This window comes from Callithrix jacchus, chromosome 8 (assembly GCF_049354715.1).
Source record: "Callithrix jacchus isolate 240 chromosome 8, calJac240_pri, whole genome shotgun sequence".
NCBI lineage: Eukaryota > Metazoa > Chordata > Mammalia > Primates > Cebidae > Callithrix > Callithrix jacchus.
Genome location: NC_133509.1, coordinates 73413223 through 73701580, shown reverse-complemented (window position 1 = coordinate 73701580; position 288358 = coordinate 73413223). Strand labels below are relative to the sequence as shown.

At 38.9% G+C, this 288358-nt stretch overlaps 1 long non-coding RNA gene and 2 pseudogenes across 1 annotated transcript; 2 read left to right on the top strand and 1 right to left on the bottom strand.

Moving 5' to 3' along the window:
- Positions 1 to 759: 759 nt before the first annotated feature.
- Positions 760 to 2432, top strand: LOC128928802 (60 kDa heat shock protein, mitochondrial pseudogene; annotated as a pseudogene).
- Positions 2433 to 9179: 6747 nt separating this feature from the next.
- On the bottom strand, positions 9180 to 9782 carry LOC100412987 (large ribosomal subunit protein uL13 pseudogene; annotated as a pseudogene).
- A 64756-nt stretch (positions 9783 to 74538) lies between these two features.
- On the top strand, positions 74539 to 238510 carry LOC144577393 (uncharacterized). Its single transcript, XR_013521160.1, has 5 exons — positions 74539 to 74722; positions 75233 to 75310; positions 80539 to 80603; positions 108657 to 108743; positions 235604 to 238510. It is a non-coding gene; the product is annotated as an uncharacterized LOC144577393 (long non-coding RNA).
- The last annotated feature ends 49848 nt before the right edge of the window (positions 238511 to 288358 follow it).

Genomic DNA, 288358 nt, shown 5'->3' with positions numbered 1-288358 from the left:
TTCTGTTGGTTGCCAGTTCACTCTAATGATTGTTTCTTTTGCTATACAGCAGCTCTGGAGTCGAATTAGATCCTTTTTATCTATTTTGGCTTTTGTTGCCAGTGCTTTTGGTGTTTTAGTCATGAAGTCCTTGCCTATGCCTATGTCCTGAATAGTTTTGCCTAGGTTTTCTTCTAAGGTTTTTATGATGTTAGGTCTTATGTTTAAGTGTTTAATCAATCGGGAGTTAATTTTAGTGTAAGGTGTCAGGAAGGGGTCCAGTTTCTGTTTTCTGCACATGGCTAGCCAGTTTTCCCAACACCATTTATTAAACAGGGAATCCTTTCCCCATTGCTCATTTTTGTCAGATTTGTCAAGATCAGATGGTTGTAGAGTTGTGGCATTGCCTTCAAGGCCTCTGTTCTGTTCCATTGGTCTATATCTCTGTTTTGGTACCAGTAGCATGCTGTTTTGATTACTGTAGCCTTGTAGTATAGCTTGAAGTCAGGTAGCGTGATGCCTCCAGCTTTGTTCTTTTTTTTTTTTTAGAATTAACTTGGCTATGCGGGCTCTCTTTTGGTTCCATATGAAGTTTAAGGTGGTTTTTCCCAGTTCTGTGAAGAAGGTCATTGGTAGCTTGATGGGGATAGCGTTGAATCTGTAAATGACTTTTGGCAGTATGGCCATTTTCATGATATTGATTCTTCCTAACCATGAGAATGGAATGTTTCTCCATCTGTTTGTGTCCTCTCTTATTTCATTCAGCAGTGGTTTGTAGTTTTCCTTGAAGAGGTCCTTTACATTCTCATCTCACTTAGGCTTATGCCAAAAACGTAAAATTTGGTGCAGATGCCCAAGCCTTAACGCTTCAAAATGTAGACCTTTTAGTCAAACTGCAGCTGTTAAAAAAACAAAAACCAAAAACCAAAATGTAGCTGTTAAAATGGGGCCAAAGGGAAGAACAGTGATTATTGAGCAGGGCCGGGGAAGTCCCAAAGTAACAAAAGATCATGTGACTGTTGCAAAGTCAATTGACTTAAAGGATAAATGAAAAAATATTGTACCTAAACTTGTTCAAAATGTTGCCAATAACACAAATGAAGAGGCTGGGGATGGCACTACCGCTACGGTACTGGCACACTCTATTGCCAAGGAAGGCTTTGAGAAGATTAGCAAAGGTGATAATCCAGTAGAAATCAGGAGAGGTGTGATGTTAGCTGTTGATTCTGTAATTGCTGAACTTAAAAAGTAGTCTAAACCTGTGACTATCCCTGAAGAAATTGTGCAGGTGGCTACAATTTCTGCAAACAGACAAAGTAATTGACTGTATCACCTCTGATGCAATGAAAAGGGTTGGAAGAAAGGTTGTCATCACAGTAAAGGATGGAAAAACGCTGAATGATGAATTATAAATTATTTAAGGCATGAAGTTTGGTTGAGGCTATATTTCTCCATATTTTATTAATACATCAAAAGGTCAGAAATGTGAAATCTAGGATGCCTATGTACTGTTGAGTGAAAAGAGAATTTCTAGTATCATAAGTCATTGGTCATGATTGCTGAAGACGTTGATGGAGAAACTAGTCTTGAATAGGCTAAATGTTGGTCTTCAGGTTGTGGCAATCAAGGCTCCAGGGTTTGGTCATAATAGAACCAGCTTAAAGATAGGGCTATTGCTACCGGTGGTGCAGTGTTTGGAGAAGAGGGGTTGACCCTAAATCTTGAAGACATTCAGCCTCATGACTTAGGAAAAGTTGGAGAGGCCATTGTGACCAAAGATGATGCCATGCTCTTAAAAGCAAAAGGTGGCAAGGCTGAAACTGAAAAACGTATTCAGGAAGTCACTGAGGACTTAGATGCCACAACTAGTGAAAACAAAAGGGAAAAACATAAACGGCTGGCAAAACTTTCAGATGGAGTAGTTGTGCTGAAGGTTCGTGGGACACATGATGTTAAGTGAATGAAAAGAGTTACAGATGCTCTTAATGCTGCAAGAGCTGCTGTTGAAGAAGGCATTGTTTTGGGAGGGCGTTGTGCCCTACTTTGCATTCCAGCCTTGAACTCAGTGACTCCAACTAATGATGATCAAAAATTGGTATAGAAATTATTAAAAGAACACTCAAAATTCCAGCAGTGACCATTGATAAGAATGCAGATGTTGAAGGATCTTTGAAAGTTGAGAAAATCATGCAAAGTTCCTGAGAAGTTGGTTATGGTGCTATGGTTGGAGATTTTGTGAATATGGTGGAAAAAGGAATTATTGACCCAACAAAGTTTGTGAGAACTGCTTTATTGGGTGCTGTTGGTGTGGCCTCTCTGTTAACTACAGAGGAGAAGTGAAACAGCCTTTCTGTGGAGAGTGAGAATAACTGTGTACAAAGTAGAGAAATATCCAATTATGTGACAACCTTTGTGTAATAAAAATTTGTTTAAAGTTCAAAGAAAATTTTAACCAAAATTATGCAATGTTTAGTAATGAACCATGAAAATAGGCCAAAATTTGTATTGAAAAAGAATTATTACACAGAAATATGTTGTCTTAAATGCAACTGGAGAAAGAATTGAAAAGAAATCAATGTTGCATTCAACCCAAGAAAACAGCAAAGGAGAACAAATAAATCTAAAATAACAAAGGGAAAAGAGATAATGATAAAGTCAGAATTTTTCTTTTTCTGTTTATTTTTAGAGACAGGGTCTTGCTATATTGCTCAGGCTGGTCTCAAACTCCTGGCCTCAAGTAATTCTTCCATCTTAGCCTTCTGAATAGCCAAGATTACAGGTGCAAGCCACCGAGCCTGGCTTAAAATCAGAATTTTAATGATATGAACAAAATGAATCAATGGAGATGTTCATAAAAGCAAAAAAGTGATAGTTTGAAAGTATTAATAAACTCATTTCTAAAGCTACGAAGAAAACTGCATATCAATACTTCTGATAAGTATAAGTGTGTTTTTTAAATGAAAGTCTTAAGTGAAAAATTATTCAAAGTTTTTGCTCATGTCAATTAAGAAGCATAATTGTTTAGTTATTTAATGATCAAGCCATCCATCTACTTTTCCTCTAATGAATTTCAGGCGGGACTTGATGTAACAATTATACATTCACCACTCATAAATGTAGGTCGGAAAACTGGACTTTTGGAGTTAAAAGGGTCGATTGAAATCCTTAGGTCCTATCTCTACCCAATTCATTCAAGAATCCCTCTACTGTTGGTCACCTGACCTGTGTAAAATACTTTCAGTGACAAGTCAAACAACACAGCTGTAAGTTACTGAATGCTATGAGTGACTTATACCTTTAGAGAAAAGAATGTTACTGAGTTAGGAAGAATTTGTATATGACATACCAAAGTAAACTTTGACTAGAATTTTATGGGGAAACACTTAACTCCATTTTACACAATAACACAATCTGAATGGCTACTAGCTTTCACCTAAAAGGCCATCTGGTAGTCTCTGATACTGTCATTAAAATAAAGTGGGTAGCCAGTTATGTAGCAGGTGTTTGCCAGTTAGAAGAATGCACCCAAGCAGGACATCGAGGACACATTCTCCAGAGAACTGTGTGTTTTCCGACTGCAATAACCATGTATTTAAGTGGAGAAAATACATTGTAGAGCTTGACGTTCCGAGTCTGTTTCCTACAGAACGTGTGGCTTGCTGTGCTGGGGAAGCTGCTGTTTTCTCTTCTGGTCAAGATCTTGCTCAACTGCCTTAACAAGGTACAAGTTGAAGTATCTATAGAACTATCCTATGTGTACATTTAACGTGTTGTGGGGACTGCATTATTTGTTTTGGAAAAATAGGAAAATCTACAAAATCAACAATTTTTGCAGAGATTAGAATGTTTTCTAAGAATAACAAATCTGGAGATTACTTATGAATAGCAGTAAAGATGTCACTTTAAAGTGGTAAGTATACTGATTAAAGAACCTCCAATGAGGAAGGATCACATTTCACTTTATTTTGTGGCTTAGAGCCTTTTTCTTCAAGGCAATTTAAAAGTAACAATCTGCAGAGGTTTAAAAATTAATCTTCATCAAATCCTTGTGAGATGCTAATAGGTTCAGTATTCTGTATGTTTGAAAACATTTGTAAAGAAGAGATGAAAGAATCATAGAGCAATGCTTCTCAAACTTGAACATGAATCCTCAAGGAATAATGATAAAATGCAGATTTCCATCCAGTAGGTCTGAGGTTTTGCATTCTAACAAGCTCTCAGGTGGTACCAGTGCTGCTGCTGTGGCAGACCACAATTTAAATGGCAATGTTGGCTGGGTTGGGGGCGGGGTGGCTCATGCCTGTAATCCCAGCACTTTGGAAGGCTGAGGTGGGTGGATTATGAGATCAGGAGTTCAAGACCACCCTGGCCAACACGGTGAAACCCCGTCTCTACTAAAAATACAAAAATTAGCTGGGCATGGTAGTGGATGCCTGTAGTCCCAGCTACTCAGGAGGCTGAGGGAAAGGGAGAGAATTCTTGAACCCAGGAGTGGAGGCTGCAGTGAGCTGAGATGGTGCCACTGCACTCCAGCTTGCGTGACAGAGCAAGACTCCATCTCAAAAAAAAAAAAAAAAAGACAATGTCAGCAAAGAGCAGCATTGTCATGTTTTGGGACTCCCATAGGAAGAAGTCCAGTAGTCAGTTGGAAATGTGCATTTTGGACTCAGGAAACTCAGTTTTGGGAACCATAAGCATAGAATGATAGCTGAAGTTATGAGAATAGATGAAATCACTCTTCTTTAATTATTTACTAAATACTAATAAGGTACTTAGGGAGTACAGAGTCAGACACAATCCTCTGTTGAGTACAGATTATGCTATCCTATATGGTCGCGTGCAATGTTTAATTCTAAAATTCTATTTTTAATGAGAACATTAAGCCTACTGATTTATCAAATATATCTTTTTCAGCAAGGAAGTATTTCTATTAAAAAGGCCATCAGGTTGCTGAAATATTAATGATAGTAGAATATCATGTAACTGAAGAGAATGTCATCATTGAATTCAGGATTTTGATGAAAACCCAGAGTTAGGTTCTTTATTTTAAAGGGATGTTGAGAAAATAAGTTTCTGAGTAATAAACTGAAATGGCTTGCTTAATAATTGTCTTTCGGCCAGGTGCTAGTATCACACCTGTAATACTAGCACTTTGGGAGGATGAGGAAGGTGGATCGTTTGTGGTCAGGAGTTCAAGACCAGCCTGGCCAACATGGTGAAACCCCATCTCTTCCAAAAATACAAAAATTAGCTGGGCATGGTGGCGCATGCCTGTAATCCCAGCTACTCAGGAGGCTGAGGCAGGAGAATTGCTTGAACCCTGGAGGCAGAGGTTGCAGTGAGCTGAGATCGCACCACTGCCCTCTAGCCTGGGCGACAGAGTGAGACTCCATCTCAAAAAATAAAAGACTTTAATTATTTTAAGGAAGATGTATGCCACTTTTTAGGACCATAGAATACATTGCCAAGGCATGCTACGCGATGTTCTTAATAAGGTATGTTTGTTAATTGATTAGATAAATATTACAGTGTAGATAGACATCACCCTGCCTGGAGTTAGAAAAGTAAATGTGATAGTCTCTGAGCAGACTTTGGACGAACAGACTTCTGTTTTTCTGTCTGTTGTGTGGTGGGTCTTATCTTCTTGTATGTTTACATTGGGCCTTTTGAATTATATTTCCTTATTGAGTACCATACACACTTCTGACATGGCTTGTTGTAAATGACTCTAATGATTAGTTTCCATTTGGAGTCTAAAGTCCAGCATGATTTCAGGGAGCTAATGTCTTATTATTGCAGGTTCTTTGGCAAGAACATTCAGTGCACCTGCTGTGCATACTCGGCCTATATATATGGTGACAGCTACATCTGCTTTCCCATCTGCACCTTTCAGTTTCAAGTAGATATCATTAGCTGTCTGTAACACTTAAGAATCTGCCTGTATCTGCTGAAGGAAACTAACTGGATTGAAAAATCTTCACCTTTCTGCAAGACCCTCCACAAAATAATAGCTCTGTGGAGTGATTCCGGGATTTCTTATGATTAAATAGATTATTGAAGCTGTGATTGTCAAACAGACACATGTTTAAACATGTCCAGAGCTTACTTTTATCTATTAAGAAGGATGTGATTACAAAATGTGTTTAATAATAATGTAGCTATGCTATATGTTAAATTTGGATCTGTTCCCGTAGCAGATAAGATCTGTTAATTAATAAAGTCTAAAGTTACCTGTACAGAGTAGAAAACCCAAATCCTTAATATCAGTATACTAGTCATGTCAATCAGCATGTCCATGTCCTCCTGCTTGCACCTCTCTGCTGGACTAAGCAGCCAGTCTCAGTCTCTTACTTAAGCAAAGGGGTGGGATCAAGTTTCCTAAGGGCACCTAATCCACAGACCGGTTGCTGAACCTATGAAATGACTTGATATGAAAAAGTTTCCTTAGTAAGGATAATAATAATTAACTAGACTAATTATATTCTCCTCCTTGAAAAGTTGAAAGATTCATATAGCAGCAGCCATTCTGTAATGAGAGAAAAAAAATGATTAAGAACAAACAAGGGGTGGAAGAGGTGTACTGAAGGTGGAACACAAGGATGAAGGTTCATTAACTCTGTTGGGTGAGTTTCTAGATGGCCCTGAATCTTGAAGCATGGCTATTTTTGGAATCCTTTCGCCCTTACTCCCAAAAGTGTTCATTTGGTATAATAAGTTTCCATTATTTGAGATGACTTAAACTTACTGATGAAACAAAGATCACAGCGACCATGAGGATTTACTTTTTGATCTGTGTTGCAAAGAATAGGGATTAAACATTGAGAAAACAAATAATAAGTGAGATGTGTGCCACATCGGGACAGATTCCAGAAGATGCACTATGTTACCTTATCTGTCCACTCAGAATGGAAAAAATTCACCCAATTTAGGTGTCTTTCTAACAATATCCAGCCAGATTACTAATGTATAGATTTCTGAGGCCAGAAAACCTTAATGTCAATAAGTAATGGAGTTACCTGTAACTCACTCCATACTCTTACATAGTGCATTGAAGGAGCAGGGATCATGGGCTATTGTATTTTTGTCTCCAACTGTCCCTTTAAACTTGCTCAATGTGTGTAGTCTCCAGTCTCCCCAACTACTTGGTAAAGAATCTAGCAGACTGATTTTTGACTTCAAGGTCACTGTAAGCCATAGACATAAACCTGTTTAACAATGGCCAGGTCCTGTGCTAGGTGGAAAATATGCAGCATCTCATCTACTTTTTTCTGTGGTCTATCTTATAGTTTACTTGGAATTTGCTATTTGTTATCTTGACATCTTAGTCCAAGCCACTTGTTATATATTTATCCACAAAAAAAGTATAAATGATACACACACGGAAAATTCCATTGTCATTCTCTGGTTCTTCTTTCAGGGATGCTTACTAATTAGTATTTCTTGGGGATGGTTCTGTTCTCTGATGTATTCTTCCCCCCAGGACATGTAGAGTTTCTCCTAGGCCCCACCCACTCAATGCTTAGCCAACAGTGTTGCTCTGGGATATACAGTTCTTACCCAGACCTTTATTCTTACTCACAGGATTTGCTTACAAACTGCCCCCAGATAAACCTTAGGAGCTGAGCCAGGAATGGTGGTGCATGCCTGTTGTCCTGGCTGTTGCGGAGGCTGAGGCAGGAGATCGATTTAGTCCATATGTTTAAAGCTGAAGAGAGCTATGATCACTGCAGCCCGCGTAACAGAGAGGCCATGGAGAGAGAGAGAGAGAGAGGAGAGGAGAGAGAGAGAGAGAGAGAGAGAGAGAGAGAGAGAGAGAGAGAGAGAGAGAGAAACCTTAAGAGCTGAATCCTTATCAATGGATTCTAATGAAAGGCTCTGCATGTCTCCAAAATGCTGGAGGCCATTATCTACTATTTTTGTTGATAAAAATAATGAGATGCTGATGCACCTTTCTGCCATGTTGTGTGTTCATGTTCTTTCTGCCTGCTGGGTCCATTCTACAGTGTGGGGATATTTTTTTGTGGGCTGTATCCATAAGAAGGGTGTTCTAGGAAAGAAAGTGCCTACTTGCCTAGAGTCTGCGTGAAAAATGGACACTCCTTTGCACAACTTTATAATACCTTGTATAACATCAGTAAGTATTTTTTGGCAGTTGTGGCTAAAAAAAATAAATCAGGGATATTATCGTTCAGTAATTTTATATGCAATAGTATATAGGTTACATACTTGCTGATAGACTAAAGATAAGTATGATTTGTGGAGCAGTACCTTATACTAAAAATAGCACTTGCTCATGATTCTAGAAAGTCAGAACTAACCTACCACTCAGATGCCTGCAGGGAGAGAGGCATATGGGATGTAATCAATTATCCTCCAAAAACGCTCCCTGGAAAGAAAATGGTAATTTCATTTCAAATAATCAATTAAAGATTTTTCCATGTGTTAGATGACTTATACATTAGAGTATATTGTCCCTTATTCCTAAATCTTGTGATTTAACAAAATTATTATTACAATTTTATTTGTAGCCAAGTGTTCTTTCCTATTAAATTTTAGAAGGGTTGTGAAAATTTGTGTTGGGAGTCACAAAGTATTCTGTGCTCTTTTGTTCTGTTGGGAAATCTTACATTTCTCTGTATTATTTTCACTTCCTACTTATTTGTAGGATTGCTGAAATAGATTTTGAACTGAATGAACATTTTAATTCACTCTTTTTTAATATTATTAAAGCTCGTTGAACAAACAACAGAATGACTAAAGAAATAAATTCGAGAAGTATAAATTAAAAATAAAGAGGAAAGCTTTTCATGTCAGAAAATGCCAAGGATAAATTAAACTTCAATCAAGAAGCAAATGTAGTTTGAAGGCACTGACACTTCCTCACCGCAGGGAGGCAGTAGTTCCTTCTATAATAGGAAACTCAAGGCTTTTATCTTTCTCCAATTTAAATTCTGAACTTTTCTATTAATAATTCTTTATGCGATTTTTTTTTCTATCAACACCCATGCTTTAGTCCTTGATTTTAAAAGCTAATCCTTAGTCATGTCTGAAATAATTGGACCCCAAAAGTAAAACATAGTTTTCCAGAAGGGTACAAAATTGAAAAATACTTTAGCCGCACATCATGCATGAAAGACTTTCAAAGTCTGAGTTCCCATAAAAAATTATAAATACATGAAATTCTTTTTTTTTTTGAGGAATTAACAGTCTTTATTGGGCTCAGACCAGGAGTCCGTGGGTGCTGAGGACCTCTGTATATTTGTCAAATTTTTTCTCCATGTTCTTCACAGTCTGTTTCCGTAGCCTCACGAGCTGTTTCTTCTTCCGGTAGTGCATCTTGGCTTTCTCCTTCCTCTTCTCCAGGGTGGCTGTCACTGCCTGGTACTTCCAACCAACCTCGTGAGCCAGGTGCCCCAGATAGACAAATTTTCTAAATGTTCAGATGCACCACCTTGAGGGCGGCAGGAACCACCATCTGCTTTTTCTTGTCTTAGGGCGATGGGATGCTGTCAAACACCTTGAGGCGGTCCAGGGCGGCCTGGCCTGGTCTTGGGGGCAGCATGCCGTGCGCAGTCAGCCGGAAAATGCTGCTGGGGGACCGGAAGTGGTAGGGGCCGTGGGAAGTGTTGGTGTTCATCTGCTTGCGGAGGAAAGCCAGGTACTTCAACTTGTTTCTGTAGAAATTGGTGGAAATGTTGATGCCCTCGCAGCCTACGACCACCACTTTCTGGACCAGCAGCACCTGCCAGGCAGCCCAGGAGATGGCCTCGACCATCAAGCACCACGACCCGCACTTCGGCCATCTTCAGCAGCCACCTGGGAAAGTGAAATTCTTTATTTGCTCTGTAAGTCAACTCTTTTAAAAGCAGCAATTATGAATTCTATAGCACAACAAGAAAGGCTGGGTGAGATTTTTGAGGTCACCTTATCCTGGCATCTTCACATGTGACCACATTTTTAACGAATAATTTCTTGTAGAATATTTAATATTTTGGCCACATGTTCATTTTGGTCACAACTAAGTATAGATTTAAAGTATGGTAATACGTTTGATCCAGCAAAAGCACTAGCTCCATACTCAGGGGAATTTATGTCAGAAAGTGATATCTAGTGGAAGATTCTAAAATGTTAAAAATTCTTTCTTACTCAGTTTCCGTGCTTGAGTGAATTACTTATCTGAGTGGGGAGCTTCTTCTGTGGGGATAAACAGCTTGGTAAACGTTAGAAACAGTGGTGTTTCAGCTGTTTCTAAGTATCTACGTCTGAGTATTTGCTATTTCCGGTAGAGGTAATCCAGCAGAGTTTAGATTCAGACATTTTCTTTTTTCAGTATAATCAAATATATTTTCATCTGATGAAGAAGAAGAAACAGATATAGTCCATATATTTTAGGGGAAAAGACTCCACTGATGTTGACTTTAAGTAAAAATGCAAACAGCAGAGGAATGGTTGAGTGAAATGTAGAGGAGCACAGACTCTGGAACACTGTACAGATTCAAAACCCAGATTTGCCATTTCTCAGCTGAGTCACTCTGGGCACATTTCTTAACTTCTCTGGGCCTGCTGCTTCAGCTGCAAGATGGGGAAAATCATAGCACCTACTTCATAGAGTTGTATGAGGATTAAACAATCAAGTACCTATAATATATTTAGAACATTGCTTGGCGCTTAATAAAATGCCCTGTAAGTGCTGGCTGCCTTCATTCCAATGAAAGGCATTATTACTCTCTAATTTTTCATTGTTTATCAGGTACTCCCCCTATTATTATTATTATTTTTTCAGAGGCAGGGTTTCACTTGTTGCCCAGGCTGGTCCTAAACTCCTGGGCTCCAGTGATCCTCCTGCTTTGGCCTCCCAAAGCACTGGGATTACACATGTAAGCCAGCATGCCTTGCACTGATACCCTACATCTACATTATTATCTACATTTTACAGACCAGGAAACTAAGGCTCAAAGACCTTATGACAGGTTGCACAACTGGCAAGTAGCAATACCCACAGATTGCCCTGTACAGATTGTATACAAATACATCACCATGTGCATTAATAATGTCTTTATTACTAATATGTCTTTACTAATAATGTCTAACAATGTCCTTAACTACTAACTGGCAATATGAATTGAATGCTCATCCTGTACCAGGCATAGTTCTATGTGTGAAGCATAACCCATGAGATAGGTGCCATTATTATACCCATTTTGTATGAGGAAACTAAGGCACAGATTCTATAACTTGCTCAAGGTGACATAGCACTTACCGGCAGACTTGAGATGTAAACCCAAGTGGTTTGCTCTAGAATCTGTGCCCCTTTTTTGCCCTTTCCCTGAGAGTGATCACAAGCTTATGGAGCTTTTCATGTGGTCCTAAGATCATCACTGGCTTTTGGCTGGAAGTCTATTCTGTTTGGCTTTTGGCCATCAGCCTTTTCCTTACTGTCTATTACTCCTGTACCTTGTGGGCTATTTCTCCTGGGGATGCTCCAGAATAGGCCAGCCATGGCTATCTGCTGACTAGGTCCCACTATTTCTTTTTTAAATTGACTGTGTACACATAGCCACGGGAGCAAGCCATGGGAATTCAGAGAAGCCTTCACTGGAAAGGTATCATTAAGAATGAGCTCTCTAGCCAAAAAGAGGTGACTCCAAGCAGAACAGACTCCTCTCCAGATCCTATCACTTCCACTGGCCTCCTCTGAATATCAGTGCATATTCACAGTGGCCCTGCTGATCTTCCAAAACTCATCTGGTCTACGCTCTGGCCACTGGCTGTGGTCTGTACACTGCCACTCAGTTGGGTTAAGCTCAATAGTTTGTCTTGTGATTTTCAGACACCTTCTGGGCCCTTCACTAAGGGTTTTGAAACCTCTTGAAGCTCTTCCCAGCTCCCCAGCCATACTCTGGTACATGTGAGTAAGGGTGAGCAGCTGTTCTCTTAGGCTTTCTCCCTAATATTATCTACTTATATAGCCATCTGTTGGTGGAATAGAACTCCAGGCAGGAAGAAAAATACAAGCTCCTTTTGATTGGGGATTTTCACACATACCTGGAATCTCTACTATTTGTCTCCTGTACCAGGCATTTTGATATTGGGTTGAGGCATAAGACCTCAGACATATCCCAGATCTTCTTCTTTTATTATTATCCATCTCCTACTTTCTTCTCTCTCTCTTCCAAAGCTCCTGATTTCTTTCTTTCTTTGTTTTTTCTATTTTCGTTTTTTGAGACAGAGTCTTGCTCTGTCACCTGGGTTGGAGTCCAGTGTTACGATCTTGGCTCACTGCAACCTCTGCCTCCCGGGTTCAAGTGATTCTCATACCTCAGCCTCTCTAGTAGCTGGGATAAAAGGCATGCGCCACCATGCAAGGCTAATATATTTTTGTATTTTTAGTAGAGATGGAGTTTCTTCACGTTGGTCAGGCTGGTCTCAGACTCTTGGCTTCAAGCGATCCACCCACCTTGGCCTCCCAAAGTGCTGGGATTATAGGCGTGCGTCACTGAGCTTGGCCCAGATTTATTTATTTTTAATGGACCTATAGTCTATTTCCAGCACCTCATTCCCAGCTGTATCATCACCATCACTGGAAGTGTATAGGACTTTCCCAGGCTCTATTCCTATATCAGGCATGTGTTGCAAAGAGAATATTGGTACCTGCAAGAAAATCTAGCAAGCAATTCACTTTCAGGAGTCTAGGAAGTCATCTTCGTTGAGTAATTTCTGCCTCTCCCAATTAATACACTGGGAAAATTCAGTAAATGATACTGGTGAAATAAACACAGGTCAGATCTTGAAGATCCATGGAAGTCAGCTGTGTTAGACTGTTCTTGTGTTGTTATAAAGAACAGGGACTGGGCATGGTGGCTCACACCTGTAATCCCAGCACTTTGGGAGGCTGAGGTGGGTGGATCATGAAGTCAAGAGATTGAGATTGTCCTGGCCAACATGGAGACACCCTGTCTCTACTAAAAATACAAAAATTAGCTGGGCAGAGGTTGAAATGAGCTGAGATTGCATCACTGCACTTCAGCCTGGCAAAAGAGTGACACTTCATCTAAAAAAAAAAAAAGAAATACCTGGGGTCTGGGGCTGGGTAATTTATAAAGAAAAAAGGTTTGATTGGCTCACAGTTCTTCAGCCTGTGCAGGAAATAGAACACTGACATCTGCTTGGCTTCTGGTGAGGGCCCCAGAGACCTTGCACTCATGGTGGAAGGCAAAGAGGTTTTCACATGGTGAAAACCAGAGCAAGAGGGGAGGAGGAGGTGCCACACACTTTTAAACAACCAAATGTTGTGATAACTCACTGACTGTCGTGAAGATAGCGCCAAACCATGAGGGATCCACTCTCATGACTGAATCACCTTCCACCAGGCCCCATCTCCAACACTGGGGATTACAATTCAACATGAGATTTAGACAGGACAACATCCAAACCATATCAATAAGGTTAAGAAGTTTAGATTTTCTCTTGAAGGCAGTAAGGATCACATGACAGATTAAAGCAGGGAAATGTGCAGAGTGGTGAAGCCTGAAGAATGTCAGGCTGAATGCAATCAACAAGGAGGTGTCTGGGAAATACCTGTCATTTAGACGAGAGGAATGATATTCAGAGGAGGCTGGTGGAAGTCATAGGATCTGGAGAGAAGTCTGTTCTGCTTGGAGTCACCTCTTTTTGGCTAGAGAGCTCATTCTTAATGATACCTTTCCAGTGAAGCCTTCTCTGAATTCCCATGGCTTGCTCCCGTGGCTATGTGTACACAGTCAATTTAATATTTTTCTTTTATTTTCTTTTTTAACAAATTATTATACTTTAAGTTGTGAGGTACATTTGCAGAATGGGCAGGTTTGTTAATTAGGTATACACGTACCATGGTGGTTTGATGCACCCATCAACCCATCATCTTCATTAGGTATTTCTCCTAGTGTTATCCCTACTCCCGGCCCCCCAGTCCCCAACAGACCTTGGTGTGTGATGTTCCCCTCCCTGTGTCCATGTGCTGTCATTGTTCAACTCCCACTTATGAATGAGAACATGCGGTGTGTGGTTTTCTTTTCTTTTTTTTTAAAATATTTGAAAATGCTCAACTTAACCTTTAATCTTTTGTATATATATATGTATTTTATTGCATTTTAGGTTCTGGGGTACATGTAAAAAACATGCAGGATTGTTGCATAGGTACATACATGACAATGTGGTCTGCTGCCTCTATCCCCACCACCTATATCTGGCATTTCTCCCCATGTCATTCCTCCCCAACTCCCTACCTCCAACTGTCCCTCCCCTAGTCCCCACACATGGATCTCAGTGTGTGATGCTTCCTCATCGTGTCCATGTATTCTCATTATTCAACACCCACATATGAGTGAGAACATGTGGTGCTTGATTCTCTGTTCCTGTGTCAGTTTGCTGAGAATGATGGTTTCCAGGTTCATCCATGTCCCTACAAAGGACATGAACTCATCGTTTTTGATGGCTGCATAATATTCCATGGTGTAGATGTGCCACATTTTCCCTGTCCAGTCTATCATCCATGGGCATTTGGCTTGGTTCCAAGTCTTTGCTATTGTAAACAGTGCTGCAGTGAACATTTGTGTGCATGTGTCCTTATAACAGAATGATTTATAACCCTTTGGATATATACTCAGTAATGGGATTGCTGGGTCAAATGGAATTTCTATTTCTAGGTCCTTGAGGAATCACCACACTATCTTCCACAATGGTTGAACTAATTTACACTACCACCAACATTGTAAAAGTTTTCCTATTTCTCCACATCCTCTCCAGCATCTGTTGTCTCCAGATTTTTTAATGATCGCCATTCTAACTGGCGTGAGATGGTATCTCAATGTGGTTTTGATTTGCATCTCTCTGATGACCAGTGACGATGAGCATTTTTTCATATGATTGTTGGCCTCATATATGTCTTCTTTTTTTTTTTTTTTTTAAGAGTTATGCAAACTTTAATGAATTTTAAATCAACACTTATAATAATTATATCTTTCCATATAAGAACATTAAGAAATTAATTTGCCTAAACCTACACCAGTTGTGAATAATTGTCAGGTTTTTTTGGTGGAAAATAATATCTTATTGTTGTATTTTTTTTTTTTTTAATTTTTTATTGGATTATAGGTTTTGGGGTACATGAGCAGAGCATGCAAGACAGTTGCGTAGGTACACACATGGCAGTGTGCTTTGCTTTTCTTCTCCCCTTCACCCACATTTGGCATTTCTCCCCAGGCTATCCCTCCCCACCTCCCCCTCCCACTAGCCCTCCCCTTTTCCCCCCAATAGACCCCAGTGTTTAGTACTCCCCTTTCTGTGTCCATGTGTTCTCATTTTTCATCACCCACCTATGAGTGAGAATATGCGGTGTTTCATTTTCTGTTCTTGTCAGTTTGCTGAGGATGATGTTCTCCAGATTCATCCATGTCCCTACAAACGACACGAACTCATCATTTCTGATTGCTGCATAATATTCCATGGTGTATATGTGCCACATTTTTCCAATCCAGTCTATTATCAATGGGCATTTGGGTTGATTCCAGGTCTTTGCTATTGTAAACAGTGCTGCAATGAACATTCGTGTACATGTGTCCTTATAGTAGAACGATTTATAGTCTTTTGGATATATACCCAGTAATGGGATTGCTGGGTCAAATGGAATTTCTATTTCTAAGGCCTTGAGGAATCGCCACACTGTCTTCCACAATGGTTGAACTAATTTACACTCCCACCAACAGTGTAAAAGTGTTCCTTTTTCTCCACATCCTCTCCAGCATCTGTTGTCTCCAGATTTTTTAATGATCGCCATTCTAACTGGCGTGAGATGGTATCTCAATGTGGTTTTGATTTGCATCTCTCTGATGACCAGTGACGATGAGCATTTTTTCATATGACTGTTGGCCTCATATATGTCTTCTTTCGTAAAGTATCTGTTCATATCCTTTGCCCACTTTTGAATGGGCTTGTTTGTTTTTTTCCTGTAAATCTGTTTGAGTTCTTTGTAAATTCTGGATATCAGCCCTTTGTCCGATGGGTAGACTGCGAAAATTTTTTCCCATTCTGTTGGTTGCCGATCCACTCTAGTGACTGTTTCTTTTGCCGTGCAGAAGCTGTGGAGTTTCATTAGGTCCCATTTGTCTATTTTGGCTTTTGTTGCCAGTGCTTTTGGTGTTTTGTTCATGAAGTCCTTGCCTACTCCTATGTCCTGGATAGTTTTGCCTAGATTTCCTTCTAGGGTTTTTATGGTGCCAGGTCTTATGTTTAAGTCTTTAATCCATCTGGAGTTAATTTTAGTGTAAGGTGTCAGGAAGGGGTCCAGTTTCTGTTTTCTGCACATGGCTAGCCAGTTTTCCCAACACCATTTGTTAAACATGGAATCCTTGCCCCATTGCTTGTTTTTGTCAGGTTTATCAAAGATTGTATAGTTGTATGTATGTTGTGTTGCCTCCGGTGCCTCTGTTCTGTTCCATTGGTCTATATCTCTGTTTTGGTACCAGTACCATGCTGTTTTGATTACTGTAGCCTTGTAGTATAGTTTGAAATCCGGTAGTGTGATGCCCCCGGCTGTGTTCTTTTTGCTTAGAATTGACTTGGCTATGCGGGCTCTCTTTTGGTTCCATATGAAGTTCATGGTGGTTTTTTCCAGTTCTGTGAAGAAAGTCAATGGTAGCTTGATGGGGATAGCGTTGATTCTGTAAATTACTTTGGGCAGTATAGCCATTTTCACGATATTAATTCTTCCTAACCATGAACATGGAATGTTTCTCCATCTGTTTGTGTCCTCTCTGATTTCGTTGAGCAGTGGTTTGTAGTTCTCCTTGAAGAGGTCTCTTACGTTCCTTGTGAGTTGTATTCCAAGGTATTTTATTCTTTTTGTAGCAATTGCGAATGGCAGTTCGCTCTTGATTTGGCTTTCTTTAAGTCTGTTATTGGTGTAGACGAATGCTTGTGATTTTTGCACATTGATTTTATATCCTGAGACTTTGCTGAAGTTGCTTATCAGTTTCAGGAGTTTTTGGGCTGAAGCAATGGGGTCTTTTAGGTATACTATCATGTCATCTGCAAATAGAGACAATTTGGCTTCCACCTTTCCTATTTGAATACCCTTTATTTCTTTTTCTTGCCTGATTGCTCTGGCTAGAACTTCCAGTACTATATTGAATAGGAGTGGTGAAAGAGGGCATCCTTGTCTAGTGCCAGATTTCAAAGGGAATGCTTCCAGTTTTTGCCCATTCAGTATGATATTGGCTGTTGGTTTGTCATAAATAGCTTTTATTACTTTGAGATACGTTCCATCGATACCGAGTTTATTGAGGGTTTTTAGCATAAAGGGCTGTTGAATTTTGTCAAATGCCTTCTCTGCGTCAATTGATATAATCATGTGGTTTTTGTTTTTGGTTCTGTTTATGTGGTGAATTACGTTGATAGACTTGCGTATGTTGAACCAGCCTTGCATCCCCGGGATGAATCCTACTTGATCATGATGAATAAGTTTTTTGATTTGCTGTTGCAGTCGGCTTGCCAATATTTTATTGAAGATTTTTGCATCTATGTTCATCATGGATATTGGCCTGAAGTTTTCTTTTCTCGTTGGGTCTCTGCCGGGTTTTGGTATGAGAATGATGTTGGTCTCATAAAATGATTTGGGAAGGATTCTCTGTTTTTGGATTGTTTGAAATAGTTTTAGAAGGAATGGTACCAGCTCCTCCTTGTGTGTCTGGTAGAATTCGGCTGTGAACCCGTCTGGACCTGGGCTTCTTTTGTGTGGTAGGCTCTTAATTGCTGCCTCAACTTCAGACCTTGTTATTGGTCTATTCATAGTTTCAGCTTCCTCCTGGTTTAGGCTTGGGAGGACACAGGAGTCCAGGAATTTATCCATTTCTTCCAGGTTTACTAGGTTATGTGCATAGAGTTGTTTGTGATATTCTCTGATGATGGTTTGAATTTCTGTGGAATCTGTGGTGATTTCCCCTTTATCATTTTTTATTGCATCTATTTGGTTGTTCTCTGTTTTATATTTAATCAATCTGGCTAGTGGTCTGTCTATTTTGTTGATCTTTTCAAAAAACCAGCTCTTGGATTTATTGATTTTTTGAAGGGTTTTTTGCGTCTCAATCTCCTTCAGCTCAGCTCTGATCTTAGTTATTTCTTGTCTTCTGCTGGGTTTTGAGTTTTTTTGGTCTTGCTCCTCTAGCTCTTTCAATTTTGACGATAGGGTGTCAATTTTGGATCTCTCCATTCTCCTTATATGGGCACTTATTGCTATATACTTTCCTCTAGAGACTGCTTTAAGTGTGTCCCAGAGATTCTGGCATGTTGTGTCTTCGTTCTCATTGGTTTTGAAGAACTTCTTTATTTCTGCCTTCATTTCATTGTTTACCTAGTCAACATTCAAGAGCCAGTTGTTCAGTTTCCATGAAGCTGTGCGGTTCTGGGTCGGTTTCTGAATTCTGAGTTCTAACTTGATTGCACTATGGTCTGAGAGGCTGTTTGTTATGATTTCAGTTGTTTTGCATTTGTTGAGCAGTGCTTTACTTCCAATTATGTGGTCAATTTTAGAGTAGGTGTGATGTGGTGCTGAGAAGAATGTGTATTCTGTGGATTTGGGGTAGAGAGTTCTGTAAATGTCTATCAGGTTTGCTTGCTCCAGGTCTGAGTTCAAGCCCTGGATATCCTTGTTGATTTTCTGTCTGGTTGATCTGTCTAGTATTGACAGTGGAGTGTTAAAGTCTCCCACTATTATTGTGTGGGAGTCTAAGTCCTTTTGTAAGTCATTAAGAACTTGCCTTATGTATCTGGGTGCTCCTGCATTGGGTCCATATATGTTTAGGATCGTTAGCTCTTCTTGTTGTATTGATCCTTTTACCATTATGTAATGGCCTTCTTTGTCTCTTTTGATCTTTGTTGCTTTAAAGTCTATTTTATCAGAGATGAGAATTTCAACTTCTGGTTTTTTTTGCTTTCCATTAGCTTGGTAAATCTTCCTCCATCCCTTTATTTTGAGCCTTTATGTATCCTTGCATGTGAGATGGGTTTCCTGGATACAGCACACTGATGGGTTTTGGATTTTTATCCAATTTGCCAGTCTGTGTCTTTTGATTGGTGCATTTAGTCCATTTACATTTAGGGTTAATATTGTTATGTGTGAATTTGATACTGCCATTTTGATGCTAAGTGGCTGTTTTGCCTGTTAGTTGTTGTAGATTCTTCATTATGTTGATGCTCTTTAGCATTCAGTGTGATTTTGGAATGGCTGGTACTGGTTGATCCTTTCTATGTGTAGTGCCTCTTTTAGGAGCTCTTGTAAAGCAGGCCTGGTGGTGACAAAATCTCTGAGTACTTGCTTGTTCGCAAAGGATTTTATTTTTCCTTCACTTCTGAAGCTCAGTTTGGCTGGATATGATATTCTGGGTTGAAAGTTCTTTTCTTTAAGAATGTTGAGTATTGGCCTCCACTCTCTTCTGGCTTGTAGTGTTTCTGCCGAGAGATCTGCTGTGAGTCTGATGGGCTTCCCTTTGTGGGTGACCCAACCTTTCTCTCTGGCTGCCCTTAGTATTCTCTCCTTTATTTCAACCCTGTTGAATCTGACGATTATGTGCCTTGGGGTTGCTCTTCTTGCGGAATATCTTTGTGGTGTTCTCTGTATTTCCTGCAATTGAGTGTTGGCCTGTCTTGCTAGGTGGGGGAAATTTTCCTGGATGATGTCCTGAAGAGTATTTTCCAGCTTGAATTCATTCTCTTCGTCCCCTTCTGGTACACCTATCAAACGTAGGTTAGGTCTTTTCACATAGTCCCACATTTCTTGGAGACTTTGTTCATTCCTTTTTGCGCTTTTTTCTCTAATCTTGGTTTCTCGTTTTATTTCATTGAGTTGGTCTTCGACTTCAGATATTCTTTCTTCTGCTTGGTCAATTCGGCTATTGAAACTTGTGCTTGCTTCGCGAAGTTCTTGTATTGTGTTTTTCAGCTCCTTTAATTCATTCATATTCCTCTCTAAGGTATCCATTCTTGTTATCATTTCCTCGAATCTTTTTTCAAGGTTCTTAGTTTCTTTGCATTGATTTAATACATGATCTTTTAGTTCACAAAAGTTTCTCATTATCCATCTTCTGAAGTCTAATTCCGTCATTTCGTCACAGTCATTCGCCGTCCAGCTTTGTTCCCTTGCTGGTGAGGAGTTTTGGTCCTTTCTAGGAGGCGATGTGTTCTGGTTTCGGGTGTTTTCCTCCTTTTTGCGCTGGTTTCTTCCCATCTTTGTGGATTTGTCCGCTGGTTGTCTGCGTAGTTGCTGACTTTTCGATTGGGTCTCTGAGTGGACACCCAGATTGTTGATGATGAAGTATTTCTGTTGCTTAGTTTTCCTTATACCAGTCTGGCCCCTTCGCTGTACGACTGCTGAGGTCCGTACCAGACCCTGCTTGTCTGGGGTGCACCTCTAGCAGCTGTGGCACAGCGAGGGATGCTACCCGTTTTTTTTTCTGCTATCTTTGTCCCAGGATGATGCCTGCCAAATGTCAGTCTTTTGGATATAGAGGGGTCAGGGAGCTGCTTGAGGAGACAGTTTGTACTTTATAGGCGCTCAATTGCTGAGCTGGGAGCTCTGTTGTTCATTCAGGGCTGTTAGGCTGCTATGTTTGATTCCGCTGCAACAGAGCTCATTAAAAAAAACCCTTTTTTTTCTCAAATGCTCTGTGTTGAGGGGTTTGGGCTTTATTTTTGGATGTCCGTTGAGGTCCTGCCCAGCTAGGACGCAGACTAGCCACTGTTTGCCTGCCGAGGCTCTGCCCTGCTGTTGTGAGGCTTGTCCTGGCTCTGCTGTGTTCTCCGCCACACCCTGCAGCAGAGTCTCTCTGTTGTAGCGGGTTGCCTCGGCAACGGCAGGCTGTGTCAGCAGTGGTCGTGTATCTCAGTAGGGACGGGTTGCCTCGGCAACGGCTGGCTGCGTCAGCAATGGGCGTGTATCTCAGTTGGGGCGGGTTGCCTCGGTAATGGTGGACGCCCCTCCCCCTCAGAGCTTCTCGGACGGTCTGCACGGGGCTTGTTTGAAATTGTGGTTTTGTTCGTCCCACTGGGCCACCCCTAACGCTCTGTCCCTGCAGTCCCCTGGGCTGGCCCACTGTCCAAGTCTAGCTCAGTCTCAAGTCCAGCCCTCTCACGTCTCCGGTTGCCGGTTCAACGGGGCACCCAGACAAGCGTGCCCTGTGGGGAGCGCTGGGTAGGGCCGGCCGCCGCCACTCCGGCTGCTGGCTTCGCCCGGCGGAGGTTCTGCCTGGCGTCCCGCGTCTCCTCTTCACTTGGGAATTTCCCCGTTCCGAGGGCAACAAAGATCAGTCTGGAAATGCAGCTCAGACTCACCTCTCCGTGGACACAACGAGAGCTCCAATCCTGGGTTGTTCTCACAGCGCCATCTTGAGTCCGACCTCATTTTTATTAATCTGGGTAGTGGTCTATTTTGTTGATCTTTTCAGAAAATTAGCTCCTGGATTTATTAATTTTTGAAGGGTTTTTTGTGTGTCTATCTCTTTCAGTTTTCTCTGATCTTAGTTATTTCTTGTCTTCTGCTAACTTTTGAGTTTTTTGATCTTGCTCCTCTAGTTCTTTCAATTCTGATCATAGGGTGTCAATTTTGGATCTCTCCTTGTTTCTCATGTGGGCATTTATTGCTATAAAATTTCCTCTAGACACTGCTTTAAATGTGTTCAAGAGATTCTGGTACGTTGTAGCTTCATTCTAGTTGGTTTCAAGAACATCTTTATTTCTCCCTTCATTTCATTGTTGATCCAGCAACATTCAAGAGCCAGTTGTTCAGTTTCCATGAAATTGTGTGGTTCTGAATTAGTTTCTTAATCCTGAGTTGTAATTTGATTACACTATGGTCTGAGAGACTGTTTGTTATGATTTTGATTTTTTTGCATTTGCTGAGGAGTGATTTACCTCCAAATATGTGGTCAATTTTAGAGTAGGTGTGATGTGATGCTGAGAAGAATGTATATGCTGTGGATTTGCGGTGCAGAGTTCTGTAAACGTCTATTAGGTTTGCTTGGTCCAGATCTGAGTTCAAGTCCTGGATATCCTTGTTAATTTTCTGTCTAGTTGATCTGTCTAGTATTGACAGTGGAGTGTTAAAGTCCCCCATTATTATTGTGTGGGAGTCTAAGTCTCTTTATAGGTCACTAAGAACTTGCTTTATATATCTGGGTGCTCCTGTATTGGGTGCATATATATTTAGGATCATTAGCCCTTCTTGTTGCATTGATCCTTTTACCATCCTGTAATGCCCTTCTTTGTCTCTTTTGATCTTTGTTGGTTTAAAATCTATTTTATCAGAGACTAGGATTGCAACTCCTGCTTTTTTTTGCCCTCCATTTGCTTGGTAAATCTTCATCCCTTTATTTTGAGCCTATATGTGTGCTTGCATGTGAGATGGGTTTCCTAGATATAGCACACCAATGGATTTTGACTTTTTATCCAATTTGGCAATCTGTGTCTTTTGATTGGGGCATTTAGCCCATTTACATTTAAGGTTAATATTGTTATGTGTGAATTTGATCCTGCCATTTTGATGCTAGCTGGTTGTTTTGCCCATTAGTTGCTGCAGTTTCTTCATTGTGTCGATGCCCTTTACCATTTGGTACATTTTTCATGTGGCTGGTACTGATTGTTCCTTTCTTTTTTTTTTTTTCTTTTTTTTAATTTAATTTAATTTTTTTTTTTAAATTTTTTATTGGATTATAGGTTTTGGGGTACATGAGCAGAGCATGCAAGACAGTTGCGTAGGTACACACATGGCAGTGTGCTTTGCTTTTCTTCTCCCCTTCACCCACATTTGGCATTTCTCCCCAGGCTATCCCTCCCCACCTCCCCCTCCCACTAGCCCTCCCCTTTTCCCCCCAATAGACCCCAGTGTTTAGTACTCCCCTTTCTGTGTCCATGTGTTCTCATTTTTCATCACCCACCTATGAGTGAGAATATGCGGTGTTTCATTTTCTGTTCTTGTGTCAGTTTGCTGAGGATGATGTTTTCCAGATTCATCCATGTCCCTACAAACGACACGAACTCATCATTTCTGATTGCTGCATAATATTCCATGGTGTATATGTGCCACATTTTTCCAATCCAGTCTATTATCAATGGGCATTTGGGTTGATTCCAGGTCTTTGCTATTGTAAACAGTGCTGCAATGAACATTCGTGTACATGTGTCCTTATAGTAGAACGATTTATAGTCTTTTGGATATATACCCAGTAATGGGATTGCTGGGTCAAATGGAATTTCTATTTCTAAGGCCTTGAGGAATCGCCACACTGTCTTCCACAATGGTTGAACTAATTTACACTCCCACCAACAGTGTAAAAGTGTTCCTTTTTCTCCACATCCTCTCCAGCATCTGTTGTCTCCAGATTTTTTAATGATCGCCATTCTAACTGGCGTGAGATGGTATCTCAATGTGGTTTTGATTTGCATCTCTCTGATGACCAGTGACGATGAGCATTTTTTCATATGATTGTTGGCCTCATATATATCTTCTTTCGTAAAGCATCTGTTCATATCCTTTGCCCGCTTTTGAATGGGCTTGTTTGTTTTTTTCCTGTAAATCTGCTTGAGTTGTTTGTAAATTCTGGATATCAGCCCTTTGTCAGATGGGTAGACTGCGAAAATTTTTTCCCATTCTGTTGGTTGCCGATTCACACTAGAGACTGTTTCTTTTGCTGTGCAGAAGCTGTGGAGCTTCATTAGGTCCCATTTGTCTATTTTGGCTTTTGTTGCCAATGCTTTTGGTGTTTTGTTCATGAAGTCCTTGCCTACTCCTATGTCCTGGATAGTTTTGCCTAGATTTCCTTCTAGGGTTTTTATGGTGCCAGGTCTTATGTTTAAGTCTTTAATCCATCTGGAGTTAATTTTAGTGTAAGGTGTCAGGAAGGGGTCCAGTTTCTGTTTTCTGCACATGGCTAGCCAGTTTTCCCAACACCATTTGTTAAACATGGAATCCTTGCCCCATTGCTTGTTTTTGTCAGGTTTATCAAAGATTGTATAGTTGTATGTATGTTGTGTTGCCTCTGGTACCTCTGTTTTGTTCCATTGGTCTATATCTCTGTTTTGGTACCAGTACCATGCGGTTTTGATTACTGTAGCCTTGTAGTATAGCTTGAAATCCGGTAGTGTGATGCCCCCCGCTGTGTTCTTTTTGCTTAGAATTGACTTGGCTATGCGGGCTCTCTTTTGGTTCCATATGAAGTTCATGGTGGTTTTTTCCAGTTCTGTGAAGAAAGTCAATGGTAGCTTGATGGGGATAGCGTTGATTCTGTAAATTACTTTGGGCAGTATAGCCATTTTCACGATATTAATTCTTCCTAACCATGAACATGGAATGTTTCTCCATCTGTTTGTGTCCTCTCTGATTTCGTTGAGCAGTGGTTTGTAGTTCTCCTTGAAGAGGTCCCTTACGTTCCTTGTGAGTTGTATTCCAAGGTATTTTATTCTTTTTGTAGCAATTGCGAATGGCAGTTCGCTCTTGATTTGGCTTTCTTTAAGTCTGTTATTGGTGTAGACGAATGCTTGTGATTTTTGCACATTGATTTTATATCCTGAGACTTTGCTGAAGTTGTTTATCAGTTTCAGGAGTTTTTGGGCTGAGGCGATGGGGTCTTCTAGGTATACTATCATGTCGTCTGCAAATAGAGACAATTTGGCTTCCACCTTTCCTATTTGAATACCCTTTATTTCTTTTTCTTGCCTGATTGCTCTGGCTAGAACTTCCAGTACTATATTGAATAGGAGTGGTGAGAGAGGGCATCCTTGTCTAGTACCGGATTTCAAAGGGAATGCTTCCAGTTTTTTCCCATTCAGTATGATATTGGCTGTTGGTTTGTCATAAATAGCTTTTATTACTTTGAGATACGTTCCATCGATACCGAGTTTATTGAGGGTTTTTAGCATAAAGGGCTGTTGAATTTTGTCAAATGCCTTCTCTGCGTCAATTGAGATAATCATGTGGTTTTTGTTTTTGGTTCTGTTTATGTGGTGAATTACGTTGATAGACTTGCGTATGTTGAACCAGCCTTGCATCCCCGGGATGAATCCTACTTGATCATGATGAATAAGTTTTTTGATTTGCTGTTGCAATCGGCTAGCCAATATTTTATTGAAGATTTTTGCATCTATGTTCATCATGGATATTGGCCTGAAGTTTTCTTTTCTCGTTGGGTCTCTGCCGGGTTTTGGTATGAGAATGATGTTGGTCTCATAAAATGATTTGGGAAGGATTCCCTCTTTTTGGATTGTTTGAAATAGTTTTAGAAGGAATGGTACCAGCTCCTCCTTGTGTGTCTGGTAGAATTTGGCTGTGAACCCATCTGGACCTGGGCTTTTTTTGTGTGGTAGGCTCTTAATTGCTGCCTCAACTTCAGACCTTGTTATTGGTCTATTCATAGTTTCAGCTTCCTCCTGGTTTAGGCTTGGGAGGACACAGGAGTCCAGGAATTTATCCATTTCTTCCAGGTTTACTAGTTTATGTGCATAGAGTTGTTTGTAATATTCTCTGATGATGGTTTGAATTTCTGTGGAATCTGTGGTGATTTCCCCTTTATCATTTTTTATTGCATCTATTTGGTTGTTCTCTGTTTTATTTTTAATCAATCTGGCTAGTGGTCTGTCTATTTTGTTGATCTTTTCAAAAAACCAGCTCTTGGATTTATTGATTTTTTTGAAGGGTTTTTTGCGTCTCAATCTCCTTCAGCTCAGCTCTGATCTTAGTAATTTCTTGTCTTCTGCTGGGTTTTGAGTTTTTTTGATCTTGCTCCTCTAGCTCTTTCAATTTTGACGATAGGGTGTCAATTTTGGATCTCTCCATTCTCCTCATATGGGCACTTATTGCTATATACTTTCCTCTAGAGACTGCTTTAAATGTGTCCCAGAGGTTCTGGCACGTTGTGTCTTCATTCTCGTTGGTTTCGAAGAACTTCTTTATTTCTGCCTTCATTTCGTTGTTTACCCAGTTAACATTCAAGAGCCAGTTGTTCAGTTTCCATGAAGCTGTGCGGTTCTGGGTCGGTTTCTGAATTCTGAGTTCTAACTTGATTGTACTATGGTCTGAGAGGCTGTTTGTTATGATTTCAGTTGTTTTGCATTTGTTGAGCAGTGCTTTACTTCCAATTATGTGGTCAATTTTAGAGTAGGTGTGATGTGGTGCTGAGAAGAATGTGTATTCTGTGGATTTGGGGTAGAGAGTTCTGTAAATGTCCACCAGGTTTGCTTGCTCCAGGTCTGAGTTCAAGCCCTGGGTATCCTTGTTGATTTTCTGTCTGGTTGATCTGTCTAGTATTGACAGTGGAGTGTTAAAGTCTCCCACTATTATTGTGTGGGAGTCTAAGTCCTTTTGTAAGTCATTAAGAACTTGCCTTATGTATCTGGGTGCTCCTGCATTGGGTCCATATATGTTTAGGATCGTTAGCTCTTCTTGTTGTATCGATCCTTTTACCATTATGTAATGGCCTTCTTTGTCTGTTTTGATCTTTGTTGCTTTAAAGTCTATTTTATCAGATATGAGAATTGCAACTCCTGCTTTTTTTTGCTTTCCATTAGCTTGGTAAATCTTCCTCCATCCCTTTATTTTGAGCCTTTGTGTATCCTTGCATGTGAGATGGGTTTCCTGTATACAGCACACTGATGGGTTTTGGATTTTTATCCAATTTGCCAGTCTGTGTCTTTTGATTGGTGCATTTAGTCCATTTACATTTAGGGTTAATATTGTTATGTGTGAATTTGATACTGCCATTTTGATGCTAAGTGGCTGTTTTGCCTGTTAGTTGTTGTAGATTCTTCATTATGTTGAAGCTCTTTAGCATTCCGTGTGATTTTGGAATGGCTGGTACTGATTGATCCTTTCTATGTGTAGTGCCTCTTTTAGGAGCTCTTGTAAAGCAGGCCTGGTGGTGACAAAATCTCTGAGTACTTGCTTGTTCGCAAAGGATTTTATTCTTCCTTCACTTCTGAAGCTCAGTTTGGCTGGATATGAAATTCTGGGTTGAAAGTTCTTTTCTTTAAGAATGTTGAATATTGGCCCTCACTCTCTTCTGGCTTGTAGTGTTTCTGCCGAGAGATCTGCTGTGAGTCTGATGGGCTTCCCTTTGTGGGTGACCCAACCTTTCTCTCTGGCTGCCCTTAGTATTCTCTCCTTTATTTCAACCCTGTTGAATCTGACGATTATGTGCCTTGGGGTTGCTCTTCTTGCGGAATATCTTTGTGGTGTTCTCTGTATTTCCTGCAATTGAGTGTTGGCTTGTCTTGCTAGGTGGGGGAAATTTTCCTGGATGATGTCCTGAAGAGTATTTTCCAGCTGGGATTCATTCTCTTCGTCCCCTTCTGGTACACCTATCAAACGTAGGTTAGGTCTTTTCACATAGTCCCACATTTCTTGGAGACTTTGTTCATTCCTTTTTGCGCTTTTTTCTCTAATCTTGGTTTCTCGTTTTATTTCATTGAGTTGGTCTTCGACTTCAGATATTCTTTCTTCTGCTTGGTCAATTCGGCTATTGAAACTTGCGATTGCTTCGCGAAGTTCTCGTATTGTGTTTTTCAGCTCCTTTAATTCATTCATATTCCTCTCTAAGGTATCCATTCTTGTTATCATTTCCTCGAATCTTTTTTCAAATCTTTTTTCAAGGTTCTTAGTTTCTTTGCATTGATTTAATACATGATCTTTTAGCTCACAAAAGTTTCTCATTATCCATCTTCTGAAGTCTAATTCCGTCATTTCGTCACAGTCATTCTCCGTCCAGCTTTGTTCCCTTGCTGGTGAGGAGTCTTGGTCCTTTCTAGGAGGCGATGTGTTCTGGTTTCGGGTGTTTTCCTCCTTTTTGCGCTGGTTTCTTCCCATCTTTGTGGATTTGTCTGCTGGTCGTCTGCGTAGTTGCTGACTTTTCGTTTGGGTCTCTGAGTGGACACCCAGAATGTTGATGATGAAGTATTTCTGTTGCTTGGTTTTCCTTCTACCAGTCTAGCCCCTTCGCTGTACGACTGTTGAGGTCCGCTCCAGACCCTGCTTGTCTGGGGTGCACCTCTAGTAGCCGTGGCACAGCGAGGGATGCTACCAGTTTCTTTTTCTGCTCTCTTTGTCCCAGGATGATGCCTGCCTAATGACAGTCTTTTGGATATAGAGGGGTCAGGGAGCTGCTTGAGGAGACAGTTTTTACTTTATAGGGGTTTAATTGCTGAGCTGTGCACTCTGTTGTTCATTCAGGGCTGTTAGGCTGCTATGTTTGATTCTGCTGCAACACAGCTCATTAAACAACCCTTTTTTTTTTCTCAAATGCTCTGCGTTGAGGGGTTTGGGCTTTATTTTTGGATGTCCGATCAGGTGTCCTGCCCAGCTCAAAGGCAGACTAGCCACTGTTTGGCTGCCGAGGCTCCGCCCTGCTGTTGTGTGATTTGCGCTGTTCCTGCCGGCTCTGCTGTGGTCTCCGCCACGCCCTGCGGCGGAGTCTCTTCGTTGTAGCGTGTTGCCTCAGCAACGGCAGGCTGCGTCAGCAGTGGGCGTGTATCTCAGTAGGGACGGGTTGCCTCGGCAACGGCTGGCTGCGTCAGCAGTGGGCGTGTATCTCAGGTGGGGCGGGTTGCCTCGGCAACGGCTGGCTGCCTCAGCAGTGGGCGTGTATATCAGTTGGGGTAGGTTGCCTCCGTAGTGGTGGACGCCCCTCCCCCACAGAGCGTCTTGGACCGTCTGCCCGGGATAGTTTGAAATCGTGGTTTTGTTCGTCCCACTGGGTATCCCAAACGATCTGTCCCTGCAATCCCCTGGGCTGGGCTACTGTGCAAGTCTCGTTCAGTCTCAAGTCCAGCCCTCTCAAGTCTCAGGTTGCCGGTTCAACAAGGCACCCGGACAAGCGCGCACTGTGGGGATTGCTGGGTAGGGCCGGCCGCCGCCGCCCCGGCTGCCGGCTTCGCCAGGCAGACCTACTGCCTGGCGTCCCGTGTCTTTTTATACTTGGGAGTTTCCCCGTTCTGTGGGCAACAAAGATCAGTCTGGAAATGCAGCACTGACTCACCGTTTGCGAATTCAACGCGGGCTCCAATCCTGGGTTGTTCTCACAGCGCCATCTTGAGTCCCCTCCTCTTCTGATTGTTCCTTTCTATGTTTGGTGCTTCTTTCAGGAACTCTTGTAAGGCAGGCCTGCTGGTGATGAAATCTCTGAGCAATTGCTTGCTTGTAAAGGATATTATTTCTCCTTTGCTTATGAAGCTTGTTTGGCTGCATACAAAATTCTAGGTTGAAAGTTCTTTTCTTTAAGGATGTTGAGTATTGGCCCCCACTCTCTTCTGGCTTGTAGGGTTTCTGCTGAGAGATCTGCTCTGAGTCTATTGGGCTTCCCTTTGGGGGTAACCAGACCTTTCTCTTTGGCTGCCCTTAGCATTTTTTTCTTTATTTCAACCCTGGCGAATCTGATGATTATGTGCCTTGGAGTTGCTCTTTTGAGGAATATCTTTGTGGTGTTCTTTGTATTTCCTGGACTTGAATATTGGCCTGCCTAACTAGGTTGGGGAAGTTCTTCTGGATAATATTCTGGATAGTGTTTTCCAGCTTGGATTCATTCTCTCCGTCACATTAAGGTATACCTATCAAATGTAGATTAGATCTTTTCACATAATCCCATATTTCTTGGAGGCTTTGCTCATTTATTTTTTACTCTTTTTTTTTTCTCTAATCTTGCCTTCTTGTTTTATTTCATTGCATTGATCTTCAATCTCTGATACCCTTTCTTCTGCTTGGTCGATTCAGCTATTGAAACTTGTGTATGCTTTGCAAAGTTCTCATGTTTTGTTTTTCAGCTCCATCAATTCATTTATATCCTTTTCTAAGCTGTTTATTCTCATTAGTATTTTGTCCTACTTTTTTCCAAGATTCTTAGTTTCTTTGCATTGGGTTAGAATATGCTCTTTTAGCTCAGAGAAGTTTGTTATTATCCCCTTTCTGAAGCCTGTTTCTGTCAATTCATCAGACTCATTCTCCATCTGGTCTTGTTACGATGGTGAGGAGTTGTGATCCCTTGGAGGAGGAGAGGCATTCTGGTTTTGGGTATTTTCATCCTTTTGCACTGGCTTCTTCCGATCTTTGTGGATTTATCTACCTATGGTCTTTGTAATTGGTGGCTTTCAGATGGGGTCTCTGAGTGGACATCCGTTTTGTTGATGATGAAGTTATTTATTTCTGTTTTTAGTTTTCCTTCTAACTGTCAGGCCCCTCTGCTGTAGGACTGCTGGAGGTCCACTCCCAACCCTGCTTGCTTGGGGATCATGTGGGGTGGCTGCATAACAGTAAGGGTTGCTGCTAATTTTTTCTTCTGTTATTTTAGTCCCAGAGGGATACCCACCAGATGTCAGCCTGAGCTCTCCTTTATGAGGTGTCTCTTTGGATATATAGGGGTCAGGGAGCTGCTTGAGGAGAGTCTGTCCCTTATAGGAGCTCAAGCACTGGCTGCAAGCTCCATTTTCCATTCAGAGCTGCTGGGCAGGTACGTTTAAGGCTGCTGCAGTGGAACTCATAACTGCCTTTTTTGCCAGTTGCTCTGTCCTGGGAAGGTGGAGCTTTATTTATAAGTTCTTGCCATGCTGCTGCCTTTTTTCAGAGATGCCCTGCCCATCGAGGAGGTAGCCTAGTCACAGTCTGCCAGCAGAGCCATTCCTGAGCTGCTGTGGGCTCTGCCCAGCTGCTGTGTGAACTTCCTTGTGGGTTTGTTTATAGAGGTATAGTTAGAACAGCCTTGATAATGGTGGTCTGCCTCAGTAATGGCAGACTGCCTTTGTAATGGTAGATTGCCTCGGTAATGGTAGACTGCCTTGGTAATGTTAGACTGCCTTAGTATGGTGGACTGCCTCAGTAATGGTGGACTGCCTTGGTAATGGCAGATGTCCTTCCTGCCACAGAGTGGGACCATCCTGGGTCCAGCTGTGCTTGCTCTGAAACTCTCAATCCAAAGTGTTTCCGATTGCTGGTCTTTGTGGGGGTGGGACCTGCTGAGCCAGATCACCTGGCTCCCTGTTGCAGCCCCCTTTTTTTCAGTTGAATGGGTGACTCTGTCTCCCAGGCGTTCAAGGCGCAAGTTGAAATGGCTGCCAAGATTTGTGTGAGTTTTTGTGTGGAGACCTGCTGTGCTGGCTGAAACAGCGTGCTGGAGACTCGTGGCATTTTTCTGCCTGGGAATCTCCTGGTCTGTGGGCAGTAAAAACTAGTTTGGAAATGTGGTGATCACTCACCCTCTTCATTTTCGCTGGGAACTGCACTCCAGAGCTGTTCCTATTTGGCCATCCTGGATCGTTTCCTCTTTTTTTCTTTTATTAAACCTGTTTTTTTCCTCAACCTAGATTTAATTTCTGTTAATATGTTTATAAAACTTTAAAAAATAATAAGAATACATGCACAGGAAGAAAAGGATATAAATCCTAAATATACAGCTTGAGAAATCATAAGAATAAACTGTATATCACCTCAGGTGATAAACAGAACACTGCAGGCTGGGAGTGGTGGCTCACACATGTAATCCCAGTGCTTTGGCAAGCTGAGTAAAGAGGATGGTTCAGGACTTCATTTGAGACAGTTTGGGAAATATAGCGAGACCTCCATCTCTACAAAAGATAAAAAGTTAGCCAGGCATGGTAGTATGTGCCTGTAGTTCCAGCTACTTGGGAGGCAGAGGCAGGAGGATTTCTTGAACCCAGGAGTTCAAGGCTGCAGGAGCTATGATTATGTCACTGCAGTACAGCTTGGGTGGCAGGGCAAGACCTCATCTCTAAAAAAAATGAAACCAGAACACTACAGCATCCCATAGACTCATATGCCTCATACCAAGCATGCTCTTCTTCTTCTTTGTTTTTTTGAGATGAAGTTTCACTGTTGTTGCCCAGGCTGGAGTGCAAGGGCACGATCTCGGCTCGCTGCAACCTTGCTCTCCTGGGTTCAAGCAATTTTCCTGCCTCAATCTCCTGAGTAGCTGGGATCACAGGAATGGTGCCACCACTACCAGCTAATTTTGGTAGAGAAAGGGTTTCTCCATGTTGGTTAGGCTGGTCTTGAATTCCTGACCTCAGGCGATCTGCCTGCTTAGGCCTCCCAAAGTGGTAGGATTACAAGCATGAGCCACCGCACCCAGCTGCATGCTCTTCTTAACTGCAATACTTTGCTCTTCTTAACTGCAATACTCTTCTGACTTTGATGGTAATCACTGTGTGACCTTTTCATTTTTATCAGCTTGACACCCAAGTGTGCATCCCTAAATATGGTTGTTTAGTTTTTTAAACTTTAGATACATAAAACCAACCAATCTGAATTTTTTGTCTGGCTTTTTTCACAAGTCATTATATTTGTGACACTTGTCTGTGTTGAAACTAGGTATAGATTGCCCATTTTTTACAGCATGTCATTATTTGTGTATACTACCGTATTACCCTCTCAACAGTTGGGCAATTGGGTTTTCTATGGTTTGTGGCTAGGACAAACAACGCTGGTATAAGCATTGTTGAAATTTGTACCTTGATGCCTCTATAAAGTTTCTTAGGGTAAATATACCTGCTAGAGGGTTTGTTGGATAATAGAGCATACATATAATCAGGTTTAGTAGATATTACCCAACCATTTACCAAAACTGCGCTGTGTGCTATAATTTTTTTTAATTTCCTTAAAATGTTCCATCATTTTAGCATCTCACTTCCTTGTTCTGCTTCTCTTTATTAAAAACTTTGTCTTTTTGTACTATGCTCAAGAAGTTAATCAGAATTTGGAAATTTTCTTCTGGATTATAAAAAGAGTTTATTTTCAGAGGTTAGCTCTTTTTCTCACTCTCTTAAATATTGTTCTTTTTCCTTATCTTGTAATTTTTTCCCATAGACTTGTGTTGATATTTTTTTTCTTGAACAAGGTGAGATGAAGGCAGACTCCATGTTTGTCTTCAGTGTATATAGACATTTTCTTATTCCCTCCTTCCCATGTTTTTCACAAACATATATTGATATGGTATCTTTTTTCAGGAGATGTGAAGGGAGGTCAATGCACTGAGCTTTCAGATTTCCCAGTTCTTAGTGGGCATTTGTTTAATGTGACATCTATCTCAAATGCTTGATTCTATGATATGTGAACCACCATAATGAACAAAAACCCACAATTCCCAGCAATCACTAATCCCAGCTATCACTAGTCCCTCCTATTGCCTCCTGCCTTGGTACACACACTAATCCCTCCACTGTGTTCTCAGATTTGTCTCTGCCTGATGCAGAGATTTGGAGAAGTGGGCTGGGAAGGAGAGTATTGTGTTTGGCACATAGAGAAGGAAAAACTAAGGGAGTACCGAGGGCAGCTGCCTTATTCTCTGGTTGCTGTGTTTTTCTGGACTCAGGGGATTAAAGGTGGGGGAATAGAAATATATGTTTTGTTTGTGCATTTCTTCTCCAAATGGCTCTTTTTTATGAAGCAAACCAGAGTATGTGACCTGCTGAACAATAGGTAATATTTTTCTCAGTGCAATTCCAAATGCACTGGGCTTGGTGTTGATTCTACTAAGATTCTGGCATGGAGATTATTGATAATGTAGCTATATGAGTGGTAGGTTTTTTCCTTATATTTCTCATGGATACTTTTAGTGCAAACATAGGAGCAACTTTATGGGAGGATGTTAGCCAGATTACACTTTGATTTTGAAGTCATAATGTATTTAATTTAATAAGCAAAGTAAAGAAACATGAAAACAGGATATGTATTCTTAAATCTATTGAACTATATTAGCTAGAAATCTTATGTTAAAGGTGCGATAGTATCTGTTCAAAGAACCAAACCTAAATCTACTTTGTCATATATGGGGTAATAGCATCAATGTTAGGGTTACTACTGAGATTTTAAAAACTCATTTTTTTGGTGATATTAAATTGTTTTTATACAAGTTAGCATTAAAGAAGGTGGTTGATGATATCAGGTGAATTGAAAATGTCAAGATAGATGATCCACATATTTAAAAATATATGACCTTTCACATACCATCGGTGTGACATGTACTCTGAGGAGTTAACTCTAATAGTTTTTCTTTAATTAGTTATATTCTTAAATGGACTAGAATAGTGGTTTTCAAACCTGGCTGTGCATCAGAATCCATTGGAGAGATTTTCCAAATGCATACTTATTTGCTGTCACACTCAGACTTACTGAGCTGGCATACTGCGGGTATACCAGAGCATGGGAGTGCATTGGGCTGGGGCACAGCCTTCTTCTCTTGCTTTTCTAAGCTTCTGGGACACTACTGGTACAGGTGCATCTGTTCCAGAGGAATCACTGAGTCTGGTCTCAGGGCTGATCTGGTTCCAAGGGCTTCTTTCACCCAGACTGCTCTGAAGAGATAAGCAACTATCATTCAAGAAACCCTATTGGAATTTTATAATCATCCTGGGAGTTAGGATGGATTTTAGGGAAGAGGCTGCAGGATCAACTTGGTAGTGTCATATATAGGAAGTTAGTAACAGTGTATGGGGTCACAGAAGAAGCTCAAAATCTCATTGAAAAACCAATTGTGAGGCTGGGGGTGGTGGTTCATGCCTGTAATCCTAGCACTTTCAGAGGCTGAGGTGGGCAGATTACCTGAGGTCAGAAGTTTGAGACCAGCCTCTCCAACATGGTGAAACCCATCTCTACTAAAAATGCAGGAATTAGCCAGGCATGCTGGCTCGTGCCTGTAGTCTCAGCCACTTGGGAGGGTGATGCTGGAGAACCACTTAACCACTTGAATCTGGTAGGTAGAGGTTGCAGTAAGCCTAGATAGCACTATTGCACTCCAGTCTGGGCAACAGAGTGAGATTCTGTCTAAAAAAAAAAAAAAAAGAAGAAAAAGGATAAAAGGAAAACCAGAGATGAAGCTAGGGCTATACCCCTAGTAGTTATACCCCAATGGATACAAATGTCTATATGGCAGTACAATAGGGTGGAAAAAATATGGCTATTGTAAACACAAATATGTGTATTTGAATCCAAGTTTTTATACTTTATAGTTGTTTGACCTTGACAAAGTTAATTTGATCAGTACTTCAGTTTTCTCATCAATAAAAAACATAGGAAAATAATATCTATCCCATTGGATTGTTGTTGAGAAAATAAAATGTGAATTTGAAAATGTCTTGGTATAGTGGCTAAGACATAGAAAGTTCTAAATAAATGTTATTTTTTCTTTTTTTCATGCATTCTCCTCTTTTGCTATCACTCTATGAGTTTTTATTTGTTTATTTTTTATTTTTTGAGGTGAAGTTTCACTCTTGTTGCCCAGGCTGGAGTGCAACGGCGTGATCTCAGCTCACTGCAACCTCTGCCTTTTAGGTTCAAGTGATTCTCCTGCTTCAGCCTCCCGAGTAGCTAGGATTACAGGTACCCACCACCATACCAGGGTAATTTTTGTATTTTTAGTAGAAATGGGGTTTCACCATGTTGGCTAGTTGGTCTCGAACTCCTGACCTCAGGTAATCCACCTTCCTTGGCTTCCCAAAGTGCTGGGATTACAGATGTGAGTCACTGTGATGCGGCTCTTTATGAGTTTTTAATGTCACATTTTTTGCTATGGTAGTCTCATAGCAAAAATAATGAATAAATCACGAACTTTATTCATTCATTTACTAAGTCAACAAGTATTTTCCAAGTACCTGTTTCAGTTATTCATTGTTGCAAAACAAACCCAAAATTTAGTGGCTTAAAAATATATAACTTTTTTTTTATGGTTCTGCAATATGGTCTCAACTGAAGAGTTCTACTGATCTTACTGATGGTCACTTCTTGTGGGTCAGTTGGGACTGGACTAAATTGGGACACTGGGAGGGCAGGGCCTCTGTCTCTCTCCAGTAGAGTAGTTCAACTTGCACGTAGCTCAGAATTCCCATGATCTCAAAGCAGAAGTTGTAGGTTATCTCAAGGGTTAGGCTGGGAACTAGCACAGTGTCACTTTCACTGTCATTCTATGATTAAAGCTAGTCACACAGAGAACCCCAACTAAATGGGAGGGAAGCACACAGTGTGTGAATACTTGTGTGAGCTCAGCCACTGATATAATAGACTCTCACAATGCCTTCTACTGTGATAGACACTAATAAAGGGACGGGGATACAAGGAAGTGAAAGTGGTGGTGAAAAGATTACATTCTAGTTGGTGATGTGGTGAATATATAGGTATCGTTAAATAGCACTGAATTAAAGCATCAGGCTTTGTTCAAGTGCCAAATTTGTGCTAAGAGAAGGGTTCTGTGTGGGGCTAGAATGATCAGAGAAGGCCAGGGATGCTTGGTGAATGAGGGTGATTTTTGAGAGACAGTAGGAGTTTCCCTAGGAGGATGGTGGTTAGCTGTGTGCCTTCTGGGTCATTGGGCTCTGTAATAGTTGATGTTTCACACCTGGGATGATTAATGTGCCTTGTGAACAGCTGCTTTGTTTTAGAGTCTTTCTAGGCCACCACCATTGCTCAGTTAGCTTCTCATTTATTGGGCAGACATTAGCTCAGGTGGGAAAAAAATGTGGGTATGCATGTGGCAAGAGCAAAAAGGATAAGGCTTGGCAAAGTGGAAGCAAGAATGAGACTGTCTGTTATTTCTGTTAAATTACATTTGGACTAAAGCTGCCTCCTTACATATTTTAAGTTCAGCCTAAAGGTTTCTTCATATGTAGTAAACTGCAACCTTAACTGGGTGTATAAACAGACTGTTATCTCCTCTTGTGCCAATCACTGTTTCAGCCGATCAAGAGTGATTAACTGTTCAAACATGTTCAAATAATGCAAACGCACAACTGTAACCAATCCAGCTGTTTCTGTATCTCTCTCCCATTTTCTATGTCACTTTGCTTTTCTCGTCAATAAATCATTCACCATATAGCTGCACTGGAGCCCCTCTGAACTTACTCTGGTTTGGGGGCTGCCACATTTTCAAATTGTTCTTTGCTCCATTAAACTCTTTTCAATTCTAAACTTTGTTCAATTGAATTTTTTTTTTTTTGAGACAGAGTCTTGCTCTGTCACACAGGCTGGCATGCAGTGGCAAGATCTAGCCATGCCCAGCTTTTTTTTTTCTTTTGATTAAGTAGGGGCAGGGGCCTTGTTTACCAGGCCAGTCTCAAACCCCTGATTTCCAGTGATCTGCCCGCCTTTGCCTCCCAAAGTGCTGGAATTACAGGTGTGAGCCACCACAACTGGCTTCAATTGAATTTGTCTAAGATTTGTCTTCTAACATTTCCGATCTACCTTTACAGGGAAATGTATTTGTATCTTCTGTAGGAACGCTGCCTGCATTTCCATTGTTGGGGTTTTCCAGAGGCATAGCAATTAGAAGCGTTTTCTGTTCTGGAAATTCTATTTGCCTCATGAGATAGGGTTTTCCATTTAAACTTCTGTTTTTGCAAAGAGACTGAAGATATCCATATCTATCTTCATGTGCAGTTTTAAAAATTTCAGGTATGCTATAGATATTTCATGATCACAAAGGGCCTGAAACAGTTTCTCTCTGTGAGCAGATATCATTGAAAGAAAAAAAGCATTTAGTGCCAAAGAACCTAGGTTCAAGTTCTGATTCTTCAAGTTGCTTAAGTTCTCTGGCTCTCTGTTTCTTTGTAGTAAAGTGGGTTTACATGAAAATATAAATGTTTCCAACTGATTCACCAAGTTAGAAAATGACATAATGACAAGTAAATGACATGATAATTCTCAAAACAATTTGATAATTTTAGAATACTATGTAAATGTTATATAGCTACTTTGATTCCTTTGTGGAATAAAAATATTAATTGCAGCTGCTATCCAATGTCTGGAGCATATTAAGAATTCAATAAATATTGATTGAATTTATACATGAATTTAGAATCCCTCATACCCATGAATTAGGTGTCTTAATCAGTTTGGGGCTGAATAAATGGAAACGTAAATGTTAGCTAAATTATCCATATATTCACTGGTAATCCAATGACCAGTATGTTAGAGACAAGACTTTTAAATCTGCAGAGTTTTTTTTCCTGCTATTAAGCTTTTATGGCTTCAATTCTAGAAAACTCCAGTGAGCATGGTTAAATGTTTGTTTTTTTTGTAGGCACTCAGATTAAGAACTTATTTGGAAGACTTCAGTACACTGAAGTACCATGCATACTGATACTTCAACTGGTCATCAGCTCTCAAAAAAAATTAACCTAAAATGAAAAATGTAAATTTGCCAATTTGGTTTTTGCTTCCATCTTATGCCAGTAAACTCATAAGAAGGTACTTCTAGAAAATAGTGAAATGCTCTAGGCAAACTATGGTCTGTGAATCAATTCTGGATTCTTGTTTATTTTTGCATGGCCTACAAGCTAAGAATGTGTTTCTCAGTTTGAAATGGTTGAAAGAAAAAAGGCAGTATTTTGTGACACATGAAAATGATGTGAAATTCAAATTTCAGTGTCCACAAATAAAATTTTATTGGAACTCACTCAGCCATGCTCATTTATTTATGAATTGTCTATTGCTATTTCTGAACCTCGACAGCAGAGTGAAATAGCTGCAACAGAGACCACATGGCTCACTAAGCCTATAATACATATTATCTGCTCTATGACAGAAAATAGGTCACGGATTCTTGCTTTAGGCTCTTCGAAATGGAAGCAGAACATCTGGAATTTTCCCCACAGCACAAAAAGTGTCCAACCATTTGAGATTTCAGGGAATCAGGAGCAGTTGGGACCTTTCACCTTTGTCACCTTTGAAAACACTGTTTATTTGCCCTAAAGATGGTGATTTCCTCTGCTGTGCTTGTAAAAGTATCCTTAGCCTTACAGAGACTGAGATTTACACTGAGCTTCTCATTTTTTTTCTGGCTGGAGGAATTTTCTTATTCGTTGAAAAAATTATGTGTATATATATGTATACACACACACACCGATTAGTGAATGGTGTGTGTGTGTGTGTGTGTGTGTATATATATATATATATATATATATATATATATAAACAAACACATATATATAGCCCAGTATAAAACACATTATGATGGCTAATATTGTGTGTCAACTTGATTGGACTGAAGGATGTAAAATAGTGTTCCTGGGTGTGTTTGATGGTGTTGGCAAGTGAGATTAACATTTGAGTCAGTGTACTGGCAGAGACAGATCCATCCTCAGTCTGGCTAGGTGCCATCTAATCAGCTGCCAATGTGGCTAGAATAAAGCAGGCAGAAGAAGATGGAAGGACTTGACTTGCTGAGTCTTCTGGCCTTCATCTTTCTCCCGTGCCGGATGCTTCCTGCTCTTGAACATCAGACCCCAGTTCTTCAGCCTTTGGACTCTTGGACTTATACCAGTGGTTTGTCAGGGGCTCTTGGGCCTGACCACAGACTGAAAGCTGTACTACTGTTGGCTTCCCTACTTTTGAGGTTTTGGGACTTGGACTGACCCACCACTGGCTTCCTTGCTCCTGAATTTGCAGATGGCCTATCATGGGACTTTACCATGTGATTGTGTGAGTCAAATCTCCTTAGTAAACTCCCTCTCATATATGCATATATACTATTAGTTCTGTACTTCTAGAGAACCCTGAATAATGCACACATCATTAGTGAATGTTATACATACATAATCATTAGCGAATGATGTTGAAATGTCATTTACTAATGATGTGCTTCATACTGGGCCAGTTGCTGGAGGGCAGTGAAAGTTTGTGATCTTCAGGAACTTACTCTCTAGGCAGGTGAAACAAAATGTACACACATAAATCTGGGGCAGTAATGGTGCTAAATCATGAGGATGACTTTTTTTTTTCCTGGTGTGTGTGTGTGTGTGTCCATCCAGCATTATTCTATTTGGTGTCAGAATCCCTCTGTTCTTTCTGGGATGCACTCCTTTCTTCTTCACAAAATCTGAATTTTGGGTGGAGCTGCTCTCTACCCCTGTTTCAGAGGTGAGCATGTAACTCAGGGCTGGACCTCCATCAGCCCTGGAATCTCTCCTAGAATGTTGGGAAAGAGGATCTTCTTTTTCTGGGGTTTCCAGCTGCTAGGATTGTATAAGTGCCTTGTGGGGAGAGCTTGCCTGAGAAAGGGTCTGCACGGAAGGAAAGCAGATCTAAGAGACAGAGTAGGAGGGAGAGATTTCAATGACACCGATTCAACATCTGGGCACAGTTGTGCCTTAATTCCTTTTTTTTCCCCTGTCATGTGAACTGATGCAGTCCATTTATCAGATTTCTTGCCAATGAAAGATGAGATAATATGGGCTCAAGTGCTAGAGTGAACGACATAAAGAGATATATGCAGGAAATTAGAGAGGAGCAAGCCAGAGGGAACTGATGCAACAGGGGAAGTCGCTTTTCAAGAGGTGGACTTAGCTGGACTCTGAAGGATTCAGGTACAGGCTGGGATGGGGGTGGGGCTTGAGGAACGAAGGGAAGAGGGAAAGTGTGTGAGAAGAAAAATCTCTTCCATTATTTAATGCAAACTTAATAAAATATGAGACAAAGTAGGTTAAAGCAACCTCAAAGCAAAGTGAAGTCTTGCAAAAATAAAAGTTAACTAGACTTCTGTTTATCCCAAATCCATATGCCTTCAAACAGTTCTCCTTCTTAGCAAAGGCAGATTAAATTTCTCTTAGAATAGTGTTTGGAAAGAAAAATGAGCTTAAAAGGGAGAAAGACAGTAGTTATTAACTAATTGCTCCAAACAGGACTTTGGGTCATAACAAAGAAAAAAATGCTTTGCATTCATCTGGTTGAACAGGGTGCCTCTTCTGGTTCCAGTCCAGCCAGTCATCACAGACAAAAAAAATATCAGATCAGACCGTCAGCATTTGCAAGGGGAATTTGACCTTTACATTTTAAAGGAAATGGGGAACAAAGGGATTACATAAATAAAAATCTGTTTCTGTCTCTTAAAAGTAATTCAGTGTAGGTCAGGAGCCAACTGTCTCCCTTCCCTTCTAATTGTTTTACCTTGGCTCTTGGTACCCTGTTCTTGTTTCTCCTGTGAATAGCTCATTAATGTTGGGTAGATGTTCCCATTGGGTGCACCATGTTAATGAAGAGACAAAAGAGGCGGCATTGTGATCCAAGAAAAGGTAATATTGAGTCCAAACTAGAATAATGAATAAAAATATGTGCCTCCTACATGCCTGTTAGCAACAAATTCTCAATTGTGGCTTATTATCTATATGACTTACTTGGTTAACCTCCCGTTAAGAAGAATGGAGTAAAAATGTTCACCAATTTGGCTGTTAGGTGCTGATACTGTTCACTTTTACCCTGGTCATCTTTAATAATTGAAAAGAGGTCAGTAGAAATGTAAAAAAAATTTATGCATGTGGATATTTGAATATAATTAATGTTAAATCAAGACTAAACCACTAAGCCAGTTACAGAGGTACAATCCTGGGGAAACATGACAGGACACATGTTAGTGAGAATACAAAAGATGAACTAAAAATTATGCTGCATTAGAAAGTAAACATTTGTTGTAAAAACTGATTTCATACTCCAAACATTTCCTGCATTTTTATTTTTCTTTTTCAGTTAATAATACTTTTTGGACATGCAAAGTCAGATGATTTTAAGAGTGTTAGATGTGGATTTCAGAGATTTGTGTACAAATCGTATCACTGTATCGATGGCATAATATTACCTGCTTTTAAAAGATGACATAGAACAGTAAATGTTGAATAACGACTTGGATGATAATCTTCAGACACAGCTGCTCAGTCTTCTTTTTGGCAGGCTTTTTTTTACTTTTTATGCAAGTAAGTCATATTCCTTGTTGAACAATTAGAAAATAGAAATAAGCAAAAGGAAAGAAATTATCCATATTTTTTCCTTCTCAAAAATATTCATTTGCATCTTGATGTTTAATGAGAATCTTCCCTTCCCTCTCTCTCCTTTTCTCTGTGTATATATACACACGCACAGTCACACACACACATATATATATATACACATACATCTTTTAAAAATGAGATCACATTATATACATATGTATTTCTGTAACTTGCTTTTATCACTTAATTTTTATACCAATGAAGATAGGTCTATATTATAACTTTGAATCATGACAAACTATTCCGTTGTATGTGTTATCAAACCAAATTGGGGTCCGTTCATCCAGCACAGTGAGGCCAAACATCCACATTGAGATTTGCCGTGGGAGCAAGGAGGGTGATTATTTTCCTTTTTTAGCTTTTATTTTAGATTCAAGGGGTACATGTGCAAGTTTGTTACATGGGTAAACGGTGTGTCGCTGAGACTTGGTGTATGAATGATCCCATCACCCAGGTAGTGAGCATAATATCCAAAAGGTAGTTTTTCAAGTCTTACCGGCTCCCTGCCTCCTCACTCTGGTAGTCTCCAGTGTCTGTTGTTGCCAGCTTTATGTCCATATGTACTCAGTGTCTACCCACTTAAAAGTGAGAACATGTGGTATTTGGTTTTCAGTTCCTGTGTTAATTCACATAGGATAGTGATCTCTAGCTGCATCCCTGTTGCTGCAAAAGACATGCCTGTGTTTCTTTTTATGGCTGTGTAGTAGTCCATGGTGTATATATGCCACATTTTCTTTCTCTGCTCCACTCTTGTTGAGAATTAGGCTGATGTCATATTTTTTTTTACTATTGTGAATAGTGCTGTGATGAACATACAAGTGCATGTGTCTTTTTGGTAGAACAACTTATTTTCCTTTCAGTATATATCCGGTAATGGGATGGCTGGATCAAATGGTAGTTCTGTTTTTTGGTTCTTTGAGAAAGGAGGACATTTTTTTGCAGGACACCAAGGGAAGGGAATCAGGCAGCTCACATTTAAGTCCCAACTTCCCTGATGGCTTGCAAGAAAGAGTTTTAAAGGCAAGGATAAATTTCAAGAAAGCAGAAATTACAGGCAAAATCAGAAATCCATACATAACGATTACACATTGGTTTTGGCCTAAAAGAGCAGGATATCTTGATGTGTGGGCTCATAAGTCATAGGTAGATTCAAAGGTTTTCTGATTTGCAATTGGTAAAGGAAGAGAAACTTTGTTTAGAAACTTGGGGTCAGCAGAAAAGAATAATAGCTTTGGCTTGTGGGTGTGACTTCCTCCAGGCCACTAATGAAGAGATTTAGAGCAGAGAACGATAGTCAGAGTTCAGTCCTCAGTTCTGCTGTCTGAGGTCTGTGTGCCAGTGGATCTGTTTGGTGGTGATCCTGGTTTCTGAAAAACAACTCAGGGACATGTATTATATGTTATCTTTAATTCCTTTAGGGGAACCAAACAATCCATGATTTGAACTTCCCTGCATATTGTTTTAAGCTATTATCTTCTTGCTGGCCAAGTTACTTATTTACTTTTTAGTACTTCCTTGGTGCTTGGAATTTCCTTTGAAGGAGCTCAAGACTTTCCTTTATTTCTATGCTTGGGGGGCCTTCAGACCCCTAAGAGGGGCCCCTGCTGCATCTCATATGGATAGTCCATAATTTATTTAACCCACCCATTGTGGTTGAACACTTCAGCAGCTTCAAGTATTTACAAGTATAAACAACTCACACTCTGCATGCAACATGAGTGCTTAATAATGTCTTATTGACACCAGAATTTAAGGTACTTCTCCAAAAGCATATATTTCCCCTTGATACTGCCTTTCCCTCCTTCCCTGCCTCCCTCCCTCCTTCCTCTCTGGCCAATATTTTTTTGGCAACACTCTTATTGGTAATGTATTTCATTCTGTATTGGTAATGTCCTGGTCAGGTAATGGGACTGAATCAGAGTGGGTAGCTGGCAAGGAGGCTAAGAGGAGGCTTTACCAGCTGGTGGTAAAGAAGAACCAAGGTGGCCGGGTGTGGTGGTCCACACCTGTAATCCCAGCACTTTGGGAGGCCGAGGTGGGCGGCTCACCTTAGGTAGGGAGTTCGAGACCAGCCTGACCAACATGGAGAAACCCCATCTCTACTAAAAATACAAAAAATTAGCCCGGTGTGGTGGCGCATGCCTGTAATCCCAGCTACTCGAGAAGCTGAGGCAGGAGAATCACGTGAATCTGGGAGGTGGAGGTCACGGTGAGCCGAGACTGTGCCGCTACACTCCAGCCTGGGTAACAAGAGCAAAACTTCGTCAAAAAAAAAAAAAAAAAAAAAAAAAAAAAGAACCAAAGTTTCTGCTTGCCAGTAAACTCTCCATGGCCGTTAATGCAGAATGTAGCCCTGCCTTTACAGGTAGCTCCCAAGCTGATATATGTCATTCTCTGATGAGTCTTCTTTTAGTTTTCAGGATTTATCTTAATGTAGTATTTTAATGAGAGTTCACTGATATAAAAATGCAGCCATGTAGATTAAATATTGAGCCTCCCAAGGTGATTATTTAGAAAGATAAGACTTGCATGCAGAAGTCTAATACCTTTGTTTAAAACAAGAAGTTTCACTATTACGTTAATATTAGGGTAGAGCCCATAGGCTGCAAGAGGTGGGAGGTAAAGTAGGATGCTGGAAATTAAAAAAATAAGGGCCACTTACCTGAGCCTGCTGGAGATGAAAAATACATTCGAATAGGGTAAGAGCAGCCACAATTATATTATATCTTAATTTGCATCTCATATTCCAGGCAAGTCTTGCAAGATAGCAAAAACAATTAGCATTTCATAATGTAGTAATCCTGTATTCTAGCAAAACAGCCCCTTATGTGAAAGCCAAATTAATTGACAAACGATGGCACTTAACTCACAGGCATCATCTTTGGTTCAGTGAGTGCATGTTTTGTACGTTCTTACGTGGGGGAAGCAGAAGATTTTGGAGATTGGGCTTCCCTTCTGATAGGGACTAATCCAGGCCCTTTATTAAACTCTTCTCAAATTATCCACTTTGAATGTGCTATCTCTTTGCTGAGGGACTCTACCTGATGCTCCTCTTTATGGAATTTTTATTCTGGAGTTTTAGGTTAGGGCCTGGACTGTATTTTAACAAGTAATTAACAAGCATCTCAAGTAAGTCTTAAAGTCAGGAAGGTTTGGGAAGCTGCTGGAGGGGATAGTACTGTAGACTTTTGACTCAAATGGACCTGGAATCTGGAACTGGCTTTCAATTTCCAGCTGGGTAAGCTCAGTTGTGTTACTTAACTTTCCTGAGGTTAAGAGTCCTCAGAAAGGACTTATCTGTAAAATGTCTACTACCTATTTAACCCAGTATTGTGCCCTGTCCCCTTCGCTTTCTGAACTGGCCCTTTTAGCCCTGTTCCTCAAGAATGGCAAGACCCTTTTTTCCCAGGGCCTTTGCACATGCCATTCTGTCTGCAAATCTCTCTCCTCTGGCTTCCTCCAGCTCATTCTTCAGGCTTTAGCTCAACCATCACTTAGTCAAATCGCCTTTCTTGATTTTTATAATCTGAATTATGTCCCCCATCCCATCTGAAGTATATCTAACATAATTTAGTTTTCTTCATTGCTTTACCTTTTACCTTCTCTTACAAAATGATTTCTTTTCTAGACTAGTCTGTTAGCTCCATGAGGGCAGAGGTCTTCCTTTGTTCAGCACCATTGTTAGAGCCAAGGGATGATTGCAGAGGGAGTTTTAGACTTCCTCTTACCAAAAAACCTTCAGACTTAAAAAAAAAACACAACAAAACAAAAACCAAGTGTTCTTTTTGTGCAAATATGGCTTCAGGAAAAATCCTCTGGGCTCCAGTTATTTCCCTTATTCCTCCTCCTCCTCCTCCTCCTTCTTCTTCTTTTTTTTGTAGAGACAAAGTCTCCTTTTGTTAACCAGGCTTGTCTCAAACTGCTGGCTTCAAGGGACCCTCCCACCTCAGCTTCTCAAGGTTCTGGGATTATGGGCATGAGCCATTGCACCCGACCACCTTACACCTTCTTAATAGCATTCTGGAGCCTCTGTTGTTGCTCCTACACACCCTATCAAGCTTGCCTAACCCACCTTATTAGTTGTTGTTGTTGTTCTGTTTTGCTTTGTTTTAGGCTTTTAGTGTCCTTGAAGCCATGTTTTTTAGTTTCTGTCTCTAGTGATAAACAGAAAAGAGGGATGAGGAAAGGGCTTTATTGGCTCAAATAGAAACAGAAAACTGAAGCTAAAAAATCATGACTGTATTCTCTCCCTTTGACCATCCCTCTGAGAGCACAGGGGCTGACCTAGAACACTTAAAAATATTTGTATGCAGATGACACCTGCATTTATAGTTCTAAACCTACCTGAGCTCTCCTGAGCTCCTGCTCTCAGCTTCCAGTTGTTTCTTAATTAATTCATTGATATCTGGTAATGGCTATTCCTCTAATTATTGCTGTGGGCTTTTGTATTGCTTTCATTAAAAGAAAATTGTACTTTGTGTTGTTTTTGAATTTAATCAAGCTAATTCAATCTTTTTAAAAAGGAGGCAGATTATAATTCCAAATAAATGACAAACTGCCCATGAAATATTTCCATTTAAGATCTTCAGTGTCACCTCAAACTCAACATGGCTAAAACCAAACTTATCACCATCCCTCCAAACTGATTTCCCCTCCTAATTTCTATGAGATCCCATTTGTCAGTGGCTTTACTATTCTTTCAGTCAAGTAACTGGAAGCCTTGGAGTCATCTTTACTTTCCTCTACTCTTCTATATTCCTTCTCATCATTAATTACTATGACTCAATTATCATGGTATCTCCTGCCATCATCCCTTTCCCCTTTCTTTCTCAATCACATCCTGACAGTTTCTGTAGATTCTGTCTCTCTTTGTTTCCAAGCTCCCTGTAGCCTCCTTTCAGCATGAAGTAGTGCATCTGGAATTCCCTTTAATGACATAATGTTCTACAGAGTTTGAGCTCCCTGACCTCGTTGTCCAGGCCTTTCTCAGGGTATCCCCCAACCTACCATCCAATCTTATCTCTACCACTTTCTCACATGCACTCCTCCCACCCCCCTCTCCCCCACCTCCTCCCTTCCTCCCTTTCTTCTTTCCTCCCTTCCTCCCTTCCTTCCTTTTACTTTTTCTTTCTTTTCAGGGTCTTGCTCTATTGTCTAGGCTGGAGTGCAGTGGCATGATCATGACTCTTGCAGCCTCACTCTCCCAGACTCAAGTGATCTTCTCACCTCATTTTCCTGAGTAGCTGGGACTACAGGTGTGTACACCATGCCCAGTTAATTTTTTTTTTGTAGAGACAGGGGTTTCAGTATGTTGCCCAGGCAATCTCAAGCTCCTGGGCTCAAGCTATCTTCCTGCCTGGGCTTCCCAAAGTGCTGGGATTACAGGTGTAAGCCACTGTGCCCAGCCACATGCAACTTTTTCTCAGTCAGATTTATGTATTCACTGTTTCAAGAGGTTGTGTTTACTGTCAGGGAAAATTACTCACTGAATCCTTTAATACCTTATTTTCCCTCAAGGGTACCTGGAGGGGCTCCTTTTGTGAATGGCCCAGTCTTAAGCCTAATGAAGATCTACAGAATGAAGTCAGACATATTCCCTGCCCTTGAGGAACTGCTGGAAAAATGAGAAGAAATGGACAAAGTTGATCTCTTTGCTTTAGCTGTCTTCATGATCAACATCTGTCTCTGCCGAATTGATTTTATGAAGCCTGGAACTAGTGGTTAAGAGATCAGATTGAGTACTGCAACTATGTTAAATATGCCCATTTATGTTTTCCATTCTGGCCAGGCCAAGGACCATAATTCTGTGTGGTACCATCACTGGGGTTAAATATATGCACAAGCCATCCTTGAAATGGGTGCTTATTCCTCATGAATTTTTTTTAATATGAAGTAAACACTAGGGCTTCATTACAATTTGAGAAAAAATGAATTAGGAACTAGTACAACCCAGGGACAATGTTTATAAGCTCTAGGTAAGGTTTCTTAAACTTTCACAATGTCATTTATTTTTGTCATGTTTCATAGTAATCAACAACAGAAACATTAAAACCAGCAACGAAAAAAAGGCTTTGTGTATTTAGCTTTGGGAACGGGGTGAGTAGGTCTTCATCTAAAGCAGAGTTTTTCATTGTTCTGTGTTCTGGCACTTGGTTGCTTCATAACTGTTTGTAAGACTGTATTTCCTCAATTCTTGTCAGTCTCTTGCATGTAAAGTCTATAAGGTCAGGGAACATGTCTGCTTTGTTCCACTAAATCCCTAGAGCCTACCACAGAGCCTGTGTAGGGTGTCAGGAAGTTCCCTTCTTCCCCTGTCTTTTTCACTTGTTTTTAGAACTGTAGTAGGAAGAGCTAAACTCTGGAGATATATTTTTGTTCCTATCTGAAGTGAGGTAGCATTCTTTATTTTTCCAACAGCATACTTGTACTCTTACTTGATATCACCTTCATTTAGGGTTTTTTTTTTTTTTGGTGATGGAGTCTTGCCCTGTTGCCCAGGCTGGAATGTAGTGGCTTGAGCTCGTCTCACTGCAGCCTCTGCCTCCTGGGTTCATCAGCCTCTCGAATAGCTAGGATTACAGCCATGCATCACCACACCTGACTAATTTTTGTCATTTTAGTAGTGACGGGGTTTCGCCATGTTGGCCAGGTTGGTCTTAGTTGTTTTTACATGTACTATATAATTATATTATATATTTTTCTTTTTTATTTCCCCTTAAAGGATTGAGTTTGAGTTAGTTTGCACTTATTTATTTATTTAAAGACTAGTCAAGTGCAGTAGTGAGAAGCGGGGGAAGAATAGAACATGGAGTTCAATCTGTAACTATGTACAATCAGTTGAGATAACACACTATATTCAGACAGCCTGATTTTTATTTTTCAGTTTTAATATTAAATATTGTGCTTCTAATGTCATTTCATAACATAATACAAAAGAAAAAATATTTTTAAAAGAGGGAAAAAATTAACTTGTTTAAAACTTAAGACATTACATTTATGTGTTAATAGTACATTCTGTATAATTGTATGCATTCATGTCTTAAAGTAGATTCCCTGGGGATTATTTCTAATGTAAAACCCTCAGGAACATTTGTTTATTAAAAAATATATAATTTCAGTGCCAAACTACAAGCAAATGTGTTCTTTTCCAATTTAACCAAGTATAGTTCTCATTATGTTTTTCATTTCGCTTTAAGATGAATTAGTTCAATAAAGACTTAAAGGAATTACGATACATGAAAAACTAATTTTTGTTTTGTTACTGAAGCATCAAAAGGCCCCAAATTACATGTATCTTAGTGATGACAATTTATCTATTCAAGCAATTTAGTCAGAGGATATATATAAAGAAATACTTCAAAATGAATAAAAGTAAAATTGATCTTAGAGACCATATTGGTACCACTGTTCTTACCTGTCAGTCATACTAACGCCACTGATGTATGTGCAAAAATGCATTTTTTAACACGTAAAAATCTGATACTATCATCTAAAAATCAGATACTATCTGATCTACACTTAGCTAGTTGCTTTCATAATATGTGGTTGTCACATTGTTTTCTTGAAAATTAGCTTGATGGGTTAATTTTTGAAGATTAACAATAACGGGCTGAATCACAAGCTACCACTGAAATAAGTACTTATACAATGAAATCTTTTTTTTCTTGATATAAAGTGTCTCTTTGATAGATTGAGATTAAGAGAGGTAAGACCCCACCCAAGATCCCAGATGGATTACTGTGCTGAGTGGTGAGAGGCAACTCAGCAGCCAAAGATGCTCTTGGTTGGCACTAGGAAAACTATGCACATGCCTTCCTTTGTCTGGAACACCCATCCCAATCTCTGTCTAGGTCTGTCTTGTTGTGTTGCCTGACATCTAGCAGACACTCAAACATTTATTCATTGTTGGTGTGAGTGTCCAATTAATATTATACACCAACTATATTCAGATAGGATGAAGCTGTCTGGAGGTTGAAGGGAGCCAGTATTGATTATTTACTTTGTTCAGGCTAAGGAGGATAGTGTCCAATAACTGCTAGGGACATGGCAGGGAAAAGAATCTAGCAAAGAGCCAAAGAGATGTGAAAGTGTCAAGAAGATGCTTCTTTTACTTCTTCTCCTGCTCCGGCTCATGGGTGCTGACCATTGGCATTGGTAAGGGTCCTTGAATGGGATTTTGATGGCACTGTCTGGATGTTATCTTAGAGCCTAGGGGGGTTTGTTAGTGATTTTGCAAATTTGCTTGATGCAGATATCATTTATTTTGTAGTATATTTGCATAGGTAGTTTTTTAGAAATAATAAATCATTTTATGTTTTGTTTAAAAATGATTAGAATGCAGCATTTAGAAATATTTAGTAAAAGTACACATGAATTTAGATTATATAGTATAGAAGTCACCAGGCTTGTCACTACAACTAACAGTGGTCTGGGGACTGGAGGAGATATTCTTAGTAAGATTCTAATATTAAACTTGAAAAATGAGAAAAAAAAAGAAAGAAAAAAAGATAAATTATTCTTAAAATATTAAAGAGGCCCTAAATTCCCCAGTGAGTTAGACATAATGTGGTTTCTGCTCTTTGGTTGCACACATAGTCATTGCTCAAAAGATGTCTGCTGTGGGCTGGGCATGGTGGCTCACGCCTGTAATCCCAGCACTTTGGGAGGCTGAGGTGGGTGGATCATGAAGTCAAGAGATGGAGACCATCCTGGCCAACATGGTGAAACCCTGTATTTACTAAAAATACAAAAATTAGCCCAGCATGGTGGCACATACCTGTAGTCCCAGCTACTCGGGAGGCTAAGGCAGGAGAATCGCTTGAACCCAGCATCGCACCACTGCACTCCAACCTGGAGTCTCACAGAGTGAGACTCCATTTCAAAAAAAAAAAAAAGGATGTCTGCTGTGTTAAAAGATGTCTGCTGTTTTTGTTATTTCCAAGTGCTAACTTTTAAATTATCTTTGGGCTATGCAGTCCAAAAATAACATGGTGAATATTTTAGATTTTAAAAGAATATTGACATTTATATTTTTTGTTTAAGGGAAAAAAACAAAAACAAGCCCCAATCCTTGTATTTATTTTCCCTTAGAGGTAGGTTGTAGGTTGCTCTTTGATTACATTGGTCACTTTGGAGCTATTTGTTACCTTACTGTTTGATGAGTGGGCTCTTGTTTTTTGTCAGGATGTAGAAGGATATGTTGCATCATTTCAAAAGAAACTATAGCAACTCTTGACCTTGGGTTGTGAACAATGGTTTACTGTCTTCACTTGGCCACTGCTGTCATTAGAAGCACATTCTTTCTTTTGAGTAAAAAGACAGTTCTATTCATCTTGATGTATATTTATTTGTCCAGAAGATGTTCACTTTTATTATAACACCAAAATTGAGAGGAGAGGATAAACCTGAGGAAATAGAAGCAGAATTTAAAATAAAATTTCTTAAATTCAATGATCTCAGCTTGTCATTCTTATTTTAAGTGATAAAAAGATACCGTAGGAAAGAATGCAGATTCGGACTGATTAAAGCTGAAGGCAGTATGGGACAGGGGAGTTTGAAACTCACATAATTTTATTGTCAATAGCCTCCACACAGACAGACAGGAACACCTAATAGATACCTCCTTCAATAAATCTATAAGCTAATCGGAATTAATCTTTGTAAAATTCTGTGAGCTACTGATACCTGGACACTATGCCAAGCAATCTGAGAGAGGCTACATGGCTTTATCATAATTAGAAAAGAGAGTTGGAGCCTAGGGTATTCTACACAATCATAAAAAGCTTAAATTCACCCTGTTGTGACTTAAACTCTGAGATAAACAAAAAGTTCTATATTAGAATTCTCTATCATGTTTAAGCATCACCTGAATGGCTGAGACGTAGAGCTAGCACACATAACATTGATTAGTCAAAACAGCAGCAACAACAACAGCAACAACAGGTGTGAACAGGCACCAGGCTCACCAACACTGCGCTCAGAGCAGTAGGCATCTTGACTAAATTATGAGTCAGGCAAAGTGTGGGACTCAGCTTCTCGTCTCTAAAATAAAGTTTTCAGATTTAGGTCATTTGTTAAGTATTAGTCTTAAAGTACCATGAAGTAATTATTCTAAAATTTAAGGATTTCACATTTTGATGGGTTCTATCCTGTCTTTGGAGCATCTCCTTCACCTGCCATATGTCTCCCTCTTCTCCCCTGCTCCCACCTTACTAAGTGGTTTCACCTGGATCTGCCTCTTACTCAGCTCTAGGTGTGGGTGTGGTTTTTTGTTTGGAGCATCTCACCTGACACACATCTCCCTCTTCTCCCCTGCTCCCACTTCACTAAGGGGTTTCACCTGGATCTGCTCAGCTCTAGGTGTGGGTGTGGTTTTTTTTTGTTTGTTTTGTTTTGTTTTGTTTTTAGCTATAGGTGTTTTTATTGCCTATGCACTCCCCCTTCTCATGAGCCCTTCTTCAGGGCATCTTTGACTGGCAACCTAATTTATTCAAATTATTGTTTTAATGTTGTACCTCGTCCACAATATACGTACATTTGTAGAAGGCTATTTTGAAATATTTATCTATGCATTTTCTTATTTCCTTTAGCACTTTCAGAATTAACATTAGACAGTGAGGTTGAATCTTATAGCCCCAGGGGAGGAAGGATACAAGGAAGCACAGAGAGAAGAAAAGATTTCATTGAGCTTCTAACTGGATTAAAAATCAAACACTAGAGGCAATAGACAGAAAATTTCTGGATTTTAGTGGCAAGTGTTGTTTTCTGCTTCTGGTAATGGTACAGTAGCTTCTGTCAGAATAACCCTCTCTCAAATAACTACAAACTCTGCATAAAATAAAAACACAACCATCGGAAGGCATTAGAAAGCAAGCCAAAGCAGGCACATGCATATGAGTTATGGATGGACATTTGGAGAAAGGGAGTGGCACTGGATGGGTTTCCAATTTCTCATAGATTTTAGCCTGACGGAAACTAAGAAACCCAAACATGGATAGAAGACTCACATCCTTACTGAGGACAGGTTTGAGGCAGCCAGCTGCTGAAAGTAAGGAAAGAATCCTGGAAAAGGGAGCCACAGAGAGGGAGCTCCAAATCTTGAATATCAGCTGCCCAAATATCTGACTGCCCGTGAACTACACATATCCAGGAAGACTCCAAGCTACTCAGCAAAGCCTCAAAGAACTGAACAGAAATTTCAGAGTTTGGAGTTTGAGTACAGCCTAGTTAACTTTTTGCCAATATAAGCAAACAAAAATAAACCTCTTCGGAGAAACAGAACAGAATCCAGATTTTCCATTCACAGTACTGTGAATGTGTCATTCACAATATCCAGGTAAAATTCAGTATTACTGCACATGAAGATATAAGAAAATGTGACCCATACTGAAAAGACTGACCCAAAGATAACCAGATGTTGGATTTAACAAAAAAGAATTTCAGATTCCTGAGCAAGATGGCCGAATAGGAAGAGCTCCAGTCTGCAGGTCCCAGCGAGATCAATGCAGCAGGCAAGTGATTTCTGTATTTCCAACTGAGGTACCTGGTTCATCTTACTGGAACTGGTTAGACAGTGGGTGCTGCCTACCGAGGGTGAGCAGAAGCAGGGTGGGGCGTCGCCTTATCCCGGAAGTGCAAGGAGTCAGGGGAACTCCCTCCCCTACCCAAGGTAAGACGTGAGGAACCCTGCTGTGAGGGACGGTGCTATGCGGCCCAGATACTATGCTTTTCCAACGGCCTTCACAACCCACGGACCAGGAGATTCCCTCGGGAGCCTACACCGCAAGGGCCCTGGGTTTCAATCACAAAACTGGGCGGCCATTTGGACAGACACTGAGCTAGCTGCAGAATTTTTTTTTTTTTTTTTAAATCATACCCCAGTGGCGCATGGAACACCAGAGAGACGGAACCGTTCACTCCCATAGAAAGGGGACTGAGGGCAGGAAGCCAAGTGGTCTCGCTCAGCAGATCCCACTCCTTGGAGCCCAGCAAGTTGAGATCCACTGGTTGGAAATGTGCTGCCAGCACAGCAGTCTGAAATCGACCTGGGAGGCTGGAGCTTTGTGTAGGGAGGGGTGTCTCCCATGCCGGTTCCACAGGGGCGGTCTCCTCCTGAGCCTTGCTCCAGGTCTTGGGGACAGCCCCAAGGGGATACACCTCTGCTGGGTTTACAGAGGCTGGGGGCTGCTTTACTGCCTCTGGTCAGCACTCAACACATGGCTAGAACTCAGCTCTTATTTTTCTTTTTCATGGTGATTCTTTTTTATTGCACTCATACATACCTTTGAGAAAGGATTTTAGGATAAAGAGAAGGTTTGTGTCAACATGAATTCTTATCAGGCAGAACCATCTTTCAAAGCTCATTCAGCACTGTCACTCTGCTGATCAGATTATAAATTATTCTGTATAGATTAGTAACCCTCCTCCACCTCTCACTTAACCTGAGACTCGATTTTTAGTTATTTCTGCTTTTGTAAAAACAATTTAGATATTAAATTTTAATTCATTGTTCAAGGGTTGACGTGGTTGTTTAGTAGCATTTTGAAAAAAAAATTATATGAAAAAACAAAAAAAAAAAACCCCACAACAATTTTGGTAAGAATAACAGATATAAATAAAATTTAAACAAAATAAAATAACAAAAAATTTTTAGGAGACAGTTCTGGATAAAAATGTGTGTGACAGATTGTATAAAGGCTCCGTGTATGAGTATAGGGATTAGAATTTCAACTCTTCTTAGTTGGTAACTATTTTATTTATTTTCTTATTTTATTTTATTTACTTTATTACATACAAATATATAATTTTTATTTTATTTGTTTTATTATATTTATTATTATTAATATTATTTTTATTATTACCTAATGTAATATTTTTAAAAAATGAAATCACCCAAGCTGAAGGGCAGAGGGAAAAAAGATTGGAAAAAAATGAACAGTGTCTCAGCAACATGTGGGACAATATTAAAATAGATTGAAAGTGGGCCAGGTGAAGTGGCTCACACCTGTAATCCCAGCATTTTGGGAGGCCAAGGTGAGTGTATCCCTTGAGGTCAGGAGTTCGAGACCAGCCTGGCCAACATGGTGAAATCCTGTTCTACTAAAAATACAAAAATTAGCTATGCGTGGTGGCAGGTGCCTGTAATCTCAGTTACTTGGGAGGCTGAGACAGGAGAATAGCTTGAACCTGGGAGGTGGAGGTTGGAGTGAGCTGAGATTGCACTGCATTTCAGCCTGGGTGACAGAGTGAGACTCCATCTCAAAAAAAAAAAAAAGATTGAAAATAAATGGATGGAAAAAGTTATGCCGTGTAAAGCATACATGAGAAGGTTGAATAAACTGTATCAATATCAGATAATTGGTTTTGAGACAAAGAATATTAAAAGAGATAAAGGAAATTTTGTAGTGTTAAAAAGGTCACTCTGTAAGGATGACATGACAATCATAAATAAGCATATGCCTAATCACTGAGCTTCACAGTACATGAAGCAAACTGAACAAAATTGAAGGTAATGGCAAACACCAGGCATGTGAGAATTTTCTAGATCCCCAGAGCTTTTATTGTTAAATATTAAAAGTCAGAGCCTGATGGACTCGAGGACAAAATGTGTTAAATAAACCTGAAAATAGAGGGGGTGCAGCGTGTGGATATTTGTAGGGAATGGGTGTGAAGGGGATGAAGCCAGAGAAACATGGCAGATTTGAGAGAAGCCCAGAGCATGAAGATATTTTCCTTGCTTGCCATGGCATGGGTGCAGTAATACAGAGAGCAAGGGATGAATAAGCCTAGGGCTTCTTCACTAAGGCCTTGTGCTCAACAGGGGGACACAGAGAAAGTGGCTGAAATTCCCTGAGCCTGCAGGGCCATGCAAAAGTGCTGAGAGGGCCGATTGGTTGAAAAAGGGGACAAGTCTCAGTGAGAAGGATTTGGTTTGCACTGACTTTGAGATTGGCATGGAGTTGAGGCAGAAACTGAGCACATATACGTGTATTAGACACCAGTGCATAATGTCCTGTGACTGGTGGGGTAAGCTACACTTTTGTAGATGCTGGTGAGGACAGGTAATTACATGTGGAGCAGATGCCTTTCTCCAGCCATCAGGGTTTCATATAACCCCCTTGGGAAATTTTGTGATCATCACAGGAGAAGCATGGTGTAGGGGAAGAAGAGAAGCTTTAACTGACAGAATATTTATTCAGTGAAACAATGAAATACCTGTAAATCAAAAGTGACTGGATTAACTTTGAGTGGCAAGACTAAGGGATTAAAAATATTTTTTAATGTTGAAATTGAACATTTAAAAATGTTTAAATAAGAATGTTTCAGATGCATGCTAAAGTAAGAGAAAAAACAAAAATAAGGGTAAAAATGCATAAAGCATATATGCAGAGTTTAACAAGTTGTCCAGGTTAAGAAATAGGACATGCTGTTGCTTCAGAATCTTCCAGTATGGTCATTCATAATCACAGCCTCCTCCATCCTCCAAGTGGTAACTACTGCCTTGACGATTGGTTAACATTCTTTGAAAAAAAGTTTTTTTAAACCACCTTTTATAAGAGCAATCATGCCATGATCATTTTTGTACAGGGCAATAATCATGCACACACAATTCTATAAGATAAATACCTAGGAATGGCATTGCTGGGTCATGGTATAAGCACATCTTTGTCTTTAATGAATAATGTTACTGTTGTCCAAGTGGGCTTATCAATTTTCATGCCCACCAGAAGTGAATGAGAGTTTCTTTTGTTTCTCATTCGTTTCTTTTTTTGAGATGGCGTCTCACTCTGTCACAAGGCTGTAGTGCACTGGTGCGATCTCACGACTCACTGCAACCTCTGCCTCCCATGTTCAAACGATTCTCCTGCCTCAGCCTACTGAGCAGATGGGACTACAGGCGCCCACCACCATGCCCAGCTAATTTTTGTATTTTTAGTAGACAGGTAGTTTCACCATATTGGCCAGAATGATCTTGATATCTTGGCCTCGTAATCTGTCCACTTTGGCCTCCAGAAGTGCTGGATTATAGGCGAGAGCCACCGTGCCTGGCCGTGTCCCTAATTCTTGATAACTCCCTTTTATATGTGTGTCAGACTTTAACTTTTTGCCAATGATGCTTACAGTATTTTGCAGTCCTTACTGTCAAGTGCTGACTTACCTTCCCATTTCTCTGACAAAATCGATAAGAATAGACATGCCAGAATTCCCATCACTACTTCTACCCGCCTACCTACGTCAGTGCCCTGTACTCTGCCTTTTCTCCTATCCTTATGAAACAAGTGTCTGTGCTCTTGGCTGAGGCCAATCATCTCACTTGTGCTCCGGATCACATCCTTTATTATCTATGCAAGGATATTACTCCACTAATTCTCTCTTCTTTGTTCTTCATCATAATTTCCCATTTCTCTCCTGGATTATTTCCAGTATGTCCAGGCATGCAGTTATGTCTCTCAACTTAAAATGTAATAAATGGTAGTTAGTACTATTGCCAGCAAGTGCTCCATTTTTCTGCTTTCCTTTACAGCAAAGCTTTTAAAGGGTTGTCTTTTCTTCCTGTTTCCAACTCCTCACCTCCCATTCTTTCTTAAACCCAATCCAATTGAGCTTTCTTTCTTACTCTTCCACCAGAACTGCTCTTAAAGTTGCTAAAAACTGGGCTATTGCTAACTCCAGGGGTCACCTCTCAGTCTGTCACAAGGCTGGAGTAGTATTTGGCTTATTGTATTATAGTAGTATTGCTCTATCAGTAGTATTTGGCATTAGTCCTCTCATTTTTCTGGGTACTTCTTGAGTTTTCTCCTACTTCACCCGTTATTTTTTCTTGGTCTCCTTTGTTGCTTTCTCCTCATCACTCTGGTTTATTAACACTGGATACTCCAGACTTTAGTCCTTGGATCTCTCCTTTATTTGTTCCCACTCCATTAATAACTCATTCACTCTTGTGGATTTAAATAGTATAATTAAGCTGCCAACTCCCAAGTTACATTTTCTCTTCTGGAATTGTTTAGAGATCTTTAAATTTGTTCATTCAACTGTTTACTTGACAAATTACTTGGGTATGTATTAAAAAATCCCTTAACATGTGTGAAACCAAACTTTAATTTTTCTTAAAGTTGCCATATCATTTGCTTTTATGCAAATTAGAAAAGTCTTCTCGTTCTCTTGGCAGATGCTGCCTGTGGAGGGTGCACAGCTTTGGCAAGATGGTTGGAGCTTCCCTCCTCTTCCCCTTCAAATGGCTCCTCCCATTGTCTTCCCTTTCAGTTGATAGCAGTTCCAGCCTCCCTATCATTTAACTCAAATATTTTGGAGTCATCCTTGAGGTCATTCTTCTTTCCAACTATATCCAATTAATCAATAAACCCCGACAGGTAGATGAGGTTGGATAAGAGGGAAGAGAATTCTAGCTAAAGGAGTAGCACAAAGGTAGGGGGGCCAAAAAACACATAAAATGTTTGAAGAGGCAATGAAGCTCTTCAGCTTTGCTACCTTTTTCATGCTGTCTTTTGTCCAGAAGGGTCTCTCTTTCCTCTCTTCACAGTCCAGTGCATCTTTTATAGCCCAGCTCAAATATTACCCACTTTATTGACATTTCTTTAATGCTGTCTTAGCATTGAACTATTATTTATTTACTTATTTTTTGAGATGAAGTCTTACCCTGTCACCCAGGCTGGACCGCAGTGGCGCAATCTTGGCTCATTGCAAACTCTGCCTTCTGGTTCAAGTGATTTTCCTGCTTCAGCCTCCTGAGTAGCTGAGACTACAGGTGTGTGACACCACACCCAGTTAATTTTTGTATTTTTAGTAGATATGGGGTTTCACTATGTTAGCCAGGCTGGTCTTGAACTCCTGACCTCAAGTGATTCACCTGCTTTGGTCTCCCAAAGTGCTGGGATCACAGGAGTGAGCCACCATGCTCGGCCCTAACTATTCTTTTTACTATTTGTCAATATTTGTAATAGTTTACTTTAGCCTTAATTTCCTCATCTGTATGATGGGGATGTTAATACTACCAAACTCATAGAGTTTACATGGGACTAAGTTGAAAGAATGATTATAAAGAACTTAGGACAGTGTGTGGTACATGGTAAATATTTTTAAAAGTTTGTTTTTTTGATGATGTGGATAGTATTACTGTTTTCACAGTAAATTGTGTGCTTTCAGGGGCTGAGTAAGGTTACCTGATTATCTTTGAATATCAAGCATTTTCCATGGTGTTTATTGAAGAAGTGGGTTCATAGGATGTCAATGTAGTTGTAGACATAGATTCATGGAGGTAGCAGTGGTACATTGGAAAAATGCTGAATTTAGAAGACTTAGTGGTGAAGCTGTGGCTCAGACTTTACCAGTTGCATTACTGCTTGGACAAGCCACTTCACCTTTTTGAACTTCAGTTTCTTCTGCTGAAATTAGAGATGATAACTTTGGGTAATGTTATAAACACCATATATGAGATAACATATGAAAGTCCTTGGCAACCTATACCTCATGATGTAAATTAAGGTTATTTGGTATTAAGGTTTGTAATTCAAGGTAATTTTATTAAAATTACAAAGGAATGTGACTTGCTATAAGTTTTATAAGAAAATTAGTCTTGTTGTTTTACACTTGTCTCTGTTATATGTGTGTATGGATCTCTTCACCCTTTGTGTGGGAAGTTGATGTATTGCTTATGGTTACTTTTTGCACATGTAATGGAGGCTGCAGGAACATTTCCACACTCTGCTCTGAGAAGGGTTATTTTATGGCTTGCTCGAGTCATCACAATTGTGGTCTGTTGATCTTTGCAACATGGACTATTAGTCTTCTTCTGCCTTAGAAAATCAGTCTGCAAAAGATAATGTAGGTTAAATGCAATGAAACATTAGTTTGAATGTAATTTGTAGAATTAAATTTAAAAAATCCAGTTATTAGTCAATAGTTGTTTGCACAATAAATTGGGATGGATATAATTTATATCCATACTAAAACCTTGACAATTGCATAGGTTCCTTTCAGAAGCATTTTTATCAAGCAGTTTGTGTATATTGATGAGTAGTCATCTTAAAATCTTAGTCAAATAGAACTCATCTCTCCCACATTCCTCACTACTGTGCACTGGTCTGCCTACACTGACATTTTTTCAGCAAACCTCAGCTCTTAGTTCTACTGCAGTCCTTGAACTGAGAGAAGCTGATCAATCAACATTTTTTCTTGTTTCTGAAGCTGTGTTTTATCCCATTTGTTAAGGGTTTCTTATGTGTTCTCTTGTAAAAGTACATAAAGAACTCTTTTTGTATTCTACTGTTATCCATTTTTAAACCCAGCCACTTTAAAATGCAGTAAACCTGATTTCTATGTTGCAGTATTGAGAAAATTTTAGGCCCTGGATATAGGTGATCTGTCTTGTCACTTAGTGTTTGGAAACATTGATGAAACTGTTCAAGGAACCCTGTGAGTGGCAGTGGCAGTTGCAAATCTCACAATCACACTATTGTTAGTACATAATGGGCTTGGACTAAAGGATGTAATCCAAACCTGACTACTTGCAACTCTATTTGAGATATATATGTGTCTGTGTGTGTGTGTATGTGTGTGTATATATATATACAAGTTTGTTTGGCTGTAAGTTTATTCAATGCAAAATAATCCTCTTCAATTTTACTAAGGTGGCTGACAACTTCCATGACCAAATCTGCCTCTAAACTGAAATTTGGTTGCTGACCCAGCCCCAGCCTTGGCTTTCTTGTCGGCAACAGGGGGCACAGCACTCCATCTGTAGGTATCTCTGTTGGCTTCCCTTCTTGTTTTTTTTTTTTTTAGAGAAGGAAAGAAAGAAAGAAAAAGGAGTGAAGGAGAGGAAGAAAGAGGAAGAAAAAAAGGGAGAGAGAACAGGAATATTGCTTTATTCTAAAAATGGGTATTAATAATGGCTGATCAATATTTTGTGTATTTAAAGTGGAGAGCTCTATAAATATTTATTAAGTTTACTTGTTCTGTATCTGAGTTGAAGTCCTGGATATCCTTATTAATTTTCTGTCTTGTTGAGTCTAAATCTCTTTATGGGTCTTATGTATCTGGGTGTTAGGATCGTTAGCTCTTATTGCTGCATTGATCCTTTTACCACTATATCTTTGTTGCTTTGAAATCTATTTTTTTTTTCTTTTTTTTTGGGAGGAAGGGAGGAAGGCAGGAAGGGAGGGAAGGCGGAAGGGAGGGAGGAAGGAAGGGATGAAGGAAGGAAGGAAGGGAGGAAGTAGGGGGAGGGAGGGAAGGGAAGGAAGGAAATCAAGCAATGAGAGAGACATTGCCAACCGGGATCTAGAGGTTTACAAGTTGATTTCTTTTTTTTTTTTTTCTTTTTTTTGAGAGAAGGAAAGAAGAAAAGAAATGAGTAAAGGAGAGGAAGAAAGAGGAAGAGAAAGAGGGAGGGTGAACGGAAATATTGCTTTATTCTGAAAAAAAAATGGGTATTAATAATGGCAAATCAATGTTTCATTTAAACCTATGAGTAGGTGTGATGTGGTATTGACAAGAATGTATATTTTGTGTATTTGAAGTGGAGAGCTCTATAAACATTTTTTAAGTTTACTTGTTCCGGATCTGAGTTCGCGTCCTTGATATCCTTATTAATTTTCTGCCTCATTGAATCTAAGTCTCTATGTATCTGGGTGTTAGGATCGTTAGCTCTTGTTGTTGTATTGATCCTTTTACCACTATATCTTTGTTGCTTTAAAATCTATTTTATCCAATATGAGAATGGCAACTCCTGCTTTTTATTTATTTATTTATTTTTGCTCTCCATTTGGTTGGTAAATCTTTCTCCATCCCTTTGTTTTGAGTCTTTGTGTATCCTTGCATGTGAAACAGGTCTGGATGTAACATGCCGTTGGGTTTTGGCTGTGTCTTTTGATTGGGGGATTTAGTTGATTTAAATTTAGGTTACTGCCACTTGATGTTAACTGGCTGTTTTATCCATTCATTGATGTAAATTCTTCTTTATGTTGGTGCTCTTTACTTTTTGGTATAGCTTTAGAAAGGCTAATACTGGTTGTTCCTTTCTATGTGTAATGCTTATTTCAGAAGCTCTTGTAAAGCAGGCCTAGTGGTAATAAAATCTCTGAGTACTTGCTTGTTCATAAAAGATTTTATTTTTCCTTCAATTGTGAAGCTTAGTTTGGCAGGATATGAAATTCTGGGCTGAAAGTTCTGTTCTTTAAGGATGTTGAATATTGGCCCCACTCTCTTCTGGCTTGTAGGGTGTCTGCTGAGAGATCTGCTGTGAGTCTGATAGGCTTCCCTTTGTGGGTAACCTGACCGTTCTCTCTGGCTGCTCTTAGTATTTTCTCCTTTGTTTCAACCCTGGTGAATCTAATGATTATGTGCCTTGGGGTTGCTCTTCTTGAGGAATATCTTTGTGATGTTCTCTGTATTACCTGGGGTTGAATATTGTCCTGCTTTGCTAGATTGGGAAAGTTTTCCTGAATAATATCCTGAAGAGTATTTTCCAACTTGGATTCATCCTCTCCGTCACAGTCAGGTACACCTATCAAATGTAAATTAGGTCTTTTCACATAGTCCCATGTTTCTTGGAGATTTTGCTCATTCCTTTTTATCCTTTTTTCTCTATACTTGTCTTCTCATTTTATTTCATTAAGTTGGTCTTTGACCTCTGATATCCTTTCTTCTGCTTGATCAGTTCGGCTATTCAAACTTGTGCATATTTCACTAAGTACTCGTGTTGTTTTTCAACTCTGTTAGTTCAATATTGTCTATTCTTGTTAGCATTTTGTCAACCTTTTTTCAAGTTCTTAGTTTCTTTACTTGGGTTAGAAAAAGTTCTTTTAACTCCCAGAAATTTCTTATCATCCACCTTCTGAAGCCTACTTCTGTTAATGGAACACAGTCCTTTTCCATTAGGGCTTGTTCCGTTACTGATGAGGAACTGTAATCCCCGGTATAGGGAGAGGGGTTCTGATTTTGGGTATTCTCAGCCTTTTTAGGCTGGTTTCTTCCCTTTGTTATAAATTTATCCATCTGTCGTCTTTACAATTACCACCTTTCTAATTAGGTTTCTGAGTGGATGTCCAATTTATTCATTCCCAGTGCTGGAATCCGAGCAACCCACTGCGCCGGCCAAAACAGCGGTGTTAAGACTGATGGTGCTCTTCTGCCCGGGAATCTCTGGTCTGGCTTCCTTCTTGAGTCCATAATAAGTGGCTCTGCCTTCCCGGAGCTCCAAACATCGGTCAGAAGGGGAACCAGTCCCGTTTACTTTGCACCAAGAGCTGCCACACCGAGGCGTCGGCAAAACCGCTGCACTGGCCACAAGAGTCACACTGGCGACCCATGGGGCTCCTCCACTGGGAATCTTCTGGTCTTTGAGCGATGAAAATTCATCTGAAAGTGTGGCGTCCTCTTGTTCTCTGTGCTTTCACTGGGAGCTACAATCCCGAGCTGTTAGCAGTCAGCCATCTTGAATCCTCTGGCTCCAATCTCTGGGGGCAGGTGAAGGTAATCACGGAGTTACTGGACACCCTCATTGGTAAGGTACCAGTAGAACTGTCTCCAGGCAAATTATTCCTTCATGTAGCCCTGGGACTTGAGAGACTGCATGGCTTTCATGACATGAAGGTTGGGCACATTCTTGTCTGCCAGCTCTGGTGCTTAGGCATGTGGACATCCTTTTTCGCCACCATGACTCCCTCATTAAAAAGGAGTTCACAAATGACAATCTGGTTCTTCTTAGGCATCAACATCTCAGTGGCTGTTGAGTCCAGGGCCAGGGCTGGAAAGGAAGGAGCATGTCTCTATTCGATATTTTATTGCTTTTAAACCTACTTTGAGATTGACTGCAGCTATGGCAGTCTCAAGAATATCTCAGTGCTGTAGAATAACTCTTAGTTGAGATTCATTCATTTCTTCATTTACCCAGAAAGATATAGAATGGTCTTTGCTTACTTAATACAGTTAAGAAAATGATACCTATTATGACTGAATGTATAGTTTTATATTTAAAAAATTGAGCCCAAGTTCTCATATAATCTGACTAATTCAAATTAGTAACTGAGGAAAACAATATGATGCTCAATTTCTATTTATAAAGTCATATGGTTTCTTAGTTCATGCTGTGTGTGTGTGTGTGTGTGTGTGTGTGTATGTGTGTGTTTGCGTGTATGATCTTTTTCCTGGGTCATTGGAGACCACCGTCTCAATTGTGGAAGAGAAAAATCAAGATAGTAATGAAAACCCTTAGTTTATCTTTCCAAATTTTATCCCAACACAAGTGTAATGGGAAAGGTATGCTTTCTGTGCCATTGGAGCACAAATGATATCCTGGAAGTATTCTGAAAGTAGGTGGGGGCTGACCCTAATTCTTGAAGAATGAGTGAGAATCAACTGGATGCAGAAGATGAAAGATGATTCTGCTGGCTGAGAGATCAGTGTATAGAAAGAAACATAGCAGGGAATATAACATGTAATTGAGGGAATTGGATTTGGTATGGTGGGATCAAAGAGAGAATGTAGCCTAGGCTTGCAAAAGGGAATGAGCCTAGGCCTGCAATTAGGAAAAATAGTTAAGTTGCTGCTATTATTATTGTCACCACTATCACCAATCACATCATCATCCACCTTCTAGACCCCACTCTCACACCCACCATCATTGTTATCATTGTCCTGGAAAGTAGCATCCTGGCTCAATAAAGGAAGTAGCGGAAAGGGAAATGTTGGGATTGCCTAATCTACAGAACTGTGGAGGCTAATTTGATATGGGATGAATTAAACTTGGTTGGGTTGTTTTGTTTGGGCTGCTTGTGGGACATGCAAGAGATGCCAAGCAAGGCTGTGGGCATATAGGAGTCAAGCTTCACAGGGAGGCTGGGCTGCAGATGCACTTTGGGATAGCTGGAATATAGGTGCAACATCATTGGTGAAACTGTCAGCGTTTGTTTGCAAAGAATACAGGAGATGGAGTCAAGGAAGAGAGCAAAGCCCAATTTAGGGGGCTTGAAAAAAATGTTAATTCATGTTGTCGGAAAGAAAAAAGGGAATGTATATTAGTCCATCCTCACATTGCTATCAAGAAATACCTGAGAATGGCTAATTTATAAGAAAAGAAGTTTAATTGGCTCACAGTTCTGCAGGCTTTACAGGAAGCATGGTACCAATATCTACTTGGCTTCTGGAGAAGCTTCAGGAAACTTACAGTCATGGCAGAAGGTGAAAGGGGAGTAGACACGTCATATGGCAAAAGCAGGAGCAAGACAGTGAGGGAAGAAGCTCTATGTATTTTTAAACGACCAGATCTCATGAGAACTTAGTCACTATCATGACAGTACCAAGCCATGAGGAATCCATTCTTATGACCCAATCACCTCCCACCAGGCCTTGCCTCCAACATTGGGGATTACATGTCAATATGAGCTTTCAGTTGGGACACACATCAAATTGTATCAGAAAGAGATTTTAGGAAAGGGATAAAAGGTATTGAAGGGAAATGAAAAAAAATGTCAGTAGCAGAAAGAGGGAGAGAATTCATTTATTCTTACCTATTGAGTGGCTACTGTTTATAGTCAATGAGCGAGGCACAGCAGATACAGAATGAGTGAGTGACCACAGCACAGAAGACTAAGTGTGATGGGCCATGCAAGATGAGTCTGACAGTTCTTGTTGTTAAGAAACTCATAGTACTTAATGGAGGGAGACACATGAGCAACTAATAAGAAACAACATGGAGGAGGATGCAATAAATGCCACAGTTGGGATAGGTTGTTCCTAACTGGGATTCTTGGACTGGAGAAGGCTTCTTGGAAAAGAAAACATTTGGATGAAATCTGGAAGCTCAGTGGATCAACTCTCAGTGGAGAAGAGAGAAATGCTTTCTGGGCTTGTAGTGCATGAGTGTTATGGACCAAATTGTGTGTCACCTTCCTTAAGTTCCTATGTTGAAGGTCTGACCCTCCCAATGTAACTATTTGGAGATAAGGCCTTTAAAGAGGAAATTAAAGTTAAATGAGGTCATATGAGTTGCCATAATCTGGCAAAATCAATGTCTTTATAAGAAGGAGAGACACTAGAATTCTCTCTCTCCATGCATGCCCAGAGAAAAGGTTATTTGAAGATACAGTGAGAAGGTGGCCATCTGCCAGCCAGGAAGAGAGCCATTACCAGAAACCAAATTTTCTAGCACATTGATCTTGGACTTTTTGCTTCCAGAACTGTTGGAAAATAAACTTTTGTTGTTTAAGCCTCCCAGCCTATGGCATTTTGTTATGACAGTCCCAGCCACTAATATGATGATCAAAGGCACAGAGCTGTGTGGTGCATTTGGAGAGAGATGAGCTTCTCCATGAGGCTGGAGATAAGGCACATGAAGGGATATGGTGGGAGATAAGTGAGAGAGGCACATTTTTTGAGTAGCTGTGAATGACCGTGAAGGAAATGGCCACTTGGTGTAATACCTCTTGGGTTATAAACATTGGCCATAGTGCCCGGTAAGCCGGTAAGCAAAAGGAGCTGAAATGGAAAAATACTTGGGCTCCTTAAGGTTGGTGAAAGCTAATGATTTAAACAGACTTGTGTCACAAAGTCAGTTGGGGTAGTCACCTCCCTTATAATGAAGATGTGAAAAATTAAGATTCAAGTAAAACATGAAGCATTTCCCACATTCACTGATATCTGTTGCCATATAGGCATTACATATGATATGTTTCATTATGTGATTTTTGGCTTCTTTGTTAGAAGTGTTAGAAAATTAGCTTGGGAGTAACAATCAGAGCACCACCTTGGTGGCTATATTCATTATACATATGAGTGCAATGTTCACCCAGACATCTTTGAAGAACTGTTGCAAAAACATTCTTCTTTCATCTTGTTGAAACTGCAGGCTTCATTGTTGATGCACTGGCTGATTAATGGTTGTCTGGGCCAAGCCAAAGTCATGTACAATGCAGCCAGCTCTCCTTTGAATAATCAACTCTCATTTAGAAGGAAATGGAAAGTTGTTTCAAATTAAACACTAAAAAGAAAGTAGTGTCAGATGTTTAATTTGTTGCTTTCTTGTCCCTTAATGTGTGAGATGCCCTCATGAGAAAGGTTAGAGCAGACAGATTAAGTGGAGAAAGCCACTTAACTATCCTCTGCTCTCATGACCAAGAGAATATTCCGTCCTCACTTTCTTTTTGATATATTCCTGCTTGTTACAAGTTTTTGGTATCTGATTATGGACAAGGAGTTACTGCTCCCCATATATTTGTCATTGGTTGGAAAGATAGTGCTGAGTGAGCCTGATATTCACTTATTACACATGAAGCTTGGCTCAGTCTTCAGAATTTTTAAGAACTTGTCTGTTTAAGCCCAGGCCTTCCAGATACCTCAGACCAAGGGCTATCATGAACATGTAAGTATTCAGGCACCCACCAGTGAATTCATCTTCTATAGTGTTCATTGAGACTGTCACAAGTTCCTTTCCTATTTTTACCTTCCATTTCTGACCTACCTCCCACTCTGAAACTCACTTGTCTGGATCTGACCTGTGGACATAATTTGGTGTTTGCCTTCTGACTTTATGCAACAATTGCTACTACCAAAGGGATGCTCTGATCTTCTGCCCTATTTCTGGAGGGACCTGATTGGAAGTTTGAATATTCTAAAGGTGCGCCAAAGGGCTGCTGATGGGATCACATATATAAAGTATTGAGCATAGAATCTGGCACTAAGTAGGTTTTTAGTAAATGTTAGTTCCTTGCTACTTTCCTACCTTTAACATCTTCAGATGTCAGATGAAGGAGATGATGGTTTAGGAAATTTTAGAGTTTTAGGCTGTTTGCTAGATGAAATCAGAATTGAAAACAAGGAACATTTTGGAGTGTGGAGCAACCATTTTCCTTTCTCCTTTGATCCATCATAAGATCTGGTGTCAGGTTAGCCCTTCCTCCTCTGGTGGCTACTGAGGTTGGAAAACGAGCTCAAATTCAGACTCACTAGCTGTGTGATCTTGAGAAAACTATATAATGCCTCTTTGCCTCATTTGTAAAATGGAGATAACAGTAACTCACTGAGAATTATTGGGAGCAATAAAATACATCACATAAAGCACCTCGAAACAGAGCCTGGTGGCTAAGAAGTGCTCAATAAAATTAGCCATTAGTATTCTTACTGTGATTTTCTTGTTGTCCATAAGTGCCTGGCACATAGCAATGTTAGTTCTTACTATTATCACTATCATTATTATTATTTCTCATAGTGGTCATTTTCTGTGTATAGTGAAATAGACTCAGGGGTACAATTTTGTGTATTATTAGCCTGTATTTAAATGGCATATGCATTTATTCATATATACTTACTAGATCAATTAGAAAATGCAAACTTACTCTTTTTTTTAATTATACTTTAAGTTCTAGGGTACATGGGCAGATCGTGCAGGATTGTTACATAGGTATACATGTGCCATGGTGGTTTGCTGCATCCATCCCCCGTCACCTACATTAGGTATTTCTCCTAATGTCTTATTTAAACTTTTATTTTTGGCCTGTTTTTCAGAACCAACAAAAGCTGTCTCTGAGACAGGAGAGCCACTTATCTCTTTGCAGCTGTGCACTAAGATTTGGCAGGCAGTATCTAACAGACCCTTGAATGAAACGAATCTTGTATAACAGTTAGATTTACAACATGGTGCCTTGACTAGTGATGCCTTTGACTGACTCACTTGTCTGCCTAGGCTTTAGGTCTTTTACTTGTCGGGATCTCTGCTACTTGCTTCCTCCTACCTGTGAATTATCTACATGGATTACTGTATTCTTGCCTCTTTCTCATTGTTGTTAATTGATTCCTGGCTCTTGCTTGTTGGTAATCTCATTCTTTTTCCTGTTCCTGGGTTTGAGTAATTACATTCTGTTCAGCTTGCTAACTGGGAGCTGACCTGTCTTTCCTGACTTCTGATTCCTTTCTGGCCTCATATTATTGACAGCCTCCTCCATCTAAACTTTTTTTTTTAATTTTGAGAGAGATGAGGTCTGGCTGGGTTGCCAGGGCAAATCTTGAACTCTTGACCTCAAATAATCCTTCTGCTTCAGCATCCCAAAATGTTGCAATTACTGGCATGAGCCACTGCACCTGGCCAGCCTTCTCAGTCTAAATGTCTTCTTGTTCACACTGACCCATCAAAATGAATCCTGTCCATGTGACCAATGCCTTTCCTGAAAAATTGCTGTGGCTGACATGCACCACATAACAGTAAGTTGCCATTTGGTAGTCTGTTGCAAAAGATTCAGAGAGAGAATTTCATGCCTTGTGTCTTGAGGCTGATTTGAAGTGAATCAGTGGGTATTGTTCAACTATAAGTAAAATTTGACTTTCTGTTTTTGAGTCTGTATCCTTATACTGTGGAAGTGGGACAAAGAACAGTTCTGAAAAATTCATACACGAAATTCATTTCCCCATAAATAGTGGGCATTGCTTATTTTGTTTTCTTCAACCACAAATCTGTGTAGCATCGCCTGATTTTCAGCTTCCTGAGTGAGTAAGTTTTGTTTGTGTCATAAACTCAGAGTCCTTGATGACATGTTGACAGGTATTGGAAATGATAGGATTGGAGAGCTGACAGGTGACTCATGCATATGGATGTCTTCTGTGATTATACATAGCAGTCTATCTGGGGTTATTTATGGTAGCATTGTCATGGTGATCAATGAGCAGTAAACAAAGCTCTCAAAGCCATGGGGAGAGTTTTTATAGCTTCCATGACCAACTGTGGCACTTCCATTTTTAAAAAACAAGTTTCACAATAAGCTTATTGAACGGAGCAGTTTATATGTATAGACTTTAAAATCATGGTGAAGTGCAAAAGTCTGGTGAAATGAAAAAGAACTGGGTTTGTGGTTGAATAGGAGCCAGAGTTCCAGGCCTCACTCACTGGTTATGTGGCCTTGGACTCAGCTATTTTGAGTCTCCGTTTCCTTATTCTTAATGGGGCTTCAAATATCTCTCCCAGGATAATCCATAAGACGATTGTAAGGAACAAATAAAATAATGAATATAAAATAGCACTTGCAGCATGTCAAGGAGAAATAAGCCTTTAAGACAGCATTCTCTAAGACAGTCTGGGGATCTGATTTTGTTCATTTTGGGTGCCAGAATCTTCGTGGATTTCTAGATAGATTTTTAAGATCGCCATACAGAAACATGTATTTTCAGTTGAGGATATACCCATAAAATGCCAAGTGAAGCAGACCACAAACCATTAGAAAGAATATGATATCACTACCAGAAGGACCTAATGGCCCTTGTAAACTGAACATGCCTAAAACCAGACTCTTGGTTACTTCAAATGTTTTCTTTTCCTAGTGTTCCTCATTTCTGTTAATGATACTATTTAGCTGAAATCCTTTGTCTTCAGGGTATTTATACTTCTCTATTATATTTGTTTGTTTATCATCTATCTTCATTACTACTATGTGAGTTCTACTGGGGGAGGCATCTGTGTTCTGTTCATTGTGGCATTGTCAGTACCTAGCATAATGACTAGTACATAGCAGACAATCAAGAAATATTTGTTGATTAATTGCCTTAATGACTGCTTAAAATACATTTAATAGAAAAAGACACATAAGAATGTTACTCATGATTCTTTGGAAGGTAGAATTATGGTGTTATTTTAGAGCTTTTCTACACTTTCTAGTTTTCTCTCTAGTTAGAAGAAAGTTATTAAAATTGGCATAGAAAGCCTGGTTTGTAAACATACAGAATTTAAAAAATCATGTACACTGTGTTATTTTTAATGGTCAGAGAGAAAAGCAAATAATGCTCTACTGACTGAGCTATCCGGGCTTTTTTTTTTTTTTTTAAGTAAAGGGGCTTTTGGTGAATTTTTAAAATAGTTTTCTGGATATCTACTCTGTATCTGATACTGTGCTAGGCATTTACCCATCCTTTCTGAAGTAGGTGGTGGTATCCCCATTTACAGATATGGAGATCTAGGCTCAGAGTTACTGACCAGGCTTGCAACTAAAAGTAGGGAACTGGACTTCAAATCTTAGTTAAATCTGTTGGAATTTCATGTTCTTTACACTGAAGCACACAAGCAGCAGCTTCCAACTCTGGATACAATATTCAGAGATAATCCTGGGGAAACACACGTGTTTTGGTTTGTTTTTCTAGACTTTTGTTCATTTTTTGCTTGTTATTGGAGGAGGGGTACCTATAAACTGGTGAATTATATCACAGGAAAATGTAATTAATGTCTGTTAATAATTTTATCATTTTTATTTATTTATTTATTTATTTTGTTCAGAGGAATGTATTGAGTAGAGGTGAGGAACTAGGATGTTGAAAAGTAAAAAAAGGAGAGAAGGAGAGGAAGAAAGAGGACAAAAAAGAGGGAGAGAGAACAGGAATATTGCTTCATTCTAAAAATGGGTATTAATAATGGCTGATCAATATTTTGTGTATTTAAAATGGAGAACTCTATAAATATTTATTGAGTTTACTTGTTCTGTATCTGAGTTGAAGTCCTGGATATCCTTATTAATTTTCTGTCTTGTTGAGTCTAAATCTCGTTATGGGTCTTATGTATCTGGGTATTAAGATCTCTTATTGTTGCATTGATCCTTTTACCACTGTATCTTTGTTGCTTTGAAATCTATTTTATCAAATGTGAGAATTGCAACTCCTGCTTCTTGTTTATTTATTTATTTTTGCTCTCCATTTGGTTGGTAAATTTTTCTCCAACCCTTTGTTTTGAGTCTTTGTGTATCTTTGGATATACCATTAGGTTTTGGCTGTATCTTTTGATTGGGGGATTTAGTCGATTTAAATTTAGGGTTACTGCCATTTGATGTTAACTGGCTATTTTATCCATTCATTGATGTAAATTCTTCTTTATGTTGATGCTCTTTACTTTTTGGTATATTTTTAGAAAGGCTCATACTGGTTGTTCCTTTCTATGTATAATGCTTCTTTCAGAAGTTCTTGTAAAGCAGGCCTGGTAATAATAAAATCTCTGAGTACTTGCTTGTTCATAAAAGATTTTATTTTTCCTTCAATTGTGAAGCTTAGTTTGGCAGGATATGAGATTCTAGGTTGAAAGTTCTGTTCTTTAAGTATGTTGAATATTGGCCCCCACTCTCTTCTGGCTTGTAGGGTTTCTGCTGAGAGATCTGCTGTAAGTCTAATAGGCTTCCCTTTATGGGTAACCTGGCCTTTCTCTCTGGCTGCCCTTAGTATTTTCTACTTCGTTTCGGTCCTGGTGGCAAATGATGAAACTGGATAGTTCGTTATAATAAAATATCTGTATTATTAACATACCAGCAGAAGATCAATTAAATTAATTATAAAAATTGACAGCAAAGAGAATTATTAAGGTCAGTTATAATTCCAGAGAAATAACTCCTGAAATGTCAGTGTAATGTTCTTTTGAAGAATTTAGGCTTATTAAAAACTGGACCAGTACTCTTGGAACAAAATAACAAATTCAGTTTTAGAAAACTTTACTTCCAATCTCCTTTATTCAACTTGAACTTATTTTTATGTTAAGTTCAATTTTTGTTTTTCTGATTTGGGAAAAATAGTTGATAGAGTTCTTTATAAGATTAAAATTTCTATTGTGGTGAATGAGGTCAAATTTATACTTTGCAAATCCTACACACACCCAACAAGATACATCATATACTTTTAAATTTCTTATCCAAAAGAGGTATTTGCAGCTCTCTTGATATCACAGTGAAAAAAATCCTCTCATCTTGTTTTCTGGGTTTGAACTGTTTTTTATGCTATGTTACTGTTCCTCATGGACTCGCAAAATATGATTTTGTTACTAACTTTGGTCAAGTGCCATGCACATTGCTGTGCTTAAAAACACCACCACCACCACCATGTGGGGAATGAGAAAGAAAGAATAAACTATAAGGAAGAATAAAAAACAATTTTTCTTTTGCAATACATTATTACTACGTGGTATACCCTGGGGTTCTAAATATGAAACAGCCTTGATGTTGTATGTTTGTTAAATCCAGCAGGTAGTGGCATATGTCTTTATGTAATAAAAAAGTATAATTTATTTTGCAAGTGTCACTGAAGTAATATTACCTCCAGTATGAAAACACGATGTTTCTCTGAGCATATGCAATTATTTTATAGGAATCAAACCACCTTACATGGGTATTAATAAGATTGTTTCTGTTGTGTACCTAGCATTTTTAATATCCATGTGAAAAGCTTGTTAAAATGACTGAAAGCATGCATATTTAGTTATTAGTTAGCATTTGGAAATACAGACAGTAGGTATTAGTGATAATGCTTTATGGATAATTTAGGTGCAAGTATGAAATTTTTATGACTATTCATTATTTTTCAAAATAGCACATTTAGTCAAAGAGATTGTTATCAAACATTTCTAACAGGGCAAAGGCTAACATAAACTTTCCTGTCATCTCTATGATGGGTGATGGTGTTAGTATATGCTTTCAAAAGGAACTATGAATTATCATAATAATGACAAGAATAACAACATACCCTTAGAAAATTCGTGTAGCACATTTGGTATTTGTTCATTCAATTCTTCATTCCTTGTTTTCTTTTTTCAGTAACTATTTGTGGCATACCCTCTATGTGTTAGATGCTGTGCTGGCTTCTGGGAATATAGTAGGGAATAAAATAAACATGGGCTTTGTGTTTGTGAAGCTTACAAACTAGAAGAAACAATTATTCATTAATTCAACATGTATTTATTGGGCAGCTACTATGTGCCAGACACTCTACAGCAGTAAAAACAAGAGACAAGGGCAATGAGGTGGAAAGGGCTTGGTATGTTTCAGGAACTGAAAGTAGGCCAACACAATCAATGGATTGGAGGGGACCGAAGTGGAAGCAGAAAAGAGGCTATTGCAGGCATTTAGGTGAGAGTTGATGGTGGCTCGAACTGGGACAGTGGCAGAAGAGATGGATAGAAGGGAACACATGTTCAATCCAGTTAGCTGATAGAACTGACAGGACACTCAGAGAGCACCCTCAGAACATTAAGGTTTTAACTTTGCTGATCTCTTAAAGTCTAGTTCAAATCTGAGTTTTCAAAAAACTATTCCTGATAATTTACAGCTGAGAGAGACTACCGTTTCTTGTATTTATCATATATGTGCCCAGATTTATGGCCATTGTAACAAGTATGTACTGGCTTTTATGTATAGTGACATTTGTCTTGACATTATCCTTTTCTACTAGCTTCTTACCTATTGAAACTCTCTTACATGTTTTTTTTTTTTAATCCTTAACACTAATAAGCAGAGGTCAGAAAACAATGAATGGGTTTGCTACTGGTACTCTTTACTTGGGGATTTTAAAATAGAAAATCAGTTCCATTACATCCTAGGAACACCTTTAAGGAGATAATTTTTCAGGACCCAAATCATATGAGAGAAACAGAACTAGGTCTTCCAGAATAAGTCATTCTATTTTTTCTACAGCTTTTATCCTGCAATTATTTTATTGGGAACTCGGAAAAGCCATCAGATAGCTTTACTCTAGTACAGGGTGATAGCACTAAGCAGCACTAAGCAGACTTAAGAAAAAGAGGCTGTCTTAACTTCAGTTTGCTTTTTGCTTCATTTGCAGACCTTTATCATAATTTCCTTGTCCTTGAAATCTCCTTTGGACATTACTCTTAAGTTCATAGAAAATAACTAAAGAATTGTTCCATAGAATAATCTCATGAGCTTTCTGCAAGATAGTTTTAAAGTAGGTAATACTAAATTTTCTTTCAGCAGCATTTTATCTTCCATTGAATCTTCATCTCTGTGATTTGCAATGGTCGTCTTGAAATAATATGATGGAAAAAGGGACATAGCTGGAGATGAGGCCAAAGAGGGATGGATCTTGACAGATTGGAACTAACTTCAAAAAGAGGAGAAAATTGATTTTGGATTGTGTCAAGTATACTTGGAAATAGAAGGTGCAGTCTTTCTCCCATGAGTTTATTAGTCTTCATATATCATTAAGTCCTTTGGGAAAAGTGACTACTATCACAGAAATGCTTGTCATGTCAGATTTATCTAATATGTTGTTTACCGCAGAGTTTTATTCTTCTAGGTCAGTGTGGCATATGAATCTGTCTTTTGTATGTGTGTGTTTTTAAGGCCTCATCTTTGTCAAAAAATCAGTATTAAGGTCACAAAGTCTCTAGAGCAAACCTTGGGGAAAGGTATGTATTGTTCCAGGTTGGTTGCTACTGGAATGTAGACGCAGGGCTGCCTATTGTGAGATTAATGAAAAACATCACCTACTAATGCCCACATTACTTGGCAGTTTAGTCTCTCCATAATGGAGAGAAATTCAAAGAACAGCAAAGAATACTTAAAGGGACTCATTGGAAATGATAAAATAATAGGACTTAAAAATAGAATGATAAAGGTTAGATCTGCAAAAAGCTTATATGCCATTTAGTACTGTCTTTTTATTTTAGGTCAAGTCACAGATCTGGACAAAATATCGTTTAGCACAGAATCGCTGTGCAGAATCACCTATAGAGGAGCTTTAGCTGGTAAGTTCAGAGCTGGGTTAATACTCAGGTAGAGTCATGACTTCCTTTCTCATGTTCTTTGTGTCACACCTGTCTTTCTTGGAGCTGGAGCTATTACCTATTGGAACTAACTGTAAGGTGCATTCCTTGCTGCATCTCCCCTGCTTTCTGGGAGTCTCACCCTCTCAGAGGATCACAAAAGCACCAGTTCATGTTGCCTCTTACCTTCATCATAGTAATGCTCAGACTTGCAGAACCCATGCCTTTCCTTCATTCATCAGTCCCTAGTCTGCCACAGTTGACAGTTTCCTCTGCTTAGTCAAATCCTGCTTCTGCCACAGAGCTTTCTATGACTGCTCAGCCCTGGCAGATTTTGCTGGTTTCTGAATTTCTGAAAAGCTTATCATTTATAATAGTGGCTCCTAAGCCTTAGCTAATCTTCAAAATCAACTCAAAAATGCAGATTCATGGGCCCTACCTTCAAGATTCTCTTTTGGGCTATGTCTGGAGTAGAGAATTCTATATTAAAACAAAGAAGCAAACAAAACAAAACAAAACAAGCAAACACAAACACACACACACACACACACACACACACACACACACACACACACACACAGACACCCCCAGGTGATGCTGATGAACAAATAGATTTGAGAATCAGTGACCTAAAATACATAAAAATGTAGTTTGTCTTGTATGAACATTTTTTTCATATGTTTGTTTTATATTTCAACCTATAATGTGAACCACAATGTGTTTGAGGATGGTGGGAATTGGGAGAGGGTCTGTTGTCAAAAGAAAGGTTGAGCTGCATGTCCCTTGGAACAATAGTTACCATATGTGGTAAGACAAGTCTCATGAAAACAAAAAGGAAGGGAGACTCCTAGGATATTTGCCCCTTAGGAGTCTATTCTAAACACAGTAGCCAGATTAATTTTTTAATAGTATCAAGTCAAATCATGTCACCCCCTTGCTCAAAGTCTCCAATAGTTCTCATCATACTTGGAGAAAATCCCATGCCCTTACTGTGGTTTCCAGAGCCATGCATGAACTGGCCCCTACTCAGCCCTCTGACCCAGTTCCCCATGTCTCTCCTTCATGTTCTGTGCTCCTTTTTGTTATTCTACAGGTGTATCAAGCAGGCTTCTGCCTTGGCGCCTTTTCACTTGTTCTTTCCCAGGCATTTGTGTGACTCGTATCTTCTCTCTTTATATCTTTGCTCAAAATGGCATCTCCTCAGAGAAACCTTCCTGATATCCTCTTCGAAATAGTTCCTGGCCACTACCATCCACAGCATTAATCTGTATTTATTTATATCTGCGTCTTCTGCTAGAATGTGCACCCCTGGAAGGCAGGATATTTTTCCTTTTTAGGGTGCGTATTCTAGTACAAGAGACAGATTGCCTATTTTGCCTATTTTGTTTGCTCTCAGCTGCCCCTGGACCATACTTATAAGAATAAAATAGTTATTTGCTGAATAAATACGATTGACAGTGTGCATTGATGATAGTAATACTGGGTTGGAAGATTGAAGGATATAAAGAAAACTTTATATCCTAGCACTTTAGGAGGCCAAGTTGGGCAAATCACCTGAGGTCAGGAGTTTGAGACCAGCCTGGCCAACATGGTGAAACCCCGTCTCTACTAACAATACAAAAATTAGCTGGGCATGATGGCACACACCTGTGGTCCCAGTTACTCAGGAGGCTGAGGCAGTAGAATTGCTTGAACCTGGGAGGCGGAGGGTGCAGTGAGTTGAGATTGCACCACTGCTCTCCAGCCTGGACAACAAGAGTGAGAATCTGTCTCAAAAAAAAAAAAATTAAAAAGTAAGAAAGGGCTTTAAAGATGGACAATTAAGTTTTAGGCAGTAGTGAGGATTCTGATGGGCTGGGTAGTATATCCTGGACTAAAAGTATTCAAATCTATTAACAAAAAATCAAAACACTGTGCTAGTCTAAAAGACACTTCTAAATGTAGAGCAGGAATCTGCTCCAGCTGTCAGTTTGTAGCTGCTGATAGCATACAAATTCTATGAAAATGCAATTGTGGTCCTTCTAATTACTTGTTATAAATATAAAAATGCCTGTTGTAAGTCACAGAAAGTGCACTAAGTGAGAAAGTTTGGCCTTTTGGACTCTGGAAGAGTCTCTGTAACTTTAGGCTAATGAGTTAGCTGTTATAGGCTTCGAGTTATTCATTCCTTGGTTGCAGATTAAAAAAAGTCACCCTCTGGGTTACAGACAGAAAAATAAGTTTTTAATTCCCTAAAGATGACTCATAAAGTTAAAATTAATTGATACAATATAAAGCATTTGAACAGCTTAGAAAAAAGTAGCTTTATACATACATTTTATTTCTTCCCCTTTATTCTGCCTGAAGAAAAGCAGACGTACCTTCAGCCAAATCTTTCATTTTAATCCATGTCCTATCCGTAAGTAATGCATAATGAATATATTGATGAATTACTATGCAAGCTGAGATGCTGCATGCTGGCTTGCTTGAGGATTCAATTAAAATGGAGCAACATTATTTGTAATAATCAAATGTTGTTTTGAATAAGTAATTCAAGTAAACAATGCAATTAGTAAAAAGTGATGGTGATGAAGTTGAGTGGGGAAAATTCTTATATATAGCTTAAATACAATTTTGGAATTTGTAAAATAATAATTGTTGGAATGGAAAAGTTTATGCCAAGAATTAATAATAAATATCTGAAGAAATCTTTTTAGTTTGCAATACCTACCTAACCTTCTTTGATGCTTCAGGCTGTTCTTTTAGTTGGCTAAGAAGTTCTTTTAGTTTGCAATACTTATCTGACTTTCTTTGATAATACAGGCTGTTTTTGCACTGCAGTAAAGAAGTCCCTAAGACTGGGAAAAGAGGTTAATTGGCTCACAGTTCTGCAGGCTGTAAAGGAAGTGTGGTGCTGGCGTCTGCTTGGCTCCTGGGGAGGCCTGAGGGAGTTTTACTCATGATGGAAGATGAAGCGGGAGCATATGCTTCACATGGTGAAAAGAGGAGCAAGAGAGAAAGAGAGAGAGCCAGAGAGCGAGAGAGCGAGCGTGCACTAGCATGGGGGAGGGGCCACACATTTAGCAAAAACCCACTTATCATCAAGGAAATGGCCCAAGTCATTCATGAGGGATCCACCTCATGATCCAGACACCTCCCACCAGGCCCTACCTCCAACATTGGGGATTACATTTCTACACGAGATATGGGCAGGGACACATATCCAAACTACACTGAGGTGTAATAAAGTTTTAATGTTTTTATAGTGCTATACTTCTTGTTAGTGTAAAAGACTGTCCCTGTGCAATAGACAGGTCTAGAGCTAATGTAAAAGTTTGGACTATATTGATATCATATTAAATAACTGAATGAAAAACATTCATATGATACAGCTAACAAATCAAACATCCACTTGTTTCAAAGCATCCACCCTGGATGTTTCTAATATCTGAATAACAGTTCCTATTTTGATAATTTGCTATCACGTTATATGCTGCTTCTGGGATCACCTTTAGCTCAACTACAAGGGAAAATGCAATTTTCATTATTATTGTTTGGGTGGGAGAATTATGGGAACCAATGTTTTTATAAGCTAAAAAGAAATTCAAAGAAGAAAACTTAGCTCCCAACTGATAATGGATAAGGGTCTGGAATTTGGGTGGCTTCTAGTCTTCATAACTGCCCCCAACACATTTCTCTCAATATGTAAGCTAAGGTTTTATTGCTCTGGTTTAAATGTTTTTCTGTTTCTCTTCTTAGTGGAGGGAGAAACTTTACAGTAGTTATTATTACTTTTTTCATATTTTAGAAACATTTAAACAATTTTACAAAATGACGTAGAAAGATCTAAATTGCATTGCTTGTTGCTCCTCTTCCTTTTGCTGCATTGAGTGAAAACGTATCTCATATATGAACTTCAATGGAAATCTTGACTTTGTCAATTTTATTAGTGAAGTCTGAAATAAATTTTTTCCTGCAAAAATGTAAATAGCGAATTCAACTGGTTGTTCAAAATTTTTATAACTGGTTGATTATTCTTTCAACCAACATTTACCTGTAACTACTATGTGCTGGGTACCTCCTGTATACTTGTGTTATAAGCACACAAAAGTGTTTCTTGTTTCTGAGGAACTTGTCTGTCTTTATATGATAATCTGATTCACCAGATTTCATAACCCTTCTTTATCAGTCTTATGGGAGAGAATCTCAGTTGTATATGTCTTGAGCAAAAGACAGATATAGTTGACTCTTGAATGGCCTGGATTTAAACTGCCTGGGTCTACTTATACACAAATTTTCTTTTCTTTGGAGGTTTTTTTTTTAAAACTTATTTTAACTTTTATTTTAGAATCAGAGACTACATATGCAGGTTTGTTACATGGGTTCATTGCATGATGCTGAGGTTTGGGGTATGGATGATCCCATCCCCCAGATAGTGAGCATAGTATCCAATAGGTAGTTTTTCAGCTCTTGCTCCACTCCCTCTCTTTCCCCTCTAGTAGTCCCCAGTGTCTATTTTCATTTTTATTATTATTTTTTATTTTTTGAGACAGAGGCTTGCTCTGTCTCCCAGGCTGGAGTGCAGTACTGCGATCTCAGCTCACTGCAACCTCCATCCACCTCCTGGGCCAAGTGATTCTGGTGCCTCAGCCTCCCAAGTAGCTGGGACAACAGGCATGTGCCACCATGCCTGGCTAATGTTTTGTATTTTAGTTGAGCTTGGGTTTTACCATATTGGTCAGGCTGCTCTCTAACTCCTGACCTCAGGTGATCCACCTACCTCGGCCTCCCAAAGTGTTGAGATTAGAGGCCTCCTCGCCCAGCCCCCAGTTCTATTGTTCCTATTTTATGTTCATGTGTTCCCAATGTTTAGTTCCCACTTATAAGTGTGAACATGTGGCATTTATTTTCTTTGGGGTATATAACTGGTAATGGGATTGCTGGGTCAAAGAGTAGTTTTGTTTTAAGTTCTTTGCTAAATCTCCAAACTGCTTTCCACAGTGGCTGAACTAATTTGCATTCCCATCAACAATATGTAATTGTTCTCTTTTCTCTGCAGCCTTGCCAAGATCTGTTATTTTTTGACTTTTTAATAATAGCCATTCTGGCTGGTATGAGATAATATCTCATTGAGGTTTTGATTTGCATTCTCTAGTGATTAGTACACATGAATTTGCTTCTGCCTTTGCCAACCCGAGATAGCAAAACTAACCCCTTCTCTTCCTCTTCAGCCTACTCAGTGTGAAGATGATGAGGCTGAAGACCTTTATGATGATCTACTTCCACTTGATGAATAGTAAGTATATTTTTTCTTATGATTTTCTTAGTAACATTTTCTTTTCTCTAGATCATCTTATTGTAAGAATACAGTATATAAATACATACAACATACAAAATATGTGTTAGTGGACTGTTTATATTATAGGTAAGGCTTCCAGTCAACAGTAGCTATTAGTAGTTAAGTGGACTTTTGACTGCATTCATGGCCGTCACCCCAAACCCCGACATTGTTCAACAGTCAAATGTATTTTTATTTTATGGGTACTCTTAAATTATGTATATAATTAGGTTTACTTCTTCAAGTTGGTTGCTAGGAAGCTCAGAGTCAAAATTGTGACCCATATCTAATAAAGTGTGCAAGATCTATGGCATGCATTTTGGATGACAACTTTATCCCTGCATTATTTTTTCCCCATCCTCATTTTATGATTTTATCATAATTTTTTGATTCTTTTATTAGACTTTTCCAGGGAAATCTAATAGATGTTTGTATCTATCTATCTAGTCTGTTATGTATTCATTTTAAAGAATTGACTCACACAATTGTGGAGGATTACAAGTCCAAAATCTGCAGGGCAGGCCAGCAGGCTGGAGAGCCAGGAAACTGTTGGTGTTTCAGTTTGAGAGTGAAGGCTGCTGTCAGAATTCCCTCTTCTTTGGGGGAAGTCAGTCTTTTCTATTAAAACTTCTAACTGATTGGATGAGGCACAGAGACAACATGGAGAACAATCTGCTTTACTCAAAGTCTACTGATTAAAATATTTATCTCATTTGAAAAACACTTTCACAGAGACATTTTAAATAATGTTTGACCAAATAACTGGCTGCTGTGGTCCAGTCCAGTTGATACATAAAATTAATCATCATAGTATGTTATGTATTTTTTTTGAGACAGGGTCTCACTCTGTTTGTTGGCCAGTGCAGTGGCATGATCTTAGCTCACTGCAACCTCCGCCTCCTGGGGAAGTGATTCTCCTGCTTCAGCCTCCCCAGTAGCTGGGACTACAAGTGTGCACCACCACACCTTCCTAATTTTTGTATTTTTGTAGAGATGGAGTTTCACCATGTTGGCCAGGCTGGTCTCGAACTCCTGACCTCAAGTGATCCACCTGCCTCAGCCTCACAAAGTGCTGGGATTACAGGCGTGAACCACTGCATCTGGCCATTACGCATTTTTATAACCCTCCTTCAAGTCTTTCTTCAAATAAAGCAGGGTATAGAACATATCTAAGGTAATATACGGGTTTCCCTTTTAGTAATTTACAAAATGTGTGATGTTACCTTTAGTTTGTTTTAGCCCCAATATTTTTTTCATTTCTTCATCACTCTGGCATTGAAGAACTATATGTAGCTTAACATCTGCAAGCTAACTGTCTGGGGCATAGTAAACAGATGCTTCTACTTAGGTCTTCCAGTGGATATGCCTCTATCTGGAAGTTTTAAAAAATCTGAATATTGCCTATGTAAATAAGTATATTTAAACAAACTTCAATTTTGTAGTTGTCTTACTTTAAGACTCTTGATTGCAATTATTGGAAGTACATCTCTAGTTCCTTAAGCAAGAAGGGAGTTTATTAGAAGAATTCAAAATTGGTGGCATATGCTTTTAGAAACTAAAGAGGCTGGGGGCTGTGGTTCATACCTGTTATTCCAGCCCTTTGGGAAGCCTAGGAGTTTGAGACCAGCTTAGGTAATGTAGTGAGACCCTGTCTTTACAAAACCAGAAAAATTATCTGGGTGTGGTGGCATGTGGCTGTAGTCCTAGCTACTTGGGAGGCGGGTGTGGGAGGATTGCTTGAGCCCAGGAGATGAACGCTGCAGTGAGCTGTGATCGTGCCACCACACTCCAGCCTGGGTGACAGAGCAAGCCCTGTCTCAAAAAACAAACACCCAACTAAAGAGAAACGCATAATAGACAAAAAGCTTAGAAGTGATTACATACTGTGATTATAAATTTATTATCTCATATAACAGATTATTAAGTCTGTTATGCTATCTCATAGTAATTAGCATATTTTTCTTTATGTCTAACCTAAATCCCTGCTGCTGAGATCCAAACAGTTCTCTTTCTGTCTGATTATTAGGAGAAAGACAAACTTTTCAGTCAAGGGCAAGAAGCATATTTTGGTCAGGTATCTAACACCAGGCTAAGAGGCTGTGGCCAGGACACAGCAGGGTCTACAGCAGAAATGTAGCTTGTGAGGCCTATCTGTGTTTGTGTATGTGTAGTGGGGTGTGGGGAAGAGGAGAGAGAGACAGAGGTGTGGGGAGAATGGCGAGAAAGGTAGTAAAGTAGGATATTTCTCAGTAAACTGAGGCTTGGGCCAGGTAAATCCCATAGACCTTGTCTATTATGGTTTTTCTTATATAATTGGTGGTTTCAAGCCTCTTAGAATAATAATGAAGAAAGTAAGAATATTAGGGTATGGAGATATTCTTGAAAGATCTACTAGTCAATTGCCTCATCCTGTCTTCCTTAAAAACATTATTATTAAAAAGTTGTATACACTTATTGTGAGAATAAAAGAATAGCAACATACAATATGAAACATAAAACTTTCCTTATGTCAATATTGGCCCCCACACCACTGACCTCAGTGCCATTCAGTAGAAGTTAAATGTTCAGTTTGGTAGGTAGCCATCAGATGTTTTCTTTAAATATACAACTTTTTTAAATTGCATTTTAGGTTTTGGGGTACATGAGAAGAATATGCAAGATTGTTGCATAGGTACACACGTGGCAGTGTGATTTGCTGCCTTCCTCCCCTTCACCTATATCTGGCATTTCTCCCCATGCTATCTCTCCCTAACTCTCCCCCACTGTCCCTCCCCTATTTCCGCCAATAGACTCCAGTGTGTAGTGCTCCCCTCCCTGTGTCCATGTGTTCTCATTGTTCATCACCCGCCTATGAGTGAGAACATGTGGTATTTCATTTTCTGTTCTTGTGTCAGTTTGCTGAGAATGTTGTTCTCCAGGTTCATCCATGTCCCTACAAAGGACATGAACTCATCGTTTTTGATGGTTGCATAATATTCCACGGTGTATATGTGCCACAGTTTCCCAGTCCAGTCTATCATCAATGGGCATTTGGGTTGGTTCCAGGTCTTTGCTATTGTAAACAGTGCTGCAATGAACATTCATGTGCATGTGTCCTTATGGTAGAACAATTTATAGTCCTTTGGATATATACCCAGTAATGGGATTGCTGGATCAAATGGAATTTCTATTTCTAGGTCCTTGAGGAATCGCCACACTGTCTTCCACAATGGTTGAACTAATTTACAGTCCCACCAGCAGTGTAAAAGTGTTCCTATTTCTCCACATCCTCTCCAGCATCTGTTGTCTCCAGATTTTTTAATGATCGCCATTCTAACTGGCGTGAGATGGTATCTCAATGTGGTTTTGATTTGCATCTCTCTAATGACCAGTGATGATGAGCATTTTTTCATATGTTTGTTGGCCTCATGTATGTCTTCGTTTGTAAAGTGTCTGTTCATATCCTTTGCCCATTTTTGAATGGGCTTGTTTGTTTTTTTCTTGTAAGTCTGTTTGAGTTCTTTGTAAATTCTGGATATCAGCCCTTTGTCAGATGGGTAAACTGCAAAAATTTTTTCCCATTCTGTTGGTTGCTGCTTCACTCTAATGGCTGTTTCTTTTGCCATGCAGAAGCTGTGGAGTTTGATTAGGTCCCATTTGTCTATTTTGGCTTTTGTTGCCAATGCTTTTGGTGTTTTGGTCATGAAGTCCTTGCCTACTCCTATGTCCTGAATGGTTTTGCCTAGATTTTCCTCTAGGGTTTTTATGGTGCCAGGTCTTATGTTTAAGCCTTTAATCCATCTGGAGTTAATTTTAGTGTAAGGTGTCAGGAAGGGGTCCAGTTTCTGCTTTCTGCACATGGCTAGCCAGTTTTCCCAACACCATTTATTAAACAGGGGATCCTTTCCCCATTGCTTGTTTTATTTTTATTTTTTATTGCATTTTAGGTTTTGGGGTACATGTGCAGAGCATGCAATACAGTTGTATAGGTACACACATGGCAGTGTGTTTTGTTTGCTTTCTCCCCTTCACCCACATTTGGCATTTCTCCCCAGGCTATCCCTCCCCACCTCCCCCTCCCACTGGCCCTCCCCTTTTCCCCCCAATAGACCCCAGTGTTTAGTACTCCCCTCTCTGTGTCCATGTGTTCTCATTTTTCATCACCCGCCAATGAGGGAGAATATGCGGTGTTTCCTTTCCTGTTCTTGTGTCAGTTTGCTGAGAATGATGTTCTCCAGATTCATCCATGTCCCTACAAATGACACAAACTCATCATTTCTGATTGCTGCATAATATTCCATGGTGTATATGTGCCACATTTTCCCAATCCAGTCTATCATCATTGGGCATTTGGGTTGATTCCAGGTCTTTGCTATTGTAAACAGTGCTGCAATGAACATTCGTGTGCACGTGTCCTTATAGTAAAACGATTTATAGTCCTTTGGATATATACCCAGTAATGGGATTGCTGGATCAAATGGAATTTCTATTTCTAAGGCCTTTCCTGTAAATCTGTTTGAGTTCTTTGTAAATTCTGGATATCAGCCCTTTGTCAGATGGGTAAACTGCAAAAATTTTTTCCCATTCTGTTGGTTGCTGATTCACTCTAATGACTGTTTCTTTTGCCATGCAGAAGCTGTGGAGTTTGATTAGGTCCCATTTGTCTATTTTGGCTTTTGTTGCCAATGCTTTTGGTGTTTTGTTCATGAAGTCCTTGCCTACTCCTATGTCCTGGATGGTTTTGCCTAGATTTCCTTTTAGGGTTTTTATGGTGCTACGTCTTATGTTTAAGTCTTTAATCCATCTGGAGTTAATTTTAGTGTAAGGTGTCAGGAAGGGGTCCAGTTTCTGCTTTCTGCAGTCCAGTAGTGTGATGCCTCCTGCTGTGTTCTTTTTACTTAGAATTGACTTGGCTATGCAGGCTCTCTTTTGGTTCCATATGAAGTTTAAGGTGTTTTTTTCCAGTTCTGTGAAGAAAGCCATTGGTAGCTTGATGGGGATAGCATTGAATCTGTAAATGACTTTGGACAGTATGGCCATTTTTACGATATTAATTCTTCCTAACCATGAACATGGAATGTTTCTCCATCTGTTCGTTTCCTCTCTTATTTCGTTGAGCAATGGTTAGTTCTCCTTGAAGAGGTGCTTTACGTTCCTTGTTAGTTGTATTCCTAGGTATTTTATTCTCTTTGTAGCAATTGTGAATGGCAGTTTGTTCTTGATTTGGCTCTGTTTAAGTCTGTTATTGGTGTATAGGAATGCTTGTGATTTTTGCACATTGATTTTGTGTCCTGAGACTTTGCTGAATTTGCTTATCAGTTTCAGGAGTTTTTGGGCTGAGATGATGGGGTCTTCTAGATATACTATCATGTCGTCTGCAGATAGAGACAATTTGGCTTCCTCCATTCCTATTTGAATACCCTTTATTTCTTTTTCTTGCCTGATTGCTCTGGCTAGAACTTCCAGTACTATACTGAATAGTAGTGGTGAGAGAGGGCATCCTTTAGCGCCCGATTTCAAAGGGAATGCTTCCAGTTTTTGCCCATTCAGTATGATATTGGCTGTTGGTTTGTCATAAATAGCTTTTATTATTTTGAGATACGTTCCATCAATACCGAGTTTATTGAGGGTTTTTATCATAAAGGGCTCTTGAATTTTGTCAAATGCCTTCTCTGCATCAATTGAGATAATCATGTGGTTTTTGTTTTTGGTTCTGTTTATGTGGTGAATTATGTTTATAGACTTGTGTATGTTGAACCAGCCTTGCATCCCCAGGATGAATCCTACTTGATAATGGTGGATCAGCTTTTTAATGTGCTGTTGCAATCAGCTTGCCATTATTTTATTGAAGATTTTTACGTCTATTTTCATCATGGATATTGGCCTGAAGTTTTCTTTTCATGTTGAGTCTCTGCCGGGTTTTGGTATCAGGATGATGTTGGTCTCATAAAATGATTTGGGAAGGATTCCCTCTTTTTGGATTATTTCGAATAGTTTCAGAAAGAATGGTAACACTTTCTCTTTGTGTGTCTGGTAGAATTTGGCTGTGAACCCATCTGGACCTGGGCTTTTTTTGTGTGGTAGGCTCTTAATTGCTGCCTAAACTTCAGACCTTGTTATTGGTCTCTTCATATTTTCGGCTTCCTCCTGGTTTAGGCTTGGGAGGACACAAGTGTCCAGGAATTTATCCATTTCTTCCAGGTTTACTAGTTTATGTGCATAGAGTTGTTTGTAATATTCTTTGATGATGGTGTGAATTTCTGTGGAATCTGTGGTGATTTCCCCTTTATTGTTTTTTATTGCATCTATTTGGTTATTCTCTCTTCTTTTTTATTAATCTGGCTAGTGGTCTATTTTGTTGATCTTTTCAAGAAACCAGCTGTTGGATTTATTGATTTTTTGAAGGGTTTTTCGTGTCTCTATCTCCTTCAGTTCTACTCTGATCTTAGTTATTTTTTATCTTCTGCTAGGTTTTGAGTTTTTTGGATCTTGCTCCTCTAGCTCTTTCAATTTTGATGATAGGGTGTCAATTTTGGATCTCTTCACTCTTCTTATGTGGGCACTTACTACTGTATATTTTCCTCTAGAGACTGCTTTAAATGTGTCCCAGAGATTCTGGTATGTTTTGTCTTCATTCTCATTGGTTTTGAAGAACTTCTTTATTTCTGCCTTCATTTCATTGTTTATCCAGTCAACATTCAAGAGCCAGTTGTTCAGTTTCCATGAAGCTGTGCGGTTCTGAGTTAGTTTCTGAATTCTGAGTTCTAACGTGATTGCACTGTGGTCTGAGAGACTGTTTGTTATGATTTCAGTTGTTTTGCATTTGCTGAGGAGTGCTTTACTTCCAATTATGTGGTCAATTTTAGAGTAGGTGTGATGTGGTGGTGAGAAGAATGTATATTCTGTGGATTTGGGGTGGAGAGTTCTGTAAATGTCTATCAGGTTTGCTTGTTCTAGGTCTGAGTTCAAGCCCTGGATATTCTTGTTAATTTTCTGTCTGGTTGATCTGTCTAATATTGACAGTGGAGTGTTAAGGTCTCCCACTATTATTGTGTGGGATTCTAAGTCTCTTTGTAAGTCATTAAGAACTTGCTTTATATATTTGGATGCTCCTGTATTGGGTCCATATATATTTAGGATCTTTAGCTCTTCTTGTATGGATCCTTTTACCATTATGTAATGTCCTTCTTTGTCTCTTTTGATCTTTGTTGCTTTAAAGTCTATTTTATCAGAGATGAGAATTGCAACTCTCCTTTTTTTGCTCTCCATTTGCTTGGCAAATCTTCCTCCATCCCTTTATTTTGTGCCTTTGTGTATCCTTGCATGTGAGATGGATTTCCTGGATACAGCACACTGATGGGTTTTGGTTTTTTATCCAATTTGCCAGTCTATGTCTTTTGATTGGTGCATTTAGCCCATTTACATTTAGGGTTAATATTGTTATGTGTGAATTTGATACTGTCATTTTGATGCTAGCTGGCTGTTTTGTCCATTAGTTGATGCAGATTCTTCATTTTGTTGATGCTCTTTAGCATTTGGTATGTTTTTGGAATGGCTGGTACTGGTTGTTCCTTTCTATGTATAGTGCCTCTTTCAGGAGCTCTTGTAAAGCAGGCCTGGTGGTGACAAAATCTCTGAGTAGTTGCTTGTTCGCAAAGGATTTTATTTTTCCTTCACATATGAAGCTCAGTTTGGCTGGATATGAAATTCTGGGTTGAAAGTTCTTTTCTTTAAGGATGTTGAATATTGGCCCCCACTCTCTTCTGGCTTGTAGGGTTTCTGCCAAGCCATCTGCTGTGAGTCTGATGGGCTTCCCTTTGTGGGTGACCTGACCTTTCTCTCTGGCTGCCCTTAGCATTTTCTCCTTCACTTCAACCTTGGTGAATCTGATGATTATGTGCCTTGGGGTTGCTCTTCTTGAGGAATATCTTTATGGTGTTCTCTGTATTTCCTGGTCTTGAATATTCGCTTGCCTTGCTAGGTTGTGAAAGTTTTCCTGGATGATATCCTGAAGAGTATTTTTCAGCTTGGATTCATTCTTTTCATCACATTCAGGTACACCTATCAAACATAGATTAGGTCTCTTCATATAGTCCCACATTTCTTGGAGACTTTTTCATTTCTTTTTGTGCTTTTTTCTATAATCTTGCCTTCTCATTTTATTTCATTGAGTTGATCTTCGACCTCTGATATCCTTTCTTCTGCTTGGTCACTTTCGCTGAAACTTGTCCATGCTTCGTGAAGTTCTCATGTTGTGTTTTTCAGCTCCATCGATTCACTCATATTCCTCTCTCAGTTGTCCATTCTTGTTATCATTTCCTCAAATCCTTTTTCAAGGTTCTTAGTTTCTTTGCACTGAGTTAGAACATGTTCTTTTAGCTCATGGAAGTTTCTCGTTACCCACCTTCTGAAGTTAATTCTGTCATTTCATCACACTCATTCTCCGTCCAGCTTTGTTCCCTTGCTGGTGAGGAGTTGTGATCCCTTGTAGGAGGCGAGGTGTTCTGGTTTTGGGTGTTTTCCTTCTTTTTGCACAGGTTTCTTCCCATCTTTGTGGATTTATCCACCTGTCATCTGTGTAATTGCTGATTTTCTGATTGGGTCTCTGAGTGGAGATGATGAAATTATTTCTGTTTCTTAGTTTTCCTTCGAACAGTCTGGCCCCTCTGCTGTAGGACTGCTGAGGTCCACTCCAGGCCCTTCTTGCCTGGGGAACACCTGCAGCAGCTGCAGAACAGTAAGGGTTGCTACCAGTTTCTTCTTCTGCTATCTTTGTCCCAGAATGATGCCCGCCAAATGTCAGTCTGATCAGTCCTTTGTGAGGTGACTCTTTGGATATACAGGGGTCAGGGAGCTGCTTGAGGAGACAGTCTATACTTTATAGGAGCTCAAGTGTTGAGCTGTGAGCTCTGTAGTTCATTCAGAGCTGCTAGGCAGGTATGTTTAAGTCTGCTGCAGCAGAACTCATAAAACCCCTTTATTTTCCCTGGGTGTTCTGTCCCGGGGAGTTAGGGCTTTATTTATGAGTATCCATTGCACTGTCCTGCCCAGCAAGGAGGCAGTCTTGTCACTGCCTGCCTGCAGAGGCTTTACTGAGCTGCTCTGGGGTCCGCCCTGCTGCAGTGGGCTCCATCCTACTGCCGTGGGCTCCGCCCTGCTGCCGTGTGTATTTCCCTGCAGTCCTGTTTGTATGAGTGTGGTTAGAACTGCCGTGGCGATGGTGGCCCATCTCTGTAATGGCGGAGTCTCTCTGTTATGGCGGGTTGCCTTGGCAGTGGCAGGCTGCATCAGCAATGGCAGACTACCTCCTTAGGGAGTGCCTCAGTAATGGCAGATGCCCCTCCCCCACCAAGCTGCATTGTCCTGGGTTCAGCTGTGCTTGTCGTGAAATTCTCATCCCGGAGCGTTTCCAATTGCAGTTTTTTGTTTTGTTTTGTTTTTGTGGGGGTGGGACCTGCTAAGCCTGATCACCTGGCTCCCTGCCTCAGAGCCCTTTTTTTTTTAATAAGTTGAACGGTTGACTCTCTCCCAGGGGTTCCAGTCGCCTGCTGAAAGGGCGCCAGGATCTGTGTGATTTCCCGTGTGGCGACCCACTGCACCGGTTGAAACAACATCTTTGCCCAGGGATCTCCTGGCCTGGCTTTATGTTTCAGTCCCACTTAATCAGATGAATGTGCCAATCTGCCTTCCTGGATCTCTAATTGCCAGTTTAACAGGGCAACCAGATGAGTGTATTTTGTACGGAGAGCTGCTGCACTGTGACACCAGTCCAAACAGCCGTGCCGGCTGAAACAGCCGCTCCGGCCAAAACAGCTGCGCTGGCAACCCGTGGGGCTCCTCCACCTGGGAATCTCCTGGTCTGTGGGCAATAAAGATCCATCTGGAAATGCGGTGTCCACTCACCCTCTGCACCTTCACTGGGAGATGCAATCCTGAGCTGGTCCTACAGCACCATCTTCTCTCTCTCTCCAATATGCAACTATTTTTATTCAAAAACATCTGTAACATATATGTAGTGCCAATCAGGAGACTTTTAGCTACCAATGAGAGAAACCTTGGTTCAAACTAGCTTAATTCATGAAGACATTTACTACGCTAGGAGGAGGAAGTCTGAAGGTAGGGTGTCTCCAGCCATAGTAAGATCAAAGCTCTGGCTCAGCTTCTCTGCGATTTTTTTTTCCGGCTCTGCCTTCCTAAATATGTTGGCTGGTCTTCAGCTGGCTTCTTGCATGGTGGCCAGGTGGATCTCAACATCATGTGGGTCACACCCTTCTTTGTTCACATCCAGTTGCAGAGGGAGAAAACTCTCAATCATGGAATAATTTGACTGTACCAACTTAAATCTTGTGTTCACCTCTGGATCAATACCAGCTGTGGAGCATCACCACATGTTGATTTTTTATAGCCTGGATTCCTAAACCAGTCACTGGTAAAAAGGATTGGATTACCATGATCAACTTAGATTAATTAGACTCCATGCCTGGAGGTTGAAGGGAGTCAATTTCCACTGAGTCATATGACCTATGTGGGAGGATGTTAATATATATTGGATTGTGAGGAAAGCGGAAATCTGCATATGAACAGATGACATGAACGTTATTCTCCACCCCTGCTATAAGACCTTAGTATATGTGAGATTTGAATTTTTTTAAGAAGGGAGTTATTTTTAAATTTTTGAGCTAAGAGCTAAAGATTATAATTTGCAGATTTATAAGGAGTGTGGTCACTAGATGTTTATGAAAAGCAGAAATAGACATTTTCATAGAACCTAACTATAAACATTGGCTATGGAAGGATAATATTTTAGGTTATCAGCAGATAGTTATACCAGAGGGGCAGAGAGTCCCAAATAGAGACTATTTGGAGGGATGGGGAGGTGATGCTACCATTGGGAGGCAGCCTTTGAAGTCTCCCCACTCTCTCTTGCTGCTGCCTTGCTACTTTCAGCTGATCATTATTTTCAATCCCTGCTCAATCAAATCCCTGGGTCTTGAAATGGTAAGATTTCAGACAGTGGGTTATAGTCTGAATCTAGTCATGTTTTTATTATGCTAAGGTTACTGATAATGTTGAATAAATACTTCTAGTTCTTCCAAATATTGCTGGATACTAGAAACTTGAATTTCTGTATTTTTTATTAATGATATATAAGTAAATCCACATACTTCAGTATTGTACAGCTCATTCTTTAGCAAATGGATACATGTGTCAAAGCTGGTAGCTCTCCAAGTTGCAGGTGGTTCTCCATGGTATCCAGGATGATACTTGGGCTGTAGCCATAGGCAAAATGGCAAAGTAGAAGCGAACTTTGGTTCACATCCATTTTCTCTTTTGCATCATTCTTCCAGCAGTTGGAATGGAATAATAGAGTGATCTTCATATCAAAGGCTTCTTTGATGGGTCTGACATGGAGGTAGGTAGATGATAGCATTATGGAAATCAAGGGGTGGTGTACAAAGTGACATGTCCCCCAGAGGAGTGACTTTTATGTAAAGGAGAAGAAGCATTATAGAGTAAGGACTCTCCGGCACCATTCTTGACTCAGGGATATGGAGTGATGAGCAGTGTTTACCCAAGGATTGCTGGAGAAGTGAAATTCTTAGTGTAGAGACAGGAGAAGGAGGCAGAGCTCAGAGAAGTTGTTTCTGCTTGACTGCTCAAAGGGAAGGAAGTCTCAATGAGGCCACGGCACACCCACTGCCAGGATGGAGGAAGAAGGTGTTAAGGATGGTCGCTGGTGGTCTGTCCACCACCAAAGACATACTCTTTGGACATTTGTTTTTGTCTTCTCTACAGTGGAGGTGAAAATACCTCCCCTGCAAGGCTGTTGTGAGGATCAACTATAATCATTCTCCTTGAACATAGCCTTTGTTTCAAAATTGTTGTTTTCCAACCTTGCATCATAATGTAAAAGTTTATTCTCTAAGGGAAGCAGATCTCATCTATTAAAAAGAAAAGATTCTTGGCTTCTGCCTTTCCCCCTTATTGCCATTCTCTTTCTTCTGTGCTTCTGTTTGCTTACAGAAAGGTCAGCGACTTGGCCACCCCATTTCTGAACTGTTGCCAACCATTGGTATATGCACAGCATTGCTGAAAACTCCCAAGGCACCAATTGTTTTTTAAAACCTCAAAATCACTTAGTGATGCTTATCAACAGTTAATATTAATGGACAATGATGAAAACCATAGATGTCTTCCCAGAACTGACAGCATAAAATTAGTGTAGCCTGGGCTAGGGAATGTTAAAAAATTATAGAAGTAAAGTAGCATATTTTCCAATTTTTATCTTGTAATAAATCTTTGTATATTTTTAAGTACTTAATTACCATTCCTTCCTCTTTTACAAAAAATAATATCTGGCCAGGCACTGGCTCATGTCTGTAATCCCAGCACTTTGGGAGGCTGAGGTGGGTGGATCACTTGAGGTTAGGAGTTTGAGATCAGTCTGGCCAACATGATGAAACTCCGTCTCTACTAAAAATATAAAAATTAGCTGGGTGTCGTGTTGGGTGCCTGTCATCCCAGCTACTTGGGAGGCTGAGGCAGGAGAATCTCTTGTGCAGAGATCACACCATTGCACTGCAGCCTGGGCAACAGAGCACTGTCTCAAATAAATCAATCAATAAAAATAAATAAATAATATCTAATGCAATGAGTCGTACTCAGAAAAAGAAAACATGCCAGAAAAATCTCAACAACTTTAACAAGTTTTCAAACTTAAAACTTCATTTATAAATGTTCTTATAAGGTGATCATAATGTTACTAAATAGGCCATAGAGAATACAATATATTTATTTAGATTGTGTGGGCACCAACCATCAAACCACCATCTTTGATTAAGAAGATCAACTCTATATCTCATCTAAGTATACAGAGTGGGCTTCTGAACACTACACTGGAGGGAGCTGAGAGAAAAGAGTGTTATATATTCACCCTGAGCACAACAAATACTCTTGGCCACTTTGGTTTTGGTTTTTAGTTGGAGTTAGGAAGTTTTGGTGGAACGGTTTTTGGTTTTTAAGAATTAAACTCTATGTCTGGATGCCTAGCAGTAAATATTGTATTCTTAGAAGTTTTCCAGCTGAAATTTATGTTCAATGAGTATTTACTGAACACTTATTACATGCAAAGCTCTGCCTTATGGGCTGGAAATATGAATAGGATACAAATTTAGTTTTTAAGGAGCGTAGCATTTTGTGGTATGTATTTATGTGTGGGTGTGTAAAAGGGCAAAATCTTTTTAAATACTTAGTTTAAAAAAGTATCACATTATTTCTAAGAGGCTAAGGGGCAGAGGATATCCCTTTCCCACTTCTGCAGTTTGGGCACTCATGTATTTGGGGTGTCTCCTGGGTCCTGCAGGACCAGTCCCTTTCCTTCAGAGGTCTGTGGGTCCTCTCAGGATTTCTGATTTATTCCTGTAGTCATTCTGGAGATAAAATTCACGATGTGGGTCTCCACGCATTGCTCTGTCCATCCGAGTTGGAGTTGCAGTCTGGTCCTGCCTCCCATCGCCATGGTCATTTACCAGGTTTTTAATGGGGTTATTGTAATTTGCTTGTTGATTTGTTTAAGTTCCTTACAGGTTCTGGTATTAGACCTTCTGACAAGTCATTTAACCATACTGTCTCAGTTTTATTCTCTGTAAAGTGGGGATGACAACAATAGAAGCTCTTTTGCATGATTGAAATAAAAATTAAGTGAGCATGTTTAATCTATGGGAAAATAAAATAGTTCATAGGAAAACTTTTAGAACTAACATTTACAAAAATCTTTTAAAGTCCTGTGGCTCCGGATCCCTGGGTGTAGAAAATGGTTTTTGTCACTGGAGAGCCTGTGTTGAATTTGCATTATTTCCCCTTTTTTTCAGTTTAGTTGAAAGTATTCTTAGCTTTTGGGAGAGCAATAGATGTTTTGCTAAAGCTTTGGCCTATTGCCACAGCCCATCTAAGAAAGGGACTATGAACATTTGAGTCTTAATCTCCTTCTTGACTCCAACAATCTGGGTTTAAATACAGCTTTGTTACCTCCTGGATGTGTGACTTTTGGCAAATTGTCATTGCTACCATAGAGGAACAATATATGCTTACACTACAAAAAAATTAATATATGCAGTAATCATATGCATCAGAAGTTAGTCTTATTCTTGCCTGGGAAGAATGGGAGAGGGGAGCTTAAAATTTCGTTTTTAAGTTGAGATGAGGGTCTTACTGTGTTGCCCAGTCTGGTCACAAACTGCTAGCCAAAAGAGATTCTCCCTTTTTGGACTTTCAAAATGTTGAGATTACAGGTGTGAGCCACTGCCTTGGCTTGAGAGGGGGCTTTTAGAAGATCTCAGGTTTCTGGACTTTCCAGGCTACTTTTTGTTGTTGTTATCCAGCTTTGTAATAGCAGATAGAACTTGCAGTGGCTGTTCTGGGGTCTTAAGGGAGAAAGTCAGACATCAAGAAAGGCAGAGCAAAAATATAAAAGAATCTGGGTCTTCAGTGACATACCAGCTCTGTAGATATTCCTGCAAGACTCCTGGCATGAAATAAGTAAATCCCTCTTGGGTGAGTGAGGCATCTGTTTACTTGCAGCTGCGCTGAGTGCAATCTCAACGAAGCAATTGCTCAGATGTCTCCTAATTGCATTTAATAGGGGCCTCTAAGAGGTAGTATAATTTAATTCCATGGATTCTAATGGTGCACATATTACAGAGGGATCTTGGGGTTGACTTCTTGTCCTTCAACTTTCATCCCATGGCCGGCTGTCCAAAGATAGAACCAACCCTGTGTCTGTATCCACCCTGTGATTATCTTTTAATTAATATAGTTGCATTTCTGTGTTGTAGTTAGCTAATGAAACAGGGTGTCAGCTGAAAATTTATATGAAAAAATACAATACACTTTTCACACAAAAAGTGTCCTTCTTGTTTATTTAAACAATGATATTAATTGAGATATTAAGCCTGGTCTGTAGAAAGTTCATTGCTTTGTAGGTAAAGACATTAAAATTGTTACCTTTTACTGCATTTATTTTGTATTAGACCTGTCTTGTCAGCTCTTCCCTTCCATCTCAGGGTATGAAGTCACCATTTTGCTCCAGGCATCACTATGTTCTGTGTGACTTGTGCTTCTGGGTTTGTGCAGTACCATAGCCCTACTTTTCTTGGGTAAAATGGTAGAGTCTGCCTTGAAATCATGTAACACGAAGACTTGTCCTAAAATATTTCTCTTCTTTGCTTATGAGGCAACAAAACTTTGCCCAATCAGCCTCTGTTCGTTCTATTTTCTGGTAAGGGTGCACATTAATCTTAGGCAAGCGATATGGTTAGACTTTATGTCTGCACCCAAATCTCATCTAGAACTGTAATCGCCAGGTATTTAGGGACAGAGTTGGTGGGAAGTGCAGTTTCCCCCATGTTCTTGAGATAGTGAGGGAGTTCTCGTGCGATCTGATGATTTTATAAGGCAGTTTTCCCTGCTCTTGCTAGCTCTTCTCTCTCCTGTCACCATGCAAAGAAGGACCTTGCTTTCCCTTTGCCTTCTGCCATGATTGTAAGTTTCTGGAGGCCTCCCCAGCCATGTGGAACTATGGGTCAATTAAACCTTTTTGCTTTATAAATTACCCAGTCTTGGGCAGTTCTTCATAGCAGTATGAAAGCAAACTAATACAGAAAGTAAAACTTTTAGTATTGGGCATCTTTAGCTCTTTAATCACTTAATCAAATGGTTGGAAAGAGTATTGATCACATCTAGCCTGTATAAAATTGAGTCAACATGGTTTTTGTGGTGATTCAATTTTCTTCTTAGGATTGTCTCTTCTCTCTCCATTTTAAATGCTTTCATTGTTTACCATTCTATTTCTCATTCCAAAGGGTAGAAGATTTGCCATAGATTTTATTAGAATAAAATGAGCCTGAAGTAATTCTACATTTCTAATTATTATTGTTAAATATTTTTTATTACCTCATATGATTATCTTTTTAAAAATAATGTAATTGCCCTAAAATTGTCAAAATGATTATTTATTAGTATCTCCTGAGATGTAACCTTAAATAACACATCCTTTCTTGCTCTTTGACTGCAAATTGTTTCCTTTCATAAGCTTTGTTCAGCATGCATTTAACTCTTCTTTTTCTTCATTTAGCCTTCTATTCATCAATTTAGTGTAGAGCTACTGGAAAGAACATAATGAGCTCTACTGGCATTAAATTAGAATATTTTGACATGTTGTGCCTTCCTATTCTGACTATTTTCCTGCATGTGCAACATGGAATTATTATTACCCAAATGTACAATATGCAATTTTCAAACATTTGATTGAAAAGTTAACTTTCATATTATGGGAGAAATTTCAAGGTATCATTTAATAAGTACTAAGGCTATTATTGAATTAATCTCTTTCACGTGATAAGAAAGCTGCAAGTTAAAATGTTTCTCATTTATCATCAAAAAGAATCTTTCCAAAACAAACACATTGATGGCTTTCCCTGTGTCTGCTATACTAAGGGCATTTCAGGGTTGCTCGCTGGGATCCTCATATTTTCAGGTTAAGTGCTTTAATTTTAACCTTCCCTGGGCACCATGGTGGACAAGCCTCTGAGTGCTAGGTGAGAATTAACAACTTATATTTCTTGAAGCCATTTTGAGTGCTAGTACTTTTTATTTTTGCTGTTGTTATCTAATTTTTGAACTCTCTTTTTTATACAACTCATTAATTTTCTTCACTAATAGTAGATTATTTAAAAAATAATGCATTTTAATTATAAAAGCAGCATATGACAAACAATACAGATAAGTAAAATGAAGTAAAATAAAATCCTTCCTTAACTCTACTATTCAGAGATAATGCTGAACTTACCGGCATTTTTATAATGTAATATTTTAAAATATAAAACGTATACTTTTATAATATAAAATTATAATTTACTATTAATATAAACTGTACAGATTTTTACAAAGTGAGATCACATTATTCTGTTTTGAATTCTTTTCTTATTTAAGAGATACTATGTATCTTGGCTGGGCGCGGTGGCTCACACCTGTAATCCCAGCACTTTGGGAGGCCGAGGCTCCAAGGATGGATGGATCGCCTGAGGTCAGGAGTTCGAGACTAGCCTAACCAACATAGTGAAACCCCGTCTCTACTAAAAATACAAATAATTAGCCAGGCGTGGTGGTGGGTGCCTGTATCCCAGCTACTCAGTAGGCTGGGGCAGGCAGGAGAATCACTTGAACCTGGGAGGTGGAGATTGCGGTGAGCTGAGATTGCGCCATTGCACTCTAGCCTGGGCAACAAGAGTGAGACTCTATCTCAAGAAAAAAAAAAAAGAGATAGTATGTATCTTATTATTCATTATTTATTTTTAACGTATCATTAAAAATAAGAATTGAACTTGTATTTTTCTCTAAAATAATTCATGCTTACTGTAGACAAGTGAAAAAATATAGGCATTACAATGGAAAAACAATTGTTAATATAACCATGCAGAAATATGTTTTTATTTTTTGACAGAGTCTTGCTCTGTCACAGAAATATGTTTTCGATGTCATTTTAGTCTACATACTTCTGAGCTTTTAAAAATGAGCATATATATATAAATGTATGTGTACATTTTTATAAACAATATCATATTTTAGAATCTGTTTTATACATGAATATTCACTGAACTGTGTCTGTACCTTTTTTGTCTTTATACACCTAAATCATAATTTTAATGGCTGTGTAATAACCTCATTGTATGATGTATCACTGTTTATTTACCAAATCACCTGTGTTAAACAGTAGATCATTTTAATTTTTTTCTTATTGTTTACATTGCCTCAATTGACCTTACAGAAGACATGTTTTGACACTTGTTTAAGTTCTGCAGAATAAATGGTAAGGCTTTTGATACAGAATGCCAAATTTCCCCTGGAAAGCTTATACTAGCTGACGGTACTGCCAGTAACACAGGAAGCCAGCTTCCACACACTCCACGTCCTCACTGCCACTGGATTTTCCAGCCAGAGTGCCTTTGACTGGAGTTAATGAGAACAAGGAGGTGGTATGGGTTCAACATTGACAGCTTTGTTTCAAATCTGGATTCTGTTACCCCCTAGCCATGTGACACAGCAAGTTTTTTGGGTTTTCATTTCCTCACCCATAGCAATACCAATTTTATAGGCTTGTTCTGAGGATTAAATGAGATGGTAGACATAATGCATTTAGAATTATCCCTGGCACATAAGAAACAGTAAACAAACAGCTGTTTTATTACTTACACAATTAAAATGATATAGTGATAAATAGATCTAATGTCATATTGCTGGTTTGTATATTGTTGTTTCATTTATATTATATTATATTATATTATATTATATTATATTATATTATATCATATCTTTTTGTTTGAGATGGAGTCTTACACTGTTGCCTGGACTGGAGTGCAATGGCACGGTCTTGGCTCACTGCAACCTCTGCCTCCTGGGTTCACACAATTCTCCTGCCTCAGGTTCCCAAGTAGCTGGGATTATAGGTGTACACCACCACACTTGGCTATTTTTTTGTATTTTTAGTGAAGATGAGTTTCACTGTGTTGGCCAGACTGGTCTCAAACTCCTGGTCTTGTGATCCGCCTGCCTCAGCCTCCCAAACAACTGGAATTATGGGCATGAGCTATCGTGCCCAGCCTATTGTTGTTTCTTAATTCAGTCAGAAGCAAAGATTTGTCTGTTTGAGTCTCATCTTTAAAAAAATCATACTAAATCTAGTTTATTTTCTAAATTTTGCAACAGCTCCAAATGATATAATTCTGACCTCAGGTATGAAATGTAACATTACCTGCGGTGACTAATCTTGCATACCTTGTAGGATGAACTTCTGAGATTAAACATCCTCAGGAAATCTCATTAATTTGGGAAAGGAAGAGCAAGTGAGGAGCATTTGCTTTTTAAAAATTTTAATAGCCACAAGAATAATAACTACAGAGTGAAATACAAACTATAGGACTTCGTCGCTCTAAATACATTGCAGTACATTTTCCAATAACAGGATGTGGCTGAAAATGGCTGAGACATAGCGACTGGCAGACTAATCAAGCACAGAAATTGGTGCAGGTGGGGTGATTGTTTCCATGGCACATGCCAGACTGCATCTCCAGCTGGGAATTCCAAAAAAGAAACAAATAATAGTATCATCCTTGGCTGTGCTACCGAAAATACAATATCTGGTTTTGTGAGTACCAGTCCATTCTGCTCAGACACTCTGGTATCATAGTATTGTCTCAGAGGTATCATATTACTGTCACTGTCTCAGACAAAATGGGATACTTCAGAGAAAAGCAGTCAAGAGAACTAAAGTCCTATCAGTTAAGGAAGAGTAGAAGAAATCTGGAGTGTTCAACCTAGAAAAGATTTAGGGGGTTGTGATGGTAGATTTAGAATAGTTGAGGAAATGAGACTTGCTCTATCTCCTTGGGTGGAAGGTGGATAAATGGACAGAAGTTACAAAGAAGCAGAGTCTGGTTATTAAGGTTTAATGTAAAGAACAACTAAACTAGCATTTTAATGCAAATAGCTTTACATATTCCTTCCACAAGGCCACATCATTTGTATTGCTGTGTGTGTGTGTGTGTGTGTGTGTGTGTGTGTGTGTGTGTTTTTAATACTTATTCTAAAAAGCCAATGTATTTAGGAGTTCTGAGGAATTTATAGATCTAGTAAACTGGGCCTTTTAATGCATACTTTGTGAACTAATCAATTTTCTCATTTTTATACAATTTCTCATTTTCATGGACATAGTTATGTTGACCCTCCCTCCTTCCATTCCCTTCCTCCCTCTCTCCCTCTCTTCCTCCCTTCCTTCCTTCCCCCCTTCCTCCCTTCCTTCCTTCCTTCCCCCCTCCCTCCCTTCCTTTTTTTGACAGTGTCTCACTTTGCCACCCAGGCTGGGCACAAACTCCTGCTTAGCCCCCCAAGTACTTGAGACTATAGATGTACACCACCATGCTCGACTAGTTTTTTTGTATTATTTGTAGAGATGGGATTTTGCCATGTTGCCCAGGCTGGTCAGAAACTCCTGAGCTCAAGTGAATCTGTCCACCTTGGTTTCCCAAAATGCTGGGATTACAGGTGTGGGCCACTGTGTCCAGCTTTTGTATCAGCTCTTCTTTGTACATCTGCTAGAATTCAGCTGTGCATTTGTCTAGACCTGGACTTTTTTTTGGTTGGCAGGCTATTTATTACCACCTCAATTTCAGAACTTGTTATTGGTCTATTCAGGGATTCAATTTCTTCCTGGCTCAGTCTTGGGAGGGTGTGTGTGTCCAGGAATTTATCCATTTCTTCTATATTTTCTAGTTTATGTGCACAGAGGTGTTCATAATCTTCTCTCATGGTGGTTTGTATTTCTGTGAGGTCAGTGGTAATATCCCTTTTGTCATTTCTGATTGTGTTTATTTGAATCTTTTCTCTTTTCTTCTTTATTAGTTTAAATAGTAGTCTATCTATTTTATTAATTTTTTCAAAAAACTAGCTCCTGGATTCACTGATCTTTTCAATGGTTTTTCATGTCTCTGTGTCCTTCAGTTAAGCTCTGATTTTGGTTTTTTCTTTTTTTTTCTGCTAGCTTTGGGACTGCTTGCTCTTGGTTCTCTAGTTATTTTAGAGGTGATGTTAGGTCGTTAACTTGAGATTTTTCTAACATGTGGGCATTTAGTGCTATAAATTTCCCTCTAAACACTGCCTTAGCTGTGTCCCAGAGATTCTGGTACATTGTATCTTTGTTTTCATTAGTTTAAAATAACTTCTTGATTTCTGGTTTAATTTTATTGTTTACTCAAAAGTCATTCAGAAGCAGGTTGTTCAATTTCCATGTGGCTGTGTGGTTTTGAGTGCATTCCTTTCCCTCCCTCCCTCCCTCCCTCCCTCCCTCCCTCCCTTCCTTCCTTCCTTCCTGCCTCCTTCCTTCCTCCCTGCCTCCTTCCTTTCTTTCCTTTCTTTCAGAGTCTTATTCTGTCACCCAGGCTGAAGTACAGTGGCATGATCTTGGCTCACTGCAATATCCTCCTCCTGGGTCTAAGCTATTCTCTCTGCCTCAGCCTCCTAAGTAGCTGGGATTACAGGCACCCACCACCACACCTGGCGAATTTTTGTATTTTTAGTAGAGATTGGGTTTCACCATGTTGTCCTGACCTCAGGTGATCGCCTGCCTCAGCCTCCCAAAGTGCTGGGATTACAGGCATGAGCAACTGTGCCTGGCTGTGAATTTCTTAATCTTGTGTTCTAATTTGATTGTGCTGTGGTCTGAAAGACTTTATTATGGATTTCAGTTCTTTTGCATTTATTCATTGAGGAGTGTTTTATTTCTGATTATATGATCACTTTTAGAGTAAATGCCATATGGCTCCAAGAGGCATGTATATTCTGTTTTTGGTGAGAGTTCTGTATATATCTATCAGGTCCATCTGATCTAGTGTTGAGTTCAGGTCTTGAATATCATTGTTAATTTTATGTCTCGATGATCTGTCTAATATTGTCAGTGGGGTGTTAAAGTCTTCCACTATTATTTTGATGGAGTCTAAGTCTCTTTGAAGGTCTCTAAGAACTTGTTTTATAGATCTGGATGCTCCTGTGTTGATACATATATATTTAGGATAGTTATCTCTTCTCATTGAATGGAACCCTTTACCATTATGTAATGTTCATCCTTGTATTTTATGATCTTTGCTGGTTTAAAGTCTGTTTTGTCAGGATTGCAATCCCTGCTCTTTTTTTCTGTTTTCCATTTAATTGGTAGATTTTTCTCCATCTCTTTATTCTGAGCCTCTGTGTGTCAATGCATGTATGATGGGTCTCTTGAAGACAGCATAGGGACTTAGCTCTTTATCCAGCTTGACATTCTATGTCTTTTAATTGGGGCACTTAGCCTATTTACATTTAAGGTTAGTATTGATATGTGTAGATTTGATCCTGTCATGATGTTAAGTGGTCATTTTGAAGGCTTGTTATGTGGTTGCTTTATAGTGTCCCTGGTCTGTGTATTTCAACATGTTTTTGTACTGACTGGAAGAATCTTTCCTTTCTATATTTAGTGCTTCATTCAGGAGCTCTTGTAAGGCAGGTCTGGTGGTAAAAAAAATTTCATCAGCATTTTCTTGTCTGAAAAGGATCTTATTTCTCCTTTGCTTATGATGCTTAGTTTGGCTTGATATAAAATTCCAGGTTAAAATTTCTTTTTCTTTTAAAATGTTGAAGATTTTAAAATCTCTTCTGTCTCATAGGGTTTCAGTTGAGAGGTCCACTGTAGTCTGATGGGCTTCCCTTTGTAGGTGATCTGACCTTTCTCTTGAGCTGCCTTTAACATATTCTCTTTCATTTTAACCTTGGAGAATCTGATGATTATGTGTCTTAGGGGATGAGCTTCTCATGGAGTATCTTACTGGGGTTCTGTGCATCTTCAGAATTTGAATGTTGGCTTCTCTAGCTAGGTTGGGGAAATTCTCATTGATGATATCCTGAATTGTTTTCCAAATTCGTTCCATTCTTCCCATCTCTTTCAGGTTCACTGATAAGTTGTAGATTTGGTCTCTACAAAATCCCATATTTTTTGGAGGTTTTGTTCATTTGCTTTTATTGTTTCTTCTCTAGTCTTGTCAGCCTGTTGTATTTCAGAAAGGCAGTCTTCAAGCTCTGAAATTCTTTCCTCCACTTGGTCTATTCTGCCATTAATCATTGTGATTGCATTATGAAATTGTTGTATTGTCTTTTTCAGCTCTACCAGGTTGGTTACATTCTTCTCAATACTGGCTATTTTGTCTGTCAGCTCCTATCCTGTTTTATCATGATTTTTGGCTTCCTTGCATTGGGTTACAATATACTCCTTTAGCTTAGTGAACTTCCTTCCTACCCATATTCTGAATTCTACTTGTATTATTTCAGCCATCTCAGCCTCATCCCAGTTCTGAACTCTTGCTGGAGAGGTGATGCGGTCACTTAGAAAATGAGGGCACTCTAGCTTTTTGAGTTTTCAGTGTTCTTGTGCTGATTCTTTCTCATCTTTGTGGGCTTATCTATTCTCAACCTTTGAGTTTGCTGATCTTTGTATTTCTTTTCTTCTTTTAACAACTTGGCCACTTTTCCGTAGGGCTGCTGTGGTATGCTGGGGGTCTGCTCCAGCCCCTAGCTGCCTTGGATTTTCCAGTACCTGGAGGTATCACCGGTGAAGGCTCCAAAACAGCAAAGATGGCAACCTGCTCTTTCTTCTGGGAGGTCCATTCGAAGAATGTATGGACCTCCTACTGGCTTAAACACACCTGTAGGAGGTGCTGGAGACCCTGGATGCAAAGTCTCATCCAGTCAGAAGGAATAGGATCAGGGACCCACTTAAAAAAGTGATCTAGTCATGTTTTTGTAGAGCAGCTTTGCTGTGTTGGGAATCCATTTTAGCCCCTGGTCACCTCAAACACTCTGAAGTCCAAATGCTGTAACAGCTAAGTTGTCTAAATGGCTAAGTTGTCTGAACAGCAGCCTGCTCCTTCTGAGAGCTCCATCTCAGGGAGGCCTGAAGACTGTCAGCAGGAGAACACTGGTGGGTGTGGCTAGAGACCCTGGTTGGGAGGCTCTACTCATAGATGAAGAATGGGGTCAGGCAGCAACTTTAAAGAACAGTCTGGCCACATTTTTGTTGGGCTGCTGTGCTGTGCTGAGGTACTGCTTCCACTGCTGGTCAGCTTGGGCTCTTGAAAGCCTGAAGGCTGGAACTCCTAAGTTGCTCAAACCACAAGGATGGTGGTCTGCCCCTACTCCTTGGAATTCTGTCCTAGGTAGTTTTTAAATTTCTATAGGCTGGAAAACACTTGTGGAGGTGGCTGGAGGCCCCAGTTGTGAGGTTCCATCCAGTGAGGAGGAATGGGATCAGGGACCCACTTAAAGATGCAGTCTGGCCACACTCTCATAGAGCAGCTGTTTTGTGCTCTATGTGTTTTGCGCTCCTGCCCCAATTGGCTTGGACTCTCCAAAGCCCAAAGGCTGGAACTGCTAAGTCATCCAAACAGCAAAGATGGCAGCCTGCCCCTTCCTTTGGGAGCTCTGTCCTAGGGAGCTTTTATATCTGTCTGCCACAGAACACTAGTGAGGGTGGCTGGAGGCCCCACTTGGGAGGTCCCGCCTGGTGAGGAGGAATGGATCAAGGACTTGCTTAAAGAAGCAGTCTAGCCACATTTTTGTAGAGCAGCTGTGCTATGCTGGGGGATCCCTTCTGCCCCTGGTTGGTTTGCACTCTCCAAAGTGCACAGGCTGGAACTGCTAAGTTGCCCAAACGGCAAAGATGGTGGCCCACCCCTCCCCACTGGAAGCTCTGTCTTAGTGAGGTGCACCACTGCTACCAGTGGTTGGCTGGAATTCCGGGCCAGTGGGTCTTATCCTATGGGGTACCATGCAATTGGGGGCCTGCTGCTTGTTGCTGCTTGGCCTCCTGGATTCAGCCCCCTTCCTAGTTGTATGTATGAGGGTCTAACCTCTCTGCTGGAGTTGTATTACTTTTGCTAGGAAGCCTGGAACTGGAGTATCTAAAGCTCTTGAATCTCTGTGTCTGCCTAGTGGCTGCTCTGCTGAGACACGTGGCTCTTTGTGTTTGACTGAAGGCCCTGGTGGAGTGAGTTCACGAGGGGATCGCCTGATCTGAGGGTTGCAAAGATCCATGAGAGAAGTGTGGTTTCCTGGCATTGTACTTTCACTCACTACTTCCCTGGATGGGAGAGGTTCCCCTGGTTCTGTGTCACTCCCGGGTGGGCTGTCATCCTGCCTTGCTTTTTTTCATTCTCCACAGATTGAGTTGTTTCCTTGACTAGTGCCAATGCGAATACCTGGATGTTTCCGTTGAAGGTGCTATATTCACTCACCCTATTTTTTCCTCTCCTTGAGAGCCATGTACCTAAGCTGCTTCTAGTTGGCCATCTTAGCCACTTCCCCTTACTATCATTTAGTCTGATGTTCAAATTGTCATGGACTTGATCAGTGGGAACTCCAAACTCTAACATCACCATTATTCAGCCACCACCTCCCCTGCCTTGATGCCTTTCTCAGAATCCTCCTTACATGGTCTTTAGATGGCAGGAAGGAAGGAGATTACATTTTAATTGTTTGGTGACATCAAAAGGAGAAGAACTGTTTTTTTTTTAAATTGATGTTTGCATTTCTTACATTTTGCACTTTAAATAAAAAGGAGTTGCTTTATTTTGTATCTTTTTCTGTTTTGTTTCCTTGTGATGAGATACAAACATTTTTCTTCTTGCTATTTTGGGAGCACTTTTCTGTAACATCTTACAGGTGTGGTTAAGTATTATTTTCAATGAATTAAAAGACAAATTTAACATAATTGCCACTCAATTTCATTTTAACTTTATCTTTAAATTATTGATTTATCTTTAAAGTCTTGACGTGCAATATAAGAATTTTTATCGGATGAATACAATTTGGAATTCTGGAAAAGAACACCTTGAGGGAAGTTTAGGAATTACTGTCACTTTCTGTGCCCCTTTAAATTGGGTATTAATGTAATGCTCTTTAAACTTCCCGAGTTTAACCAGTAGTACCCAAAAGTACTCTAGACCACCTGCCCTTTGGCAGCTAGCCGCGCTCAGCCATGTGGCAGCCTAGATTATGGTATGCTCTTTGGATCGGTACTACTAGTAGTTAAAATTACTTGATTCATAATTGAGGGCTCTCAAAATGTTATTTTAAAGGGGAAAATGTTGGTTATTGATTGATTTATTTCCCAAAAAACCTTGCCATTTTTCCTTTTAATGACAGAAACTCTGTGGAACACCTGTAGAGGCCTCTGAATCCCTTCTGGAATCTGATAAAAGCATTTATGCACAAATACAGAGTTTTGCCTACAACTTAAGGAAGTTTACATATCTGAGGTTAAGAGTCCCTTTCTTAAATGGTCTATTTTTATAGTTTGTAACCAAGGTTAGAAACTGGTACAAAGTGATTTATTCCAAATCAGTAAGAGATTAGAAATTCACTTTCATTTTTGTTTTTTTCTTTGCGAAGAGATTTATGAGAACAGATTGACATCTGAAAACATAGCTTAATTTTGAGCACCTTAAGTCTTAAGCAGTTTGATTAAAATAGTTTAACAAATACCATTTAAGAGAAAGTATTTCAAGTTAGGCTTCAATTTTCTTCCTATAAAGCAAGTTGTCTAAGCCAGAAAGGGCCAACATTTTGTACTTGGGAGCAGTTAGGTTCTGAACACATGGGGAACGTGCATATTTGAGTGCTGTGCCTCAGTCTTGGGATTTATGGTGTTGAGCATTCTGGGTTTTAATTGTAATAGGGTGATTTGGTGGTTATCTAATTTCAGATGAAAGGTGCTTTTGAATTCTACCTGTTGAGCTGATTAATTTGAGATGTGCTCAGCAATGAGGAGGAAAGGCAGCTTTCAGACCATCTGCCATGCCTACTGGGCTTGTATTGAGGACCATGAGTCAAAACAGTAGTGCTTGTCCAGTTGGAAAACTCAGGGAAAAGACTAATCTCAGCTTAAAAGTCTGCTGCCAAAGTCAATTACTGAGTTCAAAGACAGCGAGATAAAAAATAGCTAATTATAAAAGTGAGCCATATGGACTTAATTATAAACAATAAAATAAACTCTTACTAAAAAAAGGCATAAATCCATCACTTTGCAGTTCAATGAACATTAAAACTGGGAAATTAGCCTATTCTTTTTAATGATAAAAATCAGTAATAGTATATTATGCATTTATATGCTAAATATTCTAGGTTTCTTTTGTATTTTTTATTTATTTTTTAAAGATATATTTTCAAGAAAGCACAAATTCATTATTTTATAGGTAAAGAAACCAAAGCTAGAGAAGTTAGAGCCACAAAGCTAGGAAGTGATGCAGTAGAAATTGGAACCCAGGACATGCTGATGCGACCTCAAACCTAAATGATTTATGCTCTCCATGTTGCTTCCCTTTAAGACTTGAATGATAAACTGTTGGCACTTTTATTAATATTAGTCATGCTTGTATTGTTTGTGTTGTGTTAATAAGCACACACAAAGAGGCTTAAAACAGTAGAATTTTATTTCTCCTTCATGTAAAGCTCAAAGGCAGGGTAACCTTGGTTGCAGTCATCAGATCTGTGTTGATAATGGTTCTACTGCCTTTAGCATGTGGCTGCTGCCAGTGTAACTAGAGGTGTTGCTATCTGAACGGCCAGATTTAGCAAATACAAACACTAGACACACAACTAAATTTGAATTTCACATAAACACAAATAATTTTTTAGCACAAATATATCCCATGAAATATTTGGGACATTTACATTTTTGATGCTTTTTATATCTGGCAAGTTGAATGTCAGTGTTCCTGGTAAGTATATTTCTCAAATATTGCACGGAATGTATTTACACAACATAATTTGTTATTTTTTTGATATTCAAGTTTAAATATGTGCTCTGCATTTTATCTGGCAACCCCAGTTGACATCAAATGGGATGGCTGGTGATCACGGAAGAGTTTTTGAGAAGTTTTTTATGGGACAGGCCTGAAAGTGGCAAATTAGTTTTGTGCACATTTTCTTGGTAACAATCTATCTGTGTCATCGCCACACCTATACAGAAGTGGGAGGGTACAATGGGTGGACATTTATCTACATCAATATTATGCTATGGAAGGGAGGCAAAAATCATAGTTAGACATCTTAGTATTTCTGCCATAGCACATTAGCAGGTGTCACATGCCAATTTGCATATACAGGCAACATGTAATAGGAATTAAGCATTTTGTCTTGACAAATTAGGACTTAAAGTATAGGTCAGTCTCTAGCTGTGAGGCTTGGATAAGTTACTTTTCTTTTCTAAGCCCCAGTTTCCTCATTGATCAAAAGAGATAACACAGAATATCTTTAGAGAGTTTTTAAAATAATTAAATCAGATAAGACATGTAAAGTAATTTGCACTGTACCTGGGAATACATGATGGCAACTACTTCTATGAGTCATAGAACAGAAATATTTACCAGTCTATTTACTTTGTGTCTTTTCTGTTCCCAGTGTTTTCTGGTGGCTAAAAGAGAAGAAAAAGTAAGCATGATAAAGGCTAATTAAAAAGTCATTCCTCAAATCTCCTTAAAATTAGAGGTAAGTTCACTGAAATAATTCACATTTCATAACTCAAAATAAGCAAAACTTTGAATCTTTTTTTTTACTTTTTAGCTGACATTTACTGGAACTGAAGGTTTCATTTTTAGGTGCTTGTTTGTGAATTGTAGCTGAAAACATAATAATAATGAAAAAATATATAATGGTAGTAAAAATATGCTCTGTGTTGGTAATAGTTAAAAATTACAGAGAAGCTGAATATCTGCTTGGGTAAAGAAATATTTTTAAGGCAGGAAAACTGCTAAACATGAATAATAATGAGTATTCATTATTATCAGATGTAAATATTTACCTGATACCTAGGCAGTCTGTTCATGCACACACAAATTATTACTCCAACTTCTTATTGCACTGCCTTATAACTTTATCTGAGCACGCATAGTTCTTGAAACTAAAATTATGTCATTCTTCAGGATGATGGGTATTATAAAGACTTATCTGTCAAGTAGCCAGCTGTGTTATGGCAGGTCATTCAGATTCTTTCTCCTCTCACTTTAATTTACTTTCAGGAGAGAGATGACTGGTAAAGTTTAAGCAAGCATGATAAAGATTAATTAAAGAGTTATACCTCAAATCTCCTTGAAATTAGAGGTTGATTCACTGAAATAATTCACATTTCATAACTCAAAATAAGCAAAACTTTGAATCTTCACAAGAAAATTGAAGAGCTATACGGATTACCCAATTCTTTGCTGTGGAATTGTGCAATTGAATTTAGAATATAATAGAATTTGTGTTTCCAGTAAAATCAGCTCAGAATATCTTCACATCATAGAACTAAATTAGACCATAACTCCCTCTAATTAGTTTGGATAGCAATAGTTTTAGTCCTTAATCACACCTTTTAGTAAAGTATTCTGAAGTCCTTAGAATAAAGTCTATTGTCCTACACACTTGGGAGTAGTTCTCGAGAGGGGGATGTTAACAGGTGCATTGACAAAATAGGTGATCTGAAGAGTAGTTTTTAATTGTCTATGAGTATTTTTTAACATTGAAAACTTGGAAGCGTGATATTATATAGTTGATCATGTGTGTCCTGAAGCATGTTTAATAGTAGTAGAATATACAAACATGACTAAATATTTCATTTCCTGGTAACTTCATTAAGGTTATGGATACGTGTTGAGACATTATACAATGTCTTGGTTAGAGAGAGAAAACCCTTCCCTCAGATGATTTATTTTCTGCATCAACTCTTTCTTTCTCAAGAACCAGTCAATATTTGCAGATCAATTCTTTGTTGTGTACAGAAGCCTTTATCACATGCCTTCTTCCATTCTTTAAATCTGCCTGCCCTTGTTATCTGCTATCTTCTAGACTGGGACAGAGAAAGACGTTATTAGAATATGACTGAGGTTTGGTTACCACACTTTGGTAGTGAGGTGATGTGGAGTTGGTGAGGCAGTTTGAGCATCCTTAGGGAGACATTTAAATGGAACCTCTGACACTATGAGTCAAATGAGGGAAAAGAAAAACGGGACAAAAATAATTGTTTGATTTCTGTTCAGTTTAAATCTGAGGACAAACTTATGAAAAGCAGGTTGTTTACTTTGACATTAAAGACCTGCATAGACAAATGGTACTTAAATCTCTTCAGTAGTGACATTTTCATTGATGACATTAAGAACATTGAAAACCTAAAGGGCACATGAGAAGAAACTAGAGAAAGGGGAAGGGGATATATCTGTGGGTATGGTAAAGTATATTTTGAGGACCAGAGCCATCTTGGAGGGATGGGGTCAGGAGTTCTCAGAAGAATGGCAACTATTTGTATAGATCTGTATGGGAAAAAAACTTATGAAAATTAACTTGGCAAGCTTATTTTTGTTCCTATCTTCCTAAATGAACTTTATCTTTCAAATATATTTAAACAATAGGTAGCCATCTTGAGAAGGGAGGAGTCCTAGCTGGTATATGCATTTAGTCTTTTTAATCTTGTTGTCATTGAAAAGTAGACTGCCCAAAGTAATTTACAGAATCAACGCTATCCCCATCAAGCTACCATTGACTTTCTTCACAGAACTGGAAAAAACACCATGAACTTCATATGGAACCAAAAGAGAGCCCGCATAGCCAAGTCAATTCTAAGCAAAAAGAACACAGCAGGGGGCATCACACTACCGGATTTCAAACTATACTACAAGGCTGCAGTAATCAAAACAGCATGGTACTGGTACCAAAACAGAGATATAGACCAATAGAACAAAACAGAGGCACCGGAGGCAACACAACATATCTACAACTATACAATCTTTGATAAACCTGACAAAAACAAGCAATGGGGAAAGGATTCCCTGTTTAACAAATGGTGTTGGGAAAACTGGCTAGCCATGTGCAGAAAGCAGAAACTGGACCCCTTCCTGACACCTTACACTAAAATTAACTCCAGATGGATTAAAGACTTAAACATAAGACCTGGCACCATAAAAACCCTAGAAGGTAATCTAGGCAAAACTATCCAGGACATAGGAGTAGGCAAGGACTTTATGAACAAAACACCAAAAGCATTGGCAACAAAAGCCAAAATAGACAAATGGGAACTAATGAAACTCCACAGCTTCTGCACGGCAAAAGAAACAGTCACTAGAGTGGATTGGCAACCAACAGAATGGGAAAAAATTTTTGCAGTTTACCCATCTGACAAAGGGCTGATATCCAGAATTTACAAAGAACTCAAACGGATTTACAGGAAAAAAACAAACAAGCCCATTCAAAAGTGGGCAAAGGATATGAACAGACACTTTACGAAAGAAGACATATATGAGGCCAACAATCATATGAAAAAATGCTCATCGTCACTGGTCATCAGAGAGATGCAAATCAAAACCACATTGAGATACCATCTCATGCCAGTTAGAATGGCGATCATTAAAAAATCTGGAGACAACAGATGCTGGAGAGGATGTGGAGAAAAAGGAACACTTTTACACTGTTGGTGGGAGTGTAAATTAGTCCAACCATTGTGGAAGACAGTGTGGCGATTCCTCAAGGCCTTAGAAATAGAAATTCCATTTGACCCAGCAATCCCATTACTGGGTATATATCCAAAGGACTATAAATCGTTCTACTATAAGGACACACGCACACAAATGTTCATTGCAGCACTGTTTACAATAGCAAAGACCTGGAATCAACCAAAATGCCCATTGATAATAGACTGGATTGGAAAAATGTGGCACATATACACCATGGAATATTATGCAGCAATTAGAAATGATGAGTTCGTGTCGTTTGTAGGGACATGGATGAATCTGGAGAACGTCATCCTCAGCAAACTGACACAAGAACAGAAAATGAAACACCGCATATTCTCACTCATAGGTGGTTGATGAAAAATGAGAACACATGGACACAGAAAGGGGAGTACTAAACACTGGGGTCTATTGGGGGGAAAAGGGGAGGGCCAGTGGGAGGGGGAGGTGGGGAGGGATAACCTGGGGAGAAATGCCAAATGTGGGTGAAGGGGAGAAGGAAAGAAAAGCACACTGCCATGTGTGTTCCTATGCAACTGTCTTACATGCTCTGCTCATGTACCCCAAAACCTAAAATCCAATAAAAAATTTAAAAAAAATACAAAAGAAGAATGAAATACCAGAAATATTTTTATAGAACAAATCAGCAGTGGGGGAGCATGTTTCTGACACAGGTGGTATTTGGCAGAAGTACCTGGTCTGCAACTTACTGGGAGCAAACACATCCTTTATCTAATTATAAGAAGACTGAATTTGGATGCTGTAAATCAATTTCCCCAGGCACTACCTGTGTTCCTGGGTACTGAAGAAAATGGGGTGTGACATCTTGAAGGGTTTATCTCAGCAGGGTCCAATTCAGAACATAAATAAATAACTTTAACTCAAAAAAAAAAAAAAAAAAAAAGAAAAGTAGAATTAAACCACAGATTCTGAGGAAACCACTTTAGTATGATTAAAAACATTCATTACATTTTCCTCCTAAAAGCAGTTTCCCTAAAGCATGGAAAAATGTTAAAAATGCATTCACATTAAAGTCTGATTCTTTTTCTAAATTGGAAAACATGAAAGTGCATTAAATTTTTTTTTCTGCTGAACAGTCATTAGAGTAATAAGGAGACTGTTGGTGATGAATATCTAGGGGGAACATTAATCATCCTCATCTTTTAGTTTTCTTCTGATAAAAACAACATTTGGAGACAACCCAATCATAATTGCAGTAGAAAGTTTATAGAAAGTAAAATCCATGGACATTAAGGTCAACTTGACTTTTGGGTCATAATTCCACAGATACACATTTCATGAAATTGAGAAAAATGAACTTTAAATATATGATTATTTAGACTTTATTCATGAGTTATTGGTCTCACCAGTATCTTCTTATGTCTTTGCTTCTTTTTGTAGTGCTTTATTTCTTGGCATCACCTTTACCTTAAATCATTTAGGCAAAAAAAGTTAAGATTTTTACTTAGGTATTAAAAGTTCTAATTAAAGTTTTAATATTCGAAAAGGTTGAAGCTGTTTGCTAAATAAGATTTTAAATGACCCCTAGGCTATTTCTAGTTACCATAATATGATGCCTTTATCATTAGTAAACACTGTGGGAGTATCATTACATGTTATGGGGAGGGCAATTTGTTAGTAGAAAAATGGAGTAAGAAGTGGTTACTGTCTAAATACAGTTCAGCTGGGGACAGATGTTTACTGTTTCACTGTTTACTGTATTTTGGATATTCTTGCTTAGTCATATCAGCTAGTAAAAGACAAGTACCATGAAGTTAATGAATGAACACAAACAAGTATCATGAAGTTAATGAATGAACACAATCAGAAGATTTTCTTATTCATGTGAAATCCAAAATACCTTCTGTGGTAGGCAGAATAATGACCTTTCCCACAAAGACATCCACATCCTCATTACTAGAATCTGTGAATAGGTTACCTCACATTGCAAAAGAGACTTTGCAGATGTTATTAAGTTAAGGATATCAAGATGGGAAGATTATCTTGAATTATCTGTGTGGGCCCAATCTAATCATAAGGCCTCTGAAAAGAGAAAGATGGAGACGAGAGAGACACAGAGGCAGGCCATGATGGAAGAAGAGGGACAGAGAGAAAGACCGAAAGGTGCGGCACTGCTGGTTTTGAAGATGGGGGTTGGGACCATGAGCCAAGGAATGCAGGTGGCCTCTAGAAGCTAGAAAAGTCAAGGAAACAGATTGTCCCTTTAAGCCTCCAGAAGAAACAGCCTTATCAACATGATTTTAGGACTTCCTATCCCCAGAACTATAAGATAATAAATGACCTTGTTTGAAACCACTGGGTTTGTGACCATTTGTTACAGCAGTAATAGGAAAGTAGTCCACCTTCCATGTAGTCATTCATAGTCTCTTTTCATTTTATGACTCTGATACATCAGTTGCATTTATTTTAGCTAGTGAGTGGAGAAAGAGAATGAGGGATGCCACATAGGAGATTTTTATGAGGCAGGGAAGTAAATGGCAAACACAATTTCTAGTCACACTCCATTGTTTTTACCCATAACAAGGTGTCATATTGACCGAAATTTTTCTTTAGATGTTATGATCCCCTTATGAGTTTAGTACTTTTCTGTATGTTCTTATGACACCCTGTCCATGCAGCTCATGCTAAACATCTGGTAGTCATTTTTGATACTTCCCTCTCTCTTGGCCACAGAGCCTTAATGATTTTGTCTAATACGTCCATCAATTTTCTCCATCTCCATTACGACTATTCTCATCCAAATAGCTGTATAACTACATCCAGAATAGTTGTGCAGCCTGGAAGAATATGAAGACTGTTTGGTGAGCAGGTGAGCAGTTTTTGCCATGGATGCCAAACTGGTTCATCAGCTCATGGTTGTTGTTTCTTCCCCATCCCTATTATCTGATAATGAATTTTTAGTGACATTACTTAGCTTTTCAAATGCTGAATATTATAAGGTAAGTGTAAGGCATTTTCCTCAGTTTTAAAGGGGAGCTAAAGGTCTATAGTCATCTCAAGCTCTTTGAGGTGAAAGTAAAAAAAAAAATGAATAAATTAAAAAAACACCTGCATATCTCTAATGGTAAAATAACTTGACTGATATGAGTCAGAAGACCTAGGGCAGAAGTAAGACTCAAATTCAAATAATTAAGTTTATAATCTTTATGAGAAATAATTTTGCTTTAATTTCTCAGCACTACTGATGAGTTGTGTTGGGCCATGAGCCTCAGTCTTGCCTACTGCTTTCTCCCATTTGGAAAAGTTAACACAGTGGGGAACATGCGAGTAGAGGTGGTGAGCCTTGAAGTATTGCTTTGCCTTACTCACTAGATGAGTTCATTCTGAATACCAGATGGTGCTACTTCATTTGCATTTTTACAAATATGTAATTCTTTTATTTTTTAAAGAAGAAGTAGGGATCGTATTTGTCCCAGAAACTTGTAGAAATTACAGTATTTTGCTGCTATCTTGTATCATGCTCCTATTTCATTTATCATGGCTTATACATATGTTTTAAGATTCTTTATAATACTTTATAATGTCACTATGTTTTTCTTGTTATAAAGTGTTAGGAGTTCACACCAAACATTTAGAAAATATAGATAAGTAAAAGGGCCACCATACTAAACTATCAACTGTTAACTATTTGGTGCATATACCTTCTGTAAATATAGTGATCTGTCCACAAGAACTCAAATTTGAAAATGTTCTTCCCATATCAGAGAAGCCATATTAAACACAATTTTTCTTTAGACTTTATGATCTTCTTATCAAACACTTTTCTCCATTTCATTATAAGGCACCCTGTCCATGATACTTCTCATGCTAGGTATCTGGTAGTCATTTTTGGTACCTCCCTCTCCCTTCACCTCTCACATTCCTTCATCTTCTGTATTCACTCTGTTACCAAGTCTTCTTGATTCTGTCTATCTTCATCTGCTTTTCTTCATCTCCTCTGCTGCCACTTGCATATTGGCACATGCACATATGGACATATTTCTTCTTACTCATCACCATGTTCCTAATAACTACTTGCCTTTTGGATTTCATATTTTGATATCGTTTTGTCCAGGAAACATTTTCTTGCTGTTCAGACAGGATGTGTTGTGCCTTTCGTGTGCCATCTTAGCACCATATGATTATCTTTATTATACCACATATCATCACAGCATTACACTCTGTTTGCTTGTCTGTGTTTCTCATGGTGTTCCTAGTGCTTAGCACAATGCCCCATCCCATCAGGTCTTTGATACATGTTACTGAATAGATAAATGAGCAGTAGTGTTAAAGTAGGACAGATGGGTGAGAGGATAAGTTTTGTCCTCTGAAAGACATGTTGATTCTTGAGTAAATGAGTGATGTAGAAACAGGTGGCTTTAGAACTGGTATTATTATGGAGAATGAATTGGGAAGAAATGGGATGCATTTAAAGAGCACTGGTGGGACACTGCTACTGTGATCCAAGAGTGAAACCATGAAAACATTGACTCTTGCTGTTACTGAAATGGGAAGGTATGAATATGAGGACCTCAACTGAAGAAGCAAAGAGATCTGCTCCTGATCACTTTCGGGTTAAATAATACACATAGGGCTGTCAGGGGTCTATCCCAAATGGCTCAGAGAGGGAATTCTGAAAGGAGGGATGATGGGCACAGGTTAGAAGACCTTTTAAGAAAGAAAGGTGGAAGATTACTAAAGCTAGCCCTTTTCTTTCCCGCCATCTGCTCCTCAGAAAACCATGTATCTTAGCTGAACTTTTTCTGACTTGGTTACATAAACTGTTTTTTTCAGGGTGAGTGGCTCTGACTGCCTCCCTGGGGAAATTTGTTTAATTGTGTCTAATGGGCTGCTCTTCAGTTTTCTCAGTTTGCATTTTTTAACATGGACAAGTTGCAGAAGTAATATAAGGAACAGCACATAACACAATCTGTCATCCAAAAATTGGAAAACTGAGCCAGAAGTTAATTTCTCGTGTTTGCAAATACTAAGAAAACACCACCAAAACAACATGTGTACTTGTATGCAGGTCATGCTATGGATCATAATTATAAACTTTCATGATAATGCAATTAACAATAGTAATTCTGAATAAAAAGGAAAAAAGATATCAACATAGAGCCACAATGAATGAGCAAATATTTGAAGTCTGCTTACTCTATTAAAGGTATCATGTACGTGGTATATGAGTGCAAAGAAGTATAAAGAATAGTCTTTGCTCTCAAGGAGCTTATACTTTGGATGAAGAGATAAGCTATAGACCTATGAAAGTGTAAGTAAAATACAGGAGTAATTTAATGTATAGCTGTATCATTACTTAGGGTTCTGGGTTTTAGATAACAAGTCAACTCAAGAAGTAAGCAACACAGAGGAATTTATTATAAGGAGACAGGAACATATCTCAAGATCAGGAATGCATTAGGGCCTCAGAAAAGGAGCTGGAAAAACTGCAAAGCCACTACCTCCCTTCTCTGCTTTCCTGCCCCTCCAACTTCCCACTGACTCACTTTCTGAGGTGCTCCACAGTTTCCACATTTAGATGTTGCTGACTGGCTACTTGATTCAAATTCCAAATTTGTAGTTGGAGAAATATGTTTATGCTAATTGGATTAAGCATCATTTCTTAATCCAACTAACTGTAATTTGGATGGTTATGTAATATAGATAAAGCTGTCAGAGCTCAGAGAAGTCATTTTTAGAGAAGGTGCTCACTGTAGTGTAAATATTTTATTCAGGGATTATCTGTCCTACTACCATCAGTAGGCATGGCCGAACCACAGAGATTCCAACTGGGGAACAGTGTCCTGGGTTGTAAAAATAATAAGAACTTGTCATAACAGCTCCCGATTTGGTCAGAATTTCTATTTGGTACTGTAGAGATTTTTCTGTTGGATAGATGTTTCTACATACATTAATCATAGCTATGCTTGGTTGGAATGTCACTCTGTCATTTGTCATACTAGTGAATAGTCACACTTTCCTTTCCTGTATTTCAAAGTTTCCTTTTGGAGAAAAAAGTCTTTGTGGAATAGTGTAGGATATATCTGTTAATAAATTATATTTTAGGTAATAGAGACAAACACAGCGTCGAGGGCAGGTCTGTATATGTTCAGTAGAGCTCTTAAACTGTATTGCTTATGTGCAGTTCTCTCCCCAAATTTTAAATTAGTTTCATTCTCCCTTGTATTCAATCTATTTCAGTGTGCTGAGCTTGGTACGAAATATCTGAAGAATGTAGTTCTTCTAAAACATCTTCTAATGTGAGGTCCATAAGACAAAGTGTACATGGTTGCCATATAGTACAAAGGCTGTGGAATTATAAACTATGGCTCAAATGGCTTGAACTGAACTCTGTGAAAAGATCTTGGATGGTGTTTAAACCTGTCTTTGACATAACTTTGATAAGAAAGTAATGTATTCAGTGAAGTGGCATTTGTTTACATTTGCTTTTGAGAAGGATTAATTTACCACTATTTTTAGTTCCTTTACCTCTTTGCTAGTTTCTTACTTAAACAGAGACAGTCAAACTTTTTGTCAAGAGAGCTTGTGAGAAATACTGAGTATGGTTTCATAAAAGGCACTTTGACTATAATGATTCTTCAGTAATAGTTTAAAAAATGGAAGGACAGTATAAAACAAAAATAGAAAACAATCACAATCCGATATAGTATTGAAAATAATCTCAAAGAACTATTTAGAAACTTCCAGTAGATAATTAAAAAAATAGAGATAGCTGTTATGTCTGTGTGCTCAGAAATAAAGTCAAGCTACTTATCATGTTTAAATGCAATTTCAAACTATCGAAAAGCTGTTAACAATAGGGTTTGTATGTAATTGTGGAATATAATATAAAGAGGATTTTATATCCTTAAAATCTAGGGATACAGTTCCTTTATTGCTGGATATAATGCTCATTGATTCATTCACTCTTTGGCTTGGCTAGACAATCTGAGTACAGATGCTTACCCATCTCATTCTAGGAAAATGAAAGAAGTAGAATTAACAATGAGAATTGTAGTGTAAGGGAGTGTTTCTCCTCCATAGTGGCTGTGACTGAAGCTGATGGGACTTACTGGAAAAGTTAGACCTCGATGTACTCAATGGTGGCAAGTTATTATGGTTCTTTCTGGTGTCTGATGTTGGTGTCAGTGGCCTGTCATGTGACTTGCCTCCTTTTCATATCAGTGACGGGACTTGGAGGAGCTGGATGAGCAATTGATAATCTCATTTGGTGTCAATGCCTGAGGCCTGAACCATGCAACTCAGCATCTTTCTGGTGTCACTGGGCATCTTGCTGATGGCATCCTTCCACTCATTCACAGATGATAACATTTTTATTAAGAAGCTAGCAGTGGCTCAATTTAAGTATTGTGTGTGTGTGTGTGTGTGTATCTATGTATGTCTGTGTGTATATATAATATACACTGATTTAGGACATTGACATGGTAATCACAACAAAAGCTGTCTTTAAAATGTTTTTTTTGAGACAGAATCTTGCTCAGTTGCTCAGGCTGGAGTGCAGTGGCATGATCTTAGCTCACTGCTACATCTGCCTTCCAGGTTCAAGCAATTCTCCTACTTCAGTATCATGAGTAGCTGTGACTACAAACTCATAGCACCATGCCTAATTATTGTGTATTTTTTGGTAGAGACGGGGTTTCACCATGTTGGTCAGGCTGGTCTTGAACTACTGGCCTCAAGTGATCTGCCCGCCCGGCCTCTCAAAGTGCTGGGATCATAGGTGTGAGCCACCATGCCTGGCCAACAAAAGCTATCTAAAACAAAGCTGATGGGTAAAATAGCCTATAAAATGGCTTCTAAGTCTCAAAAATTCATTGTTGTCTAGATTTTAAAGTTTATATCTGACTCTGCCACTAATCTTGGTTGATCCACACAATGGCTTTGCTTCAGTTGACTTCTTTGTAAAAAAACAGTTAAATTTGTTTTATTCTTAAAATTTGTGGTATAGTTATGCTTGAATTCATCCTGTGTATTGTATATATGCTATATTCCAGGCATTTTGTTAAATGCTCTGAGTACAAAAAGTATGTTTTATTATAAAGTATCGTCCTTTCCCTCAAAGAGTTTGTGGTTTAGTGAAATTGATATGTATAAAAATTTAGCAATACCTGGCAGACTGTAATCAATGTATATGCAATAAAATTAAGTTTAGCTGTATGAGTTTATAGTTTTGTGTAATAAAGCTTTTCCAAATGCCATTTTTTCTTTGTGCTTTCCTATAATTTTTCTTTATTTAAAAATCATTTCAACTTTTATTTTAGATTCAGGGGTACATGTGGAGGTTTGTTGCATGGGTACATTGCATTTTGTTGAGGTTTGGGGCACAAATAATCCCATCACCCAGGTACTGGGCATAATACTAACTAGTTAGTTTTTCAACTCTTGCCCTTTTCCCTCACTCTGATCTCTAGTAGTCCCTGGATTTTATTGTTGCCATCTTTACGTCTAGGCATATCCAATGCTTAGCTCCCACTTATAGATGGCAACATGTAGTATCCAGATGCTATTTAAAAAAAATAGGATTTTCATTTTTCTTGGTTGTTTTAGTATAAGGTATCAGGAGAGCCAGTGTATGCATGCATTAGCATGTGTTTATATTAGTGTGCAGGTACAAGCACACTGCTATGTCCACTGCCTCGCAGGATACTGTGTGTAATGTAGTGGAAGTCTGAAGAGCAGCTTGTCATTCTCTTTCTTTGCTTTTCTGTATGATTTGGGGCATATCACTAAATGTCTCTGTATATTACAAGTTGAGGATAGAGATACCTTTTTTGGGTAAAGGATTATTCTCTAGCTCAAATGATTGATCAGAAAAAGTATTTTGAAATGGCAAAGCCACACATAGTCACTCTCAGGAATTTCATTCTCTCCAATTCTTATGTGAGCATTTAATTATTATGAAGGCTAGTTGCTTTATGATGATAAAATGTTATAGTTTGCTTTGTACAGATTAAAAAGCCATGAGTGTTTTTAATTGCCTTTAATTCTTCATGGCATGTTCATTCTCATTCTTAGTGTCTCCACATTCCTGAAAATTAATTTGTGTCTTTACTCAATGTCATATTGTGGCTTCTTAATATACTTGCAGAAAGTCTTTGACAAAGCTTCAGATGCATAAAGGTTTTCCTTATGTGCATATTAGTAACCAAGTGTAAGTATGATCCAAATTTTAAAATCTTTTTACCTCACCTTATTCACAAAGGATGATTATGTATCGCTTTCACATGACTAAAATACTAGACTCAGTTGAAATAAAATTAATTTTTATAATTAAAAAGACTTACAAACTTTAGGTCAAGGACAGCACTACTCCTTGGTAACCCTTTATTTAATGCATGGATTTGACTTAGCACAAAGTTCTTCAAAGTGAAATGAAGACACACTTTCCCATGTGCTTAACTCCCTTTGTTTTGAATCTGACTTTTCTGACTTGGGGAAGTATAAGACTGAAGAGAATGTTGGTAGACTTCTTTCTGTGGCTTTCTTTTAAAATTGTATATATGTATTATAATTTTAGACTCTCTGGAGAAAAAAAATAGGTTCTCTACTTTAAGAGGCTACAGAGATTTAGCGGGAAGTTGGGTTATAAAACAGAGAAGCCAAACGTCGACTGGGAGGGGTAATGAGCAGATGAATTTGGAGCTGGCTGGGAGAGAAGGCGCCCTCTGGGCTTCAGTCTTGAGATGGGGAGATACAATGCAGAGGACCAAGAGCCCTGTGGAATCAATCTGTCCTACTCTGGGGTACTTTAAGAGCATCTTTCCTTAGTAGGAGCCATCAATTTAGGAAAGGAAGTAGTTAAATGGTACCAGTAGAATATGTAAGAAGCGATTCCTACCTTTAATCTGAGAGGCAAACTAGAGTAGGTAACAAAAGATGGTTAACCAAGAAGTCAGGAATTGTTCAGGAGCAACTCTATAAGGTAAAACAAAGGTATTATTCTTTTAAGGGAGAAGTTTTCAAACCTTGTCAGCAGCAAATTCCTTCCTTCTAAGTAAAAATTTACATGACTCTTCACATTTCCTCTGCACTCCTTTCATTTATGAAATAAAGAGCTGCTGCAATTTGAAGCAGGCATGGGGTTCAAGCCTCATGTGATTGTCATTCCTACTGTGGCCCCTCAAGTAGCCTCATGGAGCATGAGGGTTCCATAGACTGCAGGTTAAAAACCACTATTTCCAATTATGAAGGAAAACAAATGCTTAGACTGACAGAGCCATATTAGCTTAGTGATAAATGCACTTGTACGTTGGTGTTGGTTTTTCTTTTAAATTTTCCCTAGTATCAGAATTCTGCTTTTGAATAAAAGTTGGATGTTAATCAAAGTGTCTGATTATTAGAATGGGAAACAACGTAGAATATCTGGATAAGTTCATCTGATATTAGCTACATCTAAAGAAATCCCGATGATTTGTTTAAATTAGGCACACACGAATCATTGGCAGCAGCCATACAAATTTTAGAACAGTGTCTTAGAGTACTTGGCATTGAATAGCCCAGACTTGCAACATCTAATACATCTTTTGTCTACCAAGCCTTTAGCACAATATCTTGCACATTGTACTTATGCCATGAATGATTTCTTGTTAAAATATTTTATTTTATTGTGGGTAGAACATTTAACATGAGATCCACTGTTAGTAAATTTCTGTGTACGATACTGTATTGTTGACTATAGGTACAATGGTGTTTGCAGATTTCTAGAGCCTATTCATCTTGCTTGATGGAAACTTTATGCCCGTTGATTAGTAATTCCACACTGTTCCCTCCTCCAGCCCCTGGCAACCACCATTCTACTTTTCCAATCTATGAATTTGACTATTTTAGATACTTCATAAGTGGAATCATGCAGTGTTTGTCTTTCTGCGACTGGCTTATTTCATTTCGCATCATGTCCTCAAGGTTCATCCATGTTGTCACATTTTGCAGAATTTCCTGCTTTTTAAAGGCTGAATGGTATCCCATTATATCTATATATCATATTTTTTTATTGATTCATCTTTCCATGAACATTTAACTTATTTTCATCTCTTGTCTTTTAGGAATAGTGCTGCAATAAATGTGGTAGATGCTAATACCGTTTTGGGATTCTGATTTAAATTATTTTGGATAAATGGCCAGAAGTAGAATTGCTGGATAAAACTATAGTTCTATTTTTAATTTTTGAGGAACCAGTATCCTGTTTTCCATAGTGGCTGCACCACTTTGCACTCTCACTAACAGTGTGCTAACTGTTCAAGTTTCTCCACATCCTTGCCATGTTTGTTGTCTTTTATTTTTTGTTAGTAGTCATTCTATCAGGTATAATATCTCTGTGGTTTTGATATGCATTTACCTGATGACTCGTGATGTGAAGCATGTTTTCACACACCTGTTGGCCATATGTATGTCTTCTTTGGAGAAATGTCTGTTCAAGTCCCTAATGCCTGTTTCCCTAATGCTCGTTTAAATTGGATTATTAGGTTTTTTTCTTTTCCTGTTGAGTTGTAGAAGTTCCTTGTACTTTTTGCAGATTGACCCCTCATTGGATATATGACTTGTGAATATTTTCTCCTGTTCTGTAGTTTGCCTTTTCACTCTGTTCATTATTTCTTTTGTTGTGCAAAAACTTTTAATTTGATGTAGTCTCATTTATATTGATTTTTGTCACCTGTGCTTTTGGTGTCATATTCATGAAATCATTAGTAAGATCAGCTTCATGAAGGTTTACCTCTATGTTTTCTTCTAGAAATTTTACATTTTCAGGTTTTACTTAAAATTTTTAATCTATTTTGAGTTGATTTTTGTGTATGGTGTAAGATAAGGGTCCATTTTTATTTTATTTTATTTTTTTTGAAATGCCACCATGCCTGGCTAATTTTTGTACTTTCAGTAGAAGACAGGGTTTCACCATATTGGCCAGGATGGTCTCAAACTCCTGGCATCAAATGATCTGCCCGCCTTGGCCTCCCAAAGTGCTGGAATTATAGGCATGAGACACCACACCAGCCTCAATTTTATTCTTTTGAATGTGGATATCCAGTTTTTCCAAAACCATTTGTTGAAGACGTTGTCCTTTCCCCCTTATATATTCTTGGCAATTTTGTCAAAGATCAGTTGACCTTATATGCATGGATTTATTTCTGGTCTCTTTATTCTGTTATATTGGTCAATATGTCCGTCTTTATGCCAGTACCATTCTGTTTAGGTTACTATAGCTTTGTAATTTTTTTTTTCTGAAATCAGGAAGTATGATGCCTCCAACTTTGTTCTTTTTTCTCAAGATTAATTTGGCTATTTATGGTCTTTTGTGGTTCCAATATACATTTTAAAATTGCTTTTTCTGTTTCTCTACAAAATGCCAAAGGATTTTGAGAGGGATAACATTGAATCCATAGATTGCTTTAAATAGTACAAACACATGAAACGCCTTTCCATTTGTCTTGTTTAATTTCTTTTATCAGTGTTTTGTAGTTTTATTATATAAGTTGTTCCTCTCCATAGTTGAATTTATTCCTAAGCATTTTATTTTCTTGTTGCTATTTTAAATGGTATTATTTTCTCAATTTATCTTTTTTTTTTTAAATTTTTTATTGGACTTTAGATTTTGGGGTACATGAGCAGAGCATGCAAGACAGTTGCGTAGGAACACACAGGGCAGTGTGCTTTTCTTTCCTTCTCCCCTTCACCCACATTTGGCATCTCTCCCCAGGCTATCCCTCCCCACCTCCCCTCCCACTGGCCCTCCCCTTTTCCCCCCAATAGACCCCAGTGTTTAGTACTCCCCTTTCTGTGTCCATGTGTTCTCATTTTTCATCACCCGCCTATGAGTGAGAATATGCGGTGTTTCATTTTCTGTTCTTGTGTCAGTTTGCTGAGGATGACGTTCTCCAGATTCATCCATGTCCCCACAAACGACACAAACTCATCATTTCTGATTGCTGCATAATATTCCATGGTGTATATGTGCCACATTTTTTTAATCCAGTCTATTATCAATGGGCATTTGGGTTGATTCCAGGTCTTTGCTATTGTAAACAGTGCTGCAATGAACATTCGTGTACATGTGTCCTTATAGTAGAGGGATTTATAGTCTTTTGGATATATACCCAGTAATGGGATTGCTGGGTCAAATGGAATTTCTATTTCTAAGGCCTTGAGGAATCGCCACACTTTCTTCCACAATGGTTGAACTAATTTACACTCCCACCAACAGTGTAAAAGTGTTCCTATTTCTCCACATCCTCTCCAGCATCTGTTGTCTCCAGATTTTTTAATGATCGCCATTCTAACTGGCGTGAGATGGTATCTCAATGTGGTTTTGATTTGCATCTCTCTGATGACCAGTGACGATGAGCATTTTTTCATATGATTGTTGGACTCATATATGTCTTCTTTCGTAAAGTATCTGTTCATATCCTTTGCCCACTTTTGAATGGGCTTGTTTGTTTTTTTCCTGTAAATCTGTTTGAGTTCTTTGTAAATTCTGGATATCAGCCCTTTTTCAGATGGGTAAACTGCAAAAATTTTTTCCCATTCTGTTGGTTGCCGATCCACTCTAGTGACTGTTTCTTTTGCCTTGCAGAAGCTGTGGAGTTTCATTAGGTCCCATTTGTCTATTTTGGCTTTTGTTGCCAATGCTTTTGGTGTTTTGTTCATGAAGTCCTTGCCTACTCCTATGTCCTGGATAGTTTTGCCTAGATTTCCTTCTAGGGTTTTTATGGTGCCAGGTCTTATGTTTAAGTCTTTAATCCATCTGGAGTTAATTTTAGTGTAAGGTGTCAGGAAGGGGTTCATTTTCTGCTTTCTGCACATGGCTAGCCAGTTTTCCCAACACCATTTGTTAAACAGGGAATCCTTTCCCCCTTGCTTGTTTTTGTCAGGTTTATCAAAGATTGTATAGTTGTAGATATGTTGTGTTGCCTCTGGTGCCTCTGTTCTGTTCCATTGGTCTATATCTCTGTTTTGGTACCAGTACCATGCTGTTTTGATTACTGTAGCCTTGTAGTATAGTTTGAAATCCGGTAGTGTGATGCCCCCCCGCTGTGTTCTTTTTGCTTAGAATTGACTTGGCTATGCGGGCTCTCTTTTGGTTCCATATGAAGTTCATGGTGGTTTTTTCCAGTTCTGTGAAGAAAGTCAATGGTAGCTTGATGGGGATAGCGTTGATTCTGTAAATTACTTTGGGCAGTATAGCCATTTTCACGATGTTAATTCTTCCTAACCATGAACATGGAATGTTTCTCCATCTGTTTGTGTCCTCTCTGATTTCGTTGAGCAGTGGTTTGTAGTTCTCCTTGAAGAGGTCCCTTACGTTCCTTGTGAGTTGTATTCCAAGGTATTTTATTCTTTTTGTAGCAATTGTGAATGGCAGTTCATTCTTGATTTGGCTTTCTTTAAGTCTGTTATTGGTGTAGACGAATGCTTGTGATTTTTGCACATTGATTTTATATCCTGAGACTTTGCTGAAGTTGCTTATCAGTTTCAGGAGTTTTTGGGCTGAGGCGATGGGGTCTTCTAGGTATACTATCATGTCGTCTGCAAATAGAGACAATTTGGCTTCAACCTTTCCTATTTGAATACCCTTTATTTCTTTTTCTGGCCTGATTGCTCTGGCTAGAACTTCCAGAACTATATTGAATAGGAGTGGTGAAAGAGGGCATCCTTGTCTAGTGCCAGATTTCAAAGGGAATGCTTCCAGTTTTTGCTCATTCAGTATGATATTGGCTGTTGGTTTGTCATAAAGAGCTTTTATTACTTTGTGATATATTCCATCGATACCGAGTTTATTGAGGGTTTTTAGCATAAAGGGCTGTTGAATTTTGTCAAATGCCTTCTCTGCGTCAATTGAGATAATCATGTGGTTTTGGTTTTTGGTTCTGTTTATGTGGTGAATTACATTTATAGACTTGCGTATGTTGAACCAGCCTTGCATCCCCGGGATGAATCCTACTTGATCATGGTGAATAAGTTTTTTGATTTGCTGTTGCATTCGGCTTGCCAAAATTTTATTTAAGATTTTTGCATCTATGTTCATCATGGATATTGGCCTGAAGTTTTCTTTTCTTGTTGGGTCTCTGCCGGGTTTTGGTGTCAGAATGATGTTGGTCTCGTAAAATGATTTGGGAAGTATTCCCTCTTTTTGGATTGTTTGAAATAGTTTTAGAAGGAATGGTACCAGCTCCTCTTTGTGTGTCTGCTAGAATTCGGCTGTGAACCCGTCTGGACCTGGGCTTTTTTTGTGTGGTAGGCTCTTAATTGCTGCCTCGACTTCTGACCTTGTTATTGGTCTATTCATAGTTTCAGCTTCCTCCTGTTTTAGGCTTGGGAGGATGCAGAAGTCCAGGAATTTATCCATTTCTTCCAGGTTTACTAGTTTATGTGCATAGAGTTGTTTGTAATATTCTCTGATGATGGTTTGAATTTCTGTGGAATCTGTGGTGATTTCCCCTTTATCATTTTTTATTGCATCTATTTGGTTGTTCTCTCTTTTCTTTTTAATCAATCTGGCTAGTGGTCTGTCTATTTTGTTGATCTTTTCAAAAAACCAGCTCTTGGATTTATTGATTTTTTGAAGGGTTTTTCGTGTCTCAATCTCCTTCAGTTCAGCTCTGATCTTAGTTATTTCTTGTCTTCTGCTGGGTTTTGAGTTTTTTTGGTCTTGCTCCTCTAGCTCTTTCAATTTTGACGATAGGGTGTCAATTTTGGATCTCTCCATTCTCCTCATATGGGCACTTATTGCTATATACTTTCCTCTAGAGACTGCTTTAAATGTGTCCCAGAGGTTCTGGCATGTTGTGTCTTCGTTCTCATTGGTTTCGAAGAACTTCTTTATTTCTGCCTTCATTTCATTGTTTACCCAGTCAACATTCAAGAGCGAGTTGTTCAGTTTCCATGAAGCTGTGCGGTTCTGGGTTGATTTCTGTATTCTGAGTTCTAACTTGATTGCACTATGGTCTGAGAGGCTGTTTGTTATGATTTCAGTTGTTTTGCATTTGTTGAGCAGTGCTTTACTTCCAATTATGTGGTCAATTTTAGAGTAGGTGTGATGTGGTGCTGAGAAGAATGTGTATTCTGTGGATTTGGGGTGGAGAGTTCTGTAAATGTCTATCAGGTTTGCTTGCTCCAGGTCTGAGTTCAAGCCCTGGATATCCTTGTTGATTTTCTGTCTGGTTGATCTGTCTAGTATTGACAGTGGAGTGTTAAAGTCTCCCACTATTATTGTGTGGGAGTCTAAGTCTCTTTGTAAGTCTTTAAGAACTTGCCTTATATATCTGGGTGCTCCTGCATTGAGTCCATATATGTTTAGTATCGTTAGCTCTTCTTGTAGTATCGATCCTTTTACCATTATGTAATGTCCTTCTTTGTCTCTTTTGATCTTTGTTGCTTTAAAGTCTATTTTATCAGAGATGAGAATTGCAACTCCTGCTTTTTTTTGCTCTCCATTTGCTTGGTAAATCTTCCTCCATCCCTTTATTTTGAGCCTTTGTGTATCCTTACATGTGAGATGGGTTTCCTGGATACAGCACACTGATGGGTTTTGGATTTTTATCCAATTTGCCAGTCTGTGTCTTCTGATTGGTGCATTTAGTCCATTTACATTTAGGGTTAATATTGTTATGTGTGAATTTGATACTGCCATTTTGATGCTAAGTGGCTGTTTTGCCCGTTAGTTGTTGTAGATTCTTCATTATGTTGATGCTCTTTAGCATTTAGTGTGATTTTGGAATGGCTGGTACTGGTTGTTCCTTTCTATGTGTAGTGCCTCTTTTAGGAGCTCTTGTAAAGCAGGCCTGGTGGTGACAAAATCTCTGAGTACTTGCTTGTTCGCAAAGGATTTTATTTTTCCTTCACTTCTGAAGCTCAGTTTGGCTGGATATGAAATTCTGGGTTGAAAGTTCTTTTCTTTAAGAATGTTGAATATTGGCCCCCACTCTCTTCTGGCTTGTAGTGTTTCTGCCGAGAGATCTGCTGTGAGTCTGATGGGCTTCCCTTTTTGGGTAACTCGACCTTTCTCTCTGGCTGCCCTTAGTATTTTCTCCTTTATTTCAACCTTGTTGAATCTGACGATTATGTGCCTTGGGGTTGCTCTTCTTGCAGAATATCTTTGTAGTGTTCTCTGTATTTCCTGCATTTGAGTGTTGGCCTGCCTTGCTAGGTGGGGGAAGTTTTCCTGGATGATGTCCTGAAGAGTATTTTCCAGCTTGGATTCATTCTCTTCGTCCCCTTCTGGTACACCTATCAAACGTAGGTTAGGTCTTTTCACATAGTCCCACATTTCTTGGAGACTTTGTTCATTCCTTTTTGCGCTTTTTTCTCTAATCTTGGTTTCTCATTTAATTTCATTGAGTTGATCTTCGACTTTAGATATTCTTTCTTCTGCTTGGTCAATTCGGCTATTGAAACTTGTGCATGCTTCGCGAAGTTCTCGTATTGTGTTTTTCAGCTCCTTTAATTCATTCATATTCCTCTCTAAGTTATCCATTCTTGTTATCATTTCCTCATATCTTTTTTTAAGTTCCTTAGTTTCTTTGCATTGATTTAATACATGTTCTTTTAGCTGACAAAAGTTTCTCATTATCCACCTTTTGAAGTCTAATTCTGTCATTTCCTCACAGTCATTCTCCGTCCAGCTTTGTTCCCTTGCTGGTGAGGAGTTTTGGTCCTTTCTAGGAGGTGAGGTGTTCTGGTTTTGGGTGTTTTCCTCCTTTTTTCGCTGGTTTCTTCCCATCTTTGTGGGTTTATCCGCTTGTCGTCTGCATAGTTGCTGACTTTTCGATTGGGTCTCTGAGTGGACACCCAGATTGTTGATGATGAAGTATTTCTGTTACTTGGTTTTCCTTCTACCAGTCTAGCCCCTTCGCTGTACGACTGCTGTGGTCCACTCCAGGCCCTGCTTATCTGGGGTGCACCTCTAGCAGCTGTGGCACAGTGAGGGATGCTACCAGTTTCTTTTTCTGCTATCTTTGTCCCAGGATGATGCCTGCCAAATGTCAGTCTTTTGGATATAGAGGGGTCAGGGAGCTGCTTGAGGAGACAGTCTGTACTTTTTAGGAGCTCAATTGCTGATCTGTGAGCTCTGTTGTTCATTCAGGGTTGTTAGGCTGCTATGTTTGATTCTGCTGCAACAGAGCTCATTAAAAAAACCCTTTTTTTCTCAAATGCTTGTGTTGGGGGGTTTGGGCTTTATTTTTCAATGTCCGTTGAGGTGTCCTGCCCAGCTAGGAGGCAGACTAGCCACTGTTTGCCTGCTGAGGCTCCGTCCTGCTGTTGTGTGATTCGCCCTGTTCCTGCAGGCTCTGCTGTGGTCTCCGCCACGCCCTGCAGCGGATTCTCTTCGTTTTAGCGTGTTGCCTCGGCAACGGCAGGCTGCGTCAGCAGTGGGCGTGTATCTCTGTTGGGGCGGGTTGCCTTGGTAGTGGTGGACGCCCCTCCCCCACAGAGCATCTCGGACTGTCTGCTCGGGATAGTTTGAAATCGCGGTTTTGTTCGTCCCACTGGGTACCCCAAACGCTCTGTCTCTGCAATCCCCTGGGCTGGCCTACTGTCCAAGTCTCATTCAGTCTCAAGTCCAGCCTTCTCAAGTCTCAGGTTGCCGGTTCAACAGGGCACCCAGACATGTGCGCCCTGTGGGGATTGCTGGGTAGGGCCGGCCGCCGCCGCCCCGGCTGCCGGCTTCACCAGGCAGACCGACAACCTGGCATCCCGTGTCTTTTTTATACTTGGGAGTTTCCCCGTTCTGTGGGCAACAAAGATCAGTCTGGAAATGCAGCTCCGACTCACCTCTTTGCGGATTCAACGAGAGCTCCAATCCTGGGTTGTTCTCACAGTGCCATCTTGAGTCCTCTCTTCAATTTATCTTTTTAGATTGTTTTTAGTGTACAGAAATGCAACTAATTTTTTGTGTTTCTCTTGTATCCTGCAACTTTACTGAATTTTTTATTCTAAGAGTTTTAAATTGAATCTATAATTTTTTATATATAAGATCAGACCATCTGTAAACAGGGACAATTCTACTTCTTCCTTTCTAATTTGGATGCCTTTTATTTTTTTCTCATGCCTACCTTCTGTGGTGAGAACTTTTAGTACCACGTTGAATAAAAGTGGTGAGAATAGGCATTTTTTCTGAGCTTAGAGCAAAAGCTTTTAGCTTTTTTTACCATTGAGTATGATGTTAACTATGGGATTTTTATGTAAGATCTTTATTATGTTGAGGTTTTTTCTTATATTCTTAATTTGTTGAGAGTTTTTTTAAAATCACAAAATGGTGTTGAATTTCATCAAATGTTTCTTCTATATCAATTGAGATGATCATGTGATTTTTATTCTTTCCTCTGTTAATGCAGTATCACCTAAATTGATTTTCATGTGTTGAACCATCCTTGCATCCCAGGGATAAATTCCACTTGGTCATGGTGTATGATCCTTTTAATGTGCTGTTGGATTCAGTTTGCTAGTATTTTGTTCAGGATTTTTGTGTCTATATTTATCAAGGATATTGGCTTACAGTTTTCTTTTCTCATAGTGTCTGCTTGTCTTTGGAATCAGGGTAATGTTGGCCTCACAAAATGAGTTTAGAAATGTTCCCCCTTCCTTAGTTTTCTGGAAAAGGTGAGAAGGATTGATGCTAATTCTTCTTTAAATGTTCATTAGAAGTCATCAGTGAAGTGATCTGGTCTTGAGGTTTTCTTAGGAGGTTTTTGATTATTGATTAAATCTCCATATTAGTTATAGGTCTGTTCAGGCTTTCCAGTTCTTCATGATTTAGTCTTGATAGTTTGTGTTTCTAGGAATTTATCAATTTTTCCAGATTATCCATTTCTTTGGTGTATAATTATTCACAGTATTCTCATATAATCCCTTTTATTTTGTAGTATCACTTGTAATCCCTCTTTTTTCATTTCTGATTTCATCTATTTGGATATTCTCTCCTTTTTTGAGTTAGTCTAGATAAGAGTTTATCAATTTTGATTATCTTTTTAAAAAACTCAGTTTCTTATTTTGTCCATTTTTAATATCTTCTTTTTTCTGTTCTAGTTTTAAAAAATTTCTTAGTCTTCTAACTTGGATTTAGTTTGCTCTTTTAAAAATTCCTTGCAGTGTTAAGTTAGGTGGTTTATTTGATATCTTTATTTTTTTAAATGTGGGTGTTCATTGTGCTGAATTTTCCTCTTAGTATTGCTTTTGCTGCATCCAGTAATTTTTTTCATGACTTATATAATAATAGAACTATTCTGGAGAAAGACCCATGTGAAAAGAATATTTATTCTGCTGCCATTGGGTAGAATACTCTGTATACATCTCTTAGGTACATTTGGCCTGTAATGCAATTCAAGCTCTCTGTTTCCTTGTTGGTCTTCTATTTGGATATTCTGTTCATTATTGAAAGTGAGGTGCTGAAGTATTCTGTTATTACCATATTGCTGTCTATTTCTCCCTCCAGTTTTGTCAATGTTTGCCTTATATGTTTAGGTACCATAATGTTGAGTGTATATATTTATAATTATTAAACCTTTCCAGTGGATTGACCCTTTTATCTTTATACAGTGCCCTTCTTTGTTTTTTTGTGACAGTGTTTGACTTAAAATATATTTTGTGTGATGTAAGTATAGCCACCCCTGTTCTTTTAATAACAATTTATGTGAAATATCTTTTTTCATCTCTTCACTTTCAGCCTATGTATGACCTTAAATCTAAAGTGAGTTTTATAGATGGAATATAATTTTGTCTTGTTTTTTAATCTATTCGGTTATTCTATTTTTTTGATTGAGGAGTTTAATCCATTTACATGTAAAGTAATTATAGAGAAGGATTTGCTATTGCAATTTTGTTAGTTGTTTTCTGTTATGTAGTATTTTTTTAATCAAAATTTTAAAATGAGTCTCTGAAGGGACTGATTAATATTTTAAATCTATACTATGCTAAGTCGGGTGATGCAGTATTTTTGAATTACCTCAGCTATATGCATTTGCTCCTATTTCCCATCTGGAAATTTCAAAGAGGTTGGTAAACTTATTTGCTTATTTAAAGTGATTGTGTTGGAGTGCAATGGGCAGAAGAAGAGGCAGTATCATGAGAGAAGCCATAGAGAGAAGAAATATGACAAATGAAATCTAATTAAACTTAACAGCTTCTGCACAGGAAAAGAAACAATCATTAGAGTGAACCAGCAACCAATAGAATGGGAGAAAATTTTTGCAATCTACCCATCTGACAAAGGGCTAATATCCAGAATCTACAAAGAACTTAAACAAATTTACAAGAAAAAAACCCCATCAAAAAGTGGGCGAAGGATTTGAACAGACACTTTTCAAAAGAAGGCATTTATGCAGCCAACAAACATATGAAAAAAAGCTCATCATCACTGGTCATTAGAGAAATGCAAATCAAAACCACATTGAGATATCATCTCACTCCAGTTAGAATGGTGATCATTAGAAAATCTGGAGACAACAGATACTGGAGAGGATGTGGAGAAATAGGAACACTTTTACACTGTTGGTGGGAGTGCAAATTCCACCATTGTGGAAGACAGTGTGGTGATTCCTCAAGGATCTAGAGATAGAAATACCATTTGACCCAGCAATCCCATTACTGGGTATATACCCAAAGGATTATACATCATTCTGCTATAAAGACACATGCACATATATGTTGACTGTGGCACTGTTTACAATAACAAAGACTTGAAACCAAACCAAATGCCCATCAAGGATAGACTGGGTAAAGAGAATGTGGCACATATATACCATGGGATACTATGCAGACATAAAAAAGGATGAGTTCATGTCCTTTGCAGGGACATGGATGAAGCTGGTGACCATCATTCTCAGCAACCTGATACAAGAACAGAAGACCAAACACCACATGTTCTCGCTCATAGGCGGGTGTTGAACAATGAGAACACATGGACGCAGAGAGGGGAACATCACACACTGGGGCCTGTTGGGGAGTAGGGGGACTAGAGGAGGGATAGCAGGAGGTGGGGGGATTGGAGAGAGATAACATTAGGAGAAATACGTTATGTAGATGACGGGGTGTTGGATGCAGCAAACCACCATGGCATGTATATACCTATGTAACAATCCTGCATAATCTGCACATGTACCCCAGAACTTAAAATATAATAAAAGAAATACGGTGTTTGAGGTGTAAGGTCTCCCTTTATTATTATTGGGTGTTGCTAGCAAAAAAACAATCCTTTACTTGCCTCAGAGCAAGATAGGATGTTGTGCTGAGTTTAATGTCAGAAGAACTGGATGCTATGCTGTCCAAAGTCAAAGAGCATATGAGGTGGGTAACCTAATAAGGTTATGTAAATCTATAAGCGTGAGTGATTGGAACTGGAGGCCTTGTAATGAAGTTTTCAAGGTTTCAAAATGTGGATCCTTAATTTTATATTTCAATAGCAATGGTTATTACTTGAAAGTAAAATTTAACACAATAACCTGGAAATATAATCTCTATAAATAAAAACGTTACATCACTGTTACTTTTTTTCCTGTGGACTATTCTAATCTCTATTAAGTTATTGATAAACATAGGCAATTAAAAATTTTTTTTTTTGAGACGGAGTCTAGCTGTGTTGCCCAGGCTGGAGTGCAGTGGTGTGATCTCAGCTCACTGCAACCTCCACCTCCCGAGTTTAAGGAATTCTCCTGCCCCAGCCTCTTGAGTAGCTGAGATTACAGATGCCCGCCCCCAACCCAGCCAATTTTCATATGTGTAGTAGAGACAGTGTTTCACTGTGTTGGCCAGGCTGGTCTTGAACTCCTGACTTTGTGATCTGCCTTCCTCAGCCTCCCAAAGTGCTGGGATTACAAGCGTGAGCTACTATTCCCGGCCTGAAAAAAAAATCTTAATTTTAGGATATTAACTACTTGAACTCTTTCTTTGTGATCATTTCATATAGATTTCCAGAAGTTACATAGTAGAGATTTGTTAATTACCATAATAGAAGAAAAAACCCTAAGTAATATTAATTATATTCATTGCAGAAAATGAAATAGTTGATGATATTTCAAAGAACCCAACAAACTGACTTGAACAAGAGGTAGGCTGGAATTCAGGGTTGGTTTTTATCTAATATCGGTTTAATCTAGGTTTGGTCTGAATACCCAATGATATCACCTAGTACCAATTTTGTTCCTATCTCTTCATTTGCCTCCTGTGATATTTATTTTTCTCTTCTAACCATCAAATAAAAGTCCTGAGAATCACTCTCCTTGGATTGACTTAAATAGCATGCCAAGAGACTATTATGTACTCCACTGACTTATTTAGGCTTGAATTCCCTCACCATTCCTAAATCAATAACTGTGGCAGGACTTATAATTTTGCTGACATGCTTAAACCTATCCTTAACTACATGATTGGAAATTAGGGATTTCTTAGGAGTGAGGAATGGGATTGAATATTACTATAGGTAACAAAATTGTCTTTTTTGAGTATTTATGTTCATTATTACTTGAAAAGTATTGTGTTCATAAGCATTTATGTTCATTATTACTTGAAAAGATTGTTCTTATTTTTACCAATAATTACAGTCCTATGTAGCAATTTATGAAGAGTAAGGGCTAAGTGTTATTAAAAAAAAATGAGCCAGGTGTGGTGGCTCATGCCAGTAATCCCAGCAACTTGGGAGGCCAAGGCAGGAAGTTTACTTGAGCCCAGGAGTTTAAGATTAGCCTGGGCAATATAGTGAGACCCTGTCTCTGAAAAAAGAAGATAGCCAGGCTTGGTGGTGCACCTGCAATCCTGCTACTTGTTGAGGCTGAGGTGGGAGGATTGCTTGAGCCTGGAAGGTTGAGTCTATTGTGAACTGTGATTGCAGCACTGCACTCCAGTCTGGGCAACAGAGCTACACCCTTAAAACAAAAAGATAATGGATTCTGGTACAGTTTGTTTGGGTTACCTGATTTATTACAAATACTCCCACATTCTAATATATAGAAATAGTAATATATAGCAATCTAGTACATTAGGAGTGGGTTTGGGATATCTGATAAAATAGTTGATGAGACTTTTTATGCAATAAGAGCAATGCTAAATTTATTTAAAGTGAAATTCAAGGAGCATGCCAAGAATGCTACATTTCTGGTTGACGTTTGTGTCTTTCTATTTTCTCTCTCAGTTAGTTGAAATTTTTGTACCAATTATGCTTAATAGATTTGAAACACTCTCTTGTAATCTTCCTGGAGTTTTTAGCTTGCTGCAAATCCAAATCGTATTACTTTCAAGGTTAAAAGAGATTTTTCTAATGTTTAGCCCCTTGGTTTTGTGTATTTTCCAGAAAAGGCAGATAAAGACAATGATCACTAAAAATGATGACCTCGATCTCCAGCCCATACTTACTTTCTGAACACAAGCAATCTATACTATACTGCTGATTGTATATTGTAACCTATATTTTCTATCTTAAACTCCACATGTATAAAACTTCATATCTCCTTCTCCCAAATGTCTTATTTCCAACCCTTTCCTGACTTGATCAAAGGCACCATCATTCACCTGGTCTCCCAGTTATAAGATCAGGAGTTGTCCTCCATTGCTTTCTCTCTCTTGTCTTTTAAATCTCTTACAGTGTGCCATCAGTTCATACATTCTACCTTCTTAGCATCTCTCTTCTTGATTCACTTAACTCCATCCCCACCACTACTGGTTTTATTCATGCCGTTCTCATGTGTTCTCTGGATTCTGGGAAGTCTCCTAACTAGCTCTTGTTTCCACCCTGACACCTGTTTAATATACCTTCCACATGTTTGCAAGCAGGATTAAGAAATACAAAATTTATTAGGCTATTCTGCTGTTTAACCTGTCAATGGCTCTCCACTGCCCTCAGGATAAAGCTGAGCCATGAAAACATGGATCCACTGAAACATGCTCTGTTAAGTCTTCCTTGCACTGGCTTCTGATGAACTATTCAATGAACCATTTGCTTTGTATTCCCTTTTTTTTTTTGAGACATAGTCTCGCTCTGTTGCCCAGGCTGGAGTGCAGTGATGCAATCTCAGCTCGCTGCAACCTCCACTTCCCAGGTTCAAGTGATTCTCCTGCCTCATTCTTCTGCCTCAGCCTATGGAGTAGTTGGGATACAGGTGCTACTGCACCCTTGTAATATGTATATATATTTTTGTATTTCTTTTTAGTAAAGATGGGGTTTCACCATGTTGTCCACGCTGGTCTTGAACTCCTGATCTCAGGTGATCCGCCTACCTTGGCCTCCCAAAGTGCTAGAAATTCGGGCATGAGCCACTGCTCCTGGCCTCTGTATTCCTTTTTATGTTAGATTTAAACTGTAGAATTTCTTATGGTTTCCTACTTCTGCCAGGCCATTTCTTACCTCTGTGACTCTGCTTGAAATGGCCTTTGCTCAATTTTCTAGTTATTAAACACCTACCAGTTTTTCAAGAGAATGTATGTTATAATGTTTGAGAGCTTATGTTTTGGAAGCAGATGGACCCCAACCTGTGGTGTTGGGGCTGGCACTCTGTAAATCACATCTCTGCCTGGCCAGTCCTGGATCCCCAATTACTAACTGTATAGCTTTGGTCAAGTCATATAACCTCCTTGAACCTCAATTTTCTTATCTACAAACAGGAGATAACAATATTGTGCTAACCTACCCTGTGTTAGCCAGACAGACTCCATTTTGCTGAGAGTCAGATAGACTCTGTCTTGACCTCCACCTTCCCGCCCCTACCACTCCTCCCTTAAGTGCATACCTGGGTCTTGCTACTGTGCTGGATTATGCTGTACTTAGAACTATAGAAACATATAAGCTTTGTAACCATAGCCTGCTTGGCAAGCCCACTTGCCATTGTGAATGCCCCCCCCCCATGATTGATTATATGAGAAATATTGAATACCCCCCTTGGTAACTGGCAATCATGGGAACTGCTTATGTATACCCTCTTTAAAAAGTCAACAGTCATGAGTACCTCCTGCCTCCTAGTTACCAGCTTCCTTATCTAACTTGCTTGTTCTGCTTCTGTAAACTCTGCTCCAGCAAGGCTCCCCTTCCCCTACCTAAATCAAGGCATAAAAGATAATCAAGCCCCTTCCTCAGGGCTGAGAGAATTTTGAGCATTAGCTGTCTCTTGATCGCCAGCTGAAAATAAAGGACTCATAATTTGAAACTCAGAGTGTGGTGCTGTTTCATCTAACTTGCCTGGGTATAACAATATCTGCTTCAAATGGTTGTTGTGAGGATTAAATTAAATGAACTAATGAACTTGAGGTGCTTAATACTATGCTTGACCCATTCTAATTATTCAATAAATTGTAGCTTCTATGACTCAATTTAACTTTATTTATTGAAACCTTTTTGAACTCCTCTGCCTCAATTGGAATAAATCATTGTTTCATTTATTAAGCTCTGATCTCTCTCAGCTCCAAACCCATCATCCTTGTATAGCCTGCTCTGTGGTGTTGGGGCTGGCACTCTGTAAATCATATCTCTGCCTGGCCAGTTCTCTCATCTTAGGCTTTCTCAGCAGGGGTTACAGGGAGACTGCACAGCTGGTGGAGGGAAAAGGCACTTGCTCTTTCCTGTTGAGTTAATGTGTGCTTCCTAATTTTGTCAGGATCGCCCTTGCCTCACTTTACCTTGGCATTGGCAGTTGAGTCCAATAGCAGCAATCAAATGCACTTTGCAGTTTCTCTAACAGTGGCAGAATCAGACCCATTAGGTGAGCAGTGCCCCTTCTTAGATGTCTGGGTCTCAGTCATATGAGTCACCTCCTCTAACCTTCTAAATTTTAACAATCCCAACGTTTCACCTTGTTTTCCCATTTTTTGGGGTAGAAGTGGCTTCTTGCAGGTGGTCATTTCAACTACTCAATATATACTTAATAACTATCTACACTAAATGTATCTATTAAAAGTAATTAGTGTGATCTCTATGCCCTAATTGGACCCTGACAGACACTGACAGCTATTCCCTCCTTTTTTCCTTACTGAGATTTGTTTTTGTGTCTCAGGTGCCTTTGCAATAAACTGATGCACAGTAAGAGTCCATAAATAGATTTATCTGATGAACATCTCTACCTGAATAGCTCCCTCCAGGTCCCACACTCAGTATTTCTCCATCTGCGCTCATCATTGTCAGTTATCACTACAACTGCAGTTTCTTCTTTCTCCATTATTGGTCAGTGTCATTGGTGTGTGCTTTTGAATGAATTGAATACAGTGTTCTAAACTTGATCTTTACAGCAATTGAACAATGCGAACACATGAAAATTACTAACATCTTCATACTTCAAGTTGCTATAATAACTGAGACAAATTTTGGTTTTAAAAATGAATTAATGTAATTCGCTTAAAAATCCGTATCGCCAAAAGTTAATAACCAGAAGAGATACACTTGAGTAGGAGTGGGGAAACCCAGATCCTATTCCTTTTATTTCTTTTTTTTTTAAATTTTTTATTGGATTATAGGTTTTGGGGTACATGAACAGAGCATGCAAGACAGTTGCGTAGGTACACACATGGCAGTGTGCTTTGCTTTTCTTCTCCCCTTCACCCACATTTGGCATTTCTCCCCAGGCTATCCCTCCCCACCTCCCCCTCCCACTGGCCCTCCCCTTTTCCCCCCAATAGACCCCAGTGTTTAGTACTCCCCTTTCTGTGTCCATGTGTTCTCATTTTTCATCACCCACCTATGAGTGAGAATATGCGGTGTTTCATTTTCTGTTCTTGTGTCAGTTTGCTGAGGATGATGTTTTCCAGATTCATCCATGTCCCTACAAACGACACGAACTCATCATTTCTGATTGCTGCATAATATTCCATGGTGTATATGTGCCACATTTTTCCAATCCAGTCTATTATCAATGGGCATTTGGGTTGATTCCAGGTCTTTGCTATTGTAAACAGTGCTGCAATGAACATTCGTGTACATGTGTCCTTATAGTAGAACGATTTATAGTCTTTTGGATATATACCCAGTAATGGGATTGCTGGGTCAAATGGAATTTCTATTTCTAAGGCCTTGAGGAATCGCCACACTGTCTTCCACAATGGTTGAACTAATTTACACTCCCACCAACAGTGTAAAAGCGTTCCTTTTTCTCCACATCCTCTCCAGCATCTGTTGTCTCCAGATTTTTTAATGATCGCCATTCTAACTGGCGTGAGATGGTATCTCAATGTGGTTTTGATTTGCATCTCTCTGATGACCAGTGACGATGAGCATTTTTTCATATGATTGTTGGACTCATATATGTCTTCTTTCGTAAAGTATCTGTTCATATCCTTTGCCCACTTTTGAATGGGCTTGTTTGTTTTTTTCCTGTAAATCTGCTTGAGTTGTTTGTAAATTCTGGATATCAGCCCTTTGTCAGATGGGTAGACTGCGAAAATTTTTTCCCATTCTGTTGGTTGCCGATCCACTCTAGTGACTGATTCTTTTGCCGTGCAGAAGCTGTGGAGTTTCATTAGGTCCCATTTGTCTATTTTGGCTTTTGTTGCCAATGCTTTTGGTGTTTTGTTCATGAAGTCCTTGCCTACTCCTATGTCCTGGATAGTTTTGCCTAGATTTCCTTCTAGGGTTTTTATGGTGCCAGGTCTTATGTTTAAGTCTTTAATCCATCTGGAGTTAATTTTAGTGTAAGGTGTCAGGAAGGGGTCCAGTTTCTGCTTTCTGCACATGGCTAGCCAGTTTTCCCAACACCATTTGTTAAACATGGAATCCTTGCCCCATTGCTTGTTTTTGTCAGGTTTATCAAAGATTGTATAGTTGTATGTATGTTGTGTTGCCTCCGGTGCCTCTGTTTTGTTCCATTTGTCTATATCTCTGTTTTGGTACCAGTACCATGCTGTTTTGATTACTGTAGCCTTGTAGTATAGTTTGAAATCCGGTAGTGTGATGCCCCCTGCTGTGTTCTTTTTGCTTAGAATTGACTTGGCTATGCGGGCTCTCTTTTGGTTCCATATGAAGTTCATGGTGGTTTTTTCCAGTTCTGTGAAGAAAGTCAATGGTAGCTTGATGGGGATAGCGTTGATTCTGTAAATTACTTTGGGCAGTATAGCCATTTTCACGATATTAATTCTTCCTAACCATGAACATGGAATGTTTCTCCATCTGTTTGTGTCCTCTCTGATTTCGTTGAGCAGTGGTTTGTAGTTCTCCTTGAAGAGGTCCCTTACGTTCCTTGTGAGTTGTATTCCAAGGTATTTTATTCTTTTTGTAGCAATTGCGAATGGCAGTTCGCTCTTGATTTGGCTTTCTTTAAGTCTGTTATTGGTGTAGACGAATGCTTGTGATTTTTGCACATTGATTTTATATCCTGAGACTTTGCTGAAGTTGTTTATCAGTTTCAGGAGTTTTTGGGCTGAGGCGATGGGGTCTTCTAGGTATACTATCATGTCGTCTGCAAATAGAGACAATTTGGCTTCCACCTTTCCTATTTGAATACCCTTTATTTCTTTTTCTTGCCTGATTGCTCTGGCTAGAACTTCCAGTACTATATTGAATAGGAGTGGTGAGAGAGGGCATCCTTGTCTAGTACCAGATTTCAAAGGGAATGCTTCCAGTTTTTGCCCATTCAGTATGATATTGGCTGTTGGTTTGTCATAAATAGCTTTTATTACTTTGAGATACGTTCCATCAATACCGAGTTTATTGAGGGTTTTTAGCATAAAGGGCTGTTGAATTTTGTCGAATGCCTTCTCTGCGTCAATTGAGATAATCATGTGGTTTTTGTTTTTGGTTCTGTTTATGTGGTGAATTACGTTGATAGACTTGCGTATGTTGAACCAGCCTTGCATCCCTGGGATGAATCCTACTTGATCATGATGAATAAGTTTTTTGATTTGCTGTTGCAATCGGCTTGCCAATATTTTATTGAAGATTTTTGCATCTATGTTCATCATGGATATTGGCCTGAAGTTTTCTTTTCTCGTTGGGTCTCTGCCGGGTTTTGGTATCAGGATGATGTTGGTCTCATAAAATGATTTGGGAAGGATTCCCTCTTTTTGGATTGTTTGAAATAGTTTTAGAAGGAATGGTAGCAGCTCCTCCTTGTGTGTCTGGTAGAATTCGGCTGTGAACCCATCTGGACCTGGGCTTTTTTTGTGAGGTAGGCTCTTAATTGCTGCCTCAACTTCAGACCTTGTTATTGGTCTATTCATAGTTTCAGCTTCCTCCTGGTTTAGGCTTGGGAGGACACAGGAGTCCAGGAATTTATCCATTTCTTCCAGGTTTACTAGTTTATGTGCATAGAGTTGTTTGTAATATTCTCTGATGATGGTTTGAATTTCTGTGGAATCTGTGGTGATTTCCCCTTTATCATTTTTTATTGCATCTATTTGGTTGTTCTCTCTTTTATTTTTAATCAATCTGGCTAGTGGTCTGTCTATTTTGTTGATCTTTTCAAAAAACCAGCTCTTGGATTTATTGATTTTTTGAAGGGTTTTTCGTGTCTCAATCTCCTTCAGCTCAGCTCTGATCTTAGTAATTTCTTGTCTTCTGCTGGGTTTTGAGTTTTTTTGATCTTGCTCCTCTAGCTCTTTCAATTTTGACGATAGGGTGTCAATTTTGGATCTCTCCATTCTCCTCATGTGGGCACTTATTGCTATATACTTTCCTCTAGAGACTGCTTTAAATGTGTCCCAGAGGTTCTGGCACGTTGTGTCTTCATTCTCATTGGTTTCGAAGAACTTCTTTATTTCTGCCTTCATTTCGTTGTTTACCCAGTCAACATTCAAGAGCCAGTTGTTCAGTTTCCATGAAGCTGTGCGGTTCTGGGTCGGTTTCTGAATTCTGAGTTCTAACTTGATTGCACTATGGTCTGAGAGGCTGTTTGTTATGATTTCAGTTGTTTTGCATTTGTTGAGCAGTGCTTTACTTCCAATTATGTGGTCAATTTTAGAGTAGGTGTGATGTGGTGCTGAGAAGAATGTGTATTCTGTGGATTTGGGGTGGAGAGTTCTGTAAATGTCCACCAGGTTTGCTTGTTCCAGGTCTGAGTTCAAGCCCTGGGTATCCTTGTTGATTTTCTGTCTGGTTGATCTGTCTAGTATTGACAGTGGAGTGTTAAAGTCTCCCACTATTATTGTGTGGGAGTCTAAGTCCTTCTGTAAGTCATTAAGAACTTGCCTTATGTATCTGGGTGCTCCTGTGTTGGGTCCATATATGTTTAGGATCGTTAGCTCTTCTTGTTGTATCGATCCTTTTACCATTATGTAATGGCCTTCTTTGTCTCTTTTGATCTTTGTTGCTTTAAAGTCTATTTTATCAGAGATGAGAATTGCAACTCCTGCTTTTTTTTGCTTTCCATTAGCTTGGTAAATCTTCCTCCATCCCTTTATTTTGAGCCTTTGTGTATCCTTGCATGTGAGATGGGTTTCCTGGATACAGCACACTGATGGGTTTTGGATTTTTATCCAATTTGCCAGTCTGTGTCTTTTGATTGGTGCATTTAGTCCATTTACGTTTAGGGTTAATATTGTTATGTGTGAATTTGATACTGCCATTTTGATTCTAAGTGGCTGTTTTGCCTGTTAGTTGTTGTAGATTCTTCATTATGTTGAAGCTCTTTAGCATTCAGTGTGATTTTGGAATGGCTGGTACTGATTGATCCTTTCTATGTGTAGTGCCTCTTTTAGGAGCTCTTGTAAAGCAGGCCTGGTGGTGACAAAATCTCTGAGTACTTGCTTGTTCGCAAAGGATTTTATTCTTCCTTCACTTCTGAAGCTCAGTTTGGCTGGATATGAAATTCTGGGTTGAAAGTTCTTTTCTTTAAGAATGTTGAATATTGGCCCCCACTCTCTTCTGGCTTGTAGTGTTTCTGCCGAGAGATCTGCTGTGAGTCTGATGGGCTTCCCTTTGTGGGTGACCCGACCTTTCTCTCTGGCTGCCCTTAGTATTCTCTCCTTTATTTCAACCCTGTTGAATCTGACGATTATGTGCCTTGGGGTTGCTCTTCTTGCAGAATATCTTTGTGGTGTTCTCTGTATTTCCTGCAATTGAGTGTTGGCTTGTCTTGCTAGGTGGGGGAAATTTTCCTGGATGATGTCCTGAAGAGTATTTTCCAGCTGGGATTCATTCTCTTCGTCACATTCTGGTACACCTATCAAACGTAGGTTAGGTCTTTTCACATAGTCCCACATTTCTTGGAGACTTTGTTCATTCCTTTTTGTGCTTTTTTCTCTGATCTTGGTTTCTCGTTTTATTTCATTGAGTTGGTCTTCGACTTCAGATATTCTTTCTTCTGCTTGGTCAATTCGGCTATTGAAACTTGCGTTTGCTTCGCGAAGTTCTCGTATTGTGTTTTTCAGCTCCTTTAACTCATTCATATTCCTCTCTAAGGTATCCATTCTTGTTATCATTTCCTCGAATCTTTTTTCAAATCTTTTTTCTAGGTTCTTAGTTTCTTTGCATTGATTTAATACATGATCTTTTAGCTCACAAAAGTTTCTCATTATCCATCTTCTGAAGTCTAATTCCGTCATTTCGTCACAGTCATTCTCCGTCCAGCTTTGTTCCCTTGCTGGTGAGGAGTTTTGGTCCTTTCTAGGAGGCGATGTGTTCTGGTTTCGGGTGTTTTCCTCCTTTTTGCGCTGGTTTCTTCCCATCTTTGTGGATTTGTCCGCTGGTCGTCTGCGTAGTTGCTGACTTTTCGTTTGGGTCTCTGAGTGGACACCCAGAATGTTGATGATGAAGTATTTCTGTTGCTTGGTTTTCCTTCTACCAGTCTAGCCCCTTCGCTGTACGACTGTTGAGGTCCGCTCCAGACCCTGCTTGTCTGGGGTGCACCTCTAGTAGCCGTGGCACAGCGAGGGATGCTACCAGTTTCTTTTTCTGCTCTCTTTGTCCCAGGATGATGCCTGCCTAATGACAGTCTTTTGGATATAGAGGGGTCAGGGAGCTGCTTGAGGAGACAGTTTGTACTTTATAGGGGTTTAATTGCTGAGCTGTGCACTCTGTTGTTCATTCAGGGCTGTTAGGCTGCTATGTTTGATTCTGCTGCAACACAGCTCATTAAACAACCCTTTTTTTTTTTCTCAAATGCTCTGTGTTGAGGGGTTTGGGCTTTATTTTTGGATGTCCGATCAGGTGTCCTGCCCAGCTCAAAGGCAGACTAGCCACTGTTTGGCTGCCGAGGCTCCGCCCTGCTGTTGTGTGATTCGCGCTGTTCCTGCCGGCTCTGCTGTGGTCTCCGCCACGCCCTGCGGCGGAGTCTCTTCGTTGTAGCGTGTTGCCTCAGCAACGGCAGGCTGCGTCAGCAGTGGGCGTGTATCTCAGTAGGGACGGGTTGCCTCGGCAACGGCTGGCTGCGTCAGCAGTGGGCGTATATCTCAGTTGGGGCGGGTTGCCTCGGCAACGGCTGGCTGCGTCAGCAGTGGGCGTGTATATCAGTTGGGGCAGGTTGCCTCCATAGTGGTGGACGCCCCTCCCCTACAGAGCGTCTCGGACCGTCTGCCCGGGATAGTTTGAAATTGCAGTTTTGTTCGTCCCACTGGGTATCCCAAGCGATCTGTCCCTGCAATCCCCTGGGCGGGGCTACTGTGCAAGTCTCGTTCAGTCTCAAGTCCAGCCCTCTCAAGTCTCAGGTTGCCGGTTCAATAAGGCACCCGCACAAGCGCGCCCTGTGGGGATTGCTGGGTAGGGCCGGCCGCCGCCGCCCCGGCTGCCGGCTTCGCCAGGCAGACCTACTGCCTGGCGTCCCGTGTCTTTTTATACTTGGGAGTTTCCCCGTTCTGTGGGCAACAAAGATCAGTCTGGAAATGCAGCACTGACTCACCGTTTGCGAATTCAACGCGGGCTCCAATCCTGGGTTGTTCTCACAGCGCCATCTTGAGTCCCCTCCTCCCTTTTATTTCAAATTAATTTTTAAAACTCCACTAGTCTTTCACTTTCTCCATCAATAATTATTATGGAGTTATAATAATTGCTCCTATGTATGTCAGAAATATTTACTATATATGTGAACATACACATTAGAAAACATATCTGCAAGTTATTAGGATTTAATAAAACCTAGAATTATCATTATGCTAAAGTTAAACTATTTTAAAGTCTATTTCCTCCCTTCCAATCTAATGATAGCAGATGGGTTCAAAGTAACATATATAAAAAAGCTTAGGCTATGTTTAACTTAATATAAAAAATTCATTGAGTTTCACCAAATAAATAATATTGACTATGTGATATAGCTGGCCTAGAATTAGAACCTGTATAATGCCATTTTTTAAAAGAACAGTGCTGTTTCCATTCTCACAATGACTGCTAACCTTGGCTTTTGTAAATTGCTAGATCATTTGCAGGATGCAAAGAGAGGTAAAGCTGCATACCTCCTTTTATCTATCAGAATTGCTGGCCTTTGTTTCCCAGAGTAGGCACCCCAAGATCATTCCATCCTGGCGCCAAGCAACTGAAAATCTATGGATCCCACCCCTACCCAGACGATGTGTAAACGAATGCTAATCTTAGCATCTGTGAACTCCTTAAATGACAATCAGAATAGTCCTCTGGCCCTCGAAATGTCCAGAACCCCCTCACCCTCATCTCCGCCCAGAAGCTGATTTGAATCCACTGGCCCTCGGAATGTCTGAAGCCCCTCACCCCATCCTCTCCCCTCACCCCCAAGGCGATTTTACGGGTATAAAAGGTCTTGTCACCCTCTTTTACGGGGCCACGGGTTGGAGAGACGTGAGTCCTCCGTGGTCGCCGGCAATAAACCCTGCAATTTGGCATACTTTTGTTCTGGTGTTGACTTTCTGTGCTAAGTTCAATGCAACATTTTGGAGGCCCCAGCGAGATATTATTTTTCATCACCAGACAAAAGCCATTTCAGAGTCTCGCCTGGGTGGCTGCTCCCACCTCGGAAGCCTCTAGGGGAGGCGCCCCCTGAGCTGTCTCAGGGCCCCGGAGGGCCACTGCGGAGGAGCGCCCACCCGGCCGACATTCGCCCAAAATTCTCCAGGGTCCTAAAAGCCTCCGGAGGTAGGTTGGTTTGGAATCTGGGAACCGGTTCAAGGGAAAGGGCCTGTGTCGGGGGACTGACGAGTCACTGCAACTCTGACCTGGCAAGCCTCACCGAGACGTCGCTTGAGGCTTCTGGTGGCTGGCATAGTGGGTGCCAGCCTTTTGGTGGCTGTCATAGTGGGTGGCAGCCTTCTGGTAGCCGGTACAGTGGGTACCAGCGTCGAGCAGCTGGTATAGTAGATATCAGCTTTTGGTAGTTGGCATAGTGGGTGTCAACATTCGATTGTTTTCCGTAGCCTCTGTGTGAGTGAGAGAGTGTGTGAGTATCTATGTAGTCCCACGGCTGAAAAGCTACGGGATTTGAGTGGGCCTCCACCCGCGGTTCCACGGGAACGTCATAAGGCATAACGGTGATTCACCTCAGAGCTGTCCTACTCGGACTTCCATCCTGAGGTGACCAGGCTCGGGGATTATACGAGTACACCTTAGTCAAGACGTTCCTGAAATACCCCTCCGGGGGCGTGGCCGGGCAGGCAACTGAGTGGTCTCCTCTGGGAGGCTCCCATCCCTTGTTCGTCACTCCTTCATGTGGTTCTGTCTCGCATGTAAATTTGTTAGTTTTATTAGACTTTTGCTAGCGGACATACACTGGTTCAGACCATCTTCCCTTGAGGTAGGAGATATATTACAGTGGTTGACGAACCACTGGATGCAGGGAACTTTCATTGATTATACCCCTGCAGAGATTACTCTCTTCTCCTTCTTTCTCATCTTCTTCTTCTATCACTGAGGCCTCATTCTTTCTTTCTCCGCCATGTGGCAGATAGTCTTAACTTTAGTTGTTTTTATTCTCTTCCTTGTTATGATCATTGTGGCCTGTAAATTCTCCCAGCCACCTCCACCGGGAAAGGAGTACTTTTGCCCCTGCTGGGTCTGAGTCCATGTCAGGAAGGCAGTTGTGCCCTTGGCACCTCGGAAGCAGTTTCTTTGGAGTTGTAGGAAACAAAGTCCTAGACCAGGGTCTACGAGAGCTCTTTGTCAGATTGGGATGGAAAACTGGTAACTGCCTATTCTGCCAGAAAAGTGTCCAATGTTGTTATGGGTAGTGCCCGGTGGTGTATCACAGGGAGGCATACTGGCATCATCCCAATTGTTGGGAATTTGGGTGCCATAAACCACTAAAGACAGATTGGCAACTCTTTTGCTCACTGTATGAATTGTGGTGGGTACAAAATACACACCCAGTTGACCTGTTAGTTCATCTCTTTTGCCATATCCCCACTTTTCCACGGGCTTTGGATAGGAGAGCCTATAATCAGGAGAATTATGCCCAAGCAGCAGTAAACCTCCATAGAGCTTATTCTCGCCAGCTGTGGTTTGGGGAGAAAGAGACCGCCACCTTACCCTGGCCCTTATCCCCTGTTCCTTTGGATAGGACTAGAGACAGACCCACCAATTCAATTGTCTGGTCCTTGCAGGACCTGGCTGCGGAGGCCTTACTAAAACCTGCTTTAGAGAGAGCAAAATTTGAGTTGGAGGTTTTCCAAAATTGGCTATACCACAGAAAAAGAAAGACACGAGTAGTAAGCAAGAGTTGCAAAGGAAAGGAAAAGAAAACAAGTGAGAGGAAATAGGGAGAGAGAGGGAGACAGGAATTAAATGCTTTTCAGGGTCCCTGCGTAAAGGTGAAAAAAAAAAAAAAAAAAAAAAAAGGTTGCGGGCGGGGAACTCACAGTCAGCCCAGCAGCGGCTTGGAGCTCAGTTTAAACTGACACAAAAAGCATTTTTTTCTTTTTCTCCTCTGCCAGCTGCCAGCCACACCCGGCTTTCAGGCAGGACACACTGCCTCAGAGTGTAGCATTTGCATCTAAAGAAACCGGCTTTAAGAAAAGCTTTTTCTAACTCTTAGCAGTGCAAATTATTTGTTAGCACAGCAATTAAAATTAGGGGGGGGCCACAAGCTACAAAATTGTTAGTTTAAGTCCTAAATAAAGCCAGTCTTAATTAGTAAAATTTCCCAAGTAAAAAAATTTAAAACTGAGAGAAAAAAGAGGGACGAAATGGGCTCATCTCAGTCCCGACCATGCACCCCGCTCCGATGCATGATGGAAAACTTTAAATTAGGATTCTCTGGCCAGTATGGTGTTAAACTAACCCCACAGAGGCTTCAAACCCTCTGTGAGTTAGAGTGGCCAGCCTTTGGAGTAGGCTGGCCAGATACGGGGACATATGACCCCAAGATAACTCAGGCTGTCTGGAACATCGTGTCAGGGTCCCCAGGCCACCCTGATCAATTTCCATACATTGATCAATGGTTGAGGCTGAACCAGCACCCCCCTCCTTGGCTTGAAAAATGTATAAAGCGTGCTGGACTTCAGGTTATGCTAGCAGGCCCAAAGAAGGGCCCCTCAGCGCCGGCTGTGCTTCCAGGCCCTGCAGAGGACCAAGAGTTGCCTCCACCATATTCTCGGCCTTCAGGGGTGGGGTCCCGACACCCCTCCCCGGACAGTACTAATGACCAGCCCTTGTCTCCTCTCCACACTCGAAGCGGGGCCCCACACCCGCCAGAGCTGTTGCCCCTCCGGGAGGCACCTCCCGCAGATGGCAGCAGCCGGGGCCGCCCTTTCTTTGTTCATATCCCCTTTTCCTCTAGTGACTTGTATAACTGGAAGGCTCAACACCCTCCATTTTCTGAAAAACCCCAGGCACTCACAGGGCTCCTGGAGTCAGTTTTACAAACCCACCGTCCAACCTGGGATGATTGTCAGCAGCTGCTCCTGGTGTTGTTTACCACGGAGGAAAGAAGTAGAATTAGACAAGAAGCCCATAAAGCAATACTTGGGACAGGGGGAGGGTCAGTACAAGACCGCCAGGAACAAATCAATGAACTTTTTCCTTCCACCAGGCCCCAGTGGGACCCAAACACCCCAGGGGGCATGCAGGCTTTGAACAATTTTCACCGGTACTTATTAGAGGGAATTAAGGGGGCAGCCCGAAAACCCACCAACCTCTCCAAGGTAGGGACCGTGACCCAGGGTCCACAGGAGCCTCCTGCCGCTTTCCTTGAGCGCCTACAGGATGCCTACCGCACCTACACCCCTATTGACCCTGAGGCCCCAGAGAATCAAAGGGCCATCAATCTGGCTTTTGTTTCCCAGTCAGCCCCAGACATCAAAAGAAAGTTACAAAAATTAGAGGGGTTCCAGGGAATGAATCTAACTCAGTTGTTAGAGATCGCCCAAAAAGTTTTTAACAATAGAGACACCTTAGAAGCCAAACAAGAAAAGAGAGTTACTAGGGCAGTAATAGCAGCTCTCCAGGAAACCTACACCTCCACTGGAGGTCAGGAAAACCGAGTTATATCAAGGGGACCAGAAATTCAGCAAAGAGGCCCTAGGAGACAGAGGCCCCAGTTGGGTCCTAACCAATGCGCATTCTGCCAAAGAGAGGGACACTGGAGGAAGGAATGTCCAGAAAGAAGGAGTCGAGGGGTAATACAGGAGAGACAGCCAAGGGCCATTTTCAGCTTGGAAACCCAGGACTGACAGACCCCGGGCTCTTATCAACTAAGCCCCCAGGAGCCCAGGGTCACTTTGAAAGTTGGGGGCACACCTGTCAGTTTCTTGGTCGATACCGGCGCGGCCCACTCGGTCCTTACTCAGCCGTTGGGACCTCTGTCCAACAGAAAAACAATTATTCAGGGAGCTACAGGAAAAACCACATCAAGCCCTTGGACCACCAACCGACTCGTTGATCTGGGCAATGGTACTGTCACCCACTCCTTTTTAGTTATCCCAGAGTGTCCATATCCACTCCTAGGACGGGATTTACTCCACAAACTTCAAGCAAGTATTTCTTTTTGCGAGAGTCAGGCTTGCCTCTCAATTCCTCCCCCCTTGACATCAGGGCCACCTCAGCAAATCCTCATCACCTGTGCTCTATCAGACGAGTATCTCTTGCAGGAAGCTTTATCCTCAGAAGCAGACCAACCGCCAACATCAGACCTCCTCCGCCAGTTTCAAGAAAAGGTACCTGGAGTATGGGCTGAGACAAATCCCCCTGGCTTGGCAAGTCACCGTACCCCGGTCATGGTCCAGCTATTGGCAACGGCAACTCCAGTCCAGGTACGACAATATCCCATGAGCCAGGAAGCTAGACGGGGAATTGCTCCACATATAACCAGACTTCTACAAGGAGGAATCCTTACTACCTGTAAGTCCCCCTGGAATACTCCCTTACTCCCCGTCTTAAAACCAGGCACAAAGGATTATCGACCTGTTCAGGACTTGAGGGAAGTAAACAAACGAGTGGAAACTGTTCATCCTACAGTTCCGAACCCATACACCCTCCTGAGTCTTTTGCCCCCGGACCACCTCCACTACACGGTCCTGGACCTAAAAGACGCATTCTTCTGTATACCGCTGGCTCCAGTCAGCCAGCCCTTATTTGCTTTTGAATGGACTGACCCAGACACGGGGGTTTCTGGGCAACTCACTTGGACAAGACTGCCGCAAGGTTTCAAAAATTCCCCTACGCTGTTTGATGAGGCATTGAGCCAAGACCTTGCAGCTTTCCGAGCTGAGTTCCCAGAATGTACCCTGCTCCAATAGGTGGATGACTTACTCTTGGCTACAAAAACCCAGGAGGCTTGTAAAGAGACCACTCAGTCATTATTAAAAACCCTGCAGACTTTAGGGTACCGGGTCTCAGCTAAAAAGGCCCAACTCTGCCAGCTGAGAGTTACTTACCTGGGCTATATTATAGAGAATGGCAACCGGGCATTGGCACCCAGCCGAATCCAAGCAGTGCTGCAAATACCCACCCCCACTACGAAACGTCAAGTTCGAGAATTCCTTGGGGCAGTAGGATACTGCAGACTATGGATTTTGGGATTTGCTGAGATAGCCAAGCCCCTGTATGCCTGCACTGGAGGAAATCAGCCCTTGACATGGACAGAGGTAGAGCAACGGGCTTTTGACAAACTCAAGACTGCCCTGACTGCAGCCCCCGCCCTGGCCTTGCCAGACATCTCTAAACCTTTCCAGTTGTTTGTGCATGAAAAACAGGGAGTCGCTAAGGGGGTGCTCACCCAAACTCTGGGACCCTGGTCCCGGCCAGTCGCCTACCTCTCAAAAAAACTTGACCCCGTAGCCTCCGGATGGCCAGCTTGCCTAAGAGCAGTAGCGGCCACAGCCTTATTAGTCAAGGAGGCAGACAAGCTGACTTTGGGGCAGGAGTTAAACTTAGTAGCTCCCCATGCAGTGGAGTCGCTACTCCGTGGAGCCCCGGGAAAATGGATGTCAAACGCCCGCATAGTTCAATATCAGGCCTTACTCTTGGATCAGCCCCGCATAAAGTTCTTAAAAACCACAGTTTTAAACCCTGCTACATTGCTACCTGACAGCAAGCCAGAGGAGCCCTTACATGACTGCCAACAGACAATAGACGTCCTCCATGCTGCGAGACCGGATCTCACTGACGTCCCCCTGCAGAACCCGGAAGAGGTACTGTATACAGATGGAAGCAGCTTCATGGTCAATGGAGTCAGGTACGCCGGGGCAGCTGTGGTTACCCTAGAGCGGGTTATCTGGGCCCAGGCTCTCCCACACGGGACCTCAGCCCAGAAGGCAGAACTCATAGCTCTAATAAAGGCCTTGAACTGGGCAGAGGGAAAAACTGTCAATATCTACACGGATAGTCGATATGCCTTTGCTACAGCCCATGTACATGGAGCCATTTATAAAGAAAGAGGGCTGCTTACCTCAGAGGGAAAAATCATAAAAAACAAAGAGGAAATCCTAGCCTTACTAGAAGCTATATGGAAACCTAAGGCAGTGGCATTAATACACTGCAAGGGACACCAGAAAGGAGATTCACCAGATGCAAGGGGAAATAGGGCAGCGGACCTGCAAGCCAGACAGGCTGCCTTGGGGCCGGTAAAACCTCTGACTCTTCTTGTGACTCTGCCGGCCCCAAACCTGCCTCCTACCCCGATATACTCGCCTGAGGAAGAAAACTTTGCTAAAGAACAGGGGGGACGGCAAGATTCCACAGGATGGTGGATTCTACCAGACACAAGGATTGTGCTCCCCGAGGCCCTAGGAAGGGTTCTAGCTAAGGACATACATCAGGCTACCCACTTAGGGCAAACAAAACTAACTGAGCTGCTGAGGGCCAGATACTACATTCCACACTTATATGAGATTGTTAAGGAAACTTCTACTCGTTGTGACGTCTGTGCCAGAGTAAATCCAGGGGCCAGTAGGTCTAGTCAGGTAGGGATAAGACTTAGGGGTACTAGCCCAGGGGAACATTGGGAAGTAGATTTTACAGAAATAAAGCCCCCAGCTTGTGGCTATAAATACCTCCTTGTGTTTGTAGACACTTTCTCTGGATGGGTCGAGGCTTTTCCTAGTAGGTCAGAAACCGCACTGGTAGTAACAAAGAGATTGCTACAGGACCTGGTTCCTCGGTTCGGCTTGCCCCTGACACTGGGATCAGATAATGGCCCCGCCTTTACGGCACAAGTTTCCCAGGGCCTGGCGAAGGCCCTGGGCATATCCTGGAAGCTACACTGTGCCTATCGCCCCCAGAGTTCTGGGCAGGTTGAAAGGATGAACCGGACCATCAAAGAGACTTTAACAAAATTTATCCTAGAGACCGGTGAAAACTGGGTCAACCTGCTTCCTTTTGTTCTCCTCCGTACCCGATGTACTCCCTATAAGAAAGGCTTTACTCCTTTTGAAATCATGTTTGGTAGGCCCCCTCCCTTACTCCCCAAACTTGCAGACACCATACAGGCGGAAATCCATAACCATACACTCCTTAAGTCCTTGCAGGCACTCCAGTCTGTCCAGTCCCAGGTGCACACACTCATCAGGGGAGCTCAACCTACCTCAGGGGACCTCACTGACCAGCCGGTACACCCCTTCCAGCCGGGCGACGAAGTCCTGATAAAGAGATTCACCACCTCCGGCCTGACTCCTCGATGGAAGGGACCCTACACCGTGATTCTGGTCACCCCCACGGCTGTCAAGGTGAACGGACTAACTGCCTGGATTCACCACTCACATGTCAAGACTGCCCCGCCGGATGCACAATGGAAAGTGACCTCAGCTTCAGCAGACCACCTAAAGCTAAGACTTTCGCGCTCCTCACAGTAACCTTCCTTGCCCCCCTGATTCATGGTGTAGCCCTTCGGAGAGGACCCCCCTTGACACCCACCTATTACCGATGGATCCTTACTGAAGGGGCCACTGGTGGATATGTTAGTTCTAAAACTGAAAGGGGATCCACCCTTATAAATGTAACCCTGGAATACATTCCCAGAAACCCCATAACCTTTTCCTTGGACCTTTGTGCCCTCTTGGGAGCTACTCTCAACCAGGGGGAAACAGGTGTCAGGAGAAAAAGGGCAGGCTTCGCTTGGGGAGGCAGAGTAACAGCCCTAGATGTAACAAAACCCGGGTGTGGAAATGTGGGGGCCGAAAAGCAGCTTCAGACAATAGGGCTATATCTATGCCCAGGGTCCACACCAGATAAGAGATGGAATTGTGGAAACTTAGATGAGTTCTTCTGCCCCTATTGGGGCTGTGAGTCTATCTCCACTATAACAGGATATACTACAAACAGAGACACTTTCATCTCGTTCACCCGAGACTCTCCCCCGAGCCCTTGCCACACCGGTTCTTGTAACCCACTCAAAATAACGGTCCTGTATCCAGATGGGAGATGGGCAACAGGGCGAACCTGGGGTCTTAGGGTATATATGAGTGGATGGGATAAGGGAAACATCTTTACCATCCAGCGTATACCATTGCCCAGAACTGACCGCCCAGTGGGACCCATTGCCGAGGTCCTAAGGCCCCCAGAAATCATCTCCAAGGTCCAGATAGCCCCCAGTCCTAGCCCTGTTACTCCCAATCTATCCCCCACTCCTAGCTCTGCTATATCCATTCCAAACCTGTTCACAGAAGCCCCCCCAGACATAGAAGGCTTGAACCTTCTAAACATGTTGTCCTCCACACACCACCTGCTCAACCAGACAAACCCAGATCTAGGAAAAGATTGCTGGCTATGCTTAAATCCACAGCCACCGTTTTACATAGGTCTAGCAGCCCAACCCGACATAGCCCCCTCAAACACCTCTTGTACTGAAAGGCAGTTCCACATAACACTAGGTGATCTAGAGGGAGAAGGCAGATGTTACCACTCCCCTAATTATAATCTCACCAGCTCCCCCTACCGACGTTTTTGCAAAAATACCCTCATTTTAAGTTATAGTCAAACAAGTTTTTACTACGCTGCCCCAGACTCGGTCTGGTTTGCCTGTACTTTTGGCCTCACGAGCTGTATTTCCACCTACCAGTTCAACAACTCCTCAAAACCCATTCTTTGTACCCCCGTGTATATATTACCCCGGGTAAATGTTTACAGTGGGCCCCAAGGTGAAATTCTCATAGCACCTGATACAGACAGACGTTGGAAACGGGCCCCCATAATTGTACCCCTATTAGTGGGACTTGGAATAGCAGGATCCACCGCTATAGGAATCTCTGCCTTAGTCACTGGGGACCAAAATTTCAAAGCTCTTTCACACCAAATAGATGCAGATATTACCCATCTGGAAAATTCCATCACCAAATTAGCTGAACAAGTGGATTCCTTGGCTGAAATGGTATTACAAAATAGAAGGGGGTTAGACTTGTTGTTCTTGAAGGAAGGGGGACTGTGCGCGGCTCTTGGTGAGCAATGTTGCTTCTATGCAAATAACTCTGGAGTTATCCGAGACAGCCTTGCTATGGTTAGGAAAAACTTAGAAACAAGGAAACACCTCAGAGAGGCCTCAGGAAACTGGTACCAAAAACTGTTCTCTTGGTCCCCCTGGCTGACATCCTTGCTCACTGGCTTAGCAGGTCCTTTAATGTTAGTGGTCCTAGGGTTGACATTTGGACCATGCCTTTTAAACATGCTCCGCAAGTTTATCCAAGAAAGAATAGATTCGGTAAAATTAATGGTTCTAAGATCTAACTATGGGCCCCTGTGTCAAGAAGAAGACACCTATTAAAGATTTAATACATGATTATAAGAACAGGGGGGAATGTGATATAGCTGGCCTAGAATTAGAACCTGTATAATGCCATTTTTTAAAAGAACAGTGCTGTTTCCATTCTCACAATGACTGCTAACCTTGGCTTTTGTAAATTGCTAGATCATTTGCAGGATGCAAAGAGAGGTAAAGCTGCATACCTCCTTTTATCTATCAGAATTGCTGGCCTTTGTTTCCCAGAGTAGGCACCCCAAGATCATTCCATCCTGGCGCCAAGCAACTGAAAATCTATGGATCCCACCCCTACCCAGACGATGTGTAAACGAATGCTAATCTTAGCATCTGTGAACTCCTTAAATGACAATCAGAATAGTCCTCTGGCCCTCGAAATGTCCAGAACCCCCTCACCCTCATCTCCGCCCAGAAGCTGATTTGAATCCACTGGCCCTCGGAATGTCTGAAGCCCCTCACCCCATCCTCTCCCCTCACCCCCAAGGCGATTTTACGGGTATAAAAGGTCTTGTCACCCTCTTTTACGGGGCCACGGGTTGGAGAGACGTGAGTCCTCCGTGGTCGCCGGCAATAAACCCTGCAATTTGGCATACTTTTGTTCTGGTGTTGACTTTCTGTGCTAAGTTCAATGCAACAACTAAAAGGAGAGTTTTGATCGCATAGTTGTTAAATCATTATAAAACGTAATGTGGTTTTTGCCAAGTGACTCCTGACTTGCATAACTGCTTTTAAAGAAGGAATCTTTGATATAAAAGAATGATGAAGCAACTCAATTTTACTGCTGTAGAATTTGGGGAGGGGTATTAAGAATTATTTTAGTTCTAATATTGAATATATGAGAGAGCAATTTTGCATGCAGTGAGCCAGTTATTCCTATTGGAGAAGCAAATAAATTTTAAATTATTTCAGTTTTCATGCTGGATCAATGTTTGCTATTGCTGATTTTTTTCTGGAGTAATTTTTGGTTTTGAGAAAATTAGAATTGATTTATTTGTAATGTAGAATTCTGAAGAGAAACTGTAAGCCATGCTGAATAAGAAACTAAAATATAGATTTCTTGTCCCAATATTTAAAAGACGTCACTTTTGAAGAAAAAAGTGAACTAGGGTTAACCCAATTTCTTATCTTGGTGAATAAGAATGATATCTGGAGTATGGAAGAAAAACCTTGATATTCATATGAACCTATATAGAATCAAAGAATTCAATAAAATGCCATATCATTCTACTTTCCAGATATAATTGGAAACTGAAATATCATCAAAAGAATTCAATTTTGCATGCAGTGAGCCAGTTATTCCTATTGGAGAAGCAAAATAACTATATAAATATCTTCTTGAGCAAGTGGACAGTTGAATTGCAATAATTTAAAATAATTTTATTTTGCATTTAAAAATGTCATGCAGTAAAGTTTTAAGGAAATCCTACAAAAATACATTTATAGCAGACTCAAGCAGTTATCTTCAGATAATGAGATGTTTGGTTCTCTCTACTGTGGTTTTTCAGTGTAGCTTTCATCTGAATTATCACTTCTTGCCCTGTCGAGATTTTCAAACATATGAAGATGTCTAAGGATATTTATTTCCCCCATAACATATTAGCTATAAAGTAATGTCAGTCATCTGAACAACATTTGAAGTCTACCGTGTTGTGAGGACTGTCTTAGGTCCTAGGATGGAGTTGGGGTTAGAAGATGGGAGGGAATAAAGAGCGAATAAGACGCCCTGTTCCAGTAGTATTTGCAGCGAAGTGTGGGCACTCTGGAATTGCATAGCCCAACATGGTTCTCAGGGCAAAGGTGAAAAAACCAAGCCAATTAGAGGTTTATCACTTTCCATGTTATCACATTCTGGCCCTATTCCTATTGATTTTGTAGTAGGCTATTAGAGTATGCCAAGGGCCATACCCTGCCACTTGTTCATGTAATTCATATTCATTATGAATACATGCCAGTAGTAAAGAGAAGAATCCCAATTTCCACTCCTCTTTTTGAATAAATCTTATGGAAACAATTAGTGTCATTTATGGGATCTGGGATGTGGTAGAGGCTGAGCATGTTTCGCCCCTTAGAGAATTGTACAGGAAACTTAAGATCATTTCAGGATAGCATGGCTACTAGTTGGGTCAGAAGGGATCCTAGCCTGTCCCATTTCTGCTTAAAGAGTGAAGTTGGTCTTTATTTTACTTGTCTTACATACCTATGCTTAAAAGTAAAATTAGCAAACCAGAAGCCAATATTTGATTTAGGATAAATCCCTTAGGGAACTGTTCACTCATTCACTTATTCCAACACAATCAAGTTCTGAAGCATCTCATACAATGGAAAACAAACTGGTCCCAGACACTGGGGACATAATGATGAAAAGACTTGGTCCCTGTATTAGTTTGAGCTTCTATAACAAAGTACCATAGACTGGGTGGCCTATAAACAAAAAGAAATTTATTTTTCACAGTTCTGAATGCTGGAAGTCTGAGATCAGGGTGCCAGGATGGTCCCCTTCTGGTGAAGACCGTCTTTTGGATTGCAGACTGCTGTCTTTTTGTTGTATTCTCATGTAGCAGAAAGAGCATGGAGAGCTCTATAGGGTTCCTTTTATAAGGCTTATCCCATTCAGGAGAGCTCCACCTACATGACCTATTTATCCTGCAAAGACCCCACCTCCTAATACCATCACTTAGGGGGTTAGGATTTCAACACATGAATTTTTTTGGGAGGAGGCACAAACCTTCAGTCTGTAACAGTCTTTACCCTCTAACAGGAACACATTTGCAATGTGGAAAGTGCTTATTGTAGAATGACTTCTGGTCAAGCTTTTTCTAAGTGGTCACTTAATTTATGAGTAATTTATTAAAAGTGATGGCAAAACCCACAACTACTTCTGCATCAACCTAAATATTTTTGTTATTTCGACCAAGTTGAGCAGTCTTTCCACCAGACTTGGTGGTGTGCACAGTTCCACCTCCCATTTGCCTATCCTGATTATGACCGTAAACTTTCAGGGTCAACTGGGGCATTTTCTCTCACAGGATGAAAGCAGCTGAGAGGAGGCTGACTTGGCTGTGTAATCTCTGTCCCTCACTCTGAAAACTCCAATTTGGGGGATGTTAGAGAAGAAACGATTAGAGATGTTCTGAATGGGAGAGGTTTAATGTCTTTGTGATTGGGACACAGACGTCACAGAGCTCCTCATTCCCCTCCTCCATGCACACATTCATAAGTTCCTCACTGGTCCACTAACCTCAAGGCTGTTGTTAACACCTGAGCTGCAGGGTAGAATGGAGTGAGCTTATTTCCTGTTGATTCATTTCTCTCTAATTGTTTGAGAAGGTAGAGTTTGGTTATCAAAACTCTATTTTGGTCAAGTCTTGCTCATCAGTTCAATGTTCTTGCATCAGATTTTTAGGACATCAACATGTTTATTTCTTTCAAACAAGGGTATTAATGGTATATATGAAAATCCCCCAGACATAGACTGATAACTTTTCTTTCCTTACTCCAAGATGAGATCATTACCAAAAGAGTTTTAAAGAAGTGTCCTAACTCTTGTTAAAAGAGGCTACAGAGGCCGATGTGGGTGGATCATGAGGTCGGGAGTTCAAGACCAGCCTGGCCAAGATAGTGAAACCCCATCTCTACTAAACATACAAAAATTAACTGGGCGTGGTGGCAGGTGCCTGTAATCCCAGCTGCTCAGGAGGCTGAGGCAGAGAATTGCTTGAGCTCAGGAGGCAGAGGTTGCAGTGAGCCGAGATCAAACCAGTGTACTCCAGCCTGCGCGACAGAGTACAAGACTCTATCCCCCGCCAAAAAAGGAAAAAAGAGACTACAACGCAACTCTATTACAACAGTAATGAGACACTATTGCAGAATGCACACCTCTATTAGAGTCCTTATTTCTCAGTGTTTTAGTAATCTATTTACCTTTTTCTCTGTAGACTCTTAAGTATCATGAGGCTAGAGACTATGTCCTGTATTTATGCATTCCCAGCACCTGGCACAATGCCTAGCACATGATAGTTGGGCTCAATAAATATTTGGTGAGCCAATATGTGTTCGGTGAAGGAGTGGATATTTAAAAAAATTACCTAGTTGAAATGGAATTTCACTGTATAATTTTTGTTTGATGTCCAATTTCAAACAAGTCATTTTATTTTGTCTGAAAGAGCTGATAATGTCATTTAAAAAACCTTTTGATTAAATAAAATGTACCAGCATTTTCTTTCAAATATATCAGCTTATTATTCTGCAGCTCAGTTATCTCTCTCTAGGTAATGAGGAGCTCTGAACTCTAAGGGACAAAAGCTCTACATAATTTGAAGGTGTTATACTCAAGGCAAAGTGTCTTTTCAGGTAAAAATTATACTGCAGTTTTTCAATCAAGTGAAAGTTAACATTAAGATTCACAGGAGAGTTTTTGTGCCCATTACACATCTTTTACTTTCTTTTGTGACATTAAAAAAATTAAATAGGTAATGCTCCCTCTCAATGAACAATCCAGGAAAAGAAATAATGAAGCATACATGAAACCAGTCAATACAGACCATGATCTCTCTCAGCATAATAGTCTGAGGTGATTTATTTGTGTTGATAGTGTTTACTCAACTATAACCTACTTAAAAACAGAGTGGCAAGTCATCACTACCAATGATGAGCTTACTTAGGGGAATTTTATTTAATTTAAGTGGCCAGTACTTACTATATTTTGAGATGGTTGCTAGGAAGAGTGGGAATAATTTGTTTACTGTAAAAGAATAAACTTTTTCAGATGATTGCAAGGGAAAAATAAAGTTAATTGAATTATATAATCAGTATTTAATGTCATAGATGAATTTTTAAGTGTAAGCAATTATTATATATAAAAGTCCCTAGTAATAAAATTATATTCCCTTAAAAATATTTCCTTGGTTTAAAAATAGTCTTTTCTTTCCATATGAGATATACAGAGGCTATACTTTATAAAAAAATCACTATTTTTCCAAAGTGATTGGTCATTTTTTTCTCAAGCCTTAGCAGAAAGTTAGAAAACACATAACTCATTCAATAACTAAGGATAAAAACTTCCATGCATTTTAGACTTACTCTTGGCTATGATGTCTGCATCTCTTATCTAATGGATAGATATCCCAGAAATGAGTTGCCTCCACTCTGGCTTGGTGAATTATACTTAGATAGAGAAGAGTTGAAGGGAAGGGTGGGAACCCAAGCACTGTTCTGTTTTCCCTTCTGAAATAAAAGGGTTCCTATTAAAATCTGTAGCTATTGGGCTAACATGTAAAGTCTTGCCTACTATTTCTTTTTCAGGGCATGGTAGATACTATTGAGATAAAAATAATTCTCTAGAAAACCAGGAATTTTAATAAAAATGTAAATTATTTTAACATTGGTACTGAAGTTCAGATTAATAAGTATGGCAGTGATTGATAAAAATGTTATGTACTGGCAAAAATGTTAGAGATGGAAAAAAATTTCAATCTGTCTGAGAGACATAAGTGTATTATTACTTGAAAATCATTTCATTAAAGGTAAACATTTGTTTTACCTTTTAGATTCACACTTAATGTAAAGTCAAATTGAAAATAAGGTAATTAGTCTTAGTGAAATTTGTGTCTCTGCTCCCAGAAAGGTCATCTAAATTTCCTCAGATGTTATAATTAATTTTCATTATTGCTTTTAGCTTATCTTTATTTCTAGTTCCCCATTTAATTTTTTCTTACCTTTCTCTGTTCTATCAGAACAATTTCCATTTCTCATGTAAGGACCAAGGAAGGATTGGAATTGCTTATAATGGAAAAGTTTTATTTGAACTTCATTCTCTCTTCCTCTTTTTGTTTGGCCATCTCTACTTTCTGGTTGTTTAAAACTTTTCTCAGGTTGTTTTTACTGTTATTTTTTACACTAAGCTGTTTGGAAAAATGAAAGGAAGTATCAACCCTGAGTTAAATATTATCCTTACGGCTTCAAATTCTCTGTACAGTAGTCTTTGATTTTCTCATTTCTAAGCTTAGTTTGCAGCCACTTTCCTGTTGTGAGTATACGTTAATTACACTTTCAAATCAGTGTCCTGGAAAACTGAGATAATTTGCAGGGAGCTTAATGAGGGACTGTCTACCAGAGTTTAGGAAAATCGGAATTGTTTCAGTAACACTAGAACTAATAACAGCTGGTTATTGCTCTAAGCCTGAAGGGTGTGGTAAACCATCTCTAGGATTTCTACCACCCAGTGAGTGTGGTGTTCCTGCCCTTGGTACTTCCCTCTTGAGTGCAGGCTGAACATAGTTATATGCTTCTAATAAACAGAACATGCTAAAGTAATAGAATGTCGCTTCTGAGATTAGATTACAAAAAACAGTGCCTTCTGTCCGGTTGTCTTGCTTGCTCTGAGGAAACCTAGCTGCCATAATTGGAGCTGCTTCATGGGAAGGCTCTCATGAAAAGAAACTGAGGGATGCTTGAGTCCAACAATCTGTGAGGAAATGAATCCTGTCAACACCATATGAGTGAGTTGGAAGTGGATCATCCCTCAGTTGAGCCTTCAGGTGAAAACACAGCTCCAGCTAATACCTTGATTACAGTTTTTCAAGAGACCTTGAGGCAGAAGCACCCAGGAACTTTGAGATAATAAGTGATTGTTGTTTTAAGCTGCAATTCTTGGATGGCACTTGTTATGTATCAATAAATGGCTAATTCAAAGAGTTGGGGAGGAAGCAGTTACTGGAGTCAGAGATGACTGTGTGACGGCAAAGCAACAGTAATCAAAACAGCATGATGATACTGGCAGAGATATAGACCAATGGAACACAACAGAGGCCTTGGAAGTAATGCCACACATCTACAACCATCTGGTCTTTGAGAAACCAGGCAAAAACAAGCAATGGGGAAAGGATTCCCTGTTTAATAAATGGTGTTGGGAAAACTGGCTAACCATGTGCAGAAAGCAGAAACTGGACCCCTTCCTTATACCTTACACAAAAATTAACTCCAAATGCATTAAATGTTTAAACATAAGACCTAATACCATATAATCCTAGAAGAAAATGTAGGCAACACTATTCAGGACATAGGCATAGGCAATGACTTCATGACTAAAACACCAGAAGCAATGGCAACAAAAGCCAAAATAGACAAATGGGATCTAATTAAACTTAAAGCTTCTGCACAGCATAAGAAACAATCATGAGAGTGAACTGGCAACAGTTCATTCCCAACAGAATGGGAAAAATGTTCACAAGCCATCCATCTGAAAAAGGGTTAATATTCAGAATCTACAAAGAACTAAAGCAGATTTACAGGAATAAAACAACCCCATCGAAAAGTGGGCAAAGGATATGAACAGACACTTTTCGAAAGAAGACATTTATGCAGCCAATAAAAGTATGAAAAATGCTTATCATCACTGGTCATTAGAGAAATGCAAATCAAAACCCCATTGAGATACATCTCACTCCAGTTAGAATGGTGATCATTAAAAAATCTGGAGACAACAGATGCTGGAGAGGATGTGGAGAAATAGGAATGCTTTTACACTGTTGGTGGGAGTGTAAATTAGTTTAACCATGTGGGAGACAGTGTGATGATTCCTCAAGGATCTAGGAATAGAAATACCATTTGACCCAGCAATCCCATTACTGGGTATATACCCAAAGGATTATAAATCATTCTGTTATAAAGACACATGCACATGTATGTTCATTGTGGCATTGTTTGCAATAGCAAAGACCTGGAACAAACCCAAATACCTATCAGTGATAGACTGGATAAAGAAAATGTGGCACATATACACCATGGAATCCTAGGCAGCCATAAAAAAGGAAGAGTTCACGTCCTTTGCAGGCACATGGATAAATCTGGAAACCATCATTCTCAGCAAACTGACACAAGAACAGAATACCAAACACCACATGTTCTCACTCATAGGTGGGTGTTGAACAATGAGAACACATGAGCACAGGGAGGGGAACATCACACACTGGAGTCCATTGGGGGTAGGGGGCTAGGGGAGGGATAGTGGGGCGTGGGGAGGTGGGGGAGGGATAACACTGGGAGAAATGCCTGATGTAGGTGATGGGGGAATGGAGGCAGCAAACCACCCTGGCATGTGTGTGCCTATGCAACAATTCTGCAAGTTCTGCCCATGTACCACAAAATTTAAGGTATAATAATAATAATAATAATAATAATAATAAAAGAGCTGTGGCTTTTATTCAAGGATCACTTTCAGTCTGCAGGAAGTTGGTGGAACAAATACCCTGCTTTTCTTCCCTGTCTTGCTGCAGTTGACTATTTGCTGGACCTAGTCAGAAGACAGGAGGCAAAAGAGCCCTTTGGTGAAGTCTACACAGTCAGCCTCCTGTGGCTCAGAGCAGGACAGAGAAAGGGGGATTAGATTTGGAAGATACATAACATGGGCAAAGAAATGAATCCATTTGTATTTACCATTCAACCTAAGAAAGTTTTGTTCTAAATATAGTTGAAATCCTCTCTACCCTCTCTGAACACATTCTTTTCCCTTTACCCACAGATATTTGGGATCTTCATCTTGGGGTTATTATTCCCATGCAGTTTTACATTTTTTTTTTTACCTGTTTCAGCCAGGTACAGTGGCTTACACGTGTAATCCCAGCACTTTGGGAGGCTGAGGCAGGTGGATCACCTAAGGTCAACAGGTTGTGATCAACATGGTGAAACTCCATATCTACTAAAAATACAAAAATTAGCTGGATGTGGTGGTGGGCACCTGAAATCCCAGCTACTCAGGAGGCTGAGGCAGGAGAATTGCTTGAACCTGGGAGGTGGGGGTTGCAATGATCCAAGGTCGAGCCATTGCACTACCACCTGGGTGACAGGAGTGAAACTCCATCTCCAAAATTTTTTTTTTCAAGTTTGTTTATTTAGTTTTCATGATCAGAATGGCCTGCAGTGTCCCAGGTATGTGCTAGAATGGTGTTTAATCCTTTGATTCATTTATCCTTGTAGCTTTCCAGATAAGATTACTGGTCTGTGTCCACCAAGGGGTCCCTCCTCAAATTATGCTGGCTAAATTGAGGAATAATTCAGTTCTGTTGTTTCATCTATAGCAGGGATCAAACTACTTACTGAAAAGGACCAAAAAGTAAATATGTTAGGCTCTGTGGGCTACAAGGACTTTATCTGTCACCCTATTCACCTCCACCATTGTAGTAGAAAGCAACCCTGGACAATGTGTAGGTGAATTGGTGTGGCCGTTTTTCAATAAAACTTTACAAAATCAGGTGGTAGGCTAGATTTGGACCATGAACTGTTTCCCTGCTCTATAGCACCCCTGAGAAAATGAGCATGGGATTAGCCACCCTGGTGGCATACATGTCTCTGGGGAAGAGAGAATTTTCAGTATAAAATCCAAAAAGGGTTACAGTAGCTGAAAAAATCAGGTCTGCTTAGGGGCTCCTTTAAAAGCAGGCAATGTTGAGAAGAGGGAGATGTATCAGAACCTTGAGGAGAAGCTGAGCACTGGGAGAGAGGAGGGAGTGCAGGGCGCTGAAGATGTAGTGCTGACTGATGCTCAATCAGAGTCAAAGTGGGTGATTTGGAAGGGTAACAACACAGCTAGCAACAACTGCAATGGATAGGAGAGGTGCAGCGGAGTTCGTGGTGGCTTGAGTGATGTCTCAGCAACATATTCTGGAGCACAGTGACATTGAGCACAGTGGGCTGTGGTCCATCCAGACCTGAGTGATTCCAGGACCTCAGGCAACAACCTGCTGTAATGTAGGAGATTAAGACACTGCTGAGCAGACTTCCAGAGAGCCCTGTGGGAAAAACCTGAGAAGATGTATGCATTTGTATACATTTGTATGCATGTGTGTGGATGAGGATGGGGTGGGAGAAAAGAGGAGATTCAGTAGAGTATTTTGTGCTGTCATACTGCTGGTCTGATCATGGATGAGACAACTCGTGTACTCATGAGGGATAGGTAAGGGAACGGCATGAGGTTCTGGGTCGCATGATGATTATATAAGTAGCAGGTTGACATTTCCTTACATCCACTTCCCAACAGAACAAAATGTCAATTTGTTTCTGTTTTGTCTTTCTTTCTTTCTTTTTTTTTTTTAATCTGTGGTTCAGAAAGAATTCTATGAAACAGAAATTCTAGAATATGTTCTGAAATAAAAGGATGTCACAATCAAAGTTTTCTAAGCAAAGATGCTTCCCTTCAAAAGAACTCAACTTCTGACCATAAGATGCTGAATTATTTTAGGTTGGTAGCTAATGCCATATCTTGAGTTTTTCTGTAAAAGGACCTGCTTTGTTTAGAAAAATAGCTTGGTATGCACTTAGGAGTAGATTGGCTAGATTGAATAAGAAGGAGTCAAATAAATAGTCAATCTGATATGCATTAAAAGTAAATACTATATAGTTTGAGAGAGAAGAAAAACCAAGAAGAGTAGAGAAGAGAAGGAAGGGAGCAAGGAGAGAGGTTAGGCAATGTGTTAGGACTCTGGAATAAATGGACAATGGTGGGCAATGAGAGGTTTCTGGTGGAGAGGAGGAGAGGACTTTTAAGAATGGAGATATCTAATTTTTGGTTCTAAGGTGTTTGTTTGCATTGCTATGACACAATGCTCTTTGTCTCTCCAAGCCCTTGGGAGTCTGATATATTTATGGGGATTTGTTTGGTGCTCTTGAGGGAATAAAGGGCAGTTAAGGATATGTAGCAAACTTCGTATTTACCCCTCAGCTGATGCCAAGAAGAGGAGGAATGTCATGTGAAAAGGAACAAGAGTTCGGAGTTCCAGATAAAAACAAGTTATGAAATGAATAACAGTCCTTAGGGAAATTGAGGGTGGCCCAGATAAGAATGAAGTTGGCTCTGGGCCCCTTTTAATAGAATAAACCAGAGGGAGGTGAATATATAACACCTGCATCATGTTCCTCTTATGGATTTATGAGGCTTGTTCAAAACCTCTGAGAAGTCTGGAGTAAAAACAGCAATGACAACAATGAAAACATGCTTAATTTTGCTTAATCTAGCATTTTCCAAACTTATTTGACCATATAGCTCTTTTTCAGAACTTAGTAACATCCTGTATACTGAGTGTTCTAAGGAATATTCTTTGCCTTTAAACTATTAATACTTTTGTAGTTGTGATCAAACCCTTCATTTATAAATAATCTTTAAGATACACTTTATAAGAGAGTTTTGAAATGTGCTTTCTTTTGAACACCATCTCTAAGAAGCTGAGACTTTAGAATTCAAAGGGAACATGAGGAGCATCTTATAGACAGGCAGGGCTTGGCATGGGCTGTGTATGGACGGTGGAGAAAGAACAGAATCAGATGATGCTCAGATTGCTGCCTGGAGCTATTGGGCAGATGGTGGAGCATTTCCAGGGAGAGGGAGCATGAGAAAGGGCAGGTCTGAGCAGGCATGGCATGCAGGGGTCAGCTCTGATTTGGTTTTGAACATGAGGCTTTGGGATGTCTGCAAGATCTCCATGTTGGGATATCAAGTAGCTACAAAGGATACATGAATCTAAAACTAGGAGGAGAGAACTGAGCTGGTAATTTGGCAGATAGGTACTCTTTGAGGCCTGGGAGAGGATGAGTTTGTCTGGTGAGAGAGCTGAGAGAAAAAAATAGAAGAAGGCTTAGTGATGAGCTGTAAAGAAATGTGACATTTAGAGACTGGGTAGATGAAGAAGAACCAGCAAAGGAGTCCTTAAGATACCAGAAGACAAAGAAAATATGAGAAAACCCAAGAAAAGAGGGTGTATCAAGAAGGAATGAGGACCACTGGGACAAGAGCTGCTGAGAAGTCAAATGAAAAAGTTAAAAAGAGAAATGATATTATTTAGTTTTGTGATAAATTAAGCAGTGTGACAAATGCTTGAATCAATGTGATACTCACAACAGTTATGGGAAGAAGTCATTATTTTATAGACAAGGAAACATATTCAGACAAATGCAGAAATTCAATCGGAAGCCTGCATTCTTTAGGCTATCCTGCCTTCCAAATATTCCTATTTCAATGCCAGTGTTTGCATTTCCTGTGGCTGAATAGCAAGTCCTGATAATTCACATTGTAGAGAATAATGATTCTTAACTTGAAATTTTTAGCTTACTATGACTACATTCTGATTTTAGTATTTTTTGATGAAGGGTGGGAAGGGATAAAATATTTCCTGCATGTTCTGCACATGTACCCCAAAACCTAAAATGCAATTAAAAAAAAAGATATTTCCTACAAAGATTTTTGGAAGAAGACCAATGAAATTGTAACAGTTGTTAAAAGGAGGCTATAAAATTTAAACACAGGAAACTCCATTCTCTATTAACACAGAAAAATTATAGTATGTCATAGATCATTCTGAAGTTTATTACCACAAATATTGAATAAAGTATGTTATGACATTATATTGACATCCTACTTCCACCAGTAACTCAGGTGCTAGAAAATTTATGCAATACTGACAGTTAAGCCACAATTCTTGGTATAATTCTCAGAAAATGTTGAAAATTCACAGACAAAAGCAATAGGATGTAGTTGAATATTTGAGCGAGAAGGAGCTCTTTCATGTAGCCACACTATTCTAGGGTGTTTAAAATCTGAGTTAAAAAATGAGTGCTATCTCTAGATGTTTTCCTTAGGATGTGCTAGGATATTGCAGTATAAATAGTTCTAGGATGGCCAGGTTGACTAGTGTCAGGTGCAACTTCTCAATTTTGTTGTAGGTGGACTGTAAAGTAAACTATCACCAGCTGGCTATTTCCGTGAATGCAGCACCATTTGAGTCTACTGTGAATTGTTCAGTTATTTCTAAGATGAGTATATTTGGCTACTAGGCAGTGGATTTTTATAGAATCAATTAACTGAAGATCCTGCTACCCAGCAGGCTGAATACCAGGATATCATTTTAGTTTTTTTTTAAATAATGAAAACCTTTTGTGCAAATTCCAGGAAAGGAATACACAAAATGAAATTCTAGCTCTATGGCTGCTGTACTAGGATCAGTTGTTTTAAAATAGTACAAACTGGCATATAAAGGAAGCTCAATAAATGCAGTACTAATGCTGAGGATATTAGGGAGAGCACTTAGTTACATTTTAGGTGACCATTCATCTTCCATCTTCCTACAAGAAATATCTCCTGACTTGAGCTATGCTGCCTATAGCTCCAAGATGCTACTGTGCCATTCTAGGGAAAGTTGTGTAATGTAGTGTTGGGAGCTAGAACTCTGGAGCTAGACTGCCTGGGCTTGAATCCATACTCCTTCTAGTATAGCTCTGTGACTTTAGGCAAGTTGCTTCAGCTTTCTGTGTCTCAGTTTCTTAATCTGTAAAATGAGGATGATGAAAATAACAGTTTCTGTCTCATAGGGTTGTTTGAGGTGTTATGCTTGGCACCTAATATATAAAGCCCTGAGAAACATACAATTGATATGTACAATCAGTAGCCTGGAGTTCATTTATCTCAATACCATTTTCTATACCTTCACTCTGCTTCCAGAACTCACTTTCATGGTCACAGCTTGGATCTGGTCACCACTAGGAACTAGGAACTCATTAACAGTTGTCTCATTTTCTAAGTTTCATCCTCTTTGGTCTTTGAATTTGTGGAGGCTTTTAGTTCCTTGACATTTCCCTTTGCATTCTGAGTAACATACATCAGCTGGATTAATTTTCTTCTCTTTTCCACCTGCATCTTTTAAGCTTCTCTTGCTAGCACCTTCAACTCTATTGCCCATTTACCATGTGATGCCAAAACCTAGATCAATTCATCTCTCCTCCTATTCTTGGAAACCCAGAGCATTGTGGATTAATGTCATTAGAAAAAGGTAGGATCTCTAATCCTAAGTAGTCCCTCAAAACCACCAGGTGATCCTCCCAGGTGCCTTTGTTGAACTTCCTTTTCTACCTCCTATGCCAAGTTGTTCCAACTTTTATGACTTTCCTCATGCCTCTTAACCTAGACCTTTCTTCTCACCAGACCTTGGAGGAATAAACACTGTTCACTTAACCACTTATTTTTTTAGAATAGTCTTCAACTGAACCCATCTTTCTTTTCTTTTTTTCTTAGAGTCCAATGTTAGTTCTCTGCTGACATTGCAGTCCTGTCTGCTCTTACTGCCTTTGACACTTCAATTCTTCAGTGACCTTCTTTAAGTCTCATATTTTGAACCTCTTCCTCTCCTCTGGTGTAATGCTTAAGTTTCATTTATCTTCAAAACAAAACCTTGTGGCCCTCTGTTCCTCTCGAGCCTTATGTTTCTTTATGAGGCGTGGCTGAATTGTCTTCACTCCCTCATCTCTTATTTCTTTCTTAGCCTCCTGCAATCTGACTTCCCTCCTATTCTACCAGGAATCATCTCCATGGTGAGTCTATTGTAATCATATATTTTCATCTTACTTGACTTCTCCATTGCACTGCTGGAGACTTCCTTCTCAAAACTCCCTTTTTGTGGCTTCTTCCTCATGTATGGTTTTCTTCTTATTTTCTGGCTGCTCATTTAAAAACTCCTCTGTGGACTCTTATTTCTCTTCCTGCTTCTTAAATGATGGTGCTCAAAAGAGTTAGATTCTCAGCCTCTCTTCTGACTCACAAGTTCTGTCTGCACTTTTAAATTCACCCCATAAATCAAAGACTCCCAATTTATACCTTTAGCTTCATGCCCAAATCAATCATGTAATTCTCCATCCCGAAACCCAAGCTTATCCTTAGTGGTGAATTCAGAGCTCTTTGGGATCTTATTTATGTGTAACTTCCAGCCTGATCCCCTGCCACATCTTTATGCTAGCCACATCAAACTGCTCCCAGTTCTCTAAATGCAAGAGGAATGCCTGTTTTGAATGCCTTTCCACTCTTTTATCTAGAAAGCTCCCACTTTTTTGATGGGATTTGAGTCAGTTGTCACCTACTTTGTGAAACTCTCTTTGACTCCTCTCCTGTTTTCAGATCAATTTTGTAATGCTTCCATTTTGCAGCATCCAGTTCATAGTGTGTCTTTATATATCCATCTGGTTGCATGGCTAGTGTTTATGTGTCTGCCTGCTTTAAGAAAGCATGAGCAGAAGAATAAATGAATGGAGCAGATTCAAGATGGCCAAATAAGAACAGCTCTGGAGTGCAGTTCCCAGCAAGAATAATGCAGAGGGCGAGTGATCACCACATTTCAAAAAGAGTTATTACTGCCCACAGACCAGGAGAGTCCCTGGCTGAAAAGTACCACGAGTTTCCAGGATGGCTGTTTCAGCTGAACTCACATAAATCTGGGTGGCCATTTCAGCTGGTGCCTGGAATGCCTGGGAGACAGAGACGCCCATTCAACTGAAAAAAGGGGTCTGAAATAGGGAGGCAGGTGAGCTGGCTGGGCAGGTCCCACCCCCACAGAGACCAGCAATCTGAAACGCTCTAGATTGAGAGTTTCACAGCAAGTGCAGCTGGACCTGGGACAGTCCAGTTCTGTGTGGGGAAGGGGGTCCGCCACTACGGAGGCAGTCCACCACTATGGGGGCAGTCCACAATTACTGAGGCAGTCTGCCATTACCGAGGCAGTCCGTCATTACAGAGACAGTCTGCCATTACTGAGGCAGTCCATTATTACTGAGGCAGTCCAACACTACTGAGGCAGTCTGCCATTACTGAGGCAGTTTGCCATTACTGAGGAAGACTGCCATTACTGAGGCAGTTCTAACTATATCTCTATAAACAAAACCACAAGGAAGTTCACACAGCAGCTGGGCAGAGCCCACAGCAGCTCAGCAATGCCTCTGCTGGCAATCTGTGACTACGCTACCTCATAGCTGGACAGGGCATCTCTGAAAAAAGGCAGCAGCACATTAGGAACTTATAAATAAAGCCCTACCTTCCCAGGACAGAGCACCTGGGAGAAAAGGCGGTTATGAGTTCCTCGTCAGTAGACTTAAATGTACCTGCCCAACAGCTCTGAACAGAACAACAGAGCTCACAGCTCAGCACATCAGCTCCTATAAGGGACAGACTGTCTACTCAAGCAGCTCCCTGACCCCATATATTGAAAGAGACAATTCATAAAGAAGATCTCAGGCTGACATCTGATGGGTATCTTTCTGGGATGAAGATAACAGAAGAAGAAACTGGCAGCAACCCTTACTGTTCTGCAGCTGCTACAGGTGATCCCTAGGCAAGCAGGGTCTGGAGTGGACCTCCCACAGCCCTAAAACAGAGGGGGCTGATTGTTAGAAGGAAAACTAAAAAATAGAAATAAATAACTTCAACATTAAAAAAAGGATGTCCACTCAGAGATGTCATCTGAAAGTCACCAACTACAAAGACCACAGGTAGATAAATCCACAATGATGGGAAGACACCAGTGCAAAAAGGATGAAAACACCCAAAACCAGAATGCCTCTCCTCCTCCAAGGGATCACAGCTTCTCACCAGCAAGAGAGCAAAGCTGGATGGAAAATGAGTCAGATAAATTGATAGAAACAGGCTTCAGAAAGTGGGTAATAAGAAACTTCTCTGAGCTAAAAGAACATGTTCTACTCAATATAAAGAAACTAAGAACCTTGAAAAAAGGTTTGACAAAATGCTAATGAGAAGAAACAGCTTAGAGAAGAATATAAATGACTTAATGGAGCTGAAAACACAACACAAGAATTTCATAAAGCATACACAAGTTTGAATAGCCAATTCAACCAAGCAGAAAGAAGGTTATCAGAGATTGAAGATCAACTCAATGAAACAAAACAAGAAGGCAAGATTAGAGAAAAAAGATTAAAAAGAAATGAACAAACCCTCCAAGAAATATCAGATTATGTGAAAAGACCTAATCTACATTTGATAGGTGTACCTGAATGTGATGGAGAGAATGAATCCAAGCTGGAAAATACTCTTCAGGATATTATCCAGGAGAATTTCCCCAACCTAGCAAGGCAGGCCAATATTCAAGTCCAGGAAATACAGAGAACACCTCAAAGATATTCCTCAAGAACAGCAACCCTAAGGCACATAACCTGTCAGATTCACTGAGGTTGAAATGAAGGAAAAAATGCTAAGGGCAGCGAGAGAGAAAGGTCGGGTTACCCACAAAGGGAAGCACATTAGATTCACAGTGGATCTCTTGGCAGAAACCCTACAAGCCAGAAGAGAGTGGGGGCCAATATTCAACATCCTTAAAGAAAAGAACTTTCAACCTAGAATTTCATATCCAGCCAAGCTAAGCTTCATAAGCGAAGGAGAAATAAAATCCTTTACAACTAAGCAATTGTTCAGAGATTTTAGGCCTGCCTTACAAGAGTTCCTGAAAGACGCACTGAACATAGAAAGGAACAACCAGTACCAGCCACTCCAAAAACGTACCAAATGGTAAAGAGCATTGACACAATGAAGAAACTGCATTAACTAATGGGCAAAACAACCAGCTAGCTTCAAAATGGCAGATTCAAATTCACAAAAAACAGTATTAACCTTAAATGTAAATGGGCTAAATGCCCCAATCAAAAGACAAATTGACAAATTGGATAAAAAGTCAAAATCCATCTGTGTGCTATATCCAGGAAACCCATCTCACATGCAAAGACACAGAGGCTTAAAATAAAGGGATGGAGGATGATTTACCAAGCAAATGGAGAGCAAAAAGAAAAAAAAAAGCAGGAGATGCAATCCTAGTCTCTGATAAAATAGATTTTAAACCAACAAAGATCAAAAGAGACTAAGAAGGGCATTACATAATGGTAAAAGGATCATTGCAACAAGAATAGCTAACGATCCTGAATAAATATGCACCCAATACCGGAGCACCCAGATACATAAAGCAAGTTCTAATGACCTACAAAGAAACTTAGACTCTCACACAATAATAGTGGGAGACTTTAACACTCCACTGTCAATATTAGACAGATCAACAAGACAGAAAACTAGCAAGGATATCCAGGACTTGAACTCAGATCTGGACCAAGCAAACCTAATAGACATATACAGAACTCTGTATCCCAAATCCACAGAATATACATTCTTCTCAGCAACACATTGCACCTACTTTAAAATTGACCACATAATTGGAAGTAAATCACTCCTCAGCAAATGCAAAAGAACAGAAATCATAACAAACAGTCTCTCAGACCACAGTGCAATCAAATTAGAACTCAGGATTAAGAAACTAACTCAGAACTGCACAACTTCATGGAAACTGAACAACTGGCTCTTAAATGTTGACTGGATAAACAATGAAATGAAGGCAGAAATAAACACGTTCTTTGAAACAAATGAGAATAAAGACACAACATACCAGAATCACTGGGGCACATTTAAAGCAGTGTCTAGAGGAAAATTTATAGCAATAAATACCCATATGAGAAGCAAGGAAAGATCTAAAATTGATGCCCTATCACCAAAATTGAAAGAGCTAGAAGAGCAAGATTAAAAAAAAAAAGTGAAAAGCTAGCAGAAGACAAGAAATAACTAAGATCAGAGCTGAACTGAAGGGAATAGAGACATAAAAAACCCTTCAAAAAATCAATGAATCCAGGAGTTGGTTTTTTGAAAAGATCAATGAAATGGACAGACCACTAGCCAGATTAATAAAAAAGAAAAGAGAGAAGAGCAAATGGATGCAATAAAAAAACAATAAAGGGGATATCACCACCCATTCCACATAAATACAAACTATCATCAGAGGTTACTACAAACAACTCTATGCACATAAACTAGTAAACCTGGAAGAAATGGATAAATTCCTGGACAGTTGCACCCTCCCAAGCCTAAACCAGGAAGAAGTTGAAACCCTGAATAGACCAATAATAAGGGCTGAAGTTGAGGCATCAATTAATAGCCTACCAACCAACAAAAGCCCAGGTTCAGATGGGTTCACACTTGAATTCTACCAGAAATACAAAGAGGAGCTGGTACCACTCCTTCTGAAACTATTCCTAACAATCCAAAAAGAGGGAATCCTTCCCAAATCATTTTATGAGACCAACATCATCCTGATACTAAAACCTGGCAGAGGCTCAACATGAAAAGAAAACTTCAGGCCAATATTCATGATGAACAGATGCAAAAATCTTCAATAAAATACTGGCAAACTGATTGCAACAGCACATCAAAAAGCTTATCCATCCCCATCAAGTAGGCTTCATCCCAGGGATGCAAGGCTGGTTCAACATACACAAGTCTATAAACATAATTCACCACATAAACAGAACCAATGACAAAAACCACATGATTGTCTCAATGGATGAAGAGAAGTCCTTTGACAAAATTCAACAGTCCTTTATGCTAAAAACCCTCAATAAACTAGGTATTGACAGAATGTATCTCAAAATAATAAAAGCCATTTATGACAAACCCACCGCCAATATCATACTGAATGGGCAAAACCTGGAAGCATTCCCTTTGAAATCTGGCACAAGACAAGGATGTCCTCTCTCACCATTCCTATTCAACATAGTATTGGAAGTTCTAGCCAGAGCAATCAGACAAGAAAAAGAAATAAAGGTATTCAGTTAGGAAAGAAGAAAGTCGAATTGTCTCTATTTGCAGATGACATGATTGTATATTTGGAAGACCCCATTGTCTCAGCCCCAAATCTCCTGAAACTGATAAGCAACTTCAGCAAAGTCTCAGGATACAAAATCAATGTGCAGAAACCACAAGCATTTCTATACACCAATAACAGACTTAGAGAGAGCCAAATCAAGAATGAACTGTCATTCAGAATTGCTGCAAAGAGAATAAAATACCTAGGAATACAACCAACAAAGGATGTAAAGGACCTCTTCAAAGAGAACTACAAACCACTGCTCAAGGAAATAAGAGAGGACACAAACAGATGGAAAACATTCCATGCTTATGATTAGGAAGAATCAATATCGTGAAAATGGCCATACTGCCCAAAGTAATTTACAGATTCAACACTATCCCCATCAAGCTACCTATGACCCTCTTCACAGAACTGGAAAAAAACATCTTAAACTTCATATGGAACCAAAAGAGAGCCCACATAGCCAAGACAATCCTAAGCAAAAAGAACAAAGGTGGAGGCATCACGCTACCTGACTTCAAACTACAAGGCTACAGTAATTAAAACAGTGTGGTACCAGTACCAAAACAGAGATATAGACCAATAGAACAGAACAGAGGCCTCAGAGGCAATGCCACACATCTACAACTATCTTATCTTTGACAAACCTGACAAAAATAAGCAATGGGGAAAGGATTCCATGTTAAATAAATGGTGTTGGGAAAACTGGGTAGCCATGTGCAGAAAGCAGAAACTGGACCCCTTACACTAAAATTAACTCCGGATGGATTAATAACTTAAACATAAGACCTAACACCATAAAAACCTTAGAAGAAAACCTAGGCAAACCATTTAGGAGATAACAGTAGGCAAGGACTTCATGACTAAAACACCAAAAGCATTGGCATCAAAAGCCAAAATAGACAAATGGGATCTAATTAGACTCCGGAGCTTCTGCACAGCAAAAGAAACAATTATTAGAGTGAACCAGCACCCAACAGAATAGGAAAAATTTTTGCAACCTACCCATCTGACAAAGGGCTAATGTCCAGAATCTACAAAGAACTAAAGCAGATTTACAAGAAAAAAGCAAACGAACCCATTCAAAAGTGGGAGAAGGATATGAACAGACACCTTTCAAAAGAAGACATATATGGTGCCAACAAACATATGAAAAAATGCTCATCATCACTGGTAATTAGAGAAATGCAAATCAAAACCACATTGAGATATCATCTCACGCCAGTGAGAATGGCGATTATTAAAAAATCCGGAGACAGCAGATGCTGGAGAGGATGTGGAGAAATAGGAATGCGTTACACTGTTGGTGGGAGTGTAAATTAGTTCAACCACTGTGGAAGACAGCGTGGCAATTCCTCAAGGATCTAGAAATAGAAATTCCATTTGATCCAGCAATCCCATTACTGGGTATATATCCAAAGTATTATAAATCGTTCTATTATAAAGACACATGCAGACGTATCTTCATTGCGACACTGTTTACAATAGCAAAGACCTGGAACCAACCCAAATGCCCATGGATGATAGACTGGACAAGGAAAATGTGGCACATATACACCATGGAATACTATGCAGCCATAAAAAACGGTGAGTTCATGTCCTTTGTAGGGACTTGGATGAATCTGGAAACCGTCATTCTCAGCAAACTAACACAGCAACAGAAAATCAAACACCACATGTTCTCACTCTTAGGCTGGTGTTGAACAATGAGAACACATGGACACAGGAGGGGAGCATCACACACTGGGGTCTCTTGGTGGGGACTGGGGAGGGACATTGTGGGGGAGGGAGGTTGGGGAGGGATACATGGGAAGAAATGCCAGATATAGGTGATGGGGATGGAGGCAGCAAACCACATTGCCATGTATGTACCTATGCAACAATCCTGCATGTTCTTCACATGTACCCCAGAACCTAAATATATATATATATGTGTGTATGTAACAAAGAAATAAGTGTTTGAATTGACCCTCCCAAAAAAAAGAAAGCATGAGCAACTTGAGGCAGAAATTTAACTTGTGATTATTTTCATCCTGTGGTCAAGTCTGTTTTATAGCCCCAGCGCATGGCATGAAGCCTGGTGCAGGGTAAGGAAACAAAGATGTTTGTTGAATAAACAGGATGCCTTCCATCATTGCATGTGTTATCTCCTGCATCTTCTCTCACTCATCATGGTTCTTCACTACTTAGAGGACACTGGCTACAGTACTTCCAATGAACCATAGGGGAATTTAATCATAAAGGGTTTTAAACTTCCCTCAGCCAAGAGAACAATTTTGTACACCTTTAAGGAAATGTGTGTATATTTGTGTAATTAGCTATGAAAATATAAGTTCTGGTCCATGTACCATGATTTTGAAACACATATAAAAGGGTTGATTACCAGAATGAAGGTTAAATTTCTAGTCTAAAGAGAAAGAGGCAGCAATTCTAATAAGAAATCCAACATATACAGCTTCAACTTTGTCTTTTGATTTTAAGTGGTTTCTATGGATTTTTTTTTTTTTTGTCTGATGTTGACACTTGGAGACAATCAGTGTGCTTTACCAATGTACTTTTTTCTGGTGCGGGCAGGGGTCTGAGCATGTGCAGGTTGCTGACTTCCGTAAGGGGCTCAAGGTGCAGGCACTGGGCTAGCCATGCCTAGGGCGTTAGTGCATGGCCCAATGCTTTGCGCTCAACAGGCATGTGCTGAATGAATACATAAATGAGTATGAGAACATGTTGGTGGTAACTTATGGAAAAGTGAGGGGAAAAGTATAGTGACAAGATGAAGCCCATGTGTCATAAAAGTTTGGTCTAAGTGTGGTCTTTGGCTTGACTCAGCTTCTTGATATCTGCAAAATTTCCCCCCGATACAGAGCTCTTGAGACAGCACAGCTTTCTGGTGACCTCTGGGCTTTTCTTCTTCTAGAGCACAGCTTTTCTTCTCTGTACTCAGGTATAGATTTACGATAATTGACCACTTGTTGTTTTATAATCTTAAGTTCTACAGTTTTAGAGATAGCTCTATTACTCCCCTCTCACCTTTCTCTGGCCCATTTCCTTTAGCGAACAGGAATCTCAGCTAAATTGACTGAGATCTTACCTGAAACAAATATGTCAAATGCACTGAGCAAAACAGAAAGGAAAAGTTATCAAGCTTCTAAGATGATGTTATTAACAATAAAAGTAAGGAAAACAATTGAAATAAGACAGTTGGATTCAAAGTTTTATTTTTGTTTAATTAATCTGTTTTTTATTAGATTTAAAAACATAATCTTTACTCCAGTATGTCAAAGGAGCCAGGTATTGTATTACTACAAAGCTTTTTTTTCTAGAAGACCTTATAAGAGTAATATAAAAACAGAGGAATAAATACTCAGTAATTAAATAATTCTAGACTCTGTTAAGTGACAAGCAAATTTACCAACACTGGTAATTTACATGGATATCAGAGAAACAGTCAACCTAACATTGCATTTTGATATTTTTTTAGACAGAAATGATTAAACATGTAAATTCAAATTTAAATTATTCATAACTACAGTAGCTGCAGTATTAATTTCAAGCATTGTTAAAGGTAAATGTTTTGCTAATTTGATAAATCATATATCAAACTTATGATAAATCAAAGTGTTTTAAATTTTTAATATGATTTTTAGATCTCCTAAAGCCCCTGCCCTGTATCACAACCAAATATCCTAACTTTGTTACATGGCCTCTCTCTATCTAAGCTCCTGAATTTTTTATAACACAGTGGGGACTGGACTCTCTCTCTCAGTAAATCTCTGTTTGTGAAGAAATTTTCCATGAGGGAAATAAGTTCGAAAACAAGATTAATGCTATGCTGTCCATCATATTCTGTATTTTAGCACATCTGCTTTTCCAGTTTCTAAATTCAGAACATAGGTTTTTGTTCTACTTACAACCCCAAGCAGCTTAGGAAAAAAGAAATCTGACTTTATATAATAATTCTATCTTGGAACTATAGTACATGGTTGCCCCAGATGCACAGGTGGAATGTATTCACCCTTGTTTGTGAGTAAAAGCTAGTCTATGCATCTAGCTTAAGAGATAAAAGACATTTCATATTCTATAATCTTTTCCTTTTTTTAAAAATTGAGATGGGGATCTCACTCTGTTGCCCAGGCTGCAGTGCAGTGGCTTGATCACAGCTCACCACAGCCTCGACTTCCTGGTCTCAGGCAATCCTTCCGCCAACTAGCTGGAACTACAGATGCATGCCACCACACCATGGTGTGGTTAATTTTTGTAAAGACAGAATCTCACCATGTTGCTCTGGCTGGTCTTTTCCTTTTTGAGAGCACCAAAGCTTTGTCTTGTGTCTATCATGGATAAAGTCATAACTCAATTTACATCAATCTCTAATAAGCACAGAAGAAGATTGATTTTGGGTACCACATCATTAGGAGATCTTAGCACATCAAAGTGATATTAACATTAACTCAGCCTTGAGAATTAGAGAATGCACAACATAAATGATAATTTTGCTAAGTTCAACAAAACTGTAAATGCTCAAACTGTCTAATGGTTGAAATTAGTAATAGACTTTCAGAGATGAATCAGTTAAACAAATCTTTAAGTTGGAAACAGAAGTGTCAATCTAGGCAAAGTGTACTGATTTGCATATGAAAGATGGACATTAGCTATTGCAATGATATTAACCTACCATTTCTACTTGTACTGTTCAGGTTGACCTAACCCCCATGTTCATCTGAAATATTCAGATAGTGAGGTTAGACTCGAAAAAACCTGAATTATGAGGACAATGACTTTGCTTTGTATTTCCATATACTGTATCTATGGTTTCACAGGTGAACAATTTAAGTGATGGATTAGTGACAACCTGGACCATTGCTGAATTACCAGTCTGGGAGCCTCTGGTCTGTAGATGGTTTTATACTAGCTTGTGGAATGCATTTTGTGCTACTGCAGAATAAATATATCTTTCCAACAGGCTAGCCGGCTATCAGGAAGTAGACAAAATTGATCTTAACCAACAAAGGGATTAATCTAAAAGGTCAGAGGATGAATTGTGTGGAATGTTCAGGAATAATAACAGGGAATAGTTTAGGGGAAAAGTACAATTCATAATTAAGGAGACATAAGCTTCCTAAGGAAGAGAAATATAATTAAAGTAAATAAAATGCTAGATTAACTGAGAACATAAAAATTTATAATTTGTATTTTTATAAATTTTTACAAAACATATAATTGTTGGATCAAGGAATGATGTCTGAGATTTTCTTTTCTCAGCCACTAATGGCGCACACACAGCCAAATAAAGGAATGTGGGAAAGCTCACACCAACATAGCAAAATCACTTTCTTTGGGGTGACAAAATGTGCAACAGCTTTTGGCTAGCTGTTTTGGTTTAACAGAATTTGGCGAAAGGAAGTTTAAGCTGCTAGGAAAATCTACTTTTCTTCTTGAAAAGTTGATTTTTTCCCCATGAGAAATTCTGAAGTGAAAATTGCTGCTTTCACACTACCCTCTACAGAAATATTAATAAGTGCCATTCTGTTAAGTATTAATTAAAATAGTACTTGTTCAATTCTATTTTATCACATATTGTGAAGAGTTGCAATAAAGCTCTCATGCTGTCTTTTTGGATCTGTTTATCTTTTTATTGTACATGTAACAGTATACAGATAAATTGGATTCTCTAGGGGTTGTTACATTCATTTATTCATTCATTCAGCATTTATTTGTTGAACAGTAGGTACTGGAAATATTATTTTGTGAGACAGTCTGTTTCCTTGGGAACTTGCAGTTTAAAGGGGGAAGACAGACATGGTAAACAGAAAATTGCAATACAATGTTAGAGCTTTGCCTGAAAAGTAGGAACAAGGAAATTAGAAACAGTCTTCAGGGAAGGATTGAAACTTACATCTTCAGGGAGGTGGTGCTTCAGGGGAGGCTGAGGTGTTGACAGTTAAGCTAGACCTTCAAGTTTCAAAGGATTTTGCTGGAAGAAAAAATGGGCTGGACGTTCTAGGCAGAGTAAAACACTTGGAAGCATAAGATGTCTGATGGGCTAAATGCTGTGGCAGGCTCCCTTTCCCCATCTTGTGGAATTGCTTCTTGAAGGATGTGTAATTTAAGGAAATCTTTAAATTCTGGCATAGACTTGGTTACGGAAGAAAGCAGCAAGATTTGTCTGATTATCAGGAGCTACCTAGGAGGGCAAATTTTCACTGGGGACAGCAAGTAGGCGTATAGCAAATATTTGTTGCTTAGATGTTGTTGAATTTTATTTGTCCAAACAGAAAGAAGGAAAACAGCGCAGGATGATGGCCATGAAGTAAGGGCCAGGTGTTCATGGAGGATTTGGGCCCTTAATAGTTTGTGAAAGAGATTATCAGGACCACATCTCTAGAAGGGAAGCAATTCAAATGCCAAACATCCCAGTGTTTACCAGCAGGAGATTTAGTTTGTACTGCAAGGGAGTGTGGACTTACCCCCAAAGCAAATACACAATTGTGTGTATTTTACTCTGCTGAAGGCTCTTGAAATCAATTTCTAACCCATAAAATAGAAGTTTCCCAAATCAAATCCACTATAAAATTTATCTCTATGGAGAGGCCATAGCTGTTACAGGAGGGCAGGATGGTAGATCAGGAGGCTTTTCTGTTTAAATATTTAAATAGATTTCTATTTGAACAGCTAAATGAAACCAAACTCACTCTCTTATCTCAATAATTAAAAAGAAAATTGCTGAGCTTTCTTTGCCAAGTGTTCATGCCATTTCCCTCCCTTCTTGAGCTTTCTTAGGGTATTCAAGTGCCTATGGTTTGGTTTCTTTTTAGAATAACTCTAACAGTCTTTCACAAGCAATATTTCTGGAACTGTGGCAAACCAATTTCACTGGCTTCTTAATGAAGAACAGGCTGGCTTAATAATTTCTAGGTAAATGGGTCTGAACCATGCCTCACAGGACTTGTCTTGGAGGGCCTGACTACACAGTGGCTCCCTGAGAGGACAAGCACATTTCTTCCTATAACTGACAACTATAGATTTATTTTTATTAGTGATGTTAGTATCAGAAGGTATTTCTTATAGGTTTAATTTTGCCTTTAGGCCTTATCTATTACTGTTTCCCCTGGCAATGTTATCTATAAATTTTTCTCTCTTCATTAAAAAAAAATTTCCGAGTAGTTCATGATTATTTCAGAAAAATTAGAAAATACAGAAAACACCACAAAAATTAAATTAAAAGCAGCTAAAAATCTTGTCACCTACTGGCATCCTGACATATTATTCCTGACCTTTCCTCCTTCAGATATGTGCATAGAAAACATGTATTATAAAATGAGAAGCACACTGTGTGTGTGTGTGTGTGTGTGTGTGTGTGTATGGATTTGTGGTGTTAATGTCTTATATTTCTTTGATATAATTATGTGGTCTTAGCAAGACTGGTGTAAAGGCACTTAAAATTATGAGACAATAAAAATGATATGAATTTTCTAAGTAACTCAGGGCTCCATATAAAATACACATAAAGAAATTCACTGGTCTTTATTTCCTATTTGGAATCCTGCCTATGTTTCACAGACTGTAAAATGAAAATTAATATTCTACACTACTGTCCTTTTGCAAATAGCTATGGTTCTATGATTAGCTGCTGCCCAGCATGGTGGGGGGATTAGAACCACCATGTATAAACAAAGGCCCACCTTGCACTGCTGTGCTTCTTGAAAAGTCCGCCAGCAGAGGGCAGTGTACTTCCAGTACACAGCCCTGCCGTGGGCTGTGGAACAATTGGTGGAAAGACTAACACTGCTCTAAATACAAAACAACACACACTTTTACTAGAATATTATTAGTCTCTTTGTGAAATGTTTTAAGAATTTGAAGTTCTGACATTAGAATATTGAAACTATATTGCCCAAGTTAAAATTTATTCATTTAATAAACTTACGTTGGTCATCTATAAATGCCATGCCTTAGAAATATAAATATCAAATACAAAATTCCTTGCCACAGATCAGCAGGAGATAATGACAAGTAGTAAATGTTTCCAAAATGCAATGACAGCACTCATGCCAGCTGAATAAATTCTGTCTGTAGGAACTCAGAAAAGGCCCCACAGAGGAGTTTTGTATAGCTGAGTCTGAAGAATAGCAGGAATTCACTAGACAGGTGGGGTCAGGGATGCAGGGAATTCCTACAGGGAGTCAGGTAGAAAGGCACAAAGGTGTGATTAAAATGCTGGGCAAGGTGGGTGATTTTGTTTTTTATTACCCTAAAATGTAAGCTTTGATTTCCAGAACAGAGTCCCAGAACAAAACAAAACAATAGTGAGAAGGATGATATTTGCCAGTGGATTTTATGCTATTGTTTAGAACAAGTGGCTGAAATATAATAAATCCATTATATGCAAAAAGCACCAGCATCAAAAATATTGATTCCCCACTCTCCTTCATGTAATCACCAAATTCCGACTTGTCTTTTGGTGGACTTGATTAGTTAGCAAGTATTTACACATATGTATATGCTGATTTCTGACAGGCACAGGAAAGGGGAGATGAAAATGTGTTCATTCTGCATCTCTTGATTGTTCGTAAAACGAGGGGGAATTTTTACAACTGGTGCTTTCATTAGTGATATGTTCTTTTGGCCTGCCTATTCTATATTGCTCATGTGTTGGTTCAGATTCCCTGATAGCCCATATATGCTTTTGAGGGCTGTTGAGCCCATATATGCTTTTGTATCTGGTTGAGGATCTGTTTTTCCTTTGTATTTTCCCACAGTGCCAGGCAATACAATCTACATACACAGCACAGCTGTAAATGTTGACTGACTTTATCTATAAGGCCCACGCTCACTTCTCACAAAGAAGGAAATGATGCTAGAGGAAAGGAGGACGATGCAGATGTGGAGAGGCTATAATTAACTTTTCACATGACAGGGCAATCCAAATGCCGAGAGGAATTCTCTGTGGCATAAGACACTGTAGAACTTTGTACTGAACTGTACCTTCCGTGTTTCCAGCTTCTCATGCCTCTGCTTAATTAACAAATGTTTGTATAGAGTAGTCAAGACACTCGATATACTAGGAGACCTAATTGTTATGATTACTTTACATTAACATCCTCTCTGTGGCTGCTCTAAGTCTGCATTTTGGAAAGTATTCACAGAAGCTACTCAAAGGAGCTAGAGTGGTTTGTGTTTATGGTGTTTTACTTAGACAATGTTCTTTTGTCTTTTTATTTCCTTCCTTCCTTGTCTACATCAGGAAGTAGCTGTTAACTAATCATAATCAAAGTGATAATATTTGTTCTCTTTTGACTAGTTTTTTCCTAATCAGATAATCACCTGCTACATATTTTAAAATAAACTTGAGAGCATCTTCCTAAACAAGGCAGGAAACAGAAACCATAAAGGGAAAGAATACTGAATTAGGATAAAACCAAATTGCTACTGCAAATAACCTCCCCTCTCCACATAGCTCAAAGAACACAAAAGCTTATTTTTCTCTCATGAAACATTTCTGAGGCGAGCATTCTAGGTGGTTGCTGACCACTGGTAGGGACCTTGTGGTTGTTCAGGAACTCAGGCTCTTTCAAGTTGACAAGTCTCAGTGTGCCAGTTAACAATTTATTGCCTTTAAGCTCCACATTCACTTTTTCATATGTGCTGTGATAACACTGGACAGAATTCCTTCAGCCATCTTCCCTTTACAGTGGGTAAGATATTATACTTCCTCATTAGAGGGTACTGGAGGGACATTGCTAGTGAAAAGGGGCTTCTGCTGTTTCTGGCAGCTACACAGTGGGTCAGCAGTGTCAATGCGAGGCCATCCTGTAGAGTTCTGCCCTAACCATGCACTCAGAATGAGTGGTTCTTTAGCAATGTTAGAGGGTAAGCCTGGCCTGGGGATGACCTTTCTGCAGCCCAACTCACTTGGAAAATGGCTTCTGAAGGACTCCTGCTCCTACAGGTACAGTTTGCTTTGCAGACCAGTGCCCAAGAGCCTTACTCCCTCTGCATGCCCAGGCCACCAGATCCCCAGTTGCTGACTGCCTGTGCCCAGCCCCTACTCCGGAAGATTGCCTCCTGCTTTTCCAGTGACTGCAGTTAGCTCTGGCCTGGGCAAAAAAGTAAACTTCCCTGCTATCTAGTGGGTTGAACCCCAGCCTTGGGGAAGGGGGACCCCTCTAGTTTTGGGTTTCCACCGGGGCTCTTGCTGTATTAATAGTACTGTATTAATCTGTTCTCATGCTGCTATTAAAGGCATACCTGAGACTGGGTAATTTATAAAGTAAAGAGGTTTAGTGAACTCAGTTCCACGTGGCTGGGAAGGCCTCACACTCATGGCAAAAGCACATCTTACGAGGCAGTAGGCAAGAGAAAAAGCATGTGCAGGGAAACTCCCTTTTATAAAACCATCAGATCTTGTGAGACTTATTCACTCTTATGAGAACAGCATGGGAAAGATCCACCCCCGCGATTCAGTAATTTTCCACTGGGTCCCTCTTAGGACATGTGGGAATTCTGGGAGCTACAGTTCGATATTTGGTTGGAGACACAGCCAAACCATATCAAGTACCATCTGGTGTTTCCTCTTAGAGTCACTTATTTATCAGAGTTTAACAATACTTTATATTAATCCCCACCACCACCCAGTTTCTGATTGGACCCTGGCTGATACATGTGGCTTTGGTGTCTCTCAGGTATCTCTTTGGTGTCTCCTCATCCATGGTCAAAATTTGCTATCATGTCCAAGTTTTATATGGTAGAAGGAGAAAGGGCACAGGGCGGGGAGTGTGAGTACTTTTTAAGACCTAAATGTGGGAAGAGGTTTGTATTACATTGATGAAAGTTCGTCCTAGGGCTATACCTAACTGCAAGGGAGCAGGGAAGTACAATGCAGCCATATGCCAAAGAAGCAGGCAGAATGGATTTTAGTGGGCAACTGGTAGTCTCCACCACAATTGCATAATAATAAAAAAAACCTATAGGGTAAAATACATCAAAAGTAAAAGAGAGCCATGAACTGAGAAGAAAATGGACATCACATATGGAAATCTGTGGGATCACATGGAAATTTGTGGGAGAGTTTTGAGGGATATTAGCAATATGCCAAATAAGAGGGTTATAATCCTCAAAGACCTCTCATGAACTGATAGCAAAAATAAACTCAAGTTAAAAAACTGAAAGGCTAAACAAACCAATGAAAAACACAAATACAGAATAAACACCACAGAAAGATATTTAACCCTATGAGAAGTTAGGAAAACGCAAATTAAAGCAACCATGAGAAGATAACAGATTAGAGGCTCTTACCATTCCTTAGCCACTTCATGATAGCAAGGTAGTAAATAAAGATTGACTCTATGAGCTTTAATTCAGGAAGAAAAATGAGAATCCATGGGAATTATGAAGGACACCCCAGATTTCAGAGAGGAGAACATGAACAAGCACCCCCCATAATGGTGTCCAGCTGATAAAAGTGAGTGAAGCCCCAGTATGAGAGACACAGACAGCCTCCCTCTGTGACTGACCTTTCCGCTGGGGATATAAGCAACCCAGGCTAAGAGAAAGCACTTTGTTTCTCTCAAGCCCTGGAGCAAACCTGAGAAGAGGCTTAGAGACACGGTGAGGGAAAGACAGGAAAAGCTGCAGACATTTTCCCAGACCTGGGACTGAGAGCAGGAAGCTATTTTTACTCCAGGAGGATACAAAGGCAATCATTCTTAGGTGACATGGCAGTGAGCCTTGCAGGCATTTTAGTCTTGGGCCAGAGATTAAAGAGCCTGCTTTACAGTGGGGTAGGGGCTTCCACAGTCAGAACTGTGGAAAGTGCCTCAGAAGTAGATACTGGCATTGTGCTTTCCCCCATGGCAAGCCTGAAGCGGGAGGAGGAGAGCTGCTACAGCTGCAGTTTCCCCTGGGTGGTGAGACTTGCAGCCAGGGTTGGCTTGGTGACCTGGAACTGATTTGCATGTGCCATTTCTGGGTGCCCCCACTTGCTACCCTGAGTTCATGGTGCAGCAGGACCCTCTCTGCTCCACCTCCAGGCAGAAAAATCAGGCATTTTGAGCACCCACTTGCCTGGACCGGCAGCCTAAACCGCCTTATCCTTCATGGACATAAATTGCAATGCAGTTGGGCCCTCCCTGCTCCACACCCAGGCAGATGTCCAGGCGTTAGTAGCACCTGTTTGCCTGGTTCAGCAGCCTGAGATGCCCACCCTTCCTGGCCATAGATGAGGGTGCAGTGGGACTCTCCGCTTCACATCCAGGCATATCTCCAGGCATTTGGAATACCTATTTACCTGGACCAACAGCCTGACCCAACCTACTCTTCTTCCGCAAAGATTCTGGTGCAGGCAGATCTCAGGCATTGAGAGGAACTGCTCATCTGGTTCAACAGCCTGAGCTGGCCCCCTGTTCCTGGGACATCAGGTGTAGTGCAGTGTGGCCCTCCTGCACCATGCCCAGGTAGACATTCAGGAATCTGTAGCATCTGCTCACCTGGATCAGCTACCGGAGCTGCCCACCCATCCTGTGCAGAGACCCTGGTACAAAGGGGCTCTCTCTGCTACACACTCAGGCAGATCTCCAGGCATTCAGAGCACCTACTTGCATGGTCCAGCAGCCTGGGTCACCATGCCTTGTGCAGAGATCTTAATGCAGTAAGGGCCCTCTCTATTCCACACTCAGGCAGCTCTCCAGGCATCTGGAGCATCCACTCTCTTGGATTAAGAGTTTAGGTCACCTCCCCTTGTTCCTGTGCAGGGAACTTGGGGCTGAGGAAGTTTCCCAGCTCCATGCCTAGGCACATGTCTAGGTGCTTAGTAGCTGCTCCCTGGATTCTTCCTTGGTGTCTGGTGTTTGTCCTCATCAGGGGACCTGTAAGGGGACCTGCCCACCCTGGCCCTGCCCTTTGTGGCCCCCACCCATGTTAGGACTGATAAGGGTGCATTCCATGAACCAGCCCATTGCCTGAGGCAATGGAGAGCTTCTGCCAGTAAACAAAAATCAAGTATATATCCAGCCATGTTTTCCACAGCTGGCTCTTACCTATAAGCACCACTAACTAGCATATAGGTTGAACTGCACAGCCCAATATAAAAGCTGCTGAAAGGAATGCATAAAGTAAAGCCATAGAAGTAAAGCCAAAAGACCCTATGTAGCACTCTGTCCAATTGCACACTGGAGCAGGAGAAAGGGGAAAGGAAGAAAAAAAAATATTATGGGGAACGAAATAAAAATAAAATCTGACTCCCATGAAAAGAGTAACAAAAATTAGAAGTGCAAGCATCACCAGATGAGAAGAAACTAGCACAAAAATTCTGGCCCTATGAAAAATCTGACTATAGTGACAGCAGCAGAGAATTGCTGTATTAGGGTTCCCTAGAGGGACAGAACTAATATTATATATTTATATGTATAGAGGGGAGTTTATTAAATATTAACTTACATGATCACAGGGTCCCACAATAGGCTGTCTGTAAGCTTGAGCAAAGGGAGCCAGTCCAAGTCTCAAAACTGAAGAACTTGGAGTCTGATGTTGAAGGCAGGAAGCAGCCAGCACGGGAGAAAGATGTAGGTTGGGAGGCTAGGCCAGTCTCATCTTTTCACATTTTTTTGCCTGCTTTCTAGTCGCTGAAAATTGATTAGATTGTACCCACCAGATTAAGGGTGAGTCTGCCTTCCCCAACCCACTGACTGAAATGTTAATCTCCTTTGGCAACACCCTCACAGACACACCCAGGAACAATGTTTGAATCCTTCAATCTAATAAGCTGACACTCAGTATTAGCCATCACAATTGTACTAGCTCTTTAGCAATGTTCCCTAACCAAAAAGGAAACTCAGAAATGACAGAGAATTTAAAGTATGGATTGTAGGGAAGCAGAGTTAGATCCGAGACAAAGTTGAAAGTCAACACAAATAAACTTCTAATGCAATCCAGAAAATGAAGGAAGAAATAAACATTTTAAAAATAAATCAATTAGAGCTTCTAGAACTGAAACTCTCACTTAAGAAACTTAAAATACAATAGAAAGCTTTATCAAGATACTGGAACAAGCAGAAGAAAGGATTTCAGAGCTTGAAGACCAGTCTTTCAAACTAACTCAACAAGACAAAAATAAAGAAAAGAAATAATTAAAAAAATGAACAAACTTTTTGACAAATATGGGATTATGTACAGCAACCAAACCTACAAATTATAGGCATCCCTGAGAGAGGGAAGGAAAAAAAAGTAAATAACCGGAAAAACATATTTGTGGAAATAAGTCAGGAAAACTTCTCTAATCTTGCTAGAGAGGTAGACATTCAGATACAAGAAATTCAGAAAACACCTGCAAGATGCTATGCAAAAGAAACATCACCAAGCGATTTAAGTCATCAAACTGTCCAAAGTCAATATTAATGAAAAAATCTTAAAGGCAGCTGAGAAAAAGATCAAATCACATACAGAATTAATCCTGTCAGGCTAATAGGACTTCTCAACAATCCTTAATAGGCAGAAGAGATATGTTATATCTCTGTTTTTATTTATTTCAAATAATTAAAACAATTTTTTGTAGTGCTGAGTGCCTAACTCAAAATGCTAGGAAGACCTCAAATTAATGATCTAACTAACACCTCACCTACAGGAACTAGAAAAACAAGAACAAACTAACCTCAAAGCTAGCAGAAGAAAAGAAATAACTAAAATCAGAGTGGAACTGAATGAAATTGATACCCCAAAATCCATAAAAAAATCAATAAAACCAAAAGGATAGACCACTAGCTGGATTAATAAAAAGGGGAAAGAAAAGAAAAGATTCAAATAAACACAACCAGAAGCAACAAAGGTGACATTACAATTGATCCCATAGAAATACAAGAGATCCTCAGAGACTATTATGAACACCTGTACACACAAACTAGGAAATCTAGAGGAAGTACACAAATTCCTGGAAGCATAATCTCCTAAGATTGAATCAAGAAGAAATTGAAACACCAAACAAATGAATATTGTATTCTGAAATTGAATTGGTAATAAAAAATCTACGAAACCAAAAAGGCCCTGGCCCAGATAGATTCATAGCTGAATTCTATTGCATGTTCAAATAACTAGTACCAATCCTATTGAAACTATACCAAAAAAAATCAAGAAGGAGGGATTCCTTCCTAACTCATTCTGTGGAGCCAGCAACATCACCCTGATGTTAAAACCTGGTAAAGACACAATGAAGAAAGAAAACTAAAGGCCAGTATCCCTGTTAAACATTGACACAAAAATCCTCAACAAAATACTAGCAAACTAAATTCAAGAGCATGTCAAAAAGGTAATTCATGATTATTAAGCTTGCTTCTTTCTTAGAATGCAAACTTGGCTCAACATATGCAAATCAATAAATATGATTCATCACATAAATGGAATTAAAAACAAAAACCATATGATCCTCCGAATAGACATGGAAAAGCTTTTGATAAAATCCAGTGTCTCTTAATGAAAAAGATCCCTCAAGAAATTAGATGGTGAAGGAACATACCTCAAAGTAATAAGAGCTATCTGTGATAAATCCATAGCCAATATCATACTGAATGGGCAAAACCTGGAAGCATTCCCTTTGAGGACTAGAACAAGGTAAGGATGCCTGCTTTCATCACTCCAATTCAGTGTAGTACTGGATATGTTAGCCAGAGCAATCATGCAAGAGAAAGAAATAAAAGGCATCCAAGTAGGAAAAGAAAAAGTCAAACTGTTTCTCTTCATAGACTATACCTAGAAAACGCTAGACTCCACCAAAAGTCTCCTGGAACTAATAAACAACTTCAATAAAGTTTCAGGATACAAAGTCAATGTACAAAAATCAGTAGCATTTCTATACATCAAGAATGTTCAAGTTGAGAGCCAAATCAAGAATCCAATTTCTTTAACAATAGCCATACACACAAAAAATACCTAGGTATATATCTAACAAAGGAGGTGAAAGGTCTCTGCAATGAATACTAGAAAGCACTGCTAAAAGACATCATAAATAAAACAAACAAATGAAAAAACATTCTATGCTTATAGGATGGAAAAATCAATATTGTAAAAATGGCCTTACTGCCCAGAGCAATCTGCAGATTCAATGATCTTTCTATAAAACTACCAATGTCATTTTTCACAGAACTAGAAAAAAATTATTGTAAAATTCATATAGAACCAAGAAAGGGCCCAAATAGCAAAAGCAAACCTAAGCAAAAAGAACAAAGCTGGAGGCATCACATTACCTGACTTCAAATTATGCTATAAGGCTACAGCTACCAAAACTGCATGATACTGGTACAAAAACAGACACACAGACTAATGGAATAGAATAGAGAACTCAGAAATAAAGCTGTACAGCTATAGCCCTGTAATCTTTGACAAAGTCAACAAAAATAAGCAATGGAAAAATGACTCCCTATTCAATAAGTGGTGCTGGGATAACTGGCTAGCCATTTACAGAAGAATGAAACTGGACCCCTACATTTCACCATATACAGAAATTAACTCAAGATGGATTAAATATTTAAATGCAAGACCTCAAACTCTAATAATTCCAGAAGAAAACCCAGGAAACACCGTTCTGGATATTCCACAGGTATGTTTATTGCAGCACTATTTACAACAGCAAAGACTTGGAAGGGACCCAAATGCTCATCAATGATAGACTGAATAAAGAAGATGTGACACATATTTACCATGGAATATTATGCAGCCAAAGAAAGAATGAGATCATATCCTTTGCAGGGACATCAATGAAGCTAGAAGCCATAATTCTCAGCAAACTAACACAGGAACAGAAAACCAAATACCACATGTTCTCACTCATAAATGGTAGTTGAACAATGAGAACACATGGACACAGGGAGGGGAACAACACACATCAGGGATTGTCGGGGGTGGAGGACAAGGGGAGGGAGAACATTAGGGCAGATACCTAATGCATGCAGGATTAAAACCTAGATGACCGGTTGATAGGTGCAGCAAACCACCATGGCACATGTATACCTCTGTAAAAAGCTGCACATTCTGCACATGCGTCCTGAAACTTAAAGCAAAATTAAAAAAAAAAAAAAGAAAAGATATGTGCTCTTTTCTTTCTAGCAGGGTTATAAGTTATTACATAACATTTAAGAAAAGTAGGCTAAACGGGTACTCTTTGCCTCAGGACTCCTACTTTTGGAAATTTATCATATAAAGCAAAAGCTCCAGTACATGAGAAGTTTATTGATGAATTATTTGTAGAAGCATAAACCTGAAAATGACATGAGTGCACTTCAATGTGGAAATAATTAAATATACTATGTTACACACACACACACACACACACACGCACAATATGCTACTTAGCTACTAGAATGAATCTATCCTTTTTTATTGATTTGAAGGTATGTTCATATATATGTAAAGCTAGTAAAAGTAATTTCAAAATAATATGCATACAAAGATTTCATTTGTATATAACCAAATAGCCAAGAAATTATAAAGGTGTACTTATGGTTCAATATGTTTGTATGATAAAGGTGTGGGAGGATGTATACAGGGATGTTACGGGGTGGGAATGAAGATGGATTGATGAGGAGTAATTAATTTAAAAATGCTTGTTTTCTTGCTGATGCAAGTGTTTTTTTTCCTCATTATTTTGTGAAAGAAAGGAAAAAAACCTTGATCTTTGACAAGGGAAAATTTTTACACATCCTACCTGCAAATCGCCAAAGCCTAGAGAGAAAGTGCCAGTCTAAGTTTCACAGTTCAGTTGCAAAACTATCAAGTGTTTAAAGAACAGTTTGCGAGAAGTGTGATTCATTGAAGCCCCTGGTCCTCGGGAAAGCAAATCAATACCTGTCTGTTTGCCTTGGTAGCTGGGTTTGTTGATGTTGTTGTAGATATATTATTTTGCTGATAAAGAGAAAAAGTAAGCACTTTCTAAGAGTAGTAGCTAATTGCAGATCCAAGAATAAAACCCTCAATATTCAGTTTGTCTTTTGGCCTGAGTTACCCTTTGTATCCAAATTCTGCTCTTTATCACAGTGTATGTTTCTAAGGATAAAATTAAGCTAATCAATTTGGCATTCTCTTATTGTTATTATGGTGGTTGAAGATTTTGCTGTTTTTCAGGCTAAGGAGATGAATTATTTTGTATAGTTTTTGGCCACAAATTGTGCACATATCATAATAAAGCTTTGGGCCTTACTTGAGTGTTAGGTGTAAGGTAGAGAGAACTTTTACATCTAGATGTCAAAAGGGTAGTTCTAATTCCATCTATTAATTTGATATTATGCTGGTATCTACTGACAGCCAAAAGTAGGATAATGCTTAACTCTACGGGGGTTGGGAGTGGAACTTTCATCAGAATAGGGCATGCTGTGGCTTCTGGGGTGCTGACAATATTCTGTGTCTTGACTGGGGTGGTTTGTTATTGCTAAAATATACATTTATGCTCCATTCAGTTTTATGTATGTGTATTACATTTCACAATTTAAAATGATTTTTAAAAAAGAAAGCAGAAAAAATAAAGGGAGGGAAGAGGGAAAGAAGAAAAAAAAGAAGGAAATGGTTGGCTTCCGACAGGCAAGTGTGAGAAAAGATACCAGTAATGGAATTAAATGTGTTTAAAAGACTAATTACAATGCTGAACAGATGAGGCAAGATAGCAGCACATGGCAAAAACAAGAAAAAATAATCTCAATCTAAATTATATAATAATACTTGATTATTTGCCTTGGCCTGGGCTGCTTAGAAAGCAGTGCATGCGGTCCTGTTAACATGTTAACACTTAATCGTCAGGTGCAATCCTAGGCTCAGGAGTGAAAGGACAAATACAACCAGCATGCTACTGAGCTGGCCAGAGCTTTGTGACATGTGCAGATGACTATCTGGTTTTACAAAACATTTGTGCAGAGGTTATGGAATTAATTACTGTACCTCAACTCAGTCTCAGATCAGAGAGAGAAAGAGAGAGAAAAAAATTGCCAATGTTCATATTTTGATAGTCAAAGTTTTTCCTGTGGGTGCCATCTATCCTGCACCTCTGGCTAGTACTCTGAGGCTCCTCTAGAGCTGGCTTGGAAATCCGGATTCAAAACAGCTGGGCTAGAGTGTGAGATTTTGATACCTTTCTACAATGTGTGATGGTCAAATCAGCATGTTCATCACCTTGAACGTTTATCATTTCTTTGCTACTCATTATGTGTCAATTAAAAAAAATAAAAATCCAGCAGAGGCAGCATCTTCTGCATGAGCAACAACCCAAGGGAATGAGCCCTTGAAATTAACACCAGCCAGGGCATTACGTGTTGGGCCAGAGCCTGCAGACTTCTGGGCCTTCTCATGTGAGTGTGTGTGTGTGTGTGTGTGTGTGTGTGTGTGTGAATCCTGAGGGGATTCTCTAGTGTTTCATACTTCAGAGGCAACAGGGAAACTGATGATGGTAGGCAAGAGGAGGTGAGTTCTCACCTATTGTGTCTGTAAGCAATAGGTAGGACCTGGGGCAGCCACCCCTGCAGCCAAGCCAGCCAAGCAGGCAGAGTCCCACAGAGTATAGCTCCACAGCAAATGCAGCAATGAATCATCTTCCACTGAAAAGAAAAACTTCCTCTTAGGCGCTTTCAACAATGCATTCAATGCAAGATGATCTTAACAGAGTCACTGGTAACACTGAACAAAAATCTTGGCCAAGCAAATCCAGGGAGACACTGAACAGTCTAGTTTAATATCTGTGGTAAAAATTTATTCTTGGTCTTTTTTTTTGGTCAACTATCTAATGACTTTTTTGAATAATTCAATATGTATTCTGAAAATGCAAATTTAATAATAGTGTAATAACAACTTAATCCAATTCACCCTTCCCTCAACTCCTAAACTGAAAAAAAAAATGTATCAAGCTTATAAAAGTTGTATTCAGTACTTGACTAATTTTTTTTTCTTACCTTAGCATCTGTTTTAGTCCATTTTGTATGCTGATGATAAAGACATACCTGAGACTGGGAAGAAAAATAGGTTCCATGTGGCTGTGGATGCCTCACAATCATGGCAGCAGGTGAAAGGCACTTTTGCATGGTGGTGACAAGAGAGAATGAGGAGGAAGCAAAAGCAGAAACCCCTTATAAACCATCAGATCTCATGAGACTTATTTACTATCACAAGGACAGTATGGGGAAATCACCACCATGATTCAATTATCTCCCATTGGGTCCCTCCCATAACATATGGGAATTATGGGAGTACATTTCAAGATAAGATTTGATATAGTTTTTCAAACCATATCAACATCAATAACTGAGAATCAACCTGAATATCCCAGTAACTATTAAAGGAACTGGATCATTAATTAAAATCAATCCAACTATGAAATCTTCAGGCCCATAAAACTTTACCTGTGATGTCTCGAGCATTTTAAGAAGGAAACAATTCCAATCTTATACAAACTATTCCAGAGAACAGAAAAAAAGCATTTGCTCTCCAACACACATTATGTGAATAGCCTGACCTTGATACCAGAAGCAGGCAAACTGCACATATCATTAAGTTAGAATTTTAGGTGGTAAAACTATGAAGAAGAGTAAGGAAATGATTATTCTACCAGTCAAGACAAGGCTTAACTCTAGGGGGGTTGGGAATAGACCGTGCTCAAAAAGGGCATGTGGTGACCTGTGGGCTGATGATTACAATGACTTTTGGCAGATTTCTCTTCCTTCACCTCACTTCTAAGTTTAAGAATTTCTCTTCTTTCTCTACAGGTCCTCTCAGTGGTCTCCTGTCTTCCTAAATGTAATGCCCAGCCCAGATCTCTTTTCCAACCTCTGTACTCACATAGGCGAGCATCTTGGTAACAGTCTTGCAGGTTTAAACTTGACATGCTCAGAAAGGAACTCTTGATTTCCTCCCCAAACCTGTTCTTGTCTTCTGCATCTTAGGTAATGGCACATTGTTTATCCAGTTGTCCAGGTAACCACAGGGAGAGACATTCTTGATCTCTCAGTCTCCATCACCTCTCTCTTCCAACCTATCCTAATTCCTCTCTGCTGTACTGTAAACATCGCTTGATTACATCCACTTCTTTCCATCTCCTCCTCCCCAACTTGGATTATGAAGCCGCCTACCTTCTATTCTTGCCATTTACCAAGAGTTTGCTAAGCTTTATACTATTGATGGTCTATACAGCAAAAAGATATACTTCTAAGCAAGTAAGCTGGATCATGTTCACAGTTTAAATTTCTTCTTCAGCTGCTGAGCAGGATGGGACAATGATATTTGGAACAGTTCCAAACTCTATGACATCATGTCTGCTGCTGCTCAGTCTTGCTCCTGCTGTTTTTTTGCAGCTTCATCTCATGCTTCTCATGTTGCCCCAGCTGTAATGGTCTCTTCCTTCAGTTCCTTGAACTTGCTGAGGGCTCATCTAAATAAGGCCTTCTTGCCATTTGTTTGACAGAAGCACTCCCTCCTGCCAGTCCCCACCCCAGTTCTACTACAGGCAGGTTCTTTCTCATTCTTTTCTTCCCCCTGCCGTTGTATTTATTAATTTTTTAAACACATTTAAAAAATTTATTATTTTTTTTACTTTAGGTGCATATTATAGCTGGCATTTTTCCCCATATTATCCCTCCTCACCCTCCCCACCTTCCCCACTCCCTGCTGTCTCTCCCCTACCCCCACAACTGCCCCCAGTGTGTATGTTCCTTTCTCTAAGTCCACATGTTCTTATTGTTCAACACCTGCCTATGAGTGAGAACATGTGGTGTTTGCTATTCTGTTCTTGTGTCAGTTTGCTGAGAATGATTGTTTCCAGATTCATCCAAGTCCCTACTAAGGACACGAACTCATCGTTTTTTATGGCTGCGTAGTATTCCATGGTGTATATGTACCACGTTTTCTTTGTCCAGTTTATCACTGATGGGCATTTGGGCTGGTTCCAGGTCTTTGCTATTGTAAACAGTGCTGCAATGAACATACGTGTGCATGTGTCTTTATAGTAGAATGATTTATAGTTCTTTGGGTATATACCCAATAATGGGATTGCTGGATCACATGGAATTTTGATTTCTAGATCCTTGAGAAATTGCCATACTGTCTTCCACAATGGTTGAACTAATTTACACTCCCACCAACTGTGTAAGAGTGTTCCTATTTCTCCACATCCTCTCTAGCTTCTTTTGTCTCCAGATTTTTTTTCAAGGGTAGCAAAGTTTACATAAAGCAAATATTACACTGATAATAGATAACATGTGTGTGCTATGTGCCAGGTGCTGATTATATTGTATGACAACAACTCTATGTAGTAATTATCTCATTATCCCCATTTTTCTTTTTTTCCGAGTAAGCATCTCACTCTGTCTCCCAGGCTGGAGTGCAGTGCTGTGATCTTGGTGTCTCCAGATTTTTTTTTTTTTTTTTTTTTTGAGATGGAGTTTCGCTCTCATTACCCAGGCTGGAGTGCAATGGCGCAATCTCGGCTCACCTCTACCTCCGCCTCCTGGGTTCAGGCAATTCTCCTGCCTCAGCCTTCCGAGTGGCAGGGATTACAGGCGCACGCCACAACGCCCAGCTAATTTTTTGTATTTTTAGTAGAGACGGGGTTTCACAATGTTGACCAGGATGGTCTTGATCTCTTGATCTCGTGATCCACCCACCTCGGCCTCCCAAAGTGCTGGGATTACAGGCTTGAGCCACTGCACCCTGCCCGGTCTCCAGATTTTTAAATGATCACCATTCTAACTGGTGTGAGATGATATCTCAATGTAGTATTGATTTGCATTTCTCTAATGACCAGTGATGATGAACATTTTTTCATATGTTTGTTGGCCGCATATATGTCTTCTTTTGTAAAATGTCTGTTCATATCCTTCACCCACTTTTGAATGGGTTTGTTTGTTTTTTTCTTGTATATCTGTTTTAGTTATTTGTAGATTCTGGATATTAGCCCTTTGTCAGATGGGTAGGGTGCAAAAATTTTTTCCCATTCTGTTGGTTGCCAGTTCGCTCTAATGATGACTTCTTTTGCTTTACAGAGCTCTGAATTTTAATTAGATCGCATTTGTCTATCCTGGATTTTATTGCCATCACTTTTTGTGTTTTAGTCATGAAGTCCTTGCCTATGCCTATGTCCTGAATGGTTTTGCCTACGTTTTCTTCTAGTGTTTTTATGGTGTTAGGTTTTATGTTTAAATCCTTGATCCATCTGGAGTTAATTTTAGTGTAAGGTGACAGGTAGGGGTCCAGTTTTTTCTTTTTGCGCATTGCTAGCTAGTTTTCCCAACACCATTTATTAAACATGGATTCCTTTCCCCATTGCTTGTCAAAGATCAGATGGTTGTAGATGTGTGGTGTTGCTTCTGGGGCCTCTGTTCTGTTCCATTGGTCTAAGTCTCTGTTTTGGTACCAGTACCATCTCTGCTTATACGGCAGTTCCTCTGAGAGGGCTTTTGAGACTGCCCTCCTTAAAGTAGATGTCTCTTCTTACCATTTTCTAATGGCATCCTTGTTTTTGTTTGTTTCATCTGTTTATTCATTGGCTTTCTTATTTTTCTGTCTATAATCATCATACAGGTAGGGGCCACTTTTTTCTTACTCTTGTGCCAAACAGAAGATGTTATTAAATGAAGGGGGGCCACACCTTTCCTGTAACACGATCTGTAACACATTCTTCTGAAGACTAGAAACTTCTGCATGTACATTCATTTAACAAATGAGAATTTTCATTTTTTTTTGTTTGGAAAAAGGAGAATTATCAGATGTGGTTAATACAGTTTTCCAGTGCATACTTTTAAAAATTTTAACTAGATGCCTTAGTGACCTTAGTACATATTGATTAACTTTGACCTAGACATTTTAAAATTCCCTTTTAAAAAGTATTTATTGTATTTAGAGTGCTTCTTATATAGTAAACAAGTGCTTAATACAATATGTGGACTTGGGGATTTTTGCAGGTTTTATTTTCCCGTTTGAACTAGAAAAAGCACTAATCTCTGGACCTCCTGTAGATCTTTGGTCTATTTTTTATTCTCTGCATCTCCATCCTTTCCAAGATTGCCCCAGCAACAGATGAGCTGTGCTAGGTGCTTTGTAGGAGTCAGCATGTGGGACAATTAAGATTAGGACTTGTTCAATCTCTCATCCTGGCTGCTTTCCAATCATCTCGGGATCCATACATATTCCCCACTGAGATGTTATCAAACATTTTTCTGGTCCATTTTCCTTTTCCCATTTTCTCCCTTGCTTTTGCCCAACCCTCAGGTCAGTACTATGTAGCTCAGGCTGAGATGTAAACTTGCTCTGAGTGTTCTCAAACAAGAATGCAGCATCTTTTTTTTTTTTTTAATTTTTTATTGCATTTTAGGTTTTGGAGTACATGTGCAGAACATGCAAGACAGTTGCATAGGTACACACGTGGCAGTGTGTTTTGCTTCCTTTCTCCCCTTCACCCACATTTGGCATTTCTCCCCAGGCTATCCCTCTCCACCTCCCCCTCCCTCTGGCCCTCCCCTTTTCCCCCCAATAGACCCCAGTGTTTAGTACTCCCCTCCCTGTGTCCATGTGTTCTCATTTTTTATCACCCGTCTATGAGTGAGAATATGCGGTGTTTCATTTTCTGTTCTTGAATGCAGCATCTTTGTGTAGCAGAAAAGAATTCAGTTTAACCTGGCATAAACCAGCTTCTCAAACTCATTTTCCCTCAGCCCACCTTTCTTCTGTCTTAACTATCTCTGGTAATGTTGCTTTTCATCTTTGTTACCAAAGTTTTTATTTTTCACTTATGCTTTATATCCCTACATGAAATCAAATGCCAGGAACTATCAGTTCTATCTCTACCAAGTTTGTACTTCTGCCTCTTTTGCTCCTACCTTGTTCCCTGTAGCCCACCTTATACTCCATTTAATTATTATTGCTTGGACTACTACAGTAATTTCCTAACTGGTATTCACTTATTTTCCTCTCCTTTTCTCAAAATTTTCTCTTTTTTATCAAGTCACTCTACATATACTGCCAAATTAATATTCTTGAACTTTGCTCTGATTAAATTACATTTCAGCCAAAAAAGTTCAATAGCTTTTTATTAGTTATGGGTTAAATCTGAGCCCCTTTGGCTGGCTCTGCACAACATGGTCTCATCTCACTCTCTAGTCTTACCTCCCTCAGTTCCATGTACACCTCATGGCATGGTAAAATTGAACTTCCTGGGGTTTCCCAGACATGCCTTGTCTTTTCCCACTGCTCCTCCTTCTTTGTTCAGTATTTGTCTACTGGGTTGTCCTTGCTCTCTTATTCAATCATCTCAACTTATTGAACCTTATTCACTTGTTAAGGTACTGATTCAATGTTTCTGGCTTCATGATACTTTCTCTAATTCCCTCAATGCAGTGTCATCTCCCCTCTTCCTATTCTCATGGCAGGTTTATTCATTTACTAGGGCCACCATAACAAGTGACCACAAACTTTGTGACTTAAAACAACAGAGATTTATTTTATCCCAGTTTTGGAGGCCAGAAATCCAAATTCATAGTGTTGGCAGGGCCAGACATGTTCTCTGCCTGTGAGGGCTCTAAGGGAACCCTTGGCTCTTCCTTGCCTTTCCTTGCCTCTTCCTAGCTTCTGGTGATTAGTGGTGATTTTGGTGTTCCTTGGCTTGTAGACACATTACTCCAATCACCTGGCATTCTGTCTGTCTTCATATCATCTTCCCTCTGTCCATGTGTGTATGTTTCCTCCCTTTTTATAAGGACACAAGTCATTGGACTAGGGTCCACTCCCATCCAGTATAACCTTATCTAAACTTGATTACATCGGCAAAGTCCTGTTTCCAAATAAGATCTCATTTACAGGTACCAGGTTAAGACTTCTGCATATATCTTCAGTGGGCACAGTTCAACCCACAATGGTAGGAATATGTTACTTCTCATTCCCTATTTAGCGTTGACTTTGGAAATGCAGTACAGATGAGGGTCTTTTTTTTTCTCATTTGTAGCATTTCCCAAGTTTATTAACTTCCACAGAAAATACTATTTGAGCCCCTCTGTTATACACAAAGTTGCAGTTTGACGCAGTTTAAGTCTTTGCATAGCTGAGCCAGCTGGCATCATGGCTAGTCTGCAGCATCCCTTGACCACCTTCCTCACCAAGGAGTCTCCATTTCTAGGTATTTTAGTAGAGCTCTCTCAACTGAAATGCAAAACCTAACTTCTGCCCTGCCAATCAATTAGCAGCCAGTCCCCCTCCTCCCATATTTTTATACCAACATATTGCATTTCTGTATTATGTGTTCACTGCTCATTTTGTTCCAAAAGCATTTCTCTGGATGTGATGGCAGTATGCAGACCTTAAGGTAGCACTTAGGGATATTGAGTAGGGGAGCCAGGGAGAATGTGGCATATCACAAATGACTCCTTGGATCAACAGTCCATGAAACTGGCTCCTGAAGTGTCCTTGCTTTTGGCATGACTCAGGTAAATTTCTTAAAAGAAAAAAAACAAGCTAGCTGCACAGTTTGGTGGAAATTAGACATTAGAAATAATTTATAGGTGTGTTTTGTTGGTTTATCAATCTTCAAGAACTATTTATATGGCTCTTCTTGGTTTTGGACACTTGTTGGGATATACCAAGTAGTATAGCTATTGTTGAATAACTTAGCATTCCCTTCTGCTATAAAAATGCACAGTCTTATCATTATATATTCTAGAAGAGTTATGTAGAAATTGAAGTATAATTATATACAAGTACATGGAAACACTCCAGTAGAAAATGAAAACATATGCCTGACGAAAATAGCAGAAAACATGTCAGTGTGTTATAATAGAAAATTGTTGCAAATAACTAAAAATGGGCTTTCACAAATGTAAACAATGCACAAGTTCTGTTAAAATCAATGGCTTACATTTTTTCTTTTCATGTTCAGTGACAGTTTAACATCAGTTGAAGCTAGCTTCCTGCTTATGACAAAAGGAGAAGTTATTTTATTTCTAACTATGTATTTTCAGTCTCCTCTTTTTGGCATGAATCATTAATATTAAAGTTGCTGTTGACAAAGTAAAAGGCAGAGCTAGAAATGGGACACATTAAAGAAAATGCTGTGTCGCATGCATGATGTGGAATACTTAAATAGATGAAATAAAGATGCTCTTTTCAAAAAACTATTCTTCATGAAGCTTAGTGCCAGGAAAAGATCAATGTCCTCTATTTTTAACTCTCTCCATTTTGTTCCTATAAGGGACAAAGATGCTACACAAGTCTTAATAGAGTGAGACAGTAAATCCAATGTAGTCATTTTAGTTTTCTTTTGCACCTCTCCCCAGCAATTATATTAAAGTGCCCAAATAAACACCACTGACTTTCATATGTTTGGAAAGGCAGATGATCTTTTTATGTCTGTCAGTTGGCTATTCTGAGAAATGGAGACCCCAGCTATGCCACTGACCTTTTCAGAGAAGGACAGAGAAAGACAGTAAAGGAGGCAGTGTGGCTATTCTGCTTCTTCTCAGTAGAGGAAATATACCACACGTGGTTTTGCAGGGATAATGAAATTCATTTTGGGCTCAGTAGCAATTCTATTTCTTTGGAAAAACTGATGATGATGGAGTTAGTTAGGATTAAAGAAGTTCCTTTGAATTCCTAGTTTGAATTCAACATCCTGGGATTCTAGTCTAAGCAGTAGAGCCTATGATCAATCATCTTTATTCTTCCTCTTCTGGGGCTTAAATACTACTCTTAGATTTTGTTAAAAGTTTCACATATTAATGTTATCAAAGGGACTTGAAAATAACTTTGGAGTTTTGGGATTTAATTTAACTGGGAAATAAAAGAATTTAAGACTTTTAAATCTTAGTGAAATGAAACTTTTTAAGAGTCATGACTATATTTGAAATCCTTTCCTCCTGATTTTGTCAAAAATGAAGGTACCAAAATTAGGATTGTCAAAGTAGAAGAGACCATAGGTGATTCTCTTGTCAGAACTGATATTATAGATGAAGACAGAGAGGAAAAGTGCTTTCTAAAAGCCCAGTTTGTTTCAGTGGATGAGACAAGATAGCATATAGTTCCTTTGATTTTCATCCCAGTAAGGTCTATGACATGCCTCTTGGTTAGAAACTTCGGATTTAAAAAAAAAACAACTTTGTTTCCTAACACCCTTATGTAATGGATTAGCAGATGCTGCAGTATACTGTCCAGTTCCCTTCTCTTTAGGACTAAAGTACTGATTCCCCCAATTGCTGGGAATGTTGGCAGCTGACAGCACTTGACTGAGTCTCTGGGACATGGAAGTGAGCTGCCTTAGCCAAGGTCACCCCCCTCCCTGGTGAATAGGGCAGCTCACATCCAAAGGGTGGTTCACATAAGGGTTTAAAGGCCCTGTTTCTCTCCAACACAGGACAACACTGAAGCAACATTTTATGGGATTAGCTGAGGCCTTTCTTGATATCGACACAGTGTTTATTCATTTTGTTCCTGTGCTCAGTCCTTCTTTCTTCATCCCCCTACAAGTATTGATCCTGAGAGCACACCTTAAACTTTCTGCATACCCCCTCCTAAGAGTATTCTTCCTGGAGACCTGACCTGTTACATCTTCTACTTTTGAATAGTTTCATGGTATATATGGGAAGAATCAACATATATTTTCCCAAGTGGGACTTGAGCTGAACCTAGATTGCATCATTTTCTGAAATAGTGTGAAGTTCATACTTGTTAATTAAATACATTACAGAAAGATACCACCTTTAGACTTTTTTTTGTAGCATACCTTGAACTGTGACCTTCTTTCTCATCAAGAAATTATAAAAAAAGGCTACTACTAAAAAGGGTAAACAGAAGAACGAAAGAGAGAAAAGGAGCTGAAAAACCTGTCTGGCATATAATAATTCATTTTACTTTTCTGTATCAACAGAAAGAAGTAATCTTGCTGTATATCTATACAAATTCTACTACTGGCTAGATACCTCAGCACTTAAATGCTGATAATTTTTTTTTGTAATCTCCACAAAATCTTTATTCCGCAAATATGTACCTGGCCAAGACAGAAGTGATTTGATATGATCCATATTGACGTTTGCATAGCTGACATTGTCTGGTGGGGTTGACTGGATAAATCACAATCCATCATGACTATTTTTGATATTCAAGAGAAAATGCTATGTGGAAACAATGCCTGAGAAGTGGAAAAGGGAAAGATATCAAAACAAAATTTTCCATCCATTCTCCTCCCTACATAATTATGCAAATAAAATAACATAAATGTTATTTTATTTTATTTTTACCAAATCTATACTAGCAGTGTATATTGAAGAATTCAGGTAATTTTTTGCATAATTAGTGAAACAGATTACTTTTATACTTAAAAACACAAAATATCACAATTATCTGGATACTTGTTCCAATTATCCTGATTATTGATGGAGATTAGATCAAATAAATTTCTTTCTTTTATTCTGATTTGCACACAATCAGACAAACAGAGTAATGGTATTCCGTGACTGTAATTTACCACAAGATCATGTCGGTGGGGAGAAGGAACAATTGTTGGTAAAATGTCTAATGTGGTTGGGGAACTGAAGGTGCATTCATAAATTCAACTTGTTTAATTAGATGAATTTGAGCAACTTGCCTTTCTTTCCCAAGTACTTAACATTTTGTTTTCAAGGAGATCCTCTTCATTGGTGTATATGGCTGCCCATGATTTTTGGAAAAACAAAAATTTCTAAAAAGAAACCTTCCCAAATTCTGTTTCTATGGCCATTACTTCTCTGTCTGTTTTGAAGTTCGGTAAATGTTATCTGCAGCATCTGACTCTATTATTGTCATTTCCAGATATTAAAAATTTTTCTTTGCTATTATGAGTGAAAACTTTTTTCTCATTATCAATTGTAGCTGTTTATGTACAATTGTGCTGTTAATATATGCACACGTATTTTTATCTAATCATTAATACTTATTTGGGCATTATCAAACTCTTCCATTAATTTTATAAAATTTATAGTTGATCTTCTTGCTTTTTCCCTTAGCTATATGATAATATCAGTTGCAAGTAATGATAATTTAGTTTCTTGCTTTTTAATAATTTTAGTTCATTTTTATTTCATGCTTTATTTTACAGGCCAGTATTTTAGAACAATGTTTGATAGTAAAGAGAAAGCATACTTTCTTATTTTATTCACTATTATAATGGGACTGCTTCTAGCATTTCACACCATTGTAGATTTTTTGAGAAATTCTAATTCTTTTTAATTAATTCTTCATATATTCCAAACATCTTATGGTATTATATACTATTCTCTTAGGTTTTTTAGTTTTTTTCTGTATTGGTTAGCTTTCTAGTCTCATAACTTGTTTTATTTGTTTTCTTTCTTGAAAGAGTTTACCAGGGATAAATTGTTTTGTTAAGCCATATTGAAATACAATATCTTATATTTGTGTATCAACACTGTTTTCTGTTTCCCAATTTATTTCTCTACTAATTTTCTATGTTTATTTTATCATTTCATTTTCTCTGCTTTTCTTGTTTATTTAGGGTTTTATTGGTATGCTTAATTTGTTTATTTTTGTCCTTCCTTTCTAATCAAATGAAAACATCTAAGGTTACATTGCTGCTTAGTATAAGTTTCATCACTTACCTTAGGTTTGATAAAATAGTGTTCTCATTGTCTTTGTTTTCTGAATAATCTGATATTGTGGTTTGGATTTCTTTCCACTACAATATTTATCCAGAAGAAGTTAAACTTTTTTCCTAAATGGTTTTTGTTTAAACATTTACTATTAATTTATAGCTTCATTGTTTTATGTTCAGAGAATTTAGCTAGTTCAGTTTCTGCTTTTTGGAATTTGTTGAATTTGTCTTTTTGACTTAAAATATGATCATTTTTGTATTTGCTTCACTTTTTAAAGCAAATATGTCCTCTAAGAAGGACCAAAAATTTGACATTTGTCTATGAATTCAGTCTTATTCATTGCATTTTAATACATCTTTTTTCTAACTTATTCTGTTAGAGGTTGAGAGAGTTGTATAATCATCTCTTGCCATTGTGTTTGTTTTGAGTTTTGGTGCTTGTAACAATTTATGTCTTTTATTGATTGTATTGGGCTGGTACAAAAGTAATCATGGTGTTTGCCATTAAAAGTAATAGCAAAACTGCAATTAATTTTGCACCAACCTGATAGTTGTACCTTTAATAAAATCTTTCTTATTACATTTGATACTTCTTGCATTAAGTTTATATTACCTGAAATTAATAATTATTTCTGTTGTATTTTTTGTTAGTTTTCTTCTAAAATCTCTCTGTCACCCAGGCTGGAGTGGAGTAGTACAATCTCTGCTCACTGTAACCTCTGCCTCCTGCGTTCAAGTGATTCTCCTGCCTCACTTGAGTAGCTGGGATTATAGGCATGTGCCACCACACCTGGCTAATATTTGTATTTTTAGTAGAGAGAGGGGATTTCGCCATGTTGGACAGGCTGGTTTTGAACTTCTGACCTTCGGTGTTCTGCCTGCCTTGGCATCCCAAAGTGCCAAGAGTACAGGCGTGAGCCAGGCACCTGGCCTCCCCTAAAGTTTAATTCAAATTTTACTTCTATTAAATTTGTTGTATTTGAGTTTCTTTTAAATCAATTTATATTATTATTTTACTTTTTGACATTGATTTTTAAAAATAACACTTTGATAATACCATACAATTCTTGAAAACATTATGCTAAGAATATAGTCACCAAAGACCATCTAGTATATGATTTTGTTTATATGAAATGTCCAGAGTAGGCAAATCTATAGCCACAGAAAATAGATTAAATTATTTTTATAACGTAAATGAAATATTTTAATGTGGATTTTATGTCTGCCTTTTAATTTGCATTTAATTAATTTATGGTTTTGGAGTAAAACATATTGAATAAAAAACTTAAAAAAATACACATACCATTTCAGAATAACATGTTTTTAAGTTGCTTACCTATATATATTGGTTCTTCTGGACAATTAGAAAACCTGATCACATGAATTGGGTGAAGAGATTTCCTAGACCTCATGCTCTTCTTTTCTAGTTTTCACAAAATATTTTAAGAATTCTAAGATTATGTTCTGTGGGGTTTCTTGAGTGTTTTTAATTAATTTATAAATGTCTTAAAACTTTTAAGAGGTACCATGCCTGGAAAACTCATCTGACATTGCAGAGATCCCCAGTATAGAAAATACAAGGATGCTACCTGTGTTGGAAAAGGCAAACACATCAGTAACTCTGGCCCATGCTGCCAAGTTGAAAGGAAAGGTTAAATCTGAGGTATCACTGACATGGCTAGGATTTCTATGATGGAGAAGATGGAGAATAAAACAGGGAGTGATTATAGCCAGTACCATTTGCAGCTTTCCTGGACGTTATCTATAGCTCTTTCACCTACAAAGTCTACATTAAAATTTCAAAAATTTTAATGCCTGCTTTTTCCAACCCATTGAAACATCTCCTGCCTTTTATTTGTTAATAGAAAATTGTGACTTCAGTAATCTTGACATTCTCACTACTTTGTATGACTCCAGATGAACAGTGAATTGAGAGTGCATGTTTTATAATTGCTAATTAATGTCTGATCTCCTCATGCTGAGACTAAGGCATCATAGTAGGTGTCTATGGCAGAAACTGCTGGTAGATTGCTAGTTGCCCAGCTTAATTTCTTCTTTTTTCAGCAAACAAAACCCTGTGTATTTGTGTATGTGTGTGTATATGTATTTGGCAGATGGCCAAATTCAAGCTAGCTTTCCTTATGGCTAGGTGAATATACATTCCTGAGTTGGAACAATGACATTAAGCATTAAGCTTTGAGTGACACTTTTGGAACCTCTTGAGAAGCTGCTTCAGCTGAGAAGTGTGTCCTCTTTGTCTTTATACTCCTTTTCCTTCCTGCTGCCTGGAAGGCGTAAATGAAATCTATTGTTCTTGCAGCTATCTTTGTCTGTGAGATGACCTTGAGTATGGAAGCCACACATTCCAACAGTAGAACATAAAGATTGAAGGATGCTTTGTTTCTTCTTGACCACAGGGAAGCCATTAAGTCTTGGACTGGATATCTTTGGACTTCTATTAGCTGAAATGGATGAACAGTTACTTTATTTAATCCTAATTTTATTTTATTTTTGACTACATGTCTTAAGTCTAGCAAATACAATAGGGCATGCCTATGGCTGGCTGCAAAGCACTGAGTATAGGCAAACAAACTTTGTATTCTTGGTGAAGAGAAGTTTTAAAACATCCAAAGCCTATAGAAAATAAGAATGGATAAATAACAAAAGGGGAATCTGAGGTGAATAGTCATGATAGAGAATGAGTGAATCAGAGCCAACAGATCTGGAGCTAGAGACTGGAAGGATCTCCAAGAGGGCAAATAGAAAATATTTAATGGCTCATCTGTAAATGAACTGGAGAAACAGAGGGAAGCATAATCTGATCTTTCCCACCCTTGAAGCCAAGCTTATGAAAACATTAATGTACCATAGAGTGTCCAAAATTTGGGTGTCATCCTCCGGTAAATGTCACTCTGATTGTTCAGATACTTGGAGTGTCCCAAAGCTGTGTCAGGAATATACAACCTCTTGTTGTATATTTCAGGCTTCCAGTGGGTTTGACAGAATAGTAATTGGTTAAATATGGGATACATGTACATGAAGGGAGACAGTTTGAGATGAGCCATGGGAATGGACTATTCCATCATTTTTCTAGGAGTCGGAGACGTGTTTCTCCAGCTTTCAGCATGGCAGATAGTATAGGTATTCAGGAAAGAGTCAGGTATGAGTTCCCCTCCTTGAATGTCTTCTAAAATTGAGAGTCCCTTGCACACCATAAAAGAAATCAGTTGTCTTGAAGTGGTGTGAGATGTGGTGTACATAATTGATGCATAAACTGGCTAGGGTTGCTATAAGAAAGTGAGCCATTTGAGTGAGTTTATCTACTGGAGTTTCATGATCTCTTATTTGGTACCCTTTAATGTGCTCCAGAATTACAAGTTTTTTTTTAATTTTAGAAAGGAAAATATTGCATGTTATATGATAGCCACAGAAGAGTTATGTAAGCTGCAATCCAATTTGCTAATATTTATGCAGCAAAATGATGAGTATTAACATTCAGAAGATTTAGAAAACTATAAATAGCCTCTTGTCAGTTATCTGATCACAGAGTTCTCTGTTCTCAAAGTTTCTTGGATTTTGATATTGTGGATAAGGGGCCATGGACCATTATTACCAGGAGAGCATTATTATCGATGAAGGTCTGAGATGAAATCTATGTTTGGGACTAAAGGGTCTGTCTTCTGTCTTCTGGGAGCTTGTCATACCACGAGCTTCATGGAAGAACTAATTTCCCTTTATAGATGGGAAGTTTATTAGATGGTGTACTAGTTCTTTTAATCCCCTGTTTACATTCTTGTGCTTTTAATTTTTATCCACCTTTTTTCAGGCTGTACTGTGCCTTTAAGGAATTTTAGATCCCTGAATGTTACATTTTATGAGACCTGGCATTTCTGAGACTGTCTTTCTATTTTCTTCACACATGAGTGACAACTTGGCTGAGTAGCAGAAAATGGTTTTTCCTCTCTTAACATGCTGTAGCAACTTCTTTATTACCTAACAGTTTATATTTATTTATTTGTATATATCATAGCATATTTATTTGTAGTTAACTAGTGTCTTGGCCTAAATGCTTGTTGGATGTTTTCTTTGTTATAAGTTAAAAATTTACCAGGATGTGTCTGTTTATTAACTTTATTTGGAGCATGATGAGATCTTTAGATATGTATATGTTTCAGCTAAAGAGAATTTTCCTTGATTTATTGCACCTGTGCCACTGTTTTGATTTCCTCTTTGAGTCTATCTATAGTTATTAGTTTGGAGTTTTATTCTTCCTCCTCTGTATCTAGTGTGCCTGCATTGTTTCCAACTATTTATTTCTGTCCTTTGACTTGTGAAATAACTTTTCAACTTTGTATTTTAAATTGTAATTGTATTCTTCTCCAGTGTAAATTCTACTCTGGTGTACAGTAAACCCTTATTGCCTTGTTAGCTTTCTTATCTTATATGTCCACTTTCATTTTAGTTTTTTCATTTATTTTCTTTAATGTCATTTGTTTTCCACTTCATCTCAGTATATTCTGACCTTGTGACTTTCAGGTCCTGTATCTTATTGTCAAAAGTCTTCTTGGTTTCTGTAGCAAATTGTTTTCAGAAGATTATTCTTCTTTTCCACCTTTAAAATAACTTTTTTTTGAAGTTAAAAAAATAGATTTCATGTTGTTGTTTTTCTTTTAATTTCTACCAATGAGTGTGCTCCTTGGATCTAGGTGTCAGTCAAAGCCTTTCCTCATATTTATAGCATGAAAGTAAGTTGATGTACATAGATCAGTTCTGTCTATCAGGTGCTTATCTAGGGCCCCTGTGCTGTACATAATTGATTGTTTCCTATCTCAGTGTGTATTTCTCTAATTCTTCAAGGTAACAGGTTATGCAAAGACTGCAGCCTTTCCCTTGCACAGTAACCAGGGCACTTCCTGTCTCATTCACTTGCAAAAGTTTCTTTTTTTTTGAATGGAAACATAATTATTTTAGAGTAAAGAGTGATGTTTTTAATGTCTGGGTGTTTTCAGGGAGTTTAAACTGCCTGCATGTAGGAATACGGTGTCTGATAGTGGAGGTAGGGTGAGGGTTAGGAGTATGTAGAAAGTTCAGTAACATTTTGCTGCCTTAAAAATCAGCTCTTTTGGCTGGGCGTGGTGGCTCATGCCTGTAATCCCAGCAGTTTGGGAGGCTGAAGGGTGCGGATTTCAAGGTCCGTAGTTCAAGGCAAGCCTGGCCAACATAGCGAAACCCTGACTATACTAAAAAAAAACACAAAAATTGGCCAACTGTGGTGGTGGGCACCTGTAGTCCCAGCTACTTGGGAGGCTGAGGTAGGAGAATCGCTTGAACCCGGGAGGCAGACATTGCAGTGAGTTGAGACTGCACCATTGCACTCCAGCCTGGGTAATGGAATGTGACTCCAACTCAAAAACAAAAACCAGCACTTTTGTCTAAGGGTCAGCTGCCCCAGACAGAAAGGCAGCTGTTTGGCTTATAGGATGGTCTCTGAGGGAAGTGTAGAAAATGAGGAGAAGCAGTATTTCAATTTTCTTTCAAGTACAAAGGGAACAATGTTTTGTGAAGTGAAAAATGGGCTATTCAATGATTGTTTTATTTTTGTCTATCTCAGTATTTCTCAAACTTTAGTAATGTATGATCTTCTTTTAATGGGTTGATTTCTTATAAATCCCTAGCACTGACCAAAGGGCTTTTATGACAATGTTTTTTAAAAATATACCAGCTTAAAGCTAGGGATAAACTTCTAACTCTATACAACTATAAAAGCAAAACAAATTAGCAGATTAAATACCCTCTCCAGAAAACTAATAAATTAAAGTTAATTTGGTGTGACTTAAGATGTTCTTCTATTGAAACTAAATTTTTGCTCATAAAATAAATATGGGAACGATCCAAGATGGCTGATTGCTAACATCTCGGGATTGCAGCTCTCAGTGGAAGCACAGAGAACTAGAGGACGCCACACTTTCAGACAAATTCTGGTGGCTCACGGAGCAGAAGAACCCCAGTGGAGGAATCACACGGGTTGCCAGCGTGACTCTTGTGGCTGGCACAGCGGTTTTGCTGGCACCTTGGTGCGGCAGCTCTCGGAGCAGAGTAAACAGGGCTGGCTCCCCTTTCGACTGAGGTTTGGAGTACCCACACAGGTCCCCAGCACGACTCCTGAGGCCGGCGCAGCAGCCGTGATGGCACCTCGGCACGGCAGCTCTCGGAGCAGAGTAAACAGGGCTGGTTCCCCTTCCGACCGAGGTTTGGAGCCCTGGGAAGGCAGAGGTGCCTATTACGGACACAAGAAGGAAGCCAGACAGGAGTATCCTGGGCAGAAAAGCGCCATCAGTCTTAACGCCGCTGTTCTGGCCCTGGGAACTAACAACTTGGACATCCACTCAAGAGACCTAATCTGAAAGTTGGTAATTTCAAAGATGACAGGAGGATAAATTTACAATGATGGGAAGAAACCAGCGTAAAAAGGCTGAGAATACTCAAAATCAGAACACCTCTCCCTCTAAAGATGATCACAGTTCCACATCAACAATGGAACAAGGCTTGATGGAGAACGAGCTCATCCCAATAACAGAATCACTCTTCAAGGAATGGATAATAAGAAACTTCTGTGAGTTAAAAGAACATGTAGCCCAACGTAAAGAAACTAAGAACTTTCAAAAAAGGTTTGATGAAATCCTATTGAGAATAGACAACTTAGAGAGGAATATAAGTGAATTAATGGAACTGAAGAATACAATACAGGAACTCTGAGAAGTATGCACAGGTTTAAACACTCGAATTGTTCAAGCAGAAGAAAGAATATCAGAGGTCAAAGTCCAACTTAATGAAATAAAACAAGAAGATAAGATTAGAGAAAAAAGGTTAAAAAGGAATGAGCAAAGTCTCCAAGAAATGTGGGACTATGTGAAAAGACCAAATTTACGTTTGATAGGTGTACCTGAATGTGACGGAGAGAATGAATCCAAGCTGGAAAATACCCTTCAGGATATTATTATTCAGGAAAATTTTCCTAAACTAGCAAAGCAGGTCAATATTCAACCCCAGGTAATACAGAGAACACCACAAAGATATTCCTCAAGAAGTGCAACCCCAAGGCACATAATCGTTAGATTCACCAGGGTTGAAACGAAGGAGAAAATTCTAAGGGCAGCCAGAGAGAAAGGTCAGGTTACCCACAAAGGCAAGCCTATCAGACTTACAGCAGATCTCTCAGCAGAAACTCTACAAGCCAGAAGAGAGTGGGGGCCAATATTCAACATCCTCAAAGAACAGAACCTTCAGCCCAGAATTTCATATCCAGCCAAACTAAGCTTCACAACTGAAGGAAAAATAAAATCTTTTATGAACAAGCAAGAACTCAGAGATTTTATTACCACCAGGCATGCTTTACAAGAGCTTCTGAAAGAGGCATTACACACAGAAAGAAACAACCAGTATTAGCCTTATTAAAAATACACCAAAAAGTAAAGAACACCAACATAAAGAAGAATTTTCATCAACGAATGGATAAAACAGTCAGTTAACAACAAATGGCAGTAATTCTAAATTTAAATCGACTAAATCCCCCAATCAAAAGACACAGCCAAAACCCAACGGCATGTTACATCCAGACCTGTTTCACATGCAAGGATACACAAAGACTCAAAACAAAGGAATGGAGAAAGATTACCAACCAAATGGAGAGCAAAAATAAATAAATAAATAAATAAAAAGCAGGAGTTGCAATTCTCGTATTGGATAAAATAGATTTTAAAGCAACAAAGATATAGTGGTAAAAGGATCAATGCAACAACAAGAGCTAACGATCCTAACACCCAGATACATAGAGACTTAGATTCAATGAGACAGAAAATTAATAAGGATATCCAGGACTCGAACTCAGATCCGGAACAAGTAAACTTAATAAAAATTTATAGAGCTCTTCACTTCAAATACACAAAATATACATTCTTGTCAATACCACATCACACCTACTCATAGGTCTAAAGGAAACATTGATTGGTCATTATTAAAACCCATTTTTTTCAGAATAAAGCAATATTTCTGTTCACCCTCCCTCTTTCTCTTCCTCTTTCTTCCTCTCCTTTACTCATTTCTTTTCTTCTTTCCTTCTCTCAAAAAATAAAAGAAGAAAGGAAAAAAAAAAGAAATCAACTTATAAACCTCTAGATCCAGGTCGGCAATGTCTCTCTCATTGCTTGATTTCCTTCCTTCCCTTCCCTCCCTCCCTCCCTACCTCCTTCCTCCCTTCCTTCCTTCATCCCTTCCTTCCTCCCTCCCTTCCTCCTTCCCTCCCTTCCTGCCTTCCTCCCTTCCTTCCTTCTTCCCTTCCTTCCTCCCTCCCTTCCTCCTTCCCTCCCTTCCTGCCTTCCTCCCTTCCTCCCATAAAAAAAAAATATGTACTGACTTCTAAGACACATATTCTATTGATGTCAGCACATGTGCATTGCTGCTGACTATACAATGACAATAGATAGTGTTTTTGAAATGTTTTATTTATGGTGTATTTAGTCCATTTTAATGCTGCTGATAAAAACATACCTGAGACTGGGCAATGTACCAAGAAATGTTTATCAGACTTATAGTTCCACGTGGCTGAGAGGCCTCACAATCATGGTGGAAGGTGAAAGGCATGTCTCACATGGTGGCAGACAAGAGAAGAGGCAGCTTGTGCAGGGAAACTACTGTTTTTAAAACCATCAGATCTCATGAGACTCATTGACTTTCATGAGAACAGCTCAGGAAAGACCCCCCCCCACCATAATTCAATCACCCCTCACTGGGTTCCTCCCACGACACATAGGAATTGTGGGAGTTACTATTCAAAATGAGATTTGGGTGAGGACACAGCCAAATTATATCATGCTGCTCTTGGCCCCTCCCAAATCTTACATCCTCACATTTCAAAACCAATTATGCCATCCCAACAATCCCTCAAAATCTTAACTAAGTTCAGCATTAACTAAAAATGTCCACAGTCCAACATCGAAATCAAGGCAATTACCTTCTGCCTATGAGCTTGTAAAATCAAAAAAGCAAGTTAGTTACTTCCTAGATACAGTGGAGGTACAGGCATTGGGTAGATATAGCCATTCCAAATGGGAGAAAGTAGCCAAAACAAAGGGGCTGCAGTCTAGTTTTGTTCTAAAGGAGCAGTGTGTGTGTGTGTGTGTGTGTGTGTGTGTAGCATGCATCTTGTTGACAGCATGAGATTGCTTTTGTTGCTATTATATCTATTAATTAGTATGATATCCTATGTCATTAACTGTTAATGGAAAAGATGGAAAGCCAAGAAGCCAATCCACAATCCAGGAAGGAAAATTAGTCTACAGCCTTAAGGATCTCCTATTATGAGACCCCGAGTGGAATTTGTAGGATGGGTCGATTCATTGTATTTCTATTTTTTCCTTTGTCCACATGCCCAATATATGGAAATCCTCCTGATTTTATTTTAAGTACCCAGTGTGAAAATCTTTAGTTAAGTTAAGGCATGTGAGGTGGCTATAGAGAATTGAAATAGTTGCAAAAATCTGAATTTAGCCCATGGAAGTCATTCAGCAGTATAAGGTATCAGGAGTGCAGTAAACTATTATGGAATTGTCACAGTCTTGGATGAAATGTCTTTAAAGCCTCTCTTGTCAGTTTGATTGTACTTGTAGCCTTCTTCCAGATAATTCAAGATCTCAGTATGAGAAATACTGAATTAGTTCAATCTGCTTGATCATGTATTCTTTTGAATTTCAGCGTTAGATTTATTCATTTATTCAATCAGTATTTGTTTAGTCTCTACTATGGCTAGGCAAGATATGGCTTCCAAATGTTAGAGATATAGAAGGGAACCAAAGTGCCTTTCTTTCCTAGTGGAGAGTATAGTCTGAATAATAAATGAGAGGAATATATATATCACTATCTATCTATCTATATATTTGAATATATATGTAAACACACACATATAATACATATATTCAGACAGTGATAAATGCCATGAGAAAAAGCAATATAGAATGAGGAACAGAGAATGACAGGTTAGTGGTGGTTGTAGCTAGGGAAGGTTTTTTTGAAGAGATTGTCTGCCAGTTTTCGATTTGGAGAAAAGGATAAAAGTCCATCTTTTTAAAGGTTTTCAACAGCTATATGGAAAGAAAGGAATAGTTGTATCAGGACATGTTAGGCATTTAAAATGAAAAATACCTGCATTCATTTTTATGGCTTGTGTTTCATTCCTTCTCTGTATGTGCTGTTAATTAACAGATGAACAATGTAAACATTAGTGATCGCTTGATCATATACTGTGATAATGACAGAGTTAATATCAGAATTTGGGATTTTCAGATTCTAAATTTACTTTTGTTCTCTATTGAACCACACTTTCTCTTTTCCTCTTTATTTGCTGTTTTTCATTAAGATAACTGAAGAAGTTAGAGTTATTTCTTTTTCAAGTTAGACTAGTTCTTCTAATCTTTTCTTTGGTTTTCTATCTGGGTCTGGACTATTGCAGAGTGGATGTGGGGTAATTCAATGTGCCAGAACTTGAGAGGACTCACGTGCTTTCAGGAAAAAAATCTCAGTTAGAAAAAAAGCTTTTCAAAGGGATAAGAATAGGACATGCTTTCTCCTACAGGCTGGAGAAGTTTTACTTCTACACCTTCCAAAAGGTGACTCAGAGTTATGAAGTTAGTTTCAATTTTCAGAAAAATGTCTGTCTGCAGCTCAAATATTTATGAGCTTTTAGGATACTGCAACATATAATAGATACTTTGGCAAAATTGCATTTTATAATGGTGATATAACTTATGATATGGGATTTTTGAGATTCATGGTTCTGAATTTTTGTACTGTGCAGAAAGAGTACATGTATTAAGTAGTAGCAGGCAGCTCTCATTTCTATCCAAAACTGCCCTATTAAATCTCAGCATGGCCTTTTCAATTCTTTTGATTACCAGGTACCAATCTCTTCTCTTACCTTGTAGTTTGGTCAGAACAAATCCCTCTCATTGTTATGAATTTTCTATTTTCTGGAATCTCTAGGAAGTATTTTCCATAGACAGACAGGGTCTCCTGTATCTTCTGTGTGTTCTCAGAATTGTTCCTTTTCCCCTTTAGAGAGAAGAGGTGGAAACTGGGCAGGCAAGTGGAATGAGAAGATTTTCCTCTTGTTTTATGTTTAACTGTTTTCAATAAAACTTTAAAGGTATTTCAATAAAGGGCAATATAATGTTTGTTCACAGAAATAAAATGGAAAGAAAGTAATTCTAAAGTCTACTAAGAGAAATGATATATTTTGGTATCAGAACCTTTCATGATATGGCAGGGTTGGGGGTGGGGAACAGATATGGGAAATAAAACAATATGTTTAAAAATTTGAGTCAAATGTCGGAATACAAATATTTTTCTCAAAATGGAGTCTTAGTTTTCTTTCTCTAGTAATGATGGAGCAGCTTGTGTCAGATAAATTCTGCAGTTACCAATAATAAACTCTAAACTAAATATGAAAAACAATTATTTGAAGACATAAAGGAGCAACTAAATACAGGCAGAAACAGGAAAATCTTAGCTGTTTTTTTTTTTTTTTTTTGACAGAGTCTCGCTATGTCGCCAGGCTGGAGTACCGTGGCCCAATTTTGGCTTACTGTAACCTCTGCCTGATGGATTCAAGCGATTCTCCTACCTCAGCCTCCAGAGTAGCTGGGACTACAGGTGCTGCCACCACACTCCACTAAGTTTTGTATTTTCAGTAGAGGCAGGGTTTCACCATGTTGGCCAGGATCGTCTGGATCTCTTGACCTCATGATCTGCCCACCTCGGCCTCCCAAAGTGCTGGGATTACAGGCATAAGCCACCACGCCCAGCCCTTAGCTGAATATTTTTAACAATTCTCTTCTAATAACTGATAGATTAATTAGACCAAAATAAATAAATAAATAAATAAAAGAGAATAGAGATCTGGAAAACACTATTAATCAACATGATCTAATTGAAGTTAGAATATACAATTTTTTTCAAAGACACATGGAACATGCACTAAGATAAACCATATGCTAGACCATAAAATAAATTTCAATAAATTTTCAAAAGATTGAAATTGTATAGAGTATATTCTCTGATCACAACCAATTAAAGCTGAAATCATTAACAGTAATACATCTGACAAATCCTCCATTATTTGGATATTAAATAATACTAAATAACCCATAGGTCAAAGATGAAGTCATGGAGAGAATTAGAAAACATTTTTCAATAAATAATTATGAAGTAATGAGGAGAATTAGAAAATATTTTAAAATAAATTATTATGAAAATATATCTAAACTGTTGGAATGCAGTTAAAAAAGTGCCTAAGGACAATTTATAGCTTGAAATGCTCATATTAGAAGCAGAAAGGTTTAAAATAAATGATGCAAGTTTCTACCTTATGCAGCCAGAAAAAGAAGAGGAAGTGAAACCTAAAATAAGAAGAAAAAAGAAAGTAATAACAAAAATAAAATTAATGAAGTTGAATTAAATTCCTTTTTTTAAAAATTTTTTTATTTTTTGAGATGGAGTCTTGCTCTTTTCACCCTGGCTGGAGTGCAGTGGCTCAATATCAGCTCACTGCAACCTCCGACTCCCGGGTTAAAGCGATTCTCCTGCCTCAGCTTCCCCAGTAGCTGGGACTACAGGCACGTGCCACCATGCCCAGCTAATTTTTGTATTTTTAGTAGAGATGGGGTTTCACTTTGTTGGCCAGGATGATATTGATCTCTTGACCTCGTGATCTGCCCGCCTCTGCCTCCCAAAGTGCTGGGATTACAGACGTGAGCCACCACGCCTGGTCAAATTGGATTCTTTGAAAAGATTAATATACTAGACAAACAAAAATATCAAGTAATATAAATATATATAAAATTATAAAATATTAATATATTAGGAAATCTAAGGAGAGAGAAAACAAATTAATATTAAGAATAAAAGAGGGGATATTACTCTAGGTATTTCATGTATCAATAGGACATCAAGAGTTTAATAAACATTTTGTTTTAGCAGATTACAATTTCCTATAGCTTTCTGAGAACGATGCATGGAAGGCAATCTATTTTTTAAAAAACTACATATTTGAAAATGTTTTACTCACTGTCACACTTGATAATTTGGGTATAGAATTCTTAATTTTCTGTCTATTTGAAGGCATTGCTCCACTGTCTTTTAGCTTCCAGGATAGTATTGCTGTTGAGAAGTCTGATGCTATTATGATGCTGAACTTTTGTGTATGAGTTTTTAATCTGAAAGCTATTGGGATCTGAAAGCTACTACAAAGTTACACTCCTTGGCTCCCAGTGCAACCTTTCAGGTTGAAAACCCATACTCTACGATTCTGGGAATTATCTTATTTCTTTGATAAATTTTTTTCCATACTCTCTCTGTAATTCCTAGTGGTATTTGTATTGTTCATGTCTTTTTTTTCCAAACATTATAAGAAATGCTAAAATAAAAAATTTTATCTTCCAGTTCTTTTGTTAAGAATGTACAATTTTATTTTTTTTAAATTTGAAGAGTGCTTTATTGTTCTCTGAATTTTCTTTTTGAAACATAGCATCCTGACCTTGTTTTATGACTGTAATGCTCTCTTAATTTCTGTGAGGTTATTTATTACAATTGGCTCTTGCTTCTCTCCATATTGCTTTTCTTTGTTGAGTTCTCTTTTTGTTAAAAATTTTTATTTGTTTGTTTAGGTCTCTTTCATGTTGACGCTTTCCTCAAAACACTAACATGGTTGGCTTACTGTTTGTATTTAAAGAGTGAGGCACTAAGAATCTGACTGAGACACTAAAATCTGGCTGAGCTTATTCACTGGGCGAAAATCTAGTAGTTTATATGGAAGAAGACACCCAGCTCTCAATATTAGTTATTTTCTCTTGAGCTTATCAAATTCTTCAGAAACGAGTTCTCCAATTTTCTGACTTCCAGTATTTTACAAATTGATAGAGAGATCAGTATTTTACAAGTTGATAGGGAGAAGGGGATCAATGGTTTAATTATTTAGAGTAAACTCCTACTTTCCTGATGAAATAGTGTAGAAGAACTTGTCTGACTGGTTGGGGTGGGCGAAAGGCTGGGAAGATAACTGCCCTCTATATGGGTTTTTAGTCATGCTCTTGTTTTCAGTCCCACTCTTCACCCTTCACCCTCTGTGGTAAGCAATTTCTCAATTTCCTCATGCTTCCTGGAATTCTGGAGCACTGACTAGCTTACCTGTTATTGGCTTCCCAGTTCCATGCCCTTAGGTTTCATTTCGTCTGCTTTGCTAGTTAACATTGGCCCATATACTTTCTATCTTCTGAAATTATAATATCTCTTATTTGTTGTTATCCCTCTACTATTCTTTTTGTCCATTATTATTCTGATGGCATTTTAGGATGCAATCGAATAAAGCATGTATATTTAAACTACCATGTTTGATGAGTAGCGTCACTAATAATTTGCAAAGAAATTGTTACATCAAAAGCCTCAAGGATTTGACACTTGAGAATAAGATGGTTCAACATTTTTTTATGCTAGTAGAGTTGGGATCTTACCACCCTTTGCTCATTTCATCCTACACAGTACAGATAGATGTACCATAATTCTCCCTATCTACCAGATAGGCTGATAATTCTCTGTATCCACCAGATGTCCACAGTCCCACCTCCCTTTCTTCGGGTACGTCAGCACAAATGATGGGGTTTGAGGAAGACGGTCCACAGAGGGCAATCAGTGGTTGAGGTGCTGGATGATAATGAAGTGAAGTTCTGAGCATAGGTCAATAAGAACAATTAGTATCATTGTTGGGCACACAAAATGGGACATTTTTGCTGAGTAAGGGCTGGGCATTCTGCCTGAGCAACTCACTTTCTAGTCAGCTTTTGGGCTTAATGGTCCTTTGTCAGTTACTCTTTCAACTTCTACGAGGCTGTGGCTCTTACCCTTCTTGAACAACTCTCCAACGACTGCTTCTAGACTTTGGAGGTTGCCTTGTACTCATTGTCCTATTTCTGTTTCTCCTTGTCCACTTCTTCCTTTTAATCTAGGGGAACTCCTTGTTTCTCCAAGGGGAACATCCTTATTTCTACTCTCTCCTCAAATTCAATTATCTTGTTCTTTAGCATTTGATTTATTGGCTCAGTAAACTTGGAACCCAAATTATTATCAACCTCAAAACAAGTTTTCTTTTTAAGTAACTAGTCTAATGTTTAAATTATTCTGGGTAACGAACCTAATGTTTAAATATGTAAATTCAGGGCTGGGTGCGATTACACCTGTAATCCCAGCACTTTGGGAGGCCGAGGCGGGTGGATCACGAGGTCAAGAGATTGAGACCATCCTGGTCAACATGGTGAAACCCTGTCTCTACTAAAAATACAAAAAAATTAGCTGGGCATGGTGGTGCGTGCCTGTAATCCCAGCTACTCAGGAGGCTGAGGCAGGGGAATTGCCTGAACCCAGGAGGCAGAGGTTGTGGTGAGCCGAGATCACTCCATTGCACTCCAGCCTGGGTAACAAGAGTGAAACTCCGTCTCAAAAAAAAAAAAATGTAAATTCTATTGTACCAAAAAAGGGAAGCAAAACCACCAGTCAAATCTGTATCTTGAAATAGTCCAATGTTTATATGTTGTCATGGACCTTTGATGACTTAAAATTGTGTCTCAACCAAGTCATTTGGAACTCTTGCAATACTCAGTCAGCTAGCCAAAAACTATTTTTTAAGTGCTAATCTTGTGCTAGCCTTTGGAAAAACAAAAGTAAATAGGAAAGAAAAGGTTTCCTGCTCAAGAAGAACCAGTGTTCGAGTTCGAGAGTTAGACAATAAGTATCTAAATCAAAAATGTATGTAAGAATACAAGAGAGAGTTAGGTTTCGAAGATGGTAGTCTCTAGAGCAAGATTATGGTGCAGAGATCTTAGGAAGTGCAGAACCAGGTCAGAAAGAGGAAGAGTTGCAGCATTTTCAAAAAGTGAATGTTGTAATTTTGGGAGATGCAGCTGAAACCACAGAAACTGATTTTCTGTTTGATCAGCTGAACCTTTTTTTTTTGAGACAGGGTCTTACTCTGTCACCCAGGCTGTAGTGCAGTGGCACAATCATGGCTCACTGTAGCATTGATCCTCTGGGCTCAAGTGATCCTCCCACCTCAGCCTCCCAAAGTAGCTGGGATGACAGGCATGTGCCACCATACCCAGCTAATTTTTTTGTAGAGATAGGGTTTCACCATGTTGCCCAGGCTGATCTCGATCTCCTGGGCTCAAGTTGTTCACCCACCTCAGCCTCCCAAAGTGCTGGGATTACAGGCATGAACACTCATGCTCGACTTGTTGTTTCTTAAAAAAATCATGTTGCTGAAACTTCCTGCTAAGAATAAGAGGAAAGAGTGAATCTTTTTCCTACAGTAAATCAGTCACTGGTAAAATATAAAATGAAGAGCTAAAAGTTCTTCCAGATAACACATAAATGTCTTTGCAGGAAAGTATCTTGCTATTAAATCATTCTATGCAGTAGGACAGGTAATTCTCCTTTCTAAACTGATTTTTTGGCTGCACTTTTGTTATCTATTGAAAGTGGTAGGTAAGTAAGTTAAAGGAAAGACAGGATATTCAGCATTGTGTTCAGTTTATGTAGTTAGATTTTTTTCTATTTTGAAATCTTATTTATTCTTCATTTCTTGTTCTTAAAATGCTTCTTAGGAAAACATTTGAAATAGATGTTTTTATTATCCAAGGCGCTTATGTGGTGGCAGATTTTCTAACTGTGGTCAAATTCAGATGGTAAATAGTTTTCATGATAACAATGATGCTTCGTGTGCCAGTTTATCTTTTCATATAGTTATAATGGATATAGTTCATGTTCATTTTACCCTTGTTTCCCTTATTCATGCTGTGGCATTTTTTTACCACTCACCTCCAAGTATAGTATAAAAGGAATTATCTTCTGAATCACCTGCATCTCTCAACTGATCAGTTATGATTTAGTTAAGTGGGAACTATCCATAGAGCTAACCTGAATACTTTGGGCCAGTAACACCACTTTGTTCTAAACTGCAATGAGGGATTTCTATTTGATTGAAGTGTGGAGGAAAGACTCTGAGCTGGGGGAACACAATTGCTGATAGACTGGCATGACAAAGGCTCTAATGCATGCACTTTGTAGAGCATGAAGGTAGTGTCTTTTTTGAGTCCAATCTGGAGTCTGACTCAGTTCATATCCAATCTCTGTCACTTGCCAGTTGTGTCACTTTGCTGAACCTCGATTTCTTCATCTGTAAAACAGAGACCTTAATGTATCTGCTTCACAATGATGCTATGCTCTTTAAATGAGGGTATATGTAAGATACTGAATATATGTAATAGCACAAAACAGGGGCTTAATAAGTTAAAGACAAAAATAGAGAACTGTAGATACTAACATATTCTCATTTTCAGGTTTTGACTTGACAATGGTAAAAGCACATAAAGGATATTGGCTAAATGTTTAAAACAGGAAAGTTAGGCAATAAAACATAATTTAAAAAAAGTCAGGAAAATAGTGGACAGAGCAGTATTGTACAAGCAGTAACGTAGCAACTTTTCCTTGTAGTCTAAAGTGGATTTACTAACATAAATATTTGGATATTTCAACTATTCCTTTATAAGTCAGGCATCCATAACTGACTAAGTATGATTAATACAAAGTATCTGATGTATCCCTAATACTTAAAAGTTGTATTATTAAAGAGAAAATAAAACTGGAATATTTGGGAGAAAAGATATTCATAGGTTGACATAAAAGACATAAAATCTTGTAGCGCATAAGGCTTAATAGTTCTCTTTTTCTTAAATCATGAAAAGGGCTTTTCTTCTTCTTTTTAAAAAATTTTTATTGCATTTTAGGTTTTGGGGTACATGAGCAGAGCATGCAAGACAGTTGCGTAGGTACACACACGGCAGTGTGTTTTGCTTCCTTTCTCCCCTTCACCCACATTTGGCATTTCTCCCCAGGTTATCCCTCCCCACCTCCCCCTCCCACTGGCCCTCCCCTTTTCCCCCCAATAGACCCCAGTGTTTAGTACTCCCCTCCCTGTGACCATGTGTTCTCATTTTTCATCACCCGCCTATGAGTGAGAATATGCAGTGTTTCATTTTCTGTTCTTGTGTCAGTTTGCTGAGGATGATGTTCTCCAGATTCATCCATGTCCCTACAAACGACACAAACTCATCATTTCTGATTGCTGCATAATATTCCATGGTGTATATGTGCCACATTTTTCCAATCCAGTCTATTATCAATGGGCATTTGGGTTGATTCCAGGTCTTTGCTATTGTAAACAGTGCTGCAATGAACATTCGTGTACATGTGTCCTTATAGTAGAACGATTTATAGTCTTTTGGATATATACCCAGTAATGGGATTGCTGGGTCAAATGGAATTTCTATTTCTAAGACCTTGAGGAATCTCCACACTGTCTTCCACAATGGTTGGACTAATTTACACTCCCACCAACAGTGTAAAAGTGTTCCTTTTTCTCCACATCCTCTCCAGCATCTGTTGTCTCCAGATTTTTTAATGATCGCCATTCTAACTGGCGTGAGATGGTATCCCAATGTGGTTTTGATTTGCATCTCTCTGATGACCAGTGACGATGAGCATTTTTTCATAGGATTGTTGGCCTCATATATGTCTTCTTTCATAAAGTGTCTGTTCATATCCTTTGCCCACTTTTGAATGGGCTTGTTTGTTTTTTTCCTGTAAATCTGTTTGAGTTCTTTGTAAATTCTGGATATCAGCCCTTTGTCAGATGGGTAAACTGCAAAAATTTTTTCCCATTTTGTTGGTTGCTGATTCACTCTAGTGACTGTTTCTTTTGCCGTGCAGAAGCTTGGAGTTTCATTAGGTCCCATTTGTCTATTTTGGCTTTTGTTGCCAATGCTTTTGGTGTTTTGTTCATGAAGTCCTTGCCTACTCCTATGTCCTGGATAGTTTTGCCTAGATTTCCTTCTAGGGTTTTTATGGTGCCAGGTCTTATGTTTAAGTCTTTAATCCATCTGGAGTTAATTTTAGTGTAAGGTGTCAGGAAGGGGTCCAGTTTCTGCTTTCTGCACATGGCTAGCCAGTTTTCCCAACACCATTTGTTAAACAGGCAGTCCTTTCCCCATTGCTTGTTTTTGTCAGGTTTATCAAAGATTGTATAGTTGTAGATATGTTGTGTTGCCTCTGGTGGCTCTGTTCTGTTCCATTGGTCTATATCTCTGTTTTGGTACCAGTACCATGCTGTTTTGATTACTGTAGCCTTGTAGTATAGTTTGAAATCCGGTAGTGTGATGCCCCCCGCTGTGTTCTTTTTGCTTAGAATTGACTTGGCTATGCGGGCTCTCTTTTGGTTCCATATGAAGTTCATGGTGGTTTTTTCCAGTTCTGTGAAGAAAGTCAGTGGTAGCTTGATGGGGATAGCGTTGATTCTGTAAATTACTTTGGGCAGTATAGCCATTTTCACGATATTAATTCTTCCTAACCATGAACATGGAATGTTTCTCCATCTGTTTGTGTCCTCCCTGATTTCGTTGAGCAGTGGTTTGTAGTTTTCCTTGAAGAGGTCCCTTACGTTCCTTGTTGTATTCCAAGGTATTTTATTCTTTTTGTAGCAATTGTGAATGGCAGTTCATTCTTGATTTGGCTTTCTTTAAGTCTGTTATTGGTGTAGACGAATGCTTGTGATTTTTGCACATTGATTTTATATCCTGAGACTTTGCTGAAGTTGCTTATCAGTTTCAGGAGTTTTTGGGCTGAGGTGATGGGGTCTTCTAGGTATACTATCATGTCGTCTGCAAATAGAGACAATTTGGCTTCCACCTTTCCTATTTGAATACCCTTTATTTCTTTTTCTTGCCTGATTGCTCTGGCTAGAACTTCCAGAACTATATTGAATAGGAGTGGTGAAAGAGGGCATCCTTGTCTAGTGCCAGATTTCAAAGGGAATGCTTCCAGTTTTTGCCCATTCAGTATGATATTGGCTGTTGGTTTGTCATAAATAGCTTTTATTACTTTGAGATATATTCCATCGATACCGAGTTTATTGAGGGTTTTTAGCATAAAGGGCTGTTGTATTTTGTCAAATGCCTTCTCTGCATCAATTGAGATAATCATGTGGTTTTCGTTTTTGGTTCTGTTTATGTGGTGAATTACGTTGATAGACTTGCGTATGTTGAACCAGCCTTGCATCCCTACTTGATCATGATGAATAAGTTTTTTGATTTGCTGTTGCAATCGGCTTGCCAATATTTTATTGAAGACTTTTGCATCTATGTTCATTGTGGATATTGGCCTGAAGTTTTCTTTTCTTGTTGGGTCTCTGCTGGGTTTTGGTATCAGGATGATGTTGGTCTGGTTAAATGATTTGGGAAGGATTCCCTCTTTTTGGATTGTTTGGAATAGTTTTAGAAGGAATGGCACCAGCTCCTCTTTGTGTGTCTGGTAGAATTAGGCTGTGAACCAGTCTGGACCTGGGCTTTTTTGTGTGGTAGGCTCTTAATTGCTGTCTCGACTTCTGACCTTGTTATTAGTCTATTCATAGTTTCAGCTTCCTCCTGTTTTAGGCTTGGGAGGACACAGGAGTCCAGGAATTTATCCATTTCTTCCAGGTTTACTAGTTTATGTGCATAGAGTTGTTTGTAATATTCTCTGATGATGGTTTGAATTTCTGTGGAATCTGTAGTGATTTCCCCTTTATCATTTTTTATTGCATCTATTTGGTTGTTCTCTGTTTTATTTTTAATCAATCTGGCTAGTGGTCTGTCTATTTTGTTGATCTTTTCAAAAAACCAGCTTTTGGATTTATTGATTTTTTGAAGGGTTTTTCTTGTGTCAATCTCCTTCAGTTCAGCTCTGATCTTAGTTATTTCTTGTCTTCTGCTGGGTTTTGAGTTTTTTGATCTTGCTCCTCTAGCTCTTTCAATTTTGACGATAGGGTGTCAATTTTGGATCTCTCCATTCTCCTCATATGGGCACTTATTGCTATATATTTTCCTCTAGAGACTGCTTTAAATGTGTCCCAGAGATTCTGGCATGTTGTGTCTTCGTTCTCATTGGTTTCGAAGAACTTCTTTATTTGTGTCTTCATTTCATTGTTTACCCAGTCAATATTCAAGAGCCAGTTGTTCAGTTTCCATGAAGCTGTGCGGTTCTGGGTCGGTTTCTGAATTCTGAGTTCTAACTTGATTGTACTATGGTCTGAGAGGCTGTTTGTTATGATTTCAGTTGTTTTGCATTTGCTGAGCAGTGCTTTACTTCCAATTATGTGGTCAGTTTTAGAGTAGGTGTGATGTGGTGCTGAGACGAATGTGTATTCTGTGGATTTGGGATGGAGAGTTCTGTAAATGTCTATCAGGTTTGCTTGTTCCAGGTCTGAGTTCAAGCCCTGGATATCCTTGTTGATTTTCTGTCTGGTTGATCTGTCTAATATTGACAGTGGAGTGTTAAAGTCTCCCACTATTATTGTGTGGGAATCTAAGTCTCTTTGTAAGTCATTAAGAACTTGCCTTATGTATCTGGGTGCTCCTGCATTGGGTCCATTTATGTTTAGGATCGTTAGCTCTTCTTATTGTATCGATCCTTTTACCATTATGTAATGGCCTTCTTTGTCTCTTTTGATCTTTGTTGCTTTAAAGTCTATTTTATCAGAGAGGAGAATTGCAACTCCTGCTTTTTTTTTTTGCTCTTCATTTGCTTGGTAAATCTTCCTCCATACCTTTATTTTGAGCCTTTGTGTATCGTTGCATGTGAGATGGGTTTCCTGGATGTAGCACACTGATGGGTTTTGGATTTTTATCCAATTTGCCAGTCTGTGTCATTTGATTAGTGCATTTAGTCCATTTACATTTAGGGTTAGTATTGTTATGTGTGAATTTGATACTGCCATTTTGATGCTAAGTGGCTGTTTTGCCTGTTAGTTGTTGTAGATTCTTCATTATGTTGATGCTCTTTAGCATTTAGTGTGATTTTGGAATGGCTGGTACTGGTTGTTCCTTTCTATGTGTAGTGCCTCTTTTAGGAGCTCTTGTAAAGCAGGCCTGGTGGTGACAAAATCTCTGAGTACTTGCTTGTTCGCAAAGGATTTTATTTTTCCTTCACTTCTGAAGCTCAGTTTGGCTGGATATGAAATTATCGGTTGAAAGTTCTTTTCTTTGAGAATGTTGAATATTGGCCCCCACTCTCTTCTGGCTTGTAGTGTTTCTGCCGAGAGATCTGCTGTGAGTCTGATGGGCTTCCCTTTGTGGGTGACCCGACCTTTCTCTTTGGCTGCCCTTAGTATTTTCTCCTTTATTTCAACCTTGTTGAATCTGACGATTATGTGCCTTGGAGTTGCTCTTCTTGCGGAATATCTTTGTGGTGTTCTCTGTATTTCCTGCATTTGAGTGTTGGCCTGTCTTGCTAGGTGGGGGAAATTTTCCTGGATGATGTCCTGAAGAGTATTTTCCAGCTTGGATTCATTCTCTTCGTCCCCTTCTGGTACACCTATCAAATGTAGGTTAGGTCTTTTCGCATAGTCCCACATATCTTGGAGACTTTGTTCATTCCTTTTTGCGCTTTTTTCTCTAATCTTGGTTTCTCGTTTTATTTCATTGAGTTGGTCTTCGACTTCAGATATTCTTTCTTCTGCTTGGTCAATTCGGCTATTGAAACTTGTGCATGCTTCACGAAGTTCTCGTATTGTGTTTTTCAGCTCCTTTAATTCATTCATATTCCTCTCTAAGTTATCCATTCTTGTTATCATTTCCTCAAGTCTTTTTCATATCTTTTTTCAAGTTCCTTAGTTTCTTTGCATTGATTTAAAACATGTTCTTTTAGCTCACAAAAGTTTCTCATTATCCACCTTCTGAAGTCTAATTCCGTCATTTCTTCATGGTCATTCTCCGTCCAGCTTTGTTCTATTGCTGGTGAGGAGTTTTGGTCCTTTCTAGGAGGCGAGGTGTTGTGGTTTTGGGTGTTTTCCTCCTTTTTGCGCTGGTTTCTTTCCATCTTTGTGGATTTATCCACTTGTCGTCTGCGTAGTTGCTGACTTTTCAATTGGGTCTCTTAGTGGACACCCAGAATGTTGATGATGAAGTATTTCTGTTACTTGGTTTTCCTTCTACCAGTCTAGCCCCTTTGCTGTACGACTGCTGAGGTCCACTCCAGGCCCTGCTTGTCTGGGGTGCACCTATAGCAGCTGCGGAACAGTGAGGGATGCTACCAGTTTCTTTTTCTGCTATCTTTGTCCCAGGCTGATGCCTGCCAAATGTCAGTCTTTTGGATATAGAGGGGTCAGGGAGCTGCTTGAGGAGACAGTCTGTACTTTATAGGAGCTCAATTGCTGAGCTGTGAGCTCTATTGTTCATTCAGGGCTGTTAGGCTGCTATGTTTGATTCTGCTGCAACAGAGCTCATTAAAAAAACCCTTTTTTTCTCAAATGCTCTGTCTTGGGGGGTTTGGGCTTTATTTTTGGATGTTCGTTGTGGTGTCCTGCCCAGCTAGGAGGCAGTCTAGTCACTGTTTGTCTGCCGAGGCTCCGCCCTGCTGTTGTGTGGTTCGCCCTGTTGCTGTGGTCTCCGCCATGGGCTACGCCCTTCAGCGGAGTCTCTGTGTTGTAGTGGGTTGCCTCGGCAATGGCAGGCTGCATCAGCAGTGGGCGTGTATCTCAGTAGGGGCGGGTTGCCTCGGCAACTGCAGGCTGCGTCAGCAGTGGGCGTGTGTCTCAGTCGGGGCGGGTTGCCTCAGTAATGGTGGATGCCCCTCCCCCACAGAGCATCTCAGGGACCGTCTGCACGGGGAGCGGTTGGATCGTGGTTTTGTCCATCCCACTGGGCTACCCCAAACGCTCTGTCCCTTCAATCCCCTGGGCTGGCCCACTGTCCAAGTCCCGTTCAGTCTCAAGTCCAGCCCTCTCAAGTCTCAGGTTGCCGGTTCAACAGGGCACCTGGACAAGCGCGCCCTGTGGGGAGCGCTGGGTAGGGCTGGCCGCCACCACCCTGGCTGCCGGCTTCACCAGGCAGTACTTCTTCCTGGCATCCCGCATCTCCTTTATGCTTGGGAATTTCCCCGTTCTGTGGGCACCAAAGATCAGTATGGAAATGCAGCTCTGACTCACCTCTTTGTGGATTCAACGAGAACTTCAATCCTGGGTTGTTCTCACAGCACCAGCTTGAGTCCTCCCCCTGAAAATGGCTTTTCTTCTAATTTGATGGACCATTTCTCTTTCTCCTTCTCGATCTCAGTCTGGTGTAGCACTTGGTAGTGTCCAGTGAATATTCATGATAACTGATTTCTTCCCAGTGGCAGTACTACATGCAGACAGAGGGGTTCTCACTGATCACTTCTGATCTGTAGACTACAATTTAAAAACCAGCCTGGTTAATTCACAAACAGAAAAACTATCTGTTTACACAAAACATTGTATTTGGAGTACTAATATCTGTAAATTGTTATTTTTTTCTTTCAAATATAGCAATCACATTTAAAAAGGAATTTTTTGGATAATTAAAGTAGCTCATCTACTTTTCCTAAGTGTTGGTTAGGAAGGCAGTCTCATGTACAAAGAGCTATGTGTTTATTCTTTTTTAATGTATGGAACCACAAGGATTTTTTGATATATTTTCTTTTTGAATTGTTTGTAAGTTCAGATGTGTACCTGATATTATGATTTGGTGGAACCACTGAAGAAGGATTTGAAAGAGCTTCATGATGCCAATATAACAATGAAATAAATACATCAGCAGCTGATTATATAATCTATTTACTTATTTGACGTAGGATAGATTTTATAATGCAGATAATCGAAAACATTCACAGTTCCATAAATTTTGAACTTATAAACATTGTCTTAGATTCAGATTGTTCCAGCTGAGGAGAGATGCTTCTCTGTTATGCTATGACTCAGGCTCAGGCTCAGGCACACTGACTTTGAAGTAGGTAAAAGGAGAGGAAGGTGAAGGGAGTAAAATGGAGAGACTGGTTGAGCAGCAATTGAGTAGGAAATGTGAGATCTCACAAAGTCAGTGTGTACTGGTGAGGTGAAGTGTGAATGTCTACAGAATTTCAGATTCACTGGTGAAAGGTGCTGTCACAATACAAAGCAAAGAGGTGTAAAGTGTGTTGGTACTGGCATGCATGAACATTTACAGTTCTTTTAAACGCTTTCAAAACATCATGCCTCCCACAGCTTAAAAAATTATTTGTTTATTTTAATTGTGTGTGGGAGGTTCAGGGGGTGCTGGGAATGGAAAGCCTTTGTCAATAAATTCGTAGTTCTCTGATTATGAACAAGAGGCACACCAGAGTACCATGTTTTAATTAGAAACCTGGGACCAGGGAGGATTACCTCAAAAATACATTAATTTTCAGTTCATGGAGCTTATAGGGTGATCTTATTATTGCAGAAAGCAGTGAAAGAAGGCTATGACAGAAGCAGATATTTTGAATGAGAAGAAAGTTTAGAGAAACTTCCCCAAATCAAAAATTGATTGTTGTTTGCAAACTATGTCTTAAAGACAAATCTAGTTAATGTTGGGTTTGAAGATTTCAAAACATTCCCAGATAATAGGCTGAAAGAAAATGTATTACCAGTCTGACTGAAAAAGTGTAGCTTGTAATTATTTTTATTTCTTACCAATAACTTGCTCTTATAAGTTAGAAGGAAAAGAGAATTTACCAATGTAAGTTTGATTTTATATCAATAGAATTAGAAAATATTTCACAGAATACTGACAAAATATTTTTTGTCACATATATTTAACCATGACTGATTTGCTCCAATTAAAAAAAATCTTTAAAAAAATTAATAATCTTAGCACTCCTTTGTGTCCTTCACTGCTATGATCTGAATGTGTCCTCCAAAATCCCTGTATTGGAAGCTTTATCTGCAGTGCAATAGTGTTGGGAGATGGGGCTTTTTGGTAGGTGTTTAGGTCGTGAGGACTCTACCCTTATGAATGAATTAATTATAAAAGGGCAGACAACAAATATAGGAAAAAATGCTCATCGTCACGAATCAGAGAAGTGCAAATCAAAATCACAATGAAATGCCATCTCATACTAGTCAGAATGGCTATTATTAAAAAGTTAGGAAAAAAAACCAGCAACCAGATGCTGGTGAGGCTCCAGAGAAAGAAGAATGATTATACACTGTTGGTGGAAATGCAAATTATTCCAGCCACTATGGAAAGCAATTTGGAGATTTTGAAAAGAACTTAAAGCAGAGCTCCTTTTCAACTCAGTGATCCCTTTATTGGATATGTACCCAAAGGAAAATAACTCATTCTACCAAAAAGACACATGCACTAGTGTGTTCATTACAGCATTATTCACAATAGTAAAGACATGGAATCAACCCAGATGCCCATCCATGGTAGACTGGATAAAGAAAATGTAATACATATGTATCTTAGAATACTATGCAGCTATAAAAAGAAATAAATCATGTCATTTTCAGGAATATGGATACAACTGAAGGCCATCATTTTAAATGAATTAATTCAGGAAGAAAAAATCAAATACTGCATGTTCTTACTTATAAGGGGGAGCTAAGCACTGGGTACACATGGACATAAAGCTGAGAGCAGCAGACTCTAGGGACTACTGGAGGGGCGAAAGGGAGGAGGGTTGAAAAATTACCTGTTGGGTACTAAGCTTACTACCTGGGTGATGGGATCATTGATATCCCAAACCTTACACAATATACCCATGTAACAAACCTGCACATGTGTTCTCTGAATCTAAAATAAAAGTTGAAATTATATTTTAAAAAGGGTCTTGATGGAGTTTATCTCTTTTTTGCCCTTTTGTCACTATATTAAAAAGAGTTTAGTATAGTGGCAGAAACAATTTACTTCTGAACAGGCATAGAAATTCCCATGAGGTAAACTTAAATGCAAGAGGCAGTGTTTATACTAAGAAATTTGAGTATAGAATAATGGCATTCACCTAGATAATTCTGCACAATATTTATAATTTACTAATAATGAAAAGAATTAGTTTTTGAAAAACAATTTGAATGACATGGAAGATTTTCTAGTTCTGAGTTTACTTGTATATCCACTATTATGGAAGTGGCCTACTTAGTCATAATTACTTATATCTACAGTCCAGCAGAAATAGAAGGTGAGCCATAAAGCAGAGCCACATATGTCATTTAAAATTTTCCAATAGCCACATTAAAATGGTAAAAAGAAACAGGTGAGATTAAATTTAATTATATGTTTTATCAAACTCAGTATATCTAAAATATTATTTTAACATAGCAATTAAAAACTACTGAAATATTTCATATTACTTATAAAACACTAAGTGTGTTATTTTAATGATTTCATTAAGAAATACCCCAGATTGGGTAATTTATAAAGAAAAAAGGTTTAATTGATTCACAGTTCCACATGGCTGGGAAGGCCTCAGAAAACTTACTATTATGGTGGAAGGCATCTCTTCACAGGATGACAGGAGAGAGAGCCAGCAGGGGAAATGCCAGATGCTTAATAAAACTATCAGATCTCAAGTGAACTCACTCACTACCATGAGAACAGCATGGGGAAACCACCCCCATGATTCAGTTACCTCCTATCAGGTCCCTCCCACACATGTGGGGATCATGGGGATTATAGTTCAAGATGAGATTTGGGTGAGAACACAGCCAAGCCATATCACCAAATCTTTGAAATCTGATGTAAATTTTACACTTATAAAACATCTGAATTGAGATTAGCCATATTCTAAGTGCTCAATAATTATATGAGGTTTAAAACTATTATATTGGACAGTGTAGCTCTTTATCATCTGACACGATAGGGTGCCTTCTACACTAAGTTATCTGTGTGATTGTGTAGATCTCCAAGCACAGAGCTGAACAGGATCCCAAAGTAGGTTGGTATTTTTTTCTTTGTAAGGAGGCTTGCATACTGCTACTACAAAACATTAAAAAGTATAAAAAGGATCTGAAATTTGAACCATTTTATACTACTAGATGTGGTGATTGCTGAAAACATCAATTTTTAAAAACATTAATATGATATCATTTGTAGAGTCAGCAAAGAATAAAGTACAAGTTTGGTTTATGGACTTAAGTTGACATTTCTCCAAAGATGATGTACGGGTGGCCAATGAGCACATAAAAATATCCTTAACATCAGTAGGAAATCTTTAGGGAAATATGAATCGAAGCCATAATGCAGTATCACTTCACACTCGTTAGGATAGCTATTATTAAAGAAAAAGAAACAGAAAACAAGTATTGGTGAGGATGTAGAGAAATTGCAACCCTTGTGCACTGCTAGTGGGCAGTAAAATAGTGTAGTTGCCATGGAAAACAATATGGCAACTCCTCAAAAATAAAAATAGAATTACCATATGATCTAGCAATTTCACTTCTGGGTATATATCCCAAATAATTGAAAGCAGATTTTTGAATAGATATATGTAAACTCATGTTCTTAGCAGCATTATTTACAGTAGTCCAAAAAGTGGAAGCAACTTAAGTGTTCATGATGGATAAATGAATAAGCAAACTATAGTATACAATCATAGTGGACTACTATTCAGCCTTAAAAAGGATGAAAATTTGGGCACATTCTGTCATATGAATAAACCTTGAGGACGTCATGCTAAACAAAATAAGTCAGACACAAAAGGACAAATACTATATGATTTCACTCATATGAGGTACTTAGAATAGTCAAATTCATAGAGACAGAGAGTGAATGGTAAGTGCCAGGAGTTAAGGGGAGGGAGGAATGGGGGAGATATTGTTTAATGGGTACAGAATTTGAGATTTGCAAGGTGAAAATTGTTTTGTGGATGGATGGTGATATTGGTTGTACAACAATGTGAATGTACTTAATGCCACTGAAATGTATACTTAAAATGGTTAAAATAGGGGAGGGTGCAGTAACTCATGCCTGTAATCCCAACATTTTGGGACTGAGTTGGGAGGATAACTTGAGCTCAGGAGTTTGAGACCAATCTGGGCAACAGGGCGACGCTCAATCTCTACAAAAAAATAGAAAAAATTAGCTGGTTATGGTACCCTGTGTCTGCAGTTCTGGCCACTTGGGAAGCTGCTGCAGGAGGATTGCTTGATCCCAGGAGGTCAAGGCTTCAGTGAGCTATGATCTTCCCACTGCATCCAGCCTGGGTGACAGAGAGAGATGGTGTCTCTAAGAATGTTTTACAAAACATTAAAATAGTAAAGTTTATGTTATTTGTATTTTATCATAATTAAAAATAAGTGATTTTTTAAAAGTACAAGTTTGCTTTGAAAATAGTCTACATCATTATTTGTCTCTGCTTGATTTTCTTTTTGTTTCATACTAACTTATCCATGTTTTCTTAAGCCAATTGGTCAGTCAATACCATTGTAGATGAAGAAAAAGTCACTCCTATAAAACCTCAGATTTCTCTCCAAAAATTCATTTTATATAAAGCCAAAATAAAAAAGCCTTTTGAAAACCTGAATAGAAAACTTCATATTATTTTAGCATCTTTACTAAATTAGTCTTTACTTGACAGCAAGGAACTTATGAAATTTCAAAAGAAAGAAATTTTGCAGGTAAGAAAAATTAGAAGTGTCATTGCACTAACAACCATTTTTTCTATTTGCAATATTTTTAGGTCATAATTTTGATAGCTTGAAATAATTTTCTGATTTTCATGAGAAGTGTAGCTTTTTTTTTCTAGTTTATATGTTCTCTGATAACTTAAATCCCACACTTTTTAAAAAAGTTGACTGTAGGTCCTGAGTTTGCCTGAAGATTCTCTTATCTCATATAGACTCTGATTTTATTTTTGTTTCTTCCAGATGGTCAATTACATTCTCAGAAGACTTTGAGGCTTGGATTCCTCTTATAAAAAGGCCAGATTTTTGGTAGGCAGCTCGGAGCAAGTTCATAAAGTTTAAGGTAAACATGAAAAGGCAGTAAATTTACAGATGTTCTGTTTTTCTTTCTTTCTTTCTTTCTTTTTTTTTAAAAAAACTGAGTTTCACTCTTGTTGCTCAGGCTAGAGTGCAATGGCGCAATCTTGGCTCACCGCAACCTTCACCTCCTTGGTTCAAGCGATTCTCTTGCCTCAGCCACTTGAGTAGCTGGGATTACAGGGACTTGCCACCATGCTCGGCTAATTTTTTTTGTATTTTTAGTAGAGATGGGTTTTCACCATGTTGGTCAGGTTGGTCTTGAACTCCTAACCTTGTGATCTGCCCTCCTCGGCCTCCCAAAGTGCTAGGATTACAGACGTGAGCCACTGTGCCCAGCCAGATGTTCTGTTTTAAGCAAATTTCTGTATAATCTATAACTTGAGTAAGCACAAGTTAATTTTTTATCCCTCATGCTCTTTTAATGTATACTCACTGGGGGTAAGTATAATTCCTTCCCCAGGATGAAACCTAGGCAGGTCTCAGGACTTTTCTGGTGATTTTTAGGTAGTAGCCGTAACATCACTTTAAGCTACAGATAGTCGACTCAGACTACAGAATGTCTGATGTTCAATCATGATCAAAATTCTTAACGTGACTTAATGTCAGATCTCCCATCACTGCTTCAAGAACCTAAGGCTGCTGCTGAGGATTGGGGATAAGAAGCTTCATTTCTACCTCCCAGCCTCTACGATTTGCCAGCTGTGGAGCTGGTGGGGAGGGGAAAGTCCCAGATGTTCTAATTTGATTCAGCAGTGACGCAGGGTGGTGGTGTGCTCTTTGGTCCTGGCAGGCATTTACAGATGCCCTTACCCTGTGGACACTTTTGTGGGCTATTTGAGCCTCCCTGAGGGTTCTTCTAGCCCTGGGATGCTGGAAGAGACCACCCCCTCAGCCCCTAATTCTCACGTGGTCCCTTTCTTCAAGATCTCTGTTGGTGTCTTCTTGTCCTTTTTTTCTGGGTAGGATTTCCTTGGGTAAGATTTCAAACAGCAGGCCGGGCACGGTGGCTCAAGCCTGTAATCCCAGGACTTTGGGAGGCCGAGGCGGAGATCGGGACCATCCTGGTCAACATGGTGAAGCCCCGTCTCTACTAAAAATACAAAAAATTAGCTGGGCATGGTGGCGCATGCCTGTAATCCCAGCTACTCGGGAGGCTGAGTCAGGAGAATTGCCTGAAGCCAGGAGGCGGAGGTTGCGGTTAGCTGAGATTGCGCCATTGCACTCCAGCCTGGGTAACAAGAGCGAAACTCCGTCTCAAAAAAAAAAAAAGGATTTCAAACAGCTTCAGCTTGTTTTTCCGAATGGTCCATATTCAGTCCACAGGAAATCCTCTCATGCTCTTGGACTCCACTGTGGGGAAAAAAGGGCAGTTTATTTTTAGATTAAGTAACAGATCTTCATTTTGCAATAGCCAAAGTGGTTAACCAGCTTGTTACTCCTGCCTTCCAGATTTTTCTGGCAAGAATGCCACCTGTGTTTCCTAACAAAACAATGTAGTAGCAGTATTGTGTTATGGACGGGGAGAACTGAAGGCAATGAACCATGTGTTACATATAGTTCATTGTAATTAACTCAATACAAATGTGAAAATAACTTTAAGATAATTTTTTAAATAACATTTTACATTAAATATAAAAATTTAGGACTTATTCTTTGCTTGGCATGGTTTGCTGCATTATAGAACTATAGAACAGGTGATCTCTACAAAACTGACCATGTTAAGATAGTACTCCACTTTGGTTTTAGGTATGTGCCTAAATGTCAGTTTTCTGGGAACTGGTACAAACATTATCAGCTTTTATGTGTGTGATAAAAAATGTCGGGAAGCCTTGTTCTATACTTCACATTAATAAAAGGAACATTAGCATGAGGGTTGAAAATAAATAAAAAAATGAATTTAGCAAAATTTCATTATGGGCTCTGCATATGCAAATTGCTATTAGCAATTGCTATCATAAGTGATATCTGGTGTCAACTCTATATAAATGTCAGCAATTAACAGCACACATTATGTGTTTTTGTCATCTTCCAAGCTGGCTGCTTCCTACTTGTTTTGAAAATATGTCACTCTTGGAAGAATATTCAGGAAGAACCTATAATTTGTCAGCATCGATCATTTTCAGATTCAAGCATGCAGGATTTTACAGGATGGGTTTTGCAGTGCTAGCCAAAATTTAAAGTCTCTTATTTGGTACTACATAAATTAGTCACATAGCTGATTAGTAAAAATAATATATCTTTGCTAATTCTTTGGGTTTAAAAAGCGTTTTCCTCCATATTAACTTATCTGATCATATTTCTCTATTAAATATTGGGCTAAGTTTCAGCAGCACTGTCCAGTTAAATTGACATTTATTCATATTTTATGGAAATAAAATCTTCATTTTGTTCATGATAAAATATATTTCTTTCCTTGACATTTTATTTGTGTAGAGAGATGAAGAAGATAGTGACTTAGTGTAATCAAAGTGTTTGCATCTTCTACTACATCAAGCATGGGAACAATTTTTATTTTTTAGTGCACTGTACTATTTAAAAAAGAACTCTACATTTTTTTTTAATATACCATGGAGACCATTAAATTGCCTTGCTGGAACCCAGACTTGATTCTGCTAAAAATATTCAATCAGGGCTGTGAAGTTAAAAATATGTTTTCCTACCTGATTTTTTAAATCTTCTAAGAAGATTGAAGGAGGGTCTAAATGACCCTTTAAGATTTTAGAGAGAGAATAAAGTTCCAGAGCTAGTGATGATTTGGTTCTCATTAAGAATTTTTAAAAGTCATGAAAGATGGACAGCCCACCAAGCTTGATTTGTTCATCTTTCTTTCCGGTTTGTAATTACTTCGTGATTGAAACTGTTGAGCAGACTGACAGGAATAGCAAACTCTGTCAGGTAAAATGCTTTGAAAGTGAAAGTAAACATGATTTCCATTTTGTTTATATTTTTGGAATAGTACAGAATTTTTTTTTTTTTTTTTTTTTTTTGAGACGGAGTTTTGCTCTTGTTACCCAGGCTGGAGTGCAATGGCGTGATCTCAGCTCACCGCAATCTCCGCCTCCTGGGTTCAGGCAATTCTCCTCCTCAGCCTCCCGAGTAGCTGGGATTATAGGCACGCATCACCATGCCCAGCTAATTTTTTGTATTTTTAGTAGACACGGGGTTTCACCATGTTGACCAGGATGGTCTCGATCTCTTGACCTAGTTATCCACCCACCTCGGCCTCCCAAAGTTCTGGGATTACAGGCTTGAGCCACCGCACCTGGCCCCAGAGTTTTAATACACAAAGTAGGCTCAAATGATGTTTGTTAAATGAATGAACTAAAGGTAGTGAATCCCAGGTATGTTGCCTTCACAAATAGTGAAGTTCGCTGTTCAGTAGTTCCTTGACATAAGGTATTTTCCAGGTGGTGCCATTTATCTTAAAGAAATGTGTTGATGCTTTTTAAATGTAATTAAATAAGTATAATTTATGTATATACTTGTTATAGATTAAAATCAATGCAATAAGTGACATTTAGTAAGCTATTTTTTAAAATTAATAGTTTTTCTCAGGGTGCAATAAAAATGATTCTGCTCCCATCAATTTTGACACTTACTTGATGTGTAAAGTTATGTAGGCCAAATAACTCAGCTTGGAAAATATACCAGCAGCTTCACAGTTACATTCCTGTGACTCAAAGAGGCAGTGTGAAAAAATACCACAAACCTAGTTCTTATTGATCAGCAATTACATTTTCACACTGTCCTGATAAAATACAGCAAGAAAATTCAGAACTTGGATGTCTTCTTAACATGTCATGAGAGGAAAAAGCCTGAGAGGTTTGATAAAAGCTAAGCTTTCTCATAAAAGCATGACCATAATTACCATCTTCCTTGTATAGCTATTAGATTCCTAATGGCACAAAAGGCAGGCCTGGTTTCCCAATATGGTTTCTTACTTGAGCTCACTCTTTGAAATGGACATGTGTCCTTTGCACCATCTCAAGCTCTTTGAAAATTGAAGTATTAGAGCTGACTGTATTTACTAGAAGAGTAGGTAACACAGATGAGGGTTCTCAGGAAACTGGCCCTGAGATGAACATTTTATATGCTGGAAGTTTACTGAGAATGATCTAGGGATCAACACCAATTGGAGTGTGAAGGAGGCAGGATTGTGTAGAAAGAGAAGTTGAACTCCAGTGAAGTTGTAACAGAAACAGATGGTCCCACAGAGACCTCTGGAGCAGGCACTGCCCTTTAGAATAGGCCCAAATCAAGATGTGAAATCTGGGCCTTTATACCCCTGTGTGGGTTGCGGGGGAAGATATGATTTTGGGTGAGGTGGTTCTTTTTAGCTGAGGACAAGTCTAAGAAGGGACTTAGTGAAAGGTCTGGACCACTGGTACTCAACATTCCTGTAGCCATGGAAATGTGTGCTTTGGTTCTCAAGTGTGGGGGTCTGAGCGTTGCACTGTAGCATCCACTATGGTAGATAACCATTTAGAGTCAATGATACACAAAACCTCAACATATCTTGCAATCTTGTTGGAATTTAAACTTGGAATTTCTAGAGATAAACCCTTTTCCAATGGTTATCCAGTACTTTTTGATCACCCAGTCTGTGTTACGCATCATGAAATATGGATATGCAATGATAAGAGCTAAGCTTGCCCTAGGGTGTTGATAATATGTTAGAGAAATTGAATTTTCAGTGATGGAATATCAAGTATTTTGATATTCTAGCGGTAAGGGATGGACTTGTTTCCTTTTTGGGAGTGTTGGGTTTTAGCCCTCTCATATCCCACTACATCGTTTAGATGGTTAACCCATTGTTCTTGTTCTTAAAGTTATTTCTAATATATTAACAGAAATCATGTATGTCTCTTTGAACACTTTGAACTGGCAGATAGTAATAATAACTAGTATTTCACTAGCATTTTACAGGTTACAAAAAGAGCCATTCCTTTGTCACTGAGTCAAAGGAATGAGGCAAATGAGAAAACAGAGAGAGGCTCAGGGAGATTACTTGATTTGCTGAAATTCCATCACAAAAAAATGATAGCATTCAAATACCCTTTTGTTTTCCTACATGACTGTTCACCTTGTGGAACAGCAGAGGAAGTAAAAGAGGCCACCTGCTGAACACACCTCTTTTGTTTATTTATTTATTTTAAATTCTTTATTTTTTTCTTATTTTTAATTTTTCCATAGGTTATTGAGGTACAGGTGGCATTTGGCATTTTAGTGCACCCATCACCTGAACAGTGTACACTGCACTCTGTTTGCAGTCTTTCATCCCTTCCCCTCCTCCTATCCTTCCCCCGAAATCCCCAAAGTCTGTTGCATCATTCTTATGCCTTTGGGTCCTCATAGCTTAGCTCCCACATATCAGTGAGGGCATATAATATTTGGTTTTCAATTCCTGAGTTACTTCACTCAGAATAACAGTCTCCAATCTCATCCAGGTCACTCAAATGTGATTAATTAATTACTTTTTATGGGTGAATAGCCTTCCATTGTATGTATATGTGATATACACATATATCAGTTTCTTCACCCACTCATTGCTTAATGGGAATTTGTGTTGGTTCCATGATTTTGCAGTTGTGAATTGTGCGTCTATAGTTATACATGTGCAAGTGTGCAAGTATCTTTTTTGTATAATGACTTCTTTTCCTCTGGGTAGATACCCGGTAGTAGAATTGCTGGATCTAATGATAGTTCTACTTTTAGTTCTTTAAGAAATCTTCACACTGTGTTCTATAATAGCTGTACTAGTTACAGCAGTGTAGAAGTGTTCCCTATTCATTGCATCCAAGCCAACATCTACTGTTTTTTGATTTTTTGATTATGGCCATTCTTGCAGGAGTTGGGTGGTATTGCATTGTGGTTTTGATTTGCATTTTCCTGATAATTACTGATGTTGAGCATTTTTTCATATGTTTGTTGGCCATTTGTATATCTTCTTTTGAGAATTTTCTATTTATGTCCTTAGTCCACTTTTTGATGGGATTGTTTGTTTTTTTCTTGCTGATTTGAGTTCATTGTAGTTTCGGGATATTAGTCCTTTGTTAGTTTATAGATAGTGAAGATTTTCTCCACTTTGTGGGTTGTCTGTTTACTCTGCTGACTGTTCCTTTTGCTATGCAAAAGCTCTTTAATTAGGTCCCAGCTATTTATCTTTTGTTTTTTTTAACCTTTGCTTTTGGGTTCTTGGTCATAAAATCCTTGCCTAAGCAAAAGTCTAGAAGGGTTTCTCCAGTGTTATTGCTTAGAATTTTTATCGTTTCAGGTCTTAATCCATCATGAGTCAGTTTTTGTATAAAGTGAGAGATGAGGATCCAGATTCATTCTCCTACATGTGGTTAGCCATTTATCCCAGCATCATTTGTTGAAAAGGGTGTCCTTTCCCCACTTTGTATTTGTTTGCTTTGTTGAAGATCAGTTGACTGTAAGTATTTGTATAGTGCTGTCAGTGGAATATTGAAGTTCCCCACTACTATTGCATTGTTATCTATCGCATTTGTTAGGTCTACTAGTAATTGTTTTAATAATTTGGGAACTCCAGTGTTAGGTGCATATATGTTTAGGACTGTGATATTTTCCTGTTGGACAAGGCCTTTTACCATTATATAATGTCCTTCTTTGTCTCTTTTAACAGCTGTTTCTTTAAAATTTGTTTTGTTTGATATAGGAATAACTCCTGCTGGCTTTTGGTGTCCATTTGCATGGAATGCCTTTTTCCACCCCTTTACTTTAAGTTTATGTGAGTCTGTATGTGTTAGGTGAGTCTCTTGAAGGCAACGGATAGTAGGTTGGTGAGTTCTTATCCATTCTGCAGTTCTGTATCTTTTAAGTGAAGCATTTAGGCCATTTACATTCAATGTTAGTATTGAGATGTGAGGTACCATTTCATTAATTGTGCTGTTTCTTGCCTGTGTACATTGTTTTTTTTTGTTTTGTTTTTAAATTATATTTTTGTTGTATAGGTCCTGTGAGATTTATGCTTTCAAGAGGTTCTGTTTTGGTGTATTTCCAGGATTTGTTTCAAGATTTAAAGCTCCTTTTAGAATTTCTTGTTGTGGTGGGTTGGTAGTGGCAAATTCTCTCAGTATTTGTCCGTCTGAAGAAGACTGTATCTTTCCTTCATATATGAAGCTTAGTTTTGCTGGATACCAAATTCTTGGCTGATAATTGTTTTGTCTGAGGAGGCTGAAGATTGGGCCCCAATCTCTTCTAGCTTGTAGAATTTCTGTGGAGAAATCTGCTGTGAATCTGATAGGTTTTTCTTTATAGTTTATCTGGTTGGTGTCAAGGACACTGATTATTTTTAGGTTTGGTTGTTTAACATAATCCCTGAATTTTGGAGGCTTTGTGCATATTTTCTTATTTTTTTCTTTGTCTTTGTTGGATTGAGTTAACTTGAAGACCTGTCTTCGAGCTCTGAATTTCTTACTTCTACTTCTTCAATTCTATTGCTGAGACTTTCCAGAGGATTTTGCATTTCTATAAGTGGGTACAATGTTTCCTGAAGTTTTGATTGTTTTTTTCTTTATGCTTTATTGCATTTTGTCCCTTCAACTTTTGTATCATTTTTTGGGTTTCCTTGCATTGGGCTTTGCCTTTCTCTTGTGCCTCCCTGATTAGCTTAATCAGTAATCTCTTGCATTCTTTCCCAGGTAAATCAGGGATTTGTTTTTCTTGGTTTAGATTCACTGCTGGTGAGCTAGTGTGATATTTTGAGGGTGTGAAAGAGGCTTTTTTTTGTCATATTACCAGAGTTGGTTTTCTGATTCCTTCTCATTTGGGTAGGCTCTGTCAGAGGGAAGGTCTAGGGCTGAAGGTTGTTGTTTAGATTTTTTTGTCCCACAAGATGTTCCCTTGAGGTAGTACTCTCTCCCTTTTCCTATGGATGCTTTTTCCTGGGAGCTGAGCTGTAGTGATGATCTCTCTGCTGGCTCTAGCCACCCAGCAAGTCTACCAGGCTGTGGGTGGTACTGGGCATTTTCTGCACAGCGTCCTGTGATGTGAACCATCTATGGGTCTCTTGGTCATGGATACCAGCACCTGTTCCAGTGGATGTGGCAGGGGAGTGAAGTGGACTCTGTGATGGTTCCTAGCTTTGGTGGTTTAATGCTCTGTTTTTGTGCTGGTTGGCCTCCTGCCAGGTGGTGGAGCTTTACAGAGAGCATCAGGTGTGGTAGTATGGAGAGAAACTGACTATAGGCAGGGCCCTAGAACCCCCAAGAGGATATGTCCTTTGTCTTCAGCTACCAGGGTGGGTAGGGAAGGCCCATCAGGTGGGGGCATGGTTAGGCATGTCTGAGCTCAAACTCTCCTTGGATAGGTCTTGCTGTGGCTGCTGGGGAGATGGGGTGAGTTCATAAAGTCAATGGGATTATTTACCTTGGAGGATTGTGGATGCCTCTGCTGAGTCACACAGGTTGTCAGGGAAGTGAGGGAAAGCCAGCAGTCACAGGCCTTACCCAGCTCCCATGCAACCCAAAGGGCTGGTCTCACTCTCACTATGCCCCACCAACAGCAATGAGTCTCTTTCTGGGCGGTGGGCAAGCAGGGGTGAGAACTTGCCCCAGGCTACCTATATCCCAGCTGCAAAAGAAAGTAGGACTTCCCTGCCCATGGAGTCTGCACGCTAGATTCCCACCCTTTGTTCTTTTTTATGGCTGCATAGTATTCCATGATATATATGTACCACATTTTCTTTATTCAGTCTATCACTGATGAACATTTAGGTTGATTCCATGTCTTTGCTATTGTGAATAGTGCTGCAATAACATATGCATGTGTGTGTCTTTATAATAGAAGGATTTATATTCATTTGGGTATATACCCAGTAATGGGATTGCTGGGTCAAATGGTATTTCTGCCTCTAGGTCTTTGAGGAATCACCACACTATCTTCCACAATGGTCAAACTAATTTATACTTCCACCATCAGTATAAAAGCATTCTTTTTTCTCCACTATCTCACCAGCATCTGTTGTCTTTTGACTTTTTAATGATAGCCATTCTGATTGATGTGAAATGACATCTCATTGTGGGTTTGATTTGCGTTTCTCTAATGATCAGTGATGCTGAGCTTTTTTCCATATGTTTGTTGGCTGCCTGTATGTCTTCTTTTGAGGAGTGTCTGTTTATGTCCTTTGCCTAATTTTAATTTTTTTTTGTAAATTTGTTTAAGTTCCTTGTAGATTCTGGATATTAGACCTTTGTCAGATGGATAGATTGCAAAATTTTTCTCCCATTCTGTAGGTTGTCTGTTTACTCTGTTGAAAGTTGCTTTTGCTAAGCAGAAGCTCTAGTTTTAATCAGATTGCATTTGTCAATTTTTGCTTTTTTTGGAATTGCGTTTGGACTTTTTGTTATGAAGTCTTTGCCCATGCCCATGGCCTGAATGGTATTCCTTAGATTTTCTTCTAGGGTTTTTATAGTTTTGGATTTTACATTTAAGTCTTTAATCTATCTTGTGTTAATCTTTGTATAAGGTATAAGGAAGGAATACAGTTTCAATTTTCTGCATATAGCTAGCTAGTTCTTCCACAATCCTTTCCCCACTGCTTGTTTTTGTCAGATTTGCTGAAGATAAGATGATTGTAGGTGTGTGGTCTGATTTCTGAATTCTCTATTTTGTTACATAGAGAATGTAACAAAATGTCTAAATGTCTGTTCTTGTACCAGATACTTTTTTGATTACTGTAGCCTTGTAGTATAGTTAAAAGTTGGGTAGCATAATGCCCCAGCTTTAAAAGTTGAGCAAATAGAAGTAGAGAGAATTGAGGTTATTAGAGGCTTGGAAGGGTAGGGAGGAGGAATAGATAGGCAAAGGTTGATTAATGGATACATGATTATAGCTAGATAGGAGGAATAAGTTCTAGTGTTTTATAGCATTGTAGGATAAATATAGTTAACAGTGTTTTATTCTATACTTTCCTAAATCTGTGAGAGAAGATTTTGAATGTTCATAACACAAAACAATGTACATGTTTATGATGAATATGCTAATTACCCTTCATTGCTCATTTTATACATGTATTGAAATATTACTTTGTATTACATAATTATTACATAAACAACTAATACATGTCAACTAAAAATAATAGGAAAGGATAATAAATAAATAATAAAGTGTATGGGAGGATTTGCATAGATTATATGCAGTCTCACCAGCATTTGCAATTTTTTCTCTTTTTGACAATAGCCATTCTAATTGGGGTGGGTTGATGTCTTATTGTATTTTTGATTTGTATTTTTGTGATGATTAATGATGTTGAGTGTTTTTCATATACTTGCTGCCCATTTGTATGTCTTCTTTTGAGAAATGTCTATTCAGATCCTTTGCTCATCTCTTAATTGGATTATTTGTATTATTTTAGCCATTGAGTTATTGGGTTCTTTGTATATTCTGTTAGTCCTTCATCAGATGAATAGTTTGCAAATATTTTCTCCCACTCTACAGATTGTCTCTTTACTCTGTTGGTTGTTTTCTTTGCTATGTAGAAATTTTTTAGTTTTATATGGTTCCATTTGTGTATTTTTGCCTTTGTTGCCTGTGATTTTGAAGTCCAGGCTTTTGTACCTTTTCCTCAGTCAGTATGATGTTAGCTGTGGGTTGTCACATATGATTATTTCTATATGTTTAGTTATGCCTCTTCCATACCAAGTTTGGTAATGGTTTTTATCATAAAGAAATGTTGAATTTTATCAAATACTTTTTATGTGCCTATTGAGATGATCATATGGTTTTGCCCTTCTTTCTGTTGATGCAATGTGTAACATTCATTAATTTAAGTATGATGAACCACCCTTGGACCACTGAGATAAATCCCACTTGACCGTGTTGTGTTATTTTTTTGATGTGCTGTTGGATTTGACTTGCTAGTATAATTTGAGGATTTTTATATCTATGCTTATCAGGAATATTGGCCTGTAGTTTTCTTTTTGTATTCTTGTCTGGTTTTGATATCAGGGTAATTCTGATCTCAGAGAATAAATTAGGAATAATTCTATCCTTTTCAATATTTTTTGGGGAATACTTTGAGGAGAATGGGTGCTAGTCCTTCTTGAAAAGTTTGATAGAATTCAGCAGTGAATGTATCTGGTCCTGCGTTTTTATTTTTTGAGAGACTTTATTACTAATTCCATATAAGTACTTGTTATTGGTCTATTCAAGTTTTAAAAATTTCTTTCTGTTTCAGTCTTGGTAGGTTATATGAGTCATGGAATCTATCCATTTCTTCCAGGTTTTTCAATTTATTGGTGTGGAGTTGTTCCTAGTAGTCCCTTCGTATTTCTGTTGTTTCAGCTGTAATGTCTTCTTTTTAGTTTCTGATTTTCTTTAGTTGAGTCTTCTGTCCCTTTGCTAGTCTAGGTAATGGCTTGTTGATTTTGTTTATATTTTCAAAAGACCAAATCAATTTTGTTGATATTTTAAATATCAACAAATATTCTAAGTATTTTTTGTCTCAGATATTGTAAATTTTTTTGGTCTTTATTTCATTGAGATTTTCTCTTGTTTCTCTGATCTTCGACTCTTTCTTTCTTTCTACCAATTTTGGGCTTGATTTGTTCCTGAGATTCTAGTTGCTTGAGGCACATTATTTAGTGGTTTATTGAAGTCTTTCTCCTTTTCTGATATAGGTGTTTATTGCTGTAAACTTCTTTCTTAGCACCACTTTTGCTGCATCCCATAGGTTTTTGTATCCCATAGGTTGTTTCATTTTTCATGTGTTTCAGTAATTTTTTGAATTTATTTCCTAATTTCTTTATTGAACCTCTGGTCATTAAGGAGCATGTTGTTTAATTTCCTTGTATTTGCAAAAGTTCCCAGGTTCCTCTTGGTATTGATATTGTTTTATTCCACTGTGATCTGAGAAGATACAAATATGATTATGATTTTAAAATTTTTCAAAGACTTGTTTTGTGGCCTAACATATGATCTATCTTGGAGAAGTTTCCATGTGTTGATGAGAAGAATGTGTTCTGTAGCTGTTGAATGAAATGTTCTGTAAATGTCTGTTAGGTCCATTTGATCTATAGTGTTACTTAAATTCAATTCTTCTTTGTTGATTTGCTTTCTAGATCATCTCTCCAGTCCTGATAGAGGAGTATTGAAGTCTTCAACTATTATTGTATTTGAGTCTATCTCTGTCCTTAGCACTAATAATACTTATTTTTTATATCTGTTTGCTCCAGTGTTGTGTGAATATATTTATAATTGTTATATTCTCTTGCTGAATTAATCCCATTATCATTATATTATGACCTTATATGTCTTTTTATTTATTTTATTTTATTTTTTTTTACTTAGTGGCTACTTTTCCTGATAGAAATGTAGCTACTTCTATTCATTTTTTGTTTCCATTTGCGTGGAATATCTTTTTCTACCCCTTCATTTTAATTCTACATGTGTCTTTACAGGTAAAGTGAGTTTTTTTGGTAGGCAGCATAGTTTTTTTTTTTTGAGTCGGAGTGTTGCTCTGGGGAGCAGGCTGGAGTGCAGTGACATGGTCTCAGCTCACTGCAACCTCCACCTTCTGGGTTCAAGCAATTCTCCTGCCTTAGCCTCCTGAATAGCTGGGACAACAGGTGCCTGCCACCACACCCACGCAATTTTGTTTTGTGTTTTTAGTAGAAATAGTTTCACCATATTGGTCAGAGTGGACTTGAGCTCCTGACCTCAGGTGATCCACCCACCTCAGCCTCTCAGAGTGCTGGGATTACAGGCTTGAGCCACTGCTCCCCACCTGCTTGTTGGTTTTTACAAAAATTCATTCATTTACATTTAAGGTTGTTATTAATAGATGAGGACTTACTTCTGTTATTTGTTAATTGTTTTCTGGTTGTTTTGTCTATCCCTTTTTCTTTATTCCTCTCATATTGTTTCTCTTTGTGGCTTGGTGTTTTTTTGTAGTAATAAGTTTTGATTCCTAACTTTTTAAATTTGTGTATCTGTTTTACTAATGAGTTTTATACTTTTGTGTGTTTTTGTGATAGCAGATATTATTCTTTCACTTCTTGATATAGGACTACTTTTAGCATTTCTTGTAGTGCCAGCCTAGTGAAGAATTATCTCAGTTCTTACTATTTTTTTTTTATTGACCTGTAGTTTCTGGGATACATGTGCAGATCATGCAGGATTGTTGCATACATAGGTACATACATAGCAATGTGGTTTGCTGCCTCCATCCCCCCATGACCTACATCTGACATTTCTCCCCATGTTACACCTCCCTGACCTCTCCATACCCCCTGTTGTCCCTCCCTTGGCCCCACAACAGACCCCAGTGTGTGATGCTCCCCTCCCTGTGTCTATGTGTTTTCATTGTTCAACACCCGCCTATGAGTGAGAACATGTAGTGTTTGATTTTTTGTTCTTGTGTCAGTTTGCTGAGAATAATGGTTTCCAGATTCATCCATGTCCCTACAAAGGATACAAACTCATTGTTTTTGATGGCTGCATAGTATTCCATGGTGTATATATTCCACATTTTCCTTGTCTACTTTATCATCGATGGGCATTTTGGTTGGTTCCAGGTCTTTGCTATTGTAAATAGTGCCACTATGAACATAGGTGTGCATGTGTCTTTATAATAGAATGATTTATAATCCATTGGACATATACCCAGTAACGGGATTGCTGGGTCAAAGGGAATTTCTATTTCTAGGTCCTTGAGGAATTGCCACACTGTCTTCCACAATGGTTGAACTAGTTTACACTCCCACCAACAGGGTAAAAGTGTTCCTTTTCTCCACATCCTCTCCAGCATCTTGTCTCCAGATTTTGTAATGATTGCCATTCTAACTGGTATGACATGGTATCTCAATGTGGTTTTGATTTGCATTTCTCTAATAATCAGTGATGATGAGCATTTTTTCACATTTGTTAGCCTCATATATGTCTTCTTTTTAAAAGGGCTTGTTCATATCCTTCTCCCACTTTTGGATGGATTCATTGGTTTTTTTTTTCTTGTAAATCTGTTTTAGTTCTTTGTAGATTCTGGATATTAGCCCTTTGTCCGATGGATAGATTCTAAAATTTTTTTCCCATTCTGTTGGTTGCTGGTACACTTTAATGATTGTTTCTTTTGCTGTACAGAAGCTCTGGAGTTTAATTAGGTCCCATTTGTCTATTTTGGCGTTTGTTGCCATTGCTTTTGGTGTTTTAGTTATGAAGTCCTTGCCTATGCCTATGTCCTGAATGGTTTTGCCTAGGTTTTCTTCTAGGGTTTTTATAGTGTTAGGTTTTATGTTTTAGTCTTTAATCCATCTGGAGTTAATATTAGTGTAAGGTACCAGGAAGGCATCCAGTTTCTGCTTTCTGTACACTGCTAGCAGGTTTTCCCAACACCATTTATTAAACAGAGAATCCTTTCCGCATAACACTGTTTTTGTCACCGTTATGCCTCTGGCTTCGTTCTTTTTGCTTAGATTGTCTTGGCTATGTGGGCTCTCTTTTGGTTCTATATGAAGTTTAAGGCATTTTTTTTGCAGTTCTGTGAAGAAGGTCAATGGTAGCTTGATGGGGATAGCATTGAATATATAAATTACTTTGGGCAGTATGGCCATTTTCATAATATTGATTCTTTCTAACCATGAGCATGGAATGTTTCTCCATTTGTTTGTGTCTTCTCATTTCTTTGAGCAGTGGTTTGTAGTTCTTCTTGAAGAGGTCCTTTACATCCTTTGTTAGTTGTATTTCTAGGTATTTTATTCTCTTTGTAGCAACTGTGAATGGGAGTTTTCTCATGATTTGGCTCTCTGTTAGTCTGTTATTGGTGTATAGAAATGCTCGTGACTTCTGCACGTTGATTTTTTATCCTGAGACTTTGCTGAAGTTGCTTATGAGTTTCAGGAGATTTTGGGCTGAGATGATAGGGTCTTCTAAATATACAATCATGTTGTCTGCAAATAGAGACAATTTGACTTCCTCTTTTCCTATTTATTTTTATTTTTATTTTTTTTCTTGCCTAATTGCTCTGGCTAGAACTTCCAATACTATATTGAATAGGAGTGGTGAGAGAGGGCATCCTGTATTTCAAAGGGAATGCTTCCAGTTTTTGCCCATTCAGTATGATATTGGCTGTAGGTCTGTCATAAATAGCTTTTATTATTTAGAGATATATTCCTTTGATACTTAGTTTATTGAGAGTTTTTAGCATAAAGGGTGGTTGGATTTTGTCAAAGGCCTTCTCTGCATCTATTGAGATAATCATGTGGTTTTTATCTTTGATTCTGTTTATGTGGTGGATTACGTTTATAGACTTGTGTATGTTGAACCAGCCTTGCATCCCTGGGATGAAGCCTACTTGATTGTGATGGATAAGCTTTTTGATATGCTGTTGCAGTCAGTTTGCTAGTATTTTATTGAAGATTTTTGCATCTCTGTTCATCATGGATATTGGCCTGAAGTTTTCTTTTCTTGTTGAGTCTCTGCTGGGTTTTGGTATCAGAATGATGTTGGTCTCATAAAATGATTTGGGAAGGATTCCCTCTTTTTGGATTGTTTGGAATAGTTTCAGAAGGAATGGTACAAGCCCCTCTTTGTATGTCTGGTAGAATTCAGCTGTGAACCCATCTGGACCTGGACTTTTGTTGTTTGGTAGGCTATTAATTGCTGCCTCAACTTCAGATCTTGTTATTGGTTTATTCAGCATTTCAACTTCTTCCTGGTTTGGGCTTGGGAAGGTGCAAGTGTCCAGGAATTTACCCATTTCTTCCAGGTTTACTAGTTTATGTGCATAGAGTTGTTTGTAGTAATCTCTGATTGTAATTTGTATTTCTGTGGCGTCAGTGGTGATATCCCCTTTATAGTTTTTTGTTGCATCTATTTGATTCTTCTCTCCTTTCTTTTTTATTAATATGGCTAGTGGTCTGTCTATTTTGTTGATCTTTTCAAAAAACCGTCTCCTGGATTTATTGATTTTTTGAAGGATTTCTTTTTTTTTGCCTCTATCTCCTTCAGTGCTGCTCTGATCTTAGTTATTTCTTGTCTTCTGTTAGTTTTTGAGTTTTTTGATCTTGCTCCTCTAGGTCTTTCTATTTTGATGATAGTGTGTCAATTTTAGATCTTTTGTTGCTTCTCCTGTGGGCATTTATTGCTATGAATTTCCCTCTAGACACTGCTTTAAATGTGTCCCAGAAATTTTGGTACATTGTTTCTTCATTCTCATTGGTTTCGAAGAATATCTTTATTTCTGCCTTCATTTCATTGTTTATCCAGTTGACATTCAGGAGCCAGTTGTTCAGTTTCCAAGAAGATGTGTGGTTCTGAGTTAGTTTCTTTATTCTGAGTTCTAATTTGATTGCACTGTGGTCTGAGAGACTATTTGTTATGATTTCCATTCCTTTGCATTTGCTGAGGAGTGATTTACTTCCAATTATGTGGTCAATTTTAGAGTAGGTGCTATGTGGTGCTGCGAAAAATGTATATTCTGTGGATTTGGGGTTGATAACTCTTTTTTTAGTTCTCTTTCCTTTCTGAAGGATAGTGTTGCTGGTAAAGTAATTTTGGCTGGCAGTTATTTTTTTCAGCACTTTGAATATACAATTTCATTCTATTGTAGCCCGTAAAGTTTTACCTAGTACTTTGCTGTTTGTCTGATGGGGATTTCCTTATATATAACTAGACAGTTTTTTCTTGCTGTTTTTAGAAATCTTTTTTTCTTTGACTTTTTAGCCCTTTGACTATAATGTGTTTGAGAGAAGACCTTTTTCTGTTGAATATGTTTGGTGATTTTTAAGCTTTTGTACCTCAATGTCCTTAACTATTCCAAGATTTGAGAATTTTTTAGGCATTATTTCACCAAGTAGGTTTTCTGTGCTATTTCCCATATCTTATCTTTCTGAAATTCCCCACAGTACAAATACTTTTTTTGTGTGATGATGTATGTTAGGTCATATAGGCTTTCTTCATTTTAAAATTACTTTTCTTCTCCTTCTCCTTCTCCTTCTCCTTCTTCTTCTATCTGACTGAGTTATTTTAAAAGATCTGGCCAGGTATGATGGCTTATCCCTATAATCCCAAAACTTTGGGAGGCCAATGCTGGTGGATTGCTTAAGCTCAGGAGTTTGAGAGCAGCCTGGGCAACATGACAATATCTCATCTCCCAAAAGTTCAAAAATTATCCAGGCATGGTGGCATGCACCTGTAGTCCCAGCTCCTTGAGAGGCTGAGATGGGAGAATGGCTTGATTCTGGGAGGCTGAGCTTGCAGTGAGCTGAGATTGTGCCATTGCACTCCAGTCTGGGCAACAGAGCCAGACCCTGTCTCAAAAACAAAGACAAACAAAAGACTTGTCTTCAAGTTTAGATATTCTTTCTTCTGTTTGATCTAGTCTATTGTTAAGCTGTTAAGTGTATTTTTAATTTAAATCATTTAAGTTTTTAGTTCTCATATTATGTTTGGTTCTTTTTTGTATCTATCTCTGTTAAATTTCTCATTCAGATCATAATTTTATTATTTCATTGAATCATCTATCTTTGTTTTCTTGTATTTTGGTGAGTTTCCTTAAAAGCATTATTTTGAAGTTCTTTTCAGGCATTTCATATTTTGAAGTTTTTTTCAGGCATTTCATCAATTTTTGTTTCTTTGGTTTCTGTTACTAAAGAATTATTGTGTTCCTTTGAAAGTGGCATGTTTCCTTGCTTTTTCAAGTTTTTTGCATACTTATCTTAATATATACACATCTGTTGGAACCGTAGCCTCTTCCAATTTTATGAAGTAGCTTTTGTAGGGAATATCTTTTTCCTATACCTGTGCTCTAAGTGTTAGTTGGCTAGGGTGTTTTGGCTTTGGTTCTGGGTGGGTGCACTAATGTAGTCTCTGTATATTTTCTTTAGTTGTAATCAATGTCTGCAGTATTTGTGAGTTCCTTGATGGCCTAAACTAAGGTTATTTGTGGAGGCTGTGATGCAGATTTGCTGGGGTTAGGGCTGTTGGGTATGCTGATTCTTGGGTCTGTGGGTGGCATGTATGCAGCAGCCCTACCGCTGGAAGATGTGGAATCACCAGCATGAGTAGTGATGGGCCTCTGACAGGTGGTCTTCAGACCCCTTAAGAGTATATGGGGGCAGGGTTGCTGGTGGGCCTGACAGTGCCTCAGGTATAGTTTAAATCAACTCTAGATAACTTATAATACCTAATACAGTATGAATACTATGTAAATAGGTGTTATTATTATTGTTTTAATTTTTATTATTATGTTATTTTAATTAATTTCTGTATTATGAATTATGTGGTTAGTTTATTTAATTAGTCAGAGGTATTGGAGTGAGTATAAGCTTGATTCAGAACTAAGTTTGAATCTGAGATCAACTTGCAAGTTGAAAAAGTCACTTGTTTCCTGTTTTGTATGATTAGTGTCATAAAAGAACCAATTACATATTTCATGTAAAACCCATTGTACATTATAAAGATCTATAATTTATATCAAATATAAATTATTTCCTTTTATTGGTATAGCTTATTGTTTATAGTGTTTCACAAGATATTTGGGGACACATATTAGCAATTTTTAATGCATATTTTAACAGAGAAAAATAAAATTCTTTACATAATTTTTTTCAAAGCCACGTGGTTAATATCTTTTACCTATGACAGAGAATTACTTTGTTACCAAGGTCTTAATTACTATAAATTGAGATAATTATTTTACTTTTTCTTGAGCTGCCCATTTCTTCTCTTTTTAGATAATAAGATATTTTTTCCTTTTAAGTAATTATCTAATTCTCCTCACCTACACAGTAGTCTTAGGTTAGATAGCTGGCAATTGATTTAGATATTTACCATCTTGAATAGTGTCCTTTATGTGAAGACCAAATGATAAATATTTTTCATTTCTCTATAAATGTTTATACTATTTTTAGATAACTGGTTTGCTTTTACCAAATGAATACTGAATTTTATAAAAGAGTATGTTTTTCTCTTTCAAATGCCAGTTAGATGGTTCAGATATACACATGTATAATCTGCAGAAATGGAGGGCTAACTGTAGTATAATGTCACAACTAAGATTATGTTTATAATTTTGTGAGGAAATGCAACTTCTTGACATGCATTTTGCTTTTTACTAACCTTAATCCTGGAGCCAATTTATTTTCCTACTCACATTTTCTCTTCATATTCATTTCTTCCTTTCTTGCTTTATCTTATATTTTTAAAGCCTCCTTAAATTCTTTATAGAATAAGATAGGGTTTAAATAAATAAATGATTTTGGAGTCTTAACTTCAGCACATAAAAATGTGTAGACTATTCCCTGTAACTGTGGGTAATACATTAGGTACCGCTTGTGCACCAAGAATTTAGTAGTTGTTCAGACATGCTGTCCTCAGAGAGTTTATAATTCATGTCTAGAATTAAATTGATGGCCTAAAAATTCTCCCAAAGACATATGTTAAACAGAAGTTATAAAAAGATAACTAATTAGCTTCCATATATGTTGGTAATAATATTTTGAAAGTTAAATAATTATGTTCAAGTGTTATAAAGCAATCTTACAATGAGGGGCTTAGCTTGTGGTAGCAAATATTAAAACTTAAAAGTATAAAACAAGCACATTTTTGTCGATTTTATATGTTTGTGCAATCAAGTTTGCCACTCACTGTTGCCATAGCAACCAGGCTGCCTATATGAAGTAAGGAACTAAATTTCATTGCTCCTTGGCATAAAAATAGCATCTATTAATGCTTCTTGTCTGTGTTGGAGCACATCATTAGAAAAATATATATAACCCCACACACCTTTAGCTAATCCCAAGCCAAAGTCAATAGTCAGCAAAGATAAACAACGTTCTCCATTTGTTTGGGGATGAGGAGTTTCCTAGCACATGAGACTTTTGATGCTAAAACCAGGGTAGTCCTGGGAACATGGGATGATTGATCACCCTACCAGCTCTCCTCAGTAATTACAATCACATTTTATGTTGCCCACAGGCACAGCTTATCTTGGGGCATAGAGTAAATTTTGGCCAAGGAAATTATATTATTGGAAATATCATGCAGCCTATAGGAAGGAGAGTCTGAAGGCAGAGAGGTTACTGCAACAGTTCAAGTATGAGGTGACATGGAGCTGAGATGGAAGCTCATTTAAATAAACATGCCATATTACACGCTAGCATGTGATTATAAAACAAGGCCACAGTTTCTTTTCCTACCTAAAATTAGATGGGATAAAGCCCTATTAGCTGGATTTGATATCCCCAAAGGTATGCCTCATGTAGGCCTACCAGGAAGCCTGTCAACTGTCAAATGAAATTTGTTCTTATTGCCCTGGTGCCCTCTTGTCCACCCTGATTACCTAAAAAACTGCTTTTGTCTCTGCCAATCATGACATGCCAATGTTCATGCCAAGGGTGGTACATCTGGATGCTCCCTGGTTATTAGAGTGGTGAGCAATGCTGAATAGAATGAGCTCCTCTCTGACTCTGGGCCGCACTTGGTCACTTTGACCCCAGTGCAGCTCTGCTTGTGCCAGAGACTCACAAGTCTCCAGTCTCCTTCTCCAAAGGGGCTCAAAACCAACTCAAGGGATTAAGTGAAGGCCATGTGCCATTCTATCCCCTATGGAGCCTCAGCTTTTCCCTAGTCCCTCTCCAACAAAACCCCTCTCTTCTCCATTTACAAAACCAAAGCTCCCAAGCACATCAGTGAAAACAAACAGGTTGGAGTGGGTGGACAGAAAAGGGAGAAATGAGATGTTTAGAATGTCTGAGTAATAGCACGGCCTACCAGAAATGCCCTGTTACATTGATGTCATTGAGGTAGAGTGGCATTCTTGGCGGGGCTCCTTGTGGCCACAGCATAGATATTGTGACGTAGTCTTGGGGGACATATTGTTGTAGCAACTTATTTAAAAAAAATACATTCCACCTTCTAGATCACTGCCACTAAACAAGCTTGGGCATGGGTCAAGAATACAAAGGCATGAAGAAATAAAGTTTTGCTTTTTGTGAAAGTGACAAGATTAGAGATAGAGGCAGCTTGGCACCTCCTCTGATGTCTTACTTTCTGTATCAGTCTATTCTCACACTGCTATAAAGAACTACTTGATGAAAAAGTAATTATGGGTTATAAAAAAAAGAACTACTTGAGACTGGGCAATTTATAAAGAAAAGAGGCATAATTGGCTTATGGTTCTGCAGGCTGTACAGGCTTCTGCTTCTGGGGAGGTCTCAGGAAACACAGACATGGCAGAAGGTGAAGGGTAAGCCACCACATCTTCATTCACCATCAGGGGAAAGAGAGATAGAGATAGATAGATAGATAGGGAGAGAGAGAGAGAGAGAGAGAGAGAGAGAGAGTGAGTAGGGGGAGGTGCTACATAGTTTGAAACAAACAGCACTAGGGGGATGGTGCTAAACCATTAGAAACTGCACCCATGATCAGATCACCTCCCACTAGGCACGTCCTCTAACACTGGGGATTACAAGTTAACATGAGATTTGGGCAGGGACACAAAGCCAAACCCACTTGGGATCTTTTGGATCAGCCCGCTTTGGATCTTTGCTTTTGTTTTTTGCATCATACCTTCCTCTTAGAATTTGTCTTTGGTATATTTAAGCAGCTTAATAGCTTCTTCTTCTTCTTTTTCTTTTTTTTTTTTTGAGGCAGAGTCTCATTCTGTTGCCCAGGCTGGAGTGCAGTGGCACAATCTTAGCTCATTGCAACCTCTACTTCTTGGGTTCAAGTGATTCTCCTGCCTCAGCCTCCCAAGTAGCTGGGATTACAGACACCTGCCACCATGCCTGTATCATTTTTGTATTTTTAGTAGAGATGGGATTTCACCATGTTGGCCAGACTGCTCTTGAACTCTTGACCTCAAATGATCTGCCCGCCTTGGCCTCCCAAAGTGCTGGGATTACAGGCATAAGACACTGTGCCTGACCATCCTTCTTTTTGCTAGCACTACCTTTTCCTAGTGCTAGAGGTAGGTGGCAAGGTTCCAGCTGCCTAAGTCTTCAGGTCTGGCTAAGACCCTGGATCCAGACTGCCTGTTTACACACCCTAGCTTCTCACTCTTGTGCAATGATTTTCTTCTCTTTAAGGCAGGGATTAACATAGCAACTACTTAATAGGGCCAAGTGAAAATTAAATAAATTGCAATATGTAGAGCAATTAGAAGAGTTTCTGGATGTGGTAAGCACTATGTGTTTGCTATGACTATTGAATTAGGTGCTTGAAAGGAGCCTTGCAGTTCCCATATGGTAGAGGCAAGTTTACCAGCATATAACACTACATAGATTTTGAGCTAACACTAGACCTAGCAAGTGAATGTCTTCTTTTGAGTGGGGTTGCTGGGATCTTGACATGGAGCACTACAACTGATGGTATGCAGAAGAGATTCTTGTTACACCTCTTCTCACTTTACTGGTTCATTAGAAACACAAATGAACCAGTAAAGAATCCTTTCATTCTTCATTTAATAGCATCATACTTTAATATTGAATAAATTGGATAGAAAGGTTCAAACTACAAAAATAAAATGAAAATTTTCAGTCATCCAAATGGAAACTTTGAAATGAAATGCAGACTTCCCAAGTATCCACCTATCAGTGGATACAAATGAAATTCCCATTAATAACAATAACTTTTTGCTGCTGGTGGTGTAGCAGCTCCCTGTTGGATAGGACATCTAACTCCATGCAAAATGTCTTTTCCCCAGGTATTTCTAGGAGTGTGTACATAGAGTGCTTCCCATGGATTTATGAACAAATCCCCTCATATTTTGCCACTTGTGTGTATTTGCTGCTATAAGGCATTTGAAGCAATGCCCCTGCCCAACTATTCTTCCTAAGAAAAGTAACATCCATGTCAGCAGTGTCATTTTTCAGTATTCCCTAAAACTAAAATCACTGAGGTTTGAGAATGATGATACATTTCATTTAGCTTTCACTGAGTAGAAGCAATGGCATTGTTAAGGCAGAATGGACGAGAAGCACGTTACCTGTAAAAGTGAGGCTGCCTTCTGGGCTGGGGTGGGGTGGAGAGGGAGTGCTCCATGTTCACTGGAGGCTGCCATAAGGAATTGCAGCTTTTTGAGTTGCATGCTGCATTCTGTCAGCTATATTCTCCTTTCCCCACTGTTGAATGAATTTTAACCTTCCTGAAACCAAGGATGAAGAAAAACTGTAAAGACCCAAGAATGGACACCTAGGCTGTTCCTGTCCTTATGACTAATTTAAAGCCATCACATATCTCCAGTGTTAGAGTCATTACTTGTTCTTGAGTAAGTCCATTTAATGTCTTAATTAAGCTGGGGGAGGGAGGAGATAATGATGATATGGAGACGGTTTTTCTGTTTTCTGATAGCCAGTCTGCATTAAATTTTCTTAATTTCTTTTCATTTTCTCTATATACAATCTTTCTGGTGTTTACAGTTCACAGGAAGAATACTTGTAAGCTGTTCTTCCCTTGGGCAAGCTAAATGTGTTAAATGATGTTATTTTTTCACACAAACATCAATTCTGTTTTCCAAATTACTTTTGATATCCTTGGAGCTTTAGGCATTTTGTATATATTGAGGTATACCTCAATTTACAAAGTAGATGTGTGTATTGGCAAAGATTCTGTTCAAAAGTTTCAAATTGAATTCTACTGTTCCATTGACTGCGTTATAAAATTGGAATTGTGTTTCCCTGGGGGCAGAGGGAAATTCCATAATGATCTTAATTATAACTTTGGTTAGAGAAAGGGAAATCATCAAGACTAGCTTCATGGTATTGTACTGCAATGTTTCCTGGGATTATTAGTCTCAGTGGTAGTTTATTTTGGGGTTTCACAATAAAATCAGGTTAACTCTAAAAATTCCCCCATGGCTCTTTGACATAGCAGAAACATCCTGGCTGCCGTTCTAAGCTATTAGGTTGGTGCAAAAGTAATTGCAGTTTTTGCTGTTACTTTTGCACTAACCTAACAGTACATGGGCTGAGCCAGGGGCTAGTTGCAGCAGCACCATGAGCCCAAGTGAGATGTTGTTTTAGATCCAGGCTTTTAAATTAATGCAATAATTAGGCATAGTAGTGACACATTTTGGGCTTTTGAGGACAACTAGATCTTAATATTCTGCTCCATTTCCTCCATAAGAATACTCATGCTTCCCAGAATACGTGTTCTGTCACTGAGTTTTGAGAGATGCTAATATTGTAAATGGAAGAAGACACCACTGAGAAATGCATAATGTTTGTTCATCAGTCAGGAGGATATAGATATGACTTCCCTTAACTTTGCTAATGTAGCTTTAGTAAATTTTACATCTACTTTATTGATTTTTGTTTCCAAGAGAATGTTTATCTCTCTTGTGTATATGCAAAAAGGGAGGAAATAAGTATACTGTCACACATGGGAGGAAGGCAGATGGAAGCTGAATATAACAACTGACAAGAACCAGAGGAAAGGATGAAGTTAGAGAATATTTTTGCTGGAAATGCTAGATAAAAATAAGGGGGTAGGGGAAAGAGTGGCTATTACTTTTATATAAATAACACTTCTTTTATCCTTGTCTAACTTTAGCTGTTCCACTTTCATATTGTTTTTTTGCTCTTCACCATATTTTTCAGTTTTTCTACATACTGAGCTTTCCTTAACTAGTAGAATTTCTATTGGCTTATTTGGGGTAGAGGATCTTGCACCTTCCTTTATTTTATGTTGTAGGAAGATTTTGGGGTCTTAACTACATATTTCTGAGTATAGTTAGTGAAATTGCTTAGAAACATTCCAGGAATAAAGTAATTATCACTGAAGGTAAATAAAAAAGAGAAGGATGAAAAGGTGAAGGGATGATCTGGAGTGGAGAGCAGAAACTGGAGGATGAAAACCAAAGGGAAATAAAAAATATCTACAAGTTTGATTTAGTCAAAACTGATAGGGAATATGACTCTAAATGGACATAGAGAAAGCACAAAATAATCCCACTCACTCAATTGCCATGGGACTTGAAATTCCACCAGGACAGTTTGATCCTGTGGGTTCACTTCATGAATATCCTAAAGTAAATGCAGACATTCCTACAGGGGTGGCTTTTGCTAGGAGGGCATTCATCACAAAGCACACTTCAACATGAAGTTGCATATGAGGGTTATAGGATCTAGGCACTGAAGGCTGAATAAAGCAAGGTCATCTAGCTCCCTGGCTTTAAATACCATCTGTGTGCAGATGGCTCCCATTTTATATCTCTATTCCCAACTCTGAACTCTACACTGTCTACTTGACATCTTCATTTGGGTGTTTATTAGCATCGTAAACTCAACATTGGTGTAAGTTTGAGTCCGCTGAGAAGAGTATTATAGATACCAAGATGGGATTAGAGGTTCAATCCTATTAATTGGGGGAAATGCTTGTGAGGAAAAAATGGGGAAGGGGAAGGAGCTGGAGAAGAGTAGGGGGACCTGGAGGAGGCCGGGTGATGCTGTCACACTGGGTTGCAGAGCTACCCCATGTTGGGGACAGAGGGAAGAAAGGAAGTTTGGATAGGAGGTCTTAGACTTTGATGCAGTCCTAAGAAAGTTTCAGCAAAGTTGGCATGGAATCCTTGAGCCAAAGTCACCATCAGAGAAAGCCCACATCTCTTGTGATGGGCATAACTTAGTATCCCTAGTAGTCTTCAGCTGGGAGCAGCCTGGAAAAAACAAGGCCTGGGTGTGAATAGGTCCAGCAACTGGGGCGTGGTTCAACACACTCACTGCAGCTGGAGATCTGGGAGGCATTTTTTCATGGCTGCCACATGTCCCTGGACAAACTTTTGATTTTTTTCTTTCATCTATTACTGTAAAATGTCTCCTTTCCTACTTTCTTCATGTCAGTCAATGTCAGGTCAACTCCAGGGTCTTCTCATCAGCTCCACTACTACCAGCTAGTCTAACATCTTGCTTTTGCCATCCCTAATGTCTGTCCTTCAAACCTGCCCAACTCTTTCATCTAATTCAAAATGAATTTCAAATTCTTCACCATGACCTTCAAGCCTCTAAATTATCTGACCCCTCCACTAGCAGTCTCCTATAATTCTCTACCATTCTCTCTCACTCACTCTGCTCTTCCTAGAACACAAGCCCATTCTGCCTCAGGGACTTTGCACTTTTTGTTCTTTCTGCTTCTAATGCTCTTATTTCAAATTTCCTTAGGGCTCACTTTTTTACCTTTTCCAAGTTTTGCTCAAATGTCACCTGATTAGAGCTTCCTTCTCTGGCTAACATATAATACTCAATTTTTTCACAACAATGTTATATCATATATTTATATATTATATATATTGTATATTTATAACTTTTGTTTATTGTCTCTTCTTCTAATTAGAATGTAAGCTCAAGTTAGGCAAAGACTTTATCTGTTTATTTATAACTTTTCCTAGGGCCTGCCATGAAATAGGTTTTCAATTAACATTTGTTAAGTGAATAAACACAATTTAAAAAATATACAAAATTTGGACTGTAAAGAACATACATTCTGTTTCACAGTCTTATGTTTTATAATCTACTTCTCCAGAAAATATTATGAACAGTTACTAGCACCTTAAAGTTATTCTACAGCATAATATTTCATTTATAGCTGCAATTTACTCTATTTTATGGATGTGTCATAGTTTATTTACTCAACCCCCATTAATTCCAATTTTTTGGCTATTATGTGAATGATATAATAATGAGCATCATTACCCTTAAACCCAACAGGGACAGAGACCAACTGTATCTTGCTCACCATTTAAGTGCCTGGATAATATATACATAGAAAATATTAGGTCTTATTTTTGTTTCTTCAAGTCAAAATGTGAAGTTGAATTGTTAGTTTTATATATTTATTTTGTTAAACAAATTCCTATTATAAAATTGTATTCTAGAAAGTGGTTACTTTGAGCTTCTACTGGCAGGATATGAGCACCTACTACTTTCTCAAAAGATCTTCAGCAAAATAAAATGTCCTCAGTTTGATCAATGACAAATGTGATCACTTTTGAATTGGCATTCTTTCTTTGCCAGATAGGTTACGCTTTAATCATAGATTTGCTGGTCATTGTACTACTTTTTAATGAATTATACCTGCTCTTATCTCCTAATATTTCGGACATGGTTAAAAACATAGTTATGAGGCCTGCGTGTGCCACTCACTAGTTGTCTTGCCTTTATAAGTTACTTGACTTCTTGGAAGCTCTCCTCAGTGTAAAGTGGGGGAAATAATGGTACTTGCCTCCTTGGGACTGCCCTATGGAAGCTGGCAAGCCTCATGCTTAGGGTGCTCTCCTTGGCTAGGAGTGTGGCCCAGGAGAGAGGTTTGTGATAAGGAGAAAATGAGAAAAGAAAATGAAGTGCTCAGCACAGTGCTTGGTATAGAGTGCCTGCTCATAAATGGAAATGGCTGTCGTTGTTGCTACTTTATCTTTGTTAATCTGCTTTTTTGACTACATTGTGCTGTTGTGGGGATGGCATTTCACAAATCCCTGGAAGCCTGGGGCCTCACATTGTGTCTGGGATAAATGGTGGTAGTGCTTAACCACCCAGTCCATACTGTAAGACAAAAGATTATATAAACCTTTGATAACAGTGGGACTCTTTTGTCTTAGCTAATCTCTGTCTTCTCATTCAGCTCCCTGTTTGTCTGGCCTTAGAGTATCTGCCTCAATCTTCCAAGCTTATTTGCCCTCCAAACCTTGACCTTGGGTCAACCGAGTTCTGGCATAACAGTTTCATACTGCCTGACAGAATTTTCAGACCTGATTCTTCCTAAGGAAGTTAGGTGTTTCACTTGGCTATGAGTTATCTAAATGAAAAGTTATCTATTTTTTCTGTCCCATAGGTATTTCCTTACACATGGTTTCTCCCTATCTAAAATTATCATTACTATATTTTATTAATCACATGGGGGAATGCCCAGGAGAAAGCAGAATTGCATATCCATAAATATTCAGGGGAGGGCTTTATACGGAAGTTTCTAAGGGGACTAATGCCTGATGGCATTTTCTTTGCCCTCCAGATATCCTTTAGAGTGATGCCCTAGAGAGATATATGAAATAAAATGAAAAAAAAAATCCCAAACACCGAAGATATAAAGTGTGCCCTGGAAAATATGTAAGAGAACCTAAATTCATGAAATCTAATGTTCAATTAAAATATTTTCCTCTCACTCTTGTCATTACCCATTTAATATTGCTGTGGGCGGGTCTGTTGGGGTTTCTAGAGGTCTCAGTTTAATTTGAGACTTTGATATGGAACCGACTAACAAAGAAAGAAAGAAAAAAGCCCAGTACAATGATTGCTTCGACTGCACAGTTTCAACTGCACTAATTATATTTATTGAGTTTGTGTTGAGATGGTGGTCAAGCTTCCTTTTGGGAAATGCTTACTTGATGGGAGATTGAACATTTCACAGTTGACATTCCTGAATTAACATAACTATGGCTGGAATCATTTTTCTTTTTTATCATTCTTTGCCATGCTGTACTTAGTCACTAAACGCAGTCTGCTCTGAGCAACCTTGATAGATGAGGCAACACATTTGTAAATAACAGATATATTTGTAGTGCTTGCCAAATAAGAAAGAAATGAATCTTTGCCATTGCAATGCAACTGGAACAGATGTTTGAATATTTTAAAACATGGTGAATGTTGCAAATTAAGATTTTGGCCATTAGAATACATTAAAATTTCTACCTAATCATTTTATGATGTGGCAGAAAAATAGTGTCACATAGTGGCCCCCTTGACAAGTCACCAACCATCTGGAGAAAAAACAAACACCCCTTGCAAGTAATTATTTAAATATTTTTTTCAAAAAAAATGCGATGTAGAAATATTTTTTCTCCACAAAGAAAAATGAAGTAAATTCAGCAATCAAGCAACATTGTCTCACACATTGAAGATGTAAAGTTATTATACAACAGTACAAAAAGTAATAGTATAAAAATGATTCCAAGTTGTTTGTTTCATTAACTAGCTGGTTTATACATAGTGAGATTGGCTTCAAAAGAGTCTTGGCAGTCATAAATTCAAACACCAAAATAGCATAGCTTTTTACAAATGAGGACAGAGAGGTAAGGAAGAAAAATAATACCTGGAAGTAAAATGAAACTCTGGGCAAGAGTCACACATTAAATGCATGCTGGGGGCTAGGCATAGTGGCTCATGCCTGTAATCCCAGCACTTTGGGAGGCCGAGGCAGGGGGATCACTTGAGAACAGGAGTTCGAGACCAGCCTGAATCCAACGTAAGTCCCTTCTCTACTAAAAATACAAAAATTAGCTGGGCGTAGTGGCACGCGTCTGTAATCCCAGCCATTTAGGAGGCAGAGGTAGGAGAATTGCTTAAACCTGGGAGACAGAGGTTGCAGCAAGTTGAGATCATGCCACTGCACTCTAGCCTGAGTGACAGAGCAAGACTCTGTCTCAAAAAAAAAAAAGGAAAAGGCAGCATTTTTTGTTTTTTTGCCAGAGGTGGATCACAGAATGAGCACTAAACTTTCTAGCAGCAAACAAGTTGAGAGAGAATGATTAAACAGTTCATAATGTTCACAAAATTCAAGTCAAACATGTTGCTGGGAAGAAGTGTGACTATTCCTGAAATTGAGACCAGAGAGAATTTCTCCTAAATGGTCCTCATGAGAGGAGTGTGCATAATTAGGGAACAATATTTTGCTTTTCAAAATGTCTTTACATTAAATGGAAGGAGTTGTTTTACAGGCTAGTTTTTTTAGTTACCTTAAATATTGGCCAAAGGCGTTATGCTAACTAACATGCAAGTGCCAGACCTTCACCCCCATGTGCAGTGTGATGAGGGATGTAGCAGTGAGTCCCAGAGTGCTGGTGCACCAGAGGTTGGGGTGTGCAGTGGGGAAGGGAGTTATCTGATTGTGAGGTGTGGTTATGTAGTGGCCATGTCGTGCTTCCTAAAAGAGAGGCTTAAACTGCATACCAAAAGAAGAGCAGGCGCACCCCAGCTAGACAGCCTAGTATGCTAATTTGTAACAAATATAAATGATAAAATATTCATTTTGCTTCAATTTTCTGTTATTATTGCAGGTAAACATTGCTTTCAAAATAACATTCTTCTCTTTTTATATTTAAAAAATAACACATGGTGATTTAGAACATTTAAAAAGATGAAAGTATAATGAAGAAAATAAAAATTACCCAGATATAAAAATGGATAGTACATTCATATATTTTCTTCTAGTTTTTTTGTTCATACATTATTTATGTACATATATTTCACAATTGATACCATTCACCATTCTGTTTGTAAAATTTTAAATGTAACATTGTGTCATTTTTCTAAGTCATTATCAGTCTTTGAAAACTTTAAATAGCTGCATGTTATGAACTTTAATAATCATTTAGGTTGTTTCCATCTTTTTCCAAATAAAAGTGTGCTTCAGTAAATATTTTTATGCATAATCTTTGGATAACTTCTGATTATTTCCTTAGGACAATAGATGTGTAATTATCAAGTTAAAGAATATAAATATTTCCAAATTACGTAAAAGTATTGTGAAACACAAAATATAGAAACTTTATATAAACATTTATGCTTACATATATTTACTTATTATATTTATGTATCAGAGAGTTTATTTTATTCATATTATAATTAGTGTATTAGTAAGGCCAGATATTTTCAATAGAAGAGAAAACTTACATATAGAGCAGTCAGATGATCTGCTCGAAGTCACACAATAAATGAGTGTGTTTTGCCTGAATTGAACCATGCTTTGTTTTTCTCCTTCATTCTGCAGAACTAGACACTACAATGGTATTTTAAAAATTATGTTCTTTTATGAAAATCATCAGATGGCCTGGTGATTTGTTTTGGTGTTCCTTTTTTATTATTAATGTCTTGTCTTCTAAATATTTAAGTTATAGATGAATTATAAAGCACATCTAGGGGAAGTAGAATTGTTTAACAGAAGTATGAGTTTGTCTGCACGATTGTATTATCAAGGTGATCTAACAATACAACAACGTCTTTGCCAAGATGCTTGCCTGTTTAGCAAATTGAGTGGCAGTAATGATCTTCACAAAGAGAAATGGAGAAGCAAGGCAAACACATGAATGATTCAGCTAAATAAACATTTTCACCTCAAACATTACATATCACAACAAAAGCTATTTTATTTCATGAACGTATTTCATAAGAATCCCACAAATTTCATTTCAATTTTTATGTAAAGTCACATATTGAAAAATCTTTTGCTCTGTGGACATCATCAGAACTTGTGAAATGGCAGTGTCCTGAAGTTGGCCTATGATATTTTTCTTGTGTCTTTGCCAGAGGCAGCTTCATAAGGGAGGCCACGTTGTAGGAGGTCCACTTGGTTCTCCACCCAGGATCTGGATAGCACTACTGCTGAGAATTCTGCTCAGAAGTTAGGAGCGGTAAACAGAAAATTCTACTTCTGCTGCCGTTGATCACAAACGGTTTTATAAATGGGGATATTAAGTGTTTTTTGAGAAAAATGAAGCTGTGGATGCGAACTCAAATCTTCACTGTGAAAATATGAATCAAAAAGAGGTTTTTATTTATTTATTTATTTATTTATTTATTTTTTTAAATTTTTTATTGGATTATAGGTTTTGGGGTACATGAGCAGAGCATGCAAGACAGTTGCGTACGTACACACATGGCAGTGTGCTTTGCTTTTCTTCTCCCCTTCACCCACATTTGGCATTTCTCCCCAGGCTATCCCTCCCCACCTCCCCCTCCCACTGGCCCTCCCCTTTTCCCCCCAATAGACCCCAGTGTTTAGTACTCCCCTTTCTGTGTCCATGTGTTCTCATTTTTCATCACCCACCTATGAGTGAGAATATGCGGTGTTTCATTTTCTGTTCTTGTGTCAGTTTGCTGAGGATGATGTTTTCCAGATTCATCCATGTCCCTACAAACGACACGAACTCATCATTTCTGATTGCTGCATAATATTCCATGGTGTATATGTGCCACATTTTTCCAATCCAGTCTATTATCAATGGGCATTTGGGTTGATTCCAGGTCTTTGCTATTGTAAACAGTGCTGCAATGAACATTCGTGTACATGTGTCCTTATAGTAGAACGATTTATAGTCTTTTGGATATATACCCAGTAATGGGATTGCTGGGTCAAATGGAATTTCTATTTCTAAGGCCTTGAGGAATCGCCACACTGTCTTCCACAATGGTTGAACTAATTTACACTCCCACCAACAGTGTAAAAGTGTTCCTTTTTCTCCACATCCTCTCCAGCATCTGTTGTCTCCAGATTTTTTAATGATCGCCATTCTAACTGGCGTGAGATGGTATCTCAATGTGGTTTTGATTTGCATCCAAAAAGAGGTTTTTTTAAAAATTTTGAGATAGAGTCTCACTGTGTCATCCAGGCTGGAGTGCAGTAGCATGATCTTGGCTTGCCACAACCTCTGCCTCTGGGTTCAAGTGATTCTCCTACCTCAGCCTCCAAGTAGCTGGAACTACAGGTATGTACCACCATGCCTGGCTAATATTTATATTTTTAGTAGGGACAGGATTTCACCATGTTGGCCAGGATGGTCTCAAACTCCTGATCTTGGGTAATCTGGCCTCCTTGGCCTCCCAAAGTGTTGGGGTTACAGGCGTGAGCTGCCATGCCTAGCCTCAAAAAGTCTTTATCCATTAGAAATGTATCACCTTGGAGGCTGGGTGCAGTGGCTTACATCTGTAATCCCAGCTACTGGGGAGGCTGGGGCAGGAGAATCGCTTGAACCTGGGATATGGAGGTTGCAGTGAGGCGAGATCATGCAACTGCACTCTAGCTTGGACAACAGAATGAGACTCTGTTAAACAAACAAACGAAAAACAAAAAAAAAAGGAAGAAGAAAAAAATGTATCATTGTAGAATAAACATATTGCCGTCCATAGAATTTGGGACACATTACTTTCGCATTTAGAAGTCCTTCAGGGTAGAGTTTTTCTCTTAATCCTTCATACAGATTTGTTCCAACCAGATAAGAGGAAAGGTCTATTGTCTGCACAAATTTAATTGTAACAATACATTTTAGGTAGTTTCATAACACTTAGTAAAACTACAGGCATATAAGAAGGTAAAATCCATCTAGAATCTCTTTGGTCATATGTAAGTGATATTAAAATCAATATTTCTGTAAATGCAAGCTTATTGGCTCATTTACCAAAGGGAATATGCAGCTCAGTGGTTTTAGTGCATGAACTCTTTAGAGCATGGCTCTTTACCATGTGGCTGAAAAGCCAGTTACAGAATATTTCTTCCCTGAGCTCATTATGAACAGAGATTTGAACTGACTTGTCTTTGTGGCAAGGGTTGTTACTGAACTTGATGATCCAACTCACTGAGTTGCTGGTCTGTCCCTGTACCCCTAAGGAGCTGTGTATTAGAATTGTGTGAAGCTACCTGTTCATGCTCCAGGTCTGCTTGGCAGTTAAAATGGATGCATTTTGCCTAATAAGTAAAGTTGATGTTTTGTCTAGTTCTTAAGAAGTACACCTTGTCCTCTTAGTACGTTCCACTTTGTCCAGTAAGGCCTTGGATTTCATATTTGGGCAAATCCACACATATACTTTAATTTTTTTCTGGGTACACATTGATCCTCTCTAGTGGGAATCAAGCCACTGTTTTATTTTGAAGAGGAAGCTCTTATTTGAAAAAATAAATCCTCTGTTTTTAAGGAAGCATAAGCAAGATTTTATTGTTTTCAAATAATGTAGTATCTTTAACATTGTTTTCTACTTTTTGGCTTTGGTGCATCTTTGCTGTCTTGCATTCATTGCTACTGATGTCAAAAGTTGTGTCAAATTAACATAACATTTCTAAGTATGTATAATGTATACAGTAGTTTCCTAGGCATTGGAAGACAGGTTGCTTCCTTTGGGGAGCTAGCAGTCTGATGTGGATAGAAAGGGACAGCATATTTATATTCACAATAATACATGGAAACATCAAATGCTAGACTTCATGTATACTAGAAGAATCACAAGAATTTAGAGATTGGGCAGTGGGTAAAGCAGATTGACAAGAATATAGTGTGTGTGGTGAAGAAACCAGTTGATTAGGATGGGTAAGAATGGCAGGGGTGTACATTGGATTGTGGTGGGAAGTACAGGTAAAGTTGTGAAGGCCTGTAGGCCAGTGTCAAAGAGTTTGGTTTTAATTAAAAAATAGTAGGAATATATTGTGCTTTCTGAATTAGGGAGATGAATTATAGCTTAGAACAATAAATATGGCAGTCACATGTAGAGATAATTTATAGAGGGGGAATGTAGGGACAAAGAAAAATTTAAAAAAGTATCAAACATCTATTTTTTTTTTTTTAAGATGGAGTTTGGCTGTTGTTACCCAGACTGGAGTGCAATGGCATGATCTCAGCTCACTGCAACCTCCACCTTCTGGGTTCAAGCAATTCTTCTGCCTCAGCCTCCCGAGTAGCTGGGACTATAGGCGCACACCACCATACCCAGCTAATTTTTTGTAATTTTAGTAGAGATGGGGTTTCACCTTGTTGACCAGGATGGTCTTGATCTCTTGGCCTCATGATCCACCTGCCTTGGCCTCCCAAAGTGCTGGGATTATAGGCGGGAGCCACCGCGCCCGGCTAAACATCTATTTAATGGGTTTCCTCAGGTGTCTTAATTTGCCATTTGGCTTATTAGTATGTTCAACTTTAGTTAGGGTAAAGAAATTAATGAGACTTGGATTTTTTAGAGTGTGATGATCTGGACTTTTTACTTGAATTATTGTTTGAGACTTTTGTTAGTAATTGCTGATGTTGATATACTCTGCGCTTAGCTTTTTAACATCATATTTGTGGTTTGACTGTGATTTATTATTTTAAAGAATCTTAAATAGATGACTTATATTTTCTTTGCAAGTGGACTGCTAGAAATTACTGGAGCCATTAAGAATCTTTATTGAGTCAGTATAGGTTAACTTTGGTGAAGCAACAAACAACTGCCAACTCTCAGTGCTTTACCACTATATGTTTATTTCTGGAAAATGTTTATACTAAATATCTCTTGTAAGTTATTGCATGGATTCATTGTAGTTGCCTGAAGCCCTTATCACAGTATGTGCTTCCATACTTAACAAGGCAAGAGAAAAGGAACTTGGTGAATTAAATATCTTCTTTTAAATATTGTACACAGAAGGGTATTTGTAATCTTTAGTCATTTTGTCGGGCAAGGATATCACCGGGCTATGCCTAACTTCAAAGTGACAGGGAAGTACTATGCCATCACATGCCCCAAATAAGGGAAAACAGAATGTGTGTGAACACTTCTAATGACGACCACAGGGACATAGCCCCTTTTCAAAGTACTGATGAGCATGGTGCTAGAAAGAATAATGTCTTTTAAATGGATTTTTTTTTTTTTTACTGAGAAATATTTCATCCATTGCTAAGGTCTCTAGGCTCACAGGCTCAGAGCTAATTAGAATTTAATATAAATGGACAAGGTGACCCCTAACATGACTAGAATATGATTTCCCATTATGGATTGATAAGTGTGAAGAGAGTTTATAAAAACTTCTTGTCATAGAAGTTTAGTATTAGATTCACACTTGGTTCTGCACATTGAGTATGAAAGGCCAGTATCTTTTTTATGTGAATTTTAGATAATAAAACTATTCAATATAATATGTAAGTAATCATAAATAAAGATTACATAAATACATGCTATTCATTCCCATATACATAAATCTTATTACTTAACAACTGAGGGATGAGTGATAAGCAGTGGTGACCCATAGTGAATATGGGTCTCTATATATTGCAATTGAGCTGATCAATATGAGACTTCAGATATTTAAGTGTGTCTTTTTACTTATAAGACTTTCTGGGGTCTTTATAAAGAACTCAAGAAAAATGATATTTTTCAAAATAATTTCATCAACTTGCAATCAAGTGTGTTCTGTATACTTTCACAAGGACAGACCATTAAGTAGTGACTATCAAATAACATATATTTCTGTATATGTGTGTGTATGCACAAGCATGCACACAATAGTGAAACTTTCTGATCAATTTATGTTAAATATCAAAACTGGTTTTCTACTTGCAATTTCACACTGAAAAATAGATACCAGTTTTTTGTTTTACTTTTAATTGTAAAATGACAATTGTATATATTTATAGGGTACAATGTGATATTTGTATACATTGTGGAATGACCAAAACAGGTTGGTTAGCATATCTATATCCTAAAATATTGATCATTTCTTTGTGGTGAAAACATTTAAGATCTTCTCTTAGTTATTTTGAAATGTAGAATGTTATTATTAACTATAGTGACTTTGCTGTACAATAGAACACCAGAATGTATTCCTCTTATCTAACTGTTAACTTTGTACCTATTGACCAGTATCTCCCCTTGCCTCATCCAGTTCCTTCACCAGCCTCTGGTAACCTCAATTTGCTCTCTACTTCTATGAATTTGACTTTTTAAAATTTCACATCTAAGTGAGATCCCATGGTATTTATCTCTCTGTGCCTGGCTTACTTCAATTAGCATAATGTCCTCAAGGTTCATCCATGTTGTCAAAAATGGCAGCATTTTTTGCTTTGTTAAGGATTAATAGTATTCCATTGTGTATATATATATAACATTTAAAAAATCAATCCATAGTTGATGAACAGTTCAATTTTCCCCATATCTTGGCTATTGTGATAATGCTGCAATGAGCATGGGAGTACAGACATCTCTTTGATGTGCTGATTTCAATTCCTTTGGATATATACTCAATAATGGGAAAGCTGGATTATATGATTTTATTTTTAGTTGTTTTGAGAAGACTCCATACTGTTTTCCTCAGTGGCCATACTAATTTACAATACCACCACCAAGGTGTAAGGGTTCCCTTTTCTCTACGTTCTTGTCAAAACTTGTTATATTTTTTGCCAACATTTGTTATATTTCATATTTTTGACAATAGCCAATCAAACAAGTATGAGGTGATATCTCATTATTTTATTTTGCATTTCTCTGATGATTAAGGATTTTGAGCATGTTTCCATTTGCCAGTTGTCCATTTTTATGTTTTCTCCTGTGAAATGTCTATTCAAGTCCTTTGCCCATTTTTTAACAGAGTTATTAGTTTTCTTGTTATTGAGCAATTTGAGTTCCTTATATATTTTGGATATTAGCCTCTTCTCTGATTCATGATTTGCAAATATTTTCTCCAGATTTATGGTTATCTGTTCACTCTATTAATTGTTTTCTTTGCTGTGTAGGAGGTTTTCAGTTTTATGAAATTCCATTTGTCTATTTTCACTTTGGTTGCCTGGCTTTTAGGGTCATGTCCTAGAAATCTCTGCTTAGACCAATGCCATGGAGTTTTCGCCAATGTTTTATTCTAGTATGATAGTTTAAGGTGTTACATTTAAGCTTTTAATCCATTTTGAGTTGACTTTTGTATAAGGGGTGAGATAAGGGTTCATTTTAATTTTTCTGTATGTGGTGGATATCCAGTTTTCCCAACATTATTTGTTGAAGAGTCTATCCTTTCCTCATTGTGTGTTCTTGGCACCTTTGTTGAAAATTAGTTGATGATAGATGTGTAGGTTTATTTCTCAGCTTTTTTTTTTTTTTTGAGACGGAGTTTCGCTCTTGTTACCCAGGCTGGAGTGCAATGGTGCGATCTCGGGTCACCACAACCTCCGCCTTCTGGGTTCAGGCAATTCTCCTGCCTCACCTTCCTGAGTAACTGGGATTACAGGCACGTGCCACCATGCCCAGCTAATTTTTTGTATCTTTAGTAGAGACGGGGTTTCACCATGTTGACTAGGATGGTCTTGATATCTCGACTTGGTGATCCGCCCGCCTTGGCCTCCCAATATTTCTCAGCTCTTTATCCTATTCTATTAGTTGATGTGTCTGTTTTTGAGTACATGCAGTTTTGGTTACTAAAGCGTTGGAATATATTCTGAAACCTGATAGTGTGATTCATCTAGCTTTATTCGTTTTGGTCAAGATTTCTTTAGCTATCTGGGATCTTTCGTTCTGCACAAATTGTAGGATTTTTTTTTCTATTTCTGTGATAATAACATTGGAATTGTGATAGGGATTGCATTGAATCTGTAGATGGCTTTGGGTTGTATCAACGGTTTAACAATTTATTTTTTCTAGTCCATGAACATGGAATATCTTTCTACTTCTTTGTGTCATTTTCAATTTCTTTAATCAATGTTTTATAGTTTTCAATATACAGATCTTTCATTTCCTTGGTTAAATTTACTCACAAGCATTTTATCCTTTTTGATACTATTGTGAGATGGTTTTATTTTTTTTTTCAGACAGTTTGTTGTTAGTATAGAGAAACACTGCTGATTTTTTTAAGTTGATTTTGTATCCTGAAACTACTGAATTCGTTTATTAGTTCTAAAAGTCTTTTCATGAAGTCTTTAGGATTTTCTGTATATAACATAATTATTTTCAATTTAGACACCTTTTATTTCTTCTTTTGCCTACTGCTCTGGCTAGAACTTTCAATGCTTTATTGAAGAAAAATGGTGTGAGTGGGTATCCTTGTCTTATTCCTGATCTTAGAGAAAATACTTTTAATTTTTCATTGTTTAGCATGATATTAGCTGTGCATTTGTCATAGACAGTCTTCATTAAATTGGGGAAAATTTCTTCCATACAACCTAATTTATTGAGTTTTTTTTTAATAATAAAGGGATTTTGACTTTTGTCAAATGTTTTTTCTGTGTCTTTTGAGATAACCTTAGATTTTTTTTTGTCTTTTATTCTGTTAATTTGGTGTATTAGTCAGGGTTCTCTAGAGGGACAGAACTAATAGAATAGATGTCTATATGAAGAGGAGTTTATTAAGTAGTATTGACTTACAGGATCACAAGGTTAAGTCCTAAAATAGGCCATCTGCAAGCTGAGGAGCAAGGAAGCCAGTTTGAATCCTAAAACCTCAAAAGTAGGGAAGCCAACAGTGCAGCCTTCAGTCTGTGGCTAAAGGCCCAAGAGCACCCCTGGCAAATCACTGGTGTAAGTCCAAGAGTCCAAAAGCTGAAGAACTTGGAGTCTGATGTTCGAGGGCAGAAAGCACCCAGTACGTGAGAAAGATGAAGGCTGAAAAACTCAGCAAGTTTGCTCTTTCCACCTTCTTCTGCCTGCTTTATTCTAGCTATGCTGGCAGCCCAGGGGATCTACCTACCCAGATTAAGGGTGGCTCTGCCTCTCCCAGTCTACCGACTCAAATGTTAATCTACTCTAGCAACACCCTCACAGAACCAGTACTTTGCATCCTTCAATTCAACCAAGTTGATACTTAATATTAACCATCACATATGGTGAATGCCATTTATTGATATTTGTATGTTGAACCAATCTGTATCAGAGGAAAAAAATCCTACTTGATTATAGCAAATGATTCTTTTAATGTACTGCTGTATTAAAGCAGTTTGCTAGTATTTTGTTGAAGCTTTTTGCATCTATGTTCATCAGGGATATTAGCTTGTGGTTTTATTTTCTTGCAGTGTTTTTGTGTGCTTTAGTAGCAGAGTGATGCTGGCTTCATAAAATGAGTATGGAAGTATTCCCTCTTCAATTTCTTGAAAGTGTTTAAGAAAAATTGGTATTCTTTAATAGTTTGGTAGAATTGAACTGTGAAGCCATCTGGTCCTGGGATTTTCTTTGATGGGAGACTTAAGAAAATATTTTATTTATTGATGCATAATAGAAGTACATAGTTTGAGCATACATGTGACAATTTAATATATTCATATGATTTGTAAAGTATAAATCAGTGTACTCAGAATATCCATTACCTTAAATATTTACCTTTTCTTTATTCTGAAACATTTGAATTATTCTCTTATAGCTATTTTGGATTGTACAAAAGATCATTGTAAACTGTAGTTACCCTACTAATTTTTCTAACAGTAGGTCTTATTTCTTCTATCAAACTGTGTAATTGTATCCACTTATTAAATTTTCTTCATTCCCTTTATTCCCCGTCCTCCTCAGCCTCTGGTAACCACCAGTCTACTCTCTATCTTCATGAGATCCACTTGTTTCAGCTCCCACATATGAGTGAGAACATGCAATATTTACCTTTCCATGCTTGTCTTATTTCACTTAACATAATGAACCCCAGTTCCATCCATGTTGCTGCAAATAACAGGATTTCTGTATTTTTAATTGCTGAATAATATTCTATTATACATATACGCCACATTTTCTTTATCTGTTTATTTATTGATGGGCACTTATGTTGATTCCATATTTTGGCTATTGTGAATAATTCTGCAATAAACATGGAACTGCAGATATCTCTGATATACTGATTTCCTTTCTTTTGGGTGTATATCTATCAGTGGGATTGCTGGATCATATGGTAGTTCTATTTTTAGTTTTTGAGGAACATCCATACTCTTATCTGTTCCAATTTGGATGACCTTTATTTCTTTTGCCTAATTGCTCTTGCCAGAACTTCCAGCATTATGTTGAATAATAGTGGTACAAGTGGGCATCCTTGTCTTGTTTCAGTCCTTAGAGAAAATACCTTTAATTTTTTCTTTTTCAGTAAGATATTAGCTGTGGGTTTGTCATGTATGGCCTTTATTATTTTAAAGTATATTCTTCTAACCCATGTTGATGAGGGTTTTGATTGGAAAGGGATGTTGAATTTTTTCAAAAAATTTTTTGGCATTTGTTAAAACAATTACATGGTTTCTGTTCTGGGTTCTGTTAATGTGATGCATCACTTTTGAACCATTCTTGTATCCCTGGAGTAAATCCCACTTGGATCTTGGTGAATTGGTGAATGATCTTTTTAAAGTGTTGTTGAATTTGGTTTGCTTGTATTTTGTTGAGGATTTTTGCATTGATGTTTATCAGTGATATTGTCCTGTAATTTTCTTTCTTTTGTTGTGTCCTTGTCTGGTTAACAGAGTATGCTGGATACCCTGATATCAGGGTAATGCTGGCCTCATAAAATGAATTTGGAAGTATCTCCTCATCTTCAATTTTTAAAAATTATACTTTAAGTTCTGGGGTACATGTGCAGAACATGAACGTATGTTGCATAGGTATACACGCGCCATGGTGGTTTGCTGCATCCATCACCCCATCATCTACATTAGGTATTTTTTGAAGAATTTGAGTACAATGATATTAGTTCTTTAAGTGTTTGGTAGAATTCAGCAGTGAAGCCATCAGATCCTAGGCTTTTCTATGATGGGAGATGATTACAATTTCAATCTCATCACTCTTTATTGATTTAATGACATTTTGTATTTTTTCATGGTTCAATATTGGCAGGTTTTATATGTTCAGGAATTTGTTTATTCTAGGTTTTCCAATTGTTAGTGTATAGTTGTTCATAATAGTCTCTAATGATTCTTTGTATTTCTGAGGCCTCAGTTGTTATGTCTCCTTAAAGTCTCTGATTTTAATTATTTGGATCTTTTTCCTTTTTTCTTTGTTACTTTAGCTAAAGCATGTTGATTTTGTTTATCTTTTCAGAAAACCAGCTTTTCTTTTCCTTGTCTTCATGTTCGTGGACTTATCTTCGGTGGACTTGTGGAACACACTTTCTACAGCATGCTGCCACCATACAACCACTCTGATTTGGCATCTCCTGTGGCTGAGATACAGAGTAGAGTTTTCAGGGCTGGAGGTGGTATTTCCCCCACTGCTGCATCCTCTACCGGTGTTCAGGGATGTTACTCCCTTCACACACTCATGATCTTCCTGTGGGTTAAGCAGAGAGAGTTCTCTTGCCAGGAAACTTAAGATGATGGGCAAGCTGGTTGTCCACATCGAACTCACTTTTTCTAGTATAGAAACTGTGAAATTAATTTCTCACATGCTTGGTGCTAGGCTGAATGGAGGGAGGGGTGTTGTGGATATGGAAGATTAATTTTCATGTCATCTGCTTGGAGTTTTTTCACTTCCTGTGGTCCTGGGATCTGTCTCATCTTCGTTGCTGGAATATTGCTGGTAATTCTCTCAGAACTGCATATTTGTTTTCTGTTTTCTGAGGGAAAGAGTGAAGCCAGCTTGCTTCTGTGCTGCCATTTTGGAACTGGAAGTCCTCTGATGGGAGACTTCAATCTTCTTATTTGTTATTGATCTGTTTAGATTTCTAATTGCTTCATTGTTCAGTCTTGGTAGGTTATATGTTTTTAAGAATTTATTTATTTCTTCTAGGCTTTTCAGTTTGTTGGCATGTAATTATTCATAGCAGTTATGATCTTTGGATTTCTGTGCTGTCAGTTGTAATGTCTTCTCTTTCGTTTCTGACTTTGAGTTTTCTCTCATTTTTCTTAGTTTAGCTAAGGGTTTGTTGATTTTGTACAGTTTACCAGAAAACCAACTCTTAGTTTCATTAATCTTTTCTATTGTTTTTTCTAGTTTCTATTTCATTTATTTCTGTTTATATCAGTTTGTTCTGGTAACTGTTGAGCAGGCTGTACAGCATGGTCTTCTGTCATATCTGTCATTTCTAGGTTACCATCTAGGGCAGGTGTCCCCAGTCCCTGGACATAAGCTGGTACCAGTTCATGGACTGTTAGGAACCAGGCCACACAGCAGGAGGTGAGCAGCAGGCAAGCGAACATTACGGCCTTAGCTCTGCCTCTTATCAGATCAGCAGGGCCATTAGTTTTCATAGGAGCACCAACCCTATTGTGAACTGAGCATGGGAAGGATCTAGGTTACATGTTCCTTATGAGAATCTAACTAATGCCTGATGATCTGAGGTGAAAGTATCATCCTTAAAGCATCCTCTCCATCTCCTGTCTGTGGAAAAATTTTCTTCCACAAAACTAGTCCTGGTTCCAAAAAGGTTGGGGACCACTGATTTAGGAGACCCATCTCAAGAGTATTCTAGATATAATTTTAGCCTTTTCTCTCCACTTATGCCACTCTCTAGTAATCCTTCCTCCTGCAATATAGGGTTGTCTGGAAAGTTGTTTTATTTTCAGTTCACAGATGCGATTTATCTTAATATTATTAATTGGGAAGGCATTGGACTGAGGTGGTTCCAGTGTCCTGGGATCCTAGGTAAGCAAACCAAAACCTAACTCAATGTCACTGGTCATATTCTAGGCCAGTCAGAAACAGCCAACTAACTTCTCATCTGGAACTTCCTGCTGGGTTGTACTCTTTGCTTTGCTTCTGCATTCACCTTCTGGAAAGGTGAAAGCCTTTCCAGAGCTGCTTGGAGTCTGGTGCTGCCTGATTCATGATTATGTTTTCATAAATAAACTCTTCAATATTTGAATGTGTGTAACTTTTTCTTTTAACTATATATGAATGCAATTTAATGTACTTTGTTGTTGCTGACAAGCTCAGGGGCTACATGAAGAACAGCAGGTTACAATTGATTTAACTGCTACTTAGTGTTCAGAGTAGGGTTCTTGTCCTAGCCCTTATCATACCTACAAATTCAAATGGAAAAAGTAGGGAAGAGGGACAAGGACTTGGAAGCATTCTAGTTAGAGTTAGGGTAGCCAAGTACTTGGGAGTGATGGTACAGAATGGTGTACACTTCTAGTTCATGCTTCCTTTCCTGATACTGTCAATTAAGGAAATGCATTATCTTAGTGTATCATGCATATGACAACTTAGTCTACTCATCCACTTTGAAGTAGAGTGTTAAGGCTTTTATGCAGATAATTTAGACCAACAAGAACCACCCCCTCCCCGCCCACCCATTTACCTGAATTGTCTAGATATTTCAGGGAAATATGTTTTTTAGATCATGAATCATGCAGACAAATTTTTTCAATTTATCATTTTACTTTTTACCCAAGCTTTTCACAAGTACACCTTTGGTGAAATATAAAGAGAGGAGATATGTGTGTCAGAGACTCAAATTTTTCTTAGATTTATGTGTTATTATTCAGGTTGCGACGTAATTTCCTCTGAGGATGTCATGATTTGGTATACACCTGAATACATAGCAATTTGCTTGTTTTCATTGGCACTATGTCTGATATTTGCTGTAATCTTTGGGAAACTACTTTCGTATTTGAGAAGATTACCAGTCACATAAAATAGATACTATTTATTATGTTCTTTTTCATTTTTAATCTCACCTTTAAACTTTTCTTTTATAGTAGTATCCCCCAGTGATAGAGGCACAATATCATAAAAGCCTAGGCCAGTCTCGATTAGCCATGAAAATTAAGGGAAGGAATATTGTGGATAATATAAAGGAAACATACCTGACTGAATCTCCATTTTTTGCACTTGTGTTATGAGCTATTTTTGGGCTTTATGATGTTTCTAGTACAATCATAAAGTCATCATGAGATCTCAGAAGAACATAGAAAATTATCTCATTTTCTAATTCTTCTCTTTGCTTACGCAACTCCTCCTTCACAGTGTGAAGCTTTATTCTGCTTACACTGAGAATTACCTTTGCCCTGGATTCTCTGATTGTTTAGTGTATGTGGTTTGGGAAGGAAAAGATGGGAGTGACTATTTTTATTTTAAATGGTTTTCTTTGTGATTAGATCTGTATTTAAAGAAAAGGCAGATTTCTCAAGTTGTTTGCCCTTCTAGCTTCAAGTAAGCTGTACACATTTAACACATGAAAAGCCAGGGTACTTCTGGTCCTTTCAAGTTTGATTCTAATAAAGATTCAGTCATTTCCACTAAAGACTTAAAAAACACACACCCAAGAGAGAGGAAGAGTAAACTCTGGACATTACTTTTTCAGTAACACATCTCTTTCATATGTTTTGATAAATGTTCAATTATCTCCTGTTATTTGGTGCAAGTTTTGCTGGTTGCCTCTTGCTGAGACAGACATGCTGGAGGAGGAGGGTACCGGGCAGGACGTAGTCAAGAGTATTTGCCCAGAAGTGATAGAGACAGTATCACTGAAAATACCACCAGGCCTTCAAAAAAGATGTTAATGACAGGATTCATATCAGAATGATATAATCCAGGGAACGTAGAGTAAGGTTGAGGCTGGGACCATCAATGTTCCTAATTAGTCAAGCAGATGCTGACTAATATATTTTTTACAAGATCCTCTCTGATCTCTGGCTTCTGCCCACAGTTCCAGCATTTTTCTCTCTGGTTCCGCATTCAAATTCTGCTCTAGACGGGTGACTGTCATACATATCCTCATAGAGGCTTTCTTTCTTTCACCAGTAAACCTTCATCCACATCATCTCTCTGCTCAGCAGTCTCTTTCTTCTGTCCCATCTTTGTCTGGCTATCTGCTCTAGCTCAGAGAAGAAGCACTTGATTTACAGGGAGAGTCCAATGTGCTAAGAAGAAATGCGGAGTTGATACCTTTAGGAGAATTTAAAGGACATTGGAAAAAAGCCTTCAGGGAACAATGGGTAACTATCTGCAACATTGTTGTGTAGGAATAAATGCATATACTTTTTCCTAGTCATAATCAACTACATAGTCAATCTACTTTTTAGGTTCCTGACAGAACACATTAACCTTGAGTTCCCTGCTGCTCAACTCTTTCCTAAAGCTTGCTTAGAAAAATAATATTCACAGAGGGACAGGCAATCTATCTGTTTCTCTCAATAAATGTTACCCCTGGATCAAGTCACATTATAGGAGAGCAGTGAATAGCTTTAAGTGAATTATGCTCTGATGTCCTGCTCTTTATGCACCAAGTGAAGTTCCACCCTTTATGGAGCACTTATCTGTAAATGGCCATATTTATTAAGGGGATGTTGTTAAATATGATCCATACTTGATGACCCAGCAATTTCACTTTTAAATATGTAACCAAGTGAAACTCCTGTGCATTTTTAACAAGAGTCATGTACACAGTATTCACAATACTGTTACTCACAATGGCAAAAACCTCAAAATAACCCAAACGTCCACCAAAGAAACTCTCTTTGAGGACTTTGTTACAGTCACACAGTGAAGGAACTGTGTTGTGGTCACACAATAGAAGTTTATTAAGGAATCAAAACAAATGAATTACAGTAACAAACACTAATATAAATAAATCTTAGCAATACAATCTTAAGTGAGAGAATAAGTCCTAAAAATTATATGCAAAATGATACCCAATTTTATAAAGTTGCAAACAACTAAAATAGGAGAAACTAAAAATTTAGGAGTACATATAAATGCTATACATATATATATAGAGAAAAAGGGAGCCAAGGTAATGAGGAGCATGTGATACAGGATGATGGTTACTTTTCTTGGAGGAGTCTGTGGATTGGACTGGGTTGGAAGCATACAGGTGGTATAGGTTAATGTCAAGGTCCTAGCTCTGGTCATCTGTGGTATGTTCACAGATGCTTATTACATCATTAAAACTCATTCACTCACTCACTCACTAGAAGTGGGAAAAAAAGAACAATATCCAGTCTATTCATAAAATCCCCTTAATGAGTGCCTTTGGGGAGAGTTCTTTTAAAATCCAGATTTGAGAAATTGGATCTTCTCCTGAAAAATGGCAGTTTTCTATTACATTAACTCTAAGATTTCTCTTTTTGCTTTGGCTGCTAGAAGCCTGAGTTGAATTTACAGTCCATCTTCAGTAACTATATAGGGACTTATGGTATACATTTCTGAATCTAATTTGAATCTTGATTTAATCTTATTTTGCTACCCTAGTTACTTTTAGTTTTTATTTTTTTGAATCTACTTTAAAAAAAACCCCCATTCTATTGTATGTATTTCTGTGAGCCTCTATAAATTCCCTTTAACTAGGCAGAAGATATAAATGAATGAAAACATATTTGCCTGTTTTTGGAAAATATCCAGCATCTATTGCTTGAGAATGAGGATGACATTTGGTACTGGGTTGTGATGTTATTTTACAGGTATTGTGTTTGTTGTGTTTTGTGGTTGGTAAGAAGGAGAAGTGAGCAAATTCGTTAAGATTAGTCTGGGGAAAATGTGCTGGATAGGTTCTACTCAAATACATATTTTTATTAATAACTTTAAGTACTTTTCTTGGGTGTCTACTGTACTATGAAAGTCCTATAACCTAGATATTACTAATTATTTAAGTCAAATGGAATAAATTAAACTTAACTTCAGAAAATGGTGTGAGACCATCAAGCCTTGACAAATTGGCAGAGGTTGCGAAGTAGAATTGTTTCTTCCTTAAGCAGACATATAATTACTGACAAACCCTAGATCAATGTTATTGGAAGTAATATTTCCTTTGGTCTGGATTGCTGGTCCATTGACAATAAGCAGTGTGAAATGTGACTGTGGATTTGATTATCTGCAATGGATAATCTCCCACACTGGAGGCATAATGTAATCAGAAAACTGTATGGTGCAGGGTTGGTTCGCTTTCATGGTTCCCCCACAAAAGGTATTTAACTGTCTAGACACAGAGTCACTTCATACAAAATTAAGAAAAGTAGCATTTCTTTCTCATTAAACTGCATTTAAAAAGTATTTTAGATTATAGATTCTAATAGGAAATACTGTGTTTGAATTCCTTGAGACATTTATAGGTTTCTGGAAAAAATGTATTTAAAAAATTTTCTAATGATCAGCTGCAATCTGGTCACTGAATGTGGCATCTTCAAAATTATTAGTTAATAAAATTTCTCTTTGGTATGTACTTACAACCTTGTTTTATTTTGGAATCAGATGATTTAGCTGTCTCTTAAGTTTCTCAGTATTGTGGCATGTGACTGGATTAATTAAATGGAATAATATTCCTAAAAAACAAGTGAAAGCAAAATTTATTTTTAAATGAGCCGAAGAATTTTGAAAGGTAATTTCCTCAGAAGTGATTTTATTTAGGAAAAATTAAAAGTTTAGATGTCTGTCTTCATCATCAAGACAGATCAGAAACTCAATGCAAAAGAAAGAAAACATTTCTCTAAATTTGAGTATACGTGAAACAAATTGCTGGCATTTCAAGGCATAGTTGACACAGATTGGTTAGTTTAGTTGTGAACATGGTGCTAATTAGAGTGAAATCCACAAGGTCTATCATTTAAAAGATCTAGTTGGATTTCTTCAGACTGCCATAGATAGCATCACACTTACCCATTAAGATAATAAGTATTTATTAAATACTTTTTATATGTGAATCAATGTGGCAGGTATTATAGAGAATATGAAGATGAATAAAATATGATTCCTGCCCTTGAGGAGCATTGATAGGACAAACAGATGAGAATGTTGCAAGGATGCAATGGTATAAGAGAAGTATAAGGTAGAAGGACTCATTTTTAGTGTTGCTGATCAAACAAGGCCTTTATAGATTGGACAAGTATTTGTCCTGGCTTGTGGAGGACATCTCCAATTTATAGCAATTATCCTAGGGTAACTACTAGTAGGCCCTCTTCCACTCTTTAGAGCATTCCAGTTTAGAAGAAGAATCATATAATTATCCTATTTAGGGAGAAAACATTTAATATTGGCTTTGAAGATTAAATATAATTTCAACAAATGGACTTCCGTACTACGGGGACACCAAAGAAGAAGTGGTCGGTTCATACCTGGAGGTGGGTAGACACCAGGAAAACACCAAAGAAAAATCAGGGTTGCAAACAATTGATGCTAATGGATAATTGGTGAGAAATGAGCCTGAGAAAATTGTTGAAAGTTCTGCAGGCCTTGAAGTATTCACATATATGCAGTGGAACTGTGACGTTATCTTCTAAGCAATAAAGATAGTAGTAGTGGGGTGTTATCGAAACACTTTAGATAGTGTTTTATTATTGGGGTTTTTATGTAAAAATGTGGTGGCAGCATGAACTGATAGATTGGAAGGGTATAAGCTGGGAGACACTGTGACCAGTTAAAATTTATCTCAATAGTCGTGATAAGAAAAAAATCAAGGTCTGAACTAAGATAGTGACAATAGGAATGAAACTACACACCAAAGGATAAGACAGAAAATGTATGTCAAAAAGAATGTCATTTAGCTTTTGACTTGCATATATTCTGCTTTTAAAAATAATTTAAACAAAACTTCAAGAATTTTACAAACTTAGCTTGATTCTCATGACCTTAGAAAAATAAACTCTCTTTTTATTGACCATAATGGAATTCACCTTGCCATGTCAATGACTTTAGGAACTTTGTAATTCAGTGCCTTGCTTTTCATTACCAAGTATGGCAAACAATACATTATAATTTTAAATAAACTCCTTAATTAAGATAAGTCTGTCTATCTACACATGGAAAATGAAGTGTAGTATAGAATTATGGTAGTATACATATAATTCAGAATGAAAAGCACTTAGACATTTGCAATGAAGGCAGGAGTTTTAGAAATGAATTACTTGGACAGTAGCCTCAGTTCTACTGTTTATTCTTTGTACAGCCACAGCCTGAGTGCAGGCTAATAAAGGGAAATGGAGCTTTGAACAAAACAGACTTTGATGGAAAAGGCCTTAGGAGTTTGTCTATTTCTTCTGCCTCCCACTTGATAAATAATCTTGTATAGTGTCTGGACAGAAGGAAAGAGTGAAATTGTATTTCCTTAACTATGTAGAGGCCATAAAGTTTGGGATATGTTCTTTAGGTTCATCCTAACGCTGCAATGCTCTTTGAGCCCTGGATGACTCATAAAAGTGCACTATAATCTTAGATTTGCACTCTCCTGGTCTGCTTTTAACCAAATGGCTTGATTGCTTTTTAAATTGCTTTTTCATGACCAGAGTACAACTAAGCAGCCATTTTCTTCTTTGTAGATTCTCAAAGAAATAGGCCATATCTATATGTGCAGCCCACAAATTACAGAATTAAAGCAACTACTGAATGATTGAAGAGAATAGACTATTGTTCTGAAATACGTGACTATTTGAGGAAAGCAAGACCCTGTTCTGTTGATTTATGTTATCTAAGTGATTCCTGTTAATCTTTCATTTTGCTTGGCATGCACAGACACAGCTAAAATGCCTGCTCAGTGGCTTGGTCTTGCTTTCAAATCTCATTCAATACTTTCTGACCATCTTTACTTTCTTTTGAGATATAGATCCTTATAAATCGAAGATGCTATGATTTTTCCCAATGATCTTAGACTCCATCTAACCCTATTACTGGATTCTTCCTCAACCTAACCCTCACTTTAATTATTCAGATATCCCAAGAATTTACTTAAGATTTCACACTTATTTAATTCAAGTAATAAATACAATTATTGGAAAAAACCCCACTGCAGAAAATAAAAGCACAGAAAGTAGGAAAATTTATATTTTTTATTGAGTACCTATTATATGGAGGGCTTTTTTCGTGAATTATCCAAAATAATCTTCACAGTGATGCTAGAAAATAGTTATCAGTATCACCTTAATATAATGAGATAACAGAGATTCCAGAATAGGGTTTGGACATAGGATTAGTATATGTTGATACTCTGCACTACCAAGCAGTAGGCTCTACCCCAAACAGGCTTTTGAACCTGGGAGAGGTAATGGAGCTGAGTTGAACATGTGGATTGTGAAACTGGTCTCACCTAATCATCTTCTTGAGAGATTTTCATTTTGTTATCATTCCCTGCATTCCAACATATTTCCAAACAGAAGCAGAATAACCCTTCAGTTTTGCAGTGGCAGATGTGAAAAGATTGGCATTTTGTGGAATGCCACTTGAGAAACGTTTGTCTAGCAGAATGGATATGCAAAGAAACACTGGCTTTTGTTATTCCAAAAAAGGAAAACAAATAGAAATCACCTCAGGTCTCTCTGACTACTCCTTTCTTTCTTTATAAAACAGGATGTCTTACATGTTGGATTGTCACTAGGAGTCTAATAGCTGTTCAAATAGAAATTACCCTATCAAGGCAGGGCATGGTGGCTCACGCCTGTAATCCCAGCACTTTGGGAGGCCGAGGTGGGTGGATCACCAGGTCAAGAGATCAAGACCATCCTGGTCAACATGGTGAAACCCCGTCTCTACTAAAAATACAAAAAATTAGCTGGGCATGGTGGCGCGTGCCTGTAATCCCAGCCACTCAGGAGGCTGAGGCAGGAGAATTGCCTGAACCCAGGAGGCAGTGAGCCGAGATGGCGCCATTGCACTCCAGCCTGGGTAACGAAACTCCGTCTCAAAAAAAAAAAAAAAAAAAAAAAGAAATTACCCTATCAATAACCAACATGCTATTGAGCTCTATGAGATAATTAAAAAAAATTATATCCAGTCAGAAGCCCACTTATATATTAACATTTTTTTTCTCTCTTATGTCTCAGAGTCAGATTAATTATGAATTCAGGACTGAAAAAGACATTGAGAAGTTGCCTAAATAAATATTTGGTTCTTTTTTTGCTTCACGATAGATACATGAACATTTTGGAAGAAGCTTAGCTGATACATAGGACCATGAATATTAGTTTTAAAAGGAGATAGGTAGCACCAATTCTTAAAAACATGGCCAGAATCTTGGCTTTAAAACATACTGATTTTGATCAGATAGAAGAGAGTTGATTAGACCATAACTGGTTGTCACACTCATATATCAAGTTTGCACTAAGCTTTATTTTTAAATATTTACTGAATAGATTAACATTATAGAAGAGGAAAAATATTGAGTATAAATAACACAGTGGAATTGGAAGATGCTTGTCTTCCAATATACATACATGATGTAGCCTGGCTGTTAAAACTTGTCCTGAACTTCAGTAGTTCTTGGGTCCATCTCAAAAATTAGTTATTTTGACCTGGGTATTTTTTCTACAGAATAAATGTAAGTAAAGTCAGCTCATCCCTGCTGGCAATCTTTCCAGATATAGTAGCCCTTAATTGTCTACAGGTTTGAAAGTTACATATGATTTTTACACCCTATGTTAGCAAAACCCATTTGTTTTCTTGCATAATCTGCAGAACAGAGTTCTCATACAACTGAAATAATTTAGACTTGAAGTCTTTGCAACTTGCATATTAAGCATAAGGGAGGAAAAGAGCTGAAGATATTTGAAGATGGTCATGGAAAGTAAGGAGGCCAGAGGTATGAATTACTGAAGAAGAAGCTGTTATTACCATGGCCAGGAGCACAAGCTTAAAGCTGGGGCAAGCCGAAAGAACCACCTTCAATTTCTATCCTGTAGGTTTTATGTTGTCCTGTTTTTAATCTAAAGAAGGCCTCAAGGAATAATAATAGCAGTAATAATATTCGCTGTGTGCTATGTGCCAAGCATCTTTTATAGAAACCATTCTCCACTTCACAGATGAAGATACTGAACATAGAAAGGTGAAATAAACTATCAGAGATCATACAAATTAGTGGACCCACAATTAGAATTTAGGCTATTGAGTCTGTATCTTATGTTATGTTAGGAACCTCTAAATTTTGATTACAAAGAAGAAGCATTTTTGTGTTAGCTTCTCTTTTCAGTGCTCCTTATGTGAGGGTTATCCTGTGAACAACTTCTTATGGTTTCTGTTTTAAATCCTTAATTTTATTTTTACTGTCATATCCTTTTCTGCTCCTTTACCAGCTCACTTCCTTTTTCTAATTTGCTGACCATCAGGGAGAAGGTGTGAACTTTCTTGGTCCTGGGAGAGAGTGTGATCTGAGACTGGAGGACTTCATATAACATTGCAGCATTAACATCTTCGCTGGCAGGTTTACGGACTTTCCCCCTCATGAATTTTAATGTATCTTCTCATCTGAATCAAGGATGCGGCTATGATCTTATGTAATCCTGTTTCTTTAGCTTTGTTCCCTATTTGGATTATGAAGGTTTAAACTTTATTATGGAAGTGCAGTAAAAAAAGAAACTTGCAAAATCTTTGGAGTTGTACAACT